The sequence below is a fragment of the Anolis carolinensis genome, unplaced genomic scaffold, assembly GCF_035594765.1.
Source record: "Anolis carolinensis isolate JA03-04 unplaced genomic scaffold, rAnoCar3.1.pri scaffold_10, whole genome shotgun sequence".
NCBI lineage: Eukaryota > Metazoa > Chordata > Lepidosauria > Squamata > Dactyloidae > Anolis > Anolis carolinensis.
The window spans coordinates 4,393,843-4,682,200 of NW_026943821.1; the positions used below are offsets into that span (position 1 = coordinate 4,393,843).

General features: G+C 41.3%; 9 protein-coding genes across 16 annotated transcripts in view; 6 read left to right on the plus strand and 3 right to left on the minus strand.

Moving 5' to 3' along the window:
- Positions 1–22,497: 22,497 nt before the first annotated feature.
- On the plus strand, positions 22,498–55,301 carry supt5h (SPT5 homolog, DSIF elongation factor subunit). Of its 2 annotated transcripts, XM_003228373.4 has the most exons (30): positions 22,498–22,685; positions 24,750–24,846; positions 26,061–26,220; positions 26,320–26,385; positions 27,050–27,061; positions 29,499–29,568; positions 29,975–30,043; positions 30,155–30,220; positions 30,739–30,769; positions 30,906–30,974; positions 33,453–33,704; positions 34,501–34,590; positions 35,160–35,230; positions 35,816–35,921; positions 36,109–36,202; positions 36,865–37,001; positions 38,023–38,178; positions 39,694–39,840; positions 41,213–41,359; positions 43,334–43,459; positions 45,115–45,199; positions 45,344–45,448; positions 46,371–46,473; positions 47,454–47,581; positions 49,674–49,779; positions 49,873–50,031; positions 50,325–50,493; positions 51,678–51,881; positions 53,114–53,209; positions 54,837–55,301. In XM_003228373.4, the coding sequence occupies exons 2-30, from the start codon at positions 24,769–24,771 to the stop codon at positions 54,978–54,980; spliced, it is 3,246 nt and encodes a 1,081-aa protein (XP_003228421.1). In that variant the 5' UTR covers positions 22,498–22,685; positions 24,750–24,768; the 3' UTR covers positions 54,981–55,301. The 2 variants fall into 2 exon arrangements, with proteins under 2 accessions (XP_003228421.1, XP_062818282.1); XM_062962212.1 differs by lacking the exon at positions 27,050–27,061.
- A 1,799-nt stretch (positions 55,302–57,100) lies between these two features.
- On the plus strand, positions 57,101–99,782 carry timm50 (translocase of inner mitochondrial membrane 50). Its single transcript, XM_003228378.4, has 11 exons — positions 57,101–57,341; positions 64,603–64,750; positions 65,659–65,690; positions 82,614–82,635; positions 89,317–89,375; positions 90,772–90,891; positions 91,875–91,979; positions 94,292–94,390; positions 97,797–97,953; positions 98,840–98,946; positions 99,226–99,782. The coding sequence occupies exons 1-11, from the start codon at positions 57,135–57,137 to the stop codon at positions 99,325–99,327; spliced, it is 1,158 nt and encodes a 385-aa protein (XP_003228426.1). The 5' UTR covers positions 57,101–57,134; the 3' UTR covers positions 99,328–99,782.
- Positions 99,783–117,159: 17,377 nt separating this feature from the next.
- Positions 117,160–162,510, plus strand: dll3 (delta like canonical Notch ligand 3). The gene is made up of 9 exons (XM_062962213.1): positions 117,160–117,302; positions 132,957–133,202; positions 135,148–135,205; positions 136,377–136,634; positions 139,027–139,388; positions 148,250–148,466; positions 149,812–150,460; positions 152,514–152,628; positions 160,927–162,510. The coding sequence occupies exons 1-9, from the start codon at positions 117,255–117,257 to the stop codon at positions 160,930–160,932; spliced, it is 1,959 nt and encodes a 652-aa protein (XP_062818283.1). The 5' UTR covers positions 117,160–117,254; the 3' UTR covers positions 160,933–162,510.
- Positions 162,511–171,914: 9,404 nt separating this feature from the next.
- On the plus strand, positions 171,915–180,413 carry chp2 (calcineurin like EF-hand protein 2). Its single transcript, XM_003228372.4, has 7 exons — positions 171,915–172,112; positions 174,838–174,910; positions 175,447–175,527; positions 177,143–177,252; positions 178,244–178,305; positions 178,758–178,880; positions 179,701–180,413. The coding sequence occupies exons 1-7, from the start codon at positions 172,046–172,048 to the stop codon at positions 179,752–179,754; spliced, it is 570 nt and encodes a 189-aa protein (XP_003228420.1). The 5' UTR covers positions 171,915–172,045; the 3' UTR covers positions 179,755–180,413.
- Positions 180,414–190,145: 9,732 nt separating this feature from the next.
- LOC100566712 (ras-related protein ORAB-1) lies at positions 190,146–198,536 on the plus strand. The gene is made up of 7 exons (XM_003228371.4): positions 190,146–190,547; positions 191,783–191,900; positions 193,072–193,144; positions 193,998–194,093; positions 194,848–194,943; positions 195,216–195,347; positions 196,082–198,536. Exons 2-7 carry the CDS (start codon positions 191,878–191,880, stop codon positions 196,298–196,300), a joined length of 639 nt encoding a protein of 212 aa, XP_003228419.2. The 5' UTR covers positions 190,146–190,547; positions 191,783–191,877; the 3' UTR covers positions 196,301–198,536.
- A 1,442-nt stretch (positions 198,537–199,978) lies between these two features.
- adad2 (adenosine deaminase domain containing 2) lies at positions 199,979–223,316 on the minus strand. Of its 5 annotated transcripts, none has more exons than XM_062962219.1 (10): positions 223,255–223,316; positions 211,634–211,806; positions 208,839–208,937; positions 206,862–206,987; positions 205,698–205,848; positions 205,216–205,380; positions 203,126–203,340; positions 202,317–202,551; positions 200,860–200,992; positions 199,979–200,732 (listed from the first exon to the last, which is right to left on the minus strand). In XM_062962219.1, the coding sequence occupies exons 2-10, from the start codon at positions 211,800–211,802 to the stop codon at positions 200,622–200,624; spliced, it is 1,404 nt and encodes a 467-aa protein (XP_062818289.1). In that variant the 5' UTR covers positions 211,803–211,806; positions 223,255–223,316; the 3' UTR covers positions 199,979–200,621. The 5 variants fall into 5 exon arrangements, with proteins under 5 accessions (XP_062818289.1, XP_062818287.1, XP_062818285.1 ...); XM_062962217.1 differs by having other exon boundaries at positions 223,165–223,265; XM_062962215.1 differs by lacking the exon at positions 223,255–223,316 and adding an exon at positions 215,567–215,830.
- A 2,426-nt stretch (positions 223,317–225,742) lies between these two features.
- Positions 225,743–241,682, minus strand: LOC100566519 (ribonuclease Oy). Of its 2 annotated transcripts, none has more exons than XM_008122013.3 (10): positions 241,504–241,679; positions 241,083–241,213; positions 240,919–240,979; positions 235,607–235,674; positions 235,378–235,435; positions 234,420–234,484; positions 231,134–231,247; positions 230,822–230,870; positions 227,424–227,498; positions 225,743–225,982 (listed from the first exon to the last, which is right to left on the minus strand). In XM_008122013.3, the coding sequence occupies exons 2-10, from the start codon at positions 241,196–241,198 to the stop codon at positions 225,815–225,817; spliced, it is 774 nt and encodes a 257-aa protein (XP_008120220.3). In that variant the 5' UTR covers positions 241,199–241,213; positions 241,504–241,679; the 3' UTR covers positions 225,743–225,814. The 2 variants fall into 2 exon arrangements, with proteins under 2 accessions (XP_008120220.3, XP_062818290.1); XM_062962220.1 differs by having other exon boundaries at positions 225,847–225,982; positions 227,424–227,493; positions 241,504–241,682.
- On the plus strand, positions 225,898–257,642 carry LOC103281140 (cytochrome c oxidase subunit 7A2, mitochondrial). 2 transcript variants are annotated; one of them, XM_062962225.1, is made up of 5 exons: positions 225,898–226,037; positions 230,952–231,032; positions 249,823–249,909; positions 251,063–251,147; positions 257,362–257,642. In XM_062962225.1, exons 2-5 carry the CDS (start codon positions 231,024–231,026, stop codon positions 257,418–257,420), a joined length of 240 nt encoding a protein of 79 aa, XP_062818295.1. In that variant the 5' UTR covers positions 225,898–226,037; positions 230,952–231,023; the 3' UTR covers positions 257,421–257,642. The 2 variants fall into 2 exon arrangements, with proteins under 2 accessions (XP_062818295.1, XP_062818294.1); XM_062962224.1 differs by lacking the exons at positions 225,898–226,037; positions 230,952–231,032 and adding an exon at positions 243,550–243,707.
- Positions 257,643–257,654: 12 nt separating this feature from the next.
- The window catches only part of LOC100558388 (synaptosomal-associated protein 25), a 45,209-nt gene continuing 14,505 nt past the window's right edge, over positions 257,655–288,358 (minus strand). The window contains exons 2-8 of the mRNA XM_062962221.1: positions 275,370–275,518; positions 271,293–271,334; positions 268,808–268,856; positions 266,610–266,727; positions 264,449–264,580; positions 261,286–261,430; positions 257,655–260,510 (exon numbers count right to left, since the gene is read on the minus strand). Coding sequence (XP_062818291.1) covers positions 260,442–260,510; positions 261,286–261,430; positions 264,449–264,580; positions 266,610–266,727; positions 268,808–268,856; positions 271,293–271,334; positions 275,370–275,441 — 627 coding nt within the window. The 5' untranslated portion in view covers positions 275,442–275,518 and the 3' untranslated portion in view covers positions 257,655–260,441. The remainder of the gene's footprint in view (positions 260,511–261,285; positions 261,431–264,448; positions 264,581–266,609; positions 266,728–268,807; positions 268,857–271,292; positions 271,335–275,369; positions 275,519–288,358) is intronic.

The window sequence follows — 288,358 nt, forward strand, 5'->3', positions numbered from 1 at the left end:
CCCTACTGGGGTCTGCACGCATCATCCGAAAATACATCACACAGTCCTAGACACTTGGAAAGTGTTCGACTTGAGATTTTGTGAAACGAAATCCCGCATATCTATCTTGTTTGCTGTGTCATAATAAAATAATAATAATAATAATAATAATAATAATAATAATAATAATAATAATAATAATAATTAATACAGGAAAATAATACAAGTAATAATAGAGTAAAATAATAAATATATTTCACATTTGTGTTCTCAATCACATTTAATAATAAATATAGTAATAATAACATCAGAATGAAATAATAAATGTATTAATAATAATAATAAAGTAAAATAAATGTTGTAGCAGCAACAATAATAGAGAAAAATAATAAATGTAATAATACTAATAATAATAGAGAAAAATAATAAATGTACCATATATTCTCGAGTATAAGCTGACCCAAATATAAGCCAACTAGGACCCTCACCTGATTATAAGCCGAGGGGGGCTTTTTCAGTCTTAAAAAAAGGAGTGAAAAACTAGGCTTATACTCAAATATGTACAGTATATACTCTACATTCAGGAGACTTTTGGTGACCTATTATTATTAATCATGACATCGGTTTAGTTTAGCCAAATGTCCACTTGTCCATAGGAAAAGCTCTGTGGTCATTTAACAAGTAAGGATTTGGGCTTAAGAGGAAAAAGGGGCCAAAGAATGGAGAAAAAGAACTTTCTATCAGGGAGTGAGCACATCAAGGTAGAGAAAGCTTATCTTGCCCGTACAAGTTAAAGACTTTTTTTTATCTGGAAAGAAAACGAGCATCAGTTTTGTATTACGGATGTCGCTTCTTGCATCAACGCTGTGCTAGATGGGTATATATATTTTTTTCTTTCACTTTTGGGGAGTTGGAATAAGGGAGAGAGAAGAACATCCGGCGATTTTGGGAAATAGTTGCAGAACCGGGGAGAAAGGCAAGGAAAAAACATTGAGAAGGAGAAGTCCTGGTTTGGATATGTTGCTGTCGCTGGCTACAAATATGTTGTAAAGTGGGACTGAAACACTTCTAATGATTTTGGAAGATATTTGGTAATATATTATTATTATTATTATTATTATTATTATTATTATTGACACAAAGACAGAGTATGACACAGCAAACGAGATCTATATGCTAGATTTTGTATCACAGAATCAAAAGTTGAACACTGCCCAAGCATTTAGGACTGTGTGATGTATTTTCGGATGATGCGCTCAGTTCCTGTTAAGGTGTCCTTTTGCAGTTGGCAGATTGTAATTTTGTCAATGTTTGTTTCCAAATGCCGGCTGAGATCTTTTGGCACAGCACCCAATGTGCCGATCACCACCGGGACCACCTGCACTGGTTTCTGCCAGAGTCTTTGAAGGTCAATCTTGAGGTCCTGAGTTTTTCCTGTTGTTTTTCGTCAATGCGACTGTCACCTGGGATGGCGACATCAATGATCCAAACCTTTTTCTTTTCCACAACTGTGATGTCTGGTGTGTTGTGTTTCAGAACTTTGTCAGTCTGGATTCAGAAGTCCCACAGGATCTTTGCGTGCTCATTTTCCAAGACTTTTGCTGGTTTGTGATCCCACCAGTTCTTTACTTCTGGGAGGTGGTACTTGAGGCATAAGTTCCAATGAATCATTTGGGCCACATAGTCGTGCCTCTGTTTGTAGTCTGTCTGTGCGATTTTCTTACAGCAGCTGAGGATATGATCAATGGTTTCATCGGTTTCCTTGCACAGTCTGCATTTTGGGTCATCAGCTGATTTTTCGATCTTGGCCTGAATTGCCTTTGTTCTGATGGCTTGCTCCTGGGCTGCAAGGATCAGGCCTTCTGTCTCCTTCTTCAGGGTCCCATTCGTGAGCCAGAGCCAGGTCTTCTCCTTATCTGCTTTTCCTTCAATTTTGTCAAGGAACTTTCCATGCAATGTTTTGTTGTGCCAACTGTCAGCTCTAGTTTGTAGTGCGGTTTTCTTGTACTGGTTTTTTGTCTGCTGTGCTTTGAGGAGTTTATTATTATTATGCTTATTTATATCCCGCTTTTTCTCTCCATAAGGAGACTCAAAGTGGCTAATATTTAAAGCATTACAATGCAATTTAACATATATCAATTCCTCTGTTTTCTGTGGGCCATAGAAAATACTGTATATACTCAAGTATAAGCCTAGTATTTCAGCTCTTTTTTAGGACTGAAAAAAAAAACCTCCTCGGGTGAGGGTCCTGGTGGGCTTATATTCAGGTTGGCTTATGCTCAAGTATATATGGTATATTTATTATTTTTTTCTATTATTATTGGTATTGTTACATTGATTATTTTACTCTATTAATTATTAATATTACATTTATTATTTCACTCTATTATTGCTGTTACTTTTGCATTTAATTTACTCTATTTTTATTATTATTAATACATTTATTATTTTACTCTATTATTACATTTATTATTTTACTGCATTTATTATTATTATTATTATTATTATTATTATTATTATTATTATTATTATTATTATTATCATTACAATTATTATTTCACTCTATTATTATTTGTTTGTAGTAAACCTCATTTTGCTTGGGAAATCAGGCCATTGCCTCCCATCCGAAATGGAATTCTCCATTTCCCTTTTAAAACCTGCCAAAACAAATCTTGTAGACATGCGAGTCTTCATGGGAGATCTGGCCTCGAATGGAAGGCAGATGACCGATTGAAAATGCATCTATACTATGAGAACACATCCAAGAAATATTCCGAGCCCTGCACCCAACTATAAATCCCAGGATTACACAGGACAGCGTCATAGGAAACCGGTACAAAATCTGTGCAGATACACTATCCAGGGTTCATCTGCATAATTAATATTGTTAAAGTGGTGCCCTCTTTGGCAGAGACTATTATTATTATTATTTTATTATTATTTTATTATGACACAGCAAACAAGATAGATATGCTGTATTTCGTATCACAAAATCACAAGTCAAACACTTCCCAAGTGTCTAGGACTGTGTGATGTATTTTCGGATGATGCGTGCAGATCCCAGTCGGGTGGCCTTTTGCAGTTGACAGATCGTAATTTTATCAGTGTCTATTCTTTCCAAATGCCGGCTGAGATCTTTTGGCATGACACCCAGTGTGCCGATCACCACCGGGACCACCTTATTATTATTATTATTATTATTATTATTATTATTATTATTATTATTATGACACAGCAAACAAGATAGATATGCTGGATTTCGTATCACAAAATCACAAGTCGAACACTTCCCAAGTGACTAGGACTGTGTGATGTATTTTCGGATGATGCGCACAGATCCCAGTCAGGTGGCCTTTTGCAGTTGGCAGATCGTAATTTTGTCAATGTCTATTGTTTCCAAATGCCGGCTGAGATCTTTTGGCACGGCACCCAGTGTGCCCATCACCACCGGGACCACCTGCACTGGTTTCTGCCAGAGTCTTTGAAGTTCAATCTTGAGGTCCTGATTATTATTATTATTATTATTGACACAATGACGTTGTATGACACAGCAAACAAGATAGACATGCTGGATTTCGTATCACAAAATCACAAGTCGAACACTTCCCAAGTGTCTAGGACTGTGTGATGTATTTTCGGATGATGCGTGCAGATCCCAGTAAGGTGGCCTTTTGCAGTTGGCAGATCGTAATTTTGTCAATGTCTATTGTTTCCAAATGCCGGCTGAGATCTTTTGGCACGGCACCCAATGTGCCCATCACCACTGGGACCACCTGCACTGGTTTCTGCCAGAGTCTTTGAAGTTCAATCTTGAGGTCCTGATAGCGGCTGAGTTTTTCCTGTTGTTTTTCATCAATGCGACTGTCACCTGGGATGGCAACATCAATGATCCAAACCTTGTTCTTTTCCACAACTGTGATGTCTGGTGTGTTGTGTTCCAAAACTTTGTCAGTCTGGATTCGGAAGTCCCACAGTATCTTTGCATGTTCATTTTCCACAACCTTTGCAGGTTTGTGATCCCACCAGTTCTTTATTATTATTATTATTATTATTATTATTATTATTATTATTATTATTATTATTATTCCCTGCTTTATCTCTCCTGCAGGAGACTCAAAGCGGCTTAACATAAAAGCATCAGCATACAACTTAAAATATACAAATATGCAAACAAAAACAGGATTAAATATAAACGGTAGATGCATCCTCAGTCTGCAAAAAGATCAATGAACATTTGCATTTGATCAGGGGCTAGATTCCCATCCATTGAGCATGCCTTTGCTTTGGGTAAGAACGCCCAATTGATATCAATTCATAATGAGGCCAATTCTCAAAAAACAGACACAAAATATGCCTTTTTTCAATGGGAAGGACAGAAAACCCTTCCTTCTGTCTGCCTTGAAAAAGGGGAGTGATGTCAAGTGGTGCTTAAGAGGGCTCCACATCTGTCGCCAGATGTTCCTCTGGCTGCTCGCCAAGCACATTGTCGTCGTCGTCGTCAAACTGGAAGCCATTCGGAACAAAAGTGACACAAAAGCTTTAAGGGGCCGTCTCCAGAGGTTTGCTCCCAGTTTGGAGTCTAGATCAAAGGTAAAATGGGATGGAACAACGGCAGCGAGAGCATCTTTCCCTCCTCTCCGCAAGAGGCTGATTTCAAGGTTTAGGGTCACATCTAGGACACTCAAAGTGCCTTGAGACCAGTAAGAAACCAGTTCAACGGTCATTGCGGTGTTTCCCAAAGAACTTCCAATTTTTTGGCACATCATTGCCTTAAGAAAACTGGATCATATCATTTCCAAAATTCCTTGGAAGGGTGTGTGATGCTCAACCCCTTTCAGAAAAAGATGAGCAACCGAAGGGAGAGTTTAGGAAAGCATAGGAATCAGAGCTGGCGTTAGGAATTACAATCCTATAGAGAGAGATATATAATAATTATATGTTGATATATATTGGGAGAGTACTGGGTTTTGGAACAAATATTAGAAAGTTGTAAGATTTTTGGTACGGATCCCATAGATAGGCTGTGATCACCATTGTCTTCCAAACTTTTGCAAACTTTTAGCTCTTTGGAACTGAATATGTGGCTCCGTTGGTTGATCAGCAAGGACAACGGTCTTTTGCCTCCTTTGTTTTTGTTTTCCCGGCCATTTCTGCTTATTTTAGGGAACTCCTGGCGCATCTAACCATGTGGCTCTAAATGCAGTGCATTGCTCTTGGGCCAGCGATGCCCAAGAGCGGAGAAAACCTGCGTCCTTCAAAGGGCTTCTGCAATCTCCTCTTAGCCGTCTTGCTCCTGGGCATCTCGGCTACCAGCTGGACACAACGGTGTCCGACAGAGTCCTTCAACCTTCTGAGAGTCATCATGCATCGCCTGGTAAGTGCGCATTGTAAGGGAGATGTTGCTGGAATGGAGGGGAGTTTGCGCTTGGTGTGTCAAAACTCACCAAAAAACCTAGCATGACTTGGGTGGTGTGTCACTTCGAGAAAAAAACCATAATTTCACAATATGTATAGTTTAAATAACAAAAATATATAATTGTAATATAGAACTGTATTTAATAAATCAAAAACTATTTACTACCATTATTTCCATGTACAACGATCTATGGTACCTCTTGCAGTTTCCACGCTGATTTCTCTCTATTGTAGTTTCAATGTAGTCATGAATAATGAATAATACAGTAGAGCAGGGGTCCCCAAACTTTTTAAACAGGGGGCCAGTTCACAATCCTTTGGAACGTTGGAGGGCCGGACTATAGTTGGCCACTGAGCAATAATAACAACAACAACAACAACAACAACAACAAAAAGAGAGTTGAAAGAGACCCTTTGGGCCATTGAGTCCATTCCCCTTCTGCCTTTGTGCACCGAAAGCACAAGCAAAGCACCCCTGACAGATGGCCACCCAGCCTCAATGTTAATAATAATAATAAGGGTTATAAGAGAAGAAGAGACCCCTTGGGTCATTTAGCCCAATCCCCTTCTGCCCTTGTGCTGTGGGGGCCGGATAGATGGTTTCGATGGGCCGCATCCGGCCCCCGGGCCTTAGTTTGGGGACCCCTGCAGTAGAGTCTCACTTATCCAAGCTAAACGGGCCAGCAGAATCTTGGATAAGCGAATATCTTGGATAATAAGGAGGGATTAAGGAAAAGCCTATTAAACATCAAATTAGGTTATGATTTTACAAATTAAGCACCAAAACATCATGTTATACAACAAATTTGACAGAAAAAATAGTTCAATACACAGTAATGTTATGTTTTAATTACTGTATTTATGAATTTAGCACCAAAATATCACGATATATTGAAAACATTGACTACAAAAATGGCTTGGATAATCCAGAGGCTGGGATAAGCGAGGCTTGGATAAGTGAGACTCTACTGTATATCTATATATATAAAAGGGTAATGAAATTTCGGCCTAGGACGAAACAACAAAACTACACATCCCAGAAACACTAAACTTGGCAGCACAACCCCTCATCCATGTCTCTACGTTGATACAACAAAAAGAAAAGAAAAATAAAGTCCTAATTAGAGGGAGAGGAATAATTGTTTTTATCCAATTGCTGCCAGTTAGAAGGCTAAGCTCCACCCACTTGGTCTCCTAGCAACCCACTCAGCCCAGGGGACAGGCAGAGTTAGGCCTCACAAATGAGAGTAGATGAATAGGTACTGCTCCAGCAGGAAGGTAACGGTGCTCCATGCAGTCATGCCAATGGCCATATGACCTTGGAGGTGTCTATGGACAACGCCGGCTCTTCAGCTTAGAAATGGAGATGAGCACCAATCTCCAGAATCAGACACGACTGGACTTAATGTCAGGGGAAAACCTTTACCCTTTACCTTAACTACCACCAGTTCCTCAATACTTTATTTCCAATACCACCATACTTCACCACAGCAACGCGTGGTCGGGCACAACTAGTATATACATATAAAAGGGTAATGAAATTTCAGCCTAGGACAAAACAACAAAACTACACATCCCAGAAACACTAAACTTGGCAGCACAACCCCTCATCCATGCCTCTACGTTGATACAACAAAAAGAAAAGAAAAATAAAGTCCTAATTAGAGGGAGAGGAATAATTGTTTTTATCCAATTGCTGCCAGTTAGAAGGCTAAGCTCTGCCCACTTGGTCTCCTAGCAACCCACTCAGCCCAGGGGACAGGCAGAGTTAGGCTTCACTTAGGCCTTTTCCACACTGCCTATAAAATACAGATTATCTTATTTGAACTGGATTATATGGCAGTGTAGACTCAAGGCCCTTCCACACAGCTATATAGCCCATTTAGAATCTTATATTATTTGCTTTGCACTGGATTATCTTGACTCCACACTGCCATATAATCCGCTTCAGTGTGCATTTTATACAGCTGTGTAGAAGGGGCCTCATATAATCCAGTACTAAGCAGATAATATAAGATACTTTATTCCTATACCACCATACTTCGCCACAGCAACGCGTGGCCGGGAACAGCTAGTAATAATAATAATATAATAGTAATAATATGATAATATACAATAATAATAGAATGAGGTGTGTCAGTGCTGACATGCGTGTCATAGGTTGGCCATCACTGCAATAGTGTGATACTGAAGCTAAAAAGGCCAATGTGATACTAGGTGGCATCAACAGGAGTATAGATCAAGGGAAGTAATAGTCCTGGTCTAGGCATTTGGCCCATCATAGGAATATTTAAAGTTAAAGAGAAAGTTGATAGTGCAATGACCCAGGACTGTTTATGGACAACAGCTATGTCTTTGTGTGATATATGACATTATTTTATGTGCTGTGTTTAATAGTGTTTAATGTTTTATTAGGGGAGGGTCAACTTTGATGTTTTATGCTGTTTTTTATCGAGGGCATTGAATTGTTGCCAACACTGTGAACCGCCCTGAGTCCCCTTCGGGGTTGAGAAGGGCGGTATATAAATACTGCAAATAAATAAAGAAAAAAAATTAAAATATTCTATTTTGCTCAGACTACACCTGGAATAATACTGTGAGTCTACACCAAAAAGGCCAATGTGATTCTGGGCGGCATCAATAGTATAGAGTCCAGATCAAGGGAAGTAATGGTCCTGGTTTATTCTGCTTTGCACAGACCACAAAGCACTCCTAACAGATGGCCATTCAGCCTTTGTAATAATAATAATAATAATAATAATAATAATAATAATAATAATAATAATAATAATAATGATAATGATATGAGCAAGCCCAGAGGCCATCCAGTCCAACCCCTTTCTGCCATGCAGAAAAAGCACAATTCAAGCACCCCTGACAGATGGCCATTCAGCCTTTGTAATAATAATAATAAGAAGAAGAAGATGAAGAAGAAGAAGAAGAGCAAGCCCAGAGGCCATCCAGTCCAACCCCCTTCTGCCATGCAGAAAAAGCACAATCCAAGCACCCCTGACAGATGGCCATTCAGCCTTTGTAATAATAATAATAATAATAATAATAATAATAATAATAATAATAATAATAATAATAATAGGAACAAGACCTTTCTGCCATGCAGGAAAAGCAGAATCAAAGCATTATTTCATTTGGGAGAAACGTAAAATACTACTACACTTGGGAGAGCTTCTATGGTGTCTTTCTGCATTGCAGAAGGGGGTCAGACTAGATGACCTTAGGGGTACCTCTGTAATAATAATAATAATAATAATAATAATAATAATAATAATAATAATAATAGGAGCAAGGCCTTTCTGCCATGCAGGAAAAGCAGAATCAAAGCATTATTTCATTTGGGAGAAACGTAAAATACTACTACACTTGGGAGAGCTTCCATGGTGTCTTTCTGCATTGCAGAAGGGGGTCAGACTAGATGACCTTAGGGGTACCTCTGTAATAATAATAATAATAATAATAATAATAACTCAGCCTAACTCAGCCGCTATCAGGACCTCAAGATTGAACTTCAAAGACTCTGGCAGAAACCAGTACAGGTGGTCCCAGTGGTGATGGGCACACTGGGTGCTGTGCCAAAAGATCTCAGCCGGCATTTGGAAACAATAGACATTGACAAAATCACCATCTGCCAACTGCAAAAGGCCACCCTACTGGGATCTGCACACATCATCAGAAAATACATCACACAGTCCTAGACACTTGGGAAGTGTTCGACTTGTGGTTTTGCGAAACGAAATCCAGCATATCTATCTTGTTTGCTGTGCCATACAACGTCGTTGTGTTGATGATAATAATAATAATAATAATAATAATAATAATAATAATAATAATAGGAGCAAGGCCTTTCTGCCATGCAGGAAAAGCAGAATCAAAGAATTATTTCATTTGGGAGAAACATAAAATACTACTACACTTAGGAGAGCTTCCATGGTGTCTTTCTGCATTGCAGAAGGGGGTCAGACTAGATGACCTTGGGGGACCCTCCCAACCCTATGATTCTATCTGTTGATGCTGCAAAGAGTTCTGGCCATGCATACATATTTTTAAAAACCACAATTTGTGATACAAGACATGATCAAATCAGTGGAAGAAGGAAGATAAAGGGTGGCTGATTTGTGCTTTCCTGTTTGGCGTAACTCCCTTCCTTTCCAGTATTCCTAATGGGGCTCTTATAGGGGTTTAGAAACATGAACTTGGCTTCTTATGTCCATTTTTGGCACAATTAACGCCGTGTTGGAGTTGGCATGAGCAAAGTCAGACCTGTCGCCAGATTCTCCTAATTCAGATGAATTCGCCCCGAGGGACGTTTTGTATGTAAGACTTATCGGCTCGAGTCAAATTCCCAGAAAAGTTCCACACGGCAGAAGTCATGACACCACTTTTAACTGTGCAATGCCCTGCTATGGGATCGTGGGAGATGTAGTTTAGTAAGGCACCAGGAAGGCTTTCTTAAGACTTCTACTTCCATTTCCAAGCAGGAAAATGTGGGGTTTTTTCCCCTCTTTGTCTTTCTCTCTGTGTATTTGAATATCAAGCTGTGAAACATAAAACATAAACATAAAACATTTGCTGTAGTGTTGACACTCTGTGCTGGAGATCTGTAGGCCAAAACAACAGAACTCCGGCACAGAGCGTCTAGTTCTGGGACTTCTGGTTATGTTTTTATTTACAGTATTTATATTCCACCCTTCTCACCTCAAAGTGGACTCAGGGCGGATCACAATACACATGTATATGGCAAACATTCAATGCCATTAGACATATATAGACAGACACAGAGGCAATTTAACATTTTCCAGCTTCCGGCTTCATGAGGGTATGCATGAGGGGGAGCTGCCGCTTCACCGTCCACTTGTGACACCGAGTCCTTGATGGAGTACTTCCTTATTCTTTCCACACACTGCTGGAAGTTTTTATGGTGTCATAGATTAGTTAAATTAGCCTCCCCGCATAAAGCAGTACCTAAATTTTCTACTCAACAGATGCAACTATCTTTCGAGCGGCATAGGTCAACAGCAAGCTAGGCTATTAATGGTCGGGAGCTCACTCCGACGTAGGCTGGCTTCGAACTCATGACCTTTTGATCAGTAGTGATTTATTGCAGCTGGCTACTAACCAGCTGCGCCACAGCCCGGCCTGGATCTTTGACCTCATTTCTGGCCGATGGAGCAGGGAGCAGTGGAATGACGCTGGAGACGCATCTCTGGGGGCCTTGTGATCACCATTACCAGCAACCACAGCAACCGCATAACCACAGCAACCATCATCCAGTCTACTGTTCTGAAGTGTTGTAGATTTCTAATTGACCATCATTACTAAGATAAGTGAGGGAGAGGCTGGGAGAGGCAAAGGCCTGTGTTATGGGTGCCGTTTCCTGCCATTAGAAACAGTGAAGTGACACACACCACCTAAATTATGTTTGTTTGTTTGTTTTTTTGCTGAATTTTGACACACCAAGCTCAAAAGGTTGCCCATCATTGGCCTATCCCATGGTTTTCTTGGCAGACTGTCTGGAGGTTGTTGCTTTTAATAAACAACAACAACAACAAGTATTGCCTTTGAGCCTGGAGAATGTGGCTTACCTAAGACCATTCATTGGGTTTCCATAGTTGAGCTGGTATTCGAATCTTGGCCTCCAAATATCTTCGTGAATTTTGGGAGAGGTAAAGTGGGGTATAAATATTATTATTATTATTATTATTATTATTATTATTATTATTATTATTTTATGGCACAGGAAACAAGATAGATATGCTGGATTTCGTTTCACAAAATCACAAGTCGAACACTTCCCAAGTGTCTAGGACTGTGTGATGTATTTTCAGATGATGTGTGCAGATCCCCATGGGGTGGCCTTTTGCAGTTGGCAGATCGTGATTTTGTCAATGTCTATTGTTTCCAAATGCCGGCTGAGATCTTTTGGCACGGCACCCAGTGTGCCCATCACCACTGGGACCACCTGCACTGGTTTCTGCCAGAGTCTTTGAAGTTCAATCTTGAGGTCCTGAGAGCGGCTGAGTTTTTCCTGTTGTTGTTCATCAATGCGACTGTCACCTGGGATGGCGACATCAATGGTCCAAACCTTTTTATTTTCCACAACTGTGATGTCTGGTGTGTTGTGTTCCAGAACTTTGTCAGTCTGGATTCGGAAGTCCCACAATATCTTTGCGTGCTCATTCTCCAATAATTTTGGGAGAGATAAAGTGGGGTATAAATATTATTATTATTTATACCAGTACAGGTGGTTCCGGTGGTGATGGGCACATTGGGTGCCGTGCCAAAAGATCTCAGCCGGCATTTGGAAACAATAGACATTGACAAAATTACGATCTGCCAACTGCAAAAGGCCACCCTACTGGGGTCTGTGCGCATCATCCGAAAATACATCACACAGTCCTAGACACTTGGGAAGTGTTCGACTTGTGATTTTGTGATACGAAACCCAGCATATCTATCTTGTTTGCTGTGTCATACAATAATAATAATAATAATAATAATAATAATAATAATAATAATAATAATATATTTACATTGGCCCCAAGGTTCCTGGTTTTGGACCATAAATACAGTAGAGTCTCACTTATCCAACATAAACGGGCCGGCAGAATGTTGGATAAGCAAATATGTTGGATAATACGGAGGGATTAAGGAAAAGCCTATTAAACATCAAATTAGGTTATGATTTTACAAATTAAGCACCAAAACATGTTATACAACAAATTTGACAGAAAAAGTAGTTCAATATGCTGTAATGTTATGTTGTAATTACTGTATTTATGAATTTAGCACCAAAATATCATGATGTGTTGAAAACATTGACTACAAAAATGCATTGGATAATCCAGAACGTTGGATAAGCGAGTGTTGGATAAGTGAGACTCTACTGTAGTCTGAGATAATAATTTTTGATGTCTCCTTCCAGGGCAATTCCATTGGTGACGTGATGCTCTACTACACCCCACAAAATATCAACGTATGTATCACCTACAGCTCTTATGCCCAGCAACAAGGTCTGTCGGCAACAATATGCATCTAAAATAGTATTTTCAAGCTATGTCGGACTATAACTCCCAACACTTTTGCAAAGGGAACTTGTAGCACCTGGCGGCAATATCTATTGGGAAAAAACAGGCTTTTTGGAAGCGTGAGCTTATTAGCGATCGAAATAAACTCACTAAAAAGATCTCTATCTTTTGTGATTAATAAATAATAATAATAATAATAATAATAATAATAATAATAATAATAATCTCTATTTTTAACCTGCCCTCTCTCCCTGAAGGGACTTAGGCGGCTTCCAAGAACAAAGATGGAAAACATTCAATGCCATGTGTACTCATAAAAATAAAACGTTTCATTCTTTGTTTGGTGAGTTAGAATGCAACAGAATGGGCTTGCTGCTTGGAAGGCTGGGTACTTGTGTTCTAGGGCAATAGTTTTTTGGGCTGCTAGAATTGCAATTAATAGCCTTGCTGCTTCAAAGCCTGGCTGCTTGCTACCTAGGGGACTCTTTAGTTGGCCAGCTTCAATAGTACAGAGTAGTATTGCTGCTTCAAAGCCTGGCCACCTTCTACTAAGGTTAATCCTTTGTTGGTATGGTTAAATTGCACTGAATAGCCTTGCAGCTTCAATGCCTGGCTGTGTTATACCTAGGCAAATCCGTTTTTTGGGGGGTGGGGGGGGGGTTGAGTGAAGGACATATCTTGGATGTGTTGGTGTATTGTGGCCAAATTTGGTGTGATTTGGTTCAGTGGTTTTGTTGTTTATTCAGTTCTACAAACGTACATTACATCTATATATATAAAAGAGTGATGGCATCAGGGCAGCGGACAAAACAACAAAACTACAGGCCCCCCAACCTTGAAATTTGACAACACAACCCATCATCCATGGCTCTAGGTTGATACAACAAAAAGAAAAGAAAAATAAAGTCCTAATTACAGGGAGAGGAATAATAGTTTTTATCCAATTGCTGCCAGTTTGAAGGTTAAGCTCCGCCCACTTGGTTTCCTAGCAACTTAACTCAGCAGCCCAGGGGACAGGCACAGTTAGGCCTCACTTAGGCCTCTTCCACAGATTATCAGATTTTAACTGGATTATATGGTAGTGTAGACTCAAGGCCCTTCCACACAGCTATATAACCCATTTAGAATCTTATATTATCTGCTTTGAACTGGATTATTTTGACTCCACACTGCCATATCCACTTCAGTGTGCATTTTATCCAGCTGTGTAGAAGGGGCCTCATATAATCCAGTTCTGAGCAGATAATATAAGATTATAAATATACAGTACACTCTCACTTATCCAACATAAACAGGCTGGCAGAACGTTGGAAAAGTGAATATGTTGGATAATAAGAAGGGATTCAGGAAAAGCAGATTAAACATCAAATTAGGTCATCATTATACAAATTATGCACCAAAACATCATGTTATACAACAAATTTGACAGAAAAAGTAGTTCCATGCACGGTAATGCTATGTAGTAATTACTATGTAGTAAAATTACAAATTTACCACCAAAATATCACAATGAATTTAAAACACTGACTACAAAAACATTGACTACTAAAAGGCAGACTGTGTTGGGTAATCCAGAACATTGGATAAGCGAGTGTTGGATAACTGAGATTCTACTCTAATATGAAATAATTACTGTGGTAGAATAATACAGAACAATATAATCTCAAAAACCAGGACAGTAAATAAAGAGCAACACTCTGAAAGCAGGGAAATTGCGAATTCCACAAAGAAAACAATCAGGGCCAGCTAACACCTCCCAAGAAAGTATTCCCATCACCAAAGTCTGGCAAATCCTCTGTTTTCTGAGGGCCACAGACAGTAGAAGCACATAAAATATCACAAACAACACCACTCTAAAAACAAGGGAATTCCAGACAGGAAACAATCAGGGTCAGCTAACACCTCCGAACAAAAAATTCATTCAGGGAGGAAGCAGCCGGGCTTTAAAGCTGCAAGGCCATTAAATGCTAATCATTTAATGATGGCGCAGCGTGTTAAAGCGCGGAGATGCTGAACTTCTGGACTGAAAGGTCACAGGTTTGAATTGGAGGAGTGGAGAGAGCCCCCACTATTAGTCCCAGCTTCTGCCAACCCTAAAGGTCAAAAACATGCAAATGAGAGTAGATGAATAGGTACTGCTCCAGCGGGAAGGTAACGGCGCTCCATGCAGTCATGCCACATGACCATGGAGGAGTCTACGGACAACGCCAGCTCTTCGGCTTAGAAATGCACATGAGCACCAACCCCCAGAGTCAGACACGACTGGACTTAATGTCAGGGGAAAAGCTTTACCCTTGACCTTAACTACCACCAATTCCTCAATACTTTATTTCCCATACCACCAGACTTCTCCACAGCAACGCGTGGCCGGGCACAGCTAGTCTATATATATAAAAGGGTAATGAAATTTCGGCCTAGGACAAAACAACAAAACTACACATCCCAGAAACACTAAACTTGGCAGCACAACCCCTCATCCATGCCTCTAGGTTCATACAACAAAAAGAAAAGAAAAATAAAGTCCTAATTAGAGGGAGAGCAATAATTGTTTTTATCCAATTGCTGCCAGTTAGAAGGCTAAGCTCCGTCCACTTGGTCTAGCAACCCATTCAGCCCAGGGGACAGGCAGAATTAGGCCTCACTTAGGCCTCTTCCACACTGCCTATAAAATACAGATTTTCAGATTTTAACTGGATTATATGGCAGTGTAGACTCAAGGCTATATAACCCATTTATAATGGACTTAATGTAAGGTAAAACCTTTACCCTTTACCTTAACTACCACCAATTCCTCAATACTTTATTTCCCATACCACCATACTTCGCCACAGCAATGCGTGGCCGGGCACAGCTAGTCTATATATATATATATAATTGGGACTTGGAATTTCCAGACATTTACGGCGGCTGTCTAGTAAAGGGAAACAGAACCCGGTGTTGTTTCAATAGGATGCCACTTACGTCATTCCGGCATGCTGCCCTTGGAAAACTATAAATTCTTAACTATACATCCCTTTTTATTAGTGGTGGGGATAGCAGTGTTTGATAACAGCTTTGAGTATCTTTGACTCTATTGCCAGTTGCTTGAGAGTTCTGTTTGCCTAAATTCTGGTTAATATAGAGCCTAGTGCATTTCCCTTTCCCTTCAATCCCATAACAGGTCTGTTATGTTGAAAACCTGGACTGCTTTGTCGAGGAATTGGAAGTGGTCCAAGAGGAGGAAGAAGAACATGCGGAGATCCTGTCCCGGCTCCTTCTGCGCCTGCAACAGATGAAGCTGAAATGGCAACGGGAGAATGGGACCAAGCCCTCCGCCAATGGGGCCAACCCTCCCAACACTTGCCCGCCTTGCCATTCCCATCCCGAAAGGCCCGTGAAGGATTTCTTGCAGAAACTCCAGCAGTTGTTTCAGGCACAATGCAGGATTGTGGCCCAACAGAGAAGAACCTATGACCTGGTCCCGGTGCCGTGAGGAGGCTGCCCGCGGGGCGTTGCAAAAGTCCTTTTTTTCCTTGACTTCTTCTACAACAAAAGGACGCTTATGTCCAGCTCAGATTGGAAATACAAAGGCTGGGGTGCCGGAAGGCGTCCTTTGCAGGATGGGTGTCCCATTCCTTCACAGAGATCGATAGGAATTGGGCACAAACTAGCCCCGGGTTACATAGAGATGTATAGAAATGGCCAGCAAATTGGCACAGGTCCTGGAGTATGGATGATGGGCCATTCCGGATTTTTAAAATTCCTGATCTTTGCATCGTGGTTTCCCAGGTGTGCCCAGATTTCTTCAACTGGAATGGAATGTGAGCAAATGTCTCCTTGGTCTGACCAAACGCATCCATCCTCCCAGCAGCAACAAATCTGACGGCTTGGTAAGTATCATTTCTTTTATTCCAGTGCTTACTGTTAATATAGCAACACAGGAAAACATTTATTTTTATCCATTTTTATTTTGTGTGTGTGTGTGTGTATCTATATATATAAAAGGGTAATGAAATTTCGGCCTAGGACAAAACAACAAAACTACAAATCCCAGAAACACTAAACTTGCCAGCACAACCCCTCATCCATGCCTCTATGTTCATACAACAAAAAGAAAAGAAAAATAAAGTCCTAATTAGAGGGAAAGGAATAATTGTTTTTATCCAATTGCTGCCAGTTAGAAGGCTAAGCTCCGCCCACTTGGTCTCCTAGCAACCAACTCAGCCCAGGGGACAGGCAGAGTTAGGCCTCACTTAGGCCTCTTCCGCACTGCCTATAAAATAAAATCTGATTTTAACTGGATTCTATGGCAGTGCAGACTCAAGGCCCTTCCACACAGCTATATAACTTATTTATAATCTTATATTATCTGCTTTGCACTGGATTATCTTGACTCCACACTGCCATATAATCCACTTCAGTGTGCATTTTATACAGCTGTGAAGAAGAGGCCTCATATAATCCAGTTCTAAGCAGATAATTTAAGATTAACAATATACAGTAGACTCTCAATTATCCAACATAAACAGGCCGGCAGGATAAGTGAATATGTTGGATAATAAGAAGGGATTCAGGAAAAGCCGATTAAACATCAAATTAGGTAATTGTTATACAAATTAAGCACCAAAACATCATGTTATACAACAAATTTGACAGAAAAGGTAGTTCCACGCGCAGTAATGCTATGTAGTAATTATAGTAGAGTCTCACTTATCCAACACTCGCTTATCCAATGTTCTGGATTATCCAACGCATTTTTGTAGTCAATGTTTTCAATATATTGTGATATTTTGGTGCTAAATTCATAAATACAGTAATGACTACATAGCATTACTGCGTATTGAACTACTTTTTCTGCCAAATTTGTTGTATAACATGATGTTTTGGTGTTTCATTTGTAAAATCATAACCTAATTTGATATTTAATAAGCTTTCCCTCAATGCCTCCTTATTATCCAACATATTTGCTTATCCAACATTCTGCTGGCCCGTTTATGTTGGATAAGTGAGACTCTACTGTACTGTATTTACAAATTTACCACTAAAATATCACAATGAATTTAAAACACTGACTACAAAAACATTGATTATGAAAAGGCAGACTGCGTTGGATAATCCAGAACATTGTATAAGCAAATGTTGGATAAGTGAGATTCTACTTTGATATGAAATAATTTCTGGGATAGAATAATGCAGAACAATATAATCTCTAAAACCAGCACAGTAAATAAAGAAATAAAGAAAGTAAATAAAGCAGGGAAATTGGAAATTCCACAAAGGAAACAATCAGGGCCAGCTAACACCTCCCAAGAAAGGATTCTTCCAGAAAGGAAGTTGAGAAGGCAGTGAAGCACTGTGTATTCCCAAAGTCATTATTATTATTATTATTATTATTATTATTATTATTATTATTATTATTATTGTGTTGCGGTCAACCGTGAAAATGAATACAATCTGGCTCCAAGTATTCAAAAACACTAAAATCAGAATATATAAAAATTAATGTGGTATAATAAAACAGAACAATACAATCTCTAAAATCAGAACACTAAATAAAGAACAACACTCTGAAACCAGGGGAATTCCACACAGGAAACAATCAGGGCCAGCTATCACCTCCCAACAAAGTATTCCCATCATCAAAGTCTGGCAAATCCTGTTTTCTCAGGGCCACAGACAGTAGAAGCACATAAAATATCGCAAACAACACCACTCTGAAAACAAGGGAATTCCAGACAGGAAACAATCAGGGCCAACTAACACCTCCCAACAAAAAAATCACTCAGGGAGGAAACAGCCAGGCTTTAAAGCTGCAAGGCCATTACATCCTAATCATTTTTCCTAATTGCAGCATTCATACTTGCCTCCAAGAGACAAAAAAAAAAACCAATCAGAAATATTGTATATTCACAACCTTTAGGAAATAATATCCCCTGATGGCGCAGCGTGTTAAAGCGCTGAGCTGCTGAACTTCTGGACTGAAAGGCCGCAGGTTTGAATTGGAGGAGCGGACAAAGCCCCCACTGTTAGCCCCAGCTTCTGCCAACCCAGAAGTTCAAAAACATGCAAATGTGAGTGCATCAATAGGCACTGCTCCGGCGGGAAGGTAACGCCGCTCCATACAGTCATACCACATGACCTTGGAGGAGTCTACAGACAACGCCGGCTCTTCGGCTTAAAAATGGAGATGAGCACCAACCCCCAGAGTCAAACATGACTGGACTTAATGTCAGGGGAAAACCTTTACCCTTTACCTTAACTACCACCAATTCCTCAATACTTTATTTCCCATACCACCAGACTTTGCCACAGCAACACGTGGCCGGGCACAGCTAGTAATATAATATATTGTATGTACATACAGCTGCTCTGAGTCCCCTTCGGGGTGAGAAGGGTGGGATATAAATGTAATAAATAAATGTAGTAAATGAATAAATAAATAATTTTAGACTTAGGCTCGCCCAAAGTCTGAAATGACTTGAAGGCACACAACAACAACAACAATCCTAATTCACTTGACTATCTCATTGGCCAGAAGCAGGCCCACACTTCCTATTGAAATCCTGATAGGTTTATGCTGGTTACAATTGTTTTCATTTTTAAATATTGTATTGTTCTTTCATTGTTGTTGTTTTGCACTACAAATAAGACATGTGCAGTGTGCATAGGAATTTGTCCATTTTTTCCCCAAATGATAATTTGGCCCCTCCACAGTCTGAAGGATTGTGGACTGGCCCTTTGCTTTAAAAGTTTGAGGACCCCTGTTCTAGAGGATAATAACTACTTTCAAAGTAAGGACCACACAATTTAACAGGAAATAACACTTTCAAATCAGGAACAAAGAATTTTTAAAATTTTGTTACATAGTGTTGTTTGCATCTGTCTCCCTGGATGCATCTACACTGTGGAATTAAAGCAGTTTAATTCCACTTTAACTCTATAGCTCAATGCTTTATAATCCTAGGAGTTGTAGTTTGGAGAGGCACCAGCACTCGTTGGTCGAAAAGGCTAAAGGCTTTGGGAAACTATGACTCCCAGGAGTCCATAGCCTGGAGCCATGGAGCTAAAAGTACTATAGTATCAAACTGGACTAATTCTACATCATGTTGCTAAACAAGCAGTCCAGGGTCTTTTACACTTTTCATTACTATTCCTGCATGATTACAATTATTTTAAGAAATACCATTCTTATTGTAACTGTCTGTATTTCTCTTTCATGTTTCTCCAGGTGAAAGCAGATCCAAGAAGCTGGGAGAAAGGAAAATCAATACATATCAAAATCCTTTAGGCTAATCATTCTTGATTCCCAGTATCCATCCCATAATGAAAGCATGAAGATTATTTACGTATTGCCTTTGATGATAGTAATGTTCTGTAATTTAAACAAAAGAAAACAAGGAGGCTTGGTCCTTGCTCTATGAAATGAAGTCTAAAAATCTTGTGACTGCAGGAAACTATCACAACAGCATGATCTTGAAAGAGATGAATGATCTGGAGACATGAAGAGGAAACCCAACATAATATATATCTGGGTTGAATGATTGGGATGCATCTACATGTAGAATTAAATATGGTTTTGCTCCTCTTTCAATGCCATAGAAATCCTGGGAGTTGTAGCTTTGCAAGGCCTTCAGCCTTCTCTAACCAAGAGTGCTTGGTGCCTCGCCAAACTACAAATCCCAGGGTTCCATATCATTGAGCTGCAGCAGTAAAAGTGGGGCCAAACTGTGTGAATCCGAGAGTGTAGAGCAGGGGTCCCCAAAGCTTTTAAAGTTCACAGTCCCTCAGACCGTTGGAGGGCTGGATTAATTTTTTTAAAAAACTATGAACAAATTCCTATGCACACTGCACATATCTTATTTTGAAGTAAAAAAAACAAAATGGGAACAAAAACAGCCTCAATGTTAATAATAATAATAATCATATAATCATAATAAAAATAATAAAGAGAGTTGGAAGAGATCCCTTGGGCCATTTGGTCCAACCCCCTTCTGCCTTTGTGTACTAAAAGCACAAGCAAAGCACCCCTGACAGATGGCCACCCAGCCTCAATATTTATTAATAATAATAGGAGGCAACACCATCAAGGCCATAAACACCTGGGCCATACCTGTCATAAGATATACTGCTGGCATTATAAACTGGACAGAGGCAGAACTGAACAATTTGGACAGAAAAACAAGAAAACTCATGACCATTCATCATTCACTGCACCCTCGCAGTGATGTTGACCGGCTGTATCTGCCTAGAAGATCAGGGGGCAGAGGACTCTTACAAGTCAAACAAGCAGTCAAAGAAGAAGAACATGCCCTGGCAGAATATGTAAAGCAAAGTGAAGAATCTGCTTTGATTGAAGTCAAAAATCAGAAACTCCTCAAAGCACAGAAGACAAAAAACCAGTACAAGAAAACCGCACTACAAACTAGAGTTGACAGCTAGCACAACAAAACATTGCATGGAAAGTTCCTTGACAAAATTGAAGGAAAAGCTGACAAGGAGAAGACCTCGCTCTGGCTCACAAATGGGATCCTGAAGAAGGAGACAGAAGGCCTGATCCTTGCAGCCCAGGAGCAAGCCATCAGAACAAAGGCAATTAAGACCAAGATCAAAAAATCAGCTGATGTCCCAAAATGCAGACTGTGCAAGGAAACGGACGAAACCATTGATCATATCCTCAGCTTCTGTAAGAAAATTGCACAGACTACAAACAGAGGCACAATTATGTGGCCCAAATGATTCATTTGAACTTCTGCCTCAAGTACCACCTTCCAGCAGCAAAGAACTGGTGGGATCACAAACCTTGGCGGCGATGGGAAAGGTACATGTTTCCATTCTTCTCCTTTGCATCTCATGCGCCTTCCTAGGTGGAGGAAGAGGGAGCCACTGTGGGGGCCGGAGAAATGCCTTTGATGAGGCTGCATGTGGCCCACGGGCCATAGTTTGGGGACCCTTGGTGTAGAGAATAAAAATAAGCTTTGGACCACTTCTTGCCTCTCACCTTAACCGACGTCACAAGATTGTTTTAACAATAAAATGGAAAGGAACAGATTTGCCTCCTGGAGTTCTTTTTGGGGGAGGGGGAGAAAGCTTAAAACGTAATCTATACATACACATAGTAAAAGTGAAAGTATGTATGTGTGTATATGGCAGGGGTGTCCACTTATACAGACAGGCTCCCACTTCCACAAGCTATATTTCCCACTATCCAGGAGACACCAATAGCCCTCCCTCCTTTGTTCAGAGTCGTTAGTTGTCCCTGATTGATTCATGTCTGGAACTCCTCTGTTTTCAGATTGTTGTTTCTTATTTACTGTTCTGATTTTTGAGTTTTTAAATACTGGTAGACAGTATTAATACTGGTAGCCTGGCTTCTTCCTGCCCCCAGCCAGGAAGAAGCCAGGAGATGAAACTATTCAATGCTAATTAAGGTGATTAATTACAACATTCACACTGGCCTGCAACTGACAAGAGTTCCTCTCTCACCCTGGACTTTCCACAGACATATAAATTTTATTTATTTATTTACAGCATTTATATTCCGCCCTTCTCACCCCGAAGGGGACTCAGGGCGGATCACATTACACATATAGGCAAACATTCAATGCCTTTTAACATAGAACAAAGACAAGACAAACATAGGCTCCGAGCGGGCCTCGAACTCATGACCTCCTGGTCAGAGTGATTCATTGCAGTTAATTGCACTGGCTTGCTCTCTCGCCTGCGCCACAGCCCGGACCCTCCTTGCTTAGTTTCTCCACACCTCACAACCTCTGAGGATGCCTGCCATAGATGTGGGCGAAACGTCAGGAGAGAGTGCTTCTGGAACATGGCCATACAGTCCGGAAAATTTACAACAACCCTGTGATCCCGGCCACGAAAGCCTTCGACAACACATTGGTACCTTTTCCTTCTCCTTCCATGAGCGTCAGCGCCTGCCTATTGGCTAGGCCTTTCATCCCAAGCCAACCAATCCGAGCAGGGACGCCCCGGCTGACGTCAGTGACCCACTCTCCTTCCTCCTCGGCTTCCGTAGCGCCGCATCATGTATCGGGGAGCATTGTCCAATCACGGCCCCACTCCGGCTCGCGGTTCTCGCGAGAGCGTGCGAGATTTGAGCCCTCCTGAGGCGAGGAAGGTGGGATTTGTGTGTGTGTTGTTTTTCCGCCGAGTTGAAGGGCCGGGACCGGAAACTGCGGCGCTGATTGAAGGAGGAGGAAGTCGGTTGGTTTTCCCTTCGGGCCGTGAAGGCCTTCAAGCCTCGCTGGAGCCTCGGTAAGGCTTTGGGGCCTAGCTGGGCTCCGTTGCGGCCTAGTCAGGCCTTCCGTTGTCGGGATTTGCCTCAAGGAGAGGGCGGGGCTGCGGATTCTCCGTTTTTGTTGGCCTCTGAAAGTGTGGCTCGTGTAACGCAGGCATGAGCCAACATGGGCCCTCCAGGTGTTTGAACTTCAACTGCCGGTTGTTCGGAATTGTGGGAGTTGAAGTCCAAAACCCAGGAGGGCCCAGGTTGGCCCAGGCCTGGTGTAATGGCTCTCAGGGAGTTTTAGTGGCCTTTCCCCCCTTCTAGACCAACCATAGAATCATCTATCTGAGTGTTCATGCGGCCCGCCCTGTTATATTGCTTTTTTGATTTTGTGTTGTACTGTACATGATTATTTTTGTATTGTTGTAATTGTATTATGATATGTTGTTTTTATATTTTGCTATATTGTATTGTTCTGGGCATGGCCCCATGTAAGCCGCCCCGAGTCCCCGTTGGGGAGATGGTGGCGGGATATAAATAAAGTTTTATTATTATTATCTATCTATATAAAAGGGTAATGGAATCACGGCACCGGACAAAACAACTAAACTAAACGCCCCACAACCTCGAAAATTGACAACAACCTCTCATCCATGCCTCTACGTTCATACAACAAAAGGAAAAGAAAAATTAAGTCCTAGCCACAGCAACGCATGGCCGGGCACAGCTAGTAGGATAATAAAGTTGGAAAGGTAAAGGTTTCCCTTTATATTTTCCTATATTGGAAACCGCCCTGAGTCCCTTTTGGGAGAGAGGGCGGTATACAAATAAACTTTTACTTACTTACTTACTTACTTCCCCTGACGTTAAGTCCATTCGTGACCGACTCTGCAAGTTGGTGCTCATCTCCATTTCTAAGCCAAAGAGCCGTCATTGTCCATAGAAACCTCCAAGGTCATGTGGCCAGCATGACTGCATGGAGCGCCGTTACCTTCCTGCTGTTACCTATTGATCTACTCACATTGGCATGTTTTCAAACTGCTAGGTTGGCAGGAGCTGGAGCTAACAGCGGTCTGCAAGTTCAGCAGCTCAGCACTTTAACGCACTTTGCCACCGGGGCTCCAAAATAAAATAAAATTTGGTGTCCGGCCTTTTTTATTTTGTGTCAAAACCATTGCATAATAATAATAATAAACTTCATTGGTATTCTGCCCTATCTCCCCAAGGGGACTCAGGGCAGATTCCAATATAAAATGGCAAACTATCAATGCTTCCATAAAACAAACAAATACTGACATAAAATGCCAGAAAAACCCCACATATGAAAACAGCAATTAAAACCTAACATCAAATTAAAGCTAAAATCAATGAATTAAACCTAACATCAATAAATTAAACCATCATAGTCAGACAAAAATTATATAATGACATAAAATCTGAACAAACATAAGTATAAAACTGATAAAACAGAGGGAACATAAGTGGCTAAATAATTTTTGCCCCAAAACGGGCAACTGCAACTGCATTATCTGTAGCACAATTTTTCCTCCGTGCATGAGGCAGGGCATTCTGTACAAGCATGCATATGTGGAGTTGTGGACAAGCATACATATGTGGAAGTGTCCAGCCTGAGATCTATTTACCAGTAATTACATGGAAGGGCATTGAATTCCAGAGTTACATAATGTTTTCCCACCTGTTTTTTTTCTGTTCACTGGGAAGTGGTTTGTACTTATGCCCTGGTGCTCAATAAATTATTCAAGACTAAGCAGTAACATAGTAATGTAATGTGTGTAGTTATGCTTTCAAGTTGTCCTATCGATTTATATTCATCCTGTAAATTTCATATGGTTTTCTTAGACTCAGAGGTGGTTTTGCCAGTTCCTTCCTCTGAAATAGAAATAACAGCACCTGATATCTGTGAATGCTTTCCCATCCAAATACTAACCAAAGCTGATGCTGCTTAGTTTGCAAGATCCCGTGAAACCTGGTGCATGGAGAGGGTGGAGTCCTGTACCATTCTTCCAAATGTATACTGAGCTGTTTAGAAAATATTTGTCTTTATTTTAAAAGACCTCATTTATTTATCTCAACAGATAGAGGAATATTGTCAAAATGTCTGACAGTGAGGATAGCAACTTCTCTGAAGATGAGAGCGAACACAGCAGTGAAGCCGAAGAAGTAGAGAATGAGGTGAGCTTTAATATTATTATTATTATCTTTATTATTATTTTATGCTTTTTTTCTTAACAAAGACCCAGAGTGGTGAACAGTGCTAAAAGCAATACAGTATAAAACCTAAACATACAGTGTAGATGTATAGAAAGAAAAATACCTTTTCAGTCTACAACTCCCAAAATGCCGTATAATTGAGCCCTAACAGTTGCAGTGGTGTCAAATTGCATTAGTTTTGCATTGTAAATGCAGCCAAAGGATCACAACAATGATGATTTTAAACCAAAAACTTTTAGACAATTAATTGATAAAACCATTAAAAACAGCGTATTACATAAGCCAACAAAATCAAACTTTTTGTAATAATCAGAAATGAGAGTAGCACCGTTTAAATAAATGATTTATTTTTTTCCCATCACGTCAACTTTTTAAAATATGACAAATGGTACATTACAGCGGACTGCACATTTCACATCATATTCATGTAATACAAACCAACAAGTATTTTTCATCAGATATTTTTCATCAGATGTAATTTTGGTCATTCTTAAAGAGTTTTTGCACTGAATTCAGATCTGTGTTTATTTTTTCTCTATCATGTGTAGTTTTTGTGATAGGGCTTATCGAATAATTAATGCATTTACGCACTGATCTCAATAGAATCTAATTAACCCCAAGCCAACAAGTATTTTTCATCAGATATAATTTTAAGTCATTCTTATAGATTTTTTTTTTTGCACTGAATTCAGATCTGTGTTTATTTTTTCACTTATCACGTATAGTTTTTGCGATGAGGCTAATCGAATGATTGCATTTACGCACTGATCTCAATAGAATCTAATTGATACCACTGCATAAATGCATTAATTATTCGAATAGCATCATTGCAAAAACTAAATGTGATAGAGAAAAAATAAACACAGATCTGAATTCAGCTCAAAAAAACTCTATAAGAAGGACAAATTTATATCTGATGAAAAATACTTGTTGCCTTGTGTTGTTGGTAAGTTATTCATAAGGGTTCTACTTTTTTAAAAGGACTATCAAATAAAGAAAATGAAGTTAATATTCTGAAAATGGCAGTAGCTTTCATTTGACTGAACCATATAACAATGAAGCCTACCTCCTTGAAGAAATTTCTTAAATGCCATGCTCATTTTGTGAAAACAAACTGGAGATACACAGAGTGAGGTATTTCGAAAGGCAGACAGTGTGTTTTAATAAACATGCAGGCAGAAGAAGAGCGTGCCAGTGCCGTCGGCAGTGAAAAGGAAGAAGTGGAGGAAGAGGAGGAAGAGGAAGAGGAAGAAGAATATGATGAAGAGGAGGAAGAGGATGACGACCGGCCTGCAAAGAAGCCGAGACATGGAGGCTTTATTTTAGATGAAGCTGGTAAAAAGCCCCTCTTTCACCCAGCCATCCGTTGCTCTCTGTCTCGTTGTGACTGGACGTTGTTAACCATGTAGGGGATTCCCTTTCTCTTTTCGCCAGATGTGGATGATGAGTATGAAGATGAAGATCAGTGGGAAGATGGTGCTGAGGACATTCTGGAGAAAGGTAAGGCAAGCTCTTCTTGTACAACTCTCTGGATGTAACAGGATGCAGGACCAGGCAAGCATTAAAGTCCCACAGAATTCTTCAGCAGGGATCTTCCTATTGATAAGGTAGACATTTTCTAGTTGGTTTTGAATCCTCAAGCACTTGCAAAATTAGAGACAGCATCTCTTTTGAACAACTTTCTATATTCAGGACAGTTCTCTCATTCCAGGTTGAAAATCAGGAAGTCAGTTGTCTCTTGAACTCTATAAACTTAGTTTTAAACATGAAATAGATTAGGGAAAATTCAGATTAAACTTTTGAATCATGTTTTTAAAAAAAATCAAAAAGGTTGACTGGGACAATTTTCCGAAATGGCAGAAAAGTCGTTGTCCAAATGGATAAGGACGCTATTGTAGCAGTCAGAGAGAAAAAGAAAGGGAGAAAGCAGCTTATGACCAGCTGGCCCACCTGGTGCTAGGACAGTTCTCCTTCCCTCCTGGCCTGGTGGCTTCTCTTTTTTGAGTTTTTGTGCATTTCATTCGCTTTTGCTTGGTTTGTGCCACATCTTAATTTTGTTCCTTCCGCTTTTCTGTTCCCCATTCACCCCCACCCTGTGGTTGGTTTTGATGGTATTATTTGGCTCATACTGTCCGCCCTCCCACCACCACTTCTTCATGAGCAGAAGAGATTGAAGGTAAGAAAGGTTTTGGTTTTTCCTCCTCTCCATTCCAGCTCCTTTCCTCTTCACCGGCTTCACTCTTTCTCTGCTTCTTTTCAGCTGAGGGGGTGGGATGTCTCTTTGGATAGGGGTCTGGCAGGGAATGAAAGGCGATGCTGTACTCAACAGCTCTGCTTGGTTGCCTCAGGTATTTGGAAAATGATCTGTGTGTTGCACCCCTAGGCTGCGTAGGCACCTCAAAACCACACTGACGCTTCAGAATATAAGCAAGCAAGTTGTTTATTGATGATTATATGCAAGTAAAAGCAAAATATAGTTCAGATTCAGTAAATTAGGTTTAAATTCAAAAGAGCAAGGTACTTAAAGTTCATGAGACAAGAGTCTATAAAAACCACTCAAAGAGCACAGTCCAAAACTGGATTATTTCCCAAGACATGAATCAAGGATAACCACAGGAAACCAAGACTGGAGTGCAGGATTAATTCCAAGGTGGTTCCATGTGTGAAGTCAATGATGATACACAAACAAGGCACAGGAAAACAAGACTCGATTTCAGGATTAGTTCCAAGATATAAAGTCAAAGATGAAACCCAAGGCAAAGGTCTCGACTAGAATAAACTCCAAACAGCAAAGTCACTGGAATAGTCCACTGGATTTACGGCAAGGCTGATACTTGAAGCAAGATACAGGAACACGGAGCAAAAATCCTTCTTTCTTAAATAAGCAAAGTTTCCACCTTTGGTTGTGGCCAAGAAAACAAGGCATTTTAAGGAAAACCCAAGGTCTTGCTCTCATGAGAAAACTACTCATTAGAGTGCTTCAAAAACAACCGTTTGCTTCTTCGCAAACATTCTCTTTCCCTCCTCCGGTGAGTTATCGCTGCTCTCCTGTCAAACTCATTATCCTCCTCAAAACTAGAATATCCATCTGACACCTGGTGATCTGTCCTTGACTGCTGGGAGGAATGTGGTTCAAAATGCCTGCTTGCAACCGTTCTGTCTCTGGTCCCAGAATCTACTGGGACAGACTCTGGCTGCAACTCGGGCCCAAACTCAGAGTCCTCTGGCAAAACTGGCTGTATCTCAGGCCCAAACCCAGAGTCCTCTGGCAAAGCTGGTGCAGGGACAATCACTGGCTGAATGGGCCCAGTCTCAAGCTGGGCTACGACACTGTGAAGGTTGTTGCTATTAGAAGCACTCCTAGATTTCCTTGAGTTAGAGATCTGTCAGGGAAGTGCCCTTCTGATGAGGCAGGGCTATCAAACCCATTTCATCAAGGACCACATCCACCTTATAGTTGTCTTCAAAGGACCGTTGAATCCATGGACGGAGAATCCAGGAAAAAAGGCCAACTATAATTTTTTTACATAGTGGTTGGTGCTGTTTGGGTTTTGTTTTTTTTACCAAGTTTGGATCCCCAGATGTTCCTGAGTGTCAATTCCCATCACTTTTGATGATCCGCCTTGCAGACTGGGGATAATAGGAATTGCAGCTCAACAGTACTGAGAGGTTGCAGAAAGGTTAAAGTAACTGGGTTGCTGTGAGTTTTCCGGGCTGTATAACCATGTTCCAGAAGCATTCTCTACTGACGTTTTGCCCACATCTATGGCAGGCATCCTCAGAGGTTGTGAGGTCTGTTGGAAACTAGGCAAGTCGGGTTTATATATCTGTGGAAGGTCCAGGGTAGGAGAAAAAACTCTTGTCTGCCTGAGACAAGTGTGAATGTTGCAGTTGGTAATGCCTTTGCAACTTCAGAGTCTTGCAGCTTCAAAACGCAGCATTGCCCAAACATGAATCAAGGAACATGAAGGGCACTGCAGACTAATTCAACCAGAAAAGTCAGCTGGGGGAATCCTTGTTTGGGAGTGTTCGCTGGCCTGGATTGTTTCCTGTCTGGAATTCCCTTGTTTCAGAGTGTTGTTCAGCTAAATCTTCAGGGAATGCTCACTGTATCTAGCCCATTTACTTATCTCTTCTGATTAAGTTGGAAAAGAGGTATGCTGCTGACCCTTAGAGCAGTGCTTCATAGCTGGTTGTCTGATACAGGGTTTCACATCTCCCATCTAAGAGCCTTTCTCTGCATCATCTTATATTCCCGATGAAAAAAGCAGGCAAGATGAAAGGAAATCCCACTTTATCTCTTATCTGAAGTCCACTGCACAGAGATGGTGCAGAACAGGCTCTTACTGCGAGTAACTTGTTCAAGCACAGCAATGTCTCTCTCTTTCTCTATCTTTTCCTACTCCTCTTTCCAGCTTTCTTCTTTTCTCTGGTCTTTACTGGAAAATAAAATAGAATTAGTAACAGAGCAGTGGGATGTCCTGGGTTGCAAACACTTTGGGTCCAGAAGCTGTTTGCAGTTCTGAAACTTCTTGCTCCGCTCATTGATCCACCTTGCCCGCCAGCTCTGCCCCTGTCTCCCCCATGTTGCCAACCTCTGTCTCTTCTCCTAGCCTCCAATATTGACAATGTGGTTCTGGACGAGGATCGCTCCGGAGCAAGGAGACTACAGAACCTGTGGAGGTAAGGAGTTAAAACTATTTGACATTGCATTCTGGTGGTGGCGATGTCACTGAATCTGAGCTCTTGACAGGATAGAAAACAGTCCATCCTGTCAAGAGCCCATTTTTTGTGTGAGTGAGATTTCATGCAATGAATACAAGATTGGTCAGTTTGCAAGTTCTTAGGTACTGAGCATTAGCTGTTCCCCCAAAAGACCATACAGGGAAACCATGTTTCTGAAGCCATTTTGTGGCTCCTAGTGATGCTTGTAATTATTACTTACATAACATATAAAATATTGAAAACTCCAATTCTTAGAACGCTGTGGGAGAATGACTAATATTATTATATATTTTGGCCTAGCAAATACCATTCACTATCTTACTGCTGCTGTTTCCTTCATCTCATCACCTCCTAATTTCCACAGGGACCAACGTGAAGAGGAACTGGGCGAGTATTACATGAAGAAGTATGCGAAATCCTCAGTGGGAGAAACGTGAGTTTGCACTTTTTGCAATTATTTTCTTAAATGTCCTGACAGCCAGCTTTCGAGTGTTGTTCCCCATCACAAACCACTCAAACCATTTCCCTCTTCGTGTTTCTGCAGTGTGTACGGTGGCTCCGACGAACTCTCTGATGACATCACACAACAGCAGTTGCTGCCTGGAGTGAAGTAAGAGTGTTACATTTTCAGGAATTTCTTTTTGCCAGAAGAGAAGTAATATATTGGGGAGATATAGGGTGTTGCATTCATCTAAACATTTCACCTTTCAAAGTTGTGGCTGAGGCATGTCAGAATGGCTGTGTCCAAAATGGTGTGTCCAAGCAACAAGAGGCAAGAGTTTGTACATTGTTTTTAAGCCATCGAATAGTTGCCTGTGTGTGAAGCTGCCTTGAGTCCCGTCCGGGGTTGAGAAAGGCAGGGTAGAAATGTCGTAAATAAATAAATAAGAGTTATGAATGAGGAAGAACACAAAGAAAGTATTAGTTTAAGCAGGTATCCCTTGGGATTGTACTGAATTTAGTATTTTCCCTCTCACTGAGTTAACTGAATGCAGACTACATCTGTACTTTGAATTCAGTTTGTAGCAGTTCAGTTAAGCAGAGAATGAAAGGAAAATGAGTGGAACAGTCAGCATCTGTTTGGACATTGCACACTAATCCTATTACGTTTCTTCTTTTTCCATGCAGGGATCCCAATCTGTGGACTGTGAAATGTAAGGTAAGGCCCACCTTTACTCCACAGAGCCTGAACTTCTGTTAGGCATTACATTTACACGACTGCTTCAGCCTAATAGGAACTAGTTTCTATCATTCCAATGTTGCTTTTGTGTTTTTTCTCCTCTCCCCGCCTCCAGATTGGAGAAGAGCGGGCCACAGCCATTGCCCTGATGAGGAAGTTCATTGCCTACCAGTTCACCGACACAGTAAGTTTGGGAGAAGGATCAAGTCCTCAGTGCATCTGTGGGGTTGAAGTTGGGTGAGATGCAGGAGTCCTAGATTGTTGTGTTGTATTCATAATCCCCTAGATTCTACAAATACTTGCTTGGCTTACCAGCACCAAACTCTTTTCATTTTCTGAATCTTCTGATACACACAACTGACTTGGAAGAGAGATCAAGGACTAGTCTCAGTTTATTATTTGCCTTCAAGTTGACTCCTAACTTGTGCTGACCCTAACCTTAGGTTTTCTTGGCAAAATATCTTCCGAAGAGGCTTACCATTGCTGCCTTCTCAGGCTGAGAGAGTGTGATTTGCCTGAGGTCACCCAATGAATTTCCATGGCTGAGTAGGGAAACTGAACCTTGGTCTCTCAGAGGCTTGGTCCTACTACTACTACTACTACTACTACTTATTATTATTATTATTATTTGAAACACAACAATATGAGTCAACAGCAGACACTCTGCTGGATGTTGAATTGGATCACACATCGGACACTTCCCAAGTGTCTAGGACTGTGTGATGTATCGGCGAATAATGCGAGCAGATCCCAGTAAGGTGGCCTGCAGCTGCCAGATGGTAAATTTGTCAGCGCCGATTGTGTTTAAGTGCAGGCCAAGGCCTTTAGGCACTGCACCCAGTGTGCCGATCACCACTGGGACCACCTTGACTGGCTTGTGCCAGAGTCTTTGTAGTTCGATCTTTAAATCCTCATATCATGTCAACTTTTCCAGTTGTTTCTCCTCAATCCTGCCGTCACCTGGGATTGCGACATTGACAATCCATACTTTGTCATTATTATTATTATTATATGTATTTATATATTGCCCATAAGTACTCAAGGCAGCTCATAATAGTATGCCACACCCTAAAGAGTTTAAATACAAAAAATGAAACATTTGATAGATATCAATACAATTACTACAATTAAAATTACATTTAAAGCTCACCCCCCAAGATCTCAACCATAGTGATACATTTTTCTAATAATGTGTTTTTATTTATTTTATATTTTATATGGTACTAGCTGTGCCCGGCCACGCGTTGCTGTGGCTTAGTCTGGTGGTGTTGGTCAGTCTACATTAGGTTGTATTGATGCTGTGACCTCCACCCTTCTTTATACTCACATTAGTAGTAGTATTTGAAGTCTGTTACCTTCTTCAATTTTTGTGTTGATTGATAATTGCTTGAGATCCCTGTTGTCTTTGGTTTGTTGTTAATTGTAATGTCTGATTCTGCTGAGTGCGGTTTATATTTTTATTGTGGTACAATAGTCTTTTTTTTGTTTTGCCTGTGTAGGTGTTTATTATTATTGTTGTTGTAGTGGTCATGAAGGTTGGATAAGTTAGATGCTACTGTATTGTTTTTTGGAGGCCCAGTGTAGCACTGACTGGCCTCTCAGCCTCAGTGCCTGGCTGCTTCTTGCCTGTGATGGTGTTGATTCTTGTTGTTGTTGTTGTAATTGTTATTATTGTAATTGTTTTTTTGGAGACCAAGTGTGAATGTAGGGATTGGGGAGGTGGATGAGTTGTGTTGTCAGATTTTGTATTTTTTATAGCCACAATGCGTTGTTGTGAGTTTTGTGGGTCCAGATTGTGGTTTTGTGGTGTGGTTGTGTTGTTACAACTGAGAGGCAAGGCTTTTGTGTTGTGTTGCCAAGTTTTGTATTTCTGGGGCGTTTAGTTGTGTGCCAAGTTTTGTATTTCTGGGGCGTTAAGTGGTGTTGTTATAGTCACGATGCATTGTTGTGAGTTTTGTGGGTCCGGATTGTGGTTTTGTGGTGTGGTTGTGTTGTTACAATCAGGAGGGAATGCTTTTGTGTTGTGTTGCCAAGTTTCGTATTTCTGGGGCGTTTAGTTGTGTTGTTATAGTCACGATGCGTTGTTGTGAGTTTTGTGGGTGTTGTGTGGTTTTGTGGTGTGGTTGTGTTGTTACAACTGGGAGGCAAGGCTTTTGCATTGTGTTGCCAAGTTTTGTATTTCTGGGGTGTTTAGTTGTGTTGTTATCACATGATGTGTTGTTGTGAGTTTTGTGGGTCTGGATTGTGGTTTTGTGGTGTGGTTGTGTTGTTGTAACCTGGAGGCAAGCCTTTTGCATTGTGTTGCCAAATTTCGTATTTCTGGGATGTTTAGTTTTGTTGTTATAGTCACTGCGCAAACAACTTTATCATTTTATATATATAGATGTATTTTATGTTCATATGTTTTGACTCTGTTGCACTCCGCCTCGAGCCATTAGGAGAGATGGGTAACCATTACTATTATTATTATTATTATTTACATCACACTTACTTGTATCCTTGAACAGCCCTGGAACCAATTCCACCACAGATACAGAGAGCCAATTGTATTAATTATATTTTGGCATTTCTGAGTTTCGTAGTGCCTTATTTTGGGAGTAACTGGTGTGCAATTGATAGTGACCAGCGAGTCTATTTAATAAGCAACTCTCCTTCCCTGCAGCCTTTGCAGATCAAATCAGTGGTGGCTCCCGAACACGTGAAGGGCTACATCTATGTGGAGGCCTACAAGCAGACGCACGTCAAGCAGGCTATCGAAGGGGTGGGCAACCTCCGGATGGGCTATTGGAACCAGCAGATGGTGCCAATCAAGGAGATGACGGATGTCCTGAAGGTGGTGAAGGAGGTGACGAACCTGAAGCCCAAATCCTGGGTCCGGCTCAAGAGGGGCATCTACAAGGATGACATTGCTCAGGTGCGTTGAAGCATTGTCTTTCAATATTGCTGAACACCAAATCCTGCTATGGAATTTGGGGAGTGATTTGAACTTCTGAGTTGCCAAGGAACTTTTCGATCATCAACAGAAGTGGGAGGTTATGCTGAATTGGGTAGAGGTTGAAAGATTTGAATTTTCTCAGCTGTCTGTCTGCAAGGGACGGATTTTAGGATTTTATTGTTTTGTGTTTGTTATTTTATTATGTTGTGTTTTTATGATGGTATATGGCATTGAATATTTGCCTTTGTATTTGGAAGCTGCCCTGAGTCCCTTTGGGGAGAGAGGGCAGGTTAGGAATAAATTATTATTTTTATTATTGACACAACAACATTGTATGACACGGCAAACAAGATAGACATACTGGATTTCTTTCACAAAATCACAAGTCGAACATTTCCCAAGTGTCTAGGACTGTGTGATGTATTTTCGGATCATGCATGCAGATCCCAGTAGGGTGGCCTTTTGCAGTTGGCAGATGGTAATTTTGTCAATGTCTATTGTTTCCAAATGCCGGCTGAGATCTTTTGGCACGGCACCCAATGTGCCGATCACCACTGGGACCACCTGCACTGGTTTCTGCCAGAGTCTTTGAAGTTCAATCTTGAGGTTCTGATAGCGGCCGAGTTTCTCCTGTTTATTATTATTATTATTATTATTATTATTATTATTATTATTATTATTATAACTTTTTCCAGCTCCAAACTTTACTGAGCTACATTTTGCTATAATCCTGACACGTCCCAGATGCTCTTTGTTTCCCTCTCCTTTCTCTTAGGTGGATTATGTGGAGCCAAGTCAGAACCAGATCTCGCTGAAGATGATTCCACGCATCGATTTTGACCGCATCAAAGCCCGCATGAGTCTGGTTAGTTGGCAGTGTTGACTTAAAAGACAATGTTTCTTTTGTAATGGTTTTGTTGGACCTTTATTTTGCCTCCATGGCTTTTCTGGTTGTTTGCCTCAAACTGGACAGTTTAACCTAGTGTTCATGTGGCCCGCCCTTGGTTTTATTGTTCTTTTGATCTTGTTTAATGTAGTGTATATTTTCTTTTATTGTGTTGTTTAATGTGCTGTGATTTGTTGTTCTATTATATTTTGTTATATTGTATTGTTCTGGGCATGGCCCCATGTAAGCCGCCCCGAGTACCCGTTGGGGAGATGGTGGCGGGGTATAAATAAAGATTATTATTATTATTATTTAAGAAAGGGAAATCTGCTTCATTTGACTCTTCAGTGTGTTCAGGTTTTATGGCAGCTGTTTATACAGTGCAGTGTTTAACTGACTCTGTTTTGTAGTATTTTAGAGATGGATGCATCCCCTTAAATCCTCTCTTAAACAATCTGAAATATTTCTGGAAGCTGTGACAAAGATGCAGCAGGGCTCCTGCTCTGTTGCCCACTTTGCTTTTGTTTCATCTTCCTTTTTCCATGCAGAAAGACTGGTTTGCCAAACGGAAGAAGTTCAAACGTCCCCCTCAGAGGCTTTTTGATGCTGAAAAGATCCGGTGAGAGTCCAAGAGTGAGATTTAAATAATAGATTGTGTTTTGCTATATTGCAAGGATTTTCATTCCTAATGTATACGTTTTATGTTGGGTGACTTCCCGGGCAAATCTGAAAGTTTGTTTTATACCTCCCTCCTTTTTTCAGATTTTTCTCTGTGTTGAAAGCTGCGGTTTTATATATTGCACTAGGAGCAGGTTGTCTAGATCCCATTACAGTTTGCCTTGATCTTAGTAAAATATTATTTGGTGTTGATTTAGAAGCTGAACAGCCACTTTATGTGTAGGTTCCTGTCATTCTTGTACCTGGGAACTATTTTTTGCTGTGATTTTCCAGTGCTTTTATCTTTTTTATGATTATGCTTTGATTATAATAAAGTGAATTGCTTGAGGAATTATAGCTACAGGTTTTGCGTGGTGGGGAAACAGTTGCAAGGTGGTTTTCTCCAGCTCAAACTTGGCTTGAATTTGCTCCTGATTCTTAAAGATCTGGCCCTCTTTGACTGAGACAGCAAAGTTTCCCAGACCTCTGCTTCTGGTAATAATGAGAAAGACTTTCTTGCTCAGGTTTTCTTCCTGTTGCATTCCAGGTCTTTGGGTGGCGATGTGGCCTCTGATGGCGACTTCCTCATCTTTGAAGGCAACCGTTACAGCCGGAAAGGGTTCCTCTTCAAGAGCTTTGCCATGTCTGCTGTGGTAAGGATAGGAAAACCTAAGGGTTGAGTTGGGGAGAAGAAGAACATTGTTGCTGTGGTGGAAAGCACTGCAAATATTAGATGCATGGCCTATAGAAGGAAAGACAGGCTTAGCATTGTGCTCATTTAGCAGCGGAGAGCATCTTCGAAATGCCACATGGTTGTATTTTTTGTCTTCTGCTCATCAGATCACAGAAGGAGTGAAGCCCACTCTGTCTGAGCTGGAAAAATTTGAGGACCAACCAGAAGGCATTGACTTGGAGGTGGTGACCGAAAGCACAGGTAAGAGAGTTGGGGATGGTGGAAACCTGTAATGCTGGTTCTGTCTTTCATACCCATATGGTACTGGTTTTGTTTGTTTGTTTGTTTTGGCCAAAAAACTTCTCAGATTTGATGAGAGAGAAACTGGGCCTTCTCGAAGCCGCCTTGTTTTCAACTCAGAATCTTATTCTTCCCTCAATTTGGAAAAAAACTACTTTTTTGGACTACAAATTCCCAAATTTCCCAATCTGTGAGTCTGGTTATGCCCCTCTTTGCCTTAAGAAGAATGGTGATGACCATTTCATTTAAAATACCACAAGATCTCAGAGTAGTGAACAGTCAGCTCTCCATATCTATTGATTTTGCATCTACAGATTCAACCATCTACAACTTGAAAATACTTTTTTTATTCCTATTAAATCTAACCCTTGATTTTTGCCATTTATATAAGGGGCACCATTTTACCTTTCAGTTGTGTATAATGGAATGTCTGCATCCACAAATTTTGGCATCTATAGGTGTCCTGGAACAAACCGCAGGTGATATTAACTTCACCAATTTAGAATGGTGAAATATATTCCAGACGTATTCACACAATTAACCAATTAAAAGAAGGCCATTTAAAGTCTATTTTAAGCAGATTAAAAACCATTAATGCTGGGCTGCTCTTCTGTCTGCTTTAGGAAAGGAGCGGGAGCACAACTTCCAGCCTGGTGATAACGTGGAGGTGTGCGAAGGGGAGTTGATCAACCTGCAGGGCAAGATCCTGAGCGTGGATGGGAACAAAATCACTATCATGCCAAAGCATGAAGACCTCAAGGTAAGGTTTTTGGGGCTACTCTCTGGAAACCTGGGTCTCAGGACAGCATCATGCCTTCCTATCTTGTCCTGTCCTGTCCTATCCTATCGAGTTTCTTCTCAAAACGTATCCGAGTGTTGAGAGGAAATTGTGGGCTGCAATGTGGAGGGAGATTTTCCCCTTCTCTTTCTGCTACTCTACCAGCAGAAGTCCAGTCATAGAGACCCCAAGGATCATCCAGTTGAACCCTGTTCTGCCATTCAGGAAGGCACCATCCAATCCCTCTTGACAGATAGACACCCACCCTCTGTTTATGGACTTTTGTAGAGTCATAGAGTTGAAAAAGACTCCAAGGGTTATATAGTCCATCTCTTGTCTTCCGGAGGGGGGGGGGGGGGGGAAACATCCAAGCCCTCCTGACAGATGGTCATTCAGCCTCTGCTTAAGGACTTCTGTAGAATTATAGAATTGGAAGAGACCCCAAGGACCATATAATCCACCCCTCTTCTGTCGGGGGGGGGGGGGGACGGGGACCATCCAAGCCCCCTTGATAGAGGGCCATCTAGTCTCTGCTTAAAAACCTCCATAGCAGAAAACTGCCCCAGATTCCCATACAGTATATTCCATAGTCAAACATACGTTTTCCATGTTCTTAATGTTTAGATGGAATCTCTTTTCTTGCGGTTTAATTCATTGCTCCATTGTGTCCTTTTCTCCAGAGCAGCAGAAAGCAAGCTTATCCTTTCCTCCTCAATGTAGCTTCCTTTCAGATATTTAAACATGGCCATTGTGTCCCCTTCTCTCATCCTTTTTTCTCCAAGTTAAACATCCCCAACTCTCGTCATTCCTCATAGGGCTTGGCTTCCAAACCATTGGCCATTTTGGCCTCCTTTACCCGGACACCTTCCATCTTGTTCATATCCTTCTTGAATTACCCAGAGCTGGATATAGCTTGACCAAAACAGAAGAGAGCAGGGCTGTGACTTTCCTCAATCTGGACACTAGACTCCTCTTGATAAACATGGTGGGCCTTTCTCTTCAGGACATGTTGGAGTTCCCGGCCCAAGAGTTGCGCAAATATTTCCGTATGGGAGACCACGTAAAGGTGATCGCGGGGCGCTTTGAGGGTGACACGGGACTCATTGTGCGCGTGGAGGAGAACTTCGTCATCCTCTTCTCTGACCTCACGATGCATGAGGTGAGTCCAAGGGATGAGAAGGGACTCGAATGACATATACCTGTGTCCTCATGGTCTTCATTAATGGTGGTCCTTTTAAATGGAATCATTAAGACACCTCATATGGAGCAAGGAGCAGAAAAGGGCCTTCTCAGTGGTGGCCCCTCGGCTCTGGAACTCCCTCCCAAAGGAGATTAGATTAACTCCCACCCTGGATTCCTTCTGGAAGAATCTGAAAACTTGGATGTTCACAGGTGCCTTCTCGTAACTGATAATTAATTGTCCATGCGCTTTGCCTAGGCCTTGGCCATTCCATGCACTTTATTACCTTTAGTCGTTCCCATCCCTAGCCACCAAAGAATATGCGTTTTTAGATTTTCATTCCCTTAAAATAGCCCATGGCCTATGGTGCTTGACTACAGATTATTTTTAACAGTTATTTTTAACTTTTGTGAGAAGTGTTATTATATTGCGATTTTATTGTGTTGTTTTTATTGATGTAATACTGTTTTGGGCTTATCCCAGTGTAAGCCGCCCCGAGTCCTTCGGGAGATGGAATGGGGTATAAATAAAGTTTTACTATATTATTATTATTATGTTTGGCCTTTCTAGTCAAAGAGTAAACATTTTTCTGTGGTGCAGTACTATTTTGCAAAGATCACTGCAGAAACTTCAGAGTTTGGAGCAGTTTCCACCTTGTGTTGAAGCAAGTCCCTGCTCTCATTTTGCCCTATTATTTGTCAGCGTGGGGGCCAGGGTGCGTGCCGGGTGGGTTTCTTCAAAACACCATCAATCATCTTACACACCAGCACCCTGATGAATTGGTTGCATTCGTCTGCCACACCAATTCCTCTGTTCAATGTCAGACTCAAAGACATCCGTAGTCTAAAGTCCAAACATTTATTTCAATATCTATAATACATATTTACAAAGCATAGCAAAAACCATCGCTCTGACCTGGCTTTCTTCTATTGCCTCTTCGCTCAGCAAGCACAGCTCAACTCACACAGAGATAAGAAAAAACATTCCTCAGTCCGAAGGAAGTTCCCGACCTCCAAGGCTGGAAATCATACCTGATAGGTCAACAGCAGACTGTCAGTCTAACTAGCCTGCTGTTAATTGTTTCATTACTGAAACACACACTCTTGCAAAACAGCAGAAACACTTGATTTACATTTCATATACATACATCCATAATCCAACATTATTGTGTACCTTCTGTCTTAAGATCTACTCCCGTTCCAGCTCTGTTGAGACAGGCTCAGACTCACGTTTTATGATCTGGAAACTCTAACCCAGGCATGGGCCAACTTGGGCCCTCAGCTTAAGTGGCTGAGTGGGGAAAGGAAGGGTCCTGAGGCTGTTAGGAATTGTGGGAGTTGAAGTCCAAAACACCTGGAGTTGGCTCATGCCTGGACTACAGTTTCTGGTATCATTGTCTGGCTGTCTCCCATCCTTTGTTTATCATGTTGATGTTCCTGATCCCAATTCAGAAAGTGCTTTCTCGGTCTCAGTTGCCATCTTCCTCGCCTGCAGCTCAAAGTCCTGCCCCGGGATCTTCAGCTGTGCTCGGAGACGGCTTCTGGTGTGGATGCGGGCGGGCAGCATGAGTGGGGGGAGCTGGTGCAGCTGGACCACCAGACGGTTGGCATCATCGTCCGGTTGGAACGAGAGACCTTTCAGGTGGGTGCTGCCGCCTCCGCCTTTTGCACTTTGGCAGGGAATATTTGGGCTCCTCAGGGTCATCCTTTTGTACTCTGCCACATTCCTGGAGGATGCTTTTCATTTCCTCAACAAATGCAGGCTTACAATATGTCTTGTATAGCATGTTCCTATTATTATTTATTATGGTCCTTCCCTTACGGCAATCCATGGCTTATCTAGAGTGTGCTTCACCTTGAGACAAGTACAGATCCTTGAGGTCATTTAGCCTTTAAAACAGAGCTAATCTGCCGCCTTCTCCAGCATGGTTTCACCATCACCCAGACATTTTGGATTACAGCCCTTGTTTGGCCCAGATGCCATTACTGATTGTAGGGGGGAGAAGTAGGCCAGGAAAGCTTAAATGACTAAACAGAGGCTGTCGTACTTTGGCCAGGCTTACTAGAAAAGTTGACACCTTGGAGGTGTCTATGGACAATGCTGGCTCTTCGGCTTAGAAATGGAGATGAGCACCAACCCCCAGAGTCAGACATGACTGGTCTTAACGTCAGGGGAAACCTTTACCTTTTTTACTAGAAAAATTAGTACAGGCAGACTTCAAGTTACAAACAAGATAGGTTCTGCAGGTTTGTTCTTAAGTTGAATTTGTCGGTAAATCGGTATGTGTACATTTTGTAAGTGTAACTCCAACCAAATATTATTATTACTATTATTTATTTATTTATTTCTTGCCTCCCTCTTCTCATTGGACAAGACAGGTCACAGCATGCATGTGTGTATGCTTTGAACAGAATAGGGAAGGGTGAAGACACTTGTGAGGTTTCATTTGCTGCCTGTGCCCCTGTTCAGGAGATTTTCCCTCACTTTCTGACCTTTTAATAATTGGATTTTGAAAAAAAATGGCTTGTTGTGGAAACAAGGCTTGGTGATAAAGCTTCAGTATACGCACCTTTTCCCCATGATAATAGAATAGTAGGGTTGGAAGAGACCTCATGGGCCATCCAGTCCAACCCCCTGCCAAGTAGCAGGAAATCACGTTCAAAGCACTTTAATAACTCTTTTTAGGAGTGAATTTCCCTTCCGAGGGGTAGATTTCTCTCACTTCCTGTTGTCTCAGCCCCGTTCTTAACTATGAGTCGTTTGAAAATCAGATATTTGTAATTCGAGGACTGCCTGTAATGCAGAAGGCAGTGGGAATGAAGCAGATTGCCTTTCTAATGGATGGACGCAATGAAGTGGCTGCCCTGACTTTACAAAACCTCAGCAGTGCTACTTCAGTTTGCTTTCTCACTTGTTGTTTCTAAACTTCGAACTATTGCAAGCTTTTTCTGGAGAGAGGTGATAGAAGTTGCCTCCTCCCTTCCCTGAATGAGCAGCCTCCTCTCACCTGCAGGTCCTCAACATGTATGGCAAAGTGGTGACGGTCAGGCACCAAGCCGTGAACCGGAAGAAGGACAACCGATTTGCCGTGGCATCGGACTCCGAGCAGAACAACATCCACGTGAAGGACATTGTGAAAGTCATTGACGGGCCGCACTCGGTGAGGGACTGGGTCTCTGAGGATACCAAGTTTGCACACAGGTTGAATTTCACTGAGTGATTGGGTGACCAATGTAGAAATGCTGGGCTAGGCTGCCTTTTAAAATATCTTTTATGTGTTATTTGTCCTGTGGAAGAGCAGCTGTGGCCCCCAAAACATCCTATTTCCTTCCAATGACCAACCAGAGGATATCGAGGCCTGTTAACAAAGAGCTACTGTATTTACTTGAGTCGAGTGCGCCATCGAATCTAATGCACACCTCAATTTTTAAAACCTCCAAAAAGTCTGTGCTACCAAATGTAAAGTTTATTACAGTAGAATCTCACTTATCCAACATAAACGGACCAGCAGAACGTTGGATAAGCAAATATGTTGGATAATAAGGAGGGATTAAGGAAAAGCCTATTAAACATCAAATTAGTTTATGATTTTACAAATTAAGCACCAAAACATCATGTTATATAACAAATTTGAGAGAAAAAGTAGTTCAATACGAAATAATGCTATGTAGTAATTACTGTATTTACGAATTTACCACCAAAATATCACGATGTATTGAAAACATTGACTACAAAAATGCGTTGGATAATCCAGAATGTTGGATAAGCGAGTGTTGGATAAGTGAGACTCTACTGTATTTGTAATTTGGCCATTGCAGTCGATGTCTGCTTGGAATTCCTTCTTTACAAACAGAAATATTAGAGCACCAAAGCTTCCAGCAATGGAAAAGAAATCCTTGGGGTGCATCTGTAGAATGAATCTGCTTTAACTGCTTGGGTTCAATGTTGTCGAATTGTGGTGGCTGTAGTTTTACAAGGCCTTGAGTCTTATCTGCCAAAGAGTGTGGATGCCTCACCAAACTACAAATCCCAGGATTCTCTAGCATTGAGCCATGGCCATTAATTAGAGATGAGGCCCCTCATATAGGAGCTCTATGTGCAGCTTCTGAAGCAGCTTTCCCTTTGCTTTGGCTCAGCACTAAGATTACTATACAGTAGAGTCTCACTTATCCAACGTTCTGGATTATCCAACGCATTTTTGTAGTCAATGTTTTCAATACATTGTGATATTTTGGTGCTAAATTCGTAAATACAATAATTATTACATAGCATTACTGCATATTGAACTACTTTTTCTGTCAAATTTGTTGTATAATATGATGTTTTGGTGCTTAATTTGTAAAATCATAACCTAATTTGATGTTTAATAGGCTTTTCCTTAATCCCTCCTTATTATCCAACATATTTGCTTATCCAACATTCTGCCGGCCCGTTTATGTTGGATAAGTGAGACTCTACTGTATTATGCAAATCTGATGTGCACCCTAATTTTGGAGGGGTAATTTAGCCATGGAAGGCGAGCATTAGATTCAAGTAAATAGGAGTACGTTAAAATATGGGGCACTTTATTTGACTTAGTCTATTTAATTTAACCTGGAAAGACGAAGAAAGGATGAGAGTTCAGCTGAGTCCAGTTGTCACACTTTGAAAGTACAGTAGAGTCTCACTTATCCAAGCCTCGCTTATCCAAGTTTTTGGATTATCCAAGCCATTTTTGTAGTCAATGTTTTCAATATATCATGATATTTTGGTGCTAAATTCGTAAATACAGTAATTACAACATAACATTACTGTGTATTGAACTGCTTTTTCTGTCAAATTTGTTGTAAAACATGATGTTTTGGATCTTAATTTGTAAAATCATAACCTAATTTGATGTTTAATAGGCTTTTCCTTAATCCCTCATTATCCAAGATATTCGCTTATCCAAGCTTCTGCTGGCCCATTTAGCTTGGATAAGTGAGACTCTAGTGTAATGGCTATCTCTTGAGCTTGTGCAGATAATAGACCTCTGACACTACCAACACTCATTTGGACCATGGTTCATGAGGAGGGCTAGTGAGGGAATCCTGCCTGTTCTGACCATCCATAGTAACTTGGGGCTTTGCCTTCTGCTTCTTCCTTGTCTTTCCAGGGACGAGAAGGGGAGATCCGGCATCTCTTCAAAGGTTTCGCCTTCCTCCATTGCAAGAAACTGGTGGAAAACGGAGGCATGTTTGTGTGCAATGCGCGCCATTTGGTCCTGGCTGGAGGCTCAAAGGTGAGGAGCAGATGATCTGTTCTTCCTTGAACCATCTAAACCATTAAGAAGAGTCATAAAAGTGGATTATTGAGACAGAGTGCTCCATTCAGAGGCAGGTGAAGGAGTTCATTAAGGCTTTCAAGGAAATAATGAGGAAATAATGGAGCAAAGAACTATACACAATTAAGAGTCATCATACTGTGTTCCAGAATCACTTTTTAAAAGTTCCTTCTTTGCACCAAAAACCAAAACGCATAATAATTTACATTCTAGATTGTAAAGCCTAAAGCATTTAAACTTTGGTTAATCTAAAATAGAAATGGAGACTTCCAATCTCTCCCTTATACTTACTGTGTTTCCCCGAAAATAAGACAGCGTCTTATATTAATTTTTGCTCCCAAAGATGTGCTAGGTCTTATTTTCAGGGGATGTCTTATTTTTCCATGAAGAAGAATTCACATTTATTGTTGAACAAAAAAAATGAACATTTATTATATACTGTACAGTAGTTGTCATCATAAACCAGCATAACCAGACAAACTGTGAATCCTATCAAGAATTTCTTGTTACTACCAATATTTCCATGTACAACACTTTATGGTACGTACATTTACCGATCCTGCATGCTCGGGTGTTCTGTTCGGCAAGCATGCTTCCAAACAAAAACTTTGCTAGGTCTTACTTTCGGGGGAGGCCTTATATTTAGCAATTCATCAAAACTTCTACTAGGTCTTATTTTCTGGGGATGTCTTATTTTAGGGGAAACAGGGTAGTCGTAATATTTTTAATACTGCATTTAAACCACGTCATTGGATGTGTTGCAGTAGTTTGTGCATGTTTTACTAGTGACATTAATATCCCATTTTTATGCCAATGAAGTCAAAGCAATGGAAATGGCTCTCTTCCTCCTATATGATCCTTATCATAACTCTATGAGGTTGGAAAGAGTGACACAGCGTTGCGAGTCCACAGTTCCCCCAATGAATTTTGTGCCTCAATGGGGCTTCCACCTGGATTCACCAAGTTCCAGTCCAATGCTCTTCTGCCCTTGCATATTTTATGTATTTGGCTTTTTGCTGCAATAAAATTGGAAAAAGGATTACAGCAGGCACTGAGAAAGTAAACTGTTTGAAGCTGGCAGGTTTTCTGCCTCCCTTCCCTCTTTAAATTTGAATATGTTTTAATGGTTTTAACTGATTTTTAAAATATTGTGTATGTTTAATTCTGTTTTAATGTTTGCACATATTTGTATTTTTAAAATTTATGGTAATTTTTTTATGTTAAGACACTTTGAGTCTTCTTTGGTGGGGTATAAATATAATAATCGTGTAGCACAAATCCTATGTAAAATCATACTACATATTTTTGACATTAATATTGAAATCTGAAATACATATACAGAAAGTCTTTACTTCAGACCTTGTTGTATTTTACCCTTGTATTGATAAAACATGGCATGGTCCCACTTGCAAACCAACTTTCTGTCAATGGTTTTCTCCAGCAAGGAAGACTTCATTTGTGCAGTTTCTCTGATTTACACACAGCAAGCAGGAGCTAGATTTGAAAAATTACACTGTCAGCTTGTCACGGCCACTTTGAACTGCACTGGATCAGATTAATTCCATTTGTAAGTTTCCTAAGTCTCTCGTTCCAACTTTTTTCCCCTCCTGCAGCCTCGGGATGTCACCAATTTCACCATTGGCGGCTTTGCCCCCATGAGTCCCCGCATCAACAGTCCCATGCATCCCAGCGCTGGAGGTGAGTCAGTGAGGAGAGATTAGGGACAAATGTGAGGTGGCAACAAACTGCATACGCCATAATGCAAGGGGATGGCACTTTCTCAGAGCTTAGTTCAGGCATGGGCAAACTTTGGCGTGCCTGTAACATACCTGTCTTCCTCAGGGCAACCTGGCGGCTTTGGGGGCGGCGGCATGAGCCGAGGCCGTGGCCGCAGGGACAACGACCTCATTGGGCAGACTGTGCGGATCTCCCAAGGGCCCTACAAAGGTAAGCCGTCCCCATTTGAGGTGGGTATCAACACTCCCTGAATGGTCTTGAGTCAGGCATGGGCAAACTTCGGCCCTCGGGGTGATTTGGACTAGCTCACACAATTCCTAACAGTCGATAGGAATAGTGGGAGTTGGAATCCAAAACACCCGGGGGCCTGAAGTTTGCCTGTGCCTGGTCTTGACTTTCCTGCTCACTGAACCACAGCCAACATGGCTTGAAAGCCTCTTAAGTGTTGGGAATCACCCTGGACTACTCAAGTCTAAATGTAGTCAGATAGATGATAGAGTTAGATTGAGGGAATCCTTTCCCCGTTTCCAAAGCATGCCTAGATGGGATTCACCATTGTTTCCTGCTTCCCATCCTATTTAGGTCAGCCCACCCTTTGATGTTCCTAGAAATGTAGTCTCTCCTAGGGCTTTGACGTAACTTCCCCAATTTGGTCCTTTGGAATGTTTATGGCCCTAGAGAAGAAGCGACCAGACCCATGAGGCTGACTGCCATTCCAGCTTCCTGCTTTGTTCCAGAGAGGACGCATCTCTGTCCTCTATTAGTCAAGATGTAGCTATCTATAGAGCTTGGTTATTTTAATCCGTCTATGTGTATTAGATCAGGATAGACTAGCTAGATAGGTCCTAACCTTTTCTATCCTTCAATTGATTTCTTTTTACCTCAATAAATGCTTTTAAACTTTAAAGCTAATTTTGCATCCCTTTTGCCTTCCTGATGACGCAGAGGCCTTCCAAACTCACACCCGCAAGTCTCACGCTGCTGCAATTCTTTACTCTGCTATTTTAATGGGAATTTACCTCATAAAGAGGGTGATTAGAGCTTAACCGGCTCTTCCATTCCCAACATTAAGTTCCATTGAAACCCTTTAGAGACTCTGGATCGTTGAATTGAACTAAGGTCTCTCTTCCAGGCTACATTGGGGTAGTCAAAGATGCTACGGAATCCACCGCCCGTGTGGAGCTGCACTCCACCTGCCAGACCATCTCTGTTGACCGGCAGCGTCTCACCACAGTGTAAGAGCTGATGGAAATTATACAATTGGGGGACAGGCTTACAGATCTAGAGAAGCTCATTATATCGTTCTATGCTGAGCCTAGGATGCACTTCAATGCAGTTTTTATTTATTTTATTTACAGTATTTATATTCCGCCCTTCTCACCCTGAAGGGGACTCAGGGCAGATCACATTATGTACATATAGGGCAAACATTCAATGCCCATAAACACATCGAACCGAGACAGAGACAACAGACAGACAGATGCAGAGGCAATTTAACCTTCTCCTGAGGGGATGTTCAATTCTGGCCACGGGGGGAGCAGCTGCTTCATCATCCACTCTGATGGCACTTCCTCATTCCAACGTTGTAAATTAGTTAAACTTGCCTCCCCACTTTTATAATTGGTACCTTATTTCCTACTTGATAGATTCAACTATCTTTCTGGTTGCTAGGTCAACAACGAGCAGGGGCTATATTTTATTTTTAATTGACGGGTGCTCACCCTGCCACGGGCTGGCCTCGAGGTCATGACCTCATGGTCAGAGTGATTTATTGCAGCAGCTGTTTACCAGCCTGCGCCACAGCCCATTAGAAGTGCAGATACCCGAAGCAGAGGAGTTGGGTCTCCACTTTGCTTGGAGAATCTCGTGATGGGTCATAACGACAGAAACATGGAAATATGGAAGTAGTTAAAGATACTATCGAGATTGTGCAAGGCCTAAACGTTTATGTAATGTGTGTGACTGTTTTATAGTTTTATAATTTTAATGGTTTTAATCTATTGTCTTTGTTGTTGTTTTGATATGTGTTGTTTTATATGTGTAAGGCATTGAATTTTGCCATTGATTATGTTGGGAACCGCTTTGAGTCCCCCTAGGAGTGTATGTAAGTGCAATACATAAATAATGTGGCAATATCCGTATACATCCTCTCTCTGGAAAAGATATGCTCTCATGACTATTGTAACTTGCCCTTTATCTCCCTTGCCTTTGATAGTGGTTCACGGAGACCAGGTGGCATGACTTCTGCTCACAGCCGGACCCCCATGTATGGATCCCAAACCCCGATGTACGGCTCAGGGTCTCGCACTCCCATGTATGGCTCCCAGACTCCGCTCCATGATGGTGAGTGATGGAATTCTGTTGTATTAAGTAATAATCATAATCACAGATTTATCATAATGTTAAATTTACTGTTATATATATAATGTTATATTTACTCAGGAACACACACATTTTATTGATTAGCCTATTGGCTGTATCAAATCATTTGACAAACACATTTAGCACGTACAACTCATATTACAACAAAAGTTAAAATAAACAAGCTGTTAACAACAAGGGGTCAAGATCCTGAACCAGATCAAATATTTGCATCACCGCTACAATTTACATCAATTTACTCCAAATATGCAGTTCTCAGCTTAGTTGCTTTAAATAGAAACAGCGCCCTTTATTATGTTATTTTAACATTCTGTATTAAAATGTAGTTTTAATATAAGGATTCCATAATGTATGGCCCAAGGTATTGGTTTCTTTCTTATACAAATCACAACTAAACTGTACATGTGTGATATCTACTTCTGCCACTCCACAGATACAAAATGGTTCATTATATGGAAATTGGTTAAACCTTCCATGTTTGACCATTGTGTCCAGCTGTTGAAATCTAGTTCTGGTCAATACCCTCCTGAGGTGTTTAGGCTTTTCTGTCTTTAGATATTGGGCTGTTTGAAAAGTATGTTTAAAACAACTTAGCCATTATAGTGAGATGGTTTTACTGAGGGTAGCAATGTCTTTTGGAGCTTCTATATCCAATATTTGTTGTGCAACAAGTTTTGGATCTAGTTCTTCTAGGAGATTTGGATTTAGGGTCAGAAGTCCACAACTCCTAATGTGTTTTGTCAGTTGAACTAGCCAAGAGGTCTGATGTTGATTTTCCCCCCTGCTCTAACAGGCATAGTTTTGGTAGGCTGTCATTTGCCATGGCATTCAATTTTTCCCAATAGTTATATGCCCTTATTTTGAATAAACTCAATGGAGTCCTGTCATTAGGTTTTAATTCTTGGTTATGTGTTTTATGATTATCTGTTTTATGCTGTTTATGTGTATAATGTTTTAATTGCTGTATGTTTTAACTGACTGTATGTTTCCTGTTATGCTTGAAACCGCTCTGAGTCCCTTGAGGAGATAGGGCGGTATATAAATAAGGTTTTATTATTACAGTAGAGTCTCACTTATCCAAGCTAAACGGGCCGGCAGAAGCTTGGATAAGCGTATATCTTGGATAATAAGGAGGGACTAAGGAAAAGCCTATTAAACATCAAATTAGGTTATGATTTTACAAATTAATCACCAAAACATCATGTTATACAACAAATTTTACAGAAAAAGTAGTTCAATTCGCAGTAATGTTATGTTGTAATTACTGTATTTACGAATTTAGCACCAAAATATCACAACATATTGAAAACATTGACTACAAAAATGGCTTGGATAATCCAGAAGCTTGGATAAGCGAAGCTTGGATAAGTGAGACTCTACTGTATATTATTATTATTATATGGGGCCCCTGGTGGCAAAGTGTGTTAAAGCGCTGAGCTGCTGAACTTGCGGACCAAAATGTCCCAGGTTCAAATCCTGGGAGCGGAATGAGTGCCTGCTGTTAGTCCCAGCTCCTGCCAACCTAACAGTTCGAAAACATGCAAATGTGAGTAGATCAATAGGTACTGCTCTGGCGGGAAGGTAACGGCACTCCATGCAGTCATGTCGACCACATGACCTTGGAGGTGTCTACGGACAACGCTGGCTCTTCGGTTTATAAATTGAGATGAGCACAAACCCCCAGAGTCGGTCACAACTGGACTTAACGTCAGGGGAAAACCTTTACCTTTACTTATTATTATAAACCATAAACTGTATATATTCCCAGTTCTGCTCTTACTGCGGCAGCTGGGGTCCTTTTGTCCACTCCCAAAATGCTTTGCAGGTGCTGTGATTAAGATTGATATAATAATATTTTATCAAATCTAATACCTTTTTGGCGAAATTCCCTCACCAAAAATTGTGGTGTGCATTAGATTTGCGTAACATGGTAGTCTTATTGCTGAGCCAAAGCTGTTAGGAATTGTGGAAGTTCAAATCCGAAACACCTAGAGGGCTCGAGTTTGCCATGCTTGCCTTAAAGCATCCCGCAATATTTTTGCATTTCTTTCAGGCAATCGGACTCCCCATTATGGCTCCCAGACCCCGTTGCATGACGGCAGCCGGACCCCGGCGCAGAGCGGGGCTTGGGACCCCAACAATCCCAACACGCCTTCAAGGTTGGTGCTGCTTGGTAGAGGAAGAGGGAGGAGGGTAATGCCAACAGTAGGGCCAAGCTGACTGTTCTCTTTTCTCTCCATCACTTCCTTCAGGGCGGAGGAAGAGTTTGACTACGGCTTTGATGACGAGCCCACCCCTTCGCCGCAGGGCTATGGAGGGACACCCAACCCACAGACCCCCGGCTATCCGGATCCTTCCTCCCCGCAGGTCAACCCTCCCTACAACCCTCAGACCCCTGGCACCCCGGCCATGTGAGTAAGCCTGTCGTGTTATTTAATCCATTTTCAGTGTGACAAATTGCAATCGGGGACTTTCAGAGAAAGAAGTCCAGGCATGGGCCAACTTTGTCCCTCCAGGTGTTTTGGACTTCAACTTCCACAATTCCTAACAGCCGATAGGCTGTTAGGAATTGTGGGAGTTGAAGTCCAAAACACCTGGAGGGCCCAAGTTAGTCCATGCCTGGAAGACAAAATCTCATAAGAACAAAATGTTACCAACCTTGGTAACAGGGTCCTTGAGTTTCCTTCTTTTTCTTTTGCGGCAGGTATAACACCGACCAGTTTTCTCCATACGCCGTTCCTTCCCCTCAAGGCTCCTACCAGCCGAGTCCCAGCCCTCAAAGCTTTCATCAAGTAGCTCCAAGCCCCGTGGGCTACCAGAACACCCATTCGCCAGCCAGTTATCATCCGACACCATCACCAATGGCATATCAGGTAATGTAGAACAGCATGGGCAAACTTCAGCCGTCCAAAACATTTGGCAGGCCAAAGTTTGCCCATGCCTGCTGTAGAGGCTGTATCAAGATTTTCTTCTGAAAAACAAAGTACTGATACAAATCCCAGGTCATGTGAAAGCTTTCGGAGGAGCTTATTTAGGATTTCCCTGCTAGAAATCCTAAATAAAGGTGGAAAGAGTCCTGTTAAAAGCTTGAAATGTTAAAAGCCCTTTTAATGGTCTGTAAAGTTTTACTTCTGAAAACAAATTACTTAAAACAAATCCCAGGTTATGTAAAAGCTTTGAGAGGAACTGATGGTCAAGGCTTCCCTGCTAGAAATCCAAAATAAAGGTGGAATGAGTCCTATTATGAGCCTAAAATGTTAAAAGCCTTCTTATCCTACACAGAAGCATGGATAAACAGTTGAAGTTTTTCAGTTACTGGGTGTAGCATCCTAGAATTGAGGGGGTCTCCTAAAGGCCATCCAATCCAACCACCTTTCTGCCAGGCAGGAAGACACAATCAAAGCCCTCCCAGCAGATGGCCATCCATCTTCTGCCTAAAAACATCCAAAGGAGGAGACTCCACTAGGCAGCATATTTTACTGCCTAGTAAAATATATTACTAACAACTTCCAGAGAGCAAGAAAGTCGACACCAGGCATGGGCAAACTTTGGCCCTCCCGGTGTTTTGGCCCCTGGGGTTTCTGCTGTTACTACTACTACAATGGCTGGATGGCCATCTGTTGGGGGTGCTCTGATTGTGCTTTTTCCTGCATGGCAGAAGGAGAATTGGACCAGATGGCCCCTGGGATTTTTCACTGAAACACTGTTCAGTTTATGTTGGTTAAAATTGTTAATTTAAAATTGTTTTTTCTTTCCTTTCCTTTTCTCACTACAAACAAGATATGTGCAGTGTGCATAGCTATTTGATCATGTTTTTTTAATTCACACAAAACACTCTCCATCCATCTGCCACTGGCTCGGCCCCTTCCGCCAAATTTTAAAATGCAATGTGTGAAAAAATTTGCCCATGCCTGATATATATCCATTTATATATAATATATAAACATTTCTTGGGGCCCCACGAGAAACTTTTGCTTCAAAAAGGGCTCCTTGGTTTGAGAACCCCTGATTTGAGCTAACTCTTCCCCCATCATTTCCTCCTCTGCTCCCTCTCCAGGCAAGTCCCAGCCCTAGCCCCGTGGGCTACAGCCCCATGACCCCAGGGGCTCCTTCTCCAGGAGCCTACAACCCACACACTCCGGGCTCCGGGATCGAGCAGAGTTCCAGCGACTGGGTCACCACCGACATCCAGGTCAAAGTGCGAGACACTTACCTGGACAGCCAAGTCGTGGGGCAAACGGGCGTCATCCGCAGCGTGACGGTAGGCGGAGGGTGAAGGGGGTTGGCAACGTAGAACTTTTGGTATCTATAGCAGAGTGCAGCTAAGTATATTTCAGGCATGGTCAAACTTGGGCCCTCTGGGTATTTTGAACTTCAAAACTCATCCTGTTAGGAATTGTGGGAGTTGAAGTCCAAAACACGTAGAGGGCCCAAGTTTGACCATGCCTGGTTTAGATCATAATCCATAATAATAGCAAATGTTTATGTTTATTTATTTATTTATTTATTACATACATTTATACCCCGCCCTTCTCCCCGAGGGGACTCAGAGCGGCTTACATTCTGCCACGAGGGCCAGCAACAAATATACTATAAAACAAAACAATTAAAACATGATAAAAAGTATACAAAAATTAAAACGCTGCAAGGCAGCGATATTGCACCAATATGTTTAATTACCAAGGAGCTATCATAAATGTATGTTTCATTATCAGGAATCCTATACTTGTTATATATACATAATTAGGTGTCTTGGAGACCCTATTCTAAACACAATGAAGTCTTTGGACTCCATTGCATGATGTCAATTATCCTACACCATTCTTTCAATCAAGGTATGGTGGAAACCTACCAACATGGTGAGCCTTATCATTGCACTGCTGTTCACATTGTACACCTGAGATGCTTCAGCAGCGCGAAGTCTTGCAGCTGCACTACCAGCTAAGAGATGTAATGCTATATATGAACTGATGGTAGGAAATGGGAGAGAAGAGATTCAGGTTGAAAAAGGTAAACACTGACAGATAAATTAGTTAACAGACAAACAAAAGCAACCTAACTTTGGTAGAAGAATCTTTAATGCTGTCGCCCGTGTCTCTGTGTTAAGAGAGAGCCTCATGATGCTTCCTTTGCAAACAAAAGGGAATTGAGCACTAAAGACTTGGGAAGAAGAGGGAAGTGACCTCCTGTATGCCAAACACCTTGAGTTGCATAGATCTAGTAAACAGAGATGGGAAAGTAAGGCAGACAAATACCACAGTGTTCCCTCTGTTCCAGTTGCTCTATATAGACAAGTATTGATGCTCCTTCACTTCCAACAAAGAGGACGTTTCCAGTGCTCTCTTCTATTAAATGGAAAGAGTTTACTAGCTAGGCTGTTAACTTTAAAAGACAGAAGCATACTAATGCTTCCAGGATTTAGTCAGGTTTTATCGAGACTCTTTTCTAATCACCTTGGTTGTTTTCTCCTTGTCTGCCACTTCCTCCTTCTAGGGCGGGATTTGCTCTGTCTACCTGAAGGACAGTGAGAAGGTAGTCAGCATTTCCAGTGAGCATCTGGAACCAGTTACACCGACCAAGAACAATAAGGTAGGATGAAGGAAATGGGAAGGAGAGGTCTTTCTTCCATCTTGGTTCATGGCAAATCAAACCCACTCTCCGCCTGATGTTGGAATTCTGAGGATCTGAAACCTCAAACCTTTCTGCTCCCGAGCATTTTGGGAAAGGCACGCACATCAATATTTTTATTATAATATCCTACTTTCCTCTCTTAAAGGGGACTCACAGCAGTTATTCAATATGATGTGCCCTGAGGTGCCCCATTTCTACTTGTTCAACTGCTATGTGTTTTTATTATTATTGTTATTGTGGTTATTATTATATCCCATTTTACTCTCTTAAAGGGAGAGGTGTAGTGAGAGCATACCCACACTGAGGGGCCCAGTTTTTACCTATTCAACTAATATTTGCTTCTCTCTATCATTATTAGTAGTAGTAGTAGTATTATATTCCCGCTTCAAGGAGACTTAAAGTAGCTACTCAACCTATATATTATTATGTAGCTGAAGACAGAGCATCTCCCCATTGGATCTCTATATTATTTATGTATTATAGCTCACTTTATACTCAAAGCAGCTACTCAACTTGTTTATTATTATGTAGCTGAAAGCAGTGGCAGCATATTATTATTGTTATTGTTATATCCCATTTTCTTCTCTCAAAGACTCAAAGCAACTACTCAGCCTATATATTATTATGTAGCAGAGCATCTCCACACTGCGGCACCCCATTTTTTTCCTGTTTAGCTATTTGGATCTCTATATTGTTGTTGTTGTTGTTCCACTTTCCTCTCTTAAAGGAGATTCAAAGCAGCTACTCAACCTGTATATTATTAGTATGTAGCTGAAGACAGTGAGAGCATATTATTATTATTATTATTATTATTATTATTATTATTATTATTATTAGTTTGTTTATTTATTTTGTATGACACAGCAAACAAGATAGATATGCTGGATTTCGTATCACAAAAATCACAAGTCAAACACTTCCTAAGTGTCTAGGACTGTGTGATGTATTTTCGGATGATGCGCGCAGATCCCAGTAGGGATCCCAGTCTTTTGCATTTGGCAGATCGTAATTTTGTCAATGTCTATTGTTTCCAAATACCGGCTGGATCTTTTGGCATAGCACCCAGTGTGCCCATCACCACCGGGACCACCTGTTCTGGTTTCTGCCAGAGTCTTTGAAGTTCAATCTTGAGATCCTGATAGCGGCTGAGTTATTATTATTATTTTATTACATCCCACTTTCTTCTCTTAAAGCAGCTACTCAACCTGTATATTATTATGTAGCTAAAGATAGAGCATCTCCCCACTGTGGTGCCTCATTTTTTTCTATTAAGCTATTTGGGTCTCATTATTATTATTATTATTATATCCCACAGTATCTCTTAAAGGGGACTGAAAGCAGCTACTTAACCTGTCTTATTATTCTGTAGCTGAAGACAGAGCATCTCCTCACCAAGGTGCCCCCATATCTCCCTATTCAGCTGCTATTTGCTTTTCTTTATCCACCAGTTACCATTGGGATGCACAGCAGAGCCCAGTTTGTGCCTGTGCCTCTTCCTCATTGGTCTTATTCACCTAAAGTTAGAGCAATGTGTCTGGGATCTCGGGACCGGTCATCTGACGGGCTGCTTCCCCCCATTTTGCAGGTCAAGGTCATCTTAGGTGAGGACCGGGAAGCCACCGGCGTCCTCTTGAGCATTGACGGCGAGGATGGCATCGTGCGCATGGACTTGGACGAGCAGCTCAAAATCCTCAACTTGCGTTTCCTCGGCAAGCTTTTGGAGGCCTAGATGGAGGAGGAGTCATGCGAGAGACAGAGAACGGGTGGCTCTTTTCTTTTTAGCGTAGCGTCTGTAGCCATCTATGGCGCAGCATTGTACAGAATGGCTCTTATTTCCGTGTGGTGGGTGTGTGTTCTGTCGTCACTTGTTTCCTCAGCCCAGCAGAAGACCTTGCCTTTTAGAGGCGAGAACTTTTCAGTGTGTGCATATGGTGACTTCTGCTGAACACAACCATTCCATCCCTTTGAATGGGATTCGATGCCCTCTGCAACACCAGCGCCGTCCAACGTGTAGCTTCTTTTAATAAAACCATGTGACGCGCCCCACAAACAGGCACCGCTGTGTTCTCTTCAGCAGAGGGTTGAGTGAATTGGGAAATGTTATGAACATCTAGGAGTCGGAAGAGGCCTTCAGTGGTCATCTAGTCCAACTCATTTCCACCATTAAGGAAGGCACAACCAAAGCCCTCCTGACAGATGGCCATCCAACCTCTGCTTAAAAAACTCTAGAGAAAGAGACTCCACCAGTCTTCCTGTTAGTAAACATCCCACTTGAGTTGGAAGGGACTCCCAAGTACCATTCAGACCAACCGCCTGCTAGGCAGGAGGACACAGTCCAAGCCCTCCTGACAGATGGCCATCTGTGTAAAGGCACCCCAGAAAAGGAAACTCTGCCCAACTCCCAATCAGTGTAGTACACTGGGTTGCTGTGAGTTTTCTGGGCTGTATAGCCATGTTCCAGAAGCATTCTCCCCTGACGTTTTGCCCACATCTATGGCAGGCATCCTCAGAGGTTGTAAAGACTGTTAGAAACATGGCAAGTGAGGTGGGGGGGTCCAGGGTGGGAGAAGCACTTGTGTACACAGCCATGTCTTGACTGCTTTCCTAAAACTTAGGAGTGTTGGGGGTTGACGAATGTAGACCAGGCATGGGCCAACTTGGGCCCTCTAGGTGTTTTGGACTTCAGTGGCTGAGGCGGAAAAGGAAAGGGCCTGAGGCTGTTAGAAATGGCGGGAGTTGAAGTCCAAAATACCCGAAATGCCAAAGCTTACCTATACCAATGATGGGCAACCTTTTGCGCTGGTGTGTCAAAATTCACCAAAAAACCTAGCATGACTTGGGTGGTGTGTCACTTCGAGAAAAAATCCATAATTTCGCAATATGTATAGTTTAAATAACAAAAATATATAATTATAATATATAACTATTTAATAAATCAAAAACTATTTAATATCATTATTTCCATGTACAACAATCTATGGTACCTCTTGCAGTTTCCACACTGATTTCTCTCAGTTGTAGTTTCAATGTAATCATGAATAATGAATAATATAATAGTAATAATATAATAATATACTAGAATAATAATAGAATGATATATATCTATATATATAAAAGGAGAATGGCATCGCTCCACTGGGCAAAACAACAAAACTAAAGGCCCCCCAACCTAGAAAATTGACAACACAACCCCTCATCCACGTCTCTACGTTCTTACAAACAAACTACACATCCCTAGTAGAAAACGGCCAGGCTTTGAAGCAGTGAGGCTATTCACTGCAATTCCAATTGGCCACAGCAACGCGTGGCAGGGCACAGCTAATGTAATGTGCATAATTCCCATGGAGTAAAAACCACTGGACCAAATCACACCAAATTTGGCCACAAAAGACATTAGTCATCCAATCTTCATGCGGCAGCGTGTCAGCAAAAATGGCTAGGCGTGTCAGTGCTGACACGCGTGTCATAGGTTGGCCATCACTGGCCTTTACTGTACCTGTCCAAGCACATGCTTTGCCCCCCTCACCTTGACAGCCACCCTTTTCCCATTCATAACCTTGTATGGTCCCGCCCCCTTTTCAGCCAATAGCTTGCCTCACTTTTGTCTTGTATCCCATTGGTTGGGACCTTTAGGGCGGAGTTACAGGCTGCATCATATCGCGCCGAGCAAATTAAACCAGCAGCCAATCACATCTCTGGTAGCTTCTTTCACGCTAACGAGTGGGCGGGGAAAACCATGGAGAAACGGATTGGCTAAAATACGAGGTCGAAAAGTCAGAGCGGGCGCGGCTGGGTAAAGCGGGCCAATTAGCGAAGAGAGGCTAGGATTGCTTCCCCCTCCGGCGCATGCGCCTCACCGCGTGAGGGAGTGAGGGAAAGAAAGATGGCGGCGGTGGTGGCGGCGGCGTCGCTGCTGCTGAAAGGAGGCCTGCGGGCCGTGGAAGGAGGCCGGGGCGCGGTGGTGGGCTGCTGCCGGCGCCGGGTGTGGAGGCGCCGAGGGCGGGCCTTCACCACGGGGGCTGCGCCGCCTCCGGTTTCTCCTTCAGTGGCCGGACCCGGGCTGACGGAAGCCCTCCTGAGGCAGCAGCAGGTGAGGAGAAGGCCTCGGTGCTGCTTCCAGCCTCCTATAAGAGAAGAAGGCAGGATATAGATAAGCAAATACATGGGACTACCTCTCCCATCCGCCCCACACACATCCCAACCTAAGGCTTTAGCATGTGCTCTACTGCCACTCCCACCAGGCCCAGGTTCTCCTTCAAGCCTTGGCCCCATTGACAGGCGGTATTGTCACTCCCATCATCCCTTTCCAGTGTGGATTGTCGTACTACCACTTCCACAGGCAAGCCTTGGCACCATAGAACATACAGAAAAAGTATTATTATTATTATTTCTATTATTACTGTGATGATGATGATGATGAAAACAGGATTATCATTCGGTTGCTGTGAGTTTTCCAGGCTGTGTGGCCATGTTCTGGCAGCATTCTCTCCTGACGTTTCACCCACATCAGACAAGAGTTCTTTCCTTCTCCTACCCTGGACATCATTCCACAGGGATATATATATATATATGTGTGTGTACAGTAGAGTCTCACTTATCCAACATAAACGGGCCAGCAGAATGTTGGATAAGTGAATATGTTGGATAATAAGGAGAGATTAAGGAAAAGCCCATTAAACATCAAATTAGGTTATGATTTTACAAATTAAGCACCAAAACATCATGTTATACAACACATTTGACAGAAAAGGTAGTTCAATATACATTAATGCTATGTAGTAATTACTGTATTTACGAACTTGGCACCAAAATATCACGATGTATTGAAAACATTGACTACAAAAATGCGTTGGATAATCCAGAACGTTGGATAAGTGAGTGTTGGATGAGTGAGACTCTACTGTATTATTATTATTTCTATTATTACTGTGATGATGATGAAAACAGGATTATCATTCGGTTGCTGTGAGTTTTCCAGGCGGTGTGGCCATGTTCTGGCAGCATTCTCTCCTGACATTTCACCCACATCAGACAAGAGTTCTTTCCTTCTCCTACCCTGGACATCATTCCACAGGGATATACAGTAGAGTCTCACTCGCTTATCCAAGCCTCTGGATAATCCAAGCCATTTTTGTAGTCAATGTTTTCAATATATCGTGATATTTTGGTACTAAATTCGTAAATACAGTTATTACAACATAACATTACTGCGTATTGAACTACTTTTTCTGTCAAATTTGTTGTATAAAATGAAGTTTTGGCGCTTAATTTGTAAGATCATAACCCAATGTGATGTTTAATAGGCTTTTCCTTAATCCCTCCTTATTATCTAAGATATTTGCTTATCCAAGCTTCTGCCGGCCCGTTTAGCTTGGATAAGTGAGACTCTACTGTATTATTATTATTTCTATTATTACTGTGATGATGATGAAAGCAGGATTATCATTCGGTGCTGTGAGTTTTCCAGGCTGTGTGGCCATGTTCTGGCAGCATTCTCTCCTGACGTTTCGCCCCCATCAGACAAGAGTTCTTTCCTTCTCCTACCCTGGACATCATTCCACAGGGATATATATATAAACCCTATTTCCCTAGTTTTCAACAGACCTCACAACTTCTGAGGATGCCTGCCATAGATGTGGGCAAAACGTCAGGAGAGAATGCTTCTGGAACATGTTCACACAGCCCGGAAAACTCACAGCAACCCAGTGATTCCATGAAAGCCTTCGACAACAGGATTATTGTTATTGTATGAGAGTCTTAATATAATAACATATAAATAATTATACGATTATAGCAATACAATAATTTTAATAATAATAGAAGTAATAATATAAATACTAGATTACTATTTGTATTATTTATATTATTATTTATATTATTAAAATTATTGTATTATTATAGTTTTATCATTATTTATATTACATTATGTATGTTAGATTACAATTATTTGTATTATTGCAACATATATAATGTAATGTAATATAAATAATCAACTATATTAATACAATATAATATAAATGATAAAGCTACAATATAATATAAATAGTGGAGTCCCCGGTGGAGTAGTGGATTAAAGCCTTGTGACTTGAAGGTTGGGCTGCTGATCTGCAAGCTGCCAGGTTCGAATCCCACCCAGGGAGAGCGCAGATGAGCTTCCTCTATCAGCTCCAGCTCCATGCGGGGACATGAGAGAAGCCTTCTACAAGGATGGTAAAACATCAAAACATCCGGGCATCCCCTGGGCAACGTCCTTGCAGACGGCCAATTCTCTCACTCCAGAAGTGACTTGCAGTTTCTCAAGTCGCTTCTGACATGAAAAAAAAAAGTTTGTTTACGGACTTAAATATAACCACCTCATCACGTTGAGAGGGGAAAGCATGAGTGACTATCCCTTTAAGAGAGAGAATCGCCCCATTTGGATTTCTGCCTCCCCCTCATACCCACACGTGGAAATTTTAGAGCTGGCAATACATTCATCGCAAGGTCAGTATTACTTTTTTTAAATCAGGAGACAACAATATCCAAAAACCAAGAGATCCCTTTCCCTGCTCAAAGTCCCTTAATAATAATAATAATAAAAAACAACCTTATTTCTACCCTGACACCATCTCCCAAAAGGGACTTGGGGCAGCTTACAAAGCCCTTGTAATACACATGGTGCATAAATACAGATACATCAATACCAAAGGAAAACATAATTTACATCATCAATACATAAAACACCACAATAAAATCAACCCTAAAATAAACATCATCAACAACACTCAACATTTATTACGGTGCATAGACCCATCAGAAAACGAACCGTCATTTTGAAATTTCCCATCTCAAATAAAAAAAATAGGAAAATGAGTGCAACCACAAACTTATTTTGCAATAGAATGAACATTAACATTCCAGACAGGACAATAGATACATTGATGAATACAACAAAACCATCAACAACCAAAGAAATCACAAATGCTAGGAGGACAAAAGCAACTGCATCAGAAGGCGGATGACTCGATTGAGCAGATCAACCCAATTGACACATCCAGGTTCCCAGGAGATTTCTCTTCTTAACATCATCTCCTGGGATATAGCAGGATGGGCAAACAAGATTGGGGACAGTTTGTTAGCTCCTTTGATGTAGTATTATGTCAAGAAACATGGGCTACAGCTCCCGTAACTCTAAATGGTTATGCTAGTTTTACCCTGGAATCCCTGAAAGTATATAAGTTGGGATGCCCAAGAGGTGGGCTTGCCATTTTTGTTTCTAATGCATTAAGATCTGAGATAATATGCTTAGACAGCCAGGAAAATAAACATTGATAAATTGTCACAATAATTATGGATATAACATGAATAGCAACCAACCAGTCATATAAAGTGCTTTCAGTGAAAATCCACTGGGTCTAAAATTTAAACCTATACCTATTTAAAAGCTTGGTTAAAGAGGCAAGTTTTTAGGTTGGACCAAAAACATTGAAGGGCGTTCCAGAGCCAGAGGAGGGGGTTCACCACTGAGAAGACCCTCTCCTTCGTCCCCACCATCCATACTTGTGAAGTCAGTGGAACTGAGAGGAGGGCCTCCCCGGTGGACCTCGGAGCCTGCAGCAGTTCATAAAAAGAGATGCAGTTACGAAGATAGGCTTGACCTGAACCATATAGGGCTTTGTAGGTAATAACCTGCACTTTGAACTGGGCCCAGAAACTTGTCGGCAGCCAGTGGAGCTGTTTCAATAGAGGCATAGTATGCTTCCTAAGCAGCCAAGTTTAGCAATCTGGCTCCCGACCTTTAATAATAATAATAATAAAACTTTATTTATATCCCACCACCATCTCCCCACGGGGACTCGGGGCGGCTTACATGGGGCAGTGGCCCAAACAACATAAGAACAAAATATAAGCAACACAATAAATCACAATATAAAATGCTAAAACAATAATAAAATATATCAATATAAACAACAATACAAGATAAAAATTTCATTTAAAACACATAAATGGTAAGACGGTAATAAAAACAGGATGAATTATTAAAAACCCACTGGGGCTGATTAATCAATGACTATCTCCGAAGGCCTGCCGAAACATCCAAGTCTTCAGTTGCTTCCTGAAGGAAGGTAGAGAGGGAGCCAACCTAATCTCCCTGGGGAGGGAGTTCCAGAGTCGGGGAGCCACGGCCGAGAAAGCCCTCTCTCTCGTCCCTACCAAACGCAGTTGTGAGGAGGGTGGAAGTGAGAGGAGGGCCTCCCCGGAGGATCTCAGCAATCGGGTGGGTTCATAGGGGACAACGTGGTCACGAAGATAGGCAGGTCCCGAACCGTTTAGAGCTTTATAGGTAATAGCCTGCACCTTGAATTGGGCCCGGAAAATTATCGGCAGCCAGTGGAGCTGCTTGAACAGGGGGGTTGACCGCTCCCTGTAAGCAGCTCCAGTTAGTAACCTAGCTGCCTACCGTTGTACCAACTGCAGTTTCCGGACCGTCTTCAAGGGCAGCCCCATGTAGAGCGCATTACAGTAATCCATCCTTGAGGTAACCAGAGCATGGACCACCATGGTCAAGTCAGACTTCTCGAGGTACGGTCGCAGTTGGCGCACTAGCTTTAGCTGTGCAAAGGCCCTCCCGGCCACCGCCGACACCTGAGCATCAAGTGACAGCAATGAATCCAGGAGGACCCCCAAGCTGCGGACTTGCGCCTTCAGGGGGAGTGTGACCCTGTCAAGCACAGGTAGCCACCCTATGCCCCGATCAGTCGCACGACTGACCTGGAGGACCTCTGTCTTATCAGGATTAAGTTTCAGCTTGTTGGCCCTCATCCAACCCATTACAGCGGCCAGGCACTGGTCTAGGATCCGAGGGGCTTCCTTGGAAGTAGGTGGAAAAGAGTAGTAGAGTGTCATCTGCGTAGAGATGGCACCGAACTCCAAAACCCCGGATGACCTCGCCCAGTGGTTTCATGTAGATATTAAAAAGCATGGGGGACAGAATGGAACCTTGCGGGACCCCACAGGTCAAAGGCCAGGGGTCCGAACAGGTGTCCCCCAGCTTCACCATCTGGGTGCGACCCTCCAGGAAGGACTGGAGCCACTGGAGAGCAGTACCCCCAAGGCCCATCCCGGAGAGCTGTCCCAGAAGGATACCATGGTCGATGGTATCGAAAGCCGCTGAGATGTCTAAGAGAACCAACAGGGACACACTCCCCCTGTCCAGCTCTCTACGGAGGTCATCCAACAAGGCGACCAAAGCCGTCTCAGTGCCATGACCAGGCCTGAAACCAGACTGGAATGGGTCAAGATAATCGGTGTCATCCAAGAATCCCTGGAGTTGAGAGGCCACCACTCGCTCAAGAACCTTGCCTAAGAATGGGAGGTTTGAAATTGGTCGATAGTTTGATAGAATAGAGGAATCAAGGGATACCTTTTTTAGAATTGGTCTAATAGTTACCTGTTTCAGGCTAGATGGAAATTGCCCTTGTTCCAATGAGGCATTGATAATCCTCAAAAACCAATCGACCAACCCCCCCTGGCAAGCTTTATAAGCCAGGTAGGACAAGGGTCTAGAGCACATGTGGTTGGTCTCATCGCTCCAAGGATCTTGTCCACGTCATCAGGCCGAACAGGTTGAAACGAATCCATCAAGATGGAATCAACAGATGCTCTAGGTACCTCATCAGGCACTGTATCAAAGCTGGCGTCCAAGTCGGAGCGTAATCGAGCAACTTTATCTGCAAAATGATGCGCGAACTCGCTGCATCGAGTGACCGAGTTGTCAAGGGGCCTTTGCACTTATTTCAGTTTCTGAGCCGTCTTCAAAGGCAGCCCCATGTAGAGGGCATTGCAGTAATCCATTCTGGATGTAACTAAGGCATGGACCACCGTGGCTAAGTCAGGCTTTTCGAGGTATGGTCACAGCTGGCACACAAGTTTTAACTGTGCGAAAGCCCTCCTGGCCACCACCGACACCTGATCTTCAAGCGTCAGCTCGGTGTCCAGGAGGACCCCCAGACTACAGACCTGTGTTTTCAAAGGGAGTGTGACCCCATCGAGCACATGTTGCAACCCTATGTTCTTTGCAGGCTCTATGGCCTCTCCCATCTGCCGCACACTCTTCCCAACCTGGGACATCTGATGAACACAGGCTCTTTCCAATCTCTGGCCTATGATACTACCACTCCCATCATCCCCAGACTCTTTATACTGGGCTGCGCTCTCACTCCCTACAGCCTAATTTCTTTCCAAGCTTAAGCCCTCAGATGAGCTGCATTGCCTTCTGTCTTCCATATCCTGCTTTTTCTCTCTCAAACAGATACTAAAAATAGTTCACAATAAAACCCGATACAATGCAATTTAAAACCTAACAATATACAAACATTAAAAACATGATTGAAACACTGACAATTAAATAGCTAAAATCACAGTAGCTCTGACTTGATCTTAAAAACATCCTTCTCTAAAAACTTGCCTGAATAAAAAGATTCGTTCCCAGACTCTTTCCAATCTGTGGCCTTATGATAGGCTGTACTGCCACTCCCATCATCCACATACTCCTTACAACCTGAGGCCCTTGATGAGCCATTCCCATCTTACCATTCCCATCATTCCAATACTTTCCAACCTGTGGCTCTACAGTGACCTGTATTATCACTCCCATTAGCCACAGACCATTTTCACTAGAAATACTCCAAGGCTTTGAAGGGCTGCTATGAAAGAACAAGATAAAATCCTTAAGTATAAAAATGTGTCAATAAATACCAATGTCTAAATCATCCTAGGTTGATAGTATTTCAACTCCTTTGAGATGTGGTGCTGGAGGAGAGTTTTACAGAAGCAGTAGACTGCTAATATTACTACTATTGTATTATTCTTATATTTATTTAATATCCCACTTGACTGAGATGCAAAGGGGGTGATAAAGAGACAGATAAAGGGCTCCAAGGGCAAATCTAGCTCTCCTTAGATGCCAAGATGCCGAAACCGTGGTTGTCGCATTCTGGAACTTAGCATGAGAAGACAGGGACTTAACAAAAAAGACAGTAATGCTCAATAAAGTAGAAGGCAACAGGGATAGTGGAAGACTACAGTACAGATGGATTAAATCAGTCACACTGCTAATTTTGCAAGAACTAAGCAGGGTAATGTAATTAATAACAGGGATATACCTATACTGCTGAACTAATGCAGTTTGAGACCACTTGAACTTGCTCAGGGCTCAACGCTAGGAATCCTTGGAAATTGCAGCTTTACAAGGTCTTGAGCCTTCTCTGCTAAAAAGAGTTGGGGCTTCACCAGACTACAACTCCCATGATCTGCAGCTTCTGCGAAGTGATTTTTTTTCCTTCACCATCCTTTCCACTCTTTCTCTCTAGTCAACTGAAGGTGGAGACAAGAAGAGCTCTGATGAACAGAAAGAGAAGCAGAAGCAGAAGGAAAACACAGCTTACGCAAAGAAAATGGTACTCAGGATAGCGGGCCTGATGGGAGCTAGTAGCGGGGTAGCCATCATCTATATCTTTGGTAAGTTTTCTTCCATACCAAGAGTAAATACAAATTCAATTGAGCATGAGGCTCATCCTCCTCTAGGCTTGGCAAAAGCTTTCTCATTACACTGTTTAACAAAATTTGGAAAAATTATGTTCCTGGTTTGAAACAGGAATTTTGTATTTTGTGTTTAATTGTGAGGACCTTACTTTGAAATAAGTTGTTTTGCTCGAGAAACTTCGTTTTTGTGGCTGCCACAAACTAGGTTGAATTGGCTGAGACTCTCTGAGATATCCGTTGAAAAGCTATAGCAAAATGTGGAGCAGGATGTCTGACAAAAACAAAGTTTTTGCAGTTTAATAAACCTTTCCCATGTTTTTATGATAGAACCAATTAGGATGTATTTTTGTGTTTTAAAAAAAAATGTAAAAAAAAGAAGAACCAATTAGGAAATGACATTTGTAACGCAGGAACAAAAATTGTGTTACATAATGTTATCAGTGTGTCTACAATTCGCCCTTCACGTTTGCACAGGTTAGGGGCTCTGGTCCCCTAGTATGAAAGTAAAAAACCCAAAAATAAAAAGAAAGAATCCTAGAATTGGCAGAGGCTTGAAGGGCCATCTAGTCCAGAAGGACACAATCCAAGACCTCCCAACGGATGGCCATTTGGTTATCTTTTTACTTGAGAGATCGCCTCTTTAGGAACCTCTAGGCCTTCAGTGCAACTCTGTTATGACAGAGTTGTGCTGGAGGACTTACTGATTCCCAGGGAGATAATTAATCAAATCCACAACAGTTAAAATGTGGAGTAAAACTGTCTTGGTGCATCCATAATTTAGTAGAATTACTTTCCAGATTCTTGTTACACTGTAAGAATATCTGCAAAAGTTCTGGAGTCATGATTGCACAATATTATAAAATATCTCTTATTTTTTGTGGCAGGTAGTAATTCAGTGGATGAGCATGGTGCTAAGGTAAGAGACTTACCTTCAGATTCTTGGTTTTTTTCAATGTCTGCCACTAGAGGTCACTGTGTGCTTGAAGTTGGCTAAGTTGTTGCTGGTGATTCACTTCTACTGTGTCTTCTCCATCCTTGTGGGCAAACTGAATTGTTGTTATTTGTATCCCACTTTTCTCCCATGACTGGGACCCTAAGCAGCTCACAGTCTATTATTAGATTTACAAACCTACAAAATATTAACATGGAATCAAATATTATAATGATTAAAACAAGTAAAACTGTTAAAAAGAATTCCTAACACCATGTGGCTAAATATGGTAAACTGGTCACCTTGTTTGCTAGTAAAACCTCATTGGAAATAGAAACTATGAAGTATTATTGGTAGTTAGCATCACAACACATGTGTAGGATGAAAGTAATGTATAAATGTGGAATTTGTTTACAAAAAGTAACAAATTCCCCCCAAAAAGAAAATAAAAATGAGTTATAGGTGGTAGCAATTGTTGTCTAGGAGTAAAATGTTATGCACAGATCAAAACTATCAACATGTATCAAATCATTTCAGTACAGTGCTTGGAAAATTGCATTTTATACCAAAAAGATGCATAATCTCAGTATGGTTTTTTTCCTATTGTTGTAAAAAATTGTTCAGATGGATTTGGTCCCTTTTGGAAACATGCTTCACATACAATCTCCAGACAACAAGCCAAACAACCTTTTCTGGAAATGTTCTCAGCAAGAAGTTGTCAATCCGCAGATATTGTCATTGCTTAATATGTGATGTAATTTTATCTGTTTTTATGTGTTATGACACTTGTTTGTGGTTCTGTAAGCCGCCTCGAGTCTGGGAGATGGTGGCGGGGTATAAATAAAGTAGTAGTAGTAGTTGTTGTTGTTTGTTATATTACCCCCTTCTCAGAATGGCTGTTGTAACAAACAGGTTGCTGGAAACTGAACACTTGATTTTCTAAAGGTATAAATATTTGACTTTAGGTGGTATATCCGAAAAACAAAGGAAGATCATGGAAGATAAGGCCACAGCTTCTAGTTAGTATCCACAGCTTCACTATGTGACACAATTTTTGTTCCTAGGTTATCAGTGTCATTTCCTAATTGGTTCTATCCTAAAAACATGGAAAAAGTGCATTAAACTGTAAAAACTTTGTTTTTGTGGAACATCCTGCAGCACATTTTTCTATAGTTTTCCAATGAATATCTCACTGAGTCTCAACCAAATCAATATAGTTTGTGACAGCCACAAAAACAAAGTTTTTAAAGCATAACAACTACTTTCAAAGTAAGTACCGCACAATTAAATAGGAATAACACTTTCAAACCAGGAACAGAATATATTTCAAAATTTGTTACATGCTGATATATATATAAAGGCAGGAGTTAGGGGTACAGGACTCTCATGAAAGTGGAAAAAACCATGAATATAAATTTCTATTTTTAACCTCCTTGGGGAGATTAGGCAGGCCCGCATCCTATCCTCCTTCCGGAGGGAATTGAAGACTTGGATGTTTAGACAAGCCTTTGAGAATGTCTAGCCCAATGGTCTGCAATTATGATACAGCACATCACTTTCATCTTAGCTTGTTCCTTAGCTACAACTTCCACTATCCCTTTCCTTCTTGTTTACAATTGGCCGTGTTTATATGACAGATAACACTATAGGTTATTGGGTGCTGTTCTGAGTTCAAATTATTGTTTTATGTAATAGTAGTTTTATTTTGTATTGTACTGTGTGTTTATTTTATGCGTTGTTTTAGGCACCTTGTGCCATATGTAAGCCGCCCCGAGTCCCTTCGGGGAGATGGAGGCGGGGTTCAAAAACAAAATTATTATTATTATAACCTCAGAGAACACCTCTCCAGGTCAATCCTCCAGCGCAATTTCTCATCTTATCCATCATGCGACCCTTTCAAAACGGTCTCCAAAGCAGGTATGGGCCAACTTCGGCCCTCCAGGTGTTTTGGACCTCTACTGGCTGTTAGGGATTGTAAGAGTTAAAGTCGAAAACACCTGGAGGGCCGAAGTTGGCCCATACCTGCTTTGGAGACCGTTTTGAAAGGGTCGCATGATGGATAAGATGAGAAATTGCGCTGGAAGATTGACCTGGAGAGGTATTCTCTGAGGTTATAATAATTTTATTTTTGCTCCAGAAGCTCGAAATTCTCTCCTTGCCCTAGTTCTACTCCAAACAAACAATGGTAGTAAAACAAGGTTGCAGAGTAGGTATAGCTTTGAGCCAACCACTTTCCCCCTTTTCCTTTCCTTTCACTGAACGTATTGGAGAGGATAGGCCCAATTTTTTCCAAATCCGTATATATCCTTGCCATTTCCTGTTCCATAGTGACTCAGCCGTGGGACTCAGGCTGGAGCTGGGTTCCCACAGGGGTTTTGTGGCCCTTATTACAGCCGGCGCATGTTGCCAGGGATGTGCGAATGGGCCTGGCCGAGGGGGGGCTTAGCTACCTGTCCGCCTTTGAGGAGCTGGGTTTCTCTGCATATTCATCGTGGGAGGGGGCTTTTATTTCTTCCTTCTCACCCTCTTCCATGTGGCTTTAATTGGTTGATGGCAGACCTCACACCGCAGTCCATTTGGGGCACAATTATGGGTCTCCTTTGAGGACTCTTTCATTCCTGTATCCCCATCTTGGGCCTGTTTTGCCATTGTTTATTCATTCAGTCGCTTCCGACTCTTCGTATTTTGCCATATTGAATGTATTGATTGATTGAATGTATACTCTGCCTTTCTCCCCATCTAATGGGGCTCAGAGTTGCTTATTAAAATCTAAAAGAAGATTCAGTTAAAGTATACATATATTTGGTCAGTTGAGCAGTAAGTAAAACATCAAGGGGGCATTCAAATCCTATATTTCGGCCGGGGTTGTAAACAAATTTACTAATTTTTGGACAATGACAATGACCAATAAAGGAAACAATATGGAGTAAGTTGAGCATAAAAGCAAGGCATTGAAGTACTGTTTGAGCTAGAGTTAAAAACTTTAAATATAAAATTCAAATTTTTTTACATTGCAGTGGTAAATGAACTAGCATAAAATGCTAATATTTTTAATGCTAAGACAGCGGTTAAACTCTTACTTACTTTCTCCAGAGATGAGCACCACTCCTCAAAGCCAGAAGTGGAAACCTTTACTTTTATCTGTGTGTGTTGTTTCTAGGCATTGAATGTTTGCCTTGTGTCAGTGTTGCTGGAATCTGCCCTAAGTCCCCTTGGGGAGATAGGGCAGAATACAAATAAAGTATTGGTATTATTATTATTATTATTATTATTATTATTATTATTATTATTATTATTATTTTGTAAAAGTTAAAAAAGAATTACCAGGAAATTATTTTAAAATAATACTATGGGTAAAATCAAATAATAATAATAATAATAAGTATTTGTTACCCACCTATCACAGCTCGAGGCGGGTCATTTGTTTAAAACAAGCAGATAAAATGTAGTAGCAATAATAATAAAAAACAACTTTATTTATATCCCACCACCATCTCCCCGAAAGGACTCGGGGTGGCTTACAAGGCATTCCATGGTACACATATAACATACAACAGGTAAAAATGGTACAAAAGTATAAAACAAGTCACATACAATTATAACAACCCCCAACAACACATATAGCATGAAGTCAAAATAATACAATTTTAAAACGGCAGTAAATAAAACTTAACTGCTGTCGTTTCACAAAGTGTCATGTGTCAGCTTCATATGAGCCCACTCAGCCTACTCAAGGTCAAAGGCCTGTCTGAACATCCATGTTTTCATGTTGGAACAGAAGGATTGAAGGGTGTCTTAGTCTCTTTTGGGAGGGTATTCCAGAGCCGGGGGGCCACCACAGAGAAGGCCCTCTCTCTCGTCCCCACCAGCCACACTTGAGATGGTGGTGGGAATGAGAGAAGGGCCTGCTCTGTCGATCTCAGATCCTACGCTGGTTCGTAGAAAGAGATGTGATCACTAAGATAGGTTGGACTCACATATAAAAATGCATATATTAAAATACATGTAACAAAGACCAACACTAATACTCATAAAACATAGATTAAAAATCACAGTTTAAAATCAACTGGGTAGGAGACAGCAGTGCAATACACTGCTTTACACAGGCGCCAGTTGCATAATTTAAAATAAAAGTGATGAAATAAAAGGTCTTTACCTGTCAGCAGGAAGGGATCCAACCGGATCTCTTGTACTTGCTGGTTAGAAAGAAGAAAATCTGTGCATAGATCTCTTTTGTAATTTCATATCCTGTGCAGTATCTGTTTGATTTAATAGTGCAAGTGATCCATTTGAAGGACTTGGTCATATACTTCTCTTCTTTCTAGCCTCACATAGACACATGTTTTCAGCTTACGCAGGTGGCTTGTTTTAGAAGAGCATAAACAGAGGCTGGATGTTGAGGGGGCTTTAATTGTGCTTTATCTGTCTGGCAGAAAGAGGTTGGACTGGATGGTCCTTGGGTTCTCTTCCAACTCTTTAATTACAAATTTATTATATTGTTAAAAATTATAATTAAATGTCTGTCTGCCCCTATGTGTTGATTCTTTCTGGTTCTGTGGTTCCGAGAGCCAGCATTGTGTAGCAGTTTGAGTTAGACTACAACTCAGCAGATCAGGGTTTGAATCAGTCCTGAAAGGACCCTTTCTGTGAGGAAATCTCCCTCTATACCAGTTCTTTCCAAGAATGCAGATTAGGGGCTTTTACGATCCTTTTGATATGCAGCACAAGCCCAAAGTGCTTCTGGAGAAAAGAAGGGTGACTCAAATGTGCCTCCTCCTCCTCATCCCTCTTTTAAAAGTATTTCCGACTTCCTGATTGCCTTTCTATAGCGGAGCCTCTTTTGATGTTGAAGGCAGAGCTGCCATTCCACACCATGATGCAAACTGCGCCTCAATTGAGTCATCCTGCCATATCCCCCAGCAAAAGAGGGTACTTTGCCAGTTGCTTCCAGGTGAAGACCCCTTTCTTCCCCCAAAATTCTTCCATTGGTGCTAACACGCTCCTTTCATGCTCCCGCAAATTGCTCCTATTTGGGGCAGCAGGTCTGCTTATGGCTGGCACATGCCATCTGCTCTCTATCGGAATTACTGGCCCAACTGCCTCCTGGAAAAGTTAGAGATGACACCGTTTGAAAAAAAAGAAAGATCTGGTTGTAAGGAAACAAAATGCATATTTTCATCTTTTTCAGTGAGGAAAAGAAGTCTTTTGTATATCTATGTGTCCTCACACTGAGTCAAGACTTTACTATATAAGATGTTGTTTTCATTCCTTTAAAATGGTTAAAGGAGGTTTATGAAAGGCGGGTGTCTCTGAGTTTTGGTTGTATTCTATATGGTCTATGAGCATCTACACCAGTGCTCCTCAAACTTTTTAAGTGGAGGGCTTGTTCACGGGCCCTCAGACTGCTGGGAGGCCGGACTATGATGTAATAGTCCTAAATTAGGATTGTTTTTGTCGTGTGCTTGCAAGTTGTTTCAGACTTAGGATAACCCTAAGTCTGAAGTTTAGGACGGGCCAGGTAAATGACCATAGAGGGCCACATCCTCCCCACAGGCCTTAGTTTGGGGACCCCTGTTCTACACAGTGTAATTAATGCAGTTTGACACCACTTGGACTGCCATGACTCCATGCTAAGGAACCCCGGGAGCTTTAGTATACATGATTTGACAACTATAGCTCTCAGGCCCTTCTACACTGGCATATAAAATCCAGATAATCTGCTTTGAACTAGATTATATGGCAGTGTGGACTCATGTAACTCAGTTCAAAGCAGAATATCTGGATGATCTGTTTTGATATTCTGGATTATATGGGTTTTCCTGGCCAAGTGGGGATTCATAGACCAATGCTAAAACCAATACGCGACACTTGTCTCTTGATTTGTAGTTTAGAGAAAGATATTTTACCATTCTCAGCCAGAAAGCACTTGTTTCTGGAGCTCCAGGAGTCCATAGGATATTTTGTTCAGTTATGTCATCAAGCTTCGCCCCATGTAAGCCGCCCAAGTCCCCACGGGGAGATGGTGGCAGGATATAAACAAAGGTTTATTATTATTATTATTATTATTATTTGAAACACAACAAGATGAGCCCACAGCAGACATTCTGCTGGCTGTCGAATTTGACCACACGTCGTACACTTCCCAAGTGTCTAGGACTGTGTGATGTATTGCCGAATAATGTGAGCAGATCCCAGTAAGGTGGCCTTCTGCAGCTGGCAGATGGTAATTTTGTCAGCGCTGATTGTGTTTAAGTGCAGGCCAAGATCTTTAGGCACTTCACCCAGTGTGCCGATCACCACTGGGACCACCTTAACTGGCTTGTGCCAGAGTCTTTGCAGTTCGATCTTTAAATCCTCATATCGTTTCAGCTTTTCTAGTTGTTTCTCCTCAATCCTGCTGTCACCTTTATTATTTATTTATTTATTTGTTGTTGTTGTTGTTGTTGGATATGGCCTTCATCATTAAATTGGAATAATGAGCACCAGAGGACTAGAGATGAATAGTGAAAGGTTCCCAGCAGTAAATGGAAGGCAAAAATGTCATTTATTCCAGAAGTTGAACCTCAGCACTCTAGAGCTACGGAAGGCACTATCTTCCAAAGAAGTGATCTCTCAGTTTACCCAGTTTCACATCTGGATTGGCTCTATATTTTCTTTTCTGAGAAGAAATTATAAGGAAAAGGTAAGCTTCAGAGATGGGAAAGACTGCATCTTTAAATTCCCTCCCCATCTGTGCTCCTTGAGGCAGGATAATTTGGACATACTAAGAGCAGTGGAGAGTTCAGTGGTCGTAGGTCTCCTTGGAGCACAGATTTCCCCGTCCAGAATCCGCCGAAGAGCAGCTGCCACATGCCCGTGCTTTGAAGTGCTTTCCCAAAGGTATTTCTCTGTCTGTCCCCTTTACCTGCTGTTCCCAAGCCGCCATAAAACCCCTTTGGTTTTGTTAATGACCCTTTCCAGGCCGCCTGTCACATCCATGCGAATGGCCATAGCAGAGCAGATGGATCTGGATGGCTGGGTTTGGCACACTTCACGGCTCTCTGCAAGTCGCATGGCATCAGCACTGCCCTGCTGCCTTGTCTGGCTGCCTCTCGGCCCAAGTGGCTGTAAAACGGGGCCCTTTTTGATCTCTTTTGCCCTGTTCCGCTGTTCTTTTGGTTCTTTCTTTTGGGAAATGTGGACTTGCAAAAGGGGATTGTTTGTTTCTTGATCTTTCCTTTTTTATTACAAATGTCCTTTGTCACTCTTCCAAGTCTGCATTGATCTCCCAGCTTCTGGTTTTAAAAACACAACACTCGGGGTTGTGATAGAAAACCAGAAAGGAAGGTTTCAATGGGAAGATAGGTTGTTGTTTTCTTAAAAACCTTTGGGATTCTAGTTGGAGAAGAGAGAATAATAATAATAATAATAATAATAACAACAACAACAACAGCAACAACATCATCCTGTCTTTCTGGGTTTGGGACTCAAGTTTGTAAAAGTGAAAGCAAACATAGTTAAAAATTGGCAACATGCAATGATTTTGAAGTACAGTATGATTCAGACATTGAACAATGATAGAATGAATTCGGTAACAATCCTGTTTCCAGTTAGCACGTTTGGGAGCTAGTTGGACCAACTTTTGGAGAGCAGGGTTTGATCATCTTTCAACCATGGAATCCCATTGGGTGACCTTAAGCAGGTCACACTTTCTCAGTCTCAGAGGAAGGCAATTATTGCTAAGAAAACCTGAAGTAATACAATAACCTTTTAAGCTGATTAAAATTGTATATTTATTAAAATATTCTTAGATCGTTTTGATTGGAGTCCAAATAATTTTCTCATTCTCCGTTGGTATGTTGGTATGCGTGTAGGAAGGTGGAAATATTTCTACAGATGTTTTTGGACGGGGTCCTTAAAAAGTTTGGTCCTGCCTAACTACGTTGGTCCTGGCATCAGATACCTAAAATGATATTTGATTTGTTCCAGTGTCTCCAAAGTATAGTGTGCTAAATATAGGTTCTGCAGTCTCTGTGTACTTTTATTTTTGTGGTACAGGTATGTTGTTGTTGTTTTTAATTATCATTTTGCAAATACAGTGCACAGTTTAAAAACGGGCATATGTGGAGGAAGGTGGGGAAAAGGAAAATGGAGAAGAAAGGAAAAAAAAGGATAAATAAGACGGGAGACAGGGAAAGGAGAAGGGAAAAAAAACAGAGTAGGGTACAGGGAAACATCACCAAAACTAGGAAGTAAGCTTCCAATCTTTACCTATACACATAATTTCACTGTAACATTTTTCTGATTCACAAATTTTTAATCTAAATTTCTAGCTTTCTTAAAATATTCTTCTATTTTGGTCCAATTTGTCCTTCTTACGTAGTTTCCTCTCGTCTCCTTCAGAAGGAACGTAAGTTTGTCCATATTATGTATCTCTTCTATTTTATCCAACCAAGTGTCTTTCTTCGGAATATCCTCTAGTTTCCATGTTTTCGCAAATGTCATCCTGGCAGCTGTAGCACAATATGTGAACAGAATTTCATCATTCATATCAAATTTGGTCTCTTTATCTGTAATTCCTAATAAGTAGTATTCAGGTTTTGACTCTATGTTTAAGGGGTTTTTCTGGGCCTCCCCCTAAAGGTGGCACCATTGAGCTTCAAAACTGAATAGCTTTGGGATCCGGAAACACGCCGAGGACACTGGAGTGCTGCCAAGATTGTCAAAAGTGGTTACCGAGGAAGCAAAATATGAACCTGTATGCTTTTTCAAATCCCGGTCTGAAGATATTTTAGGAAGGAAAAAAAACATGATCTTCATGTTTTGCTTTCCTCTGAAGCTGAGGGAGCGTGACTTGCTGCACCTCTGTATAAAACCCCAAACCTGTAGCATTAAATCAGCCTAGTTGGTTTTTGAAACTCCTGTCTTCCCCTTCAAACAGAGTTTGTTCTTTAAATTTGCAGAACCATTTGTCAGATTATCAGGTTGCCTTTTTTCCAGAACCCTGCCATCTCCTCGGCAGCAGATCAGGCCAGTTGTGGTGAACGAGCCACCCTGAAAGAGAGTGTGCCCATTCACGGCCCATCGTCCCCTATCCTGCATACTCTATATTGGAAGTTGTTTTTTTTTTCTGGGAAAGCGTCTTGTAGGGTGCACTCAACACTTCATATAGGACAATCAGGAAATCCCAAATAATCTAAGAGTTGGGGTTGTTATATGTTTTCCGGGCTGTATGGCCATGTTCCAGAAGTATTCTCTCCTGACATTTTGCCCACATCTATGGCAGGCATCCTCAGAGGTTGTGAGGTATGGAGAAACTAAGCAAGGAAGGTTTATATATATCTGTGGAAAGTCCAGGGTGAGAGAAGAACTCTTGTCAATTGGAGGCCAGTGTGAATGTTGTAGTTAATCACCTTAATTAGCATTGAATAGCTTCATCTCCTGGCTTCTTCCTGCCTGGGGGCATCCTTTGTTTGTTGAGTCGTTAGCTGCCCCTGGTTCCCATGTCTGGAAACTCCTCTGTTTTCAGAGTGTTGCTTCTTATTTACTGTTCTGATTTTTGTGTTTTTTAAATACTGGTAGACAGATTTTGTTCATTTTCATGGTTTCCTCCTTTCTGTTGAAGTTGTCCACATGCTTGTGAATTTCAATGGCTTCTCTGTGTAGTCTGACATGATAGTTGTTGGGTTAGGGTTAGGGTTAGCCATTGAAATTCACAAGCATGTGGACAACTTCAACAGAAAGGAGGAAACCATGAAAATGAACAAAATCTGTCTACCAGTATTAAAAACTCAAAAATCAGAACAGTAAATAAGAAGCAACATGGGAACCAGGGGCAGTTAATGACTCTGAACAAAGGATGCTCCCAGGCAGGAAGACGCCAGGAGAAGAAGCTATTCAATGCTAATTAAGGTGATTGACTACAACATTCACACTGGCCTCCAACTGACAAGAGTTCTTTTCTTACCCTGGACTTTCCGCAGATATATATATAAACCTTCCTTTCTCCATACCTCACAACCTCAGAGGATGCCTGCCATAGATGTGGGCGAAAAGTCAGGAGAGAATACTTCTAGAACATGGCCATACAGCCCGGAAAACACAACAACCCTCGATCCCAGCCATGAAAGCCTTCAACAACACAATCTAAGAGTTCTTGCCAGAGTTACCCAGGAAGAAAAGTAAAAACATGCAGGCCTTAACAGCTTCTGAAAATGCCCTGTTTTGAAGAGGTTGAGTTAAGTTTAAGGAATCCTCAGCCTTTATTTCACTTCATGCACAGGGTCCATTGAGCCTCTCCGAATTGAAACCAGCATAGAAATTTGCCATCTAACATCCAGCCCAACCCATTAATTCCCTTGGAGATGTCGCCTGCCTTCTTCTGAGGGTTTACTTGGTTAACAAGTGCCAGGATGTGCTGCTGTATTTTCATGCTCAATTGAGCTAACTCCGTAGCCGTGGCTGTGTTTGGTTAAAGCGGAGGAGGGCTTTGTGGCTTGGAGGGTGTCTCGGGAAGACATCTGACAGCTGCCCTGTCTGCCTCCGATTGTCAACACTGCTGCGGTTCCCTCCCTGCCAAGCCAATTTTCCGCTGCCCTGAACAAAGGGCGCTCTGCGGATTAGACCTGGGATTAATCTTGCTGTGTCTTAAAAAGTCTTTTCGCTTCTTCCCACTCATTTTTTTTACATAATCCCAAACTCAGGCGAAAGGGGTAAAAACAAAGCTGTGATTCAGAAAGTATCTCTGGAACAGAATTCTGCCTTTGCTGTGCTCTGAAGAGTTTGATCATTTTATTTCGTAAAATAGCCACAGATCTTGGGCTCAGTCCAGGAACATTGTTGTTTTGCCCCAGGCTATAGCCACATTTTGTGTAATGTTGTGAGATTGGTTCACGTTGCTGGGGTATGTTTGACCAGTGACTTTGGCAGGGGGCAAGGCTCTGTGCATTTGGGGCCAACAGCTGCCTTATTCTTGCACCTGTGACTGCAAACAATACAACTCTAGCTCTGTGTGTGTGTACACTCAAGCAGATAGGATGGCTTTTTTTTAATGTATTAAGATCCATTGTTTCTTTGTGCAGAGACTTCTGTGATTCTAACAGCTGGTCCTTTACTTGGTCAAGTTGAAAGAGCTCCCCTCTTAGTGATTTCTCTTTGGACCCTGTAAGGACGTAGGTCCCTGGTTCAGACACAGCCAAGTTTCAGCAATCAAACATTACAGCAGAATCTTAACAAGTTGGCTTTGGAATATATTTGCAAGTCGAAAGTATTGCTTATCCGAGTTTCTAGTTACAACTAATGCATTTTCATTCTCTTATTTTTCCCTCCTCTCACGACACCTTAAAGCAGGCATGGGCAAACTTTAGCCCTCCAGGTGTTTTGGACTTCAACTCCCACAATTCCTAACAACTGGTTGTGCTTTGGGCACAACGAGTAGGTTCAACAGGCAAAATGGAATTTTATTCTATCTGCTATTTTTTCACAGGCAACTCACTCCTCGGCCCAATTAATTTATACAGTACAGTCTCACTTATCCAACATAAACGGGCCGGCAGAACGTTGGATAAGCGAATGTATTGGATAATAAGGAGGGATTAAGGAAAAGCCTATTAAACATCAAATTAGGTTATGATTTTACAAATTAAGCACCAAAACATCATGTTATACAACAAATTTGACAGAAAAAGTAGTTCAATACGCAGTAATACTATGTAGTAATTATTGTATTTACAAATTTAGCACCAAAATATCACGATGTATTGAAAACATTGACTACAAGAATGCGTTGGTTAATCCAGAACGTTGGATAAGCGAATGTTGGATAAGTGAGACTTTACTGTATTACAGCCTATATCTAAATTTACTTTCTGTTTCTATCCTAATAATGTTGGTGTGGGATTGCTTGATAGAGCCCAAGCCTCTTTCAGTCCTCACCTTCAGTACTAACCTGGATCTCTTGAGTACAGTAGAGTCTCACTTATCCAACATAAACGGGCCGGCAGAACGTTGGATAACTGAATATGTTGAATAATGAGAGATTAAGAAAAAGCCTATTAAACATCAAAATAGGTTATGATGTTACAAATTAAGCACCAAAACATCATGTTATACAACAAATTTGACAGAAAAAGTACAGTAAAGTCTCACTTATCCAAGCTTCGCTTATCCAAGCCTCTGGATAATCCAAGCCATTTTTGTAGTCAATGTTTTCAATATATCGTGATATTTTGGTGCTAAATTCGTAAATACAGTAATTACTACATAGCATTACTGTGTATTGAACTACTTTTTCTATCAAATTTGTTGTATAACATGAGGTTTTAGTGTTTAATTTGCAAAATCATAGCCTAACTTGATGTTTAATAGGCTTCTCCTTAATCCCTCCTTATTATCCAACATATTCACTTATCCAAGCCCGTTTAGCTTGGATAAGTGAGACTCTACTGTAGTTCAATACGCAGTAATGCTTTGTAGTAATTACTGTATTTACGAATTTAGCACCAAAATATCACAATGCATTGAAAACATTGACTACAAAAATGTGTTGGATAATCGAGAACGTTGGATCAGTGAGACTCCACTGTATTTAGAAGACCAATTTTCAAAGAAGCTGAAGTTATGTTTTATATAGACATACAGAAGAACTTTTTTAGAGGGGAACAGGGAGAATCCTATCCTATCAATGTCATTATTAATAGGAGAACATGTCCTTTACAAGGCGTGTTTTTACTGTATTGCATTGGAAGTTGTTAGCAACTTTGTGTCCTAAATTGTGGGGGAAAACAAAGTGCTGATGATCATGATGAGGCATGTCCTTTGCTGCTTCTTTCTTCTTCCTTTACAAGAGTTATGTGGGTTTGTTGTTGTTTTTGTTGTTGTTGGGATTCTTTCCTTTGTCACAATACCTGAAAGCATCCCAGTGAAACAAAAGCACCCATTCGTAGTGTATGAAACCATTTCTGTGAGCGGTGGTCCAAAGGGCTCCTTTCGCGCCCTGTCGCATCTGAATGTGTAGGTCCAACTGGCTAGGGTGGCACTGTTGACAGAGCCATGCTGAGTGGAGGTGGCTGGCTGTGTAGTGGCACACCTCTGCCTGTTGATGCAAGGCGATTCAAGGTGTGAGAGCCATTTGGCTTCAGAGCTCAGTTATTTTTGCAAGCACAGAACAAGTCCAAAGAAAAGAGTGAAGTGTGAGGAGAAGAGAGGTTCAGGCGCCTCTCCGGCAAACCAGGTAGTTAAGCAGCAACAAGGTACTGCTTTAGGTAACCAACTATGGCCAAGCCCTGGCATTGGGTTATATCCTTGATTACATCCTGTTCTTTCATACCCTCCAAGGCTCTTGTTTTTTAACCTGAAAAAAAATCTAGGAATTTTGTAGATCATGGCATGACTCTTCCAACAGAAGGTGATCTTAAAGACCTGGGGATTCTTAGAAAAAACATTTCCACCTAAACATTAGGAAGTACATCACTTCACTTCACTTCACTTTATTTCTTAATTAGTCGCTCTCCACCAGAGTGCTCCGAGCGACTTACAATTTAAAATATCATTCCACAATATAAAAACATTCAACATAAAAACATTCAACCTAAAAACATTCAACAGTGACTATTTGGCAAATTAGATCTGATTTACTTAAATGCACAAACAGCCAAGTCTTGAGCGCTTTTCCAAAAGGTCGCAACTCCGACATTGCTCTAACATATGGAGGCAATGAGTTCCACAGAATTAGAGCATCGGTCGAAAAGGCTCTACGCCTTGTAGCTTCCAGGTGTACCTCCCTAGAGCCCGGTACGTATAGGAGATTTTCCTGGGAGGATCGAGGTGACCACTGATGGGAAAAAGAAATGTGGCAGTCCCTAAGATATAATGGTCCTTGGCCATTTCAAGCTCTAAATGTCAGGACCAGTATCTTGTAAGAGATCCGATGTTCTATTGGTAGCCAATGCAGTTGTTTCAGAATCGGTGTAATATGGGATCTTATAGATGATCCTGCTAGCAGCCTGGCTGCCGCATTTTGGATCTTATGGGTTTTTGTCTTCGGAAGGCCAGCATATAAGGTGTTACAATAATCCAGCCTAGTGGTGACTGTTGCATGGATTACCGTTGCCAGTGCTTCTGTCGAAAGGTAGGATGCCAATTTCCTTGCCTGGCGAAGATAAAAAAGGCCTGCTTACTTATGGCAGTGATCTGGGCCTCCATTGTCAGCGATGAGTCCAACACAACCCCAAGGCTTTTAATAGCAGCAGACGGAACCAGAACTTCCCCATCAGTCAGGCAGTGACTGGATTAACTCTGGTGGCTGGCCGGGCCAGAGTATCTCAGTTTTTGCGGGATTCACTTTTAGTCTACTCGCTCGCAGCCAACTCATCACTGCTTCCAAACACATCTTAAAGTTCTCAGGAATCGTGGTTGTCCCAGGTTTGAGACACAAGAGTAGCTGGGTATCATCTGCATACTGGTCGCACTCTATGCCAAAGCTCCGCACTAGTCCAGCAAGTGGTCGGACGTAGATGTTAAATAACAGGGGCGAAAGGAGAGCACCCTGGGAAACTCCACAGCAAAGGCAGGAGCTCTCAGAGCTTTGGCCTGACCACTCCACCCTCTGTCTCCAGTCCCGGAGAAACGAATTGAACCATTGAAGAGCTAAACCTCGTACACCAGACATAGCCAATCGATGGATCAGCAAGTCATGGTCCACGGTGTCAAATGCAGCCATAAGGTCCAAGAGTACCAATAGCGCTGATCTGCCCCGGTCTAACTGACAACGAATTTCGTCAGTAATAACTACCAAGGCAGTCTCTGTCCCATGACCTGAACGAAAGCCTGATTGAAAGGCTTTCGTTCACACATCCTGACAGTGAGAGGTGCCTGGCAGTGGAATATGCTGCTTCAAAGTCTGCTGGAGTCTCCTTCTCTGGAGTTTTTTTTCAAAAGAGTCCAGCTGGTCATCTGCCAGGAGGGCCTGAATTGTGTCTTCCTGCATGGCAGAAGAGGGTTGGATTGGATGGCCCTTAGAGTCTCTTCCAGTTCTAGGATTCTAAAGCAGATCTACACATAATCAAATCCACTAATGTGGAAGGCTGGCTGCATTGCCTTCTAAATCCCCTTGTTATCAATTTGCAAGACGTGGAGTAGCTATGGTCTTCAATAGCAACAAATGGTTTATTTAGATGAAAAGCTGGTTTCAAGAGCAACGGTCCCTAAATTGCTTTTTATAAACCTGTTTCCTCTCTGATGGTTTTCTGTGTCGACATGCTCAACACTCCCTGGCATTCTTATGCTGAAACCCAGGTCTCCTGCCCAAAGATGTGCGTCTTCATTGCACGTCTTCATTGCACCGAGGTGTTATTCCATTCTGCTGAGTCAGTGTCTGCGTCTCTGTTGCATCCTGGCCTTTTAAAAGGCCCGGTTCCTGCCTCTAGCTTGGGCTGCTGTGGGGCTAAATACGGCCCAGTAATATCCCTCCTTCTCCGTATGCACCGCACTTCCTTCCTGTTGTCCGGTCTGACCCTGTCTGTCTCCTCCTGACCCGCTTTGGTTTCCAGGAGCAGGCTGTCTGTCCACAACCGCCACCCATAACCGTCTCCCAGACTCCTCTGTCAACAGGACAGGCGCCAACCCACTAGAGCAACTGGGCTCCTGCTTGGCAGACTTGAAGGCTGATTAGAGGCACCTGGGAAAGGTCTCTGTCTAGTGAGATTAGATAATGGCCTTCCCGGATCAGGTCCTAAATCCAGTATTCCGACATCATATTGTAGCCACCGGTCTTCTGCTCAGATGTTCCTGTAACCCAGCTTTTCCCAAGGCAAGGCCTTCCAGATATAAATGGCAGACATAATAATAATAATAATAATAATAAAAACTCAGCCGCTATCAGGACCTCAAGATTGAACTTCAAAGACTGTGGCAGAAACCAGTGCAGGTGGTCCCGGTGGTGATGGGCACACTGGGTGCCATGCCAAAAGATCTCAGCCGACATTTGGAAACAATAGACATTGACAAAATTACGATCTGCCAACTGCAAAAGGCCACCCTGCTGGGATCTGCACGCATCATCCGAAAATACATCACACAGTCCTAGACACTTGGGAAGTGTTCGACTTGTGATTTTGTGATACGAAATCCAGCATATCTATCTTGTTTGCTGTGTCATACAATAAAATAATAATAATAAAACTTTATTTATACCCCGCCACCATCTCCCCAACGGGGACTCGGGGCGGCTTACATGGGGCCATGCCAAAAGAAATACAAAATAAACAGCATATAAAAACAACACATCACAACACAATAAGCGATACAATAAATAATAATAACCAATTACAGTACAAATAATAACCAATTACAGTACAGACATAACTCCTTATGGCCACCAAAAGACAAAACAGTGACTGTTTTTCCATTTCTGCCCATGCGTGGTCAGAAGAAATTGACCTTTCAGTCAGGGATGGACAACTTCCAATGGTTTGGGGGCCAAAGTCTCAAAACACATGGTTCCAGGTCTAAAAACACAGCAACAGCTGTTGGGTTGCTTCCAGCTCCTCTTTTCTGCCTTGTAACTTGAAGTAGACGTTAAGTCTAGTCATATCTGACTCTGGGGGTGTGGTGCTCATCTCCATTTCTAAGCCGAAGAGCCGGCGTTGTCTGTAGACACCTCCAAGGTCATGTGGCCGGCATGACTGCATGGAGCGCCGTTACCCTCCCGCCAGAGCGGTACCTATTGATCTACTCACATTTGCATGTTTTCGAACTGCTAGGTTGGCAGGAGCTGGAGCTAACAGCAGCCGCTCCCGCCGCTCCCGGGGTTTGAACCTGGGACCTTTCGGTCTCCAGCTCAGTGCTTTAATGCACTTCGCCACCAGGACTCCTTAACTGGAAGTAGATTCATTATTATAACTAAGTTTCTCTCTCTCTTTCCCTTTGCAGATCCCTGATGAATTTGATAATGGTAAGTAGAAACCCTGCCTCTTTGAAATTACTTACGATGTAATGAAGTGTTAGACAGGGATGAGGTGGACAGTTCTGAGTTGTTAGAGATCAACTGTGGTTAAACTGAGAAGCAAGTTGGAGAGAGACCTCTGAGCTTTCCTGTGTAAAAGTGCTGCTACATTTGTTTAAAAACAACCCAGTGTTTATACCTAATAATGGACTCTTTCTGAAAACCTGGCTCTTCCAACAGGCCTTTGGCGATTGACTTCCATAGCAAAGGATTGACCAGTTGCCCATTTTTATTTTTACTGCACTTTATTCCTTTAGCCAGTCATAGTCTCCTTTGTTTATGCCTTCCCCAGCACTTTAGTGGGATAATGGTTTTGTATCGTCCTCTCCCCGACTGTATCTGATACTACTAGCACTTTTATGGACCAGTTCTTTTTAGGAGCCAACCCAGGATTTTATCAAGCATGTTTGTTTTATATGATTTTATTTGTTTTATGACTTGCTTTATTGTTGATTGATTTGTGTTATTGTTGTGTTTTATATTGTCTGTTTTGCCTGGGCTTGGCCCCAGAAAAACGGTTTCTTCCAAGAATCCCTGGAGTTGAGAGGCAACGACCCGCCCTTGCATTCCAAACTTGTTTTTAAGGCAGATGTTGTGCTACAAATGTTTTTGATGCTTTTAAATACACATTGCTGCTACTGTTATTACCTTCTAATTTAACAGCTAGGGGTCCTGGTGTGGAGTATAGTTGACCTTCCATATCAAAGGGATTCTGCATCCACCCATGGCTTGAATTTAAGGTGAATCTCTCACAGGATTTTCCTTGCAAGACAAAACAAGAACCCTGGTTTCCAGAGTCCAGCATTGAGACCATTACATCCCTACATAGTCATGCTAGGAGCTAATTTTTCTAATATCCCCCTCACAAAAGATCCATAACATCATAATATACTATCTATATATATAAAAGAGTGATGGCATCACGGCGACCCACAAAACAACAAAACTACAGGCCCCCCAACCTCGAAATTTGACGACACAACCCATCATCCACGGCTCTAAGTTGATACAACAAAAAGAAAAGAAAAATAAAGTCCTAATTAGAGAGAGAGGAATAATTGCTTTTATCCAATTGCTGCCAGTTAGAAGGCTAAGCTCCTCCAACTTGGTCTCCTAGCAACCCAATAAAAAATAATAAAAAACACTAAAAAATAATTAAAAACGCAAAAAAATTAATACAATAAAATACTATAATATCAGAAAATAACTAAAAATAATACAATAAAATAATAAAATATAATAAATAAAAAGATAACTTACAATAAAATTAATTAAAAAATACAAATAACGTCAAATAAAAATTACACAACAATTTTTAACCAATACCACCACCACTTTGCCACAGCAACGCGTGGCCGGGCACAGCTAGTACTATATAAAGTCTACCTATCTAAAAAATAATCAGAAAAGCAGGATTTCACAATCCAGCAGGACAATAATTATTAGAGTTTCCTGGTTTATATTGTGTTGTATTTTGGAGCTGCTTTTTGAATCAGGTGTTGCTTGATACATTTTTTTACCTGTCATATCTAGGTGGTTTCATAGGTAGAAACTTGGCACTTTAATCTCGAATTTGGGCCAAGGTAACTTCAGGCACCTTTGTATTTAACCAGCTGAGGAATTGGTTAAGACAGACAAAGAGTTGAGCAAGAAACAGGTGGGCTCCTTCATGCGTTAAACTGGATCTTAAAGGGAATAGCGATTTCCTTACCCAGCCACCTCTTTACAAGTGGCTTAAAACATTAAAATCCCCAGAAGCAAAGCTTCCAGGAATAACTAGAATCGTTTGACGTTTCTGATAGAAGAATGGGAGGGGTTGGCTTTCTTTGGTCACTTGAGAGCAGATGTATCGGGGCATAAACAGAAGGTCAGGCGGAACATCGCTTGAGGCGAAATGCAGCGGGCAGCAGTGAATGGAGAGAGCCCCAGAGCCTTCAGGACCGCGAGTGTCCCTTGGGGGAATGATTATTCTGCCATAGGCATCCCAGATGTCCTGCTCCTCCTCAGCTATTCTGCTTTTCACAATGACAAAGACAGGGCAGGCGGAGAAGCAGATTTGTCAGATCCTAAAGGCATCTTTGCATAGCCTTTTGCGTATCATTGGTATGTCTTTGGTTTACCCCAGGCATGGGAAAACTTGGGCCCTCCGGGTGTTTTGGATTTTAACTCCTACCGGCTGTTAGGAATTGCGAGAATTGAAGTCCAAAACACCCGAAGGGCCCAAATTTACCCATGCCTGGTTTAGCCTGAAAGCAGTCTATTTGGACTGAACCTGATAATCCAGACTCACACCTTTTTAATGTATCTGTTGTAATGGTATCTGTTTTATATGAACGGTTGTTTTGTAGATTGTTTTATATGAATTGTTGTTTTTACATTGTTTTTAGGCATTGAATTTTTGCCTATTTACTGTACATTGTTTTTAGGCATTTTACATTGTTTTTAGGCATTGAATTTTTGCCTATTTACTTTAAGCCGCTTTGAGTCTCCTAGGAGAGAAAGGCGGGCTAAAAGTAATGTAAATAATAATAAATAAATAAATAAATAAATAATTGCAATAAAAGCCTCGTGACTTGAAGGTTGGGTTGCTGACCTGAAGGCTGCCAGGTTTGAATCTCACCCGGGGAGAGCACGGATGAGCTCCCTCTCTCAGCTCCAGCTCCACGCGGGGACATGAGAGAAGCCTCCCACAAGGATGGTAAAACATCAAAACTTCCGGGCAATGTCCCCTGGGCAACGTCCGTGCAGATGGCCAATTCTCTCACTCCAGAAGCAACTCCGGTTGCTCCTGACACACAAAAAAACCTTGTAATTGATTTAAAAGGCCTTGCAGTTGATTTTTAAACAGCAAAATGTACTTGAAAGGTTCCAGAAGCAGTAGAATTCTTTTCTAAGGAAGGAACAGACAACTTTTAAAAATTGAGTTGACATCAGAAACAAAGAAATAAGATGGCTGTGGCCCTGAAGGTCCAAATTGGACTGTGGGGTGCTTTTGAGAAGCAGATTGTCCACTTAGTGGAGGTTTTCTTATAAAATATATAAGAAATCAAGGGAAAGAGGACTTAGGGAGGTGGGGAAGGGGGAGAGGTTTGTTCAGTGGGCCTGGCATATGCTCTCTGCAGCTCAAAAGGCCTCCTCCAGGAACAGCCCCATTGTTGCCCACAGTAGACTCACTCTCTCTTCCCCCTCCGCTCCCATTCAGGCTTCTTTAACCCCCTCTCCCTCTTTTTAAGCACACGTTTACAAGTCTGGTTAAACAGCTCTGCAGTTGGGGATACCAAAACTTTTCTCCTCATGCCCTTCTTTATCCTCCGCATGCACATTTGACTTTTCTGCTTGCATCAGGTGGCCTTTGCTTCATATTCTCCCATTCACTGGAAAATATTGAGGTTACATTTTCTAATGCCAGACTTAATGGAAATCTGGAAGCAGCCACTTGGCACATGTGTTTTTTATTTAAAAGAATGTTTTATTGCGGTCCTTATAAAAATAATGTAGGTCTTTCCAGAATGGAGCGAAAACAGCATCTGCTATGACAAGCCAGTCAGTTTCAGAACTGTAAAACCAGTTCAAATAATAGTGGCAGAACCAGTATGACAAATTTATTTTATTTACATCATTTTTATACTGCCTTCCTCCCCAAGGGGACCCAAAGTGCTTTACAACATAATATACAAACAATGATCATATGTTAAAAATGATCAAACCCATAGAAATGAATGATGTCTTATTTTCAGGGAAACAGGGTAGCTTGATTCATCTCATATGAAGAAAACATTCAGTCTATCAAACATTAAAACATATTATTTAGTAATGACATGTACAATGAAATACAGTTTTCTGATTGAGGAAAACAGTTACTGTAATAATAATAATAATAATAATAATAATAATAATAATAATAATAATAATAATCCAAAATACATCACACAGTCCCAGACACTTGGGAAGTGTTCGACTTGTGGTTTTGTGAAACGAAATCCAGCATATCTATCTTGTTTGCTGTGTCATACAACGTCGTTGTGTCAATAATAATAATAATAATAATAATAATAATAACTACTTTATTTTTATACCCCGCCCCATCTCCCCAATGGGGACTCGGAGCGGCTTACATGGGGACCAAGCCCGAAACATACAGCAATAAAACGATAAAACAATTACTCCAACAGTAAAACATCAATATCAATAAAACCATCATAAAAATCAACATACAGCATAAAATGTACTCAATTACTGTATATACTCGCGTATAAGCCGACCCAAATATAAGCCAAGGCACCTGATTTTATCACAAGAAAACTGGGAAAACATTGACAATAATGATAGAATGTAAATTTAAAATCCCATCAACGATGCAAACTTTTTTTGTTTTGTAACTTGTGAAATCTAAGCCAGACCAAGCCATTTTTCTCTCCACTCAACAGCATGGTGTCATTCCAAGTTTTTTCTAAAGCAAAATTGCATTTAAAACGATGAAATTGATATTGGCTGCCTTCTGTGTGCATTTTAGATGGATATATATGTTTTGCCTTGAATTCCAGCATACAAGCCTGGGCTGCGGCATTGACACCTGAAGCCATTTCCCCCAAGGGCCTGCCAAGGCAGCCTTTGGGCCCCAGCTGCTGGGCTCGAATTATCATAAGAATGGCTCCCAAATTACGCCTCATTCAGGGGGCTTGTCTTTGATTGATTAACTTACAGTTTCTGTTTGAATAACCCTGGCCGCTCCCTCAAATCTCGGAGGGATAGTTCACCCAGCCGCTCACACGCTCTTTCTTCTTCGCCAGCCTGACCTCTGCGGCAGCGAAGGCCTGTCGTTGGAAAAGCCATTAGTATTCTTTAGGGAAGACGGGGCTCGAGCCCTGCATATGTTCAAGCTGCATCAGGTGGCTTTTGTATTATTATAGTTATTTCTGCCAAGGAGGGGTTGAATCGCTATCCTCGGACCTGGGAGCAATTAATAGCCATCCTTGTCGACATCAGACTTGGATTATTACTGAACAGCTGCACCGAAATGTGGCTTCCTCGCTTCTGATAACCTTTGTCACCGAGAAGGGATTATTTTCCTTACCAATGGCAGCATGATTGGAGTTGTTGTTATGATGATGATGTTTATTTCTGTTCTTCTTTGTCTCTCTAAAGAGAACCAGAGCAGCTAACACTAACAACAATACAATGCATAATTTAAAACCTGAAAAACACACAAACATTAAAATAGAATGAAACAGTGGAACTTTTCAAAATAAACCAGTAAAAACCTATCCGTATACCTGAAACAGAATGGTTGGACACAAAGGAATATACTGAAGGTTCCATTGAAAGTACAGTAGAGTCTCACTTATCCAACACTCTGGATTATCCAACGCATTTTTGTAGTCAATGTTTTCAATATATCATGATATTTTGGTGCTAAATTCGTAAATACAGTAATTACTACATAGCATTACTGCATATTGAACTACTTTTTCTATTAAATTTGTTGTATAACATGATGTTTTGGTGCTTAATTTGTAAAATCATAACCTAATTTGATGTTTAATAGGCTTTTCCTTAATTCCTCCTTATTATCCAACATATTTGCTTATCCAACATTCTGCCGGCCCGTTTATGTTGGATAAGTGAGACTCTACTGTACCCAATAATTCTGTCTCCAAAGATTCAACCATGGCTTCCATTTGGACTGAATGACTATGGACTGAAGCGCCATGTTATCGCGCTGTGATTGTTATGTATTTTATATTGTGTATTTTATACTATTGTGTTGGTTATGTATTTTATATTGTGTATTTTATATACTCTCCTGCCAACCTAGCAGTTCGAAAACATGCCAATGTGAGTAGATCAATAGGTACCGCTCCAGCAGGAAGGTAATGGCGCTCCATGCAGTCATGCCAGTGGCCACATGACCTTGGAGGTGTCTACGGACAACGCCGGCTCTTCGGCTTAGAAATGGAGATGAGCACCAACCCCCAGAGTCAGATATGACTGGAGTTAGCGTCAGGGGAAACCTTTACCTTTATCTTATTTTATATACTGTTGTATTTTATTGTATGTTGTTGGCCTTGGCCCCATGTTAGCCGCCCCAAGTCCCTTCGGGGAGATGGGGTGGGATATAAAAATAAACTTATTATTATTATTATTTATTAAAATAGCCTCCATATATCCCTCTGTATCTACCGACTCTGCATCCACGGATTCAACTATCCACAGCTTGAAAAAGTTATAACGATCCCAAAAGTAAACCTTTGCTATTTCATATAAAGGACACCATTTTATCGTTGTCTATAATGGGACTTGAACATTAATGACTTAATGGGACTTGACTGCATTTTCACAGTAAAATGTCAAATGTGTCACTCTTCCCAACCTGACATACTCGAAGTTGTAGCTCTTGGTTTTGAGGGAGCTGAAACTGTTCTGTAAAAATCACATTTCCAAGCCATTAGAGTTAGAACAGGTTAGAAATTGGTTTCAAAATGTGGCACGTAAACAGGACTGGTTCTGGCCATTCTTACACGCATGTACCATTTATCCTTGGCAAAAACGTTCCTTAGACTTAGAGGAATCTGTTCATATCTGTTATAGTATGTACCATCTGTTTGTTTCTTTTTCCCAATTTCGCTTCAGATCCCGTGGTGATTCAGCAGCTCCGGAGGTCATACAAATACTTCAAGGATTACCGGCAGGTAGGTAGTCGTGTTCCTTTGTGTGCCCACAAAGTTGCCTTATCGATTTATGGCAACCTCATGAATATCACAGGGTTTTCTTAGGCAGTGGTTTTACCAGTTGCTTCCTCTGAAATAGAGCCTGCAGCACCTGAGATTTGTTCTTAGCCATTTCCATCCAAGAGCAATGTTTCCATTTTGTTTCTCAAATGTAATACCCAAAAATAACATTCCACAAGCAACAATATTGAGCAAAAGTTATTTCTTTGCAGGATGATGTTGTCACTTAAGACAGACAATTTCAAATAACTGTAACCATAGCATAGGTGCAAAATTGAGTCCACAATAAGATCTCAGGGTCTATAGGGGGATATGTTCCTGGATTTTGCGTGGATACGCATAATCACAAATAATTGTGAAGTACCACTGGCCCAAGAATGACATAGAGTTGCACTGGAAGACCTAGAAAATGTCTTTGTTAGATGGGAATAAATGATATCACAGAGACCAGCTATGGATACAGGGGTCATGCTATGGTTACTTAAGTTCCATGATGATGATGATGATGATGATGATGATGATGATGATGATGATGATGATGATGATGATGATGATGATAATGCCGCCTCCATCTCCCCAATGGGGACTCGGAGCGGCTCACATGGGGCCAAGCCCAGCATATCATATAATATCATAAAATGAATAGTGAAGACAAGCATCAATGTTAAAAACTAATTAAGTCATAATTTAAATAAAACATAATAAAAATAAAAATATTAAAGCAATCATTTGAGGCATTAAAAGTCTAGTATAGCACAACAATATGGGTGACAGTCAAACTGAGGAGAGAATGTCTATGTCAAAATAGAACATATATCCAAAAGACAAGACAGGTACGGTGATAAATCTGGAATGGAAGACAAACTATAAAATGACAGGGAGTTCCGTAGTGTTCAATAAGAAGCTGTGTTTGGATTGACACCAGAATGAACCACAACAAAGAAGGCTTCCCTTCTCTTCTCCCCAGTCGGTCAATACAGCCTGGTTGGTTGTTAAAAAGGGTATTGTAGAAAGAAATGTATAGCTGAATTCTGTGTGTTGCTAATGCTAGTTCTGAACTAATGAGGTAAAACCAACAGCCCTAAGATACTGGCACATCCACATGCCATCTTGTGCTCTCACTCCTGAATGAAGTATCAGCTGTTCAAAAAATGAATTTAGTCACACCTCACTTAAAGGATTGGACTTGATCTCTTCTTCTTTTTTCTGTTAGCATTTGTCTAAGAGAGGGAGAAAACTACATTGGAAAGATGCTGTAAATCTAATCTCTGAGCCAAGCTAAGTCACTTTGCCAGGAGCCTGTTATTCATTCTTGCTTTTTATTGAGACAAGTTCTCTGCTGACTTTTCTTTTCCAGATGATCATTGAGCCCACCAGCCCGAAGCTGCTCCCAGACCCCCTGAAGGAACCCTATTACCAGCCCCCTTACACTTTAGTCATCGAACTCACGGATGTCCTCCTCCACCCAGAATGGTCGGTGAGTTGCCATTTTGATGGTTTTAAGGAGGTGTTTTTTTAAAGTGTTGGGCTTTTACAGCTTAGATCCAGAAAAGGTCATATTTCCCCTTAATGAGCCTTTGCTTAATCTTATGATCTGTGTTGGAGGCTTTTCTCTTGGTCCCACCACTTTCACTGGCCCATCTGTTGCAGACATGGGCATCAGGGCCTTTTGGGTGGAACTCAATCGAGATAAAAGTGGGTTATAAAGAAGATGATGATAATGGTGGAGGAACGGTCTTCCAAGGGAGGCTTTGTTGGCTCCTCTGAGAGTGAGAATCCCAGGAAGGGATGTTTCCCTAGTACAGTAGAGTCTCACTTATCCAAGCTAAACAGGCCGGCAGAAGCTTGGATAAGCGAATATGTTGGATAATAAGGAGGGATTAAGGAAAAGCCTATTAAACATCAAATTAGGTAATGATTTTACAAATTAAGCACCAAAACATCATGTTATACAACAAATTTGGCAAAAAAAAGTAATTCAATACACAGTAATGTTGTAATTGCTGTATTTACGAATTTAGCATCATGATATATTAAAAACATTGACTACAAAAATGGCTTGGATAATGCAGACGCTTGGATAAGCGAGGCTTGGATAAGTGAGACTCTACTGTATTTGTCCTCCATGATTTCTGCAATGAGTCTTGTGTTGCATTTTATTTCTCTGAGTAATATTTTCTGCATGTCCCTTTCATTCTCTATTACTGGCTCAGTTTTAAAAGATGTTGTTGATGCTCCACTTTTCCCACTGCCTTACATACATCTTCCAAGGTTATAGTGCACTCCTGCCCATTATTTTCCTACCCTCTTTTCTCCTTCTCTCTGGCATTTGGATTTCTCGTTCCTGAAGCTCTGCTGTTAATGTACCACTGTTGTATTGGTTTGTCGTTGTGTCCTCTGTGTTGCCTCTTCTCTCCTGGTTCTGATTCCTCTTCTTCGTTTTCCCTGTTCTGTCCTCAGCTTGTGACCGGCTGGCGCTTCAAGAAGAGGCCGGGCATTGATAACCTCTTCCAGCAGTTGGCCCCCCTCTACGAGATCGTCATCTTCACCTCTGAGACAGGAATGGTGAGTGTCCCTCAGTGGCACCCAGCCAATTGTGATCCAGCTTGTTAGCATAGTGAACACTTCAATAATTTGCTATGGGAGCCCTGGAACCAATGGCAAGGCTTCACATTATCACCAGAACCATTAATGCCAGAAGCTTCAGGCAGGCCCCTACCCTCCTCTCATTCCGGAAGAGCCTAAAAACCTGGCTCTTCGAGGATTAATCTTTGTAGGTTGATTTATCTGCCCACTCAACAATAGGATGCCTGGTCATAATTACTTGCACTTTACTGATTATTTTGCCATGAAACTACCTCTCCCATGTGATGTCTTTCTGCACTTTGGCCCAGAACTGTTTTTAGCCTCCCGTTTTTAATATTTTATGCAATACATTGATTTTTATGACTGTTTTATTGATGTTGATGTCTTATCGATGTGAAAAATTGTTTTTACTGTTTTATCGTTGTTGCTGTATTTTATGTCGGGCATGGCCCCATGTAAGCCGCTCCGAGTCCCTCTGGGGAGATGGGGCGGGGTATAAAAATAAAGTTATTAGTATTAGTATTTCAAAAGGGAAAAAGGTCATACTGAGATCTGGGTGTCAACTTCTGGCAGAGGAATCCTATGTGCCATTTAGATAGAGAGGATGCTCCTAAGCTAGGCATGGACACAAGTCAGCCCTCTGGCTGTTAGGAATTGTGGGAGTTGAAGTCCAAAACACCTGGAGGGCTTTCTTTTCATGTCAGAAGCAACCGGAATTGCTTCTGGAGTGAGAGAATTGGCCGTCTGCAAGGACGTTGCCCAGGGGACGCCCGGATGTTTTGATGTTTTTCCATCCTTGTGGGAGGCTTCTCTCATGTCCCCGCATGAGGAGCTGGAACTAATAGAGGGAGCTCATCCGCGCTCTCCCCTGGTGGGATTCGAACCTGGCAGCCTTCAGATCAGCAACCCAACCTTCAAGTCACGAGGCTTTTATCCCCTAGGCCACTGGAGGCTCCTACCTGGTGGGCTGGTTTGCCCATGACCCCCCCCCCCCCCAAGCCTTCCGCAGGGCTGCAGAATGCAGAGTGGTTGGCCTGCTTCAAGCTCCTTCTTCCCCACTCTCCTTTCTCACGCTTGAGTGGCAGAAGGGAGTGTGCCGGGGCTCATTTGAATGTCTATGGGGTGCTTTTCAGCCCATTGAATCGGGGCTGTTCCTGTGCTAATTGAGTGGGCCTGTCTTGGGAGAGAAAACAACAAGCACACGGTCAGGAGATGCCCAGTCTGAGTGGGGAGAAGGCAAGGAGGCAGTGCTGAGCCCTTCTCTGCTCCTTGGCCCATAGAAGTTCTCTAAGCCTGGTCCCATGCAGCAGTGACCTCTATGTTGTGGCCTGTGGCTCTAGGAAGCCACGTGAGATGACTGTGAGCCTTTAATCTGCATTTTCCCCAGTTTCATCAGTAATAACAACAAACCATGTTAGCAATGCAGTACACTGCAGCCAGTGAATGAGCCGAAACGGACTCTCATGACTGGCCAGCCTGTTGTCAAAAGCCAAAGAGAGATGAAGCTTCTTCCTTTGGTTTTTGACAAACAGTTTGGATGATCATGGGAGTCGCATGTTTCAAATGAACAATCGAATGGGACTATGCAACAAAGAAATTGCAATATTTACCCATGTTCCGGCATCATTTGTGTTGTGGTAATCTCTGAGCGGTTAGACTCAATTTAACCCTCTCTGGGGGAGATTCCACCAAAATGTAGCAGAGTGGCAAAAGCAAAACTTTCAAATGCAGCAGTTACTTACACGTGGTGAGCAAAGAGTAGCCTTTCAGCTTAGGATGGCAATCGATTGCAGAGGCTCAATAAAAATTCAAAAAGCATTTATTCAGGTAAAAAGAACTGTAGATAGAAAGGCTTGGAAGCTGTCTAGTCTACTCTAGACTGATTTCTAAGGAAAAATAAGAAAGGAAAAATAACAAACATCTAAATAGTTACATCTTGCTTGGAGGGACAGCAAGACGCTGTGGTTAGCTTGAAGAACAAAGGAAACAGAGACTGAACCAAAATGATTCACCACCTCCAGTTTATTGGGGCCATAAAACATTCTGACCAATGAGAAGTTAGTGTCCCTGAAGATTCACATTTCTACTAACTTCAAAGTAAGGGATGTGACATAAACAGGATAGAGGGAAACACAGTAAAGCCTATCTAGGCATGCTTTGGAAACAGGGAAAGGATTCCCTCAATCTAACTCTATCATCTATCTGACTACATTTAGACTTGAGTAGTCCAGGGTGATTCCCAACAATTTGAGCCTGCCGGATAATTCTGTTTACCTTTTTCCGTGTTCCAGACTGCCTTCCCACTCATTGACAGCGTCGACCCCCACGGGTTCATCTCCTACCGGCTTTTCCGTGACGCCACCCGCTACATGGATGGGCACCACGTGAAGGTATCGCTTGCGAAATTCTTGAACCTTGATTTTATGTGAAGAACTACATTTTACTACCTCACTTTATACAAAGGGACTTGAGTATCAACAGATTTGGTTGTCCATGGTGATCCTGGAACCAAACCCCAGCAGATCTCAAGTACGTTGTCATCCACCGGATCCACACTGCCAAGGTTAGGTCCTGAGGAATCATCCATCAAAGTTTCTTTCAAGATACTGTATATACTCGAGTATAAGCCGACCCGAATATAAGCCGAGGTACCTAATTTTACCACAAAAAACTGGGAAAACATTTACTCCAGTATAAGCCGAGATACCAATGAAATTACATTAATTGAGGCATCAATAATAATAGAGAAAAATAATAATAGAGAAAAATAATAAATATACCAGATATACTTGAGTATAAGCCAACCTGAATATAAGCCCATCAGGACCCTCACCCGAGTATAAGCCTAGGAGGTTTTTTTTTCAGTCCTAAAGAAGGGCTTATACTCGAGTATGGAGCCCCAGTAGCAAAGTGCGTTAAAGCACTGAGCTGGAGACCGAAAGGTCCCAGGTTCAAGCCCTGGGAGCGGCGGAGCGGCCGCTGTTAGCTCCAGCTCCTGCCAACCTAGCAGTTCGAAAACATGCCAATGTGAGTAGATCAATAGGTACCGCTCCTGCGGGAAGGTAAGGGCGCTCCATGCCGTCATGCCGGCCACATGACCTTGGAGGTGTCTACGGACAACGCCAGCTCTTTGGCTTAGAAATGGAGATGAGCACCACACCCCAGAGTCAGACATGAATGGACTTAATGTCAGGGGGAACCTTTACCTTTACCTTATACTTGAGTATATACAGTAACTTTTGGCAGGGATGGAAGGCAAAAGAAGATGGCCTACAACAGGCATGGGCAAAGTTCCAGGTGTTTTGGACTTCAACTCCCATAATTTCTCACAGCCGGTTGGCTGTTAGGAATTGTAGGAGTTGAAGTCCAAAACAACTGGATGGCCAGGTTTGCCTAAAAATGCCAATAGGACTTGATTGAGGGGGCATTGTTTTGCCTGCTTGGTCATAGCTCTGACCCATCTCCACATGTGCATGGAAGGCCCAAAGACAGGGCCCAGATGCCAGATGCTCCCTCATGCTTCGCAGTGCAAGTCCTGTGGGTCCCCCCACCCGCACAATAGAGTGGTGATGGCTTTGTGGGGCTTGGCTTTGCAGCGTGTCTTCCTTCTGTTGATCCTCCCCCCTTCTCCTCCCATCTGCTGCCCTGGAGCCGGCCGGGTGCCCCTTTCTCTCTGACGTGCGCTTACTTACCATCACTGCGTCGTCGTCGTCCTGATTGTTGCTTTTCTTTCCTTTCCCTTAAGCAGGGATGATGGAGTTTTCCTCTCCGTCCTGCTGTTCCTCAGATGGTTGGACGGGGGGGGGGGGGGGGGGGGGAGGGCGGGGGGGTGTGTGTTTCACTTATTGCATTAAAGTTGAAGGGGAAAGTATGATAGGAAGAGAGGGTTGGAATTGCCCAAAGGGAATGTGTTGGATAACACTATATGACACATTTTTTGTTCCTGGATTGTAAGTGTCATTTTCTAATTGGTTCTATCATAAAAGCATGGGAAAAGTTTATTAAACTGTAAAAATGTTGTTGCTGGACATCCTGCAGCACATTTTGCTATAGCTTCCTAATGAATATCTCATTGAGTCTCAACCACTTCAACCTAATAATACAGTATACACAACTCTTTATTGATTAGTCACTTTTGACCATATCAAAACATGTAAAACATACTGTACACACTTACGCATACATACAATAAAACCATGTAAAGATACAAAACATCCCGACCTGCGGCCTAATAACCCGCTGCTAGACAAATACTGAGTAAAAAGGTTAAAATTAGTAATTTCCTAAGGTAAGGTTTGAACGAGGACAGGGGTAAATAAAACAAGTGTCTTGTCCATAGTAAATTTTAAGTTTGGATTTTGTTAATGGCAATAATGTATCAGCTCTCAGCTTCCAAGTTCCACTTTAATAATACAGTAGAGTCTCACTTATCCAAGCCTCGCTTATCCAAGCCTCTGGATTATCCAAGCCATTTTTGTAGTCAATGTTTTCAATATATCATGATATTTTGGTGCTAAATTCGTAAATACAGTAATTACAACATAACATTACTGCGTGTTGAACTACTATTTTTGTCAAATTTGTTGTATAACATGATGTTTTGGTGCTTAATTTGTAAAATCATAACTTAATTTGATGTTTAATAGGCTTTTTCTTAATCCCTCCTTATTATCCAACATATTCACTTATCCAAGCTTTTGCCGGCCCGTTTAGCTTGGATAAGTGAGACTCTACTGTAACAACAACTTTATTTTTGTACCCCACCTCCATCTCCCCAAGGGGACTTGGGGCAGCTTACATGGTGCCAAGCCTGGGTAATTGCAATAGACAAAGTAAAACACATCAAAATAAAAGTACAAAATTATACACATTAACATGGTAATATTAAAATGGTGACCATAGTAAGGTAAGGTAAAGGTTTCCCCTGATGTTAAGTCCAGCCATGTCTGACTCTGGGGGTTGGTGCTCATCTCCATTTCTAAGCTGAAAAGCCGGCGTTGTCCATAGACACCTGCAAGATCATATGGCTGGTATGACTGCATGGAGCGCCGTTACCTTCCCGCCAGAGCAGTACCTATTGATCTACTCACATTGGCATGTTTTCGAACTGCTAGGTTAGCAGGAGCTGGGCTAACAGTGGGCGCTCACTCCGCTCCCCGGATTCAAACCTGCAACAGTATGTTTTAAAGTTTGTTAGTTGTTTAGAGTCCTGAACAGGACTTTGAAAGTTGAGAGTCCCCTAAAACTAAGTAATGGGGACATTTAAATAGTGACGATGGCAGGCCACAAAAGCAAAGAGCATTGTGGAAATCAGGCTGGGGAAGGTGGCAGACTGGAATCGGCATGTTTAAATATTTGAAGGGTGACATAAAGCAGAGGGAGCAAGCTTATTTCCTTCTGCCCTGGGGACTAGGACTCAATGGAGCCATGGGTTCAAATGGCAGGAAAGGAGATTCCAGCTGAGCAATAGAAAGAAGAAGAGCTGTTCAACAGTGAGACTCACTGCCTTGGAGTCTGGTAGAAACTTTCTTTGGAGGCTTTTAAATAGAGGCTAGATGGCCATCTATCAAGAGGGCTTTACTTGTGCTTTTCCTGTATGGCAGAATAGGGTTGGACTGGATGGTCCTTGGGATCTCTGCCAGCTCTGTGATTCCAAGTGCAGAAGTATTGGACTTCAGTAGGCCATCCAGTGTAAATGTTCCCACTTCTCTCCCCATGTGAAAAACTGTCTTGAATGCCAGTGTGAATTGTTCCCCTTCTATTCCTTTGTCGTTGTCATCATCATCCGTCTCCTAGGATATCTCCTGCCTGAACAGAGACCCAGCCAAAGTGGTGGTAGTGGACTGCAAGAAGGAGGCCTTCCGCCTGCAGCCCTACAACGGCATGGCGCTGAAGAAATGGGATGGGAACTCAGATGACCGGACCCTCTTCGACCTCTCTGCCTTTCTGAAGAGTAAGGAGGAAAGGACATTGGAGGGGAGGCTAGTGGGGAAGCCAGGGCGAGAGCTGCCCCAAGGGCCTTCTAGCTACCAAAATGAGGAAATTGACATATGTCATTCAGACTGTCAAACATACCTTTCTTTGTGTTTTGAAAGCACTGGAAGTTTTCTATATTGTGGTTTGAGGCAAGGGTCATAATGTGCATCTTCTGGAGTCGGTTGCATTCCTTTTCACTCCCACAACTGTGTAAATAGGCCTTTTATGAGCATTTCAATACTTCATCCAAAGAAGGTGGTTTATAATTTCTGCAAAAATACGAGGGTTATCCAGAAAGTAGATTACACTTTGGAATAAAAAATGAACAACGTATAGGAGAAAACATTTACCATATGCAGTTGAAAGCCACACCCAAATACCACTTCTCAACATAGTCGCCATTCAAACCTAGGCACTTATCATAGCAATGAATGAGCTTGGCAACTCCTTCCCCACAAAACTCTGCTGCTTGCATCCTCAACCAGCCGGTCACCCCTTTCTGCAGCTGCGCATCGTCGCCAAAACACTGCGTTGAGGACGCAAGCGGCAGAGTTTTGTGGGGAAGGGGTTGCCAAGCTCATTCATCGCTATGATAAGTGCCTAGGTTTGAATGGCGACTATGTTGAGAAGTGGTATTTGGGTGTGGCTTTCAACTGCATATGGTAAATGTTTCTCCTATACTTTTCATTTTTAATTCCAAAACATAATCTACTTTCTGGATAACCCTCCTACAAACTAGCTAGTCTTAAAAGTGCTGCCACACCACTACTACTACTGCTATTACTACTACTACTTCTTCACTTCCTCCTTTATTATGGTTGAGCTTTGAGGCGATGCTGCTACAACTCTTTGTTTGCCTGCAGCTATTGCCTTGAGTGGAGTGGAAGATGTCCGGTCGGTGCTGGAGAATTACTCCTTGGAGGACGATCCCTTGGAGGCCTTCAAGCGCAGGCAGACCCAGCTGGAGCAGGTGAGAGGGAGGCTTGCTGGTTTTATTACTTGTGGGTTGAATAGGTTCTCTGGCCATCTCTGGAGCAGGCAGGGGCAAATATCGGTTCTCTGCAACTCATAACAGCATCCCAACTGTTAGGAATTGTGGGAGTTAACATCTAAAACAACTGGAGGGCTGAAGTTTGCCCATGCCTGCTCTATGGGGGGAATTGTGGGATAGAAATAAAGATGATTTATTCTGTGATGAAATTTCAACCAGCTGTGCCAGCACGCTTAGTTTTTGTGACTTTTCTTACAGGAAGAGCAGCAACGCCTTTCTGACCTCACTCAGCACAAGAAGCAGCAGCAGTTTCTGGGCTCCTTGGCAAGCCGGCTGTGGCCACGCTCCAAACAGCAGTGACGCAGGCGCCGTGAATGGGCCACCGATAGACTTCTTGGCTGCCCCGGTCCCTCACCTGGGTGCCCTCCGGGGAAGGCGTGGACTGTGGCCCAAACATGACTCAAGAAGTGGCCTCTCTTCTTATACCTTCTTAGCAATATTCTGCCCGGGGTTTAGATGGCTGCATACATCACTGAGCCTTTTCCTGGGGAAAGACTCCTCCAAAGGAGAACATATTGTGGCCCATTGAGCTGATTCTTTTGTTCCGTACCCGAGGAAGCATGCTTCAGCATCATAGCCAGGAAAGGGGAAATTGGGGGTTGGGGGAGGGTTGCTCCTAGTTAACTTCTGGGTCAGTCATTGATCCACGTATCATGTTCCGCTCAGAAGGCTGGGCCCCGCACGGTTCTCCCATTGGGATGAACAGGAATGAATGTTGGGTGTACTCTTCAAATAAATGGTCATCTTTATAGTGACGGCATTAGCTCCTGTTTCCTGTTTCCCACAAAGTGAACGATCTTGGCTTCAGCAAGGCCATCTGTGTAGATCTTTAAACTCCTAATAAAGTTGCATTTTGTAGAGGAGGTGAGAGTTTCCAGGACAGCCTTCAAATAAGCAAGTTGCACTGGGTCCCACCTTGAGAAAACTATACAGAAAAGTTCACTCTTCTCTTCATCCCAAGCTCAGAACGGGATGTAAACAGGAAAGATAGCTGGCTGGCATTCTCTGAATAAAGGAAAGGAGAATCATGGGCTTTTTGAGAAGAGAAGCAGTATGTTGTCCTGGGCATATTTGACTTCGCTTGCACTGTGGCCACATTTCTTGACACAACTGTAATTCGCAGAAACCTCCAGTCTTAGACGTGCAGAATTTTGTTGAGACCCAAGATTGTTCTGCATCGTATGGATAGTATACATGGCGGACTTTATAACAAATATGGAAAATGCAGGGGCTTGAGAGTTTCCCCTTTTGTTAGTGAATAGGCAGAACCTACGAGAAAAAACACCCAGTTTCACACACCAGCTCTATATTCCTTGTGGCCAACGAACTGGGCAGGAAATTATGAAACCAACAAATCTGCTCACAAAAAGTATTTAGGAGGAAAAGCGCATGAGACTAGTTCCCTAAAACCACCATCTGTCTTTCCCACCTACGTGCAGCTTGGAAACTTGGCTAAAATTAGCCTCCCCATTTGTATCAAAGAAGGAGGAGGAGGATTGTTTAACCCACCCATAAAAACAGTAATGGTCTCCTTGTGCAGAAACATGCAACGGGCTCTCAAATCATGTTGGGGACAAATAGCTGCTGAAACTTTATACTCTATTCAACTTGAACGAGAGCATTAGTGTGGCCGAGATGACTGAAAAAATGCTCTGCTACTGAGTATTGCTCGTCCTTTCTGTGTGCCCAAATCATAGAACATCCTCATTCTTGCCTCCGGAATTAACACAACCGCAGCCTGGTGGGTCATTGGTGATATTTTCCTCTGTGGCCTCCTCTTTTTCATTCTTCCCCCCTTCAAGTCGTCCAGAATGCACTTCTTGCTGCAATATGGCCTTCCTTCCTTACCTTATTCTTCTTAGAAAGAATGTAATGTTGATTGCAAGAGGGAGAGATTTCCTGGCAGGAACCAGACCCAGATCTTTCCCACACTGCCACCCCCTTTTGCCTTCCTCCTTCCTTGAAAAAAAAGGCATTTCCGGGCTGTCTTAAGCCAAACATGGAGAGAAATAAACAACTGGTGATGAGGGGAGGGTTGATAGTGGAAGTTGAACACCCGCATGTCTGGAACATAAACAGGATGTGAACACGGAAGGACGTTGTTGTTGTTGTCGGCATCCCCTCCTGGTTGGTTTTTCAAGGCAAGGTTAGGCAGCGCTGATAACTCCCTTTCTTTGCTGCCAATAAAAACAAGGAGAAAATTGATTTTTTCATCGAATCATAAGAGTTTGAAGAGACGGCCTGAGCCACCCTGTCCAACCCTCTTCTGCTTGCAGGAAAAACACAAAGTCAGGACTTTTATGGCGTACTTAATAGTCCCCCACGACCTTCTGGCAAATAAACTAGTAAAATGTGGGCTAGACAAAACTACGGTTAGGTGGATCTGCAATTGGCTAAGCGAACGAACCCAAAGGGTGCTCACCAATGCGTCGTCTTCATCATGGAAAGAAGTGACAAGTGGAGTGCCGCAGGGCTCCGTCCTGGGCCCGGTTCTGTTCAACATCTTTATTAACGACTTAGACGAAGGGTTAGAAGGCACGATCATCAAGTTTGCAGACGACACAAAACTGGGAGGGAGAGCCAACACTCCAGAAGACAGGAGCAGAATTCAAAACGATCTTGACAGACTAGAGAGATGGGCCGAAACTAACAAAATGAAGTTCAACAGGGACAAATGCAAGATACTTCACTTCGGCAGAAAAAAATGGAAATCAAAGATACAGAATGGGGGACGATGCCTGGCTTGACAGCAGTGTGTGCGAAAAAGACCTTGGAGTCCTCGTGGACAACAAAAACATGAGCCAACAATGTGATGCAGCAGCTAAAAAAGCCAATGGGATTCTGTCCTGCATCAATAGGGGAATAGCATCTAGATCCAGGGAAGTTATGCTCCCCTCTATTCTGCCTTGGTCAGACCACACCTGGAATCACACTGTCCAATTTTGGGCACCACAGTTGAAGGGAGATGTTGACAAGCTGGAAAGCGTCCAGAGGAGGGCAACTAAAATGATCAAGGGTCTGGAGAACAAGCCCTATGAGGAGCGGCTTAAAGAGCTGGGCATGTTTAGCCTGCAGAAGAGAAGGCTGAGAGGAGACATGATAGCCATGTACAAATACGTGAAGGGAAGTCCTAGGGAGGAGGGAGCAGGCTTGTTTTCTTCTGCCCTGCAGACTAGGACACGGAACAATGGCTTCAAACTACAGGAAAGGAAGGAGATTCCACCTGAACATCAGGAAGAACTTCCTCACTGTGAGAAAGGCTGTTCAGCAGTGGAACTCTCTCCCCCGGACTGTGGTGGAGGCTCCTTCTTTGGAGGCTTTTAAGCAGAGGCTGGATGGCCATCTCTCGGGGGTGCTTTGAATGCGATTTCCTGCTTCTTAGCGGGGGGTTGGACTAGATGGCCCATGAGGTCTCTTCCAACTCTACTATTCTAGGATTCTATGATCTCCAGAAAGCCCCAAAACAGGTTGCTTTCCCGGTCTGTTGCTGAGAAAGGTCAGCAACAATTTGGAATGCCTGCCTCTTTCGGAGTCCTCTCGCTTTTCCTTCCAGGTTTCCGTATGGGACTCTTGTTTCTACAGATCCCCTTCTCTGTTGCCAGAATCATAAGATGGATTGCCTCTGGCAAAACGAAGCAGATGAGCGGGTCAGGGATTGTGACAAAGAAAGCAAAAAGGGCAAATCAAAGGAGGATACATTCAGCAAGCATCATGCTTACCAGGTGCCGAACAATGTTAACTTGATTGATCCCTCGCTTTGTTTCCTGCGCAAACCGGGACTCAAAAATGGTTTGCAAAACTGACTGGAGTCCCCCCACATGGGGAAAAAAGGCACGGGAAGCATAAAGTAAATAAATTAAAATTTTCAGTGATTACAGTATGGTGGCATACAAGTAAGAAGTCAACATTACAATGGAATGGGAGCCTCCAGTGGCCTAGGGGATAAAAGCCTTGTGACTTGAAGGTGCGGTTGCTGACCTGAAGGCTGCCAGGTTTGAATCCCACCTGGGGAGAGCATGGATGAGCTCCCTCTATCAGCTCCAGCTCCATTCGGGGACATGAGAGAAGCCTCCCACAAGGATGGTAAAACATCAAAAAACATCCGGGCGTCCCCTGGGCAACGTCCTTGCAGATGGCCAATTCTCTCACTCCAGAAGCAACTCTGGTTGCTTCTGACACGAAAAAAAATTACAACGGAATGAAAATCAAAATATGAAAATGCAAAACGTTTTTAAAGGATATAACGTACAGCGCAACCCTTGTATCCATAGGAGATATGTTCTGTATGTGGATAGAGGAAACCATGAATACAAGTCCACTGTGTATGGTAATTGTTCTGTAGTTAAAACTGTACAATTGAATTCTAGAAGCTTGTCTGGATACAAAAAAGTTTTCACTAGTTGATTGAAAAAAAATGTTTTGCTTAAAGGGAGTTCCACAATCTGGGGCAGCCACAGAAAAGGCCCTGTCTTGTGTTCCCAAAGGCCAAGCCTGAAACTATAAAACTTCTGTGGGTCTAGGCCAGGCAGGGGCAAAGTCTCTTAACTGGGGGGCTGCATGCTAGCACTCCCTGCTCGGAGGACTGGCTGCTTGGTGATGGAAGGAAGGAAAGAAGGGAAGGAGAAAGGAAAGAGAGAAAGAAAGAAGGACAAAAGGGAAGGATGGAAAGAGAGAGAGAGAGAAGGAATGTAAAGGGAAGGAAGGATGAAAGGGTGGAAGGGAAGGATGGAAGGAAAAGGGAAGAAAGGGAAGGAGGGAGGGAGGGAAGGATGGAAGGAGAAAGAGAGAGGGAAGGAAGGAAAGAAAATGGGAAGGAAGGATGAAAGGGTGGGAAGGGAAGGATGGAACGAAAAAGAGGAAGAAAGGTAAGAATAAAGGAAATGGATGGAAGAAAGGGAAGGAGGAAGGAAAAAGAAGGGAGGAAGAGAAGGATGGATGGAAGGAGAAGGGAAGGAAAGAAAAAAGGAAAGGAACGGAAAGAGAAAGAGGGAGGAAAGAGGGAAGGACAAAAGGGTGGAAAGGAAGGATGGAAGGAAGAGGGAGGAAAGAGAAGGAAGGAAAGACGAAAGGGAGGGAAGGAGAAAGAAAGGAAGGACGAAAGGGTGGAAGGGAAGGAGAAAGAGGGAGGGAAGGAGGAAGGAAAGGTAGAAGGAAGGAAGGATAGGTGAGGGAGAGGAGGGCCTGAGAAAAGAGCCCAAGGGTCCATATCCGGCCCCCAGGCCTGGCTTTGCCCAACCTGGTTTAGGCAAACCCATAAGGAGCAATATGATTTGGACCTCAAAGAGGCCTTTATGGCTTAATAACAATGTGAAACTGCATGGTTAGAATGTGTCCGGAGGTTGTCGAAAGACATCAACGTGAGAGCAAAGTCTGGAATTGCACCTTGCAATGCGCCGAGTGCGCCTGAGCATCATCAGGAGCCTTAAGTCTTGCAAGGAGGGCTGCTAATCTCTAATGCACGGCTGCTTTCTCACACAAGACTTCCTCAGACTCAGAAAAAATAAATAAGGGCCCATGCTGCCAAGGTCTTGTCTCATTGCTTCCTGTTTGGTGTGTATAATGAAGCCGTTTCCTGGACCTTTTGACATTACCTCACCCTCAAAGTGCTATTCTGTATCCCCCCCCCCCCCCGACTTCCCTACTCCCTAAATGAGTAAGAAAGAGGCGCTTGGAGCATATTGAGAAAAGTCTGAGAACAAAATAGCTGGGGTCTTTGTTAAGGAGTAGCGAATGCTGGGCCTTCTTAAGGACCTTGGTTGTATTGTAAGGACCATAAATCAGAAAAATAGTAAACTATTGCTTATGTAGTTTTGCCTGTGCATATGCCCCTCCCTTCCTGGGAGCTGGTGCCTTTCTCCAGAATGTTCCAAGACCAAAAGATAGCTTGAAATAAACAAGTTAGGTCATTGGTATCACTTATGCCAAGTAGGTGTGGAAGGTGAGGAAGACCCTCAGCCATTGGTCAATTTTAGATAAGCTGAGATATAAATTCTTTGTTTGCTACACACATGATGCGTAGCAATTGTAAGTCGCTTGGAGCACTCTGGTGGAGAGCGACTAATTAAGAAATAAAGTGAAGTGAAGTGAAGTGAATGTTGCGACGGCCATTTGCACAGTACGGACCTATTAGAGTGGGTACCTACGGCTGTTTTGCCTTATCATCAGCTGTGATAACAATAAAAGGCTCACCCGGGGACAGTGTGGATGAGCTCCCTCTATCAGCTCCAGCTCCATGCGGGGACATGAGAGAAGCCTCCCACAAGGATGGTAAAACATCAAAACATCCGGGCATCCCCTGGGCAACGTCCTTGCAGACGGCCAATTCTCTCACTCCAGAAGCAACTCTGGTTGCTCCTGACACGAAAAAGAAATTGCTCTCCTGGAATTCTCCGGCCTAGTCTCCAACAGTATAGTAGTATGAGTATTGGACCACAACTCCAAAGCAGAATTCAATTTTAGTTTGATTCCCCACTTTGGTTATGGAAACCCACTGGGTGGGTCACACACTCTCAGCCCCAGAAAATGCCATGATAAAGTCTCCAGAAATTGGAAGAAACTTGAATGCAAACAAGTTGTGCAACTCCTTCTGGCTGCACTGCTTCTGAGATCTCCATTCTGCATCTCTGTTCCTCCCAACTTTTCATTTACAGCGCTGGCTCCGTTCCTTTCTAATCTTGAATACAGAACGGAAGGAACCGAGCTGGCTGTCCGGACTCACAGCAGAGGTTTATTCACCCTGATAAAAGGGAGGGGGAAATGGGGGGAGGAGAGACACTAAGAGCAGCAGGATGGCTTCAGCTGTATGCTAATCCCAGCACCTGCCCCTTTAAAAAACTTTCAAGCCCCTGCCACAATATGGCAAGCCCTCGGGACTTTGAGTCTCACTGAAGTCAGTTGTTTCCTTCCGTGTTAAAGTGGTTATTTTACAAATGTATTAACCTCACCATCAGACATCCTCCAGTGCTCCAACCATCACAGTGACTCTAAGGCTGTCAGGTTTTTTGGGCAAGATTGCTATGGCCTTCCTCTGTCACTGAGTGGGTCTGCCTTGCCAAATGTGGGCCTGAACCCTTGTAAGACAATTACCTTCAATGGGTCCTGGCTCAGGAGGGAAATCAGGCAGAAAACCCAGTCTCGTGAGAGATGCAAAAAGCAAAGTTTATTTCCACCATAGCTATGAGAAGGCGGAACAGCCGTACACACCCACTTCACACGCAAAAGCATGTCGCAGCAAACAAAGAATATATATCTTGGCTTATCTAAACTTTACCAATTGCTGATGGTCTTCCCCACCTTCCACACCTGTTTTGGCACAAGTGATGTCAGTGACCTAACTTGTTTACTCTGAGCTTTCTTCTCTCCTTAGAACTTTCTGGAGAAAGGCACCAGCTCACAGGAAGGGAGGGGCATATGCAGAGGCAAAGCCACATAGGCAAAGGTTTACTATTTTCTGGCTTATGGTCCCTTCACCCTGACTTTCTACAGTCCACAAAACATTCGACTACCTTTTCTTTTCTGTGCCTTCAAGTTGCCTGATGTCGCTTTTATTGTTGAGTAGCTTCAAGTCGGAGCCTCCGGTGGCTCAGTGTGTTAAAGCGCTGAGCTGCTGAACTTGCAGAACGAAAGGTCCCAGGTTCAAATTCGGGGAGCGGAATGAGCGCCCGCTGTTAGCTCCAGCTTCTACCAACCTAGCAGTTCGAAAACATGCAAATGTGAGTACATCAATAGATACCCCTCTGGCGGGAAGGTAACAGCATTCTATGCAGTCATGCTGGCCACATGACCTTGGAGGTGTCTATGGACAACGTCGGCTCTTTGGCTTAGAAATGGAGATGAGCACCAACCCCCAGAGTCAGACACGACTGGACTTAACATCAGGGGAAACCTTTACCTTACCTAGCTTCAAGTCATTTCTTTCCTATGGCAACCCTAAAGTGAAACTACAGTAGAGTCTCACTTATCCAACATAAACGGGCCGGCAGAACGTTGGATAAGCGAAAATGTTGGATAATAAGGAAGGATTAAGGAAAAGCCTATTAAACATCAAGTTATGTTATGATTTTTACAAATTAAGCACCAAAACATGTTTTACAACAAATTGAGAGAAAAAACAGTTCAATACACTGTAACATTATGTAGCAATTATTGTATTTAGGAATTTATCACCAAAACATTGCAACGTACTGAAAACACTGACTACAAAAACATTGGCTACTAACAAATTGACTACAAATCAAGATAGAATTGTTACAGTAACAACATTGTTGGAAGTTAAATCCGTAAAAAGTTTAGTCCTTGCTGCCTAGAGAAACAGCTGTGGATCTGGGTGGAAGGCAGACTGCGTTGGATAATCCAGAACGTTGGATAAGTGAAGGTTGGATAAGTGAGACTCTACTGTATGGGGCATTTTTTCTGGGGCTGAGAAGGTGTGACCCACCCAACGTCGCCCAGTGGGTTTCTAGGGCTGCTCACAGCCTTCTTCCGTGGTGGCTCTTGCCTCCTCCTTTAAGAAGCATTTTTTATTTTGCCGGGAATAACCCGGTGTCCTGTTCCGAGTGCTGTAATTCAAGGAAGAGATGGACAAGGCGGAAAGTGTCCAGAGAGGGACCACTAACATAGACAAAGGTCTGGAAGCTAAGCTCTGCGATGAGTGTATTTGGGAGCTGGGTCTGTTTGGTTTGGAGAAAACAAGGCTGAGAGACGGGGCCATGATGGCCCATTGGCCATGTGAGTTTGAATACTTAAAAGGGATTCACAAGGGAGCAATGGATTTAAATAGACTCCACCTAAAGGAGACTCCACCTAAACTTTAGGAATGACTTCTGGGTGGTGGGAGCTGTTTAGCAATTGAATATGCTGCCTTGCTTCCTTCCCTGGAGATTTTCAAGCAGGGCTGGAATGGCTATATGTCGGGAGGGATTGCGTTGTGCATTCCCACCTGGCAGAATGGATTGGACTGGATGCTCTTTGGGGGTCCCTTTCGACAATGGAATATAACTACCTGAGAGTTCAGGGGAATCTCCTTCTCTGATGTTTTAAAGCAGAGTCTGGATGGCTATCTGTCGGGAAGGTTTGGGTTGTATCTTTCTGCCTGGACTGGATGGCTCTTGGGGTCTCTTTCAATTCAAGATTGTGAAGGGACCATAAAACAGAAAATAGTAAACTTTTACCTGTGTGGCTTTGCCTCTGCATATGCCTCTCCCTTCCTGCAAGCTGGTGCCTTTCTCCAGAAAGTTCCAAGACCAAATGTTAGCATGAAATCAACAAGTGAGGTCACAGGTATCACTCATGCCAAAGTAGGTGTGGAAGGTGAGGAAGACCCTCAGCCATGGGTCAATTTTAGATAAGCCAAAGGTATATAGTCTTTGCTTTTGCGGCGGCCATTTCCATGATACAGCCCTTTGGGGTATGTACGGCTGTTTGCCTTATCATAGCTGTGATAAACTTTGCTTTTTGCATCTCTCACGAGACTGGGTTTTTTGCCTGATTTCTCTCCTGAGCCAGGACCCATTGAAGGAAATTGTCTCACAATAGTGAGACCAACTTTTCCCTGCGTTTGTTTAATCCCAGCTTGGGAAATGCCATAGGGAGCTTTCCTTGCCTGGCTGTGACTTGCTCGAAGGGGGCTCCAAGCTCTCCTTTGGGCATGGCTGGTTCCCGCATGCTTTCTTTGTGCTTTCTGGAGTTGTTGTGAGGCCCCCACACGCACCCCCTTCCCTTCTTGCCACCATGTGTCCGGGTGTGAAAGAGCGTGCCTCCTCTTCAGCTGCCCTTCCCTGGGGGTGCCTTTTACACCTTCCAGGCGCATGTCAATGGTCTCACCTTCCCTGTTGCCTCTGACACTTTGGTCTGGCAAATGCATTGCGGCTTTGGGGCGGAGAGGAGAAAAGCGCAAGGTCTGGGAAAGCCATTAAGGGCCTGCTGTGCGGGATCTCAAACGAGGAAGGACATTCTGGCTTTTGCCAAATTGGATCGTTGGCCTCTTCTTTCGAGAGTCAAAGCATCCAACATGCAGAAAGCACTAGAACAGGGGTCACTTTTTTAAGTGGCGGGCCGATTCACAGTCCCTCAGACTGTTGGGGGGGCCGGACTAAGATGAAATAGTAAAAAATTAGGATTGTTTTTGGGTGCCTTCAAGTCATTTCAGACTTAAGTCAATCCTAACATAAGACCATAGGTAAACAAAGAGACGTCCAAAGACCATCTAGATGGTCTCATAAGACCATAGGTAAACAAAGAGACATCCCATCTAGATGGTCTCATAAGACCATAGGTAAACAAAGACACCTCCAAAGACCATCTAGATGGTCTCATAAGACCATAGGTAAACAAAGAGACGTCCCATCTAGATGGTCTCATAAGACCATAGGTAAACAAAGAGACATCCCATCTAGATGGTCTCATAAGACCATAGGTAAACAAAGAGACATCCCATCTAGATGGTCTCATAAGACCATAGGTAAACAAAGACACCTCCGAAGACCATCTAGATGGTCTCATAAGACCATAGGTAAACAAAGAGACGTCCCATCTAGATGGTCTCATAAGACCATAGGTAAACAAAGAGACGTCCCATCTAGATGGTCTCATAAGACCATAGGTAAACAAAGAGACATCCAAAGACCATCTAGATAGTCTCATAAGACCATAGGTAAACAAAGAGACATCCAAAGACCATCTAGATGGTCTCATAAGACCATAGGTAAACAAAGAGACATCCAAAAACCATCTAGATGGTCTCATAAGACCATAGGTAAACAAAGATATGTCCAAAGACCATTTAGATGGTCTCATAAGACCGTAGGTAAACAAAGAGACGCCCAAAGACCATCCAGATGGTCTCATAAGACCGTAGGTAAACAAAGAGACGCCCAAAGACCATCTAGATGGGTTTATAAGACCATCGGTAAGGAATGGGTGCCCCAAAGGCCATCTAGACAATCTCACAAAACCATAGGTAAGGAAAGGGACCTTCAAAATCCATCTAGACGATCTCATAGGACCATAGGTAATGAAAGTGACCTCCAAAAGCCATCTAGATGGTCTCATAAGGCCGTAGCTAAGCAAAGAGACCTTCAAAGACCATCTAGACAATCTCATAAGACCATAAGTAAGCAAAGAGATCTCCAAAGACCAGGTAGATTGAGGTCAACACTAAGTCTAAATTTTAGGACAGGGCCCAGGTCAATGACCTTGGAGGGTCACCTCCGGCCCACGGGCCTTAGTTTGGGGACCCTTGCACTAGAAAATGTGTTGTCGAAGGCTTTCATGGCTGGAATTACAGGGTTGTTGTGTGTTTTCCAGGTATATATCTCACAACCTCTGATGATGCCTGCCATAGATGTGGGTGAAACGTCAGGAGACAATGCTTCTGGAACATGGCCAGACAGCCCAGAAAACACACAATAACCCAGCAGTAGGAAACCTTTGAAAATACATGAAAATGCCCCCACAAAGAGCAGACAACTTGGGAAAGCAGCCAACTCTCCCTTTTTTAAACGGAGGCATTCAAAAATACCAGGGTTGTAAACAAACATTATGGCCGCATTAAAGAGTAGAGAATGTCAAAATATTGGCACAGGCCCCAAGGAGGCAGAAGAGAATGGGGCAATTCAGTCTTTTTTAGGGGAGGAAGAACAGGAAGAGAAAGCTTCCATCCCATCAAACCCTCTGGCAACAAATAAATGCAGAGACACAATGAGGAAACGAACGCCAAGCAGCTGTTACCATGTCAATATTTTAAGGAATTATAGTTGCAAATGGCTCTCTTTTTAGGCAACGAGGAATAGCATCCTGGAGCCTGGCATGGCGATGCCCATTAAGCACTGGTTTTGTTATGGGCCAGGCTGGCTTCTAAGTATGCCATCCATGATCCAAGCCCTGGGATGCCTAGCCATTGTGAGAGACCCGAGACCTGATTCTGTTGTTTATTCTATTTATTAATATCCCACTTTTCCTCTCCTACAAGAGACTCAAAGAGATATAATTAAGCACCAACTGCATCGCTCACAGCTTGTAATTCAACAGCCATAGAACATACAGTACTTTCCTCTTTGGAAGTGAAGAGAGAAAGCTTAAAGGTCAGGTAAAGTCTAGTCGTGTCCGACTCATTTTGGTGCTCATTTCCATTTCTAAGCCGAAGAGCCGGCGTTGTCCACAGACACCTCCAAGGTCATGTGGCTGGCATGAATGTATGTAGCATCCTTACCTTCCCGCCGGAGCAGTACCTATTGATCTACTCACATTTGCATGTTTTCGAACTGCTAGGTTGGCAGAAGCTGGAGCTGACAGTGGGAGCTTACTCCGCTCCCTGGATTCGAACTGCCGACCTTTCGGTCAGTAAGTTTGGCAGCTCAGTGGGAGGAAGGGGAACATGAGCAACAACAGTGGCAAAAAAGCCAATGGGATTATGGCCTGCATAAATAGGACTATAGTGTCTAGATCTAGGGAAGTCATGCTATCCCTCTATTCCAGGGGTCCCCAAACTAAGGCCCGGGGGCCGGATGCGGCCCTCCAAGGTTATTTACCTGGCCCCCGCCCTCAGTTTTATAATATAATATTTTTATATCAGTTTTAATAATATAATATATTGTATATACATATAATATTGATAATAATATTATAATGTTATACAATATAATACTAATAATAATACCATATAATAATATTAATTATATGTTCTATATTACATATAATATTACAGTATAGTTGTATAGTTCAATATAATAATATATAATGCTAATATTGTGCTCTGTTAATAATAGAATATATTGTATGTACATACAGCAGCTCTGAGTCCCCTTCGGGGTGAGAAGGGTGGGATATAAATGTAGTAAATAAAGGTAGTAAATAAATAATTAATTTTAGACTTAGGCTCACCCAAAGTCTGAAATGACTTGAAGGCACACAACAACAACAACAACAATCATAATTAACTTGACTATCTCTTTGGCCAGTAGCAGGCCCACACTTTCCATTGAAATCCTGATAGGTTTATGTTGGTTAAAATTGTTTTCATTTTTAAATATTGTATTGTTCTTTGTTGTTGTTGTATTGCACTACAAATAAGACATATGCAGTGTGCATAGGAATTTGTTCGTGTTTTTTTCCAAATGATAATTTGGCCCTCCAACAGTCTGAACGATTGTGGACCGGCCCTTTGCTTTAAAAGTTTGAGGACCCCTGCTCTATTCTATTCTGCCTTGGTCAGACCACATCTAGAATCACACTGTGTCCAATTCTGGGCAACGGAATCGAAGGGAGATGTTGACAAGCTGGAAAGTGTCCAGAGAAGGGTGACTAAAATGATCAAGGGTCTGGAGAACAAGCCCTGTGAGGAGTGGCTTAAAGAGCTTAAAGAGCTGGGCATGTTTAGCCTGCAGAAGAGAAGGACCAGGGATCAAGAAAATCATAGGGAGCAAACTTGTTTTCTGCTTCCCTGGAGACTAGGACACAATGGAACAACGGCTCCAAACTACAGGAAAGGAGATTCCACCTGAACATGAAGAAGAACTTCCTGACTGTGAGAGCTGTTCAGCAGCGGAACTCTCTGCCCCAGAATGTGGTAGAGGCTCCTTCTTTGAAGGCTTTGAAACAGAGGCTGGATGGATGAGATTGGATGGATGAGATTTTCCTGCTTCTTGGCAGAATGGGATTGGACTGGATGGCCCACGAGGTCTCTTCCAACTCTAGGATTCTATGAGGAGGAGATATGAGGAAGAAGAAGAAGAAAGGGAAAGAGAAAAGGAAAGAGGAGAAGGAGGAGAAGATTTAGTAGAGTCCCAGTGGCGAAGTGAGTTAAAGCTGAAAGGTCCCAGGTTCAAATCCCGGGAGTGGAATGAGTGCCCGCTGTTAGCCCCAGCTCCTGCCAACCTAGCAGTTCGAAAACATGCCAATGTGAGTAGATCAATAGGAATCTGTAGCACTTTATCTATGTTTTGAATTTACAACCTATGATGTGCACTTTGCTAATCTACTATGGTAGAGTCTCACTTATCCAAGCTAAATGGGCCGGCAGAAGCTTGGATAAGCGAATATCTTGGATAATGAGGGATTAAGGAAAAGCCTATTAAACATCAAATTAGGTTATGATTTTACAAATTAAGCACCAAAACATCATGTTAGACAACAAATTGGGCAGAAAAAGTAGTTCAATACGCAGCAATGTTATGTTGTAATTACTGTATTTACGAATTCGCACCAAAATATCACAATTTATTGAAAACATTGACTACAAAAATGGCTTGAATAATCCAGAGGCTTGGATAAGCGAGGCTTGGACAAGTGAGACTCTACTGTATTACAACCTCACTGTTTTTAAATTCTATGTTTTTAATAAGTGTGTTTTTATTCTTTTTGTGCAAATATTACAATTGGTGCATGTTATTGTTTATTGATGTATTGTATATTGTTATTGTTTCGTATTTGATATTTCTTTGAGCTGCCCCGAGTCCCCTACGGGGGAGATGGTGGCGGGATACAAATAAACTTATTATTATTATTATTATTATTATTACCACTCCGGCGGGAAGGTAATGGCGCTCCATGCAGTCATGCCAGCCACATAACCTTGGAGGTGTCTACGGACAACGCCGGCTCTTCGGCTTAGAAATGGAGATGAGCACCAACCCCCAGAATGTAAGTAGATCAATAGGTATTGCTCCAGTGAGAAGGTAATGATGCTCCATGCAGTTATGCCTATGGCCACATGACCTTGGAGGTGTCTATGGAGAATGCCGGCTCTTTGGCTTAGAAATGAAGATGAGCACCAACCCCCAGAGTCAGACATGATGGGACTTAACATCAGGGGAAACCTTTATCTTTACTTAGAATCATAGAATCGTAGAGTTGGAAGAGACCTTGCAGGCCATCCAGTCCAAACTCTTGCAAGAAGCAGTTGTAGTAGTTGTAGTTGTAGTAGTATTCCCAAGCATGTCAGGATTTTATAGAATTCTTCTCTTTATTTTCTTCTTCAGCTTAGAAAGGCGTTCTCTTAACAACATGGCTGAACTGCTGGTTTAGTCTCCAGATTTGAAGTATCAATTCTCGCAGCTCCTGCTTCTCTCGTTGGGACGGTTTCCCAGTAATTTACAGCCCTCTTTTCTCCTGCTGTTTTCTCTGAAAAATCAGCAAGCCCCGAGGGGAGAGGAAGCCACAAGACATGCACAACTGTGAAAACATTCAGGAGTGTGGAGGCATGGCACCTGAGCATGTGCCGAGTCCCTCGCTCATCCTGCAAACGTGTGGCTTTAGGAGGAAGGCGGCCTTTTTGCTTGGAAGAGATACGGTACATGGAAAGAATCGAGATTAAGATGTGACATCAGGATGCATCTCGTCTTGGATGCTAAGTAGAGGAAGGAACTCACAAAATGTACCGCTGAATCTTCCTTCCCTAAGAAAACCATAGGATGCCGTAAGCAAGGCAGGTGACTTGGATGCACATGCACAAACAAGCAAATTTGGGATCTGGTGTTGACATTGTCCTGGATGCGATGGCTGGATTTGATGCTCTCAACACTCTTTTGAGAGATGTGCAAAGGAAAACATTTGCCTTTTCAGAGGGACGGTGGTCTGTCGTTTGCGCAGCATGACAGAAGGCATGGAATGAATGAGAGGAAAACCACTCATTCAATAGTTATTGAAGGGACCATAAGTCAGAAAATAGTAAACTTTTGGCTATGTGGGGTTGTTGTATGTCTTTTGGGCTGTGTATTTCATACTTTCCTATACATATATTGTTCCCCCACTTTCATGTAAATATAGTATCTGCTTCAATAGGGTTTTTTTTGTTTTTATTTTCTTGTTCTTTTTTACTACTTTCCTATAGTTTATATTGTTCCCCACTTTTTTATGTATTGAATAATATTTTCTGTTGTTTAATAAAAATTATATTTTAAAAGAAAAAAAGGCTTGTTTTCTTGCTCTCTTGGAATTCTCTCCTTTACTTCCCCTCCGGGCCAGACCCCAACATTATAATCTCATTTGCAAAGCAAGAGAGAGAAGCGGAAAGTTAGGGGTGGGTGGGAAAGATGTATAGGACGGGACTAAGCTTCCCTACAATCAGAACTAAGGTTTCAAAAGAGGCAAGCAAATAGTTACTGGGAAGGAGAGAACGAGGGAAGGAGAGAGGTGGATCCGTGCTCCAGCAGTAGTCAACTGTGTTGCGTATTGTAGATGATGTTAAATGGAAGCTTATGAACCTAAAGTCACCCTGCAGGGTAACGACGTGCCACTTAGCTTTGTAGAGCAAGTAACAGGAACTTTACTAACTTCAAGAGATCAAACAGAGCGATACTATATACAACAGTCTCTCTATTGCTTGCCATGGCTTTCACGGCCAGAATCACAGGGTTGCTGTAAGTTTTACGGGCTGTCTGGCCATGTTCCAGAAGTATTCTCTCCTGATGTTTCGCCCACATCTATGGCAGGCATCCTCAAAGGTTGTGAGGTCTGTTGGAAATGAGGCAAGTGGGGTTTATATATCTCTGGGACAATGTCCAAGGTGGGAGAAAGAAAGAACTCTTTTGTATGTCTTTCGGGCTGTGTGGCCATGTTCTAGAAGTATTCTCTCCTGACGTTTCGCCCACATCTATGGCAGGCATCCTCAGAGGTTGTGAGGTATGGATAAACTAAGTAAGGAAAGGAAAGAATATATATCTGTGTAGAGTCCAGGGAAAGGACTTACTTAGTTTATCCATACCTCACAACCTCTGAGGATGCCTGCCATAATTTGATGTTTAATAGGCTTTTCCTTAATCCTTATTATCCAAGATATTCACTTATCCTAGGTTCTGCCAGCCCATTTAGCTTGGATAATAATAATAATAATAATAATAATAATAATAATAATAATAATAATAATAATAATAATACTTTATTCTTATATCCCACCCCATCTCCCCAAGGGGACTCGGGGCGGCTTACAAAGGGACCATGCTCAAACAATATAAAAATACAACAGTAAAAACAAATCCAAACACAGCAATAAATACATCAAGAAAAAGCATACAACAACTACAATTTAAAAACAATTAAAACATGTTCAATGCCCTGGAGTGGTATAGTTGGTACAGTAGAGTCTCACTTATCCAACATAAACGGGCCGGCAGAATGTTGGATAAGCGAATATGTTGGATAATAAGGAGGGATTAAGGAAAAGCCTATTACACATCAAATTAGGTTATGATTTTACAAATGAAGCATCAAAACATCATGTTATACAGCAAATTTGACAGAAAAAGTAGTTCAATACGAAATAATGCTATGTAGTAATTACAGTATTTACGAATTTAGCACCAAAATATCATGATTTATTGAAAACATCGACTACAAAAATGCGTTGGATAATCCAGAACGTTGGATAAGCGAGTCTTGGATAAGCGAGACTCTACTGTATATGGCAAATAAAGAACAACACTCAGAACATAGGCAGCCAGCAGCCAGGCTTTGAAGCTACAAGGCTATTCAGTGCTAATCAAGGTGGCTCATTGCAACAGTCACACTTGCCTCCAACAGACAAAGAGTTCTTTCTCTCACCCTGGAGACATAATAAACCCCACTTGCCTCATTTCCAACAGAACTCACCACCTCTGGGGATGGCTGCCACAGAGGTGGGCGAAACGTCAGGAGAGAATGCTTCTGGAAAATGGTTGGATAATCCAGAACGTTGGATAAGCGAGAATGTACTGTATATGGTAAATAAAGAACAACACTCAGAACATAGGCAGCCAGCAGCCAGGCTTTGAAGCTGCAAGGCTATTCAGTGCTAATCAAGGTGATTCACTGCAACAGTCACACTTGCCTCCAACAGACAAAGAGTTCTTTCTCTCACCTTGGAGATATAATAAACCCCACTTGCCTCATTTCCAACCTCTGAGGATGGCTGCCACAGAGATGGGCGAAACCTCAGGAGAGAATGCTTCTGGAACGTGGCCGGGAAACACACAACAAACCGGAAAGAAAAGTTCATTGGTAAAGAGGGGGAAAGCTCCGTTTTCCTTTGGATTTTTTTTTTTTTGGAGTGGGAGGAGGAACATCTTCTTCCACAGGAGCCCACCCAGAGGGGCGTGGCCAAAGCTCAGGGGGCGTGGCTAGGAGCTCCAGCCCCCCCCCCCCCTTCCATAAAAGCCTCAGCGCGCGCCTCTCCCATTCATAAACCGGGAGCCTGCCTGCTCTGATCTGCTTTTTCCTGAGAGTTGTTTGGATTCTCTTCCCTTCTTTTGCCCATCATGGCTTTCTTCGTGGCCGGATTCCTCGCCCTCTTCTGCGCCCGTTTGGTGAGTCAAGGCTCGGTGGGGATTTGGGGCTGCTTGGGATGGATTTGGGGGGATCTCTGGACCTTTCTCCAAGCCTTCCTTGCAAAGAGGAACTCAGGAAAGCGGGACTGGGTTTGCCAATGGATGTAAAAGGATGTGTGTTTATATAGTGACTGTAAACTTGGGGCTCTCCAAGTGTTTTGGACTGCAACTCCCACCATTCCTAACTCCCACCTGAGGCTGTTAGGAATGGTGGGAGTTGCAGTCCAAAGTACAAATATAATAAATAGCCCGACCAACCCCTGATCTAGACGATCTCATAAGACCATAGGTAAGCAAAGAGACCTCCAAAGACCATCTTGATCAGGGGTCCCCAAACTAAGGCCCGGGGGCCGGATGCGGCCCATCGAAGCCATTTATCCGGCCCCCAAGGCACAAGGGCAGAAGGGGGTTGGGCTAAATGACCCAAGGGGTCTCTTCTTCTCTTACAACCCTTATTTTTATTATTATTATTATTATTATTAATAATAATAATAATAATAATATTAAAGATGGGTGGCCATCTCTCAGGGGTGCTTTGCATCTGCTTTTGGTGCACAGAGACAGAAGGGGGTTGAACTCAATGGCCCAAGAGGTCTCTTCCAACCCTCTTTTTTATTATTATTATTATTATTATTATTATTATTATTAACATTGAGGCTGGGAGGCCATCTGTCAGGGGTGCTTTGCTTGTGTTTTCGGTGCACAAAGGCAGAAGGGGGTTGGACTCAATGGCCCAAGAGGTCTCTTCCAACCCTCTTTATTATTATTATTATTATTATTATTATTATATTAACATTGAGGCTGGGTGGCCATCTGTCAGAGGTGCTTTGCTTGTGTTTTCAGTGCGCAAAGGCAGAAGGGGATTGGACTCAATGGCCCAAGAGGTCTCTTCCAACCCTCTTTTTTATTATTATTATTATTATTATTATTATTATTATTATTATTATTAACATTGAGGCTGGGTGGCCATCTGTCAGGGGTGCTTTGCTTGTGTTTTCGGTGCACAAAGGCAGAAGGCGGTTGGACTCAATGGCCCAAGAGGTCTCTTCCAACCCTCTTTTTTATTATTATTATTATTATTATTATTATATTAACATTGAGGCTGGGTGGCCATCTGTCAGAGGTGCTTTGCTTGTGTTTTCGGTGCACAAAGGCAGAAGGGGATTGGACTCAATGGCCCAAGAGGTCTCTTCCAACCCTCTTTTTTATTATTATTATTATTATTATTATTATTATTATTATTAACATTGAGGCTGGGAGGCCATCTGTCAGAGGTGCTTTGCTTGTGTTTTCGGTGCACAAAGGCAGAAGGGGATTGGACTCAATGGCCCAAGGGGTCTTTTCCAACCCTCTTTATTATTATTATTATTATTGCTGTTATTGTTATTATTATTATTGTTCGGTGGCCAACTATAGTCTGGCCCTCCAACGGTCCGAAGGATTGTGAACTGGCCCCCCGTTTAAAAAGTTTGGGGACCCCTGATCTAGATGGTCTCATAAGACCACAGGTAAGGAAAGGGGCCCCCAAAGGCCATCTAGACAATCTAATAAGACCATAGATAAGGAAAGGGACCCTCAAAGGCCATCTAGATGGTTTCATAAGACCATAGGTAAGGAAAGAGGCCATCTAGACTATCTAATAAGACCATCGGTAAGGAAAGGGACCCTCATAGGCCATCTAGACGGTCTCATAGGACCAAAGGTAATGAAAGTGACCTCCAAAAGCCATCTAGATGGTCTCATAAGACCACAGGTAAAGAAAGGGGCCCCCAAAGGCCATCTAGACAATTTCATAAAACCATAGGTAAGTAAAGGGACCTCAAAGGCCATCTAGGTGATCTCATCAGGCCATCAGAAGACCATAGATGAGGAAAGGGACCCCCAAAGACCATCTAGATGGTTTCATAAGACCACAGGTAAAGAAAGGGACCATCAAAGGCCATCTAGACAATTTCATAAGACCATAGATAAGGAAAGGGACCATATAAGGCCATCTAGACAATCTAATAGGCCATAGATAAGGAAAGGGACCCTCAAAGGCCATCTAGACAATCGTATAAAACCATAGATAAGGAAAGGGGCCCTCAAAGTCCATCTAGACAATCTCATAAGACCATAGGTAAGGAAAGGGACCCTCAAAGGCCATCTAGACAATTTCATAAAACCATAAAATAGGGAAAGGGGCCCCCAAAGGCCATCTAGACAATCTCATAAGACCATAGGTAAGGAAAGTGACCTCCAAAAGCCATCTAGATGGTCTCATAAGGCCGTAGCTAAGCAATGAGACCTTCAAAGACCATCTAGATCAGGGGTCCCCAAACTTTTTAAGCAGAGGGCCGGTCCACAATCCTTCAGACTGTGGAGGGGCCGAATTATCATTTGGAAAAAAAAAATACAAACAAATTCCTATACATACTGCACATGTCTTATTTGTAATGCAACAACAACAACGAAAGAACAAAACAATATTTAAAAATGAAAACAATTTTAACCAACATAAACCTATTAGGATTTCAATGGAAAGTGTGGGCCTGCTACTGGCCAATGAATTAGACAAGTTAATTAGGATTGTTGTTGTTGTTGTTGTTGTGTGCCTTCAAGTCATGTCAGACTTTGGCCGAGCCTAAGTCTAAAATTAATTATTTATTTACTGCATTTATTTGCTACATTTATATCCCACCCTTCTCACCCCGAAGGGGACTCAGAGCAGCTCTATGTACATACAATATATTATATTATTAGCATAGCACAATATTAGCATTATATATTACTATATTGAACTATACCACTAGACTATTATATAATATGTAATGTATAACATACAATTAATATTATTATATGGTATTACTATTAGTACAGTAGAGTCTCACTTATCCAAGCTAAACGGGCTGGCAGAAGCTTGGATAAGCGAATATCTTGGATAATAAGGAGGGATTAAGGAAAAGCCTATTAAACATCAAATTAGGTTAAGATTTTACAAATTAAGTGTCTAAACATCATGTTATACAACAAATTTGACAGAAAAAGTAGTTTGATACGCAGTAATGTTATGTTGTAATTACTGTATTTACGAATTTAGCACCAAAATATCATGATATATTGAAAACATTGACTACAAAAATGGCTTGGATTATCCAGAAGCTTGGATAAGTGAGGCTTGGATAAGTGGGACTCTACTGTATTATATTGTATAACATAAGATTATTATCAATATTATATGTATATACAATATATTATATTATTAAAACTGATATAAAATATTATATTATAAAACTGAGGGCGGGGGCCAGGTAAATGACCTTGGAGGGCCGCATCCGGCCCCCGGGCCTTAGTTTGGGGATCCCTGGTCTAGATGGTCTCATAAGACCATAGGTAAGGAAAGGGACCCTCGAAGGACATCTAGATGATCTCATCAGGCCATCAGAAGGCCATAGATAAGGAAAGGGACCTTCAAAGGCCATCTAGACAATCTCATGAGACCATTGGTAAGGAAAGGGATCCTCAAAGGCCATCTAGACAATCTTATAAGACCATTGGTAAGGAAAGGGATCCTCAAAGGCCATCTAGACAATCTCATAAGACCATTGGTAAGGAAAGGGAACCTCAAAGGCCATCTAGACAATCTCATAAGACCATAGATAAGGAAAGGGACCCCAAAAGGCCATCTAGACAATCTCATGAGACCATTGGTAAGGAAAGGGATCCTCAAAGGCCATCTAGACAATCTCATAAGACCATAGGTAAGGAAAGAGACCCTCAAAGGCCATCTAGACAATCTAATAAGACCATAGATAAGGAAAGGGACCCTCATAGGCCATTTAGACGGTCTCATAGGACCATAGGTAACGAAAGTGACCTCCAAAAGCCATCTAGCGGGTCTCATAAGGCCGTAGCTAAGCAATGAGACCTTCAAAGACCATCTAGATGGTCTCATAAGACCATAGGTAAGGAAAGGGACCCTCGAAGAACATCTAGATGATCTCATCAGGCCATCAGAAGGCCATAGATAAGGAAAGGGACCTTCAAAGGCCATCTAGATGATCTAATAAGACCATAGATAAGGAAAGGGACCCTCAAAGGCCATCTAGACAGCCTTATAGGGCCATAGGTTACGATAGTGACCTCCAAAAGCCATCTAGATGGTCTCATAAGGCCGTATCTAAGCAATGAGACCTTCAAAGACCATCTAGACGATCTCATGAGGCCATAAGTACATAAAGAGACCTCCAAACACCAGGTAGATGTAGATCAACCCTAAGTCTAAAGTTTAGGACAGGGGCCAGGTAATAATAATAATAATAATTTTATTTGTATCCCACCTCCATCTCCCCCAAAGCAGACTCGGGGCGGCTCACAGAAATATCAAATACAAAACAATAACAATATATAATACATCAACAAACAATAAAATGTACCAGTAGTTGCATTTACACATTAACCAAAAATCAAAAAACACTTATTAAAAACATAGAATTAAAAACAGTGAGGCTGTAATAGTAGATCAGCAAAGTGCACACTATAAGTTGCGAATTCAAAACATAGATAAAGTGATACAAGTTTGTTTGAGGTCAATCTGGGATGAGGGGAGCCCTGAGCCGATATCAAGTAACCAGGAGAAGTGCGACCAATATAAAAGGTCGAGGAATATAATTATGATTATGATGGGGATGGATGATCTTAAATGATCTTAAAGGTAAATGACCTTGAAGGACTGCATCCGGCCTACAGGCCTTAGTTTGAGGACCGGCGGGAAGGTAACGGCACTCCATGCAGTCAAGCCGGCCACATGATCTTGGAGGTGTCTACGGACAACTCCGGCTCTTCAGCTTAGAAATGGAGATGAGCACCAACCCCCAGAGTTGGACACGACTGGACTTAACATCAGGGGAAACCTTTACTAAAAAACTAAACTAATCTGGGAATCTGCTATTGCAGCACATGAAGTCCATGGTGGGAGAAAGAACTCGTTGTCTGTTGCAAGCAAGTATGAATGTTGCATTTGGCCACCTTGATTACCATTGAATGGCCTTTCAAAGGAAGAAACCATGAAAATTGACAAAATCTGGCTACCAGTATTTTTTTAAAAAAAAACTCTAAAATCAGAACAGTAAATAAAGAACAACACTAAAAAAGGGGGATTCCAGACAGGAAACAATGACAGCCACCCAACTAAGGATTCCCCCAGGCAGGAAGCAGCCAGGCTTTGCAGCTTCAAGGCCAGTCAGTGCTAATCAAGGTAGCCAATTGCAACATTCACTCTTGCCTCCAACAGACAAGAGTTCTGTCTCCCACCCTGGACATTATTCCACAGGTATATAAATCCCACTTGCCTAGTTTCCAACAGACCTCACAACCTCTGAGGATGCCTGCCATAGATGTGGGCGAAACGTCAGGAGAGAATGCTTCTGGAGCACAACCAGAAGCAACCCAAGGTGAACCCTGCTTGGCTCCCAAGATCAAACCAGGACTCTGCCTTTTTCTGCCTTCTCTTTTCTTTTTTCACTTTCTTGGATGCATAAATGGACCATCCTAAATTATTTCTTGATCAACATTTAAAGTTACTGCGACACTAGAAATCTGAGACCGAAGGGAAATTGCCTTTGGGGTTTGTATTTATTGTAGGGGGTAATGTCCTTTTTTTCTCTTTCAAAAGGTCTATTTCCCTAGACCTGTGTCTGTCTAGTTGCTAAATTCAAAGCGATGTGGTGTAGTCCGGGTCTTATAGACCCTGCTGACTTGTGCTTGAACAACCTCAATGGGAAGGAAAGGAGTTTTGCATGCTGGAGAACTCTTAAAATCAGGGACAGATGACAATAAACGGAGGGCTCTTCCACATGTCCATATAACCCTGAATATCAAGGCAGAAAATCCCACAATATCTGCTTTGAAATGGGTTATCCGAGTCCACACTGCCATATAGTCCAGTTCAAAGCAGAAAATGTGGGATTTTATTCAGCTGTCTGGAAGGAGTGTAATAAGTATGTGTCAAAGGGAAAAAGTTTCTAAGAAATGTGCATATAATAATAATAATAATAATAATAAAACTTTATTTATACCCCGCCACCAACTCCCCAATGGGGACTCGGGGCGGCTAACATGGGGCCATGCCCAGAGCAGTACAATATAATAAAATATAAAAACAGCATACCATAACACAATTAAAACCAATACAATAAATGATAATATACATTACATCAAAAAACCCAAAGAAACAGTAAAACAAAGGCAGGCCGCATGGACACCAAGATAAAAATATATATATATATTTGCTCAGGAACTAAGCTTCAGTGGAACGTGAATCATATTGGAAAGTCTGGGGCCTCAACATCCAAAGTAAGCACCTGGTTTTATTTGGCAGGATGTAACCTTAAGATATCCCTCAAGATGCTTCCAATAAAGCAGGATGGTTTGAGGCCCGTGTTTTTTGAAACTTGCGAAGAATGCAGAAAGTGTGTTAATGCCTGCTGATCTGTAACTGGAAATCTATGATTTTTAGTCAATCTCATTATTGATTTATTTATTGATCATGCCAGAAGCGAATTGAGGATACAATCATAATGTATAGAAAAATCACAAACATTATACGAAATGTTTGTGATTTATACTAAATGGCATTATACTAGATTTCTTTTGACCAGAAGCTGGCCACTTGGAGTGCCTCTGGTGTCGCTGTGAGAAGGTCCTCCATTGTGCATGTGGCAGGGCTCAAGTTGCGTTGTAGTCAGTGGTCTGTGGTTTGCTCTTCTCCACACTTTGTGGCCCCATTTCCTAAGATTGGCTCTGCATCTCGTGGTGCCAGAGCGCAGCCTGTTAAGTGCCTTCCAAGTCACCCAGTCTTCTGTGTGCACAGGAGGCAGTTTCTCATCCAGTTTCAGCCACTGATTGAGCTTCCAGTTTTTAGCCTGCCACTTTTGGACTCTCGCTTGCTGAGGTGTTCCTGCAAGTATCTCTGTGGATCTTAGGAAGCTGTGTCTTGACTTAAGGCATTGGCATGCTGGTTGATATCCGAATAGGATGGACCAGAGATGTCAATGCCTTGGTTCTTTCATTACTGGCTGCTTCTTTCCGACGGATGTCAGGTGGTGCAGTACCGGCTAAGAAGTATAAATTCTCCAGCGTTGTAGGGCGTAGACATCCTTTGATAATGTGCCATGTCTCATCAAGAGCCACATCCATTGTTTTAATGTGGTGAGATTTATTCCATACTGGGCATGCTGGGAAATCTCATTATGAAATGTAAGGAAAGAGGGAATGGGTTTCTGAGGGATGCCTTGGAGAAGATGGGAGCCAGGTTATTTTCCCCACTTCCAGAAACTAGAATATGAAACAATGGGTTCAAATTCCAGCTAAACATTATGAACAAAGGTTTTTGTTTTTTGTTTTGTTTTTTACTTTAAATGGAGTATTTCAGATGGAAGGTGGACTCTCCTTCTTTGGAGGTCAGAGGTTGGATGGGCATCTTTCAAGGTTGTTTTAACTGTATATTTCTGTGTGGCAGGGGGGCAGACAAGGTGGCCCTTGGGATCCCTTCCAATTTGAAGGTTAGAGGCTTCTATGATTTTCCACCCCAAACTCCACACTACTTTATGTGTATACACCTAATAGTTAAGGGAGATGTATAAAGGATTTTTTAAAAATAAAATTTAAGTGTAGTTGGTAGAATATGGTAGAATATGACTTACAACTGAGAAGGTTGCTAGGGTTAAAACCTATTAGGCAATTGTATTTAGGAGTTGGCGGTTGAGCTTCAGCAATGAAGAGAGGAGCCTCGGTATATCTGTTCAAGATTGTTCTGGACTTTGGAGTTTTTGTGAATTGGAGGGATTCTAAACTTTGCCAGGATCCACTTTCCCTCAAACTTTATACCATCAATCCATCTGTCAAGGCAGAGGAATGTGTAATTTTTGTTTTTTAAATAGAAATGTACACCTGACAGCTGAACTTCAAGATCTGTCTATCTATACCTTCAAGTTGCCTATCAACCATGAATTTCAGACGGTTTCCTTAGGCAAGGAATATTCAGAAGTGAATATGCCACTTCCTTTTTCTGAAATAGAACCTACAAGCATCTAGTATTTGTTTGCTTCTCCCATTCAAACTGATCCTCCTTAGCTTCCAGGATCTGATGCCTTTAGGGAATTTAGGCTGCCAGACTGGATCAAACAATTATTAAAATTATTGACCATGAGCAATAAACAGCACGCCCTCTTTTTTTTTTTTGCATAACCAGACCCAGTAACAGAGTCTTTACCTACTTTCTAGAGGACCCGGATAGCCAAATGTATTGGGTCTAGTTTGGGCATGGGCAAACTTTATCCCTCCGGTGTTTTGGACTCCAACTCCCACAATTCGTACCAGCTGTTAGGAATGTGGGAGTTGAAATGCAAAACACCTGGAGGGATGAAGTTTGCCCAAGCCTGGTCTAGTTATTCCTTCTGCAAAATCTTTAGTCAATTTCATTATTTAGTAGAGAGCCTGGGGAGTGAGGGAAAGAACTAAGGTAAAGGTTTCCCCTGACGTTAAGTCCAGTTGTGTTCGACTCTGGGGGTTGGTGCTCATCTCCATATCTAAGCCGAAGAGTCGGCGTTGTTCGTAGACACCTCCAAAGTCATGTGGCCAGCATAACTGCATGGAGCACCAGTACCTTCCCGCCGGAGCGGTACCTATTGATCTACTCACATTTGCATGTTTTCAAGCTGCTAGGTTGGAAGAAGCTGGAGCTAACAGCAGGTGCTCATTCCGCTCCCCAGATTCGAACCTGCGACCTTTTGGTCCGCAAGTTCAGCAGCTCAGCGCTTTAACACACTGCGCACTGGGGACCCCCAGGAAAGAACTAGATATGCCAAAATTGGGAGAGGAAGTGACTACAAAAATTATCACTCTAACTTTCAGATATGTCTCTGTATATCACTCATATGATACCAGCCTTGGTTGCAGATCTCACAAAAATACGATGGGGAAATTGTAAGAGTAGATCTCTGTGCAGCTCTGAACACTGAAAACAAATTTCTGGGGTGAGCTCGTGCTGAATTTCACCATGCTTCTCAGTCCTGTGCCCATTTTCCTGAGATATGCTTCTTCTCATGGCCCTGTTTGGGATATGGATCTCTCATCCAAAAGGAAGTGGATTTCAAAATCCTAATATTTGGCTGCCCCTGGAACAGTGAAGTTTCAATGGAATCCCAGCTTACCGCTTCCATGAGTGTTTAAGTGTAACTGTGCCTATAAAACCTTTACATTCCCTTTAAGAATGAGTTCCTTCCTTCCTTCCATTGTCCTGTAATACTCACATCTGCAGACTCAACCAAAGTGTTTTTAAAATATTGGAATTTGGGGGGGGGGGGGAGGGGGATATTATTTGGTTACTGTCTGTGCATTGGTGAAGAGAAGGGAAGAATTAAACGGATGCCAACTGAAGGACAAGGGATTGTTTAAAGATGAATGGAACTGGAAGGGTTTTAACAACTATAATCCTATGCTCAAATAAGGTTTTTCCCAATTCTATGCTGGTCTTCAGAGGTAGGCTTTTCCTAGCTAGAATAAAAAGAGGATCCTTTTCATTGCAATAAACAATTTGGAATTTGGAAGGGGATCAAACGTGTTGCATTGTTTTCTCCGCTTCATAGAAGGCAGAACATCTGATGGGATAAAGAACCTGATGTGCCTAAATGTATATTTATATGTGTATTTATGAATGTTTTAATGTAATCAAAAATTTAAATTGAATTGAAATGTTATTGTAATTGTTGATACAGTAGAGTCTCACTTATCCAAGCTAAATGGGCCGGCAGAAGCTTGGATAAGCGAATATGTTGGATAATAAGGAGGGATTAAGGAAAAGGCTATTAAACATCAAATTAGGTTAGGATTTTACAAATTAAGCACCAAAACTTCATGTTATACAACAAATTTGACAGAAAAAGTAGTTCAATACGCAGTAATGTTATGTTGTAATTACTGTATTTACGAATTTAGCACCAAAATATCACGATATATGGAAAACATTGACTACAAAAATGGCTTGGATTATCCAGAAGCTTGGATAAGCGAGGCTTGGATTAGTGAGACTCTACTGTATATGCGTTTTATATTGTAAGCTGCTCTGAGTCCTCTTATTGGGTGAGAAGAGCGGGGTAGAAATGCTGTAATCCAATCTAATTCAATTCTAATCTAATCTAAATCTAATCTAGCTAATCTAATCTAAATTAAATCTAAATCTAATTCCATAATAAAAGCAAAAACCCATATGTATGTCTGCTCACACAGACAGCCTCCAGCCTCCACAAACAGGCTATAGTTCCCAGGGTTAAGAATCTAGCAAGTCACTCTTTTCCACTGACATTACGGTTACAGCGAGTGCCATGAACATGCAGCCCAGCCCCTGCCAATGTCCTTCCCAAACACTACAGCCCACCACCCAAGGAATGCTTTCGTTTGGGGACCATTTCATCCTAGATTTTGCTTTTTCTTCCACCACAGGCAGGCATCCCAGGGTTCTCCATTGCTGTGGAATTTGCATGGCCCCGCCCACTGCCCTTTCCTTTCCAATCTCTCTGCATAACAAAGAGCAGAACTGAGCTGCAGCTAAACTTACTGGAGGAGTTTAGGGATTGACTCCACATGGTGGAAGTTGCAGTTCACCCTGCATCAAGTCAGAGCACGGTCACTCCTACCGGGGAATATAGAGGAGTTGTAGTTCACCTACACCCAGAATGCTATTAACACAAACAATGATGGCTCTGGGCCAAACTTGCCATGCAGACCCAATATGCCCAGAGTTGACTACTGGTGGGTTTGGAGGGGAACTGGACTGGAAGTTGAGGAGTAGTAGGTACTGGGATTTATAGTTCACTTGCAATGAATGAGCATCACACTTGGCACACAGAGCCCCCATAACCAATACAACATATTGGACAAGTTTGGGGAAAAGGGAGTTATAGTTCAAGATACTTCACTTCGGCAGAAAAAATGGAAATCAAAGATACAGAATGGGGGACGCCTGGCTTGACAGCAGTGTGTGCGAAAAAGACCTTGGAGTCCTCGTGGACAACAAGTTAAACATGAGCCAACAATGTGATGCGGCTGCTAAAAAAGCCAATGGGATTCTGGCCTGCATCAATAGGGGAATAGCGTCTAGATCCAGGGAAGTCATGCTCCCCCTCTATTCTGCCTTGGTCAGACCACACCTGGAATACTGTGTCCAATTTTGGGCACCACAGTTGAAGGGAGATGTTGACAAGCTGGAAAGCGTCCAGAGGAGGGCGACTAAAATGATTAAGGGTCTGGAGAACAAGCCCTATGAGGAGCGGCTTAAAGAGCTGGGCATGTTTAGCCTGCAGAAGAGAAGGCTGAGAGGAGACATGATAGCCATGTACAGATATGTGAAGGGAAGTCATAGGGAAGAGGGAGCAAGCTTGTTTTCTGCTGCCCTGCAGACTAGGACGCAAGGGAACAATGGCTTCCAACTACAGGAAAGGAGATTCCACCTGAACATCAGGAAGAACTTCCTCACTGTGAGAAGGGCTGTTCGACAGTGGAACTCTCTCCCCGGGGCTGTGGTGGAGGCTCCTTCCTTGGAGGCTTTTAAGCAGAGGCTGGATGGCCATCTGTCGGGGGTGCTTTGAATGCGATTTCCTGCTTCTTAGCAGGGGGCTGGACTAGATGGCCCATGTGGTCTCTTCCAACTCTACTATTCTATGATTCTATGATTCTATGACCTGCAGCCAGATAAACACTGACCCCCACCGACAATGCACTAGGACCACACTTCACACAGAGAAGCCTCATGACCGACTGAACATACTGCAGGTATTTGTGGGAAGGGGCCTTGATTTTGGGAGATGTAGTTCACCTCCATCCAAAGACCACTGAATTCAGCCAATGACGAATCTAGACCAAACTTGGCACACAGACTGAATATTGCCTGCTGTGGATACTGATAGATATTTCGGGGCTATTGCACCGGGAATCTGGAAATTGCAGTAGTTCACCCCCATCCAGAGAGAACTGCACCACACCTGGTACACACGCCCAAAATGGCCAACTTATTATACTGGAAGGGTTTGGGGAGGATTCAGCCACGATTCTGGGAATTGTAGTTCACCCACTCCAAACAGAATACATGACATTAAAAGACAAATAATACAATTCTCAAATGACCTGGGCATCGCTAGGTCCTCAAGCTAGTAAATAAAATAAATGTGAATTCCTTTCCAAGAAAAGAGACTTTTGAGAGGTAGCATTGTCCAGCATTTAAGACCAATATAGTGTGCGGACTCAGCAGTTTTATTTATATACAGTAGAGTCTCACTTATCCAACATTCTGGATTATCCAACGCATTTTTGGAGTCAATGTTTTCAATATATCGTGATATTTTGGTGCTAAATTCATAAATACAGTAATTACTACATAGCATTACTGCGTATTGAACTACTTTTTCTGCCAAATTTGTTGTCTAACATGATGTTTTGGTGCTTCATTTGTAAAATCATAACCTAATTTGATGTTTAATAGGCTTTTCCTTAATGCCTCCTTATTATCCAACATATTTGCTTATCCAACATTCTGCCGGCCCGTTTATGTTGGATAAGTGAGACTCTACTGTACTAGCTGTACCCGACCACACGTTGCTGTGGCCCAGTTTGGTTAGGTAAAATATCCACGCATCCCCTGGGCAACATCCTTGGGGATGGCCAGTTCTCTCACACCCAAAGCAACTTGCAGTTTCTCAAGTCACTCTTGATACTGGGAGAGAAAAAAAATGTAATAATCAAATAGTAAAGTAATAATATAATGTGGTGCAGGATGTCCAACAACAACAAAAATTGCAGCTTAATTAAACTTTTTTACAGTTTTTATTATGGCACCCTTGAAAATAATGACATTTACAAACCTTGGAGGAAATATCATATAATAATAATGTAATACATATACCAGTATAGTAAGTACTGGTATCTCTCCCTCTCTTCTTTGTGGCTCATGAAAAGTAAAGAGAAAGTGCTGGTTTGCAAAATATGTTTTGATAATGCCTGTGGGTATACAATATTACTTGTGTTGTATTTTTTTTATATAAGACTACCTGTACCCGGCCACGCGTTGCTGTGACTCAGTCTGGTTCAATGGGAAAGAAAGGATAGAGATTCTTGTTATTTTCATAGTCTCCTCCCAGGGAGTGACCCCAGTGCCTCTTCCTCCCTATTATTGAAAATCTGGCTACCAGTACTGTATTAAAAAACTCTGAAATCAGGACAGTAAATAAAGAACATCACTCAGAAAACAGAGAAATTCCAGACATGAAACAAGAGGAATTCCAGACATGAAACAATCATAGCCATCTAAAACCTCCCAACAAAGGATTCCCCTAGGCAGGAAGCAGCCAGGCTGTGAAGATGCAAGGCCATTCAGTGCTATTCAAGCTGGCCAACAAAAATTCCCCTAAGAAGAAAGCAGCCAGGCTTTGAAGCTGCAAGTCTATTCAGTGCTATTCAAGCATTTGGGGGGGTAGTTTGGGAGATATGAGGTCCCTAACGGATGGACATTACATTTTTATTTATATAGATTCTGTGCTTGGTAGGTGGAATATGCTGCCTGTGAATGTGGCGAAGTCACCTTTTTGGAGGTTTTTCAACAGAGGCTGAATGGTCACCTGTCAGGAGGGTTTGAATTGTATCTTCCTACATGGCAAAATAGAGTTGACCTGCCCCTTAGAGTCTCTTCCAACTCTATGTTTCTATGATTTGGTTAGTAGAGATGGAACGACCAGTTCTTGTCTCAACCATGATTCAAAGTCAGAAATAAGCACTTTCCTATAATTTGGCATATTATGTGGTTGCCACAAGAACTTCTGAAATAAATTAAGGCCAGATGCTGGAGTTATGGGTTGCATGGAAAAAGCTGGGACTTGTAGATAAAGTAGGAATGAGGTTAAACATGTGGATTCCCGACTACAGTGTTGACTCTGGCTAGCTCAAGGTTGGTCAAGTGAGTCCATTTGTTCTCTCCCTACTCAATGGAAGGAGGAACTTGAAGGCTTCTGGGATGTGTCTTGAAGGGAGAAAGGGTTGTAGGAAAGAACTGGAAGAACCAAAGTGATCAAAGGTCTGGAAACTATGAATTCCTTTGAGGAGTGGCTTAGAGAGCTGCAAATATTTAGCTTAGAGAAGATTGAGAATGGACATGAGAGCCAGGTTTAAAAATTGGAAAGTCCCACTGAGGATGGAGAAGACTGGATTTCTAGTGCTTTAGAGTAGGGGTCCCCAAACTAAGGCCCGGGGGCCACATGCGGCCCATCAAAGCCATTTATCTGGCCCCCACGGCACAAAGGCAGAAGGGGGTTGGGCTAAATGACCCAAGGGTTCTCTTCTTCTCTTCTTTTTCTTCTTCTTCTTATTATCATCATCATCATCATCATCATCATCATCATTGAGGCTGGGAGGTCATCTGTCAGGGGTGCTTTGCTTGTGCTTTTGGTGCCCAAAAGCAGAAGGGGATTGGACTCAATGGCCCAAAGGGTCTCTTCCAACCCTTTTATTATTATTATTATTATTATTATTATTATTATTATTATTATTATTATTATTTTATTATGACACAGCAAACAAGATAGATATGCTGGATTTCGTATCACAAAATCCCAAGTCGAACACTTCCCAAGTGTCTAGGACTGTGTGATGTATATTCAGATGATGCGTGCAGATCCCAGTAGGGTGGCCTTTTGCAGTTGGCAGATCATAATTTTGTCAACATCTATTGTTTCCAAATGCCGGCTGAGATCTTTTGGCACGGCACCCAGTGTGCCGATCACCATGGGGACCACCTGCACTGGTTTCTGCCAGGGTTTTTGAAGTTCAATCTTGAGGTCCTGATAGCGGCTGAGTTTTTCCTGTTGTTTTTCGTCAATGCGACTGTCACCTGGGATGGCAACATCAATGATCCAAACCTTTTTCTTTTCCACAACTGTGATGTCTGGTGTGTTGTGTTCCAGAACTTTGTCAGTCTGGATTCGGAAGTTCCACAGTATCTTTGCATGCTCATTCTCCAATACTTTTGCAGATTTGTGATCCCACCAATTCTTTGCTGCTGGAAGGTGGTACTTATTATTATTATTATTATTATTATTATTATTATTATTATTATTATTATTATTATATACTATAGTCCGGCCCTCCAACAGTCCGAAGGATCGTGAAGTGGCCCTCAGTTTAAAAAGTTTGGAGACCCCTGCTTTAGAGAGTTGGATAAAATGGAAACATTGATTCTAATGGCAGGAAAAGGGACTGCATCTAAACATTAGGAAGAACTTCTTGGTGTTAAGACCTGTTTGACTGTGGAACATGCTGCCTGGGAGTCCAAGGGACTCTTCTTCATTGGACGTCTCTAAACAGAAGCTAGATGGCCATTTGTTGGGAGAACTTTGATTGCATCTTCCTGTTTAGCAGAAAGGAGTTAGACTGGGTGGCCTTTTTGGGGTCCCTTCCAACTCTAGTGGAGTCTCCTTCCCTGGAGATTATTAAGCAGAGGCTGGATGGCCATCTTCAAGGAGTGCGATGATTGGATATTCTTGCCTGACAGAATGGGATTGGACTAGATGGCTCTTTTCCTGCATTAATGGCTTCTGTTTTCTCTCCCCATAGGCTGAACAGGCTGGTGTGTTTGAACTCCAGATCCACTCCTTCACCACAAGCAGCCCCCGAAACCTATGCCACGGGGTCCGCCCCTGCCGCATCTTCTTCCGCGTCTGCCTCAAACATGCCCAAGCCGTGGTGTCCCCGGAGCCCCCTTGCACCTTCGGGGCAGCCCTGAGCGATATCGTCCCTGCGGACCGCAACGCAGTGGCCACCAGCACACCCATCCGGGTCCCCTTCCATTTCAAGTGGCCGGTGAGGTCCTTTCCAGGTGTACAATGTCTCGTGCTTATACCAAAGAGTGGCTGAGAAGCCTGGATTTCCTTCCCACCTCTTTTGACCCCATTCCATTGCTCTGCCTCTTTCCCAACTTGTAATATAAATGCAATAGGACCAATCTCGTTTGCATCTCTCCTTTAATTTTCCTTCTGTTTTCTTGCACTTCTTAGAGAATGCCTTTCCAAAAATCACTGGCAGTTGATATGTGTCTCGTCTCAATCTGAGTAAATATTTTTGTTTCCTTTCAGCACCACAACTCAGAGATATCCTGAAGACTGTAATCTACTGCATATTACCAAGGGACCTATCAGTAGATTAGGAATGATTTCTGACTCTTGGTTGTCTAAAAGTAGCAAAATGGACAGAATTGTGTCAAGAAATAAATAGAAACCAATGCATTTTTTTTCCAGTACTGATGTTTCCCCAGCCTTCCTCAATATTAATGTTATTGCTATCATTGAATCCATTCAACAACAACAATACAGTAGAGTCTCACTTATCCAACACTCACTTATCCAACGTTCTGGATTATCCAACGCATTTTTGTAGTAAATGTTTTCAATTCATTGTGATATTTTATGCTCCAATATCTCTCCTCTAGACCAGGGATCCCCAAACTAAGGCCCGGGGGCCAGATGCGGCCCTCCAAGGTCATTTATCTGGCCCCTGCCCTCAGTTTTATAATATAATATTTTATATCATTTTAAATAATATAATATATTGTATATACATATAATATTGATAATAATATTATCATGTTATACGATATACTAATAATACCATATAATAATATTAATTATATGATATATATTACATATAATATTACAGTATAGTGGTATAGTTCAATATAGCAATATATAATGCTAATATTTTGCTATGCTAATAATATAATATATTGTATGTACATACAGCTGCTCTGAGTCCCCTTCGGGGTGAGAAGGGCGGGATATAAATGGAATAAATAAATGTAGTAAATGAATAAATAAATAATTTTAGACTTAGGCTCGCCCAAAGTCTGAAATGACTTGAAGGCACTCAACAACAACAACAATCCTAATTAACTTGACTATCTCATTGGCCAGAAGCAGGCCCACACTTCCCATTGAAATCCTGATAGGTTTTATGTTGGTTACAATTGTTTTCATTTTTAAATATTGTATTGTTCTTTCATTGTTGTTGTTGTTTTGCACTACAAATAAGACATGTGCAGTGTGCATAGGAATTTGTTTGGGTTTTTTTTCCAAATGATAATTCGGCCCCTCCACAGTCTGAAGGATTGTGGACCGGCCCTCGGCTTTAAAAGTTTGAGGACCCCTGCTCTAGACTGTACCACTATCTTATGACCCTGTTCTTTATGGTTTTTATTCTTATTTCTTTCTCACCCCGAGTTTTAACTTAGTGTTCATGTTCAGTTCTTGTTTTTATGCTTACCTGATTTTGCGTTGTAATGTATATTATTATCTATTGTATTGTTTAATGTGTTATGATGTGTTGTTCTTTTATATTTTGTTATATTGTATTATTCTGGGCATGGCCCCATGTAAGCCACCCCGAGTCCCCGTTGGGGAGATGGTGGCGGGGTATAAATAAAGTTTTTATTATTATTTTTATTATTATTATTTTGGTGCTAAATTCGTAAATACAGTAATTACTACATAGCATTAATGTGTAATGAACTACTTTTTCTGTCAAATTTGTTGCATAACATGATGTTTTGGTGCTTAATTTGTAAAATCATAACCTATTTTGATGTTTAATAGGCTTTTTCTTAATCTCTCCTTATTATCCAACATATTCACTTATCCAATGTTCTGCCAGCCCGTTTATGTTGGATAAGTGAGACTCTACTGTACATATGTATTGATTTGCATCCTCAATATTGATATACTCTCATCTTTTTCTCTCCTTCCCTCCCTTTTAGGGGACATTTTCCCTCATTATTGAATCCTGGAGGGCTGAGTCAGGGGAGCCATCAACAGGTAAATATTTCCCCCCGAACTGGCAGCATAATATACATTCAGAATGTTGTCTATGCACAACCTCCGCCCATAATGACAACCATGTGAAGTAACCCACTATTATAGAGAACTGTCATGTGTGCGTTTTGGGGGGCCAGAACATCTGTACATGGGAGAGTTTTCTAACACAATCCAGTGCAAATTAGATAATCTGTGGAAGAAGCCTAAGTGAGGCCTAAATCTGCCTGTCCCCTAACTGAACCCTGGCTGTCCCTTGGCTGAGTTGGTTACTAGGAGACCAAGTGGGCAGAGATTAGCCCTCTAAACTGGCAGCAATTGGATAAAAACAATTATTGCTCTCCCACTAATTAGGACTTTATTTTTCTTTTCTTTTTGTTGTATCAACCTAGAGGCGTGGATGATGGGTTGTGTTGTCAAATTTCAAGGTTGGGGGGCCTGTAGTTTTGTTGTTTTGTGGGTCGCCGTGATGCCATCACTCATTTGTATATATAGACTAGCTGTTCCCAGCCACGCGTTGCTGTGGCATTGTCTGGTGGTGTTGGTGAGAAATTGTTGAGGTTGTGGTGGTATTGAATGTCTGTTGTATGGTAGTCTTTATGTTTAGTATGCACACTGAAGTGGATTATATGGCAGTGTGGAGTCAAGATAATCCAGTTCAAAACAGATAAGATAAGATTATAAATGGGTTATATAGCTGTGTGTCTACACTGCCATATAATCCAGTTAAAATCTGACAATCTGTGGAAGAGGCCTAAGTGAGGCCTAAGTCTGCCTGTCCCCTGGGCTGAGTAGGTTGCTAGGAGACCAAGTGGGCAGAGCTTAGCCTTCTAACTGGCAGCAATTGGATAAAAGCAATTATTCCTCTCTCTCTAATTAGGACTTTATTTTTCTTTTCTTTTTGTTGTATCAACCTAGAGGCGTGGATGATGGGTTGTGTTGTCAAATTTCGAGGTTGGGGGGCCTGTTGTTTTGTTGTTTTGTGGGTCGCCGTGATGCCATCACTCATTTATATATATAGATAGTGTAAGTTATACTTTATCAACCTCTTCAGATATGCAGTTCTAAGGGCTCCTGTCATCTGGTTTGGGGTACCTCTCTGCTGGCTTTCCTCTTACATTTCAAAACCCACCCACCCAACTTCCCCCAACTCTGCCTTCCACCCTTCTCTCAGAGGATGCCCAGAGGCTGATCAGCCGCTTGGCCACCCGCCGCCGCCTGGCCGTCGGTGAAGACTGGTCGCAAGATGTGCAACTGGGAGACCAGAGTGAGCTGCGCTACTCCTACCATGTCACCTGCGACGAGCACTACTATGGGGAGAGCTGCTCGGACTATTGCCGGCCGCGGGACGATACCTTTGGGCACTACAGCTGTGACGAACTGGGCAGCCGGATCTGCTTAGCAGGGTGGCGGGGCGAATATTGCTCCGAGCGTAAGTAGCTTTTACGGAGAGTGGGACACGGCTGCAAGAGCAGCTGGATTACAGGGAGCGAGCAGCAGAGTAGTTGCTGGTGTTTCACTTGCGTGAAGGAGCATCTTGGGCATTTGGGGTTTGAAAGTGGGGAGATGGCACTGCTTCTTGAAAGTCCCTGGGGGTGGTAGGAGTGCTGAAGAATTTCCATGTTTGGGAAGAGGATATTCCCAAGTTTGGGCTGGGGGCAGACCCTCAAAATGGCAACACCTCAAGAAGCAAAGATGACTAAACTGAGGCTGTTGCATTTTGGGCTTATCGCAAGAAAACAGGATTCACCAGAAAAGGCAATGATGTTCAGGAAAGTAGAGAGAGGGAGGGAAAGAGGAAGAGTAGATTGCAAATTGATTCCATCAGAGAAGCCATGGCTGTCCTGAGTTTGCAAGACCTGAGACCTATTTCAATATGAAACGGGGGTACCCTGTTTCCCTGAAAATAAGACATCCCTAAAAAATAAGACCTAGTAGAAGTTTTGCTAAATTGCTAAATATAAGGCCTCCCCCGAAAGTAAGACCTAGAAAAGTTTTTGTTTGGAAGCATGCCCGGCACCCGCCAAACAAAACACCATAACATGCAGGATTGGTAAATGTAAATAATAATAATAATAATATTACAGTAGAGTCTCACTTATCCAAGCTAAACGGGCCGGCAGAAGCTTGGATAAGCGAATATCTTGGATAATAAGGAGGGATTAAGGAAAAGCCTATTAAACATCAAATTAGGTTATGATTTTACACATTAAGCATCCAAACATCACGTTATACAACAAATTTGACAGAAAAGGTAGTTCAATACGTAGTAATGTTATGTTGTAATTACTGTATTTACGAATTTAGCACCAAAATATCACGATATTGACATTGACAACAAAAATGGCTTGGATTATCCAGAAGCTTGGATAAGCGAGGCTTGGATTAGTGAGACTCTACTGTAATAATAATAATAATAATAATAATAATAATAATAATAATAATAATACACCACACAGTCCTAGACACTTGGGAAGTGTTCGACTTGTGATTTTGTGATACGAAATCCAGCATGTCTATCTTGTTTGCTGTGTCATACAATAATAATAATAATAATAATAATAATAATAATAATTTCATACCCCGCTTCCATCTCCCCAGAGGGACTTGGGGCGGCTTACATAAGAGTTGTATATGGAAATAATGATAGTAACAAGAAATTCTTGACAGGAGTCACAGTTTGTCTAGTTTGGTTATGTTGGTTTGTGATGACAACTACTGTACAGAATAGAATAAATGTTCATTTTTTTTTGTTCAACAATAAATATAAATTCTTCATGGAAAAATAAGACATCCCCTGAAAATAAGACCTAGCGCATCTTTGGGAGTAAAAAATAATATAAGACAGTGTCTTATTTTCGGGGAAACACGGTAGACTATGGGAGGTCAGAGAGTCTCATTAGCCCTGCTACAAAAACATCATTTCTCCCCAAATATTACCCAAATAATGCTGAGGATAGTGGGATTTGGACCTCTCATCTATGACTGGAGTCTGCCAGACCTGACAATATAGCAACCTGGAAAGTTCTCATTCATGGAGTTGCCGTAAGTCAAAGTTAACTTGAAGGCAATTAACACGAATGACAAAAAAATGTAGTTGGTTGTTTCTGTGAGATGTTAAGATCAGGGAAGCAGGATGTCCATGCACTGGAGCTGCAAATTGATACTTTCAACCAATGTTGAAAGCTGAAAAGTTTGGGAGGCATAAGACCACGTATACTCTCTTGGGGGGGGGGGGAGCCTACAAAAGTGCACTTAAAGAGGCCAACTTGTCTTGGTTCCCAGTCATTTGTCGGCCTGGCCAGTCTCCATGGCAATGGCTTTGGGCCAAGGGAATCCCTCCTTGCCATCGTGACGGTTTAATTGCCATACAAAGCTTCCCCTCGGAGCCTTGGCATATGGAAGGGCTGGTTAACTTCCCGGGGGGAAAGGTGAGGGGAATGGATAAATATCCAGGGTCAGGCAAGCTGCGTGCTCTCTCCTCCTTTGTCCTCAAGTTGTGTGCCTCGGCAGGCCCCCGTCTTTAAGTGGGTCGGCGGAGGCCCCCAAGCCCCCTTTTTTCTTTTCCCAGACACTCCGCTTTTGTTGCCGAGGGACAATGGAGAGCAGCCAGGGATAAAAAGGGGGCACGTGTTCCAGCCGTCCTTTTTGGGTGGCATGTGGGCCTTTTGTTTCTGGCCGTGGCGGGCGCCAGATGTTGGTGTGACATACACACACAGAGTCCGTACAGCAATAGCACCGGCTCCTTCCTCTCTTTCTTTCTTTCTTCCTTTCTTTCTCCCCTCCCTGCCCCTTGTCTTCTCTCTGTTTAACTCTCTTCTCAGCTGTTTGTTTGCCCGGCTGCAGCCACAGCCACGGGTTCTGCGAGAAGCCCGGTGAGTGCAAGTGCCGCATCGGCTGGCAAGGCCCCCTCTGCGATGCCTGCGTCCGCTACCCGGGCTGCCTCCACGGGACCTGCGCCCAGCCCTGGCAGTGCAACTGTCGGGAAGGCTGGGGCGGGCTCTTCTGCAACCAGGACCTCAACTATTGCACCAACCACCGTCCCTGCAAGAACGGGGCCACCTGCACCAACACGGGCCAAGGGAGCTACACCTGCGGCTGCCGGGCCGGCTTTGCGGGCACCAGCTGCGAGATGGAGATCAATGAGTGCGACAGCAACCCCTGCAAGAACGGAGGCAGCTGCAACGTCAGTATTGTACCGCACCCCTCCGTCTCCCCTCTTCCTCTCCCTCCTCACAAACCTAACCTCTCCTATAATACATGCAGCCCAGAAAAGCAATACATAGGGATGGCTCAGACATTCAGGGATATCTCCAGATCTTCACAATGTACCATTAAGATCAGGGGAGATAGAAGTTCCAAGATTTAGGTTGCACCCCTTCTTGCACTGCTTCCCAGAGTAACTGGAATGCAACCGAAGGGCAAGATTTTGATTGTCTGAACCAAAACTCACCTTAACAGATCCTTTTTTAAAAGTGCGAAACAAGGGAATGGGAACATCAATGGAGCATCCATTTCCTATGATCTTGTGGGCTGTAAAGCCCTCTCTTCTTCTTCTTCTTCTTCTTCTTCTTCTTCTTCTTCTTCTTATTATTATTATTATTATTATTATTATTATTTACAGCATTTATATTCCGCCCTTCTCACCCCGAAGGGGACTCAGGGCGGATCACATTACACATATAGGCAAACATTCAATGCCTTTTAACATAGAACAAAGACAAGACAAACATAGGCTCCGAACGGGCCTCGAACTCATGACCTCCTGGTCAGAGTGATTCATTGCAGTTAATTGCAGCTGGCTTGCTCTCCCGCCTGCGCCACAGCCCGGGCCCTTGACAGGTAAGAGGGAATGGCTGGATGTTTGAAAGCAGGTGCCACCTGAGAAACAGTTGTGCTTTTTTGTGAAGCAGAGGAGGTGCAAAGGGGCAATGTGGTTGCGAATCTTCCCATCTCCTTCACTCCTACAAAAGTCTTGCATGCTGTGGCATCCAGGGTTTTAGGACATGTGCTAACCTTCTTCTGTGTCTACAGGTCAACTATAAGGTGACCCTATCAAGGGGTTTTCTTGACAGAATTTGTTTGGTGGGGGGTTGTTCTTGCCATCCTCTGAGGCTGAGAGAGTGTGATTCGCCCTAGATTTTCCAGTAAATTTCCATGCCTGAGTGAGGATTTCCAGGCCTAGTCTTTAGAACTATGGTCCAGCCTTCAGACCACTATACCATGCTGGCTTCAGTGGGAGAACTGGGGGAGTGGGGCGGTTATTGCGGGGAAAGCTGGTGTTTACTTAGTCTAGATGGCGTAGTGGACTAAGTGACTTGAAGGTTGGGTTGCTGACCTGAAAGCTGCCAGGTTCGAATCCCACCTGGGGAGAGTGTGGATGAGCTCCCTCTATCAGCTCCAGCTCCATGCAGGGACATGAGAGAAGCCTCCCACAAGGATGGTAAAAACATCAAAACATCTGGGCATCCCCTGGGCAACGTCCTTGCAGACGGCCAATTCTCTCACTCCAGAAGCAACTCCAGTTGCTCCTGACACGAAAAAAAAAAAAACTTAGTCTAAATGACATTTGGGCTTGGCCTTGCTTAAACTAGAGCACAAACATTTTCAATTGCCAACATTCTCCAGCCATATATATCTCACAATTTTTTGTAATTTTTAAAAAAATTCTGTGTAACATGTCAACTACTCATACAGGTACATTTTCCGCTATGATTGCGTCTTCCTAAACCGCACACTTCATTCTTTAGCAAAGACTGCCACCTTCTGGAAAATCATTGCACTGCTGGCACTAACTTATAATAATAATATAATAATAATAACTTTATTTTTATACCCCGCCCCATCTCCCCAGTGGGGACTCGGAGCAGCTTACATGGGGACCGAGCCCGAAACATACAGCAATAAAACGATAAAACAATTATTCCAACAATAAAACATCAATATCAATAAAACATCATAAAAATCAACATACAGCATAAAATGTTAAAAACAGGAGACTTAAACAAGGATCTGGGCCAAAGTGTAAAACAACTTAACCTGTTTACAGACACACCTCTCAAGACTATGCACAATGGCTCAGCGAGTAACTCAGTGTGTGCATCCATCCAGCGTTTGGGCTCAGAATACAGTATGGCCCCCGGTATCTACAGGACCAGTATCTGGTTTTATTTATCCTCCCTAAGCATTTTGTAAGTCCTTCAGGACAACTCTATAACAGACTGTTAGGAAGTGTGGGAGTTGAAGTCCAAAATAGCTGGAGGGCCGAACTTTGCCCATGCTTGCTCTATAACATTCTTGTGCCAGATGTTTTTCATTTCAATAGGGTTTGCTATTATCTGCAATTATGCATAATAATAACTTTATTTTTATACCCCGCCTCTATCTCCCCAAAGGGGACTCAGGGCGGCTTACATGGGGCCAAGCCCAAATAAAAACAATAGCAACATAAAACACAACAATAGACAAAAAACATGCACATGTTAAATTTATAAAAATTTAAACATTAGCCAATAAAAACAAATGACAAGAACTAATAAAAACATGGATTAAAACAGAGAGGTTGTAAAAGTAGACTGGGTAAGGTGCACCATATAAATATTGTAAACACGAGGTGACTGATAAAGTGCTGCAAATTCTTGGAAGTGCAAATTGGGATGGGAACAGACCCTGTGTCTTTATCAAATTGACATAGGTAAAAAGTGCAAACCGGTACAGGAATGGTCACAGATATAGATTGCTATGGGGATGAGCAATCTTCAACTAAAGGCCTGAGTAAAGAGCCAGGTTTTCAAGCTCTTTCTGAATGCATATCCACATAACGTCCAGGAATTTATCCCCTGCAGCTATGGGGCCTGCATGACGCATGGTAAAATGGAAGGGTGCTTCAGAATTGATTTATGATACAATATTATTCTCATAGGAAGTCTGTTCCAAGATCCCATCAGTAATAGTAACTAGGTTCCAAGTATTTAATTGACATTGCTTTGGAAACTTCAATACTCTCTGTAGAAGATCATCATCATCATCATCGGGTTGTGTGTTTTCCGGGCTGTATGGCCATGTTCCCGAAGTATTCTCTCCTGACATTTCGCCCACATCTATGGCAGGCATCCTCAGAAGTTGTGAGTCTGGAACATGGCGATACAGCCCAGAAAACACATAACCACCCTGTGGTTCCGGCCATAAAAGCCTTCGACAGCACATCATCATCATTATCATTATCATTATTATTATCATCTTTATACTCTTGGGATGTAAATTTTCCCTACCTTTGCCGTTACTTTTGAGGACAGTTACTGTAGTTTTCCTCCTACCGTATTTTTTCCAGTGTCCTCCCATGAAGTGTGGCAGAAGGATTCTATAAAGAAATACAAAGAGTTGGCTTTTTGGATACACACAAGAGAATAATCTTCAGCATACTAGATCCATTTTCTGCACAGGATTTTTAAAAAGCCCCTCACCCACCCACCCACATGTATTTATCCACAGAATAATTCTTCCACCAGACTTTGTGCTACTTGAATATTGGGAGAAACTGCAAAAGGCTTGCTGCTCTGTCATTCTCCATTTTTGACCTAGAAATTAATAAGGGTAACTATTATTTCCCTGTATTGTAATGGAAGAAACTGATGTGGAAAAGCAAAGGCCATGGCATTTACTCATTTGTGGCATGGGTAACGTTTGAACTGAGCCTTTTAAGGATTTGTATCTTGTCCTCTTAGCCCACTACTCTAATGACTAGCTTTGCTGAATAAGTACAGGCACCATGCAAGTTTTATCAGGAGAGGTATGTAATAATGGTACCTTTAAGCATTTATCTTTTCTGTATCTGCTACTGGCAACATGAAATGTTCGGAAGGAAGGGATGACATGAGAAAAGGCATCTTTCCGAGTGTCTTTCTCTTCTGCACTGCTCGAACCTCACTGTTTTGTTTTATATCTAGTCATTCTGCAAAAGGAGAAGAAACCATACATGAGTTTTCATATAGACTCTTTCAAAAATCTTTGAACATAATGTTGAGTTAAAACATCAAGAAAACCAAAGCAATGGCTTGAATGTGTGAATAAGACATTGTTACAGGTAACCCAAAATTCCTCGTAGTCATCTGCAACAACTGTATTGGAACAAGAGACTTGTTTGGCAGAGGCACCATTTAAAAAAATATGGAGATGAAAACAGGGCATAGAAATCACAACCATACCACTAAACCTAAAACGTGCTACAGTTTGTTCCCATACTTCACACATTTCTCCCTCCGGAAATAATAATATGATAATATACTTTATTTATATTCCGCTCCATCTCCCTGAGGGGACTCAGGGTGGATTACAGAACACATTCAATGCCATTATACATTTAACAAGGACAGGCAATACATAGACAAAGGCAATCTTCTCCCATCTTTTCCATTTCCGGCATCTGGAGGCTGTGCTTAACTCCTGCTACGGGAGGCGGTGTGTGTGTGTGTGTTGTCACTCCATTTTCCATGCCGTGGAGCTTTGACATCCTTAGATGTCCTTGGATTGAATTGCCTTATGGGCGCTTTTTGTAACCTCCCCACTTTTAAAAAGCAGTACTTGTGTATCTACTCGCATATCGGCTTTTGATCTGCTAGGTGGGCAGGGAGCTGGGGCTGATAGCAGGTGCTCACCCCAAACCGGGCTTGATCTGCTGACCTTTCAATCAACAGGATTTTCTGTAGCTAGCAGTTTAGTCCGCTGTGATATGCCCAGCCTCCTGAGCTGTTCTAGTATTTGCTTTAATCCTGGAGAGAGAGAAAGACTTGAGACCAACCAAGAAGAGATACCAGAAAGGACAGGCTTAACATTTCCTGTTCATGTGCCTTGGTTGCTATAAAAATCAGACATTTCTCAAATTCACATTCATGCCATTTTGGAGAGCTCCATTCCCTTTTTAGGCACACTCCTTTTCGGGACTAAATGAGGATGCAAAGAACTGCAAGTCAAGTGAAGTATCAGATTTTTTAATGCACATTTGATCCAGTGTGTATATAGTTTTACAAGAGCTCCAACAAACTGACCAGTTAGCAGACATCCATTCAACATTTCGAAAAACCTTGTTTTAATTTTGCACTTGATCACATCATAGAGGAATGGCATTAGGGTAAATCTGCACTTACATCTATTCAAGCATTTTACTTGTCAACTTGCGTGTGGTATCTAAACTGGACTTGAACTGGGGGTGCAGGAAAAATTAAGTACTGTATGTAAAAGAAAGGTAAGTCTGAAGGAGTTTTTAAAAGTGGGAAGTGAAGAAATGAACGGAAAGGATGGCTACAATGGAAGATGGAGACAGAAAAGGTAAGCAGGGTCTGAAAACTACAGACTAGAACAAATTTAGAGCTGGAAGAAGTGGAACAGTAACTAGTTTGTGGTGAGTTTAAAAAAATACAGAAGGTGGACAAAATCAGCAAGTACACATTTGGAAGGAGGTGAAAAACAAAGCAGCAAATTCAATAGGAATGAGAAGCTAGAGATAAGAAATGAAGACGATTTGGAATGTTAGATATCAAAAACATGCCAACAGAGAGGGCTGGAGTTTAGATTGCAAAGATGGAAGCAGGAAGGACCAGAAAAAGAAATTGAAACTGGAAGCTCAGTTGTTTCTTCAGTCGCTGACTACGAAGACGGGATTGACTGTATTCAGAAAGGAATGTGGGAGAACTTCGGTAAAGAGTGGAAAATGCAAAGCCCAGATTTTATCAAGGGGCAGAGAAAGTTCTGAATCAAAGGAATAATAGAGGGCAACCGAAAATGAATATGGCTAAGGTGGAACTGAACATAGGCAATGGTCACTGTTGAGGATGCTGGACTTTCACTTAGAACTTGCACAACCAAGAACCTGAAAGACCTTTAGAGGTGAAGGAAAATTAATCTGGGGGGCCTGCAGCCAATGGCATATAAAGGAAACATCTAGCCACAGCCCAAGTGTACTTATTTAGATGCAAGTCCCGTGACACCAATGAAATACATTACAGCTAAATACATTTTCATACTTAGCATACAGGACCAACACGGGTGCACCTTAGGACAAAGTACTGTATGTAAAAGAAAGGTAAGTAAAGTTTTTAAAAGTGGAAAGTGAATGCAATGGGGTCACTTACTGAACTCTTCTATGATTATTGGGGACTTGACCTTTTCTTCAGGATGAACATTGCTGTGCCCAATCTGCAGCATTTGCATATGAAATGTCCTAAGTGATGCCAAAACCGTCTAGCTACAAGGAATCCTCGCTGCCCTAAAGTCCACTGCCTATGTATATTTCTTCTCTGTTTGCTTATTACTATCATACCTGCCCAACACCGAAGGGACTGTCAACCCAGCAAGAATGTATGTCTTCTATTTTCCAGTCCAAGAAGAGGAACTGTCTAGATGCACCTTTGCTTTTGGATGTCACACTAGTTGGCAGCTAGCTTTCCTTTCCACAAAATTAATTATCCCACAAAGAAAGTAGCATTAGGGTTAATGGTAGATTTGCAACTTTAAAACCCATTTCTACCTTAAAAGCTAGGCAGAGCAATATATTTATGGTAGTTGGGTCATTAGTACCTTCCTTGTTATCAAGAAAAGGTTCCTCTCATTGGCGCCTTTATGTTTCCCTGAGGCACATGGAGGGGATGGGAAACTTTGGCTCAAATCCTGGCAGCTGCTGACACACAAGGCGGTAAAATAGCCATATACTTTGAACCATGACCTGCCCTGTGGGGGTGGGGGTGACTTGAAGGTTCCTCAATGCTCTTCTTGGCTTCAGTCATCCAAACCTGCAAGTTTTATTGAGGGTCTCTCTATTAGTACTCAGTTGTTGGTATTTGGCCTTTTAAGCATAGTCTCTGCACAACATATTAATACAACAGTTCTTTTCAAATCACCTTCATAAACTTTTATGGCAGTCCTTTGGCCAAGAGTAGTTTATGCCTCAGATGTTTGCCCTTCCAACTGCCCAACTGCCTTAGGCAAGTCCCTTCGATTCTCTAAAGCCATCATCTAAATAAGTCTATAGGAGATATATTTTCTCAGCTTCCTAGGCAGCATCTTTTGTATCTTCCTTGTCTTAACGTGCAGCTTAAGGCACAGAATTTCAAGAGATAGCTGGAAGAAATAATGCAATGTCATGGTTTAGAATAATGCGGGCCTCTCAGTGTCACTGGACTTCAATGGTGTCTGGCTGAGAAACTCTTCTAAATGCCACAACTTCACTGGTGAAAAATGTGTTAATACCTCTGCGCACATGGAGAATACCTTAGTCTACACTGCTGAGTGTCTGGCAAATCACACGCCATGGCACACCAGGAGTGGAGAGGCTCTGAAGGACATTCATTCATCACTGACGTTTACAGCCCTATTTCTGTTTTCAAAATTTGGGGTAGGGATTATTTTTGATCTGATAGGTGAGGGTTGGAGGTGGGAAAAGGCTGCAGGTGGAATGAAAGAATTAAGGCAATGGAACAATAGCCTCCTTGGTGCTGGCTGGCTGAGTTTGAATCTCTTCACTGCTGCAATACATCCTCTGTTAAAAAGTCTAACCACTAATTTGGGAGACTCCTGGAATTCCATCCTGGATATACTCCTCCACTGATGCAATTCCTTTACTTCAAGGTCATTTTGCAGACTTTTAGATTTCCCTCTTAAAATGCAGTAACTGTAGTTAAAAGGCAATCAACATCCTTAATCTCTACAAGAATTGAGACTTCTTTTGCCCATATGTTTGCAAAATGCCTGCTTTATAATCCGTGCAGCATATAAAGGTAATGCAATGCACTGATTTGCATATCTACAGCTGATAGCAAATCTGAGATCTAGTTCAGATATTAAAGCGGCTGTTCAAAACCCATTAGACCTAGCACCTTGGATTGAAAAAAAAACAATTTCTATAACCACATTGTCAATAACGGTGGTTCTCAACCTGTGGGTCCCCAGATGTTTTGGCCTTCAACTCCCAGATATACTAACAGCTGGTAAACTGGCTGGGATTTCTGAGAATTGGAGGCTAAAACACGTGGGGACCTTCAGGTTGAAAACCACTGGTCTATAACATCTAAATGAGGCATGGGCAAACTTTGGCCTCCAGGTGTTTTGGACTGGCTGTTAGGAATTGTGGGAGTTGAAGTCCAAAACACCTGGAGGGCTCAATTTTGCCCATGCCTGATCTAAATAGTTATAAACTTTTCTAAATTGAAAGCAGTAAGCAATGAAGCACTGCAAAAGTTAGACTTAGATGAAAGCCAAACTCTTCACTGCGTTCAGCTAATCTGGAGGGAAAATATATGCAAAAATGTATAAGGTTAGCTGCAACTGCAGGTTGGGTTTTTCCTTCTTACAATCACTCCATTAAAATATGAACAGTTTAAGGTAAGAGTCTTCAGGAGAACTGGTAACTGACTGTATAGGATGATATTTTACTTTACTAAATAATTGCACTTTACTAAAACACAAGCCATTTTAAATGGCTGTTTTTAAAGAGTGAAATAAACATTTGCAATTTTGACAGATTATAGGTTATAAGGTAAGAAGAAGGGACAAACTCCACTGGATATGATCGTATAAGGCTGACTGCACAGGTCTTCATGAAATGTGTTATATTTTTCCTCCTGTTTCTCTGAAAATGGCTTTCCAAAGCAAATTATACTGGCAGGACAATGAAAGGCAGGATTTGTCGTCAGATTTACAAACACAAGGGAATGTGGGAAAAATTAGAAGAGACATGACTTTGACACCAAGGCAGCCAAATTGAAAATAGGGTTAGACCAGCCATGGTGACTGGTTCCCATGACGATTCAGTGATGGAGTTAGCTTTAAAGGATTTAAGGTGCTAAAACCATTTAGGAATCAAGTTCAGCACATTTGAAAACTCATCTATATCTATCAATGGAATAGATTCATTGGCTGACTGAGCAACCAGCTGCTTCTGAGCCAGGTTGATATTGCCTTTCTGGTGGTCTTACACACGAGACAACCTAATTCTGCTGATGTCCCATTATCTCCTGTCATAGGCAAAAAGTTCAAATGTTGGTTGTTCTTTTGCAGGACCTGGAGAATGACTACAAATGCACCTGTCCTCAAGGCTTCTACGGCAAGAATTGTGAAATCAGTGCCATGACCTGCGCTGACGGACCGTGTTTCAATGGCGGGACTTGCATTGAGAAGCACTTGGGTGGCTACAGTTGTCACTGCCCAGTCAACTACCATGGCTCCAATTGCGAGAAGAAGATAGACCGATGTAGTAACAACCCTTGCTTGAACAGTAAGTGATCTTTACTGCTGGAGTATGAATCCTGTCCTGAAGCAGCTTTTAAAGAATATGACTGGATAAGAAATAGGTCCAGGGGGGAAAAAAGTCTGGTACAATTAAATGTTCATCCACACTGTAGAGTTAATGAAGTCTACTGTAGAGTTAATGAACACTACTTTATCTGCCATGGTGCAATGCTATGCAATTATCATAGTAGTAGCTTTACAAGGTCTTGAGCTTCACTGTCTAAGAGTGCAGGTGCATCACCAAACTACAAATCCCATTATTCCACAGCATTGCACCATGATAGTTCAAGTGGTGTCAAACTTCATTCATTCTACGGTGCAGAATTCATCCTAAGATTCAGTCTCCTTTAGCAGAGTTCATAAGTGGAAAATGCAGTCCTGAATCTCCTGTTGTTAGCTTCAGTGGATAATCCTAGCTTTTGGAACGAAAGAATGGGAGAAAGATTCCCCACATCCACGTTCTTCACATCATTTTGATATTAATTCACCTCTCCTCTGCCATCACACGTACTACTGGCTAGCACTTCTTTTTCTTGAGCAAAACAGCCACTGTGTGAGCTGACCATATAGTACCTATCTACCCCTATACAAAACTGCAGCTCCCCAAATTCCCTAGAAATGCCATGTAAGTATGTTATCTGCCTTTAGGATATTGACAAGCTGGAATGCATCCAGAGGAGGGCAACTAAAATGATCAAAGGTCTGGAGAACAAGCCCTATGAGGAGCGGCTTAAAGAACTGGGCATGTTTAGCCTGCAAAAGAGAAGGCTAAGAGGAGACATGATAGCCATGTACAAATATGTGAGGGGAAGTCATAGGGAGGAGGGAGCAAGCTTGTTTTCTGCTGCCCTGCAGACTAGGACGCGGAACAATGGCTTCAAACTACAGGAAAGGAGATTCCACCTGAACATCAGGAAGAACTTGCTCACTGTGAGAAGGGCTGTTCGACAGTGGAACTCTCTCCCCCGGACTGTGGTGGAGGCTCCTTCTTTGGAGCCTTTTAAACAGAGGCTGGATGGCCATCTGTCGGGGGTGCTTTGAATGAGATTTTCCTGCTTCTTGCAGGGGGTTGGACTGGATGGCCCATGAGGTCTCTTCCAACTCTACTATTCTATGATTCTAGGATGTGATGGATTATATTTTTTGCTTGCCTTGTTCTCAGATGTGTTATATGTTTGTTGCAACTCAGTTCAAATGGTTAACCTGGTATAGAAACAAAAATTATAATGGTGCCTGGTTGCCTTCTTTCAGGAGGTAACCAGAAATGAGCTGATGAAGTTCCCAAGAGTGTGCCGACCATCCTATATAATCTTTTCTCCTTCCTTTTCCAGACGGCCACTGTCTGGATCTGGGCCGCAGCATGATCTGCAAATGCCGCCCGGGCTTCGTTGGCTCCTTCTGTGAGCTGAACATCGACGACTGCGCGGGCAACCCATGTGCCAATGGAGGCACCTGCATTGATGGTCCAAACAGCTACACCTGTTCTTGCACATTGGGCTACGGTGGGAAGGACTGCAGCACCCGCATGGATGCCTGTGGCTCCAGCCCCTGCTTGAACAGCGGCACTTGCTATACCCACTTCTCCGGCCACGTCTGCGAGTGTTCGGCAGGCTACATGGGTTCCAACTGTGAATTCAAAGTTCAGATCCCAACCCCTGTTAGCAGCCAACGGGTGGCCGAAAGCCCTTTCCCTGTTGCACTAGCTGTTTCCTTTACTCTGGGCCTCATGATGTTGGTGCTTGCCGCCTGTGCCACCGCAGCAATGCTTCGGCACATGAGGCAGGGCCACAAGTCGGCCAAAAGCAGTGTCCGCAATGACCTGGCAACCATCAATAACTTCAAGGAAAGGGATGGCTTTCTCATCTCACCCGGGTGCTTTAAGGTGTCCAACAGAGAATCCAGGTTCAGCAGTGACCAGTTCAACTGCAAGCGGAAGCTGCTGGACCAGAGCCGTGAGTCTGTCTGCAAAAACCTGGAGAAGTAAGTGGTGCCCTCCTGTCTTCTTTGCTAGTAATTGGGAAATGGATGTGGAATTAAATAATGGGGGGAGGCATTGGCTGGAATTTACAATTAGGGCTACAAATGCATAACCTAGAGTTATGCATCCATGACAGATTCATATTCATGGTCCTATGTATTCAAATAGCATAGAAAATACATAGGGACTACAAAGCCACCCCCCAATTGCAAATCTTACTTATCTAGGCATCAACTGCTGCCAGTGATTGAGGTTTCCTCTTTCCTCAATCAGGATGCAGCAGGCTATTTTCACATGAATGATTTCTGGTTCAAGAGGGATTACAATTTCTGGTTCAAGAGGGATTGTTGCACTGGAGATAAGCTGCCCCGAGTCCCTCTGGGGATATGGTGGCGGGGTACAAAAATAAAATTATTATTATTATTATTATTATTATTATTATTATTTGGCAGAGGGGGTGGTGAAACAATAGTTTGGGTGCATATGTACTATTCAAGTAACCTGCCAATTTATTGGGACCCCTTGAATCTTATAGGTTTTTCTTTTGCAAGGAATAGTCTGAGGCAGTTTGCTTTGTCTATCCATTGCTCTAAAGCAGGATTGGGGGAGATGTTTCCAACTTATGGTAGAGATGAACATATCACAGGGGTTTCTTGGCAAAATTTGTTCAGAAGAATGTGTTGTTGAAGGCTTTCATGGCCGGGATCACAAGGTTTTTGTAGGTATTCCAGGCTGTATGGCCATGTTCTAGAAGTATTCTCTCCTGACGTTTCGCCCACATCTATGGCAGACAACCTCTTAGGATGCCTGCCACAGATGTGGGCGAAACGTCAGGAGAGAATACTTCTAGAACACGGCCATACAGCCTGGAATACATACACCAACCCTGTTCAGAAGTTTCCCATTGCCTTCCAAGGTATCTAATGGGTTTTCATGACTATGCAGGAATTTGAACCCTAGTCTCCAGAGATGTCGGCCAGTCCATAACCACTGTACCACATTGACTCCTAGCTGCCCTGAAGTCTTTGCCTACAGGGAGGACTTGGGTCTTGTCAGTCATCTGGATTCTGACCTCACAGCTTGATCCATTTGAGTGCTTCATACGTCTAGTCTAGTGGAAGTCTGGAGACAGATTGGTGGACTCAATGCTACTGTCTTCCCTGATACTGAAAATGATGCAAAGGGCTTTGATGAAACAGTAGTCTCCAAGCACCATCTTCTCGACCCTCCTTTCCAAATGAGATGGGATCCACTGCAACACCATTCTCTGAAGTCCCATTCAAGAGACTCAGTTCAGAAGGATATAAAGACTGATTGATGATGATCAAGGAGAAAAGAAGCTTTGCTGATGGAATTGCAGTGTGGATTTCAGCCATGGTGTCTGGGAAAATCAAAAGGTTTTCATTTCCCCAAGGGGGTCACCCATGATTCAAATCATAGGCAGAAGCCAGAATGAATGTACTTCATTGATAAGTGTTTTCCAAGATTGCCTGTTGTCCACCCAAGAATGATAAACTGGACATGGGTTTCAAAAGTTGCATCTTTAGAAGCGGCCGACTCCTTTAAAGCTGTTGAGACCAGACCATTCCTACAGAAGACATTCATTCCAATTGATACCAAGAAGGTCTAGCCTTGGACAATTTCAAAAGGCAAGAATCCAAGGAGCACACGGTTTGTTTAGGCAACTTCTCCACATCCTTAGGCTACAGAAGCTGACAAGCAGAAAGTTGAGAGGACACCAGTCCAGAGGTTGAACTGGACAGAGACACTTTTAACTATAAACGCAATGCAAATTGGTCACAACAGGCCTTCAAAATCTTGACTTGATGACTTCTAACTACCTGGAATATCTCAATATCATGTTTGGAGCTGACTGTCTCTCCTACAAGCAAAGCTTACTTTAAAGCCACTAAAACGTCACCGTTGAAACTTAATTCACCGATCCTTTGGTGAAGACTTCCTTTAGCCATAGCCAGATTCTTCTCCTTTGTTTATTCAAAGGAAAAGAACTGTTTCCCTACCACTTTTTAATATCTTCTTCTTTCCCCACTGCAGTAAAAAGTCTGAGCCCATCCAGTCCACTGTTCCTGCTGGATATCCGAAGGACAGCACCTACCACCCCATCTACATCATCCCAGACCAGATGGAACAGTGCATTTACGCAACCGAGGTAATGAACATATGCTCACTCCCCAACTCAGCCCATTCTGTAGCTCTCCAAGAAGTTTAGGGGGTTACAGATGACAGTAAGGACCAGACAGCTTAGATAGGAAGGCAAGGAGGGGGTGGTATTTTGGCCTAATCATAGTTGCATTTCCCCCCATTATGAGCAGCTAATGATACAAATGTGTATGCCAGTGCATTCAAGGCAGGTTCAGAGCATGAGTCTACCTTGCCCCACAACTTGAGAACAGGTGTGTAGACTAATTCATAAAACATATACATATGTGTTGTCAAAGGCTCTCATGGCCGGGATCACAGGGTTGTTGTATGTCTTTCGGGCTGTGTGGCCATGTTCCAGAAGTATTCTCTCCTGACGTTTCACCCACATCTATGGCAGGCATCCTCAGAGGTTGTGAGGTACCTCACAACCTCTGAGGATGCCTGCCATAGATGTAGGCGAAACGTCAGGAGAGAATACTTCTGGAACATGGCCACACAGCCCGAAAGACATACAACAACCATATACATATGTTCTTAGAAAACAAGGCCCTATATTTATGTACCTTTACCATTTGTTTTAAAATCCACTCTGTTGGTGATAAATGCTATTCAATGGCTGCTCGTCCCAGTTCTAACAAACAGCTTTTAATGATGAATCTGTTTTTCTTCAGTTCATTTGGAAAGCATACTCAAAATCTTTTAGCCAAAGAAGCCCTTTAAAATTAACATTTTGTAAATGTAACAATGGGTGAAACTACAGTAGAGTCTCACTTATCCAACATAAACGGGCCGGCAGAACGTTGGATAAGTGAATATGTTGGATAATAAGGAGGGATGAAGGAAAAGTCTATTAAACATCAAATTAGATTATGATTTTACAAATTAAGCACCAAAACATCATGTTATACAACAAATTTGACAGAAAAAGTAGTTCAATACGCAGTAATGCTATGTAGTAATTACTGTATTTACGAATTTAGCACCAAAATATCACGATGTTTTGAAAACATTGACTACAAAAATGCATTGGATAATCCAGAACGTTGGATAAGTGAGACTCTACTGTATATTGAATTCAATGCTTAGACATGTGCTGATCTTCAAAGTGTGCCTGTTAAATTGCACCTAATCTTAAGAAAAGCCTTAACTCTACTGGCTTTTCACTATAAATTCTGCTGGGTGACTATTTCGACAGCTTGAGAATTAGTTTAATAATAATGGAAAGACTGAAGAAAATGAGAGCTTAACCCACAAGGCAGAACTATGCTTTCTATTCCTAGGATTCCAGTAATTAAGAGCGGTGTTGCTGATATTTAAATGATACAATATTTTAGTTTATGCCTATCTTGTACAAGTCTTAATCAAATAAGTCTCATTCAAAGCAAAGAAAGGGAAGAAATTTGAAATGTTTGGCCACCAATTCCCAGTGTTAATATTGCAATTCATATCCAGTGTTTGTCTGAAATGAGGTGGGGAGAATATATATATATATATATATATATATATATATATATATATATACACACACACACACACACACACACACACACACACACACACATACATACATACACACACACAGTAGAGTCTCACTTATCCAAGCTTCACTTATCCAAGGTTCTGTATTATCCAAGGCAGTCTGCCTTTTAGTAGACATTGTTTTTGTAGTAAATGTTGCAATGTTTTGGTGCTAAATTCATAAATACAGTAATTACTACATAACAGTATTGAACTACTTTTTCTGTCAATTTCTTGTAAAACATGATGTCTTGGTGCTTAATTTGTAAAATCATAATGTAATTTTATGTTTAATAGGCTTTTTCTTAATCCCTCCTTATTATCCAAGATTTTCACTTATCCAATGTTCTGCCGGCCCATTTATCTTGGATGAGTGAAACTCTACTGTATGTATGAATGTGTGTGTGTGTGGATAGATAGATAGATAGATAGATAGATAGATAGATAGATAGATAGATAGATAGATAGATAGATAGATAGATGGATGATAGTGTAAATAATCTTAGGGTTGTACATATCCTCTTAAAAGCCATTTAGGATGTATATCTGACAGACATTCACTCACTTAGTGGCTGTTGTGAAGTCCAACAAACGGTTCTTCGAGCAATGCTATACTGTGCAGTTCCTCTTCCAAACTTTTTTCCCTTTGTCAAAAGTTAGTCAACAGCCTGAGCCTTTCGGAATCCAGAATCTAAATTCTTGAGCTTAATCCCTTTCTTAAGGACCTGAGAAGAGGATAAAATAGGTTAAGATGAAAGGTGTAGCTAGCCCCAAGCCTGCCAAAGAGCTTTATATTGCATGGGGATTATCTTGCACCCAGTCCCCACTGATTTTAGCTATTCTGTAATCTCACTGGTAGGTTTGTTGGCAAAAGTATTACCACTGATAGACAGGGCTATTGCACTAATAATGGCCAGGTGCTATACTTTAATCTAGTTGTGTGACACAACCTATTCCAGGGTATTTCTTGCTGCTTATGAATTCCTCTAGCTGGAAAACCAGACATGATGGGGCAATGAATACATAGGGTCAAGAGGAGCTATATGCGTTTCCACTCTATAGCAGGGAAGGTTTATTATGTGAGATAAATGTGCATGGCATCCTTTTACACTGATGTGATAGATGAGTCCTACAGGAAACTCTCGACGAGTTGCACTCTTGTTTGTACAAATAATTATGGGTAAGCCAACATTTTTATTTCTTTTCCTTGATGCATGCCTCGAAATGGATGGGGTGACTAACTCATATTTTAAGCAAAAGATGGCATTAATTTAACATCTCTTTGGTTGAGATCAGCATATAAACCACACACCAAAGTAATATCATTCTCACTGAAATAGGTATCAGAAGCAGATCAATAAGATGAGTCGAATTGTTAAAAGACTTGTGCAAAAGATGTAATGGGAAGCATGGATCTAAATGCAGATATTCATTCATTTTTAAAATGTTCAAATATATTGTGTCCTGAAAGAAGATAAGACTTAAAAGCACCACATCGTGACACTGAAGTTCCCAGTCAATGGATGGAGAGTATCCTTGAGCTCTTGGTTATCCTGTCGCTTGTTCCAGGAGACAGAGCCATGTGAATCAGCAAACTCTGGTAAAAGGAGAATCCCTGTTCTGCAGGAACAAGGCACACTAGGAAATCCAACTCCTCTACTAATTTATTTTCTGAATGGCATGCCTTGGGATTTTTCTTTTCATACAATCAATGTGAATCTAGTTTGAGTGGGAAGGAAATCAGCTGCAGAAAGCATTTCTCCTATGTCTCCTCCTGCCCTTCAGAAACAAGCAGCCAGACAACTGAGATTCTAAAACATGTTTACCGGCAAACCCGCAGTTATGATTCCAAAATCACTGCCATGGGTAAGAATTACCAATTGTTCTCTCAAAAGTGAAAAGTCAGCTGCCCATCTGAAAAGCTCCAGAGAACTGACATGCTCCCAAGAGACCTTTCTGTGTCTGGGAAAGCATTTCACGATTAATTCAATGTCTAGAGATCACAACTTCCAAGTGTCCAAGAATTGGTTTGTTTCCTTTAGAAAGCCATCTGCCTGCTTCCCAAAGCATGCCCCAGCATTGAAATTCTCACCCGAGAAACACACACCCCAAATTCCCATTGGGGGAATTTGTTGTCAAAGGGGGTGCTGAGTGACCCAATGGGTAGGCATACTTTGCCCTACTTCTGATCTAGATCCAGAGTAGTACCTCTAGTGTAGTGGCTTCCCAACCTTTTTTTGACAAGGGACTGCTCTCCAACATGAGTACCAAAAGGGTTAAGAATGAATTTTTGGTCAACTTTAGATTTGGTTTGGTTATTTGGGGTGCTAATTCAGAAAATTGCATTGGATTGACCACGTCAGCTCTAGTTTTTGATACAAAACATATGCCATCCAGTAGTCACCATCAGCTCGCCCACGGAAAACCTTATTTAATAATCTAGAGCTGATGTGGTATATCCAATGCAATTTTCTGAATCAGCACCCCAAATAACCTCAGGACAGACCTAAAAATGAAGACATCAAGGCGCCACAGGGGGAGGGAGGAGGAGAAGCAGCAGTCAGGAGTCTTGTTGCGCCTTTAGTGGGTAGTCAGCCTCTCCCCTCCCAATATCCCCATTGCCTCGGCACTATAAGAGAGTTTCATTACTACAACGGTGTAGTAATGGTGAGGCCGCAAACCATATTTTAGTTCTTGGGGACCACAGCTTTGGAACCGCTGCTCTAGTGGATACTTTCAAGTATTTTAATCCAGCCTTTTTATCATTTCAAACAAGGAATAACAAGTGGAAGAAAATACCAGGTCTCAAAAGCCTTCAACTTTTTGGTGGCAGAACTGCAAATTCTGTATGAACACTTTGAAGACTCCCCAGCATTCTCAATGGAGAATTTCCTGTCTTTGACAGATCTAACAGAAGCCTTCCTGCACACTTCATTCCACCCTCAGTATCAGAAGTGTCTCAGACTTGTTTAGAGAGCAGACTGTTATTAATACAAGTTCTGTCCTTCAGCAAATGCATGCATATGTCATTTGTTTTATAGAATTCAAAAGGAGTCCCTAATAGCCATTCTTCATCTTAACAACATGCATCTTTAAAGCAACCTGCTAATTTCTTTGTCCTTTCAGTGGAAGATTCACAGATGTAGGAAGGACCAGTGAATGCCTACAAAACATGGCATCATTACCAACAGCGTGAAGAATTTCCATAGAAGTAGAGGAGCACTTGCAACCATCCTAGTAGTTATGGTGTACATTTTTAACAGGAAAAAAACAACACTTGTGTTAGGTGCAGTTTCATCTGAAGTAAGCAAGTTGGTTAAGAGCCTGAAGATGAAGAAGGTATGCAGAATATGGCTATAATTTAGATTTGTTGCAGTAGTAGAATGTCCAAAAGCAAGCCGTCAAAAAGCCTACAGTATATCAGCTTGTACAGCTTAAAAAATTCACATCATAGAGAAATTAAAAATATAGTTAAACTATCAATAGAATTAAAAGCAAAACAGTATGGCCCTTTGAGCAATCCAAGACTTGATTATGAATGATAGCAAGAAGAGGGCTAGTCTAACATTTCAAAGAAAGGACTTTAAGAACATGGAAGCAAGCAACAAGGAGACATTAGACATATTGCAGTGATGTCCCTTACCACTTCAGATGTAGCCTTTGGAAGGCAGCTACTCCACAATGTTCATCTTCTCAAATCTGGAAAGCAGCAAGATTGTAATCCTTATTGTTAGGCAAGCACTGGAACATCCTACTTTAGGAGGCCCTCATCCAGTGATGGAGACAGGAATACTGGATTTACTGTGAAATGTCTTTTCATTTCTGGGATGAGGGGATCCTAAGTTCAACTGTGTAATAATCCTCCTGCTATGAGAGAACGCTCAAGAGTATACGGCCTTTGGATCTAAAAGCCTTTAATCTGGTGTAAAATGCATCCTGAAAGTGATGAGTCTCTCTTCGGCCTAGACTTCAGATCGCTTTTCATCAAAGTTTTGACTCTTTGGTTCCAGTTGCAGACTGACAATTGACACTGTACCTCAAAAAGCGATGAAAGGGCTGTTTGTCTCCTGCCAGATGGGTAAAGTTTGCTGATTTGCATGGCCTCATCTGCCCACATTGGTGGCAGGAATAACCTGCTCCTGGATGCCCTCCATCCCCTGCTGTGAAGAAGCCTACACGGTAAGTTTGGTGTGCTTTTCTCCAGCTTTGCTCAGGTGCCACTCTCAAGCCTGCAGGGACCAGGCATTGCGTGAAAAAAAAATTGATTGGAGACTGCCTCTGGGAACACTGTTCAGCCTCAGCCAAAGCTGGGTTAATCGTCCTCAGTTGGCAGCAACATTGAGCCAGACAGCTTCAATGGGTACTTTGCAAAGGTAAGTCCTCTTCTACTCAACATGACTTTACAGAGCATGGCTATCTTGCAATTCTCTTTCCATCTTCACACTTCTTACATGGCCCCTTCCAATCTCAAAACTGTTGTGGTTTTCCAGAGGATCCAACAGCAAAATAAGACCACAGTGATGCTCAAGAAAACATTCTTCTTGTTTCTCTCCTTCTCTTACATCCCTGGGGATGACATAAAGGACCTTTAGAGATCATGCTGGCATGACACAGTCCCACCTTGGATGAGATCATTCCTCCATTTGGACATAATGCTTCTGTTCAGAGCTTGGCTCTTCCGTTTAGAGTTTGGAAAGATATACCCCTCCAATGAATCAGGAATACGGGAGTATTATGAGGTTAACAGAGATTCTTATGGTATCCTGTCCTTGTGTCAAGATCTTCTCCTTCTCAATTCCTGGTCAAACACCTAAAAAGGGATGAAGACCCAGATAAATGAATTAAGGTTTTTAAAAAAATCTTGGAGAGGAACTCTAAACAAAAAAGTGCACAACTGAAGATGCTCAGAATACGCTTGGAAATGAAAGGCTCAACCTTTCCTCTTCAATCCCCTTAATTCCTCAGAAAGTGAAGGATCTGAGAGAAAGAGAGAAGAAACTGGTACCTCTTCTGACAACAAGATGTGCTACTGGAAAATGACATTTAAAAAGTAATTTCATTTCCATTATTCATAACAGGGGGAGGGATTAAAGTATGCTTTAAAAACCCATTGTCATTACACATTTCAATGTTATAATTAATGTGTTGCATTACAGGTTGCTTTCCATTACTTTTAATTTTTAGATTGATTTTAAGATTGACATGAAAGTGGAAAAACTAGCTTGTTCATTATGCATGCATGCTCTCTTTCCTTGTGTGTGTAAAATGACATTCCCATTCATTCATTCATTCACTTCCACAATGTAATTCCATTACAGCCTTGCTAACTACTAATGGTCACCTTGTCACAACTAACTACATGATTTGCTATTTCCAAGCTTTGAAAAAGTGTGAACAGGTCCATCTTTTTTCATGCTATTTGTAGATGTGGTTTGCTTTGAAATGATTCACCTTTTAGAGTGTCACCTGAGATAAGTGGAAGAATGCTCAACACACCTCGCAGGTAGTTTGCCATTCCTTCATTCTCTCAAGTGGCACTCTAACCCAACCATACATCAAAAGAAGGGAAAACAGATAAACAACATAGCCGAAGAGTTTCAACATTATCAAGCTTATTTCATCAATGTGTCTCTTGGATATGAAAACTGTCTTTTGGCTATTGCTGGGACTGAGTCTGCTCTTCAGGATAGAATGCTGTGGATTCTATGTAGAGAGGTGCGATTTTCTGCAATCTGTTGTCCTCATGGCAACATCTGCCTTGACACTCAAAGTTCTGTTTATTCAGGAATTAGTGGTTTTACGTAGCAAGTTGGCTGCATCTTTGGAAAGCGCTCTCCTGGACCCTACAGAAAGGGCCATGATGTTCCTAGAGGCAGTCGCCAATCAATTTGGGTTAGGCAAGCCTCCCTTCCTCCAGACTTCTGGGAAGCCTGCCCCACATTTTGCCGTGGCACCTGAGAGGGCTGGAGAACAACATCTCACAGGTGAGTACACAAAGCTACCCTTCTTTCTATTGCTAGGGTAGAGCGAGAGCACCTAATTACTTCTTTTCTATTGTTAGTCTTATGCAGAGTCTCTCTGTATTTGCACGGAACTATTGGCTCTAGTGAGGAGAATGTTCACAGTGATGGGCAAAAAGAGGAAATTGGAAATATTGTGATTCTTTTACATCCCAAATATACAGGAAGAATCCACATCCAATCCCAATTCCCCAGATATTTGGTCAACCAGATAGGTGGGTGTAGCCATATAAGAAATGCATAGGAAAATATGATCTCTATAGTTTCAAAAATGTGGGGAAACGCATGCCCGTGTCACAAAGACAAAAACATTTAAATGTCTGCCATTAGGAGAGCCTCAGATTTTGCAAATGTCTAACATTTTCACCAGTGTCTGAATTACTTCCCATGAATACCTGGATCACTAGATTGTTTTCCCATGCACACAAGCCATTTTACAAAGCTTCCTGACCACTAGAAATGTGACCAACAGCCTTGTCCATTCTCTTGCCAGGAGGGAACAGCTTCTGTGTTTTGCTCTCCAGGATCAATTAAAAAACTGCACCATGAATAGACACACAATTTGGCTTGGAGGTCCATTCTGCCATTTATTCCACGTAGCAATTCAATTGGAACTATCAAAACAAGAGTTCTTTCTTTGAAACCCTTTTGCGATGGAGAAAACAGGGTTGAGGATAGAACCAGGTTGGGGAGGGCAAGAAGGGATTGATATGCTATAAGGTTATGTTCTAATTCTTTCCCCTGCCCTCTTTCATCTTCATTTCTAGGTCTAAAGAAGATCCTTCTCCCAAGCCTTGGCATCTGACATCTGTATTTTATTTTTGATTTTTCTTCCAAATTTCTCAGCTAATTGAATGTTTACAGAGAACACTGAATGAACTCCCGGAGCAGCCAATGCCTTTATCCTGATTAACTTTTTATCCTCATAGTATTATAAAAAAAGACTCCTCTTTTTTTAAAAAGGAAAAATATTTAATATTTATTCTTGCTGCTATATATATTTTTTAATTTTATTGTTTTTGAAAGAAGAGCAACAGATTGACTCAGAACGATCTTAGGAACGGAGCCCGCCAATGGAGTGGAAAGTCAGAACCGGGTTTGGAGAGCTTTCTCTTGGATATAAGAAGAAAGGCTAGTTTTCTGTTTGGGATAAGGAAAGGCCCCAGTACCGGAATTGTCTGGTCTTTAGAAAAGGCAGGTCCTTTTCCTACAGAAGTGCCAGGGCTGAACTCATTTTTTTTACATGTTGTCTTTATTTTTTTAACTTGATGCTTTTACAGTTTTCAGGCTCTTCTCAATTGACTGTATTTCCTCCTTCACACTTCGAAAGAAAGATACACTGTCCTTTTGTTGGCTCGCTGGAAAGGTGTAGCAACAATATGAACCTTCACAACAGAAGTTAACATTTCTTGGATTTTATTTCTGTCCTGACTTCTGATCCGCGACCTGCAAAGCAGCTTTTAGTTTCAAAAAGTTATAAAGCACAGTTCACATTCATTACCATTATATAGTTGTAAGAAACAGCCAAGAGAAGAAATGTTATGGATTATAGGATGTGCTTTCTAAGCAAAGGATAGGGAACCTCTTTTTTTGTTAAAGGAGATCCTATTGCTTCAGGAATGGGTGCTTGGACAGGCCAAATCCCTTTCCAATTGAGAAATATATATGAAAGGGAAAATGGATATGATCGTATTTTGCAAGGACTACTTACCATAAAGTAAATAACGTTGGTTTGGAGACGGCATTTATATGAAACTTATTTGCTGAAGAAAATCCTCTGAAGTTCATGGCATCACTATAAGCCAACAGACCATTTGATGGCAGATACACAAACATATTTGGGTTCTTCAGTTAAAAAAGGTAACAGCAATTCAAGCTTCAAATATAGAAAAAAATCTATCTTTAAAAATAATGGTGAGTATGTTCATGCCAGGAAGGAAGGAAAGAAGGAAGACTCATAATCTGAAACTAGATCATTTCATATTTCTAGTAACAGCAGCCCTTTCTGTTTAATTCTGGCTTGGAAAAAAATAAGATATAATGTACATGTGTCATCTCAGATCCTAACCCTAATAGAAATATTACGAGGTGGACAACAGTTCCGGTTATTTTAAAATTGTTTCAATACAGAGACTCCATTTTTCTTTTAATTTAAAACAAACACATGCTGTATACATAAAAGAAGCCCTGCTGGAGATAACTTTATAGATATATTTAAGCTGTATATACTGTATATTTATAAGTACCGTGTTTATCTTCTACCACCCTCTGTATCTTTTCTTTTTTTAAAATGTATTCGTCCTTTCTCTTTTTGAAAAAAGTATATAAAATATCTATTTTGCTCATGAAAACCACTTTGGCGTTGTTTTCTTGCACTGTTTAGCTCATTCTGCATTGAGCCAAGAATGAAACCACATTCATTCTAATATTTACTGTATGCAAATTCTGAGAGTCCAGGTTCATTTTCTTTAGAGTATTTAAACCCCATGTTTCAGCTTTAAAAAAGTTCCTAGAGGCTTTCAGACTGCAAATTTGATTTTCTGCTCTCGCATTTAAACCTAATAAGTTAGGCAACATGAGGAAAGGGAGATGGCAATGGGAGAGCTCAAACCCGAGGGTAGGGCAGTGACATTTGGGATGGTCAGAGGACCTGTCCTCAACTGTTAGGATCAAGCTATGCTAGAACTATGCTGCCGGTTGTTTTCTTCCTCCAAGGCCATAGTAATTTCTCAACTAAATCCACCTGCGTATGCCAGTAATAGGATGCCAGACAATATGTGAAAAACTCCAAAGGGATTTTTCTACAGCAATCCTAGAGAAGACTGAAGTTCTGCCAGCACCTCGCATATCTTCCAATTAGGAAACCCCCTCCTGGATCTTCATACCTAACTAGATTTCATACCTCAAATGGACCTAGTGGAAGACCTTTCTTCATAATGAGTTCCTAGTTGATGCCAAATAAGTTTGCCAACAACTAAAATGTTGATGGGGTCTTAGAATCATAGAGTTGGAAGAGACCTCATGGGCCATCCAGTCCAACCCCATTCTGCCAAGCAGCAGGAAAATCGCATTCAAACCACCCCTGACAGATGGCCATCCAGCCTCTGTTTAAAATCCTTCAATGGAGGAGTCTTCACCACACTCTGGGGCAGAGAGTTCCACTGCTGAACAGCTCTCTCACACAGTTAGGAAGTTCCTTAGATGGAATCTCCTTTTTTCCTGTCATTTGAAGTTATTGTTCCACATCCTCATCTCTAGGGCAGCAGAAAACAAGCTTGCTCCCTCCTCCCTATGATTTCCCCTCATATCTTGATTCATGGCCCTCATCATGTCTTCTCTTCACCTTTTTTTTTGCAGGCTAAACATGCCCAGCTCTTTAAGCCGCTCCTCATAGGGCTTGTTCTTTAGATGTAACACAAGCACCTACTTGTCCCATTTTGATGGATTCTTTTCAATTGGTTGAGCTCGAGTACGTGGACAAGGTGATTGGAGAGGCGAGGGCTACCACATGCATCCTAGACCCCTGCCCATCCTGGCTGGTGAGAGAAGCCAGAGGGGGATTGGCCGAGTGGATGAAGGTGGTGGTGAATGCCTCCCTTCAGGAAGGCATATTTCCAGCGAGCCTTAAATTGGCTGTGATCAAACCGCTGTTGAAGAAGCCATCACTGGACCACACTCAATTGGACAGCTACCAGCCTATTTCCAATCTCCCCTTTCTGGGCAAGGTCATGGAACGTGTGGTGGCCCCGCAACTCCAGGCATTCTTGGATGACACTGATTTTACAGATCCAGCCCAGTCTGGCTTCAGGCCGGGGCATGGTACCGAGACAGCCTTGGTCGCCTTAGTCGAAGATCTACGCCAGGAACTGGACGGGGGAGTGTGTCCCTGCTGCTTCTGCTGGACCTCTCAGCGGCCTTCGATACCGTCGATCACGGTATCCTTCTGGGGCGCCTTGCCGGGATGGGGCTCGGAGGTACTGTTCTGCAATGGCTTCGGTCCTTCCTGGAGGATCGTTCCCATATGTTGTCTTTGGGAGACACCTCCTTGGCCCCACAACCATTGACTTGTGGGGTCCCGCAGGGTTCAATACTGTCCCCCATGTTATTTAACATCTACATGAAGCCGCTGGGAGAGATCATCTGGAGTTTCGGGGTACGGTGTCATCTGTACACAGATGATGTCCAGCTCTGTCACTCCTTCCCACCTGTCACTAAGGAGGCTGTTCAGGTCCTGTCTGGCCGCTGTGTCAGACTGGATGAGGGCTAACAAATTGAAATTGAATCCAGACAAGACAGAGGTCCTCCTGGTCAGTCGCAGGGCTGAACAGAGAATAGGGTTACAGCCTGTGTTGGATGGGGTCGCACTCCCCCTGAAGACACAGGTTCGCAGTCTGGGTGTTCTCCTGGACCCATCGCTGAGCCTGGAACCCCAGGTTTCGGCAGTGGCCAGGGGAGCCTTTGAACAACTAAGACTTCTGCGCCAGCTGCGCCCGTACCTTGGGAAGTCTGACTTGGCCACGGTGGTCCACGCTCTGGTTACATCCCGCTTGGATTACTGCAACATGCTCTACGTGGGGCTGCCTTTGAAAACGGCCCGGAAGGTACAACTAGTACAACGGACGGCAGCCAGATTAATAACTGGGGCAGCATACAGGGAGCGTACTACTCCCTTGTTAAGCCAGCTCCACTGGCTGCCGATATGCTACCGAGCCCAATGCAAAGTGCTGGTCTTGGCCTACAAAGCCCTAAACGGTTCTGGTCCAACTTACCTGTCCGAACGTATCTCCTCCTACGAACCTACGAGAACCTTAAGATCATCTAGGGAGGCCCTGCTCTAGATCCCACCCGCCTCTCAAGTGCGGCTGGTGGGGACGAGAGATAGGGCCTTCTCGGTGGTGGCTCCTTGGCTGTGGAACTCCCTCCCAAGAGACATCTGGCAGGCTCCGTCCCTCCTGGGGTTCAGAAAGAAACTGAAGACCTGGCTATGCAAGCAAGCGTTTAAAGAATAAGTTTTGTTGGCGTCGACGCAGTCTGGATTAAGGTTTTTGTACAAGGTCTGGCGGATGAATGGCACAAGCAATTTGCACTGTTTTAATTTTGTTTATTGTATATTATGATACTATTTAAGCGTTTTAACTGTTTCAAGGTTATTTTATTGTATATTGGTGTATTGGCATTAATTGCCATTTTTGTAAGCCGCCTTGAGTCCCCTCGGGTGAGAAGGGTGGGGTAGAAATGATAGAAATAAATAAATAAATTTGAGTTGCCCTCCTCTGGACACATTCCAGCTTGTCAACAGCCCCTTTAAGTTGCGGTGCCCAGAATTGGACACAGTATGATTCCAGGTGTGGTCTGACCAAGGCAGAATAGAGAGGTAGCATGACTTCCCTGGATCTCGACCCTATACTTCTATTTATGCAGGCCAAAATCCCATTGGCTTTTTTTAGCTGCCTCATCCCATTGTTAGCTCATGTTTAACTTGTTGTCCACGAGAACTCCAAGAACTTTTTCACACGTACTGCTGTCGAGCCAGGCATCCTGAATTCTGTATCTTTGCATTTCATTTTTTCTGCCTAAGTGGTGTCTTCATCCTAGCAAGGTTGTGTTTGTCTAAGGTCCCTTTCCACACTCTTTGACACCACTTTGACACAACTGAAACTGTCATGGCTTCTATGGAATTCTAGGATTTACTTCCATAGGCTGGGATTTAGAATTCTCAGCCAGGGAGATCTAGTGCCTCCACAAACTACAAATTCCAGGATGAAACCATGGCAGTTCATTTTATAGTGTACATAAGGCCTGCAATTGAGGAGATGTTCCTTCAAACTTAATGTTGCTCTGTCTTCTTTTTACCCCGCTCTCCTCCAGAAGACCTGCTCCTTCATAACTAAACAGAGCAACGTGTTAATGCGGAAACCATAAGGTTAGGCAGGCAAGTGTGAACTTTGCTGACCTGCTCACCCTGGGGCAACTGTTTACAAGCAGCTGTCAACACACACAAAAACATTGAAAAATGAGCAAGGACTCCTCCCTCTGTGCACCACTCTCAGGGTGTCTGGTGGTCATGGCAGAAAAAGAAGGTGCCCCCTTTTCACCAGCCATGAAATAGAATGAGGTCAAATGCTTAGAAATGGGTATGCCTGGAGCCAGGAAGGTGGAAGTTCCCTATAAAAGAAATTTCATTCTAAAAACAAGAGCGGTAGATCTAGTGAAAGTGACTATTTTTGACAGCTGCCCCAGGATGAAATAAACCACCACACCCCAGTTACAAAGAAAACAAACCATAGTCACAATTTTCTTCACTAAAATAAGGGAAACATAAATTAATTGGTTTCTCTTTTGCATCATTTTCCTAGGTGAAGATCACGACAACTAATGAAATTAAAAGGTGTAGAACCCATGCCCTATGAAGAGCAACTTCAAGAGTTGGGTATGTTTTAGTCTGGAGAAGAGATGACAGGACATGATGGGCCATGTTTAAATATTGGAAAGGATATCATTGAGAAGAGAGAAACAGCTTGTTTTCTGCTGCTCCAGACCTTAAGTTATGGGAAAGGTGTTCAAACTACAGGACAAGAGATTCTGCTTGAATATTAGGAAATCTTCTCAATGGTGAGAGTTACTTGAGAGTAGAATCTGCTGTTGTCTCAAAATGTAGTGGAGACTCCTTCTCTGAAGCTATTTAAGCAGAAGCAGTGGATGGCCATCTGTCAGGAGGGCTTTGATTACTGCATGGCAGTGAATAAGGCTGGATGACCTTTAAAGTCTAACTCTATGACTCCGTGATGATACAGATAGATCCAAAGCCATAGGGCTGGAGGAACAGACTCTACAAGTATCAAGTCCCACCTGCTTCATGAATTTTGTTGTGGTTTTCTGGATAAATCTCAAATTTCTTAGCTGCGGTCAACATCTGTCTGACAAGAGACTGTTCCAAAATACTAGACCTAATCAAGATACTTAAAGATCTAGAACAGTAGTCCCCAAATCTTGGTCTTCCAAGTGTTTGGGATTTTATTGCCCAGAATTCCTGACCATTGGGTAAACTGGCCTGGGCTTCTGAGAGCTGAAAATCAAAACAACGGGAAAATCAATTGTTAGGAGATTGTCAATATTACTGTATCATTCAGTGTTCCACCATATTGTGTTCATGAGCTGTTTCTTTTCTCTCCTGTAAATGTGCTGCAGACTGGTGGCTGATGGTTTATAGCCTAGCACCAGTTCACAGATCATCACTTTGAGAGGCACTGAAATAAATGGAGAGAAGCAACTAGAACAGCTGTAAAAATGAGCTACATCCATTACAGGGCATCAAGTGTTGCTGGAACATTAATTCATTTTACAGCCACATTAATCAAGCACCAAAGGTGCCGCTTCCACAAACAACAAAATTACACGTATGCATGACTAAGATAACACAAAACAAAAACCCGACAAAGGGGGCCCGCAGCCCTTTCAAACAACTAGGGTCACACAAACAGCAGCTCCACTGTACTTTGTTTTTATAATAAATTGAGAAGTCTGGTTTAAAAGAGCCAGGATGCTTGACCTTCAGAGTCTGATGGCACATGCCAAGCCCTCTGGCAATTAATAATAATGAATTCCACTCTACAAACAGCTAGGGCTCACCTACACAAACACACTGATCACATGAGGATTCTCACACACAAAGTGTTAAAAATGTCACAGGTCCAACTTTTGCATCAGTTAAATACACAATATTTTTGTTGATGTCAGTTTGAGCCAACATTTTAATTTCTGCTGAGCCATGGAACCCATGGGTGATCTTGGGCAAGGCACACTCTCTCAGCCTCAGAGGATAGCAAAGGCAAAGCCCCTCTGAAAGAATTTTGCCAAGAAACAACTCAAATTTTAGCTTCAATACTGATTACTGAAAGAAAGAAAAAATAATCCTCTCAAATTAGCCATAGCTCCCTACTCTCCAGTGCTTCACAAATGAAAACCAGAATACATCTAGTCAAGTAACATCAAGATGGCAAAAGCATTTCAACTGAGCATCTGGAAATATCATGTAGGCATCCAAATAAAATGATAATGGTTGAATTATGGAAAGCTCCAGTATTAACTGCAGCATACAAACTTAGTAAAACATTGTACATGAATGAAGAAGGTTTTTCAGGCATGCATTGTTTGTATGCTGCAGGACTCACCTTTGGTAGATCAATAGCTGCATATGGTAGTTCATTCTCAACTTTGACACAGGTGTGGAACCCATTTGGTGCTTCATCGAAGAAAAGCAACTTGAGGAATCTTGGTCATACCTGGCTGAAGGATTCTGGGACTGACTGCTCAAAAAGGTGCTTTTTTTCTCTGCTCTATCCTGCAGTATTTTGAGAAAAGGGATCAAGGTCAGCTCTTGAATGCATTTGAATGTACCACCGGCCAGTCACCTGCCGATTCTTGATGATCCCATTAATTGCCTAGAATTTTCTTAGGCAAGGGATACTCATATGTGGTTTTGTCGGTTCCTTCCTCTCAGATATCACCTACAGCACCTCAGATTCTCCCATCCAAATCCTAACGGGGTCTGACTCTGCCTAGCTTATAAAATCAGACAGAATTTGGTGGCTTTAGGTTATTTAGCTACTGTACAAAATTGGATTTGCTTTTTTTGGCGTGGGGGAGTTGCACAACATGGGGCCGGGCTGTGGCGCAGTTGGCTAGTAACCAGCTGCTATAAATCACTACTGACCGAGAGGTCATGAGTTCGAAGCCCGGGTCCGGTTAAGCCTCCGACCATTAATAGCCCCGGCTTGCTGTTGACCTATGCAGCCCCGAAAGACAGTTGCACCTGTCAATTAGGGAAATTTAGGGACGCTTTATGCGGGAGGCTAATTTACAACACCATAAAACTGCCAGCAAAACACGAGGAAAGGAATGCGGAAGTACAGCCAATACTGGATGGTGAAGCAACAGCTTCCCCTGTGGCCGGAATCATGAAGCTGGAAAAATGTTAAAAATGCCTCTGAGTCTGTCTAATGTATGTTGTTTGTCTGTTGGCATTGAATGTTTGCCATATATGTGTTCATTGTAATCCGCCCTGAGTCCCCTGATGGGTGAGAAGGGCGGGGTAGAAGTGATGTAATAAATAAATTTCTAACTACAGTCCATTCATTGGGGATTGATTTCATCATTCCCACTGCCATTTCTTTTATAATGATACTAGCTATGCCCGGCCACGCGTTGCTGTGGCGAAGTATGGTGGTATGGGAAATAAAGTATTGAGGAATTGGTGGTAGTTAAGGTAAAGGGTAAAGGTTTTCCCCTGACATTAAGTCCAGTTGTGTCTGACTTTGGGGGTTGGTGCTCATCTCCATTTCTAAGGCGAAGAGCTGGCGTTGTCCATAGACTCCTCCAAGGTCATGTGGCATGACTGCATGGAGCGCCGTTACCTTCCCGGCAGAGCAGTATCTATTCATCTACTCTCATTTGCATGTTTTTGACGTTCTGCCAGCCTGTTTATATTGGATAAGTGAGACTCTGGTGTATATTTATAATCTTATATTATGTGCTTAGAACTGGATTATATGAGACCCCTTGTACACAGCTGGATAAAATGCACACTGAAGTGGATTATATGGCAGTGTGGAGTCAAGATAATGCAGTTCAAAGCAGATAATATGAGATTATAAATGGGTTATATAGCTGTGTGGAAGGGCCTTGAGTCTACACTGCCATATAATCCAGTTCAAATCTGATAATCTGTATTTTATAGGCAGTGTGGAAGAGGCCTAAGTGAGACCTAACTCTGCCTGTCCCCTGGGCTGATTGCGTTACTAGGAGACCAAGTGGGCGGAGCTTAGCCTTCTAACTGGTAGCAATTGGATAAAAACAATTATTCCTCTCCCTCTAATTAGGACTTTATTTTTCTTTTTTTTTTGCTGTATCTACCTAGAGGCGTGGATGAGGGGTTGTGCTGTCAATTTTTGAGGTTGTGGGGTGTTTAGTTTTGTTGTTTTGTTGGTTGCCGGGATTCTATCACTCTTTTATATATATAGATATGCCAAAGCCTTTCTACCTTCCAGCTGTTGTCTCTGCCCCATCCCTCGGAAAATTGTCTCACCCTATTTTTGCCTCTGGTTACTGAAGTCCGGATTCCGATTGCAAGATATTGCACCAAGTTCAAAGAAAAACTATGGGCAGGATTCTTTCTTCCTCCCCCCCCCCCCCCCAACTTCTTTCATCTTTCCCAATCACCTTTGAAATAGAACCATATATTATAGGGGAATTCGTTCTATTTTTCTTACACTCTTTTCCTTTCACCTAAATATCCTGCACTGCATTCTAGCAGTGCCCTCTGGTGTCTCAGCACAAAATCAATTCATTGTATCAAGACATCCCAAAACAAAACTGCTCTTTACAGTTCCCTAAACTTCTGAAACTTTATTGTTGCTTTAGCGAGAAAAATATAGAAAAAGGATAGAATTACTGTATATGCAAACAAATACAAAGTAGCAGAGAGAGTGGCTAAAACTGGCTTCTTTTAGTTTATTAACATCTGCCTCTCCTAGGGATTTCTTGGAAATATTTATTCAGAGGTGGTTTGCTGTTGTTTTTGTCTAAGAGAGTGTGATCTTTGCAAGATCACCAAGTAGGTTTAGATAGCCGGAAAGGGGTCTGAACCTTAGTCTTCGAGAATGCCATTTCAGCACTCCAAACCACTGTATCCCTCTGGCTATCAATTAACTTCCCTGTTCCATATTTCCAAGAGCTGTGGATGAGTGGCATTAAAATAGGGAGAATATCAGCTTTCAGATGACTCTATTTAGTATGGCCTGAAAATGATTCTTGCTCATTGCAAGCAAGTAATGACTGCAAAATTTGGTAGACTGGAGATGAATTTACATTGCAAAGTTAATACTGGCAGTTGCAGTTTTAAAATGTCTTCTTTCTGAGCCTGAATATATTGCACAAGATTTCCCTAGCCTAAAATGATGCATTTTAATATATTTGGTTTATGGTTCCCGTCCCCTTGATCTGGTCATGTAAGTGTGATTTATTGTTATAATTGTATTATTTCACTTTGTTTAATAATGTGTATTATGTTGTTATATAATGTTTGTGTTGCTTTTATGACTGTAAACTGCCCTGAGTCCCATCCGGGAGATAGGGTGGTATATAAATAAATAAATAAATAAATAATAATAATAATAATAATAATAATAATAATAATAATTATTATTATTATTATTATTTCTCTGCCAGCAAGTGCTGGTGCATCACCAAACTACCAATCTCATGATTTTCACAGAATTCAACACCTTTTCTGCCCATTTCCACCTCTCAAATGTTCCACGCACAACCGTTACTGGGCCCTAATTGCAATTTGTCTCTTGGGAATAATTGGCACACAATATTTCTAAAATATTGATACCCCATGTTTGGTGCCAAAGCACTTTAAGACTCTTTACAGAATGAAACAAGAGCTATAACCACAGCTCAGGGTAAGTGGTAAACAAAAAGTATTGGAGAGGAGGATAAAGAGCAAAACAGAGCTAGAAATTGAGAAATTTTCATTTGGGGGGGAGAATTCACCTTTGGGGAGCAGTGCCCTTATCCCCCCCCCCCCCCCGGTTTTCCTTAAGAAAATATCTATGTTGTTCAAAAGTAGAGATACCGAATATGTAAGAGCTCCTTGGCAGTACTTTGCTCATTTTTCATTTCCACCTTAAAACCAACTCAGCCTGGCACTTCCCAAGTCCCTCCTTCTCTTGCAGCCCATTAGCTGCCTGGCTGTGATAACAGCTGCTGGAGGAGGGAGGCTTATTCTGAAGTTCTTAGACGCTCCGATATTAATATAGATGCCTACTCAGATAAACAGACACCCTGCAAATAGCTCTGGAGTGAGAGAGGAAACACGTCGAGATGGGAGCTCAAAATTCTCAGCCTTTCACCGTCCCAGAACAGGAGGAGATCATGGCAGAAACTGGCTGTAAGGATAACTTTGGAGAAGTTTTCTTCCCTTTTCCATTAACTGCATGTGCTTTCTTAAACAGAAGAAATATAGAGAGTTAGCCCTGGTTGGTTGGTTGGAAGGGAAGGCTGGGGCAAAGCTGTGTTGGGATCTCAAATTATATTGCAGCTCTTCATATGCCAAGATCAGCATTTGAACTCTGCCTAATAATGCCACCTGTGTTTGCTCCCAAAGGAGTTTCCTTTTTTTTTTTTTTTTTTTTTTTTGCTATCCAGGCAAATGACTGTTAAAGCCTGGTACTAGGATGGGGTAATTGTCCCAAAAGGTTAGATCTATAAAGTAATGGGAAAGGAAATGTATAGGAAAGAGGCAGAATTAAAAAAGAATTATCAGAAAGAATGAAAACCAGAGCTTCATAGATGACGAACTAAGAGTGGGGTTTTTGTTGGGATGTTAAGGGTCTGGAAAACTCCTGGGTTCTAGTTCCAGAATCTGGCTTGATAAAGAAAGGGTGGTGGATGGCACAGGAACATAGATTTGGGAGGACCGCAAGGGCCATCTAGTCTAGTCCATCCCCCTTCCATGCAAGAATAGACACCCTTGAAGGAAGCCCATGCAACTGCTGTCAGTTTTTTCAGTAATGTAGGATTCAAGATCCTCAGGATTCTAGTTGTGGATAAGAGCAAACAAAGGGAAACAACTAAGCAGGTTCACCATGTACTTGGGGGCTGGAACGGAGTGTTCTGGACCTGAATGAGCTTCTGCCTCCCCCACATCAGGGTGTCTGGCTCCCATCCCTAGCTTGCGACATAAAGCAGCAGGTCACATTAGGGAAGGAGATTTGTGAGATTCATAAACTTCATTGTTACTTTGGAAATGTAAGCTCTGGCAGATGGCATGGTCATTGGGAAAGTGCAGAACTCGTGTGTGCTTTCCAATTTTTGTGGAGAGGGAGGAGAGAGCAATAGGTTTTTGCTCTAGGGAACAAGACCAAAACAAAGTTGGGGAAAGGGTTCTTTTTATAAAAAGAGGCCACTTGGGACTTGAGATAAACTTTCATGCTTGCAGGGCAGAATGAGATTCTGCCCCTACTCTCTCCAATGTCTATTTTTACGGCTTCTTTTCCCAGCTGTTTAGATATAAAGAAAAACTGTTGTTACCAAGCTGGGCCCCACCCCAAGCCTTGCATTGAATGTGGCAGCTGGCCTCCTATTGTCTCCAAGACTCAAGGGAGGAGAGAGGGGAAGCATGTTGCTTGCTAGCTTCTTACAGCAAATTGCCTCTTTTACTTTCCTACCCCGAGGGGCTACATAGGTAGCTACATAGGTATTGTTTCCTCTGCAGGGAAAGCACTCAGGTTGGGGGCTGCTGTTGACGAATAATCAAAACATAATATGCATCTGATTTCTTTCACAGCACTGGGCAAGCCATTTTTCCTGGCAGGAGGAGAAATCCAATTCATGGGCACCTTCTGTAATTTGTTTACAAATTCCAGGGGGATAGACATGAATTACAATACACAAGCAACTAAAATTAAATTTCAAGGGAATAAGTCATTTTCTGGAACAAATTGGGCTTTTCAGGAGAAATGGATGACATGCTTGCCAATAATGCCAGTTCTCTATGGCTGATCCCAGGCCCTGGAACTCCCTAGTAGAACCCATCCAGGCCTCTAACCATTCTTTTCCCAGAGACCAGCACATATAGTAGGCTTACCAAAAGAATGCCAGACAAACCCTAAAATATGCCCATGCATGTATATCAGGGGTCCCCAAACTAAGGCCCGGGGGCCGGATGCGGCCCTCCAAGGTCATTTACCTGGCCCCTGCCCTCAGTTTTATAATATAATATTTTTATATCAGTTTTAATAATATAATATTGTATATACATATAATATTTATAGAAATATGATAATGTAATACAATGTAATACTACTAATATATAATAATATTAATTATATTTTATATATTACATGTAATATTACTAATAATATTACAATATAGTGGTATAATTCAATATAGTAATATATAATGCTAATATTGTTCTATTATATCTATTGTATATAGATATAAATATTGTATTTTTCTTTCATTGTTGTTGTTGTTTTTGCACTACAAGTAAGACATATGCAGTGTGCATAGGAATTTGTTTATTTTATTTTTCTTCAAATGATCATTCGGCCCCTCAACAGTCTGAAGGATTGTGGACCGGCCCTCTGCTTTAAAACTTTGAGGACCCCTGATGTCTATTGTTGTCTAATCATAGTGGAAGTGGGTATTCTCTTCCTTCCTCCATAATGTCCAAACCTTCTGTCCCTGGATTCAGAGTTTGACTGCAAATGCCCCCTCACTGCAATTCAGTGGCTGACAAACAACAGAAGGAATAGAAGCATTGATACAGTTTGCAAGGGATGCAGACTGATCTGATAGCATCTGCTGAGATCTGCCAGGTTCCTCTAAAAGTCTCAGAGGTTAATGTCATTATTCTACCTGTGGAATGTTTACACTATGCTCTGCCACTACAAGAGCTCAGCCTTACTGTTATCTTGGCACATAGTAAACAGCATATGGTTGGACTCTTTACAAAGTTCTGTTTGAACTTGAGCCTCAAGTCTAAATATGTGGAGAGAGAATGTTAATTGGTGCTGACTTCAGTAATAATTCATGTCAAGGTCATTCTGCTCTTAACCTGAGGCACTTCCTTTCATTAATCATTACACCTCTCTGTTGTTCTCCTTCGCCAGTCTCCCAAGCTAATGTTTTACGCCTTTACCAGCGCTTCCAGGCCTTGGACAAGGATGAAAAGGGCTACCTCAGGTAAGCAGAAGGAAGGAAAGAAGGGTTATGGTCTGGGAATAATCAAGAGGCATCTAGGTGAGCCTCTTCTCCCTCCGATGTTACATTGTTTTATCCTTAAAAATGGCTTTTAAAATATTTTAAATATAACCTTTTAATATTTGTAATACTGTGAATAACGTAATTCTGTTTTAATGTTGACTTTTTCCTATGTTTTAAACTATAAGGCCTCTTAAGAGATCTCTCATTCATAGGGTTGTCATAAGTTGCTGTTGACTTGATGGAAAATAACAATACATCAGTTTAATTTGTAAGGCATCTTGAGTTCTAGTTTGGGGGGAATAGGCAGCAGGTTGTAAATCAAGTTACAGTAATAATAACAATTAAGAACAGTTATCAAGGCTGATGTAGTGGCGGATAACCTTTACCAAGTTGTAACAATACCAGATTCACAGAATTATTATGGTCAGCCTGTCAAATATCTAGATTCCACAATTCCATAATGTATACGCAGGACAAGGTTTTCAACAGATGTATCCCCCCTTCTCTCTTTGCAGTAAATATGACCTTGAAAATATCGGGACTCTAGCTGTGAACCCAATAGGGGATCGGATTATCAATGCCTTCTTCCAAGATGGGTATGTACATTGGTAGATTTATGAGAGAGAGGGGTGGGTTAGGGGAAGAAAGGGAGGAAGGGTCTAGCTCCAAAAGTCTAGCTCCAAAAATATATTCCTGCCGGTACTGAAGCATCAAACCTTAGCACACCAATATGTTAAATATCAACTGGTTGCTTAATACATTCTAGAAAATAAACACAATGAGGGAAGTCTTGTGAATAAAACAAAATGTTTTTGACACAAATGGTACATATGGGGGAAGGACTGCTATCTTAGGGTTGTCCCAGGCTCTGAAGTTTCAAGATAAAACCTGAGCCCCAGGGATGGGCCCCTAGTGATGTCATAGAATCATAGAATTGTAGAGTTGGAAGAGACCGCACGGGTCATCCAGTCCAACTCCCTGCAAGAAGCAGGAAAATCTCATTCAAAGCATCCCCAACAGATGGCCATCCAACCTTGGCTTAAAAGCCTCCAAAGGAGGAGCCTCCACCACAGTCCGGGGCAGAGAATTCCACTGCTGAACAGCTCTCACAATTATGAAGCTCTTCTTGATGTTCAGGTGGAATCTCCTTTCCTGTAGTTTGAAGCCATTGTTCTGTGTCCTAGTCTGCAGGGCAGCAGAAAACAAGCTTGCTCCCTCCTCCCTATCACTTCCCCTCACATATTTGTACATGGCTATCACGTCTACTCTCAGCCTTCTCTTCTGCAGGCTAAACATGTCCAGCTCTTTAAGCCACTCCTCATAGGGCTTGTTCTCCAGACCCTTTATCAGTTTTGTCACCCTCCTCTGGATGTTTTCGAGCTTGTCAACATCTCCCTTCAATTGCGGTGCCCAGAATTGGACACAGTATTCCAGGTGTGGTCTGGCCAAGGCAGAATAGAGGGGTAGCATGACTTCCCTGGATCTAGACGCTATAACCCTATTTATGCAGGCCAAAATCCCATTGGCTTTTTTCACCGCCGCATCACATTGTAGGCTCATGTTTAACTTGTCATTATGCATTATGTATCAGCCATTAGCTGCTTACAGTTTGTCATTCACACACATATATAGAAAAGCTTTCTGTTATTAAATCACAACTAAAGGGGATCTTCTCAGGTCAAGGTAAAATGCAATTATTTCTTTTCACCTACATAGAGACACTGGGTGAAGAAGATTTAATCTAGCCTCTTTGCTTCTAGCTAGAAGGTGGATATATGGATGACAGGAGGGCCAGTCTTGTCATCACAAAAACTAGGATTGAAGGAGGAAGCTCTCCCTCCATCCCAGGTCTTTGTAACTTGCAGCTATGAATCACTGAAGCCTTACAAACGGTCACAATGCTTATCTAAGAAATTTCCTCAAGCTGATCCATGGTCTAGTGCAGGGGTCCTCAAACTTTTTAAGTGGAGGGCCGGTTCACGGTTCCTCAGACTGTTGGGGGGGGGGGGTGGACTATGACAAAATAGTCCAAAATTAGGATTATTGTTGTTGTTGTGTGCCTTCAAGTCGTTTTAGACTTAGGTCAACCCCAAGTCTAAAGTTTAAGACAGGGGCCAGGTAAATGATCTTGTAGGGCCGCATCCAGCCCACGGGCCTTAGTTTGGGGACCCCAGATCTAGTGGTAATATAAAGGGCCTGCTTTCTCTCTAGTGCAGTGACCACTGACTTCCGAATGTTTGCCCGTGTCCTGGCCCACTTCCGGCCTGTGGAAGGACCTGGAGAATCTGGGAGCATCAACAGCCGTCTTAACAAGCTAAAGTGTGAGTTTACATCATTGCGGGAAGCGGTAGGAAAATCACAGCAAATAACAAGGTACAAAATAGAAATTGTGTTTTTAAAGTAAAAGAAAGCCAAGATGCCCAGATTGCAGAACTCCTTCCTTAACGCAATGGGCTACACCCTTGTGCAACTGACGTAAAGGTTGGGTTGCTGACCTGAAGTTTAGTGGTTCGAATCTGCCACTGCAAGATGGGGTGAGCTTGAGTGGACATGAGAGAAGCCTCCCAGCAGGATGGTAACGCACCCGGGCATTCCCTGGGCAACGTCTCTTTAGACAGCCAATTCTCTCACACCAGAAGCGACTTGCAGTATGTTCTCAAGTCACTTCCAACATGATACAAAAAAAAAAAAACCCAGACTCTTGGTTCTGAAATGTGAGAGCTCAAAGGATAATAATAATAATAAACTTTATTTTTATATCCCGCCCCATCTCCCCGAAGGGACTCAGGGTGGCTCACAACAGGGACAAGCCAGAAACAACAACACAACATATTTGACAAAAACTTAAAACATTCCAACAATACACAAAATAAAATAATGGACAATACATTAAAATCCAGCAGATAAAATCAGAGTAATTAAAAGCAAACCAGTGGGGACAGGTTTCATAAAGTGCTGTATCATGGAAATAAGTAACAGTGACGAAGTGCCATATGCTATTAAAACAGAAAGAAGTATTCTAATGACAGCTCTATTGGGCCTGTTCATTTAAACGTGCTCTGGAACAACCATGTTTTCAATTCCTGGCAGAAAATGGTCAGAGAAGGAGCTAACCTGATCTCCTTAGGGAGAGAGTTCCAGAGCCGGGGGGCCACTGCCGAGAAGGATGAAACACGCAACCTGAACATTAAGCTTTCTTACTGCAACTGAATTGGGGGCGGAGGGACAGTTTGAAACATAAATAGTATTTAAATCTTATGCATATCTTCCCATCCATATTGCTAATGCCCTGCCATTCTGATTTCTGATTAGTTGCTTTTCAACTATACGACCAAGACAAGGATGGGAAGATCTCACGAGCCGAAATGTTGCAGGTGATTATTGTTTACATAACCACTTGGAAAGATTGCAGAAGTGGGGCAAAATACATATGAACATTAACACGGAAGAGGATGCTGCTTTTTATTGTTTTCAAAGAGTATATCAGAGCAAAAGGCTGCCCACTTGCTATTCCACACAATTCAGGGATGAAAAGAGGAAGTTCTGCTCATGCTCAAGAGCCCTCAGTTTCCTTTTAAAGTCCAGATCAATTTTTGGGAAAGTGGAAACAACAGGTATGATAAAACTCAAGAGGCAGTGCTCATGAAAGGAGTTGAAATGTTCAAAAGCTGTGGTCCAAAACAAGCATTCATTTTCCCATCAAAGATTAAGATTTGCTAAGAGATCAGAGGAAGGAGGGAGGGAAGGAAGCTTTCCAACACTTGTTTCTTGTTATGTCTCAAATCCCTTACTGCTGTGCTTCTGCTGTCCTTGTCCCCCAATTCAGGTGCTGAGAATGATGATTGGGATCCAGGTGACAGATGAACAACTAGAATGCATTACTGACCGAACTATCCAGGAGGCCGATAAAGATGGAGACGATGCCATCTCCTTTGAAGAATTTGCAAAGGTCCGGTTGGTTACAGATAATGAAACTTTCTGGAGGTTACTGTGACCTGGACTCTGTGGGATATATATATATATACTGAAGTACCATTAGTCAGTTGTTGAGAGTCAGAGTGGTGCAGTGATTAGAGAGGTGGAATAGAAGTACAAATACCTGCTCAGCCACAGAAACCCATTGGAAAAACAATGGGAAACGTGTTTTGGAGATGTTTTGCTAAGAAAATCCTATTTTCAGAACCAGTGTGGTTGTCCAGGCTTGAGCCTAGACACTAGGCTATAAATCCCAGCTCAGCCACATCAACCCACTGGGTGGCTCAAAGCAAGTCACAATCTCACAGAGAATGGCCATGGCAATCCTCCTCTGAAAAAAATCTGACCAGGAGAGGGCTGCCATAAGTTCAAGTCAGCTTGGAGACATATAGAAACACCATCAGGATTGACTTAAAATAATATGTTGTTACACGATTAAATCTTGTGGATAGCTCTGTAAAGTGGTCATGCCCTGGAAAGATGTAACAAACAAAATTGACTGTCAGTTGTTCCAAACAAAACAAGAGATCTAGACTGCGATATGGATGTTCTGATGGAACTGATTTGGAGTTCCAGTTTGAATTCATATCCCTTTGGCAGATGACAAAGACAGATCAGCCATGTACCCAACATATGGACATCGCAGGCTCCCCAGTGGCAGCCACTTTACGATTCCTTATTCACATTCCCACCAAGAACTCAAGTCCTGGCACTGAAGACCAGTTCTAGAGTTAAGCACAAAAGCTCAAAGCAAAGGACCTTGTAATAACATCTACCTGTCTTTCATTTCACAGTCTGTGGAAAAGCTCAACATTGAACAAAAAATGAGCCTCCGGATCCTGAAATGATCTGATGGGCACCGGATAATTACCTTCCCTTCCCTAGAAGCGAATCAGCGAGGTTCCTGGGAGTCAGGAAATTACAGCAACTGCATGGAGTATGGGATCCCATTTAAACTGACTGATAACTAAGGATGTCCTAAATTTACCGGATTAATGAGTGGCTGGACATACTACATCTAAGAAGATATCCATGTCTTACTAGCTCCATTACAGAACTTCAACCAGAAGCAGAGCTACTTTGTTTTTAACACTCTGCAAAGCACAAAGTGTGAGCCAAAGCTGTGTATTTCAGTTTGACATGCTGGAATGGACATTGAATACACGGTCAGAGAGTAATCCTTTCTCCACTGACACAAGGATACAGTAACTGAATTATCAGGCTGAAGAGACACTTTAAGGTGTAATGCATTACAGATATAATGGCTTTTTGTTTGAGAAAGTTATCATTAGCTTGGGGAAAGGGGACATTCATATTTTTGCTACTTCATCACATATTAGCCATTGCCATCTTTCCTTGCCTTACAACAATCCATCTCAAGATGATGAGGGGTAGCAAGCTTAAACAATTGTGATGTCACTCAGCAAGTGAAGAGTGAAATGTTCAGGCAGGTTCACAACTGTAGATCCAAAGCCTCAATAAAAGATAACACATAGTAAAAGCAAAATCCTGGCATTCAAAAATTCCTTGTGACCTCTTTTACAATATCACTCATTACAGATTCAAACCGAGTTAAAAGTGAAAAAACAATTAACTGGGAAAATGGCATAATCTTTCCCTTCCCAGGAAATTCAGGGTGCATCTACACAATAGAATTAATGCAGTTTCATATCACTTTAACTGCCATGGCTCAGTGCTATGGAATCATGGGGGCTGCTGTTTTACAAAGTCCCTTGCCCGTTTTGCTAAATACAGTAGAGTCTCACTTATCCAACATAAACGGGCCGGCAGAATGTTGGATAAGCGAATATGTTGGATAATAAGGAGGCATTAATGAAAAGCCTATTAAACATCAAATTAGATTATGATTTTACAAATTAAGCACCAAAACATCATGTTATACAACAAATTTAACAGAAAAAGTAGTTCAATACGCAGTAATGCTATGTAGTAATTACTGTATTTATGAATTTAGCACCAAAATATCATGATGTATTGAAAACATTGACTACAAAAATACGTTGGATAATCCAGAACATTGGACAAGCAAGTGTTGGATAAGCGAGATTCTACTGTAGTGCTGCTGCTTCACCAAACTATACCTCCCAGGATTCCACAGCATGGCGCCAAGACAGTTAGTGGTGTCAAACTGTTTTAAATCTACAGTGTAGATGCATGCACAGGCTAGGGCACACTGCTGCAGCTTCTCCCAGTTTGTCTAACTTTTGCCCTCTTGACCAAACTCTGATGCTGCCTGGTTCTGGTTTCAATCTATAAAATGCTGAAAACTATAGGACTATGTGTTGTACTGTTTATACACAATAAGCCCAATATTCAATCCTGAGTAACTCTCTAGGCCAGTAGTTCTGCAAGGCCTCAAATAGAGACTTTCTGTCACCTGCTACATGATCTTTTGAACTCCAAGAACTGAACCGGGATTATCAGCTGGCAAAACATTCCTTTGCTACTACTCTCTCAGTGTCCATTCTTAATGGTTTTATATCTTACATCTATTTCTTTTGACCTTCTTTGTGCTGAATGCCCCTTTCATCCTCTTTTGATCACCAGGCTAGCCTTTGGATCAGACTTTGCTTTGACATTTTAAAAGGGAAAAAAGAAAATTATGAAATATGCATAAGGTGGCTGTTGTGTCTATGACTGGTTTTGCTGAGGAGTGCAAAAAGGAGGTTTGAATAGGGGCGGAACCCTGTAAGTGGACGTTTTGTTCAAAGCCTCTGTGAAGGAAGGAGGAAGAGAGTACTGCAGCCAGAACAAAGAGTTCTGTTAAGATTAGAAGGACAAGTGTCATAGTAAAGCTAATTTTTTACGAGACAACTGTTGCCAAATCAAATACTTGTATATGCAAAGAGTACCACATGTGGGTTGCGAATCACACATGATTATATAAGCAATTTGTGGTAAATTTCTGGAATGAGCTATGCAAGAACCAGCTCACGCAGGCATCCCCACTGGAACAGCAATCCAGGTGACCAGGAAACTTCTAAAACCAAATGAGATTCTTATCTTAGTCAAGGTCTCAAAATCTCCTCCTGTCACGACCCAGGCTGCAGAGCACCAATAACCATACACAGAGGCCAGAATCTATCTAATATCTTTATTGAAGGAATATATAAAGTTAATAAAAACAAGTGTAGAAAATAGTCCAGAATTAGACCTTTCAGGAAAGGTCAGAATTAGTCCAAAAAAGCAATGTCCAATAAGAAATATTAAGGTCCAAAGTTGTAATCCAATAACCGAAACACTCACTTTGCCAAGCAAAGTGAGGGGAGATGACAAGGTCCTTTAGTCCATGAAACTTGAGCGAGGCTAGGAAATAACTTGATACTTGAAACAAGGCTTGAACGTGGAACAAGGTAACTAAGAACAAGAACAAGGTCCGTGGAATAACTTGATAAAATCCGTGGAACAAGGCAAGGATTGATCCTGGGAAACAAGGCAAAGTCCGTAGATAAACAAAGGCTGGGAAGCAAGGCGAAGGCTGGATAGCAAGGCAAGGCTTGAGCAGGAGCGAGGCTTGAATCGGAGCGCGCTGTCCAGACACAACTCGCTCCGTAGGCTGACGAATTGACTCCGCGAAGTTACTACGCGGGTAAAACACCTAAATAGAGTCTAACTTTCCCGCCGAAGCAGTTCTCTGGGAATCAGAACCGAAAGCTAAACTCTGAGACCAGATGTGAGACTCCCCAAAGATTCTCACGAGAAGCAGTCTTAATTGGCCACATTCTTAGCTGCAATCCTCGCACTCCTGCGCGAAGCTGATTCCAAACTTCTCTGTTGTTTACAAAACTCCCGGCGCAAGAACACGGGAGAAGTAGGCTCTGGGCTTGTTTGACATACTTCTGGGAGACAACTTTCTTGCAGGTGCAAGGTTCCCAGATCTGCCTGGGAAAGATCTGGCTGAGAGGAATCCAGTTCAGACTGGGAAGGTAAAAAACCCAAGTTTTCATCTTCATCAGGAATTACAATGTCCTGAGCAGGACTACAAGGCCCATGGGTCATCACACTATCCCCCTCCTCAAGGCCCCTCCCAAACTGGGGCCCTCTCCCCGAGGCGCGAGGTCGCGGTTTGGTGGGATAGGTCTGATGAAAGCGACGGGTTAGATCAGGAGCATGGACTGTGGAGGCGTCTTCCCAAGAGCGTTCCTCAGGGCCAAAACCCACCCAGTCAATGAGATATTGTAGGCGGCGGCGGTGAAAGCGAGAATCCAAAATGTCCTCAACCTCGAACTCCTCCTCCCCATTCATCAAAACAGGAGGGGGGGCCGGTTGGTCTGTATCAGGTCGCACACCATCCGCCGGAAGGAGCAGGGAACGGTGAAACACTGGGTGAATGCGCATTGAACGCGGAAGTTGGAGTTTGAAAGTCACGGGGTTTAATTGCGCCACCACTGGATAGGGGCCAATGAAACGGGCATCTAACTTCCGGCAAGGGCGGTGGGAGGGCAGAAAGCGAGTGGACAGGAAAACCCGATCTCCTACCTTGATTTCGAGGCCCGGCTGGCGATGTTTGTCAGCGTGGCGTTTATAGTCCTCCTTGGCTTGGTCCAGTTGCTGGAGCAAAAGTTGTTGCACCGCTGTGAGTTCCTGCAGCCAATCCTCTGCTGCGGGAACTTCTGAAGTTTCAATGACAGGGGGGAAGAAACGTGGATGGAAGCCGTAGTTTGCAAAGAACGGCGTTTCTTTTGTAGAAGCTTGAACTCCATTGTTGTAGGCAAACTCAGACAGTGGTAACAGAGAAGCCCAATTGTCCTGTTGGTAGTTTACATAACAGCGAAGATACTGCTCCAAAGTGGCATTGGTGCGCTCCGTTTGCCCATCTGTTTGGGGATGATGAGCTGAAGATAAGCGAGAGTCTATGCCCAATAGTTTTTGTAGTGCCTTCCAAAAACGAGAGGTGAATTGAGATCCACGGTCTGTGACTAAACTCTTGGGCAATCCATGTAGTCTGAAAACATGTTGAAGAAATAGATCCGCAGTTTCTTTGGCCGTGGGGAGGCCTTCGCAGGGAATGAAATGGGCTAACTTGGTGAAAAGGTCCACCACCACTAAGATCGTGGTGAATCCACAGGAAGGTGGTAGGTCAGTGATGAAATCCGCGGAAATTATTTCCCATGGGCGAGATGGGGTAGGAAGGGGGTGTAAAAGCCCTGAGGGCTTCTCCCTTCTTATCTTGGAGCGCTGGCATACTGGGCAGGTGTTGACATATTTTTCCACATCCTTGCGGATCTTGGGCCACCAAAAATCCCTTAGGATCAAATGCATAGTTTTAAATAGTCCGAAGTGTCCTGCTGGTTTGCAGTCATGACACAGACGAAGCGCTTTTTCCCTGCCCGGTCCGGGTGGGATATAAACATGATTTCTATAGCAGAGCAGCCCATCTTTAAGCGAAAAGGGAAAATGCAGACCTTGGCGAAGTTGGTCCTGCGCCCAGGCATCTGCTTGCTGACTAGCCCTGATTTCTTGAGCACAGATGGGTCCTGGAGTAGGGGAAGTTGAACCAATGGGAATGGATTTGGTGTTCCCCACCGTGAGCGTGGCAAAGTTCTCGGGTTGTAGCAGTTGGGATTCAAAGGTCTCCTTGCGTCCTGCAGCGTATTCCGGTTTACGTGACAGGGCGTCTGCTTGCTTGGTTTGGGCTGGGGTCACATAATGGATCTGGAAGTTGAAACGTTCAAAGAATAAAGCCCAACGTTGCTGCCTCTGATTTAGTTTGCGGGCAGTTCTTAGATGTTCTAGATTACGATGATCAGTGTGGACTTCAATGGGAAATTTGGCCCCTTCTAGCCAATGTCTCCAAGTTTCAAAGGCTGCCTTTATGGCCAGTAGTTCTTTTTCCCAAATGGTGTAATTCCTCTCTGGTGTGGTTAGTTGACGAGAATAAAAGGCACAGGGATGGAGGTGATCTCCCACCGGTTGTAAGAGTACAGCCCCAATTGCCACATCAGAGGCGTCCGCTTGCACCACAAAAGGGGTTCCAGGATTTGGGTGCTGTAGAATTGGCTGGGAGGTGAATAGTTTCTTTAGTTGCTGGAACCCTTTCTCTGCTTGATCAGTCCAGCGGAAAGGCTGCTTTCCACGGATGCAGCTAGTGATGGGGTCGGACCAGCGGGCAAAATCTGGAATGAACTTGCGGTAATAGTTCGCGAACCCCAAGAAACGCTGCACCTCTTTCTTGTTAGTTGGCGCCCGCCATTCCAATACTGCTGAAACCTTGGCTGGATCCATGGAAAGCCCTAGAGGCGAGATGCGGTAACCAAGGAAATCTACCTCTTGTAGATCAAAGGCGCATTTTTCCAGCTTGGCATAAAGTCCATGATCCCGCAATCGTTGTAACACCATTTTGACGTGGTTCTCATGTTCTGATTGTGATCTAGAAAACACCAAAAAATCGTCCAGGTAGATTATCAAGAACCTGTCTAGATAGTCCTGAAAAATGTCATTGACAAAATGCTGGAACGTTGCGGGGGCTCCGCATAAACCGAAATTCATAACTCGGGACTCAAATAATCCGAATTTGGTCTGGAAGGCGGTCTTCCACTCGTCCCCTTCCCTGATGCGAACTAAGTTGTAAGCCCCCCGAAGATCCAGCTTGGTGTAAACCTTGGCTCCTCGAAGCCGATCCAGTAGATCCGAGATTAAGGGCAGGGGATAGCTGTTCCGCTTGGTGATATTGTTCAATGCTCTGTAGTCCACCACCAAGCGTAGTTCCCCTGACTTCTTCTTCACAAACATCACTGGGGAGGCGGCTGGGGATTGAGAGGGTCTGATGAATCCCTTGCGAAGGTTTGTCTCTAGGAATTCCCTGAGAGCTTCTTGCTCTGGTTCAGTCAGGGAGTAGAGATGCCCTCGCGGGATCGGGGCCCCCTCCACCAAGTCAATGGCACAGTCATAAGGTCTATGTGGGGGTAATTTTTCGGCTTCTTTCTCATTGAATACATCCCAATACTCGGAGTACTTCTTTGGCAAGGTGATGATGGGCTCGGTGTCTGTGGCATGGCATACCTTGGCTACGAGGCAATGGTTTTGGCAGTACGGTGAAGCAAACTGCAGTTCTCTGTTGGACCAGGAGATGTTAGGGTCGTGGAGAGTCAGCCATGGAATTCCCAAAATCACAGGGAAATGGGGGACCTCGGTAACAAAGAAGGAAATCTCTTCCATATGTTCCCTTATCCACATCCTGGTGGGTTCCGACCACTGACTTACGGGGCCCGTCTTGAGGGGGCGGCCGTCTATGGCTTGCACCACACGGGCATTCTTGAAATCATGATATTGTAATCCCAGAGAGTCGGCATACTCTCTATCGATGAAATTGTTGGTAGCTCCAGAGTCTATCATGGCGTGGATCATGACGGGTCCCCTTTTTGCTGACCATAATGTGACCACGAGAAGGAACAGGACCCCGGTTGGCGGCTCTTGGATGGATTTTTTGACCGGGTTGGCGAGCCTCTCTACACCCGGTCGTTGGCTTCCCCCGCCGGCTGTGTGCCAGTCGGCTCAGACGCCTTCGTCTCCGTGGAGGACGCCGCCGCAAGACGGGCGGCAGGCTTCCCTTTGGCTGGGCACTCTCTGGCGAAGTGGCCCCCGTTCCCGCAGTACCAGCAGAGGTTTAAGCGTTGACGACGGGCCTTCTCGGCGGCATCTAGTCTGGGACGCACATTGCCCAACTGCATCGGCACCTCCTCGCCTCCTCTGGGGTATGGGGTTGGCGGTGGGGGTCTCCACACCGGACGTGGCTGAACGCTGGCGGGAGCGGGGGGTTTTGCCCCGGCTCTACTGCCCTGGCCTCGAACCCACTGTTTCCTGTTGGCAATCATGACTTCAGCCCGTAAACATTGATCAATGAGTGCCTCGAGGGTCTGGGGAGGATCCACCTTGGAGATTTCTTCCAGCATTTCAATGTTGAGACCCTCCCGGAATTGTCCCCTGAGGGCTACATCGTTCCAGCCGGTGTTGTGGGCCAGCACTCGGAACTCGGCTATATACTGAGACATAGGTCTGTCTCCTTGGAAAAGGCGACGGAGTTTGTGACCGGCTGCCTCCAAATTGTCCTCGATTCCCCAAGTCTCCTTGAGGTGGTCCAAGAAGTGTTGCGCTGATCTTAGGTGTGGAGAGGCTTGGTCGTACAGTGCCGTCGCCCAGCTGGCCGCTGGCCCGTCTAGAAGACTGTAAACCCATGCCACTTTGATGTCTTCTTGGGGAAACTCGGCAGCACGGGCCTCTAGATAAGCTTGACATTGGCGACGGAAGACATGAACCTTAGAAGCTTCTCCAGTAAACTTGGTTGGCAACGCCATGGCCGGAAGACGAATTCCGCGTTCCTTCAAACCCCTTATTTCTCCATCCTGTGCATTGAGCTTATCACGGATTCGGTCCACCTCATCCTTGTCGATGGTGTAGGTAATCGGCTGGCCGCTCGGCCCAGGTACGACTCCGGTAGACATTCTGGCCGAGGTTAATTGGTGCTTAGGGTGGCGGAGTCAAACTGTCACGACCCAGGCTGCAGAGCACCAATAACCATACACAGAGGCCAGAATCTATCTAATATCTTTATTGAAGGAATATATAAAGTTAATAAAAACAAGTGTAGAAAATAGTCCAGAATTAGACCTTTCAGGAAAGGTCAGAATTAGTCCAAAAAAGCAATGTCCAATAAGAAATATTAAGGTCCAAAGTTGTAATCCAATAACCGAAACACTCACTTTGCCAAGCAAAGTGAGGGGAGATGACAAGGTCCTTTAGTCCATGAAACTTGAGCGAGGCTAGGAAATAACTTGATACTTGAAACAAGGCTTGAACGTGGAACAAGGTAACTAAGAACAAGAACAAGGTCCGTGGAATAACTTGATAAAATCCGTGGAACAAGGCAAGGATTGATCCTGGGAAACAAGGCAAAGTCCGTAGATAAACAAAGGCTGGGAAGCAAGGCGAAGGCTGGATAGCAAGGCAAGGCTTGAGCAGGAGCGAGGCTTGAATCGGAGCGCGCTGTCCAGACACAACTCGCTCCGTAGGCTGACGAATTGACTCCGCGAAGTTACTACGCGGGTAAAACACCTAAATAGAGTCTAACTTTCCCGCCGAAGCAGTTCTCTGGGAATCAGAACCGAAAGCTAAACTCTGAGACCAGATGTGAGACTCCCCAAAGATTCTCACGAGAAGCAGTCTTAATTGGCCACATTCTTAGCTGCAATCCTCGCACTCCTGCGCGAAGCTGATTCCAAACTTCTCTGTTGTTTACAAAACTCCCGGCGCAAGAACACGGGAGAAGTAGGCTCTGGGCTTGTTTGACATACTTCTGGGAGACAACTTTCTTGCAGGTGCAAGGTTCCCAGATCTGCCTGGGAAAGATCTGGCTGAGAGGAATCCAGTTCAGACTGGGAAGGTAAAAAACCCAAGTTTTCATCTTCATCAGGAATTACAATGTCCTGAGCAGGACTACAAGGCCCATGGGTCATCACACCTCCCCTTAAGAGGAATTCCAATAACTCTGCCATTGAGATGCTCATGAATTCCTAACAGTACTCATCCCTGAGCCATCCTTGGATCGCCATTAGCAAATTTGGCAATAGCAGCTGAAGACATAAAATATGAGAAAGGCCTATGCTGACCAAAAAGGCATTTCTGTTGTAAATCAACTTTCAGGGATCAATTGCCTATTTTCTATCAATATAAATTTTAAAAAGGGAGTGCAGAAAACTATCTAGCAACACCTTTGAAAACCTGCTTTACTATCAGGCTTACCAACTCATCTGACAAAGTGGAATGATATCTAACGAAAGCTCATGCTCAACTACAAGTTGGTTAGTTGAGATAGTACTGCTACATTGTGTGTTCTGTAACAAACTTAACATAGCTGGCTACATCTTTGAAAACACATTCTCTTACTACCATTTGCCATTTAATAAACATCAAAGGTTCAATATACCAAGGACGGAGCTTGTGGGTTGTTGTATGTTTTCCGGGCTGTATGGCCATGTTCTAGAAGTATTCTCTCCTAACGTTTCGCCCACATCTATGGCAGGCATCCTCAGAGATTGTGAGGATGCCTGCCATAGATGTGGGCGAAACGTCAGGAGAGAATACTTAAATAATAATAATAATAATAATAATAATAATAATAATAATAATAATAATAATCTTTATTTATATACCGCCCTATCTCCCGGATGGGACTCAGGGCGGTTTACAGTCATAAAAGAAAACACAAACATTACATAACAACATAATACACTTTATTAAACAAAGTAAAAGAATACAATTATAACAATAAATCACATTTACATGACCAGATCAAGGGGACAGGAACCATAAAACCAATATATTAAAATGTATCATTTAGGCTAGGGAAATCTTGTGCAATATATTCAGGCCCAGAAATTGGTGGTAGTCCAATGTAATTACTCAAAAACCTGCCGACACCACCAGGTCTTCAGTTCCTTACGGAAATTGGATAATGTAGGGGATTGCCTGATCTCTTTTGGCAGTGCATTCCAGAGCCGGGGGGCCACTGCCGAGAAGGCTCGTTCCCTCGTCCCCACCAGCCGCACTTGAGACGGTGGTGGGAGCGTGAGAAAAGCCTCCCCAGAAGATCTCAAGGTCCGCACTGGCTCATAGGAGGAGATGCGATCACGGAGATAGGTAGGGCCCGAGCCGTGTAGGGCTTTATAGGTCAAAACCTGCACTTTGAATTGGGCCCGGCAGTTTATCGGCAGCCAGTGGAGCTGCTTTAATAGGGGCATTGTGTGCTCCCTATAGCCGGCTCCCATTAGAAATCTTCTAGAACATGGCCATACAGCCTGGAAAACATACAACCCTGTGACCCTGCCTATGAAAGCCTTTGACAACACATTGACAGAGCTTGTGTCATTCTTCTGCTTTCTATATACACAAAACAAATGTGGTTTGCAATCACCCTCAAACATGCACTGAAATCCCACCCCTTTAGGAACCAGAGGAAGATAACCCACCATCAGGTGAGCCTTATCATGTGCTGCCTATTCACTTCCTGCCTCCTTCATGGTCCTTTACACATACCCTGCAAGCCCACTGTCACCTCCACCAGCCCTCCCTTTCTCTTGCAGGGACCCTCCCTCCTGCTTTGCGGATCCCTCCCTCCTTCCCTTCTGCAAGATGAAAGACGCCAGCAGGCCAATCCCCTCCCTCCTGGCCAATCCTCTGCATCATCAGGTGATGTCATCTCCAACCGCTGGCCAATGGCCGAGCCCTCAGCTGGGAGCATCTTTGCTGCAAGACAGAAAAGGGCTGGGGAGTGAGGGAGGGAGGAGGAAAACAGCTGCTGGGGGGAAATCTGGGGAAGGGGAGGCGGCAGGGTGGGGAGATCCTTTGTTTCTTCCCCATCATGGTGCTTTGGGATCCAATGCGGCCTCTCCTCAGGCACAGCTAAACTTGGAACCATAGACCTTGGGGTCCACAGACAGGGGATGCTACTCCAAGAGATTAATAGGGCTATTTCTTTGACAGCAGGGGATGGTCCAGGTTGCCCCTCTACTTGCATGGGACCTCATCCATCATCTTTCCTTAGTTCGCAGCAGATACCCTGAAGAAGAGGGTCCGGTCTCCGCCAGATTCTTTGGAGAAGGACACTTTGTCTGTCCTCAAAAAGGTAACACCACCTCTCTTTTCCACCTCCAAATCCCCCCCCTCTCTTTCTCTCTCTTTTTGCTGAAGCATGCACAAAAATAAGGATGGGAGGAAGACCGGAAGGAGATAAAGATTACTTCCTTTCCAATAGGGATGTTTGGAAAGGAAGCAGGATGAAGTGGAAGACATTTTACTGCATTGCTATTAGCTGGGGCGGGGGCAGGATTGTCAAAGGTGTAAGGGAACTGTATGGATGAGATGCTACACCTGCCTTCAGGAGACATTCTATTTTAAAACATTGCCGCCGCCCCCTCTCCAGGATTCCTCTCCAGGATTCTGGAGAGGAAAGGCAGTAGGGTCTGATTCTAAAAGTCTTTTTGCAGCTGTGGTATTGTCTAAAGTTTGTGAGTAGGCTCCCATTTTTGAAGAATCCAGACTCCCTTCAAGTCAGTCCATGTTTCCAAAAGTTAAAAATATCAAGGAGTAAGTCTGGATTTGAATGTGTGATAAGCACCTGCTAGTCTCTGCCAGAAAAAACACTACAATCTAGTGACAACTTTGGGCAGCATTTAAACCAAACTACTTTGACAGCTTTTCCTTTTTGTAGAGAAGCTTCCTCAGGAAATGTAATTTTTTGAAAGGGCAGTGGGGATGGCTACTGATTTTTGCAAGAGAGTTCTCAGCACCTGACTACAATTTCCAGGATCCATTGAGGAAGCCATGACAGTTAAATGATTATAAAACCGTTACGTCTGTTGTGGAAAGAAGCCCTGAGAAACCGCTAGTTTACAGTGAACAGCTGGTTCTACAGGAATGAAATCCTATTTCACTGAGATACAGAGAGTGGGCCGGAAAGAAGCCTAATTCCAGCCAAGGGATAAAGGATTGTTGAAATGTACTGACAATTAGGATAGGACCATTTAGCAAGTTGAAAGTATTGGTTGTAGTTTATTTAGCCATGTGCTACTTTGTAAAATTAAGATATTCTCTATATTCATAAATTACATTGCACTTGTGTTTTTGCCTTTATGAACAGCCCACATCCAATATAGAGCTTTGAGCATCTTGTTCTGTCTGTGTAAAAAGAGAACGCTTTCCAACTCTCAAATTGGGGACATCCTTTATAATACAGAACAACTGCCAGGCCTATAAGGGATGTGTTTTCTGATCCTAAAATAAGAGGTATCCCTTATTATAAGGAAAAGCTGACAATCTGCTTTAAACATTCTGTACACAAGTATTCTCTTTCTCCAAAAGGCAAACTGAATCCAGAGAACTGCAAGATCCTATCCCAGTTCTTTTCCTTGACTTGAAATAGCAGGACACCTTTTTCTGCATGTCTGCCTGTCAGGATGTCAACCATCAGCCCTGAATAGTGAGTATCAAGCCATAGGGGGAGAAGCCTTGTTGGTAAGGATGATTTACATCAGGGGTCCCCAAACTAAGGCCCGGGGGCCACATGTGGCCCTCCAAGGTCATTTACCTGGCCCCCGCCCTCAGTTTTATAATAAAATATATTGTATAATAATATAATGTAATACAATATAACACTAATAATATTACAGTATAGTGGTATAGTTCAATATAGTAATATATAATGCTAATAGTGTGCTATGCTAATAATATAATATATTGTATGTACATATAATTTGTAAGCCACTCTGAGTCCCCTTTGGGGTGAGAAGGGTGTGATACAAATGTAGTAAATAAATATAGTAAATAAATAAATAATAAATTTTAGTCTTAGGCTTGCCCATAGTCTGAAATGACTTGAAGGCACACAACAACAACAACAATCCTAATTAACTTGACTATTTCATTGGCCTGAAGCAGGCCCACACTTCCCATTGAAATCCTGATAAATGTATGTTGGTTAAAATTGTTTTCATTTTTAAATATTGTATTACTCTTTCATTGTTCTTTCATTGTTCTTGTTGTTGTTTTTGCACTACAAATAAGACATGTGCAGTGTGCATCGGAATTTATTTGTATTTTTTTTCAAATGATAATTTGGCCCTTTAACAGTCTGAAGGATTGTGGACTGGCCCTCTGCTTAAAAAGTTTGGGGACCCCTGATTTACATTGATAGAAGGAGGTGATGCTGAGCAAACGAGATTTTCACCAGTGCATTCACTTTCAAGACCTATCTAGATAGGCTCTGAGTTTTGTATGCCTGTACAAACTTTTATATAGAACCAGTGGCTTCTCAAAGTTTTTTGTCTATCATTATTAGCCACCAAGTTGGCTTCAATGGCACCCATTGAGTTGCTGCCAGCAGATTTTGCAAAACCAGGGCAACCTTGGCTCCTGCATCTTTAATGTAGTCTTTCTTTTTTCTTGCTGCCTTTCACTTTATCAAGCATTGCCATCTTTTCCAGTGAATCATATAATTTCATATGAGCAAAGTACGACAGCCTCAGTTTAGTCATACCTATTATCCATAACTGAATTCTATCCCTCTCCTCCTAAGGAAAGTAAAAAAGGTCCAATAAACTAGACCACTTCAGTTGCTCAGTTTTTTTTTCTCTTTCCTTCTTCCACAACAGTGACTATTTGTTTAAGCTGCTTCTGATCGGTGATTCTGGAGTTGGGAAATCGTGCCTTCTGCTCCGTTTTGCAGTAAGTGCTCACTGTACAGAATTCAGTTGGCTTCTAATCACTCAAATAATCTCCTCTCTTAAAGGGGTTTTAGAAGCCAAAAGCTCTGCCCTAACCCCCTCAACGGAGCCTGTCCCCTTGGGTGCACTGCAGAGAATACCCTTCCGTTGCCAATATTGAAGACATGTTCAACTGACAATCTGGTCAGCATCTGTATGTGGAATAGACATCAGAGAGCAAGTGGAATCTTAGGCCTAAATCCAACTAATAGTCTCAATTACTGTACAGGTATATTTCAACTAACATAGCCTCTGACAAAGATGTGTATTCTTAAGAATTATTTTTATAGTTCAATTGAACCAGGTTCTGAAACGCAAGTCAATATTTGCTTAAATTCCACTCATTCAAGGTGTTTATTCTAGCTGGAACTAGAAATTGGATTTGGACTTGAGAACTGTCTCCAGGACAATACGTCACATGAGTATTTCACCTCAAGAGTGGTACAGTTGAGTCTCACTTATCCAAGCCTCGCTTATCCAAGTTTCTGGATTATCCAAGCCATTTTTGTAGTCAATGTTTTCAATATATTGTGATATTTTGTTGCTAAATTCGTAAATACAGTAATTACAACATAACATTACTGCATATTGAACTGCTTTTTCTGTCAAATTTGTTGTATAACATGATGTTTTAGTGCTTAATTTGTAAAATCATAACATAATTTGATGTTTAATAGGCTGTTCCTTAATCCCTCCTTATTATCCAACATATTCGCTTATCCAAGCTTCTGCAGGCCGGTTTAGTTTGGATAAGTGAGACTCTATTTTCATAGTAGAGTAGTACTACTTACATGCTTTTCTCTCTTCTTCTCTAGGATGACACCTATACAGACAGCTACATAAGCACCATTGGCGTCGATTTCAAAATCCGAACAATTGAGTTGGAAGGAAGGACAATTAAGCTGCAAATTGTGAGTACACCATATCTCTATCCATTTTCTGGAAAGAAAAACCTATTAGCTGGATGGAAAGGATATAGGCTCCAAGTCCTCTAGCTCCAGCAGCTGAATGGATTACAAAATCTCAACAGGTGTGGCCTTTCTTATCTCACCTAACAAAACGCATCAGGATCTGGCAGAATCACCTGAGTTTTCCTTGACTGTGAAATCAATTGGATTGGCCATAAATTAGTAGGCAACCTAAAGACACATACACATTCTTGCTGAGCAGCTAAGACAAACAGAGGATCTACATTCTTATTTAACATTAGCCTTAATTACGTATCACAGCACAACAGCAAGCATCAGTAGGGAAAACCATCCAGTTTCAGCAAAATTCATAGAAAAGAGGTTGTGTTTAAGCTGTGGATGCATCTAAAGACTAAAAAAAGGAAGGCCCCAAGCATCAGCAGTTTGAAGGAAGAGGATTAATTTGGATAACAAGAACTGCTCTACCTTATTACATACTCATTATAATTTTATAATTTATAATTTATATCACAGTGGGAGGTCTGGATAAGAACTAATTTCACACTGATTTTTTTTTTGTTTTTACTTTTCTTTGTAGTTCTGGGGGGATATTGGGAGAAGGGGAAGTTGCTATTTATGTTGGATAGTTTGCTTTGAAATAAAATAAAATGATAATTTAAATAAAATAAAATACCTCTTTCAACTCTGCCCACCAGAATGCATCCCTGACCAGAACCATGTTTTGCTTTCTCCCCAGTGGGACACAGCGGGGCAGGAGCGCTTCCGAACAATCACGTCCAGCTATTACCGAGGCGCACATGGCATCATCATTGTGTATGATGTGACAGACCAGGTGAGAGACCCAGTCCTCCATTCAAAGAAAGTAGAAGAACCTTCCTGCCAATTCTTTTGTGGCAAATGTGATCCTCACAGCAAGGGAGTATGCATGTATCAAGGCAAACCAGCTGCAATCAGTAACTAATCTGGGAGCATCCCTAAAGCAAGCAAAATGAAAAACCTCCAGAAAAAGTCATTGACATAAAGTGCAATGATAGGTACTATTGTGAATGGTTTTAAAACTAGAGAATCACAAGTAGTTTTCACAGACCTACCTCTATTTTCCAGGATTCATTCAACAATATGCACCTCTGGATGGAGGAGATCAACCGCTATGCCAGCGAGAATGTGAACAAGTTGATTGTAGGAAATAAGAGCGACCTCACAAGCAAGAAAGCAGTGGACTACACAACAGCCAAGGTACGCACCTAGGGAACATCACACATCACGTGCTGTGAAATCACTACCATTAGCAGCCTGCAGAGGCCCAAGAGCTTTAATTCCTTCATAAATGGAAAATGTATATTAGTAATAACAAATTTACAAAATGGTTAACACAAGTCATTTCATTGCTACAATGTGAATCATCAAGCTACTCATATTGATAATCTTATTAACCTTGTATATTTTATACACTTATGGAGCAATAAGGGTCTTTGGATAATAATAAAATGTTGTTGTTGATAGAACATTAAAATGTATTTGATTAAAATTTCCATGAGTGTAGTATGGCTCTAAGGTTCACGTCTGCAAATGTTGACCATAGATTAGTGCTGAAGAACTGAGAGATTCCTAGAAAGCTACTGCATCAAAAGCTGAAAAAGGAAGCTATCTTTGATCAGTGTAATTTACCAAAGGTGGAAGTCACCTTATTCCCATATTCAACTTAATTCATTGGGAAATGAAAACAACAATTGTTAGATATTCTGGCATTAATGCAAAGCATAAATTGCCACTGACCATGTGCAAATCTTAAAACAACACATCCAGTAGCAAATTTTCAACAAACCATCTGAGTAGTACAGTGTTTAACACATGTACATTTTCAAACACCTTTGGTTTGCAGCACAGTAAATACATCTCTCTCCCTTTTAACAAGAACAATGCCTATTACTGTGTTTTCATTATTTGGTCTCTCATTTCCCTGCATTCAGGAATATGCGGACTCCCTCGGGGTGCCCTTCCTAGAAACCAGTGCAAAAAATGCCACCAATGTCGAACAGGCATTTCTCACTATGGCCGCAGAGATCAAGAACCGAGTGAGCAGCGGTCCCACTCAGAATGACAGCCACAAGCCCAACCTCCACATTCAGAGTGGGCCCCTGAGGCAAGAAGGAGCCGGCCAAGAAGATGGAGGGGGAGGCTGCTGCTAAAGGAGCCCAACCAGGATCGATACGTGTGGAAGGTTTGGAGAATGTGTGGGTGCTGGGGTCAGTTCCCTTTGGGTCTGCGTATGCTAAAGGCACCCAGACTTTCCCTATTCTTCATATGCACAATAGGACTTCTGTTGGCAAAGCAGCCTTTGATTCCTTTATCTCATTTTTATGACCTTGGAGCCATAATATCTGTCCCTGCCCAGCTGATACCTTCTTGCTAGCTGCCACATCCTGTACAATCCTCCGATACAAAGCTCTTGTCCATCGACTGGGACATGAATTCAGCACTATGCCGTCCCACAGAGGCCAAAGGGAGGATCAAGAGTTCCAAAAGAAAAAGCAGAGAAGGGGAAAAGATTTTTATACAAGGTTAATTCCTTTAGAACTGTATTATGATTTCCTGATTTTTCTGCCTTCAAAACATGCACATTCAGCATTGTGAGCATGCACGCAACACCACTTCACATTGGCTATTAACCATCATGTCCTTTTCGAACTTTCACCCCAAATCAGCCTCTTATTTCAGTGTGGAGGGTTTTCAGAGTAATATAAACAACAGATTTTTTTTCTCTCTTATCCCTCTGGCTATTACGTGTACATTGCTATCTGGTGCTTCTAAGGACAAAACTGCATTCTAAACATACATTAACTTTCCTAAGTGTTAGGAATTCTAATTTGGTGAAGGTCCAGAGAAATTTCTACTCTCTCGCTTCAGCTTCCTTTGTCTCTCATTGCAAAGAATTGCAGATCCCCAATTCCCTAAAAGAGAAAAGGAAAAACTATTTAATTGGTATTAGAGCATTATGACAAATGAGGCTTTTCTAAATGGAACATTTTGCACAGTGAACCATGTTAACGTGTACCTGGCCCTGGGTCCTTTAACAGAAAATTTAGTATCACAGGCAAAAAAAAAAAAAATAGCATGGAAAGAATAGGTTCCTTTACACCACAAAAAGAAAGCACCATTCAACGTGTTTCAGCAAACAGTTTAACATTCACAATACGTATGCATGAAATGAATTGGTGAGGTGAGCCTTCCATAAATGGACAAAAAGAATTTAAATTTCTAGAGGCCAGCTGTAGACTTCTTTCAAAATGTGTGCAGGGATGACTATTGCTTTCTTCAGCTTCCATCCATTTCTGTGGCCAAACCTACTAACTGGTAGGGCAGGGAGCAGCTAATGAGGCAGTTTTATCTGCTCTTTCCTTTGCTCTCTATTCTACTGTTCAAATGTGGTCAGTTACAGACTCTGAAGGTTGCTCCCGTTTACCTTACTAGTTTTAGGCAGTGACACACCGCTCCAGTTGGACCCAAGGGAATAGAATCCCACTCCTTGAAGCTCAACCTTTATTGCAGCATTTACTGCAAACAGGCTGCAAAAACCAAAGTCTGTGCTTTTCCAGCCATCCCAAATCCCAGGCACTTCTGGTTCCAATCATTTTGGATAAACTGTATTGGTTATAGAAGTCTATACAGTGTGGGAGAACTGGGACTCTGATAGCATTAACACCCAAAGTGTTATCTATAAATGATCCTGTATAAGTCAACCTCAAATATAAGTCAAGAGCAGGTTTGGGCACCTATATTACAGATTTTGCTATAAATTAATGATAAAACCATCCTTATAGCAACCCTAGAAACTTTATACAACTTGCAATGAAAGGGGTCAATGTTCTAGAATAGAGTTTCTCAATCTCTGCTCCTCCAGATGTTTTGAATTTCAGCTCTCACAATTCCTAACAGCTGGTAAGCTAGGTGGGATTTCTGGCAGCAGAAGTCTAAAACACCTGGAGAATGGTTTGAGAAACACTGTTCTAGAATGACTCTCATGAAACGCTGGTGCACATTCTTTGGACTCCCCTGCTAGTCTGGAGAGAGAGAAAAAAAAACAACAACATGACCAGGGCCTAGAGTTCCAGATGAGCCAGGTCCGCGGACTTTACCTTTAAGACTGTCAACCAGTCCCTTTTTACACTGAGCTATCACAATACAACTTCTGCATGACTTACATTTTAGACTACACAGGCAAATACTTTTTTTAAAAGGAAGGCAGGCTGTGTATATGGTTTGTGTTTTTCTTAACAATTCCATGATTTATGTCTCATTGCATAGTTCCAGAAAACCCTGCAATAATGGATCCTTTCCTCGTGCACTCATCTATCCTAAACTTCCCTTTCCATACTTTGTCTGTCAACACTAACTCATAAACAATAAACCATTTCTGTCCTCTTGGCTCTGAATTATATGAGGTTATTTCCCCAACCCAAAAAGAAAGGGTTGAGATACGATTGCCAGTATGTTTGTGTGTCTAAGTAAGTGAGAATGCCCTGATAGGAGTTCCAAGCCAAAGGCATTTGCTTCCTGAAACAAAGGATAAGATGGCACTCCTTTTCCTTTCTGCTGACAAAAGCTGATCTGGCAGCTGAGTCTAATATTGATAAAGGTCTGAATTTTTAACCTTGCAGTTGAGGATTCAAATCTCTGCCTTGGACACCTACCAGGTGACTTTGAAGAAGTGAAGGTGCATCTGTATGATAACATTCATACAATTTTACACCACTTTCATTGCCAAGACACATTGCTATGGAATTATGGGTGTTGTAGTTTTTCAAGGTCTTTAGCCTTCTCTGTCACAGAATGCTGGTGCCTCACCAAACTATAAAATCCAATGATTCCACCACACTGAGCCATGAAGTTCAAGTGATGTCAAACTGCATTAATTCCATCATTTAGATCAGTGGTTACCAACCTTTTTTTGACCAGGGCCCACTTTGACCATGGACCTCTCTCCAACATTAGTACCAAAAGGGTTACGAACCAGTTTTTGGTCAACTTTAGATTCAGTTTGGTTATTGGGAGTACTGATTCAGAAAATTGCATTAACTAGACCACATCAGCTCTAGTTTCTGATACAGAACACATGCCATCCCATAGTGGCCATCTGCTTGCCCACAGAAAACCATGTTTAATAATCTAGAGCTGATGTGGTCTATCCAATGCAATAATCAGCTCTGCGGAAAGGAGTGGAAATAAAATAAAAAAGGAAGGAGGTTTGCGGACCAGATTTTCATTCTCAGCCATGGCCCCCAGGTTAAGAACCACTGATTTAGATGCACCTCACACTCAATGACAAACTTCCTCTGAATAAACTTTGCCAAGAAAACCCTAGGATACAATTGATATAAGTCAAAGTCAACTTGGAATGATGTGACAATGAAGAGATAGTATCCTCCAGAGCTTTTCAAGCAAGTTCCATGGAACCATAAGGCTCCATGAAAGATAAGAGAAGGAAAATCAACCTGACTTTTCATAACAGAGTTCACAAAGGAAGTTTAGAAAAATAGCAGCGCAATCTGGCATCTTGAAATGGTGGGACATGCAAACTGGGCCTTTGTTGAAGCTATTAAATTCCAGGCAGCATCATAATAAAAGACACGTTCTTTGAGATATCTAATGTCTTGCTTGCTGGTCTTGCTCCTGCATTTGAAAAATATGAGCTCTTTTACTGGAACAATTTTTCTTTCTTTGAAATCCAGGACAAGATTCTCAGCAGTCTATATTTAAAAAACCCTTAGCATATCAGAGGAAATTATTGCACTGGACACCATTTTGAATAAATGTACATTTACACAGGACAAATTCTATTTCAGTTTGAACAAGCAGCCATAGACAAGTTAAAGGAAAACGTTTATTTAGTATGATGGTTCCACAAACACAGGAAATACAACAAACACAGAACGAGCCAACATATTTCCAAACAAAGATTACAAACCAACACCAAGAAATACAGTACATCTAGTTAAACACCAATGTGTCGGTTTTTAATGTAATTCGTCCTCAAATGGAATAGTAATGCTGAGATCTGAACAGGACAAACTGAAGAAGCTAATTTGCAATTCAGTTTAAAATATGAGATACTGAATCTTACCATTAATTATTACCATTGCACTTGATCAGAGAGAAAAAAATAAATCCAGGATAAAAAAATTCAATTTTCTGAGAGAGAGAGAGAGAGAGAGATTACTGTTACATCCAAATATGGTGAACAAAAAACAAACATACAAGGTCTCTGATATACAAGTCCATTTGAGGAACCACAACAATCCTAAATTCTATATCATTCTTTCTATTGTATCATAGGAAATGCATAATGAGAACAGTCACCGAAAAACCGTCTAAACAAATATTTCTAGCTCAAACTTCCTCTTAAACACAACAACTCTATTTGACTCATCAAAGATTACAGGCCCTGCATCCATACACCTCTCCATCAAAAGATTTTCAATATGCAAGGAGTAGCTTAGCTGCAAGGCCAATCTAACTGGCAAAGTTGTCCACCAGCTGCTTTTGGGGCCACTTGCCAAAGTCCTGCAATCTCAGCTGCGTGTACATCTGGAGCTTGGCACTCTGATAGGCTTCCGCTTGAACCTGAGGTTTGAAGAATCAAGAAGGAAAATTTAAAAGTGAGATGTAACATTTCTCTACAATGGCAAGAAAGTTCCTGCTACAAACAAATAAAAAATAAAAAATAACTTTGAAGAACTGAAGGGCTCACTTTGCCTTTGTGGTATGTGGGCAGCAATGCCAGGTCCTCTCTCTTCATCTCCTGAACCACCTTTCTAAACATGCTCCACATTGCAGCCTTGCAGAGCCGACTGGGGCGGTATTGGTCTCCTGGGTTTGTCATGCTGAGGGAAGTGAAAGGGATTTATAACATGAATCAACACTGAGCCACAGAACAAAGCAGGTTTTCTTTCAAAGAAACAGCAAGGCATCCCAGTACAATTCCACCAGTGTACCAAGAAAACATAAACAGAAGGCAGAGTGGGAATTGCACCATCCTGGCTCAAGATCCCAACATCTATATATATAAAAGAGATGGCATTAGGGCAGCGGACAAAACAACAAAACTACAGGCCCCCCAACCTCGAAATTTGACAACACAACCCATCATCCACGGCTGTAGGTTGATACAACAAAAAGAAAAGAAAAATAAAGTCCTAATTAGAGGGAGAGGAATAATTGTTTTCATCCAATTGCTGCCAGTTAGAGGGCTAAGCTCCGCCCACTTGGTCTCCTAGCAATGCACTCAGCCCAGGGGACAGGCACAAGAGTTTGGAAAGACCCCTAAGGGCCATCCAGCCCAACCCTTTCTACTATGCAGCAGGACACAATCCAAGCATTCCCAACACATGGACAACGTATAAATACTATACAATACTACACAGGGACATAGACCTCCTCTACCCTCACCACTTTCACAGTACACAAACAACCAAATGCATACTAAACATAAAGACAACCATACAACAGACATTCAATACCACCACTACCTCAACAAATTCTCACCAACACCACCAGACAACGCCACAGCAACGCATGGCCGGGCATAGCTAGTAAACTATATTTATATATGTCAACAGAAAATCATCCAAAACAACACCAAATGGTTTCCTCTCCCCACATGCAAAGCAGTTACATACAAGAAAAGTAACTGGCATGAATACATTTTTAAATCTTACAACAGAGGTTGCCAGGGAAGAAAGTGACGTGTGATTGGGATGCACAACTATTCAAGCTGTCATTGCTTCTTAATTTAAAACAAATTTTGGAACTGTGCAGAATATCTGATTTATTACTCTCAACCATCTCCTGTTTGGGCTATCAATGAAACAGTGGAAAATAAAATTCTAACCAGATCCTCTGAAGATGCCAGCCACCAGTGAAGGTGAAAAGTCAGGTGAAACTGCTCCTAGAACACAGCCACAGAGCCCGGAAACCACACAACACCCCAACATTCTAACCCTTAAGAAATATTATCTTTACTTTTCTCTTGCTACCCTTGTTCCTTAATGCTCCAATTTATTAGCCACAAGTGGCCTGAATAAAAAAGTACAAAAAGTATCTTGACAGAAATTGGAGGACTTGGTTTGTAGTAATGTGACAGTACGTACATACACAGGTAACAGACCAGGATGTCCTTTTCACCCACCCGCACCAGCCCAAACTCACTCCCGTACTGCCTGCCCGACAGTCCCGTTCACAAGCTCCAGCATGTCATCTCCACCACACCAATTGAGGCTCAAGGAGCGACAGTCTGCGGGCGCATCAAGAGGTGCTATGGGTGGGCCTTCAAAGAAGTACATATGCTTCTGGCTATAGAGCTTTGGTAAGCCATTCCCTGGTCCCAGCTGCACACGATCATTGACGACTTCATGGAGGACAGTATGGTCTTGGTAAGGATCAGCTGGAACATACAGATTAAAAGAGAGTGAGAAAAACAGCCGAATAAGCACATGAGGCTGGATCTACACTAGGCATGGGCACACCTTGGTCCTCCAGGTGTTTTGGACTTCAACTCCCACAATTTATAACAGCCTACCTGGAGGGCCAAAGTTTGCCCATACCTGATCTACACTATCATATTAATGCAATTTCAGAATACAGATTAACTTCATTGAATTAGATTATATGAGTCTACACTGCCATATAATCCACTAAAATTAAGTTAATTTGCATTCTGAAACTGCATTATATGGCAGTGTAGATCCAGTCTTAGGCCAACACAATCTGGGAACACAGCACATGGTAAGTCTCCCCAAAGCCTATCCAGAAGAATAATGGAGACACTTGATACTGTTTCAGTATTGGATTAGTAGTCTCGGTGACCAGGGTAAAATCCCCGCTCAGCCATGGAAACCAATTTAATTACCCTGGATGAGTCATACAGGCTTCTCTTCAAAGGAAGGTAATGGCAATAATATTGCCTGATCTTTTTCAAAGGGTCTCCATTCTTATGCTAACACTGAAAAACAAATCACCTAGGACAACACTAGTGATGTACACAGGGAGGATGATATGGCTGAGGAGGGCACCCTGGACTCCCAAAACACTCCAGCGGGTCAGTTTATCACTGCCAGACACACAGTAGACAAAGGCAGAGTGTACACTGGGGCGGCAGTACGAGACAGGCCTCAGCTTCCCTTTAATGCTAATATGGAGTCCAACAGATGGATTCGGCCGCGAAGAGACAGTTCTGTGAACAAGGGGAAAAACACAAAGGAGAATGACATCAGTTGAGAGGTGGGAATATGCATTTAGAATCATGGACCCCATTATTAGTCCAACCCCATTTCTACCAGGTAGGAAGACACAATCAAAGTACTCCTGACAGATGGCTATCCAGGAACACACAATCAAACTCAGACTCAGACCTGTTAAGCTTCCTAAGAACTGTAAGTTTGATTGTGTCTTCCTTTGTTTAAAAATCTGCAGAGAAGGAGACTCCACCAAACTCTGAGGCAGCATATTCCACTTTTGACCAGCTCTTAACTAGCAAGTGGACTAGTTAAAGAACACAGGATGTAAGGCCTCCTTAGGAACCTAAACATGTCTGAGTCTTGTCACCATCTTGCTGGGTGCCACCTCAGAACCTTGTGTAGGTCATCCAGAGTGCTGTGGCAAAACACAGAATATCACAAATTACTATAATTACCATTCTATTTTTCATTTGGTCCCCCAAAACAATGTGCCTAGATAATTTCCCCTGTTTTTATTGTTATTTTGTTTAACGAATTTGAAGATGTACCATGATCCACAGCAAAGAAACAAACCCGCTCATTTGGCATGGTATTTCTCATGCGCACTATACTTCCAACTGTCCCCATATCGAACTCCAACTACATGCAATCCCCGAGTTACAAACATCCAACTTACAAATGACGAATACTAAAGAACTGGGGTGACACAACAGGAACTAAGAGAAATCTCCCCCTCGGAAGGGAAATTCACTTCTGAAAGAGTTATCATTGGGTAAAGGGGTCTCCACCGAAGGTTTACCACCAATCCTTGTTTCCACAAGCCAAATCTTTCAAAATCCAATTATCACAGGGGCAGAAGGTGAGGAGAAATCTTCTGAACAGGGGCACACAGACAGCAAAACAAACATCACAGGTGTATTAATCCTCCCCTATGCTATCCAAAGCTAAGGAATATATATATGTGTGTATGTATATGCATGTATATATATGTATGTATATATGTATATGTAAATATGTATGTGTGTATATATATGTGTGTATATATATATACACATATACATATATACATACACACACACACACACACACACACACACACACACACGTATATTCCTTAGCTTTGGATAGCATAGGGGAGGGTTAACTCCATCTATATATATAAAAGGGTAATGAAATTTCGGCCTAGGACAAAACAACAAAACTACACATTCCAGAAACACTAAACTTGGCAACACAACCCCTCATCCATGCCTCTACGTTCATACAACAAAAAGTAAAGAAAAATAAAGTCCTAATTAGAGGGAGAGGAATAATTGTTTTTATCCAATTGCTGCCAGTTAGAAGGCTAAGCTCCGCCCACTTGGTCTCCTAGCAACCCACTCAGCCCAGGGGACAGGCAGAGTTAGGCCTCACTTAGGCCTCTTCCCCACTGCCTATAAAATACAGATTATCAGATTTGAACTGGATTAGATGGCAGTGTAGACTCAAGGCCTTTCCACACAGCTATATAACCCATTTATAATATTATCTCCTTTGAACTGGATTATCTTGACTCCACACTGCCATATAATCCATTTCAGTGTGTAGTCGGACACAACTGGACTTAATGTCAGGAGAAAACCTTTACCCTTTACCTTCACTACCAATTCCTCAATACTTTATTTCCCATACCACCAGACTTTGCCACAGCAACGCGTGGCCGGGCACAGCTTTTATATATATATATATATATATATATATATATATATATATATATATATATACACACACACACACACACTAAAAATGTACCTGTTCTGCTTAAGAACAAACCTTCAGAACCTATCTTGTTCATAATTTGAGGACTGCCGGTACTCGCACAAACTACTCACTGGAAATTCTCTGAAGCTCCACTGGGTGTTCGACTCAGATAGAGATGCAAAAAGTACTTTGGTTTCAGAGCCAAGTGTATTCCATCACCTGCTGGGCAGAAGATGCACTTCTCAAGGGCAGTGGAGTCTTGGCTACAGTACATCAGTAGCTGCTTGTAAAAGTATCTGTGGAAAAATGATAGGATTTTGATTGACTTCCTTCCTTTGTGGTTGCTGTTGTTCGGTGCCTTCAACTTTTGAATAAATCCACTTCAATCACAAAAAGTAGAACTATAAATAATATACTTAGGCCTACTGATTTTAAGCTCTTGCGACCGAGTTGAATTCTGTATATAGTTTTGTTTATATTTTTCACCTCTCTTTTATTTCTGTATGTCTCTTTTTAAATCTAGGTGTTCATGTTATTGAATAACTATAATCTTGCTTAAAGTTGCAATAAAATTCATAATAAAAATTAAGACGGAAGAAAAAGAATGCCCTACCTCAGCAGTGCTCTGCGGGCAACCACCATTCCATGCATGTCATGGACTCTCCTGCCATTAAACTCCATCCAACCTTCATAGCAAATGTCTCCTGTTCCCAGAGCAACCAGTTCATATGTCTCCTTGTAAGGGCTCTGGCTGTTCTCAACCTCTGCAGAGCAGTCGCAGGAAAGGAAACATGAGCATGTCAACCACAGACGCCATGATCAGGCTCAAAATACAGATGAAAGGGCTAATATCCATTAGGACCACTCTCTCCCCTAACTTCTGGCCCGAATTAACTATTACACTAAGCATTTTAAATAAGTGATCTCCCCCCCCCCCCCCAAAAAAAAAACCCCTGGGATTCCTGCTATTGTCATGATTATCTGGAATCTATGCAACAGTTCAACCAGATGTGTTTTTCATCCTTCTTAGCTGATTCTATATTGCATTTTTCTTTTTACATAAGATGACACTCTCAGTTCACCAAATCTAGCACTCCAATTTTCTACAGTGACTAGTTATATGATCAGAATCCTACATTATCTCAGTGTAGTATAAATATCTATCAACAACATTAAACTATTTAAACATAACCTTAGCCCCTTCTGCATCGCATAATTATAGCACTATGATTTCACTGATAACTGCCAAAGAATTCCAGGTTTTCTAAATATCTCTCCTTAAACTACAAATCCCAGGATTCCATAACATGCAGGCAAAGCAGTATCATAGTGCGACAATTGTGTAGTGTGAAAGTGTTCCCCTACACAGAATAATAACATAGTATGTTGTACCAGACAGCAAATACCTACAGCTGCCACCGCATTGCAATGTGCAAACCATGGGATGCAATGAACAAGGCATGGTAACACACTTCTCCGTGTGTTGTGTATCTCCAAGACTTTGTCACCATCAGCTGGATCTATTCCACTGTCGAAAAGGGTCTCTCTGCATTAATAGATCAACTTATTCCTGCACTTGACAGCAACAGGAGTCTAATCTATGTCTTCAGAAAGTGCACCAGTGGGGCACAAAGACAGCACACGTCTCCTATTACTATTGAGAAAACAGTCAGTGACAGGCTTCCTCCTCTTCCATGAATTTAAAATATTTTTTTAAAGTTGACTAATATATCAATTGATGGGAGTAATCTTTAAAAAAAAACAAGCAGTGGCTCACCTCTCTCCATAATGAATGCTGCCACACTGCTCATACATCCTTGGTAACTACGATCTCCACCCAGGAGCATGTCACACATATCACTGGTAATGGCAGCACATCGCTGCTGGTGGAAGATTTCATTTTCTAGTGGAGAGAAGAGAAAGGCTGGATCTGCACTGACATATAATCCAATTTCAGAGTGTAGATTAACTGCATTGAACTGGATTCTATAGGGGTATGGACTCCTATAACCCAGTTCAATGCAGTTAAACTACATTCTGAAACTGGATTATATGGCAGTGTAGATCCAGCCAAACAGGCCATTTTCTTTCTGACACCTCCAAGGGCAGCTATTTCTGAAAATGTGGCAATGACCTAAGGAAAAAAAACAACTATCCCCTGACTTGTTGCAGTAACCATAATACAGCACAATTCCAGGACCGTCAACCCTCTGAAGTTAGATTTTTCAATCTAACAATTTAATGTTGTACATTGAGTTTCTGTGTTCCTAAAAAAGAGATAAGAACTGAGCAAGAAAGATGACCGAGAGGGGAAAAATAGGAATTATATGGGATTCCCAATGATTAAATACAGATGTTATAGTATTTTGCAGGTTCTTATCCCTTACACACATATGTACACACACCAAACACCTTGTTCTCACCCAATTGTGCACATCACTGGACATCTGGTTTTGAAAGCAGAAATGAGTTTCGTACAAAAAAAATACTATATACAAATTGTACGTATTTCTGATTTTCTTGGCAGATTGAATTTTATGAAGATGTGCCATAACCATTACTTCCCTAGAATGGTTAACTAGATAAAGAAAACAAAAGTCCATGAAACCTTTATCACTGGACACTTTAAAGCAAGAAATATGAAAGTCGTGCATATACAATGAACTGATGAAGCTTAATAAAAATGGATTTCATTCATGCCAACAAACAGGGACTTTACAGAAGGAACCTGGACAGCTTAGAATTAACACAAAGCCAAAACAAATGAGGAGACGTACTGAGACACAATAAAGTCTCTGATAAATCTGCTTATAATTCACTGATTCAATATGGTGACTTCACTCATGCACTCAGGTAACAAAGAAAATGTATAAAACACACAGATCTCAAGTTTAATGTCAGTCTCTTCAAATCCAAAATGGTGTTTGCTTGTCCAAGGTTTGGTCTGGAGTAACAATAAAACAAAAAAAATCTATGTGAACATAGGCAGAAGGCACTTCATACAAACTGATATCAAGAATTCTGACCCCTCCAAATTATTCCTTCATGAATTTTTACCATTGTAGTCACATATGCGTAAAACTTCAGTCGAATGTTTAGAAATGTATAGCATAGACATCCAAAGAAAATAAATAAACTAAACACAGTTGAATTAATGCAACTTGATACCACTTTAACTGCCATGACTCAATGTTATGGACTCTGTTATGGAGTTGTAGTTGCACAAGCATTTCACCTTCTCTGCCAATAAATGCTGATGCCTCACCAAACTGCAACTCCCAGGATGGAGCCTGGGCAAATTAACATAGTAACAAATTGTATTCATTCTACAGTGTGGATGCACTCAAAGTGACCAAAGACATGTAAACACACCAAATGTAACAGTTCACAGCGTGCAGAATTTTCAACATCTCACCCTTTGTCGATCTAGAAATTTGGACTGAAAGAAAATTTAATGGGGCAGAATTCTTATTTGAGGGGACAGTACTTTTATTTTGCTCTTCCTAAACCTTTTTTAAAAAATTAATCTAATTTTCCAGAACAAGGTGCCATATTTGTGTCCATTGCCTACACTTATTTAAACATTTTATAAATTTGCCAAATACCTGCAACAAATGGACCATGGACCAGCACATGTACCTATTGAATTCGTTTATCATTTTCCCAACTTACTGGACTGGGAACAAGTGTCTAGTAGTTAGAAAGAGGAAATGATGGCCCAATAAAAGTTCTGCTGTTTGTTCAATACTTTTACCTTGGTTCTTTTCTGTTTGCTTATTAGCGACACTGTCTTCTGGCTGATCCAAACCATCTAGGAGTGGCTTCTTAAAAGAGGCAGCAAGTGAAAGAGGAACTGTGAGGAAGTTAGTGGAAAGGTAGGGGGAAGGACAAAGAAGCAAAACATTAATATGATCACAAAAGGAAGTATTGCATAGGTACCCTCAGCACCCACAATATTGATAGAACATTCTCCCTCTGATGCATCTGGATGTTGTTTCTCTATTTCTTTATATGCTGCCTTATCCTTAGGGTCAGGGGCTCAAAATGGTTTACGACTAATTAAGAAAAACAGTCTCAAATGATTCCCATGGGAGTTCAAGAGCTGCAAAACTGCTTTAAATCTGTAGTATAGATGCAACTTTTGTTTTATCCTGGTATTTTGTGTTAAATTCAATACCAATACCATTCCTACTGTTGAGATTCCCTTACCTCCATCCCATGTGTTTCATCTGTGGTGAACTGTGGATTTTATTATATAACTGGCTTGGGGACCCAGCGGTGCCTATGTTATTTGAGAAAGGCATTGCTTGTTTTGGGAGCCAGTTTTTGCTTTTGTTTTGTATGAATGCTCTCATTAGGAATTGTATTCGGTTGTGGGCGAACTACAATTGATTCCCAGGGCAATCAACCCAAAACCCCGCCAGTATTAACAGTTGGCCATGTTGGTTCTATGTGTCAAGTTTTGTCCAGATCCGATGTCAGCTGAGTTCAGAGCTCTCTGGAAAATGGTGAACTACAACTCCCAGATTCCAAGGGCAGTCACCACCAAACCCTGCCAGTATGCACAGTTGTCCATTTTAGGTCTCTGTGACATCGGAGATCAGTTTTGCCCGGATTTTCTGAGCCGATGTCGCGGTTGACTGTGCTGGGGATGCTTTTAACGAATAGTGGTTTTTATATCCAAGGTGTTCCCTGCTTGGATTTTAATAATGCTGTACTTACTTGGTTTTATCTTGTTTTTAATTATGTTGGTGCTAATCCATGAAAAATGCAGTATTTGAAGGGCATATCCTGACATTGATATTTGCAGCATTTTAATGTTTTAATGATTTATATAGGGTTTTAATGGCATGTTTTATATTGTATATGATGGTCTGGCTTTTGTGTGTTTGTTTGTTTGTCTTGCATGCGAAAGACCTATGGTCTAAGCATTAAATAAATTTGGATTTGGATTTGGGTCTCTGTGCAAAATTTGGTCCAGATCAGTTGTTGGCTGGGTTCAGTGCTCTCTGGATAAGGGTGAACTATAACTCCGAGAGCCAAGGTCAGTCACCCCCAGATCCCCACCTGTGTTCACAATTGGCCATATTGGGTCTGTGTGCCAAGTTGGGTTCAGATCAACCTTTGGCTCGGTTTAGTGCTCTCTGAATAAGAGTGAATTACATCTCCCAGATTCCCAGGGGAATCACCCTCAATCTCTGCCTGTATTCACAATTGTCCATGTTGGGTCGGTGTGCCAAGTTTGGTCGAGATCTGACGTTGCCTAGGTTCAGTGCTCTCTGGATAAGGGTGAATTACATCTCCCAGATTCCCAGGGGAATCACCCCAAACCCCGCCTGCATGTAAAGTTGGCCATGTTGGGTCTGTGTACCAAGTTTGGGCCTCTTGGGATAACAGCTGGTTCTTTCCTGCAACCCTCCAGTGGCCATACATACATGCATAATACACCTGGCAGATTTAGGTCTCCTTGGCAATCCTCCAGTGACCTCTTGGGATAACAGCTAGCTCTTTCCAGCAACCCTCCAGGACCACACAATCATATTTTGTTTTTTATTATATATTATACGTATAGCTATATTTTATAGGTTGCTATTATACTCTCTTATATTGACACAGTTATTAATTTCTCTGAAATGCTGATCATAAGTCCACATGTCCATAAATAATTTTCTTTCTGTAACATCCATAAGGATTTTTCATGATTAAAGATTATGTTCTAGGGCTGCCCCTGTAATACAAGCTTTGTAACATCATTCCCCCCTGCTATCACAAAAATGGGCTTTCCTTGAATACCTAGTCCACATGCACCAGCACTAAGTAAGGAAAGGCCTGGAAAAAAACTGGAAACATTGGAAGGGGGATGAGGGGGGATGGAAAAATTGGGAGAAAAAACCAGAAATAAATGGGAAAACCAGAAGATCCGAATGGTCCAAAATGCGGCGGCCAGGCTGCTAGTGGGATCATCTATAAGATCCCATATTACACCGATTCTGAAACAACTGCATTGGCTACCAAAAGAACATTGGATCTCTTACAAGATACTGATCCTGACATTTAGAGCTCGAAATGGCCAAGGACCATTATATCTTGGGGACCTCCTCATTCCTTTTTTCCATCAGTGGTCACCTTGATCCTCCCAGGAAAATCTCCTATATGTACCGAGCCCTAGGGAGGTACACCTGGAAGCTACAAGGCTTAAAGCCTTTTTGATCTATGCTCCAATTCTGTGGAACTCATTGCCTCCATATGTTAGAGCAATGTTGGAGTTGCGACCTTTTGTAAAAGCACTCAAGACTTGGCTGTTTGGTTGTGCATTTAAGTAAATCAGATCTAATTTGCCAAATAGTCACTGTTGAATGTTTTTAGGTTGAATGTTTTTATGTTGAATGTTTTTTATATTGTGGAATGATATTTTAAATTGTAAGTCGCTTGGAGCACTCTGGTGGAGAGCGACTAATTAAGAAATAAAGTGAAGTGAAGTGAAGTGAAGTGGAAAAAACTGTTTTCCCCCAATTTTTTCAGGCCTTCCCATCTCTAACCAACACCCACCCTTTCCTTGTTGAACACCACCAGCAGAATCTGAAGAAGACAGCGCTTCTTCAAAAGGCTTGGACTGAAGCTCTTCTTTCCAAGCTGATTGAAGCTGGCCTTTCTGAAACGATACTGCCAATCTGGATCTATGACCAACCCTTCTTCCTTCATCTTCTTTCCCCGGCATCTTTCTGGAAATAAAAGAAAAACTAAGTATTATTAGTATTATTATTATTACTACTATTACTACTACAGGCAGCTCTCCACATTTGCAGGATTGACATTTGCCAATTTGATTATTTGTGGAATTGGGTAAATGTTCTCTCTGGAACCTCTAGGATCTCCAGGCAACCCTACTAGTTAACTTGTATTAGCCACAAAAAGGGAGGCTTAATGTTTATACTGAAAAGGTGTACACAAAAGGAGAGGGTGTGATTTCAATACAGCCACAAGACAAATGTATATCTCTAACCATGAAGCAGCATTTATATCAATTAGCCAGGCATCCTATTGATTTCTCTGAAATTCTGGAAAATTCACACACATATATCCTGAATCCTGTCTATTCAGAAGTAAACCCCAGTCAGGTCAAATACAGCCAACCTTGAATAGAACCGTAGCTGGAGTCAATTAATTTCAAACCTCAAGTCTGTTCAACATCACAGGGTTTTTTTTGTAACTGTTTTATTGGAAATCCTCTTGAGTGTTTCCGACACTGTTCTGTTGGCCATATTTTTCCTATTACGCTGTATTTGATTGTTTATTTTTTTAAAAGGTAAAGGTTTTCCCCTGACATTAAGTCTAGTGGTGTCCAACTCTGGGCGTTGATGCTCATCTCCATTTCTAAGCTGAAGAGCCGGCGTTGTCCGTAGACACCTCCAAGGTCATGTGGCCAGCATGACTGCATGGAGCGCCATTACCTTTCCACAGAAGCGTTACCTATTGATCTACTCACATTTGCATGTTTTCAAACTGCTAGGTTGGCAGAAGCTGAGGCTAATAGTGGGAACTCACTCCACTCCTCGGATTCGAACCGCCAACCTTTTGGTCAGCAAGCTCAGCGGTTTAACCTGCTGCGCCACCAAGGGCTGGCTTATTTATTTACAGTTTTATATTCTGCCCTTCTCACCCGGAAGGGGTCTCAGGGCGGATCACAGAACAGACATATGCAGCAAACATTCAATGCTGTTTATACACTGACAAGGCAGACAATTGTACATAGATAGAGGTGTGTGGGTATGTGTGTGTGTGTGTGTGTGTGTATATATATATATATATATATATATATATAAGCACACACACACACACTAGAGTCTCACTTATCCAACATTAACAGGCCGGCAGAACGTTGGATAAGTGAAAATGTTGGATAATAAGGATGGATTAAGGAAAATCCTATTAAACGTCAAGTTATGTTATGATTTTTACAAATTAAGCACCAAAACATCATGTTTTACAACAAATTGACAGAAAAAGCAGTTCAATACACTGTAACATTATGTACTAATTATTGTATTTAGGAATTTATCACCAAAACATCGCAATGTATTGAAAACACTGACTACAAAAACATTGGCTACCAACAAATTGACTATAAATCAAGATAGAATTGTTACAGTGACAACATTGCCGGAAGTTAAATCCGTAAAAAGTTTAGTCCTTGCTGCCTTTGAGAAACAGCTGTGGATCTGGTCAGGAGGCAGACTGCGTTGGATAATCCAGAACGTTGGATAAGTGAAGGTTGGATAAGTGAGACTTGGGAGGGGAGGGGGCTTGATCGAATTGCCCAAATTTTTCTGACATTTCCTTATGGAGAACGATAGATACATACACATAACACTCTTCAAAGAGACTCAAAACGGTTAACAACGTTAATAATAATTGTAAATGATAAAAAATGCACAATTTAAAACTGAAAACGTGCAAAGGTTAAAATAGATTTGCACTTAAGAGTATTAAAAATAGTGAAAAGCATTCAAATTACATCTTGGTAGATGTCTCCTTTTTGTTTTGCTTTGTTGCTTTTCTCTCTGCTTTGGTTAGGAATTCGGTCTGTGCTAAAACAAATTATGTCTGTCTGTCTGTCTGTCTATATCTTTTCCAATTGTTGTGTTGGAGCCTCAATTCAGTTTTAGCTTTAGTGTTATTTTATTTATTTATTTACAGTATTTATATTCCACCCTTCTCACCCCGAAAGGCGGATCACAATGCACATATACTGTACATGGCAAACATTCAATGCCATTAGACATAAAACATACAGTAGAGTCTCGCTTATCCAACGTTCTGGATTATCCAACGCATTTTTGTAGTCAGTGTTTTCAATACATCGTGATATTTTGGTGCTAAACTCATTAATGCAATAATTACTACATAGCATTACTGTGTATTGAGCTACTTTTTCTGTCAAATTTGTTGTATAACATGATGTTTTGGTGCTTAATTTGTAAAATCATAACCTAATTTAATGTTTGAAAGACTTTTCCTTAATGTCTCCTTATTATCCAACATATTCGCTTATCCAAGCTTCTGCTGACCCATTTAGCTTGGATAAGTGAGACTCTACTGTACATGGCAAACATTCAATGCCATTAGACATACGACATACAGTAGAGTCTCACTTATCCAACGTTCTGGATTATCCAACACATTTTTGTAGTCAATGTTTTCAATACATCATGATATTTTGGTGCTAAATTCGTTAATACAATAATTACTACATAGCATTACTGTGTATTGAGCTACTTTTTCTGTCGAATTTGTTGTACAGTAGAGTCTCACTTATCCAACATAAACGGGCCAGAATGTTGGATAAGCGAATATGTTGGATAATAAGGAGGCATTAAGCAAAAGCCTATTAAACATCAAATTAGGTTATGATTTTACAAATTACACACCAAAACATCATGTTATACAACAAATTTGACAGAAAAAGTGGTTCAATACGCAGTAATGCTATGTAGTAATTACAGTATTTACAAATTTAGCACCAAAATATCATCATGTATTGAAAACATTGACTACAAAAATGTGTTGGATAATCCAGAACGTTGGATAAGCGAGACTCTACTGTATAACATGATGTTTTGGTGCTTAATTTGTAAAATCATAACCTAATTTAATGTCTGATAGGCTTTTCCTTAATCTCTCCTTATTATCCAACATATTCGCTTATCCAACGTTCTGCCGGCCCGTTTACGTTGGATAAGCGAGACTCTACTGTATATAGAGAGACACAGTGGTAATTTAACATTTTCCAGCTTCCGGCTTCCTGAGGATATCCTCAAGAAAGGCCTTTTTCCCCTCAACACAATACTACACAACTCTTGTGACTCACAGAAATGACTCTTCGTGTTACATTCTTCAACAAATCCCTTCCCTCAGCAGTGCTCCCACAACACAACCCTTTGGACTCACAAAATGTCCCACTCACAGCAAATTCCTCTCTAGGAATGCCTTCTTTCCCTCAGTTGTGGTCCCACACAACCCTTGTTGTGGGACCGCAACTGAATGACTCTTCATAGCGCATTCCTCTCAAGGAATGCCTTCCTTCCCTCAACACAACAATAACAACAACACAACCCTCATGAAAAGGTCTCCCTCCCTCCCTTCCCGGTCCTGCACAACCCTTGTGACCCACAAAAAACATTGTGCGTCACAATGTTTGTGTTGTGTGGGGCCACAGTTGAGTTAAGGAAAGCAGGAGGAGTGCCTGCTTTCCTTAACTCAATTGTGGCCCCACACAACACAAACATTGTGACCCAAAGTGTCCCTTCTTTCAAGATCGCGTTACACAATGCTTTCAACCCACAAAATGTCTCCCTCACAAGCCACCCTTCCCAAAGCATGTCTTCTTTCAACACAACACGGGACTTGTAACCCACAAAAACCCTTCCTCTTAAGTCCTCTCAAAGAACCCCCTTTTAACACTACACAATTGTTGTAACCCACCCTTTAAACATAATACTACACAATCGTTTGGCCCCACAAAAGTCGTCCCCTCACAGCTGAGGCCTATACGTTCCCTCAGACCTCCATTACAGGCCCCAATTTCCCCTCCATTTCCAGTTCCCAATTAATTAATTGAAGATTATTGTTGTTTGGTATTATTTTTGTGTGGGGATTTTTGTGCTAATAAGTCTTCTTAGGGTGTGTTCATGTGTGTTATCCTATTGTATTTGAGGCATTTGTGAGTGTGTGAAAAGGGAAATTGCAAGACTTAAAAAATAGAAGGCCGCCATGCTGGAGAGAGACCACTGCAAGTTACTTTTAAGGCATTTGGATTTTTATATATATATATATATATATATATATATATATATATAGTTTTGTTATTTACTGTATATACTCGAGTATAAGCCTAGTTTTTCAGCCCTTTTTTTAAGACTGAAAAAGCCCCCCTCGGCTTATACTTGGGTGAGGGTCCTGGTTGGCTTATATTTGGGTCAGCTTATACGCGATAATATATGGTACGTTTATTATTTTTCTCTATTAGTATTGGTATTATTACATTTATTATTTTTCTCTATTACAGTAAAGTCTCACTTATCCAACATAAACGAGCAGGCAGAAGCTTGGATAAGCGAATAACTTGGATAATGAGGGATTAAGGAAAAGCCTATTAAACATCAAATTAGGTTATGATTTTACAAATTAAGCACCAAAACATCATGTTATACAACAAATTTGACAGAAAAAGCAGTTCAATACACAGTAATGTTATGTTGTAATTACTGTATTTACGAACTTATCACCAAGATATCACGATATATTGAAAACATTGACTGCAAAAATGGCTTGGATAATCCAGAGGCTTGGATATGTGAGGTTTCGATAAGTGAGACTCTAATGTATTGTTGCTACTATTACATTTAGTTTACTCTATTTTTATTATTATTTATACATTTATTATTTTACTCTATTTATTATTCCATGTATTATTTTCCTGTATTTATTATTATTATTATTATTACATGTATTATTTTACTCTATTATTATTAAAAGGATACATAAGCACATTTACATTGAAGAAGAGGAGAATAATCAGAGTTGGACAGTCTTATCTTAAATTTGAGCTTTATGTAAATATTCAAAAACATTTAACCTACTGATGCCTCAATTAATGTAATTTTATTGGTATCTATTTTTATTTCAGAAATTTACCAACCTCGGCTTATACTTGAGTCAATGTTTTCCCATTCCCTCACTGGATAAGTGAGACGCTAGTGTATATATTAATAACAATAATAATAATATAATTATATATTAATAACAATAATAATATAATTATATATTAATAACAATAACAATAAGGCCAAGATCGAAAAATCAGCTGATGACCCAAAATGCAGACTGTGCAAGGAAACCGACGAAACCATTGATCACATCATCAGCTGCTGTAAGAAAATCGCACAGACAGACTACAAACAGAGGCACAACTATGTGGCTTATATTCAGGTCGGCTTATACTCGAGTATATTCGGATTTTCAGTCATAACTTCACCTTTGTTTTGCTTGTTATTTTTTATCTTTATTTTAAATCCTAGCTGCTTTGAGTCCCATTATTGGGGGAAAGGAGAGATTTAAATGAATAAAATAATAATAATAATAATAATAATAATAATAATCTATACACATAATAAAAGTGAAAATATGTATGTGTTCACGGGTTCCCACTTCCACAAATGGCTATAGCTCCCACTACCCAAAAGAAACCAATAGCCTTCCTTCCAATGACATTGCAGGTTATAGCGAGCGCCATGAACATGTCCAAAAGCCCTAACAATGTCCTCCACAAACATAATCCTGCCCACCACCCAAGTGAAGGCTTTCATTCGGGGACAATTTCATCCTAGATTTTGTTTTTCCTCCACCACAAACATCCCAGTGTTCCTTACTCTCTCCATTGGTGTTAAATTTGCATGACTCCGCCCGCTGCCTCTCCCATAAATCTTTCCTATTCTTTTTTATAGCATAAAAGTACAGAAGTATAGAATGGGAATTCATCTGCATCAGGCGAGATCCAATCCCAGAGGAAATTGAATCCATCTCTAATAGACCTCCATCTGAAGCCTGGAAAACCCTATAAAAACAACATCAAAACATCTATAGTGCTAAAAAAATGCTGGCAACAAAGCAATGGGAGAAAGTAGCAACTGCAATTTTTTTAAAGCCCGCATTATTGCAAAATATGTTGAAACAGCCTCCGAGTTGTTTTTTAAAAAACAAAAACTAAAATAGGACAAAACAAATGATCAATCAAAATTGCAATACAGTAGAGTCTCACTTATCCAAGCTAAACGGGCCGGCAGAATGTTGGATAAGCGAATATGTTGTATAATAAGGAGGCATTAAGGAAAAGCCTATTAAACATCAAATTAGGTTATGATTTTACAAATGAAGCACCAAAACATCATGTTAGACAACAAATTTGGCAGAAAAAGTAGTTCTATACGCAGTAATGCTATGTAGTAATTACTGTATTTACGAATTTAGCACCAAAATATCACGATATATTGAAAACATTGACTACAAAAATGGCTTGGATTATCCAGAACGTTGGATAAGCGAGTGTTGGATAAGTGAGACTCTACTGTATTAACAACTATTAGCTACCTCTGTAATAACTTACATACAGTAGAGTCTCACTTATCCAAGCCTTGATTATCCAAGCTTCTGGATAATCCAAGCCATTTTTGTAGTCAATGTTTTCAATATATCATGATATTTTAATGCTAAATTCGTAAATACAGTAATTACAACATAGCATTACTGCATATTGAACTACTTTTTTTTGTCGAATTTGTTGTCTAACATGAAGTTTTGGAGCTTAATTTCTAAAATCATAACCTAATTTGATGTTTAATAGGCTTTTCCTTAATCCCTCCTTATTATTCAATATATCGTGATATTTTGGTGCTAAATTCGTAAATACAGTAATTACAACATAACATTACTGCATATTGAACTACTTTTTCTGTCAAATTTGTTGTCTAACATGAAGTTTTGGAGCTTAATTTCTAAAATCATAACCTAATTTGATGTTTAATAGGCTTTTCCTTAATCCCTCCTTATTATTCAATATATCGTGATATTTTGGTGCTAAATTCGTAAATACAGTAATTACAACATAACATTACTGCATATTGAACTACTTTTTCTGTCAAATTTGTTGTCTAACATGAAGTTTTGGAGCTTAATTTCTAAAATCATAACCTAATTTGATGTTTAATAGGCTTTTCCTTAATCCCTCCTTATTATCCAAGATATTCGCTTATCCAAGCTTCTGCCGGCCCGTTTAGCTTGGATAAGTGAGACTCTACTGTAATAACATAATTAACTACCTGGACGAATTTAACTATATATGCATTTTAAATTTTATAATTCATGGTTTAATAGAGTTTAATTAGAGTTTTAATTAATGCGGTACTGTTTTATTGTTTATGGATTCTGTTACTGTTTTATTGACTGTATTTTGGGCAATATAAATGCTGACTGTTGTAAGCTGCCCTGAGTCCCTCCGGGTGAGAAGGGCGGGGTAAAAGTGAGGTAAATAAATAAATAAAATAAATAAATAAAGCAAATAGAGGAATTGATGAGCAACTGAACATACTGGAGAGAGAGGTTTGATTTATAGAAGTTGTAGATACTGGGATGTATAGTTCACCTGCAATCTAAAAGCACTCTGAACTCCACCAATAATGGACCTGGAACTAACTTGGCACACAGAACCTGCATGACGACCAAAAAATACTGAAGGTTTTTGGAAGGGTTTATAGGAGTTGTAGTTCACCTACATCCAGAGCACACTATGAACCCAAACACTGATAGATCTGGACCAAACTTGCCATGCATCCCCAATATGCCCACATTTGAATCCGGGTGGGTTTTGAGGGGAATTGACCTGGACATTCTGGAGTTGGAGCTACTGGGATTTATAGTTCACATGCAAACAGTGAGGACTCTGAACTCCACCAAAGATGGAATTGGACCAAACTTGGCACACAGAGCCCCCATGACTAACTCAACCTGCTGGAGGGATTCGAGGGGACTGACTCACCATAGTGGGAGTTGTAGTTCACCCTACAGCCAGAGAGCACACAGAACTCACCAATGATGCATCCAGAGCAAACTTGCCCAACATAACAAACTTTGAGTACTGATGGAGTTTCTTGGAGTTAACCTGGCATGATGTGAGTTGTAGTTTACCCACAACCTTATCAAATAAAATATCCACTAATACCGTAGAGCAGGGGTCCCCAAACTAAGGCCCGGGGGCCAGATGCGGCTCTCCAAGGTCATTTACCTGGCCCCCGCCCTCAGTTTTATAATATAATCTTTTTGTATTGGTTTTAATAATATAATATATTGTATATAATAATAATAATAATAATAATAATAATAATAATAATAATAATACAACTTTATTTATATCCCGCCACCATCTCCCCAACGGGGACTCGGGGCGGCTTACATGGGGCCATGCCCAGAACAGTACAATATAGCAAAATATAAAACAACATATCACAATACAATTAAACAATACAATAAATAATCATATACACTGCAACACAAAATCTATCTATCTATCTATCTATCTATATATATATATAACAGGGCGGGCCGCATGAGACACTTAATTAAAACTTGGGGTGAGAAAAGGATAAGAATACAATCACGGAGACCAGGGACATAAGATAAAAACAATCTAGACGGTAGATGATGGGGGAGTAACAAAAGAAGTGTGTAATAGTTACTCTCCGAAAGCACATCGGAAAAGCCAGGTTTTTAAATCTATATATATATATATATATATATATATATATATAATATTGATACAGTAGAGTCTCACTTATCCAAGCTAAACGGGCCGGCAGAAGCTTGGATAAATGAATATCTTGGATAATAAGGAGGGATTAAGGAAAAGCCTATTAAACATCAAATTAGGTCATGATTTTACAAATTAAGCACCAAAACTTCATGTTATACAACAAATTTGACAGAAAAAGTAGTTCAGTACGCAGTAACGCTACATAGTAATTACTGTATTTACGAATTTGGCACCAAAATATCATGATATATTGAAAACATTGACTACAAAAATGGCTTGGATTATCCAGAGGCTTGGATAAGCGAGGCTTGGATAAGTGAGACTCTACTGTAATAATATTATGTTATACAATATAATACTAATAATAATACCATATAATAATATTAATTATATGTTATATATTACATAACATATAATAGTATAGTGGTATAGTTCAATATAGAATTATATAATGCTAATATTGTGCTATGCTAATGATATAATATATTGTATGTACATATAGCTGCTCTGAGTCCCCTTCGGGGTGAGAAGGGTGGGATATAAATGTAGCAAATAAATGCAGGAAATAAACAATTAATTTTAGACTTAGGCTCGGCCAAAGTCTGAAATGACTTGAAGGCACACAACAACAACAACAATCCTAATTAACTTGACTATTTCATTGGCCAGTAGCAGACCCACACTTTCAATTGAAATCCTGATAGGTTTATGTTGGTTACAATTGTTTTCATGTTTAAATATTGTATTGTTCTTTCATTCTTGTTGTTTCACTACAAATAAGACATGTGCAGTATGCATAGGAATTTGTATTTTTTTTTTTCAAATGATAATTCGGCCCCACAACAGTCTGAAGGATTGTGGACTGGCCCTCTGCTTCAAATGTTTGAGGACCCCTACAGTAGAGTCTCACTTATCCAACATTCGCTTATCCGACGTTCTGGATTATCCAACACATTTTTGTAGTCAATGTTTTCAATACATCGTGATATTTTGGTGCTAAATTCGTAAATACAGTAATTACTACATAGCATTACTGCGAATTGAACTACTTTTTCTGTCAAATTTGTTGCATAACATGATGTTTTGGTGCTTCATTTGTAAAATCATAACCTAATTTGATGTTTAATAAGCTTTTCCTTAATCTCTCCTTATTATCCAACATATTCGCTTATCCAACGTTCTGCCAGCCCGTTTACGTTGGATAAGCGAGACTCTAATGTATTTAATATAAATGACCAACAGAAGTAAATTCTAACTATACTAATATTTTAGTATTTTAGCAATAATGATAAATAAATTATAAACATACTAATATTTAATTTAAATTACCAATAATACGGTAGGTAAATGATAAATATACTAATATTTAATATGTTACCACTGATTATAAATAAATGTATACTAATATTTGAGCATAAATTACCAATAATGATAAATAAATTATAAACACACTAATATTTAATTTAAATTACCAATAATACGGTAGGCAAATGATAAATATACTAATATTTAATATGTTACCACTTATTATAAATAAATATATACTAATAATTGAGCATAAATTACCAATAAGGATAAATAAATTATAAACACACTAATATTTAATTTAAATTACCAATAATACGGTAGGTAAATGATAAATATACTAATATTTAATATGTTACCAGTGATTATAAATAAATTTATACTAATATTTGAGCAGAAATTACCAATAATGATAAATAAATTATAAACACACTAATATTTAATTTAAATTACCAATAATACGGTAGGCAAATGATAAATATACTAATATTTTAGTATGTTATCAGTGATTACAAATAAATTTATACTAATATTTGAGCATAAATTACCAATAATGATAAATAAATTATAAACACATTAATATTTAATTTAAATTACCAATAATACGATAGGTAAATGATAAATATACTAATATTTAATATGTTACCAGTGATTATAAATAAATTTATACTAATATTTGAGCATAAATTACCAATAATGATAAATAAATTATAAACACATTAATATTTAATTTAAATTACCAATAATACGATAGGTAAATGATAAATATACTAATATTTTAGTATGTTATCAGTGATTACAAATACATTTATACCAGTATATGAGCATAAATTACCAATAATTATAAATAAAATATAAACATTTGAGTATAAATTACCAATAAGTATAAATAAATTATACATATACTTTTTAGTATGTTACCAATACAGTAGAGTCTCACTTATCCAAGCTAAACGGGCCAGCAGAAGCTTGGATAAGCGAATATCTTGGATAATAAGGAGGGATTAAGGAAAAGCCTACTAAACATCAAATTAGGTTATGATTTTACAAATTAAGCATCAAAACATCATGTTTAACAACAAATTTGACAGAAAAAGTAGTTCAATATGCAGTAATGTTATGTTGGAATTACTGTATTTACAAATTTAGCACCAAAATATCATGATATATTGAAAACATTGACTTAAAAAAGGGCTTGGATAATCCAGAAGCTTGGATAAGCGAGGCTTGGATAAGTGAGACTCTAATTATAAATACATATAAATATACTAATATTTGAGTATAAATTACCAATAATTAGAAATAAATTATAAAATAATATTTTAGTATGTTACCAATAACTACTAACTACGAATATAGTAATATTTCAGTATAATTATAGTAGAAGAAAAGCAGCATCTAGACAGACACATACCCCTTTAAGGAGTTCTCTTTCTAAGATGTTAGTTTTCTATCACATAAAATAAAATAAAATAAGAGTACAGTACTGGTTTTGCAAACCCACCAATGTTCCCTTGGCCAGCCAATGAGAGGAAGGGGCAGGGTCGACCAATAAGAGAAAGAGCCATTCGAGGCTCCTCCCCCTTTTCCCGCGTTTCCTCCTGATCAGGGATCCTTTGGTGAGGCCTCATGTCCAAAGAGAGCATTGAATGTTTCAGGACAGTAGGTTTGTATGTGTAAAAATGGAAGTTTGGATCCAATAGGGATCCAGTTGAGATTTTGGGAGTTGTAGTTCTCCAAAGTAACTTTCCCAAACTCCAAAGGCAGGATTTTTCTAGGTAAAAGGGATAAAAGATCCCAGAATTTGGAAATGAAGGTCTGCTGTGAGATAGCTATCTAGATATAGATAAATATTGTTGGGATATATATATATATATATACAGTAGAGTCTCGCTTATCCAAGCCTCACTTATCCAAGCCTCTGGATAATCCAAGCCATTTTTGTAGTCAATGTTTTCAATATATCGTGATATTTTGCTGCTAAATTCGTAAATACAGTAATTACAACATAACATTACTGTGTATTAAACTACTTTTTCTGTCAAATTTGTTGTATAACATGATGTTTTGGTGCTTAATTTGTAAAATCATAACCTAATTTGATGTTTAATAGGCTTTTCCTTAATCCCTCCTTATTATCCAAGATATTCGCTTATCCAAGCTTCTGCCGGCCCGTTTAGCTTGGATAAGTGAGACTCTACTGTATATCCCAACAATATATACAGTACAGTCTCGCTTATCCAACATAAACAGGCCAGCAGAATGTTGGATAAGCAAAAATGTTGGGTAATAATGAGGGATTAAGGATAAGTGTAATATGATGGTTAAAGGTAAAGGTTTCCCCTGACGTTAAGTCCAGTCATGTCTGACTCTGGGGGTTGGTGCTCATCTCCATTTCTAAGCCGAAGAGCCGGCGTTGTCCGTAGACACCTCCAAGGTCATGTGGCCGGCATGACTGCATGGAGCGGCGTTACCTTCCCGCTGGAGCGGTACCTATTGATCTACTCACATTGGCATGTTTTCAAACTGCTAGGTTGGCAGAAGCTGGAGCTAACAGCGGGCGCTCACCCCGCTACAGGATTTGAACCTGGAACCTTTCGGTCCGCAAGTTCAGCAGCTCAGCGCTTTAACACACTTCGCCACCAGGGGCCCCGACCTTTCACATATAAGGCAAACAAATACATACATGAAAACCAGTTTATTAAATACAATATAAAACACAACATTAAAACCCTATATAAATAATTAAAATGCTACATATATCAATGTCGAGATATGCCCTTAAATACTACATATTGCATGAATGAGCACCTACATAATTAAAAACAAGACAAAACCAAGTAAATACAGTTTTATTAAAACTTAAGCAGGGAACACGTTGGATACAAACAGCCACTATTAGTTAAAAGCATCCCCAGCACAGTCGGCTGCAATATCAGAGATTAGTCTTGCCCGGATTTTCTGTGCTGCCAGAGCAAAGAGAGACACCTTGTGAGTAACCAAAGGGTTCGTGTCTGCCAAGAGATAGAAAATCTTTTCTGACACAGGATTGGTTTGAAGGAGATAAAGAATAGGCCCCAGGATTTTAGTTCTTGGCTCAGAATACAGAGGGCAGGAAAAGAAATAGTGAGGCAAATCCTCAATTTCTGGGGCACCACAAACACACAAATGAAGAGCCATAGGGGTGCCTGTATATCTACCACCAATCACTGCTGTGGGCATACTTTACATAGTTTAATTCAAAAGCCTTTTATAACAACAACAACAACAACAACATCATATTACCTGTCTCTGCTTGCGGCTTGTTCCCGGTTTGAAAGTGCTATTTTCTGTTTAATTATTATGTGGTTCTTATTTTGGAAGTAGTTGTTCTACTCCAGAAGCTTTGTTTTTGGGGCACAAATTACTTTGAATTGGTTGAGACGCAATGATGAGATATTCATTGAAAAACTATAGCAAAATCTGCTGCAGGATGATGTCCGTCCTGCCAAAATAAAGTTTTTCAGTTTAATAAACATTTTCCATGTTTTTATGACAGTCCCAATTAGGAAATGGCATTTATAACCCAAGAACAAAATTGTGTTACATTGTGTAATAGTTGTCAAAAGCTTTCATGGCCGGAAACACTAAGTTGCTTTGAGTTTTCCGGGCTGTATGGCCATGTTCCAGAAGCATTGTCTCCTGACATTTCACCCACATATATGGCAGGCATCCTCAGAGGTTGGAAGGTCTAATGTCCCGGGTGGGAGAAAGAACTCTTGTCTGTTTGAGACAAGTGTGAATGTCAGGAGAGAATGCTTCTGGAACATGGCCAGACAGCCCAGAAAACTCACAGCAACCCAATGAAATTGTTGTTGAAGAAAATTATTTAAAACAACTGAGAGGACACTTGACCCATCTGCCTGTTCAGGACTACAACTTCTTTTATGTTTTCTGTAGCTAATGGGAGTTGATGAAGTCAGTGTCAAATGCAATAAAATATCACACAAAGATTAAGATGATTTATTTCTGTTTTATTTTGCCTCTATTTCCTTTCAAAGTTTTCTTTTTTCTGTTGTCTCAAATCAGGGACAAGGATCGCGTGGATTTTCCAGGTTGGGAGGAAAATAAAAAATATTTTCTTGTGCTTGGCAGGGTTTGTATGGAGAGCCATCATGTGAACCGCTTTGAATGCAGCCAGTGGAGAAGTTGGCGGAAAGAGAAATCTTTATTTGCACCAAGATTTGCCGTTCCTGGAAAAAAAAAGAGAAGATACTTATTTGAGGATAACAATAAACATATTTGATGGTAAGATTTCAAAATTGTTTACAGACATTTAGGGTAACTCTCCTAATGATTTCAGTATTTAAAAATAAGAATAAAGGATTTGGTAACTAAACATCTTATTTTGCTCAGGCTAGAAATAGTCAGAACCTGGAAGAAACTAGAGAATTGATCAATAAAGAATTTGTTACATGAAATATAACCTAAATTAAGAAAAGTTAACCTATATATTAAGTTTAGCAAAAGGAGAAATAAAGGAAGATCTATTTGATCATTGTGTTGTCGAAGGCTTTCATGGCCAGAATCACCAAGTTGCTGTGAGTTTTCTGGATTGTATGGTCATGTTCCAGAAGCATTCTGTCCTGACATTTTGCCCACATCGATGGCAGGCATCCTCAGAGCTTGTGAGGTCTGTTGGAAACTAGGCAAGTGGGGTTTATATATCTGTGGAATATGTCCAGGGTGGGAGAAAAAACTCTATCTGTTGGAGGCAAATGTGAATGTTGCAATTGGCCACCTTGATTAGCATTGAATGGCCTTGCTGCTTCAAAGCCTGCCTGCTTCCTGCCTGGGGGAAATCCTTTGTTGGGAGGTGTTAGCTGGCCCTGATTGTTTCCTGTCAGAAATTCCCCTGTTTTCAGAGTGTTGTGCTTTATTTACTCTCCTGATTCTAGAGTTTTAAAAATACTGATAACCAGATTTTGTTCATTTTCATGGTTTCCTCCTTTCTACTGAAATTGTCCACATTCTTGTGAATCATGTCAATACACAGAGAAGTCATTGAAATCCACAAGCATGTGGACAATTTCAACAGAAAGGAGGAAACCATGGAAATGAACAAAATCTGGTTATCAGTATTTTAAAAAACTCTAGAACCAGGACAGTAAATATACAGCAGCACTAAAAAAAGGGGGGGATTCCAAACAGAAAACTATCAGGGCCAGCTAACATCTCCCAACAAAGGATTCCCCCAGACAGGAAGCAGCCAGGCTTTGAAGCTGCAAGGCTGTTCAATGTTAATCAAGTTTGCCAGTTGCAATATTCACACTTCCCTCAGACAGACGAGTTCTTTCTCCCACTCTGGACAATATTCAACAGATATATAAACCTCACTTGCCTAGTTTCCAACAGACCTCACAACTTCTGCCATAGATGTGAGTGAAACATCATGAGAGAATGCTTCTAGAACATGGCCATCCAGTCGGGAAAACTTACAGCAACCCATATTAGTTATTTCTTATTCATCTGTTTCCCATGGATTGAGGTGGAGAACAGCAGCAAATAATATAATGCACAGCATTGGGTTAAAAGTAATTAAACCAACACAATATCTCCTCAAGGACTGGATAGGATTGCAAGTGAGAAAGAAAATGTATATACATACATATTAGGAAAGGAGGACCAATTTACCTGGATGTCAGTCACATACTGCAGTTCGTATTGGTCTCCCAAGGTGGGCTGCAATGCTGCTTGGAAGGAGCTGAGCTAGTACAGTGCAGAAAAGGAAAAGTTAAAAACATCCAGTTGTTGTTACTGTATATACTCGAGTATAAGCCTAGTTTTTCAGTCCTTTTTTAAGACTGAAAAAGCCCCCCTCGGCTTATACTTGGGTGAGGTTCCTGGTTGGCTTATATTTGGGTCAGCTTATACTCGAGAATATATGGTACATTTATTATTTTTCTCTATTATGATTGGTATTATTACATTTATTATTTTTCTCTATTATTGTTGCTACTATTACATTTATTTTCCATCATCATTATTATTATTATTATTATTATTATTATTACTATTACATTTATTATTTCACTCTGATCTTATTATTATTATTATTGCATTTATTATTTTGGGAGCCCCGGTGGCGAAGTGTGTTAAAGCACTGAGCTGCTGAACTTGCAGACCGAAAGGTCCCAGGTTCAAATCCCGGGAGCGGAGTGAGCGCCCGCTGTTAGCTCCAGCTTCTGCCAACCTAGCAGTTTGAAAACATGTAAATGTGAGTAGATCAATAGGTACCGCTCTGGCGGGAAGGTAAGGGGGCTCCATGCAGTCATGCCAGCCACATGACCTTGGAGGTGTCTACGGACAATGCCGGCTCTTCGACTTAGAAATGGAGATGAGCACCAACCCCCAGAGTCAGACATGACTGGACCTGACGTCAGGGGAAACCTTTCCCTTTCCCTTTTATTTATTATTTTCCTCTATTTATTATTGCTTGTATTATTTTCCTGTATTTATTATTATTATTATTATTATTATTACATGTATTATTTTACACTATTATTATTAAAAGGATACATAAGCACATTTACATTGAAGAAGATGAGAATAATGATTTGGTCAGAATCATAGAATCATAGAATCATAGAATAGTAGAGTTGGAAGAGACCACATGGGCCATCCAGTCCAACCCCCTGCTAAGAAGCAGGAAATCGCATTCAAAGCACCCCCGAGAGATGGCCATCCAGCCTCTGCTTAAAAGCCTCCAAGGAAGGAGCCTCCACCACGGCCCCGGGGAGAGAGTTCCACTGTCGAACAGCCTTTCTCACAGTGAGGAAGTTCTTCCTGATGTTCAGGTGGAATCTCCTTTCCTGTAGTTTGAAGCCATTGTTCCGTGTCCTAGTCTGCAGGGCAGCAGAAAACAAGCTTGCTCCCTCCTCCCTATGACTTCCCTTCACGTATTTGTACATGGCTCTCATGTCTCCTCTCAGCCTTCTCTTCTGCAGGCTAAACATGCCCAGCTCTTTAAGCCGCTCCTCATAGGGCTTGTTCTCCAGACCCTTCATCATTTTAGTCGCCCTCCTCTGGACGCTTTCCAGCTTGTCAACATCTCCCTTCAACTGCGGTGCCCAAAATTGGACACAGTGTGATTCCAGGTGTGGTCTGACCAAGGCAGAATAGAGCCTGGGGAGCAGGACTTCCCTGGATCTAGACGCTATTCCCCTATTGATGCAGGCCAGAATCCCGTTGGCTTTTTTAGCTGCTGCATCACATTGTTGGCTCATGTTTAACTTGTTGTTCACGAGGACTCCAAGGTCTTTTTCGCAGAGTTGGACAGTCTTCTCTTAAATTTGAGCTTTATGTAAATATTCAAAAACATTTAACTTACTGATGCCTCAATTAATGTAATTTTATTGGTATCTATTTTTATTTCTGAAATTTACCACCCTCGGCTTATACTGGAGTCAATGTTTTCCCATTTTTTTTGTGGTAAAATTAGGTGCCTCAGCTTATATTCGGATCGGCTTATACTCGAGTATATATGGTATTTACTCTATAGCCTGCTTTTCCTCCAAGACTGGGACTCAAGCCATCTTACACATTAAAGAGATGAGAATGGAAAACATAGCATTAAAAATGAATTAAACAATTAGATCCTGTTATAAACATACAGTCTGAAAATATTTTGAACATTATGTTATACAGTTTAAAACCAAACAGCACCTTGTTAGAACCCTTGAGACGTAAAAGTCTGTCTAAACAAAAGAAAGAAATCTATTCAGCAAATAGGGAAGGGGTCCTTCTGGCCTCACTAAGGAAGGAAGGCCAAAAAGGCCCTTTCTTTGTGTTCCCATCAGCTCTTAACTGTGAAGGTAGTAGGACTTGAGAGGAGGGTATTTTCCATGACCGCCACATGGGGGAGACATTATAATAATAATGAAAAATATTTAAAATATTCTATATAAAAAATAAATATGTACTAATATAGCTGCCACTCTGGGGATAGACTCCAATAATGATTTAAAATATTATTAAAATATTCTATATAAAAAGTAAAAATGAATTAATATGGCAGCCATGCTGGAAAGACAATATAATAATAATTAAAAAGATTATTAAAATATATTATATATAATAAATATATAATAATAATAATAATAATAATAATAATAATAATAATAATAATAATAATATAATTTTATTTTTATACCCCGCCGCATCTCCCCGAAGGGACTCGGAGCGGCTTACATGGGGCCAAGCCCAGTCCACAACAATAAAACAAAGCAATAAAACAGATAATAACAAAACAAAAAAAAAACAAGTCATAAAAATATATTACTATGAACACCACTCTGGAGAGACACTATAATAATAAGGATTTAAAATATTATTAAAATATTATATATAAAATAAATGTATATTAATATGGCCACTACTTTGGAGAAACACTATAATAATGATTTAAAATATTATTTAAAATATTACTGTATACACAGTAGAATCTCACTTATCCAACATTCTGGATTATCCAATGCAGTCTGCCTCCTGTCCGGATCCACAGCTGTTTCTCTAGGCAGCAAGGACTGCATTTTTTACACATTTAATTTTCGACAATGTTGTTACTGCACGTTCATTTTATGCAATTCTATCTTTATTTGTAGTCAATTTGTTAGTAGCCAATGTTTTTGTAATCAATATTTTTAATACATTGAAATGTTTTGGTGCTAAATTCGTAAATACAGTAATTACTACATAATATTACCACATATTGAAATGCTTTTTCTGTCAATTTGTTGTAAAACACGATGTTTTGGTGCTTAATTTGTAAAATCATAATGTAATTTGACGTTTAATAGGCTTTTCCTTTATCACTCCTTATTATCCAACATTTTCACTTATCCAACGTTCTGCCGGCCTGTTTATGTTGGATAAGTGGGACTCTACTGTATATAAAAAATTAAAATAAGCACAAAAACAGAGAAACTTGGATATATTAAAGCAGCTGAAAAAGTGGGATGACAGAGGCTTAATGGGGCCATTTTCTGCCAAATCAAGACATCTGGGGAGTGCATGATGTTGCTGATCTTTACCTGGTAGCTGCAATTGCAAGATGGGACTATTCGAGCTTTTTGGAAAGCACTGCATTAAGAAAAAGAATCAAAGAATGTTACTCATTCAAAACCACTGCTGTCTTAGTCAGAATTATACCTTTCTTTTCAGGAAATCTGCCGCCAATGGTTTAGAAAAACAGCTTGGTCCAAGGATCATCACTTTGAGTAGCAGCACTTTCAAATGCATAATGTAAGTGTATCTCTATCCAAGCTGCCTACAAATTTTTGCTAGTGTTCTTCATGCTGGGCTGTAGATCACATCAGCACGGGAAGTGAAGTTTCATGGCTCACCTGTCAATATTGTATTTGGTGCGCAGGTCGAGGGCTGCTCTGAAGTATTTACTGGGGGAGTTCAGTGTTTCGACACAGCCACCACAAGTCCCATGCTTATGCCATTCTTTCTCCCTGGAGAACGAGAGGGAACAAGCACAAACCTTACTAGCAACATCTTTCAACTTAGCGCTTTCTTAACTGTGGGGCAGAAAGACTTACTGTGCTTTGGGGTTAAAAGAGAGGTCAACAACGGCTTGAAAATTAAAACCTGTTAAATAAATCAACCATGCAGTTTTTTGGAATGGAAATACAGTAGAGTCTCACTTATCCAAGTTAAACAGGCCGGCAGCACCTTGGATAAGCGAATATCTTGGATAATGAGGGATTAAGGAAAACATTAACATTAAACATCAAAATAGGTTATGATTTTACAAATTAAGCACCAAAACATCATGTTATACAACAAATTTGACAGAAAAAGTAGTTCAATGCTCAGTAATGCTATGTAGTAATTACTGTATTTACAAATTTAGCACCAAAATATCACAATACAGTAGAGTCTCACTTATCCAACATTCGCTTATCCAATGTTCTGGATTATCCAACACATTTTTGTAGTCAATGTTTTCAATACATTGTGATATTTTGGTGCTAAATTCATAAATACAGTAATTATTACATAGCATTCCTGCATATTGAACTACTTTTTCTATCTAATTTGTTATATAACATGATGTTTTGGTGCTTAATTTGTAAAATAATAACCTTAATTTGATGTTTAATAGGCTTTTCCTTAATCCCTCCTTATTATCCAACATATTCGCTTATCCAACGTTCTGCCGGCCCGTTTATGTTGGATAAGTGAGACTCTACTGCAGGGGTCCCCAAACTAAGGCCCGGGAGCCAGATGCGGCCCTCCGAGGTCATTTACCTGGCCCCCACCCTCAGTTTTATAATATAATATATTGTATATACATATAATATTGATAATAATATTATAATGTAATACAATATAACACTAATAATAATACCACATAATAATATTAATTATATATTCTATATTACATATAATATTACTAATAATATTACAGTATAGTGTAGGGGTCCTCAAACTTTTTAAGCCGAGGGCCGGTCCACAATCCTTCAGACTGTTGAGGGGCCGGATTATCATTTGAAAAAAAAATACAAACGAATTCCGATGCACACTGTACATGTCTTATTTGTAGTGCAAAAACAACAACAACAACAATGAAAGAACAATACAATATTTAAAAATAAAAATAATTTTAACCAACATACATTTATTAGGATTTCAATGGGAAGTGTGCTCCTGCTTCTGGCCAATGAGATAGTCAAGTTAATTAGGGTTGTTGTTGCTGTCGTTGTTGTTGTGTGCCTTCAAATCATTTCAGACTTCGGGCGAGCCTAAGTCTTAAATGTATTTATTTATTATTTATTTATTTACTTCATTTATTTACTACATTTGTATCACACCGTTCTCACCCCAAAGGGGACTCAGAGTGGCTTACAAATTATATGTACATACAATATATTATATTATTAGCATAGCACAATATTAGCATTATATATTACTTTATTGAACTATTCCACTATACTGTAATATTATTAGTAATATTATATGTAATATAGAATATATAATTAATATTATTATATGGTATTATTATTAGTGTTATATTGTATTACATTATAATATTATTATCAATATTATATGTATATACAATATATTATATTATAAAACTGAGGGCGGGGGCCAGGTCAATGACCTCGGAGGGCCGCATCCAGCCCCCGGGCCTTAGTTTGGGGACCCCTGGTATAGTGGAAGTCTGAAATGATTTGAAGGCACACAACAACAACGACAACAACAACAACCCTAATGAACTTGACTATCTCATTGGCCAGAAGCAGGAGCACACTTCCCATTGAAATCCTAATAAATGTATGTTGGTTAAAATTATTTTTATTTTTAAATATTGTATTGTTCTTTCGTTGTTGTTGTTGTTTTTGCACTACAAATAAGACATGTACAGTGTGCATCAGAATTTGTTTGTATTTTTTTTTTCAAATGATAATCCGGCCCCTCAACAGTCTGAAGGATTGTGGACCGGCCCTTGGCTTAAAAAGTTTGAGGACCCCTGCTCTACTGTATATTGAAAGCATTGACTACATAAATGTATTGGATAATCCAGAACCTTGGATAAGCGAATCTTGGATAAGTAGACTCTACTGTACCTCTACCAATTGGAGAGAGTATATATTAAATAAATATATACTGATAGACGTTTTGGCCAGCTTGAAAAGGCTTTTTAGGAAATGTCATCCGGCTATTATCAATTACATATTGAGTATCTTTTATTCAGAATACTTGGGATCAGATGTGTTCCTTGAGTCTTCTTCAGGGGAGTTAGAAGGACAGGATACAAATATATGAAACAAACAAACAAATAAATAAATGTTCTTTCTCCCACCCTGGACATTATTCCACAGATATATAAACTTCACTTCCTCACTTCCAACAAACCTCACAACCTCTGAGGATGCCTGCCATAGATGTAGGCCAAACGTCAAGAGAGAAAGCTTCTGGAACATGGCCAGATAGCCCGGAAAGCTCACAGCAATCTACTATTATTGTGTTTATTATGTTTATTTAAATCCCACTTTTTCTATCCATAAGGAGATTCATAGCAGCTAACATTAAAAGCATCAAAATACAATTTAAAACATACAAATATCAAAACAATATTAGTTATGCTGTTATGGATCTGGATTAGAATCCCTGCATAATTTCCATTTAAGAAGGGCAGAATCTACCTTGAGAAGAGAAAGAGAATTGCAAACTTGAGAGTGCATGTTCAAAATGTTACTTTTCCTGCTGGTGAATACCTGCTTCAAACTTTATATCTCAGCCAAGAATTTACCTGTCTGCTTTTATAATAATGAAAATAACAATAACAATTATTATCATCATTAGTACTATCACTCCACCTAAAAGTCCAAGCCAAGTTCACATCAATCACACACAATTATTGTTATTTTATAATGAGATATCTTTAAATCATTTATATTTCACCATACATACATAGCCTGGATGTAACTTTATATGCAGCGTTTTCAATACTGAAATAACATGTGCATATACTGAACTTTCAGAGAGAAAAGGTGTCACTATTGCAACCAATTTTAAGATGTTTTGGAATTACAGATAAGGGATGCCCAGCCTGTACCATTCCCTGTTTACATTCACAATCCCCATCCATAGCTCCTTCTTTTTGCTCTGTTGCATTACCAGAAAAGGAAGTTACTGAGATTGATGAAGCTGGGCCAGTGCCAATTCAGGTCAGGCATCAGATCCTGTAGGAAGGGGGAAACAGCCAGGTTTCAGCAATGGAAAATAAAATCTTTGGTGCAGCTATGCTACAAATCCAAAATTTACAAAATTTACAAAAAAATATACAAAATTTATATTACATGTAATATTACTAATAATACTGCAATATAGTGTTATGGTACAATATAGTAATATATAATGCTTATATATTAATGCTTATATTGTGCTATGCTAATGTATTGTATATACATATAATATTGATAATATTATAATGCAGTACCATATAATAACACACTATTATAATTGTACCGTATATTTATATTATTTGTAATATTACTAATAATACTGCAATATAGTGTTATAGTACAATATAGTGATATATAATGCTCATATTGTGCTATGCTAATAATATATTGCATATACATATAATATTGATAATAATATTACAATGTAATACAATATAATAAATTACATGTAATACAGTAGAGTCTCACTTATCCAAGCCTCGCTTATCCAATGTTCTGGATTATCCAAGCCATTTTTGTAGTCAATGTTTTCAATATATCGTGATATTTTGGTGCTAAATTCGTAAATACAGTAATTACTACATAGCATTACTGCGTATTGAACTACTTTTTCTGTCAAATTTGTTGTATAACATGATGTTTTGGTGCTTAATTTGTAAAATCATAACCTAATTTGATGTTTAATAGGCTTTTCCTTAATCCTTCCTTGTTCTCCAAGATATTCGCTTATCTAAGCCTCTGCTGGCCCTAATGTGCACCCTAATTTTTGCAAGGTAATTTAGCCAAAAAAAGTTGAGCATTAGATTTGAGTACATAAGGGTAATTTGTCAGTACATTGGGAGCTGTAGAATCCACCCCCTTTCCAAAAGGTTCCAAAAAGTCTGGCTTACCGTCAAGTCAGAGGGAAAGAGGTACCAATAGCGACAACATGCTGTGATATCACTGGGCCTGTGGATTGAAGGAGAAAAGCAGATAGGTGAAGACAACCTATGAAGAACACACACTTGTTATTGTGCGCCTTATTGTGCGACTAATGGCGAACCAATTGTAGGGTTTCCTTGGCAAGATTCAGGGGAAGGGGTGTTCGCATGTCTCTTGGTCTGAATGGGGTTGCCTCACCATAATCCATGGATGGTCCAGCTGTTGGCATTCTTGGGCAGGACACACTCAAACCTGGTGGCCAGAGCCTCCAAATAAGACACAAAAGGAAGATAACATTAATTTAGAGGAAGCAGGAGTATATTTATTTATCTAATTGACATAAACCATGTGTATCCCCTCTATGCTTCAGCTCAGTCCAAAACCATTTTATCAATCAGTAATCCCTAGAGTTCCAATAGATGTGTTTGAAGAAATAACTTATAATAATAATAATAATAATAATAATAATAATAATAATAATAATAATAATAATAATAATAAAGTTCCTTGACAAAATTGACGGAAAAGCTGATAAGGAGAAGACCTGGCTCTGGCTCACGAATGGGACCCTGAAGAAGGAGACAGAAGGCCTGATCCTTGTAGCCCAGGAGCAAGACATCAGGACAAAGGCAATTCAGGCCAAGATGGAAAAATCAGCTGATGACCCAAAATGCAGACTGTGCAAGGAAACCGACGAAACCATTGATCATATCATCAGCTGCTATAAGAAAATCGCACAGACAGACTACAAACAGAGGCACAACCATGTGGCCCAAATGATCCATTGGAACTTATGCCTCAAGTACCACTTCCCAGCAGTAAAGAACTGGTGGGATCACAAACCTGCAAAAGTATTGGAGAATGAGCACGCAAAGATACTGTGGGACTTCCGAATCCAGACTGACAAAGTTCTGGAACACAACACACCAGACATCACAGTTGTGGAAAAGAAAAAGGTTTGGATCATTGATGTCGCCATCCCAGGTGACAGTCGCATTGACGAAAAACAACAGGAAAAACTCAGCCGCTATCAGGACCTCAAGATTGAACTTCAAAGATTCTGGCAGAAACCAGTGCAGGTGGTCCCGGTGGTGATGGGCACACTGGGTGCCGTGCCAAAAGATCTCAGCCAGCATTTGGAAACAATAGACATTGACAAAATTACGATTGCCAACTGCAAAAGGCCACCATACTGGGATCTGCACGCATCATCCGAAAATACATCACACAGTCCTAGACACTTGGGAAGTGTTCGACTTGTGATTTTGTGATACAAAATCCAGCATGTCTATCTTGTTTGCTGTGTCATAAAATAATAATAATAATAATAATAATAATAATAATAATAATAATAATAATAATAATTTCTTACCCGCCTCTCCTCCTGGCTTGAGGCAGGTTACAAAACTATTAAAATACATAAACACAGCAGAAACACTACAAATACAAACACTTAAATATACTTCCATAAAAGTTACATACCAAAATGTATCTCTATGAAATGCATATTAAAACAGACAAAACCAGAGATTAAACAAAGGGCATGCATTAAAATGCATGTTATGTAGTGTTCCACACCACAGGTCTTGGAATTTAAAACACAAGTGAAGGCCTCTTCCGGCAGGCCTAACCAGACCGTCTTTAAACATAAACATGCATTTTAATGCATGTCCTGATTTAGCTGTCGGAGCTCTAGTGGCAGGTTGTTCCACAGTCATGGGGTGGATGATGAAAAGGGGGCCCTTTTGGTGATGGTTGTCAGTCTGGTTCTGGTTGTTTGGAGCAGACGCCCCACAGAAGACCAAAGTGTCTGGGGTGGATTGTATGGGAGAAGTCCATCCTTTAGGTAACCTGGACCCAAACCATGTAGGGCTTTAAAGGTCAAAACTATCACTTTGTACTTTGCCTGGAAGCTAATTGGCTGCCAGTTGAGTGACTTTAGGATAGGTGTCATGTGCTCACTCCTAGATGTTCCTGTAACCAATCTGGCTGCCATATTTTGAACCAGTTTCTGAACTTGATACGAGGGTAGCCCAATGTAAAGCGCATTGCAGAAGTCCAGCCTTGGGGTTACTAACGCATGCACTATTTATTTATTTATTTACAGTATTTATATTCCGCCCTTCTCACTCCGAAGGGGACTCAGGGCGGATCACATTGTAAACATATAAGGCAAACATTCAATTCCATGTAACATAGAACAGAGACAGAGACAAACACAGAGGCAATTTAAACCTTCTCCAGCTTCCTGAGGGTATGCTTGATTCCTGCCACAGGGGGAGCAGCTGCTTCAACATCCACTGCGATGGCAAACTTCCTCACTCCAACGGCAGCTGGATGATTTTTATGGTGTCGTAAATTAGCCTCCCCACATATAAAGGTAAAAAGGTAAAGGTTTCCCCTGACGTTAAGTCCAGTCATGTCTGACTCTGGGGGTTGGTGCTCATCTCCATTTGTAAGCCAAAGAGCCGGCGTTGTCCGTAGACACCTCCAAGGTCATGTGGCCACTGGCATGACTGCATGGAGCGCCGTTACCTTCCCGCCGGAGTGGTACCTATTGATCTACTCACATTGGCATGTTTTCGAACTACTAGGTTGGCAGGAGCTGGAGGTAACAGTGGGCGCTCACGCAGCTCCTGGGATTTGAACCTGGGACTTTTCGGTCTCCAGCTCAGTGCTTTAACGCACTTCGCCACCAGGGCTCCTCCCCACATATAAGTGGTACCTAAATTTCCTACTTGATAGATGCAACTATCTTTAGGGTTGCTTAGGTCAGCAACGAGCAGGGGCTATATTTTATTTTTAATTGTTGGGTGCTCACCCCGACATGGCTGGCCTCGAACTCATGACCTCTTGGTCAGAGTGTTTTACTGCAGCTGGCGGCTAACCAGCCTGCACCACTACCATCATCAGGTCCTCCAAATCTCAAGGGGCGCAGCTGGGAGATCAGCCAAAGCTGATAGTAAGGAATATTGACCATTGTCACATCTCCCTCGGCTGACATGGGAGCCACGAGAGAGAGAGAGACGGAGAGACGGATCCACAAGCCTTGTCCCAAGCTGCAAACGCAGTCTTCTGGGGAAGTGTAACCCCATCCAGAACAGCTCCATCCCCAAATTAGGGCCCTCGATGGCAAGCACCTCTGTTTTGTCTGTATTCAGTTTCAATTTGTTTTTCCTTATCCAACCCATTTCCTCCTCCAGGCATTCATTCAGAGGAGACACACTAGCCTTAGCTGAAGCTGTTTTTGAAGGCATGGAGAAATATATTTGGGTGATATCAGCATACGGATAACACCCCACTCCATTCCTATGGATGATCTCTCCCAGCAGCTTCATGTAAATATTAAAGGGCATTGGGGATAGAATGGCACTTTGTGGGACACCACTTAACAGCTCCTTTTTAGAGGATCACCTATCCCCAAGTGCCACCATCTGGAACCTGCCTGAGAGGTACAACTGGAACCACTACAGCACAGCCCCTACAAGGCATTCCAGAAGGAAACCATGATTGATGGCATCAAATGCCACTGAGAGGTCTAGAAGCACCAACTCTCCCTGTCGGTGTTGAGACAGAGATCATCCACTTAGGTGACCATCACAGACTCAGCTCCGTATCCTGGTCTGAAGCCAGTTTGAAATGGGTCAAGGAAGTGTGTGTCATCCAAGACTGCCTGGAGTTGGAAAGCAACTGTCTTCTCAATCACTTTGTCTAAAAAACGAAGGTTGGACACTGCTCTGTAATTATTACGATCCAGGGAGGGCTTTTAACCGGATATTAGGAATTGTGGGAGTTGAAGTCCAAAACACCTGGAGGGCCAAAGTTTGCCAAATGCCTGACAGGACGACCCCAGCTGCCGCAGTAAGAGCAGAACTGGGAGTATACACAGTTGATGGCTTATCCAAAATCAGGGCCTACAACTACTGGGTAAAACTGATTGCCATGGCAAATGATAGACTGCCAAAACTGTGCCTGTTAAAGCAGATAGAAAATCAACATCAGTCCTCTTGGCTAGTTCATCTGACAAAATATATTAGGAGTTGTGGACTTCCGATTTGGTATCCAAATCTCTTAGAAGAACTAGACCCAAAAATAGTTGCTCTGTCAGGGTATTGTGAATTATGTGAAATGTTAAAATCAATCTAGGCTGTTAGAAATGCCTTCTGTGTTAGTTTTCGGCAAGGCATTTCAGTAACTATGGAGTTAATAAGAACCTGCTTTGATTGACGTATCACAGGACCAATGGGGTCAAGTTTGTTTGACCGGGACTTCCTTCTTGGTCTGTGGAATGCAGGGGAATGTCGTCTGTTAGTGTGTATTCGGCATGAGCTTTTGCTGGAAATGGACTATGAATGCTATTGCTCTATAGCCGAGGGGACACAGCCATGTGTCCGGGATTTATTGTGAATGTCTGCAACTGTAAATAATTATGTAAATAAAGTTAAGCAACTGACCCTTCGCCTGCTGGAGTGTTTGTTGACCAGTGCTGATTCTCCGCATGGGAATACACCCTGGAGAAGGAGGTGAGACTGGGATGATGTTTTTGGAACCCACTCTGCACGGCAACCACGGTCTCACCCCTGCGTCGCCAACGCTGACATGCTCAACGGGTACTGGCTATAGAAGGCCAAAAAGACATTGCTACCCTGAGTAAAGCTGGCTCATTGAAATGGTTAAGCCTTTTTAAACATACTTTCCAAACAGCCAGGTATCTAAAGACAAAAATGCCTAAACACCTCAGGAGGGTATTTACCAGAGCTCGTTTTGAGCAGCTGGATACAATGGTCAAACACGGAAGGTTTAATCAAGTTCCAGACAACGAACAATTTTGTATTTGTGGAGCATCAGAGGTGGAGGATATCGCACATGTATTGTTCGGCTGTGAATTGTATGAGAAAGAGAGAGACCAATGCCTCGGGCCATACATTATTCACAAAACACACTGGGACCCACATATTAAAATTTCATTTTTGTTGGCCGGTCAGAATTCTAAAATAACACACAAAACAGCCCTTTTCCTATTCAAAGCAACACAGCTGAGAATTGCATATTTGGAATCAATTGGGGTAAACTGTGGAGGTGATGCAGATATTTGACCTGAACGGGATCTTGTTAACAGCTTGTTTATTTTAACTTCTTTTGTATGTTGTATGTATGTCTATGTGTTAAATGTTTTGACACGGCCGACAGGCTAATCAATAAAATGTTATTTTGTTGTCGAAGGCTTTCATGGCCGGGATCACAGGGTTGTGTGGCCATGTTCCAGAAGCATTCTCTCCTGACGTTTCGCCCACATCTATGGCAGGCATCCTCAGAGGTTGTGAGGTTAGGGTTACCTCACAACCTCTGAGGATGCCTGCCATAGATGTGGGCGAAACGTCAGGAGAGAATGCTTCTGGAACATGGCCACACAGCCCGAAAGACATACAACAAAAATGTTATTTTATTTGCTTGTTTTAGAAGATGTGAATGTAAACGAGAGGTTCTAGATTGGAAACTGTCTGCCTTACCACACAGAACGAGCCTGGCCACATCTGGACAAAAGTCAAGCACTGCCAAGGGCAATAATACCTACAAAGCAGAGAAGAGAAAGTTTTTAACCAATCGATTTCCCTCTGTTTTTTTTTTTTTTTTAGACTGTCGTGACCCAAATTGTACAGCTTTTTCCACTTACTCTGAATGCACCGCCTCCGCTTTCTGCCACGGCTGCTCAGATCCGATCATCACAAAAAGCCACACAAAACCATTGAGGAGCAAACACAGGGACCACAGCGCAGGCACTTTCCCCATCGTACCTACAAGATCCTGGTTCAATTTAATACAGAAAAAATAGGTTATCTATCAACAAGCCCAGCTCAGCACTGGTATGACATCCAAAGGTTTGATAGAAGTTCCCAAATTTATTCCTAAGCGTCTTCAATTGAATTGAGACAGAGATTTGCCTGAAACCCTTGGCCTGCTGATACTATATACTGAACCAGATGCAGAAAGGTGCTTTCTTTATACTGAAACATCCAGTATCCCATAGCAAGCATATTTAACATCATTCAACTCCCTGCAAACTTGTTAAGTTGTCAAAAATTATTTTCTCTTACCAGTAGCAAGTTTCCTTGATGTTGCTAGTTCCCTCTAAGAGGCAAACCATGGGGTTCAAATGAGGAAACTGGTTTCACTTCTGCATGAGGTGAGGCAAAATACCGTAAGTCAATTCTCTTTTGCAGCTGGGCACCGCACCGTGGAGTTTCAGATCTTCGTTATGATCGCGGCATTGAAAATGCATGCAAATGTTCATGCTTCACGGAACTATTCATATTTCCAAATATGTACTCAGTCATAAGGGAGCCCCGGTGGCAAAGTGTATTAAAGCACTGAGCTGCTGAACTTGCAGACTGAAAGGTCCCAGGTTCAAATCCCGGGAGCAGATTGAGTGCCCGCTGTTAGCTCCAGCTTCTGCTAACCTAGCAGTTCGAAAACATGCCAATGTGAGTAGATCAATAGGTGCCACTCTGGCGAGAAGGTAACGGCGCTCCATGCAGTCATGCCAGCCTGGAGGTGTCTATGGACAACGCCAGCTCTTTGGCTTAGAAATGGAGATGAGCACCAATCCCCAGAGTCGGATACGACTGGACTTAATGTCAGGGGAAACCTTTACTTTTACCTTACACTATTTTAAGTCTTTATCAACCAATCGTGTGTTGATAAATCGCCTCCTTCTCCTCCTGTTGCTGCTTGGGCTCCTCTCTCCCCCTTTGGCTTCTCCTTCCTCCCTTCCTTAGGCTGTAAACTGTAATTTTTTAATTATTTATAATAGTCTTTTAGAGTTTATTGAAAAACCGCAAAACAGCGAATCCACGAAAAGTGAACCGCGATGTAGTGAGGGAACACTGTATACAGGAAACACACAATGAGAAGACCAAAAATTCTTGGAATGCAACTGGCAGTGGAACGAACTCACAGACAATATGTTAGTGCCATTTTTGTACGATCTGGTAGAGCATTATCTGCCAGGTTTTAAAAAGGCAATGATCATAGTTTTCATACTCTGGGAATCTGTTTGTGTGCCAAGCATTGATTGTAGAATTTCAAAATTTTTATCTTAAGATATAGTGGAGCCTCTGGTGGCGTAGTGTGTTAAAGTGCTGAGCTGCTGAACTTGCAGACCGAAAGGTCCCAGGTTCAAATCTGGGGAGCGGAGTGAGTGCCTGCTGTTAGCTCCAGCTCCTGCCAACCTACTGTGTTTTCGCGAAAATAAGACAGTGTCTTATATTAATTTTTGCTCCCAAAGATGCGCTAGGTCTTATTTTCAGGGGATGTCTTATTTTTCCACGAAGAAGAATTCACATTTATTGTTGAACAAAAAATGAATATTTTTTATATACTGTACAGTAGTTGTCATCATAAACCAGCATAACCAGACAAACTGTGAATCTTATCAAGAATTTCTTGTTACTACCAACATTTCCATGTACAACACTTTATGGTACGTACATTTACCGATCCTGCATGTTCTGGTGTTCTGTTCGACGGGCATGCTTCCAAACAAAAACGTTGCTAGGTCTTACTTTCGGGGGAGGCCTTATATTTAGCAATTCAGCAAAACCTCTACTAGGTCTTATTTTCTGGGGATGTCTTATTTTAGGGGAAACAGGGTAGCAGTTCGAAAACATGGCAATGTGAGTAGATCAATAGGTACCGCTCCAGAGGGAAGCTAACGGCGTTCCATGCAGTCATGCCAGTGGCCACATGACCTTGGAGGTGTCTATGGACAACGCCGGCTCTTCGGCTTAGAAATGGAGATGAGCACCAACCCTCAGAGTTGGTCACGACTGGACTTAACGTCAGGGGAAACCTTTACCTTTTTATTATTATTAAAAGGATACATAAGCACATTTACATTGAAGAAGATGAGAATAATGATTTGATCAGAGTTGGAGAGTCGGACACGACTGGACTTAACGTCAGGGGAAACCTTTACCTTTATAGTGAGGTTAGATTTGCACCCTGAGCACCTTTCCTATTGTACAATAAAGTTTTAGTTTCTTTTTAGTGAGCTTGCTTCCTAAATCCAGACCTCTGATCATTGCAAGCCACTCTGCATTTCACTCTTGCCTTTTGGGCCCATGTGCTGCCCGCTTAACTCCTGGCCGCTGGACAAGAAAACGAACGGTCATCGACTGCCCGTCCTGAGAGCAAAGCCATGCCCTTGTAAGGAAGGTCAACAGACAAACAAGTGAAGGAGAAAAGCGAGGAAAGAAGGACGAGGGCAAGGACCAGGCCGAAAAGCATGAGATCCCTCCTGGTAAAGAAAGACTCCCCGCTCCTGCTTCCGCCTTTCATCTGCCTTGCAGAAGGAAAATACTAATTATGTCTGTCTGCAAAGAGGAGAGCTTTGTGTGGGTGCCTGCTGTGTGCCGCATGCTTATTTCTAACTCTTCCCACCATGGAGCCTCCTCATCAATCATTCACTGGCAGGTTGAGAGCTGGCAAAATGAAATTCAAAGGATCCTGGGGGCTCAGTGTGATTGCCTTTTTTCCTAGAATTAGCAAATATATAGCCGCAAAAACTTGCACTGGGCTTGGAGAGCTTGCTTTTTCAGAAGGGCGAGGAGTGAAAAGAAAAAAACAGGTGTGAGATTCAATCAATCAACTACATGTTAATCATGTAGCTCCCTCTATATTATATATATATATATATATATATATATATATATATATATATATATATTGCAAAAGTCCAAAAAATTAAATTTGGGCATGCATTCAGTAGTTGATAGAATTTCACAATAGCCTTTGTGGCTCCATTTTCCCCCCAGTCGTTGTTGTTGTTGTTGTTGTTATTATTATTATTATTATTATTACTTGAGAAAAAGTTACAGTTACCGTATACACTCAAGTATAAGCCGTCCCGAATATAAGCTGAGGCACCTAATTTTACCACAAAAAAACCTGGGAAAACATTGACTCCAGTAAAAGCCGAGGGTGGTAAATTTCAGAAATAAAAACAGATACAGATATCCATACCTCACAACCTCTGAGGATGGCTGCCATAGATGTGGGCGAAACGTCAGGAGAGAATGCTTCTGAAACATGGCCATACAGCCCGGAAAATATACAACAACCCTGTGATCCCGGCCATGAAAGCCTTCGACAACACATAGATACAGTAGAGTCTCACTTATCCAACATAAACGGGCCGGCAGAATGTTGGATAAGCAAATATGTTGGATAATAAGGAGGCATTAATGAAAAGCCTATTAAACATCAAATTAGGTTATGATTTTACAAATGAAGCATCAAAACATGTTAGACAACAAATTTGGCAGAAAAAGTAGTTCAATATGCAGTAATGCTATGTAGTAATTACTGTATTTATGAATTTAGCACCAAAATATCACGATATATTGAAAACACTGACTACAAAAATGCATTGGATAATCCAGAACGTTGGATAAGCGAGTGTTGGATAAGTGAGACTCTACTGTGTGTATGTATGTATGTATGTATGTATGGATATATATATATATATATATATATATATATATATATATATATATATATATATTGCAAAAGTCCAAAAAATTAAATTTGGGCGTTCATTCAGTAGTTGATAGAATTTCACAATAGCCTTTGTGGCTCCATTTTTTAAAAAAAAATTCCAGTTTTTTATTGTTATTATTATTTGAGAAAAAGTTACAGTTACCGTATATACTCGAGTATAAGCCATCCCGAATATAAGCTGAGGCACCCAATTTTACCACAAAAAAACTGGGAAAACATTGACTCCAGTATAAGCCGAGGGTGGTAAATTTCAGAAATAAAAATAGATACCAATAAAATTACATTAATTGAGGCATCGGTAGGTTAAATGTTTTTGAATATTTACATAAAGCTCTAATTTAAGATAAGATTGTCCAACTCTGATTATTCTCCTCTTCTTCAATGTAAATGTGCTTATGTATCCTTTTAATAATAATAGAGTAAAATAATACATGTAGTAATAGAGTAAAATAATAAATATAATAATAAGATCAGAGTGAAATAATAAATGTATTAATAATAATAATAATAATAATAATAATAATAATAATAATAATAGAGTAAAATAAATGTAATAGTGGCAACAATAATAGAGAAAAATAATAAATGCAATAATACCAATAATAATAGAGAAAAATAATACATGTACCATATATACTTGAGTATAAGCTGACCCAAATATAAGCCAACCAGGACCCTCACCCGAGTATAAGCCAAGGGGGGCTTTTTCAGTCTTAAAAAAAGGGCTGAAAAACTAGGCTTATACTTGAATATATACAGGTAAATAAAACATGCTATTTTGTTGTGGTTTAGACCCCAGGCAAAACATTCTGTCATTGTTTGTAAATACAGTGCAAAAGCCAAATCCATAGGTGATACTTTCCTTGAATGTATTGTGGAAACAGGAAACTTCTAATAACAGCGAACCTTATTGAAATGAAGAACTTCTGCCGCAGTTGCACCGGAGGATCTAGAAAATTCCTATATATTACGTAATGTGATTGAATATGCATAGATTAAGCTGCTAGTACTGGGAATGGGGGTCATACTGGTTTAGTAAATGGACATTCATGCACCTGTTGAAAAATATAAAATTAGAGGATCAGGAATCAATTTGAGCTTTGAGGGTTACAGATTTGGGCGCAGATGATCAAGAAACAGATGGTGACTTCTGAGCGTCAACAGATTCGGGTTTCACATGTGCTTTTGAATCCCTTGGGACAAAGTCTGACACACATTCGGGCTTGCGATCACAACTTCTGTAAGAAGCAGAAGTTGAAACGATGTATATTTGCGGCTGGCAAGAAGCTGTCTGCACTGGCTGTTTGCAGCTACCGTGTTTCCCCGAAAATAAGACAGTGTCTTATATTATTTTTTTCTCCCAAAGATGTGCTAGGTCTTATTTTTAGGGGATGTCTTATTTTTTTCCATTAAGAATTCACATTTATTGTTGAACAAAAAAATGAACATTTATTCTATACTGTACAGTAGTTGTCATCACAAACCAACATAACCAAACCAGACAAACTATGACTCCTGTCAAGAATTTCTTGTTACTACTGTATAAATATAAATAATATAACATTTTAATATATTATTATTTTATTATTTCCATGTACAACTGGTATGTACACTTACCAATCCTGCAAGTTCTGGTGTTTTGTTTGGCGGGTGCCGGGCACGCTTCCAAACAAAAACTTTGCTAGGTCTTACTTTCGGGGGAGGCCTTATATTTAGCAATTCAGCAAAACCTCTACTAGGTCTTATTTTTTGAGGATGTCTTATTTTCGGGGAAACAGGGTAGCTGTTATTTATAGATACGAAATATCAATGCAAACCTTAGCAATCAGAATGGTCTTTGCACTTAGAACACTGTAACAAACGTTTTAAACGCCTGTTCCTGTTTTGAAGTTAATTTCTGTTTACTGTATATACTCAAGTATAAGCCGGCCCGAATATAAGCCGAGGCACCTAATTTTCCCACAAAAAACTGGGAAAACATTGACTCCAGTATAAGCCGAGGGTGGTAAATTTCAGAAATAAAAATAGATACCAATAAAATTACATTAATTGAGGCATTGGTAGGTTAAATGTTTTTGAATATTTACATAAAGCTCTAATTTAAGATAAGACTGTCTAACTCTGATCAAATCATTATTCTCATCTTCTTCAATGTAAATGTGCTTACGTATCCTTTTAATAATAATAGAGTAAAATAATACATGTAATAATAATAATAACAGAGTAAAATAATACATGTAATAATAAATAGAGTAAAATAATAAATATAATAATAACAAGATCAGAGTGAAATAATAAATGTATTAATAATAATAAAAATAGAGTAAATAGCAACAATAACAGAGAAAAATAATAAATGTAATAATACCAATAATAATAGAGACAAATAATAAATGTACCATATATTCTCGAGTATAAGCTGACCCAAATATAAGCCAACCAGGACTCTCACCCGAGTATAAGCTGCGGGGGGCTTTTTCAGTCTTAAAAAAAGGGCTGAAAAACTAGGCTTATACTCGAGTATATACAGTAAGCTGTTGTGTAACTTAATCTAATATGTATAAGCTGACCCGAATATAAGCTGAGGCACTGTGATGAACCATGGGCCTTGTAGTCCTGCTCAGGACATTGTAATCCCTGATGAAGATGAAAACTTGGGTTTTTTACCTTCCCAGTCTGAACTGGATTCCTCTCAGCCAGATCCTTCCCAGGCAGATCTGGAAACCTTGCACCTGCAAGAAAGTTGTGCCCCAGAAGTATGTCAAACAACCCCAGAGCCTACTTCTCCCGTGTTCTTGCGCCGGGAGTTTTGTAAACAACAGAGAAGTTTGGATTCAGCTTCGCGCAGGAGTGCGAGGATAGCAGCTAAGAATGTTGCCAATTAACATTGGTTCTCGTGAGAATCTTTAAGGAGTTTAACATCTGGTCTCAGAGTTTAGCTTTCGTTTCTGATTCCCAGAGAACCGCTTTGGTGAGAAAGTTGGACTCTATATAGGTGTTTTGCCCGCGTAGCAACTTCGCGGAGTCAATTCGTCAGCCTACGGAGCGAGTTGTGTCTGGACAGCGCGCTCCGATTCAAGCCTCGCTTCAGCTCAAGCCTTGCCTTGCTATCCAGCCTTCGCCTTGCTTCCCAGCCTTTGTTTACCGACGGACTTTGCCTTGTTTCCCAGGACTAATCCTTGCCTTGTTTCACGGATTTTACCAAGTTATTCCACGGACCTTGTTCTTGTTCTTAGTTACCTTGTTCCACGTTCAAGCCTTGTTTCAAGTATCAAGTTATTTCCTAGCCACGCTCAAGTTTTATGGACTAAGGACCTTGTCATCTCCCCTCACTTTGCTTGGCAAAGTGAGTGTTTCGGTTATTGGATTACAACTTTGGACCTTAATATTTCTTATTTGGACATTGCTTTTTTGGACTAATTCTGACCTTTCCTGAAGGGTCTAATTCTGGACTATTTTCTATACTTGTTTTTATTAACTTTATATATTCCTTCAATAAAGATATTAGTTAGATTCTGGCCTCTGTGTATGGTTATTGGTGCCTCTGCCGCCTGGGTCGTGACAGGCACCTAATTTTACCACCAAAAAACTGGGAAAACATTGACTCCAGTATAAGCCGAGATACCAATAAAATTACATTAATTGAGGCATCAGTAGGTTAAATGTTTTTGAATATTTACATCAAGATCAAATTTAAGATAAGACTGTTCAACTCTGATCAAATCATTATTCTCATCTTCTTCAATGTAAATGTGCTTATGTATCCTTTTAATAATAATAAAAAGGTAAAGGTTTCCCCTGACGTTAAGTCCAGTCGTGACCAACTCTGAGAGTTGGTGTTCATCTCCATTTCTAAGCCGAAGAGCCGGCATTGTCCATAGACATCCCCAGGTCATGTGGCCGGCATGACTGCATGGAGCGCCATTAATAATAATAATAATAATAATAATAATAATAATAATGAAATAATAAATGTAATAATAATAATAATAATAATAATAATAATAATAATAAATGCAGTAAAATAATAAATGTCATAATAAATAGAGTAAAATAATAAATGTATTAATAATAATAAAAATAGAGTAAAATAAATGTAATACAGTAGCGTCTTGCTTATCCAAGCTAAACGGGCCAGCAGAAGCTTGGATAAGCGAATATCTTGGATAATAAGGAGGGATTCAGGAAAAGTCTACTAAACATCAAATTAGGTTATGATTTTACACATTAAGCACCAAAACATCATGTTATACAACAAATTTGACAGAAAAAGTAGTTCAATACGCAGTAATGTTATGTTGTAATTACTGTATTTACGAATTTAGCACCAAAATATCATGATACACTGAAAACATTGACGACAAAAATGGCTTGGATAATCCAGAAGCTTGGATAAGCGAGGCTTGGATAAGTGAGACTCTACTGTAGTAACAACACTAACAGAGTAAAATAATAAATGTAATAATAATAATTAATAGAGTAAAATAAAAAAATGTAATAATACCAATAATAATAGAGAAAAATAATAAATATACCATATATACTTGAGTATAAGACGACCTGAATATAAGCCCACTAGGACCCTCACCCGAGTATAAGCCAAGGAGGTTTTTTTCAGTCCAAAAAAAGGGCTGAAAAACTAGGCTTATACTCGAGTATATACAGTACTTTGGGGGACTTTGCAGACTCTTGCAACCTTTTCTTTTTTCCTTCCCAATTCTTGGAGACGTTGCACAAGAGAATGGGAAATAAATAACCCAAGCCTGATTTATTAGGTCTTCTTTCTTTCTTTCTTTCTTTCTTTCTTTCTTTCTTTCTTTCTTTCTTTCTTTCTTTCTCTCTCTTTTCTTCTCTAGGTTTCCCGTATAAAGCCCCTCCAAGTTCTCTCCACCCCGACCCGGCAACTGAAAAACAAAGTCCCGGAATATCAGAAGCTTTTCCAGGTGAGGAATTCAATCCCATCCAGTCTCATTCAATTGCATTGTTCTATTTGCAAACATAATGTCGAGCCAGAATTCGCAGAAAGAGGAGCTGGAAAAGCTGCCATTGAGCTGAATGTGAATGCACCCTTGATCCACTTCAGGGCACTTTAATTATCTCCATCCTGTGGAATTGTGGGATTTGTAGTTTCACAAACTACAGTAGAGTCTCACTTATCCAACATCTACTTATCCAACGTTCTGGATTATCCAACGCAGTCTGCCTCCCACCCGGATCCACAACTAGGCAGCAAGGACTGAATTTTTTATGCATTTAATTTCAGATAATGTTGTTACTGTAAGTTTATTTTATGCAATTCTATCTTTATTTGTCGTCAATTTGTTAGTAGCCAATGTTTTTGTAGTTAATGTTTTGGTGCTAAATTCATAAATACAGTAATTACTACATATTGCCACTGTGTATTGAACTGCTTTTTCTGTCAATTTGTTGTAAAACATGATGTTTTGGTGCTTAATTTGTAAAATCTTAACGTAATTTGAAGTTTAATAGGCTTTTCCTTAATCCCTTCTTATTATCCAACATTTTCACTTATCCAACATTCTACCGGCCCGTTTATATTGGATAAGTGAGACTCTATTGTACAGTAGAGTCTCACTTATCCAACGTTCTGGATTATCCAACGCATTTTTGTAGTCAATGTTTTCAATACATCGTGATATTTTGGTGCTAAATTCGTAAATACAGTAATTACTACATAGCATTACTGCGTATTGAACTACTTTTTCTGTCAAATTTGTTGTATAACATGATGTTTTTGTGCTTAATTTGTAAAATCATAACCTAATTTGCTGTTTAATAGGCTTTTCCTTAATGCCCCCTTATTATCCAACATATTCGCTTATCCAACATTCTGCCAGCCCGTTTATGTTGGATAAGTCAGACACGACTGTACCACAAACTCTGTTGAATTGGTTGAGACTGGATGAGATATTGATTGAAAAGCTATAGCAAAATATGCTGCAGTTTAATAAACTTTGGCAGTTTAATAAACTTTTTCCATGTTTTTATGGTAGAACCAATTAGGAAATGACATTGATAACCCAGAAACAAAAATGATGTCACATAGTGTAATTGGATGGTCCTTTTGTCTCCTAGGAGGACAATGGTCTGCCAGTGCATCTCAAAGGAGGGACCACAGACGTCCTGCTGTATCGCTTTACCATGTCGCTAAGCCTCTTTGGTAAGTTGAGATCATCCAAACAGCATTGAAAGTTAGACAAGCATGGGCCAACTTCGGCCCTCCAGGTGTTTTGGACTTCAACTCCCATGACATTTTTAACCCAGGAACAAAAATCCTGTTACATAGTGCACTTCGTCACATAAGTTACCGTTTATACTCGAGTATAAGCCGACCCTAATATAAGCCGCGGCACCTAATTTTACCACAAAAAAACTGGGAAAGCATAATCCTTGGCCCATCCTCCCCTAAACAGTTGCAGCATGTAAAGTTTGTCATTTTGGATAAGTATGTCAAGTTTGGTCGAGTTTTGTAATTCTTGGCAGTTGCAGTGGTCTCAGGAAGTGAATGAAGGTACTGCAAATCCCATCATCCATGGTCCGTTGTCACCCAATCCGCACCAGGATCTAAAGGGGGTCATGGAGGTTCTGTCTGCCAAGTTTAGTCCAGATCCGTCCCTGGTGGGCATCGCGGTGATCTGTGGGAGTTGAAGCGGTTGAAAGTACTGCAAATCCCATCATCTGTGGTCCATCATCCCCCAAATGGCACCAGGACATAGAATGGGTCCTAGGGGTTATGTGTGCCAAGTTTGGTCCAGGTCCGTCGTTCCTGGTGGTCCCAGTGGCCTGTGAAAGTGGCGGCCAATCAGAAAGCTGCCACATACTCCGCCCTCCGCCACATACATACAAACAAACAAACACTGACTTTATATATACAGTAGAGTCTCACTTATCCAACATAAATGGGCCGGCAGAATGTTGGATAAGCGAATATGTTGGATAATAAGGAGGGATTAAGGAAAAGCCTGTTAAACATCAAATTAGGTTATGATTTTACAAATTAAGTACCAAAACATCATGTTATACAACACATATGACAGAAAAAGCAGTTCAATAAGCAGTAATGCTATGTTGTAATTACTGTATTTACGAATTTAGCACCAAAATATCACGCTATATTGAAAACATTGACTACAAAAACACGTTGGATAATCCAGAACGTTGGATAAGCGAGTGTTGGATAAGTGAGACTCTACTGTGTGTGTGTGTGTGTGTGTGTGTGTGTATATATATATATATATATAATTTATAATAATTTATCAATGTATAATATATTGTATATACATATAATATTGATAATAATATTATAATGTAATACAATATTATACTAATAATACAATATAATAATATTAATTATATATTATATATTAAATGTCATATTACTAATAATATTACCATATAATGATATAGTACAATACAGTAATTTAATGCTTATATTGTGCTATGCTAATAATATATTGTATGTACATTTGATTTGTAAGCCGCTCTGAGTCCCCTTCGGGGTGAGAAGAGTGGGATATAAATGTAGTAAGTAAATAAATAAAAGGTAGGGAAAAACTCCATTTTATTATGAAATGGAGTTAGACTGAATTCTCTTCTTCTGAACACTTCTGAACACTTCCCAGTGTCGTCTGATGAAGTCCATAGTGCAATCAATGGTGTCTTGCAATTGAAATGTGGAATTTGCATGACTGCAAAGGCAGAATTCCACAAGATGGAGCCATAAGAGTTCCATTGGAATCACGATGCTGCGATTTGCTTTGTGTGAAAGAATTCCAGATGAGTACAATTGCTGTTAAAAGGACTTTTTAAAGACTACAACTACCCAGATCCCTTAACCAGCTGTGGATTCTGGAAGATGTAGTCCCTGGCATTACAGAGAAACAAGAGCTTCTGCTTATGGATGCATCCACCTTAATAGTAGAGTTCTGGGAGGAGAGCAAGGACCAACCTCAATAAGATTGTGAAGAGCAGAGACATCACACTGGCAACGAAGGTCCGCATAGTGAAAGCAATGGTATTCCCCATAGTAACCTATGGATGTGAGAGCTGGACCATAAGGATGTCAGGGTATTGTGAATTGTGTGAAATGTTAAAATCAATCTAGGCTGTTAGGAATGTTTTTCTGTATGAGTTTCAGCAGTGGAGGAGTTAATAAGAACCTGCTTTGATGGATGTAACACAGGATCAATGGGGTCAAGTCTGATTGACCACGACTTCCTTCGTGATCTGTGGAATGCAGGGGAGTGGCTTGTGTTCGGCGTGAGCGTTCTCAGAAGATGGACGGAGAATGTTTTGCTCCGTAGCCGAGGAGACACTGCCATGTGTCTGGGACTTATTGCAAATGACTGCAACTGTATTTAGTGATGTAAATAAAGTTTAAGTACCGTTGGATTTTCAACTGAATCTTCGACTGCTGGTGTTTTGTTGACCAGTGCTGGACAGGGGGAGTGTGACCCTGCTGGTTCTCTTGGACATCTCAGCGGCTTTCGATACCATCGACCATGGTATCCTTCTGGGACGGCTCTCCGGGATGGGCCTTGGGGGCATGGCTCTGTCGTGGCTTCAGTCCTTCCTGGAGGGCCGTTCCCAGTTGGTGAAGCTGGGGGACACCTGCTCGGACCCCTGGCCTTTGACCTGTGGGGTCCCGCAAGGTTCCATTCTGTCCCCCATGCTTTTTAACATCTACATGAAACCGCTGGGAGAGGTCATCCGGAGTTTTGGAGTTCGGTGCCATCTCTACGCAGATGACACTCAACTCTACTACTCCTTTCCACTGAACTCCAAGGAAGCCCCCCAGATACTGAACCAGTGCTTGGCAGCTGTGATGGGCTGGATGAGGGCGAATAAGCTGAAGCTTAATCCCGACAAGACAGAGGTCCTCCAGGTCAGTCGTATGTCCGATCGGGGTATTGGGTGGCTACCTGTGCTTGACGGGGTCGCACTCCCCCTGAAGGCACAGGTCCGCAGTTTGGGGGTCCTCCTGGACTCAGCACTGACGCTTGATGCTCAGGTGTCGGCGGTGGCCGGGAGGGCCTTTGCACAATTAAAACTTGTGCGCCAACTGCGACCTTACCTCGTGAAGTCTGATCTGGCCACGGTGGTCCATGCCTTAGTTACCTCTAGACTGGACTATTGCAATGCACTCTACGTGGGGCTGCCCTTGAAGACGGCCCGGAAACTCCAACTAGTTCAACGTTCGGCAGCCTTGCTTCTAACTGGAGCAAATTATAGGGAGCGGTCAACCCTCCTGCTTAAGGAGCTCCACTGGCTGCCGTTCACCTTCCGGACCCAATTCAAGGTGCACGTGATCACCTACAAAGCCCTGAACGGTTTGGGACCCTCCTACCTTAGGGATCGCCTCTCCCCCTACGAACCTGCACGATCTCTTCGTTCGTCGGGGGAGGCCCTCCTCTCGCTCCCACCTCCGTCACAAGCACGGTTGGTGGGGACGAGAGAGAGGGCCTTCTCCGTGGTGCCCCCCCCCCCCCCCGGCTCTGGAACTCGCTCCCCAGGGAAATCAGGCAAGCCCCCACCCTGGTAGCATTCAGAAAGAGCTTGAAAACCTGGCTCTTTACTCAAGCCTTTAGATAAAGATTGCTAATCCGGTTTGCACCTTTTACCTTTGTCAACTCGATATAGACACAGGGTCTATTCCCATCCCAATTTGCACTTCCAGAATTTGCAGCACTTTATCAGTCACCTTGTGTTTACAATATTTATATGGTGCACCTTACCCAGTCTACGTTTACAATCTCTCAGTTTTAATCCATGTTTTTATTAGTTCTTGTTTTTTATTGGCTAATGTTTTATTTTATTTATTTTATTTTATTTTTTTATTGTGCAAGTTGTTGTCTATTGTTGTGTTTTATACTGCTACTGTTTTTATTCGGGCTTGGCCCCATGTAAGCCGCCCTGAGTCCCCTCCGGGGAGATAGAGGCGGGGTATAAAAATAAAGTTATTATTATTATTATTATTCTCCGTATGAGAAGGCAGCCTGGAGAAGGAGGGATCGGTGAGACCAGGATGATGATTTTTGGAACCCACTCTGCATGGCAACCAGTCTCACCCCATCGTCCCCCTGACAAAGGAAGGCTGAGCGAAGGAAGAGAGACGCTTTTGAACTCTGGTGCTGGAGGAAAATCCTGAGCCTTGGACCTTGGCAAGAAGATCCAACCAGTCCATCCTCCAGGAAATAATGCCCAATGGAGGGAAGGATACTGGAGGCAAAGATGAAGTATTTTGGCCACATCATGAGGAGACAGGAAAGCTTGGAAAAGATCACGATGCCAGGAAAAATGGAAGGAAAAAGGAAGAGAGGCCAACCAAGGATGAGATGGATGGACGGTATCCTTGAAGAGACTGGCTGGACCTTGAAGGAACTGGATGGCCACAGCTGTCAGGAAGCTCTGGCCTGGACTGGTCCATGAGGTCATGTAGAGTCGAAAACGACTGTGTGAATGAAGAAGAAGAAGAAGAAGAAGAAGAAGAAAAAGAAGAAGAAGAAGAAGAAGAAGAAGAAGAAGAAGAAGGGGTTATTTCAAACTGTTACACGTGGCAGCTGAGCCATGTGTAATATCTATTTACAAGCAAGCGACTTGATTGCTTTTGTGCATCCAAAATAGAAGCCCTTGTTGCTTCTCTTTCAGTCAAGATAAACAGAGAAACGAAACCCAGTGAAACGGCATGGACTTTCCCTGTTCAGAATAGACTCCCTTTTGTTCAAAACGCAACCAGATTGGGCGAATGTTGATTGTGTTGTGATCTATATATATAAAAGGGTAATGAAATTTCGGCCTAGGACAAAACAACAAAACTACACATCCCAGAAACACTACACTTGGCAGCACAACCCCTGATCCATGCCTCTACCTTCATACAACAAAAAGAAAAGAAAAATAAAGTCCTAATTAGAGGGAGAGGAATAATTGTTTTTATCTAATTGCTGCCAGTTAGAAGGCTAGGCTCCGCCCACTTGGTCTCCTAGCAACCCACTCAGACCAGGGGACAGGCAGAGTTAGGCCTCACTTAGGCCTCTTCCACACTGCCTATAAAATACAGATTATCTGATTTAAACTGGATTATATGGCAGTGTAGACTCAAGGGCCTTCCACACAGCTATATAACCCATTTATAATGGACTTAATGTCAGGGGAAAACCTTTACCTTAACTACCACCAATTCCTCAATACTTTCTTTCCCATACCACCATATTTTGCCACAGCAATGCGTGGCCGGGCACAGCTAGTGTATTTATAAAGTTGGCTTTAAAACATGAAATGATGCACATAACACAATCTTGCATCATATGGCTTCCAGAGGCCGATTTATACTGTATGAGACTCATCTATCCCGAAATGGTTTATGTTAATATACTTGGCTATGGTCCCCGTCCCCTTGATCAAGGTTGCTGTGAGTGTTATTTATTGCTTATTTAATTGTATAGTTATATCTGTTTTAATAATATGTTTATTATACTGTTATGTAATGCACTTGTTGTTCTTATGATTGGAAACCGCCCTGAGTCCCTTCTGGGAGATAGGGCGGTATATAAATAAAATATTATTATTATTATTATTATTATTATTATTATTATTATTATTATTACTATTATTATTATTATTATTATTGTATGACACAGCAAACAAGATAGATATGCTGGATTTCATTTCACAAAATCACAAGTCAAACACTTCCCAAGTGTCTAGGACTGTGTGATGTATTTTCGGATGATGCGCACAGATCCCAGTAGTGTGGCCTTATATTATTATTATTATTATTATTATTATTATTATTATTATTATTATTATTATTATTATTCTATGCAGTTCTCCCTACTTATGGGCACTTCCTACTTCCTGACACTATAGCATCTTTTGATAATGGTTTCCTGCACTGGAAGGGAAAGTTGTCTTTGCCTCAAATGTCTTTATATTTATTACACTATGTAACAAAATTTGAATAGTTCTTTGTTCCTGGTTTGAAAGTGTTACAGTAGAGTCTCACTTATGCAACATCCGCTTATCCAACATTCTGGATTATCCAACGCAGTTTGCCTCCCGCCCCGATCCACAGCTGTTTCTCTAGGCAGCAAGGATTGAATTTTTTATGGATTTAATTTCCGACAATGTTGCTACTGTAAGTTCATTTTATGCCATTCTATCTTTATTTGGAATCAATTTGTTTTAGCCAATTCAATATAGTTTGTGGCAGCCACAAAAACAAAGCTTCTGGAGTATAACAACTACTTTCAAAGTAAATACCACACAATTAAACAGGATAATAATTTCAAGTCAGGAACATAGTGTAATAGAAAGCAGGGAAAAAATAATGTAGATAAATGAGAATGAAATTTTTCTGTATTTTTGCTCCATAGGTGTTGCTTATACTCTCTACGAACTACTCAAGGCTGCCAGACCCAAGAAGAATAAGTGAAGATGAAGCAGGAAAAGAGGGGTAATTTTGAATATGGACACCCCTCTTCCGCACTGGGTTTATTTCCCTTTTTGGAGGTTTGCAACAAAAGAGAAGAACAGAAGGATTCGCTCTGGGGAGAGGGAAATTAATCTTGGGATGTAGGCAGCCTTCCTTCCTTTGAGTCCACATGAATGTAGTGTTCGAAGATGCAAAATAAACCATCAAAAGAAAAAAAAATAATCCACAGCAGGCTGCTTTTAGAAATGCACACCTCGTTTTAATCACCACACGTTTTAAAAGTCGTAACCAACGAAAACAGAAACGTCAAAAAGATCACAGTGACGCGTTGTATCGAAGCCAGGCCCCGGGTGTTGACATGTATATTTGTGAACTGCCTTCTGTTGGATTCAGACCATTTCTCGCCTCTCGGGGTGTGTCTACACCAGTGGTTCTCAATCCTGTGGGTCCCCAGATGTTTTGGCCTTCACCCGACAGAAATCCTAACAGCTGGGAAACTGGCTGGGATTTCTAGGAGTTGTAGGCCAAAACACCTGGGGACCCAGAGGTTGAGAACCACTGGTCTACATTGTGGAATTAACACAGTTTGACACCACTTGAACGGACATGGCTCAAGGCTATGGAGTTGGAGCGATATACAGTCAGGAGCCTTCTCTGCTAAAAAGTGCTGGTGCCTCCCCAAAGTACAAATCTAATATTCCATACCAATGAGCCATATCAGTTAAAGTGGTGTCAAACTGAATTAATTCTACAATGTAGACCAGGGGTCCCCAAACTAAGGCCCGGGGGCCGGATGCGTCCCTCCAAGGTCATTGACCTGGCCCCTGTTCTAAACTTTAGACTTAGGGTTGACCTAAGTCTACCTGGTTTTTGGAGATCTTTTTGCTTACCTATGGTCTCATGAGATCGTCTAGATGGTCTTTGAAGGTCTCTTTGCTTAGCTACGGCCTTATGAGACCATCTAGATGGTCTTTGGAGGTCTCTTTCCTTACTGAAGGTCTGATGAGACCATCTAGATGGCCGTTGAGGGTCCCTTTCCTTACCGATGGTTTTATGAGATTGCCTAGATGGCCTTTGGGGACCCCTTTCCTTACCGATGGTCTTATGAGACCATCTAGATGGTTTTTGAGGTTCCTTTCCTTATCTATGGTCTTCTGAGGGCCTGATGAGATCATCTAGATGGCCTTTGAGGGTCCCTTACCTATGGTCTTATGAGATCGTCTAGATCAGGGGTCCCCAAACCAAGGCCCTCCAAGGTCATTTACCTGGCCCCTGTCCTAAACTTTAGACCTATCTGGTCTTTGGAGGTCTCTTTGCTTACCTATGGTCTTATGAGATCATCTAGATAGTCTCTGAAGGTCTCTTTGCTTAGCTACGGCCTTATAAGATCATCTAGATGGCCTTTGAGGGTCCCTTTCCTTACCTATGGTCCTATGAGACCATCTAGATGTGCCTTTGAGGGTCCCTTTCCTTACCTATGATCTTATGAGATCATCTATATGGCCTTTGAGGGTCCCTTTCCTTATCTATGGTCCTATGAGACCATCTAGATGGCCTTTGAGGGTCCCTTTCCTTATCTATGATCTTATGAGACCATCTAGATGGCCTTTGAGGGTCCCTTTCCTTATCTATGATCTTATGAGACCATCTAGATGGCCTTTGAGGGTCCCTTTCCTTATCTATGGTCCTATGAGACCATCTAGATGGCCTTTGAGGGTCCCTTTCCTTACCTATGGTTTTATGAAATTGTCTAGATGGCCTTTGGGGGTCCCTTTCCTTACCTATGGTCTTTTGAAACCATCTAGATGGCCTTTGGAGGTCTCTTTGCTTACCTATGGTCTCATGAGATCGTCTAGATCAGGGGTCCCCAAACTAAGGCCCATGGGCCAGATGTGGCCCTCCAAGGTCCTTGACTTGGCCTCTGTCCTAAACTTTAGACTTAGGGTTGACCTAAGTCTGAAATGACTTGAAGGCACACAACAACAACAATCCTAATTTTGGACTATTTCATCATAGTCCGGCCCCCCAACAGTCTGAGGGACTGTGAATCGGCCCTCCACTTAAAAAGTTTGAGGACCCCTGATGTAGACAAACCGTGCCCTAGCATTGTCTGCTCTGACTGGCAAACGCTGTCAAATCCATCTATCTCTTACTACTTTTCAACTGGAAATGTCAAGAACAACAAAACAGTATTTTCATCCTATGGTTTGCGGGCTGTTTTGTTTTTTCTCCTTTTGGACAATGGGAAACACCACTCCTTTTTGACAAAACGTGTCCAGAAACTGCATTGTTTTCATCCCAGAAACAAAACTGTGCAGGGAAGAAATTAACACGTTCAAAACTGGCCAAAGATTTTGGCTTTCGAGTTTCTTTTCCTACCGCTTCACATTTAGTTTGCACAACATTCAAAGACAGTGAATGGAAAACAATTGGAGTACAGGGTTTTTTTTATAGCAAAGCTGCACAGTTTTCTCACTCTTAGTGCAGTTTCTCAAACTCTTACAGTTGTGTCCATTGTTTGCAATAATTTTGTGCACGGGACCATGTTTTTGCGCACTGAATCACTGGGAAGAAAAGGTGTCACTAAATTAGCCAATTTCAGATTGTGGAGTTTTTGGGGTTTTTTTGGATTTGGGATGCTCAACCTGTAGTAATATTCCAAGCCCTTTTGTTTTTCAGCAGACTAACTGAAATCAAACATGTCTAAACTTAAGTGCACATAATTTCCAGGACCATCCCAGTATACCCTTTTACCTACCCAAACCATCGGCTCACTATTTTCTATAGGTAAAGGCTGGTATATAGAGAAACCCCAATGGGAAAGGGGACATTGCTTGCCATGCGTACGGCACAAGGTGCTTCACGGCATCACTTTAACAACCAGAAACAGACACCAGGGAACTCGATTTCAAATGCTCTGGTCTGAATCAGTCCATTCTGGGGTTAGGATGGAAAAAGCTGGGTTGTGAATATTTCGAAGGGCCGTTTTGGGGGCGCAAGGCGTAAATGCTGGAGGGCCATTCAGGCTTTCTTCAGCATTTTGGTGGTTTGGTTGTTGGCCTCGTTGATGCTGATCACGTTGGCGATGGCCTAGGAAGGAAAGAAACAAAGAGAATTGCGATACTTATTTATACCTTGCAACGATACTGAAATGTCAACTCCAAATCCCAGGATGCCATCGCATTCAGCCATGGCAGGTGTCAAAGTGCATATAGAACATCCGAGAAAACAGAAACAGAAATTCCAGGGGAAAAGATCCCAAAGCCTCACAGCCCCTGAGGGAAACAGCCCTAAAGTTTCCAAAGAAAACTCGGAGAGAGAACAGCACCACAGATCCACGGAACCCCAGCTGAAACATCTACAAGCCTTGGTTGGTAGGTCCACTCGATACCCAGACGCATTTGGAATCGGTAGTGGGTCCCACATCAGCTAGGCCCATATAATAGACAGTCTGGGAGAAGTTATAAGAGGGTTTTCACAGTTATCCAAAGCCAATTGCCTGTCCCCTGGGGACAAGACTGAAAGGGCCAACAGTTTATTAAGGAAACCTTGAAGTGTTATTTGACTCCTTGAAGATTTATTATTTATTCAACAATAAAGACTTTGTTATCTCATTAAAGACTCAAAGGACTATCCTTTTCAGGAAAATGCTTGAGAGCCTCTCTTGAGGCGCCCTGGCTTCCCGCTGGGCATAAAGTATACGTCCTATATACGTCCAGCGCGTGACAGAACACCAACCCTGTTCCTGACGAGATTAAAGCACCTTCAAGAATTAGCTCGGGGGACTGAACGGTTTCCATGAGACAAAGCTGATTTGACAACAAATAGCGATCACAGAGATCCTCCCCATCCCGGCATCGCCCACCTTTTCTTTAATGCTCTCCACTTGCTTGCTCTGGACGTCAATTTCGTTGCTCATGTCCACCGCCATACTCCGCAGGTTGCTCAGCATGCTGTCCACTTGGGTGAGGTTCTGCTCCATCTCTTCCTCCACGTCGTCTTTCGTTATTCTGGAGGGAAAAGCGCAAAACAAAATAGAGCCGCCGATGCCAAGGTGTGCAGCCTTCCCAAGGTGACTTTCTGTACTTTCAAAACAATATCCACACAAGAGTGCAGACATAGAACAATAAAATTACTATTAGATTCTCGGAATCTGAAAACATCTTCAAGAAAAAAAGAAGCTGTCCTGTTGCCTCTCTGCAGGAGTCAAAAGAAGGATTCATGTTCATGCGGAATTAATGATGTGGTAGGGGAACAAGTTGTCTTTGCTGAAGGAGTCAGGTTATGGAAGTCAAGATCCAAAAGTCTCCTCTTGACTGACATGCAGGCTTCCACATTTGAAAACATTAAGAATATACAAAGGACACCATAAGAGTGCTTCCAAAAACATTAAGAATATACAAAGGACACCATAAGAGTGCTTCCAAAGACAGGCCAATTGCTTCAATTTTTCTGAAAATCAATGAATACCATTCCGAAATAAATTTGATCTTATAACAGTGATGGAATATAGTTATTAGGGTCTGCTTGAAAATGTATGTGTCGCCAGAATTTTGTATCAATCAATCAATCAATTTATTGATGCTCCGACCAATGGTGATATGCATTTACAGCAACGACATCAAACAAACATCTATACAAAACACTGTAAAATCCAACAGTTAAAAGTAGGATGCAAGCAGGATAAAACAGAGCATGCCAGAATTTTATAGCTCTCATCCATGCCAAGGTTTCAAGAGTGGTTTGACCCGTCTCAATGCATAGCATGGCGTAAAAAACACACAGCTAGGAAACCTCATTGATTTCTGGAAAAACTTGGAATGTAGTGTAAAAAGATAAAGGTTTTCCCCCACATTAAGTCTAGTCATGTTCAAATCTGGGAGTTGGTGCTCATCTCCATGTCTAAGCCAAAGAGCCGGCGTTGTCCATAGACACCTCCATGGTCATGTGGCCGGCATGACTAAATAGAGCACTGTTACCTTCTCGCCGGAGCGATACCTATTGATCTACTCACATTTGCATGTTTTCAAACTGCTAGGTTGGCAGAAGCTGGGGCTAATAGCGGGTGCTCACTCTGCTCCCCAGATTCGAACCACCAAACTATTGGCCAGCAAGTTCATCAGTTCAGTGGTTTAATCCAGAATGTAGTGTATTAAATGATTTATTGATTGCAGAAATCCAAATAATGGAGCCAAACAGCAACAGAGAACCAATATTAGCCTCAAAATCTTTTAGGGCAGCAGGGATATATTGGTTTCCCTTACTGTAGGAAAAACAATATATTGCTGCAATGTTGGTATGTGCAAAATCCTTTACTGCTTGTTGCTGTGAGAGCCAGGGCAGGTTATATCTGTAGTAAATACTAAGGTATCAAAAGTATTTGACCTGTTCAGTTTTGTGGCTCCTGATCTGCCAAGAAATGGGCTTTCACTTTGGGGCAAAAAGGAAGATTTAATATACAGTAAAATTCCGGTTATCTGACATAAAAGGGCAGGCCGGATGTTGGATAACCGAAACTGTCAGATAATAGGGAGGCCCTATTATCCCTCCCGGCACACTGCGTGCTTGCTGGAGGGAAAAGCCTCATCCCTCCAGCAACCAACCAGTTTAGAGAAGCCCAGTGTGTGTTGCTAGGCAGCAACACACACCGGGCTTCTCCAAAGTCCTGGGTGCTTACTGGAGAGAAGAGTTTTGTTCTTCCGGCAAACACTAGTTTAGAGAAGCCCAGTGTGCCTTGCTAAGCAGCAACACACACCGGGCTTCTCCAAAGTCCCAGGTGCTTACTGGAGAGAAGAGCCTCGTTCCTCTGGCAAGCACCTGGTTTAGAGAAGCCCGGTGTGCATTGCTAGGCAGCAACACACACTGGGCTTCTCCAAGATCCCGGGTGCTTACCGGAGAGAAGAGCCTCATTCCTCCGGCAAGCACCTGGTTTAGAGAAGCCCGGTGTGTGTTGCTAGGCAGCAACACACACCGGGCTTCTCCAAGGTCCCGGGTACTTACCGGAGAGAAGAGCCTCATTCTTCCAGCAAGCACCCTGGGCCACACGGCCTAGCACAACGGATAATAGGGTACGTTGGATAACCGGAAGTCAGATAACCAGAACTCTACTGTAGCTCATTTCTAGTCTATTTTTTCACAGTAAAGTAATGCTAGGCAGCAACACACACCGGGCTTCTCCAAGGTCCCGGGTGCTTACCGGAGAGAAGAGCCTCATTCTTCCAGCAAGCACCCTGGGCCACACGGCCTAGCATAACGGATAATAGGGTACGTTGGATAACCGGAAGTCAGATAACCGGAACTCTACTGTAGCTCATTTCTAGTCTATTTTTTCACAGTAAAGTAATGCTAGGCAGCAACACACACCGGGCTTCTCCAAGGTCCCGGGTGCTTACCGGAGAGAAGAGCCTCATTCTTCCAGCAAGCACCCTGGGCCACACGGCCTAGCACAACGGATAATAGGGTACGTTGGATAACCGGAAGTCAGATAACCGGAACTCTACTGTAGCTCATTTCTAGTCTATTTTTTCACAGTAAAGTAATGCATTAACAGTTTAAGACTGATACTAGATAAGAACAATAGCACAGCATCGTCTGCATATAAGAATAAGGGAACATGGGTAGAATGGAGCTTGGGACTATGATCAGTCACCAGTTCTAAGGTAAATCAGTCCCTGCTTTGGCTTTGATTCCAACCAAGCTGAAAAGTGGGCAAATCCCCCCATCTCTCCATAATCCAGTCATTTCTGATGCAGAACACCACTTCCTACCATCATATTGAGAAGGACCATAGATGAAAACGCACATATTTGGACCTGCTGGAGAGGATGGATGGCTCTTGGGGGGAGATGGATTTTGGGGTAAAATAGGCAGTTTCCCATCTCCTTAAAGCAAGGATGCCGTAAGAAAAAGACCCCAAGCAAAGAGGAAGCATTTCACTTTCTGCTCTAGCTTCCCTCAACTCAGATGTGTGGGACTACAGCTCCCATTATCCCTGCCGACCTCTGCTCCTCTCCTCGTTGTTTCCTTACCTCTGAATGAAAGGGGCGCTCATCATCATCTGGTTCCCATCGGCCACCAGGCAGGGCTGCCGAGAGACCACCTTGTCCTGGTCGTTGCTCCCTGCGGCTTTATTGGCCTCCATAGCTTTTAGGTTCTTTAACCTGCAGAGGAAGAATATAACAGCATAAGCGGGTTCAGTTTCGGATAGTGTTTGAGTCATTGTTCCAAGAGAGCATCAAGGAAGCCGAAGTCACCGGGATTCTGGGAGGTTTAGTTCCCAAAAAGAAACTTTCCCAGATCGGCCAGTCAACATCCCGGGGTTCTACTTCGAGTCTCAGTTATGGGGGAAATTGGGATATAATAAAGTATAACAGGCCCTCCATATCTATGGATTCTGCATCGAGAGAATCAACTGTCTAGGTCAGGGGTCCTCAAACTTTTTAAGTGGCAGGCCGATTCACAGTCCCTCAGACTGCTGGGGGGCCGGACTATGATGAAATAGTCCAAAATTAAGATTGTTGTTGTTGTGTGCCTTCAAGTCATTTCAGACTTAGGTCAACCCTCAGTCTAAAGTTTAGGACAGAGGCCAGGTCAATGACCTTGGAGGGCCACATCTGGCCCATGGACCTTAGTTTGGGGACCCCTGATCTAGACGATCTCATGAGACCATAGGTAAGCAAAGAGACCTCCAAAGGCCATCTAGATGGTCTCATAAGATCATAGATAAGGAAAGGGACCCTCAAAGACCATCTAGATGGTTTCATATTTTGCTTAATAATGTGTCATTACGTTGTTATGTAATGTTTGTGTTGTTTTTATGACTGGAAACCGCCCTGAGTCCCATCTGGGAGATAGGGCGGTATATAAATAAAGTTTTATTATATTATTATATTTCCTTCTAGCCAGGATTCAGAGCAGAGTGGAGGGTGAGCCCTGATGCCACAAGGAGTAGGAGAGAGCGAAAAAGTGAAATATGCAATCACCCTAAAAAGTTTGGCCAAATAGCCGTTACAAATCAATTAAGGCAAATTTAAGCACTCTCCGACAAGAGTAAAATTTGGAGTAAAATTCACCAAAATGGGAAGATTGCAGTATCCACAGTGTGTCCTGCATGATCCCCTGCATTGAGATAATAATGCATATGATCAGGGGTCCCCAAACTAAGGCCCAGGGGCCGGATGCGGCCCTCCAAGGTCATTTACCTGGCCCCTGCTCTCAGTTTTAGACTTAGGCTTGCCCAAAGTCTGAAATGACTTGAAGGCACACAACAACAACAACTATTCTACTTAACTTGACTATTTAATTGGCCAGAAGCAGGCCCACACTTCCCATTGAAATCGTGATAGGTTTACTGTATGTTGGTTAAAACTGTTTTTATTTTTAAATATTGTATTGTTCTTTCATTTACTAATATTGTGCTATGGTAACAATAGAATATATTGTGTATACATATAATGTTGATACTAATATTATAATGTCATACAATATAATACTAATAATAATGCAACATAATAATATTAATTATACATTATATATTAAATGTAATACTAATAATATTACGGTATAGTGGTATAGTACAATATAGTAATATATAATGCTAATATTGTGCTATGCTAATAATATAATATATATTATATGTACATATAATATTGATAGTATTCTTATAATGTCATACAATATAATACTAACAATAATGCAACATAATAAAATTTATTATACATTAAATATTAAATGTAATATTATTAATAATATTATGGTATAGTAGTATAGTACAATATAGTAATATATAATGCTAATATTGTGCTATGCCATTAATATAATATACTGTATGTACATACAACCTGTAAGCCGCTCTTGAGTTCCCTTCAGGGCGAGAGAGGGCAGGGTATAAATGTAGTAAATAAATAAATGAATAGTTGTTGGGAGGGGTTTTTTTGCACTACAAATAAGACATGTGCAGTGTGCATAGGAATTTGTTGGTTTTTCTTTCTTTTCCCAAATGATAATTCGGCCCCTCAACAGTCTTAGGGACCATGAACCGGCCCTCTACTTTAAAAGTTTGAGGACCCCTGCATATGATGATGATGATAACAATAACAACAACAACAACAAACTACTACAGCAATAAGGAGGGGAGGATTTTCCCATTCCCATAAAGATGCTCCTGATGTTGTTTACAGAGAGACGTACTTGGCACAAGGGCAAACGAACAGGCCGCAGCATTTGCTCATATCGGTGAGGTTTTTCTCTGCTTCCTTCATGTCTTGGATAATCTGGTCCAAACCGTCCTCGATTCGGTCCAGCTGCTCTGAGAGATGGAAAGCAATCCATGAACAACCTCTGGGTTTTAGCCTGAACTTTAAAGTACCGTATATACTCGAAGATAAGCCAAGTTTTTCAGCCCTTTTTATGAGCTGAAAAGCCTCCCCCCGGCTTATAATCGGGGCCGGGAGGCCGTTGCATGCAATATATGATATATTTATCTCTCATCTTACCCTCCCTTATCAGTGTTTACTTTTCCAAAGCCTCCCTCGCTCTTAACCAAGGGAATGTTTTGAAAAGGGAAAGAAGCCCTTGCAAGTCAGAAAGAAGAACCCATTAATCTTATAAAAAAATATCACCCTGAAATATTTGTTAATCTCTGCTACAGATACATAGGCATTTCCCCCTGCAAGCCTTTGCAATCCCTGTGTACCTTTATATTTGTATCTATCTATATACATTAATTTTATATTTGAGTTTCCCCCTCATATGTTTGCAAGTCTTTGCAAATCCTATATACATATAGATAGTTAGAGATTTCCATGGACCTGTATATCTGTATCTATGTGTATATATTATTTTATATATGAATTTTCACCTTACATGTTTGCAAGTCTTTGCAAATCCTATACAGATATAATTATCTATATATAGAAAGATGTCTATATAGATATATATGAATATAGGGCTTGCAAATATTGCAGGAGGGAAATGCACATATATAGAGGGAGGATTTGCTAACATGTCAGGGAGAAATGCATATGTGAAATTAGTATATATAATTATATTTATTTACATCATTTCTACCCCGCCCTTCTCACCGTGTATTGAACAGCTTTTTCTGTCTAATGTTTTGATGCTTAATTTGTAAAATCATAATGTAATTTGATGTTTAATAGTCTTTTCCTTAATCCCTCCTTACTGTCCAACATTTTCTCTTATCCAACGTTCTGCCAGCCTGTTTATGTTGGATAAGCAAGACTCTACTGTATATATAACTGTATATAATCGAGTATAAGCGTAGTTTTTTAGCCCTTTTTTTAAGACTGAAAAAAAACCCCTCGGCTTATACTCGGGTGAGGGTCCTGGTTGGCTTATATTTGGGTCAGCTTATACTCGAGAATATATGGTACATTCATTATTTTTCTCTATTATTGTTGCTACTATTACATTTATTTTACTCTAATTTTTAATATTAATACATTTATTATTTCACTCTGATCTTATTATTATTATTATTATTGCATTTATTATTTTACTCTATTTATTATTACATGTATTATTTTCCTATATTTATTATTATTATTATTATTATTATTGCATGTATTATTTTACTCTGTTGTTATTAAAAGGATACATACGCACATTTACATTGAAGAAGATGAGAATAATGATTTGATCAGAGTTGGACAGTCTTATCTTAAATTGCAGCTTTATGTAAATATTCAAAAACATTTAACCTACGGATGCCTCAATTAATGTAATTTTATTGGTATCTATTTTTATTTCTGAAATTTACCACCCTCGGCTTATACTGGAGTCAATGTTTTCCCAGTTTTTTTGTGGTAAAATTAGGTGCCTCGGCTTATATTCAGGTCAGCTTATACTCGAGTATATACTGTATATGTATTCTTCCTGACTTGCAAGGGCTTCTTTCCCTTTTCAAAACATTCCCTTGGTTAAGAGCGAGGGAGGCTTTGGAAAAGTAAACACTGATAAGGGAGGGTAAGATGAGAGATAAATATGTCATATATTGCAAGCAACATTGACCCAATTATAAGCCGGGAGAGGCTTTTTCAGCTCAAAAAAAAGGGCTGAAAACTCGGTTTATCTTTGAGTATATACAGTGCCACAAACTATGTTGAATTGGTTGAAGCTTAATGAGTTATTCGATGAAAAAGTGCTGCAGGATGTCCCTCCAATGAAAACTTTCCCCATGTTTTGATGATAGAACCATTTAGGAAATGACGTTTATAACCCAGGAACAAACATCGTGTTACACAGTGTTATGGGACATTCTTTCCCCATCACAAAATGATGTTTTCAATGCATATTAATTGGCCACAAACTAGTACAAGATGTTCTTACGCCGAGTGCAAATTCGACCCTAAAGTCTCAGGACTTACCTCCTTGATCATCCAGCATCACTAGAGCCCGAATCCCAGCATCTTTGCTCTGTTAGAAAGAAAAAGTAGAGAAATAATTTTCATCCCGTCCTGTGTTATTTCTGGGGATGAAAAAATATTTATTTACTACATTTACATCCCGCCTTTCTCACTCCGAAGGGGACTCAGAGCGGCTTACAAATTATATGTACATACGATATATTATATTATTAGCATAGCACAATATTAGCATTGCATAATAGAGTCTCGCTTATCCAACATAAACAGGGCTGGCAGAACGTTGGATAAGCCAAAATGTTGGATAATAAGGAGCGATTAAGGAAAGGCCTATTGAACGTCAAATTACGTTATGATTTTCCAAATTAAGCACCAAAGCATTGTGTTTTACACCAACAAATCGGTAGAAAATGTAGTTCAATAAACGGTTACATTATGCAGTAATTACTGCATTTACAAAATTAGCACAAAAACATCACAATGTTTTGAAAACATTGACTACAAAAACACTGACTACTAAAAGGCAGACTGCGTTGGATAATACAGAACGTTGGATAAGCGAGACTGTACTGTACTTCTATATTGTAGTATGCCACTATACTGTATTATTAATAATATTATGTAATGGTATATAAATATTATTATTATATTATATTATATTATTATTATATTGTATTACATTATAATACTATTAGCAATACTATATGTATATTCAATATATTATAATGTTACTAGCTGTGCCCGGCCACGCGTTGCTGTGGCAAAGTATGGTGGTATGGGAAATAAAGGAATTGGTGGTAGTTAAGGTAAAGGGTAAAGGTTTTACCTTACATTAAGTCCATTATAAATGGGTTATATAGCTGTGTGGAAGGGCCTTGAATCTACACTGCCATATAATCCAGTTAAAATCAGATAATCTGTATTTTATAGGCAGTGTGGAAGAGGCCTAAGTGAGGCCTAACTGTGCCTGTCCCCTGGGTTGAATAGGTTGCTAGGAGACCAAGTGGGCAGAGCTTAGCCTTCAAACTGGAAGCAATTGGATAAAAACTATTATTCCTCCCCCTGTAATTAGTACTTTATTTTTCTTTTCTTTTTGTTGTATCAACCTAGAGCCGTGAATGATGGATTGTGTTGTCAAATTTCGAGGTTGGGGAGCCTGTAGTTTTGTTATTTTGTCTGCTGCCCTGATGCCATCACTCTTTTATATATATAGATATTATTGTATTTTGCTTTTGGATGGTTACATGTACAGAAACCTAGTCTCCTGCACAATGTTATTAAAAATACTGTGTATAAAATGGGTACATATAACATTGGCCACATCTCTGAGACATCTATCAACCCATCCATCCATCGTTCCATTCAACTATCCCTCTACTGAAACGCCTCTCCCTCCCTCTCTCTCTCTTTCTCTATCTCTCTCTCTCATCTATATGTCTGTCTGTCTGTTGAGTCATCCGTCTGTCTGTCCGCCGATCTGTCCATGCATCCATCCACTGAGACATCTGTCTGTCTATCTATCTATCTATCTATCTATCTATCTATCTATCTATCTATCTATCTATCTATCTATACATCCATCCATCCATCCATCCATCCATCCATCTTTCCATCCAACTATCCCTCTACTGAGACACCTCTCTCTCTCTCTCTCTCTCTCTCTCTCTCTCTCTCTCTCTCTCTCTCTCTCTCTCTCTCTCATATCTGTCTGTCTGTCTGTTGAGTCATACGTCTGTCTGTCCGCCCATCTGTCCATCCATCCATCCACTGAGACATCTGTCTATCTATCTATCTATCTATCTATCTATCTATCTATCTATCTATCTATCCATCCATCTATCTATCCATCATTCCATCCAACTATCCCTCTACTGAGACCTCTCTCTCTCTCATCTGTATGTTTGTCTGTCTGTTGAGTCATCCGTCTGTCTGTCCGCCCATCCGTCCATCCATCCATCCATCCACTGAAACATCTGTCTGTCTATTTATCTGTCTGTCTGTCCATCCATCCATCCATCCATCATTCCATCCAACTATCCCTCTACTGAGACCTCTCTGTCTCTCATCTGTCTGTCTGTCTGTTGACTCGTCCGTCTGTCTGTCCGCTCATCTGTCCATCTATCTATCCATCCATCCATCCACTGAGACATCTATCTATCTATCTATCTATCTATCTATCTATCTATCTATCTATCTATCTATCTGTTGATCAATCGATTGATCAATCGATCAATCGATCCAACCATCCATCCATTGAGCTATGACAGTCAAAGTGGTGTCAAATTGCATCACTTCTACAGTATAGATGCCTGGCTAGAATAGAGACCAGCCATTGAAACAAAAGGACATAATTTTTGCTTTCCATCTCTTGGTCACGTGGCACCGTAGCCACTAAATGAGAGCCAAGGCTAGCAAAGGAAGCCGCAGGGCAGCATTGTGGGCAAGTGGCTGAATGCGTCCATTCATGCCCTTTTGTGTATGTTCTTACCTCATCCACCAGCTGCAGCATCCGCCGGGTGCTCTCCAAAGACTGCAGAAGAGAAGAGATAAATAACATGAATGCAACACGAGACAAGGGCAAATCACCAGCGTTCGATACCTCTCCTGTAAGTTCACTGTTTTAGAAGAACATGGGAGTATTATAAATATCATTTCCTAATTGGTTCTATCATAAAAACATGGAAAAAGTTTATTAAACTGCCAAAACTTTGTTTGTGTGGTACATCCTGCTAGAGCACATTTTGCTATAGTTTTTCAATGAATATTTCAGAGAGGATCAACCAATTCAACATGGTCTGTGGCAGCCACAAAAACCAAGTTTCTGGAGTATAACAAGTACAGTAGAGTCTCACTTATCCAACATAAACGGGTCGGCAGAACGTTGGATAAGCGAAAATGTTGGATAATAAGGGGAGATTAAGGAAAAGCCTATTAAACATCAAATTAGGTTATGATTTTACAAATTATGCACCAAAACATCATGTTATACAACAAATTTGACAGAAAAAGTAGTTCAATACGCAGTAATGCTATGTAGTAATGATTGTATTTACGAATTTAGCACCAAAATATCACGATGTATTGAAAACATTGACTACAAAAATGCGTTGGATAATCCAGAATGTTGGATAAGCGAATGTTGGATAAGTGAGACTCTACTGTAAGTGCCAATAAGTAAGAAGAAATTTGAGGCCAAGGAAGCCACCAACGAAAGACACAGGAGTGCCAACAAGTAGGAAGTGCCAATTAGTATGAAGTGCTTTTTTTCGTGTCAGGAGCAACTTGAGAAACTGCAAGTTGCTTCTGGTGTGAGAGAATTGGCCATCTGCAAGGACGTTGCCCAGGGGACGCCCAGATGTTTTGATGTTTTTACCATCCTTGTGGGAGGCTTCTCTCATGTCCCTGCATGGAGCTGGAGCTGATAGAGGGAGCTCATCCGCGCTCTCCCCGGGTGGGATTCAAACCTGGCAGCCTTCAGGTCAGCAACCCAACCTTCACGTCACAAGGCTTTAATCCACTCCGCCACGGGGGCTCCTAGTTTGAAGTGCTAATATGTAGCATTTGAGGCTAAGATAAGTTTTCCTTTCAATGCAGAAAGCCACCAACTAAAGATACAAGAGTGCCAACAAGTAGGAAGTGCCAATAAATAAAAAGTGCCCATATGTAGGAAAATATTTGAGGTCAAGATAGTGTGTTCTTCCAGTACAGGAAGTCATCAACTGAAGACACTGGAATGCCAATATGTTTCGAGAGCATTTGGCCGGGCTCAGGGCTGGCCCAAGGTAATTTTCAAGTGTAGGCGAACAGAATTTTGGCACACACCCCCCCAAACCAGTCACTGAAAAATAAAAGCATTGGATAAGCGAAAATGTTGGATAATAAGGAGGGATTAAGGAAAAGCTTAAATAAAGAACAACACTCTGAAAACAGGGGAAATCCAGATAGGAAACAATCAGGGCCAGCTAACACCTCCCAACCAAGGATTCCCCCCAGGGAGGAAGCAGCTAGTCTTTGAATCCGCAAGGCCATTAAATGTGATGTCCCATGGGCCTCGGAGTTCTGACCCCAGCGCCATTATGGCTCATGATGACGACAACATGGGTTTTTTGCCGTCTCAGCAGGAGACGGAGTCATTCCAGATGCCTGTTGCTGACAATTCTTGCCAAGAGCCCATTAAAACGGACCTTGAACAAGCTTTTCCCAGCGCCTCTCCCCCCTTCGCGAGAAAAGATTTCTATGCGGCGAGTTGGGGTCAAAAAGAACAAACAAGGAGAAGCACCAGATTAGCAGTCAGACAGGACGATAATTAGCTAAGTTTCCCCTGGGAATTTGCAGGGAGGAACGCATCTGGATGAAGTTGTGTTTCGCTTCTCTTTCCCTTGGGAAAGGAAGCTCTGGACACCTGCTTTGCAGGAAGATTGAGGTTCGTTAAAAGTTCCCCACATCGAGGAATCCGGCGGAGTCAACAGACCAGCTTCAGGATTAACTTCGGTTCCAGCCTAGTGTGGACTGCGTTTTAAGTCTGCAACTCCAGTTTCCTTGCCTTGCCTTGCCTTGCCTTGCCTTGCCTTGCCAAGTTTTCATGAACTATCTCGTCGTGTTTCCAGCTTTACATCTTATGCCAAGTATTTAGCCTTGTTTCCAGTTCTTGTCTTGGATTTACTTTGAACTTTAGAAATACTTTGGACGTTTTCCCCACTCTTCTGTTTGGAAGTAGAGTGTGTTTCGGTTTGGGATTATCACTTTGAACTCTAATATTAAATACTAGCTGTGCCCGGCCACGCGTTGCTGTGGCAAAGTGGTGGTGGTATTGGTTAAAAATTGTTGTGTAATTTTTATTTGACATTATTTGTATTTTTTAAATAAATTTTCTTGTAAGTTATCTTTTTATTATATTTTATTATTTTATTGTATTATTTTTAGTTATTTTCTGTTATAGTATTTTATTGTATTAATTTTTTAGTGTTTTTAATTATTTTTTAGTGTTTTTTATTATTTTTATTGGGTTGCTAGGAGACCAAGTTGGAGGAGCTTAGCCTTCTAACTGGCAGCAATTGGATAAAAGCAATTATTCCTCTCTCTCTAATTAGGACTTTATTTTTCTTTTCTTTTTGTTGTATCAACCTAGAGCCGTGGATGATGGGTTGTGTTGTCAAATTTAGAGGTTGGAGGGCCTGTAGTTTTGTTGTTTTGTGGGTCGCCGTGATGCCATCACTCTTTTATATATATAGACTGGACAATATATTTCTGGACTATATTTGACCTTCCCTGAAAGGTCTATTGCTGGACTACATTTTCTATTTGTTTTTATTCTACTATAATATTTCCTTAATAAAGATATTAGATTGTTATTGGCCTCAGTGTATTGGTTCTAGTGCTCCACTGCCTGGGCGTGACATTAAATGCTAATCAAGCTGGCCAATTGCAAAATTCACATGCATGCGCATGCACCCGGGAGCGCCTCAAATGCGCCTCCTAGAGAATGGCGCCACAGGCAAGTGCCTTGTTTGCCTCGCGGTTGAACCGCCTCTGGCCGGGCTGGATTGACAAGGTGGGCAGTGTGTCGCTCTGGCAATGCCAACAAGCAGCATTACCCACGCCATTGGTGTTCATTGTGATGACTCATGGGCCATGTAGTCCTGTTCCTAGTACTGTTGTGACAGATGAAGAGGAAAACTTGGATTTCCCACCGTTTCTGCCAGATTTGGAGCCCTTGCAGCTGCAAGATGTTTGCCCACAAGAAGTCAGCCAAACAAGCCTTGAGCAGAAATCTCCCCCATTTTCTCGCCGGCTTTATTATAATCAAGATAGAAGCGCTCGGGAGGCGACTCGCCGGAGCGCCAGGATAGCTGCCAGACAATTAGATGATTAAGTCTGTTTCCCTTGGGAAAGTTTAAGGAGTCATGCATCTGGACACAGTATAGGTTTTGTTTCTTGTTCCCCAGAGAAAGTGTTCCTTGGCGGGAAAACAAGATCCTATATAGGTGTTTGCCCGTAAAGGAATCCTTGCGGAGTCAATTCGTCGGCTTGAGGAGTGAGATCGTGTGTAGACTTCGTACTCCAGTTCCCAGTTCCCAGATCAAGTTTCCTGCCCAGCCTTCCACCGTGGACTTCTATGGACTCAGTTCTAGATTCATGTTTGCCTTGTTTCCAGTTTGATCTTGCCAAGTTTCAAGTCTTGCTTTCCCTTGCGTTTTAAACCACGGACCTTGCTTTCCAGTCTCAAGCCTTGTTTTCCAGTTTCCTTCGGATTTACTTTAAGCCTCAAAGACTATGGACAGTTCCCCACACTATTGCTTGCCAAATAGTGTGTGTTTCGGTGAAGTGGATTATAACTTTGGACTTTAATATCACATATTGGACATTGTTTTCCTGGACTATATTTGACCTTTCCTGAAAGGTCTACTTCTGAACTATATTCTACACTTATTTTTATTGACTTTATATATTTCCCTAATAAAGATATTAGATAGATTCTGGTCTCTGCGCATGGTTATTGGTGTTCTGCAGCCTGGGTCCTGACATTCATAAATCCACCGTGAGAGTGCAACCCTGCTTTCCCTACCTCCACGTTGACCTGATGGATGCGCTCTTCAAGGCCGCCCAACTCGGGTCCTGCCACGCCGTTGACTGCCATGCTGGGATCCTACGGAGAAGAGGCTGCCCTTCTGGGAATGACTCCAACACTTGCGTGAGAAGAAACCGAAGAGATCACTGCAAAGGGAAGAAACACATTTTATCAGATACTCATTCTGTTGCACCCCAAGGCAGTGTGAGCACTGGAAACCAAACAGAGACCAATAATCATATAATAACTTTATTAAAACAATTATAAATTCAGGAAAGAATAAGTGGAAAGGATGAGTGAGCAATAGTCCTTTATGATATGGTATGAATTAGTCCAAAGAGTTGAATAGATATGTCCAATATTATTGTCCAAAGTCCAGAAACCGAAACACACTCAAAACTGTTGGATAATCCAGAGTGTTGGATAAGTGAGACTCTACTGTATTTACATAAAGCTCACATTTAAGAGAAGACTGTCCAGCTCTGATCAAATCATTATTCTCATCTTCTTCAATGTAAATGTGCTTATGTATCCTTTTAATAATAATAGAGTAAAATAATAAATGTAATAACAATAATAGTAAATACAGGAAAATAATACAAGTAATAATAAATAGAGCAAAATAATAAATGCAATAATAATAAAAATAATAAGATCAGAGTGAAATAATAAATGTATTAATAATAAAAAATAGAGTAAAATAAATGTAATAGTAGCAACAATAATAGAGAAAAATAATACAGTTGAGTCTCACTTATCCAACATAAACGGGCCGGCAGAACGTTGGATAAGTGAATATGTTGGATAATAAGAAGAGATTAAGAAAAAGCCTATGAAACATCAAAATAGGTTATGATTTTACAAATGAAGCACCAAAATATCATGTTATACAACTTTGACAGAAAAAGTAGTTCATTACACATTAATGCTATGTAGTAATTACTGTATTTACAAATTTAGCACCAAAATATCATGATATATTGAAAACATTGACTACAAAAATGAGTTGGATAATCCAGAACGTTGGATAAGCGAGTGTTGGATAAGTGAGACTCTACTGTATTTACATAAAGCTCACATTTAAGATTAGACTGTCCAACTCTGATCAAATTATTATTCTCATCTTCTTCAATGTAAATGTGCTTATGTATCCTTTTAATAATAATAGAGTAAAATAATACATGTAATAACAATAATAATAAATACAGGAAAATAATACAAGTAATAATAAATAGAGTAAAATAATAATGCAATAATAATAAAAAATAATAAGATCAGAGTGAAATAATAAATGTATTAATAATAATAATAATAAAAAATAGAGAAAAATAAATGTAATAGTAGCAACAATAATAGAGAAAAATAATACAATTGAGTCTCACTTATCCAACATAAACGGGCCGGCAGAACGTTGGATAACTGACTATGTTGAATAATGAGAGATTAAGAAAAAGCCTATTAAACATCAAAATAGGTTATGATTTTACAAATGAAGCACCAAAACATCATGTTATACAACAAATTTGACAGAAAAAGTAGTTCATTTCACATTAATGCTATGTAGTAATTACTGTATTTACGAATTTAGCACCAAAATATCATGATATATTGAAAACATTGACTACAAAAATGAGTTGGATAATCCAGAACGTTGGATAAGCGAGGCTTGGATAAGTGAGACTTTACTGTAATAATAAATAGAGTAAAATAATAAATGCATCATTATCCTGCTTGAAAAGTGCAGCTGTTTGCTCCTTTCGAGCCATGAGATGCCTTTGCGCCCACCTTCTCTTGCACATTAAAAATAGGCACCATGGCATGTTTATTTCTTAACTGCAAAGAAAAGGAGGAGGTGGTGAAACAGAACTTATTTCCTCGCTTGGGAGTCGAAAAGGAAAGGAACCGGCAGGTTGTGTCAATGTGCAAGGGAGGCTGGAAGCCTCCCCAGCCAAATGGGAAATCCGCTTCCCTTTTGCAAAACGAAAGGATGAGAAAAGAAAAGAAGGAGAAAGATAAGCCTTTCTCACCCGATTCAAGCCAAAGCAAACTGCTGCAGCCCTTTCTCGTGAATCGTTTTGCCATCTTGACAACAGTCTGATGTGGTTTGTTGTCCTGAGTTTCGTCCATAGAAACCCAGTGATAGGTACCCAATAACAACTGCAATGCTTAGTGGCCTGTTTGGTGCCTATAAAACACAGATAGCTTAATGTTTACAATTGGGTCACATCACTGAGACAATTCATCCATCCATCCACTGAGACATCTCTCTATCTGCCCATCCATCAATCTACCCATCCATCCATCCATTTATCCATCCATCTGTCCATCTATCATCTATCCATCCATCTCGACATCCATTTACTGAGACATCTATCTGTCTGTCTGTCTGTCTGTCTATCTATCTATCTATCTATCTATCTATCTATCTATCTATCTATCTATCTATCTATCTATCTGTTTGTCTGTCTGTCTATCTATCTATCTATCTAATCTACTGAGACATCTACTGTATCTATCTATCTGTCTATCTAACTATCTAATCTATCCATTCATCCATCCATCTGAACATCCATCTACTGAGACATCTATCTGTCTGTCCATCCATCTGTCCATTCATCCATCCATCCATCAATCCACTGAGACATCTATCTATCTATATCTATCTATCTATCTATCTATCTATCTATCTATCTATCTATCTGTTTGTCTGTCTGTCTGTCTATCTATCTAATCTACTGAGACATCTACTGTATCTATCTATCTGTCTATCTGTCTATCTATCTATCTATCTATCTATCTATCTATCTATCTATCTATCTATCTAATCTATCCATTCATCCATCCATCTGTCCATCCATCTACTGAGACATCTATCTCTGTCTGTCTGTCTGTCTGTCCTTTCATCCATCCATCCATCCATCCATCCATCCATCCGTCCGTCCATCTACTGAGACATCTACTCTATCTATCTATCTATCTATCTATCTATCTATCTATCTATCTATCTATCTATCTATCTATCCATCCATCCATCCATCTGTCCATCCACCTACTGAGACATCTGTCTGTCTGTCTGTCCGTTCATCCATTCATCCATCCATCCACTGAGAACATCTATCTATCTATCTATCTATCTATCTATCTATCTATCTATCTATCTATCTATCTATCCATCCATCCATCCATCTGTCTATCCATCTACTGAGACATCTATCTATCTATCTATCTATCTATCTATCTATCTATCTATCTATCTATCTATCTATCTATCTATCTATCTAATCTATCTATCTATCTATCTATCTATCTATCTATCTATCTAATCTATCTATCTATCTATCTATCTAATCTATCCATTCATCCATCCATCTGTCCCTCCACCCATCTACCTATTTACCTACCTACCTACTTACCTACCTACCTACTGAGATATCTATATATCCATCCATCCATCTTCTGAAACGTCTTTATATCCATCCATCCAAATCTTCCATAATCCATGAATTTCATATTGAGACTTGGGTTCCATCTCAAGAGATGCTATATTTGCAAGGATTCCACAATCTATGGATTACATGTTTGGATTAGGGTCCCATCTCTATGCTATCTCACAATGTAGATGATGCCAATCTTCCATCATTACATTACATACCATCATTTAGACTTGGGTCCCATCTCCATGATATATCACTATGGTTATTCAAGTATTCCAAACTATTCAAAATAGGGAATACTTTGGCTTACAAGCTTTTTGGATAAGGGTCCTCACCCTGTTATGTTCTATCATATTACAGCCATTAAAAGCAAATTAACTTCAAGTAACACAATTTTACTGTATTACTGCTTTGTGAACCCACAATGAAATTTCAATGAAATGGCAGTTAGAACTGACTTTATTGAGATTATTTTTTCTTAAAGTAGTACCGTATATACGCGAGTATAAGCTGACCCGAATATAAGCCGAGGCACCTAATTTTACCACAAAAAACTGGGATAACTTATTGACTCGAGTATAAGCCGAGAGTGGGAAATGCAGCAGCTACGGGTCAATTTCAAAATAAAAATATATACCAATAAAATTTCACTAATCAAGGCATCAGTAGGTTAAATGTTTTTGAATTTTTACCATATTTCAAAGAAAAACAATAAACTAGCTTTACAAGTGGAAAAGTAGGGGCAACAAAAACAATATAGTATCAACAATAACCTAATAATAATAATAATAATAATAATAATAATAATAATAATAATAATAAACTTCATTTGGATCCCACCGTATCTCCCCATGGGGACTCAGGCTGGCGGCCAACATAGTAACAGGCAAACATTCAATGCTTATATAAACAATGCAGAGCTAGATATAGATTTATAATTATAGATTCTAATTTCACACATGCATTTCCCCCCGAAATGTTTGCAAATCCATTCTCTCTGTGTGGGTGTTTCCCCTACAATATTTGCAAGCCATATATATATATATATATATATATATATATATATATATATATATATATATATGCTAGTTGTGCCCGGCCACGCGTTGCTGTGGCGTTGTCTGGTGGTGTTGGTGAGAAATTGTTGAGGTTGTGGTGGTATTGAATGTCTGTTGTATGGTTGTCTTTATGTTTAGTATGCATTTGGTTGTTTGTGTACTGTGAAAGTGGTGAGGATAGAGGACACTGTTTATGTTGGATTAGTGAGACTCTACTGTATATTTGTAATCTTATATTATCTGCCTGGAACTGCCCCTTCTACACTGCTGTATAAAATGCACATTGAAGTGGATTATCTGGCAGTGTGGAGTCAAGATAATCCAGTTCAAAGCAGATAATATAAGATTCTAAATGGGTAATATAGCCTTGAGTCTACACTGCCATATAATCCAGTTAAAATCAGATAATCTGTATCTTATAGGCAGTGTGGAAGAGGCCTGAGGCCTAACTGTGCCTGTCTCCTGGACTGAGTAGGTTGCTAGGAGACCAAGTGGGCGGAGCTTAGCCCTCTAAACTGGCAGCAATTGGATAAAAACAATTATTGCTCTCCCTCTAATTAGGACTTTGTTTTTCTTTTCTTTTTGTTGTATCAACCTAGAGGCGTGGATGATGGGTTGTGTTGTCAAATTTTGAGGTTGGGAGGCCTGTGGTTTTGTTGTTTTGTGGGTCGCCGTGATGCCATCACTCTTATATATATATATACATACATATATATATATACACACACACACATACATACATATACATACATTCATATCTATCTAGACATGTCTATATATATTTGTGCGTTCATTTACCCCCTGTAATATTTGCAAGCCCTATATATAGGTAGGTAAGAATATATTCATATCTATCCAGACATCTCTCTTTATATAGATATTTGCAGAGACTTGCAAACATATGAGGGTAAATTCATATATGAAAATAATGTATATGTATGGCTACAGATACACAGGTACATGGATCTATATGTATAAAGGATTTGCAAAGACTTGCAAACATATGAGGGGAAATTCATATGTAAAATTAATGTATATAGATAGATACACATATAAAGGTACATAGAGATGGCAAAAGCTTGCAAGGGGTTAATGCCTATATATCTGTAGGAGAGTTTAAGGAATATTTCAGGGGAAAATGCTTTCATAAGATTAATGAATATATATTTTTCTTCTTCCTGACTTGCAAGGGCATCTTTCTCTTTTCAAAATATTCCCTTGATTAAGAGCAAGGGAGGCTTTGCAAAAGAAAACACACTGATAAGGGAGGAGAAGAAAGAAATAGATCACATATTGCAAGCAATAGCCTGCAGGCTCTGTTGCTGGCCTTGGCCTTGGCCCGATTATAAGCCAGGGGAGGCTTTTTCAGCTCATAAAAAGGGCTGAAAAACTCGCCTTATCTTCAAGTATATACGGTAATTCTTTGGGGTTTTTGCCAGTTGCTGGAGAGTTCTGCTTCACTGAGAGTCTATTGTACGTGGTTTTTTAAAAGACTAAGGCATTCTTTACATGCCTTCCAATGTCTCAAATTTGCCAGCTCCAATGTTCTTCACACTGAATCGCTATAAACCAATTCACAGGTACGCATTTGGGCTGAAGTGTTTTGGATTAATTAAATAGAGCAATTAAAAATAACTTTGGTGCTATTATTCTGAAGAAGAACAAAACCGAAGCATCCTTTCAATATTTAATACTGTAGTGTTAGAACAGAGAGCTGCTTTCAGAATGGAAGGGACACTATATATATTGAGAATCCTTGATCCAGAATCTTGAAACTCAAAATACAGTGGAATCTCACTTATCCAAGCTAAACGGGCCAGCAGACGCTTGGATAAGTGAATATCTTGGATAATAAGGAGGGATTAAGGAATAGCCTATTCAACATCAAATTAGGTTATGATTTTACAAATTACTAGCTGTGCCTGGCCACGCGTTGCTGTGGCGAAGTATGGTGGTATAAAGTATGGAAATAGTATGGTGGTATAAAGTATGGAAATATGGAAAGTATGGAAAGTGGAAATAAAGTATTGAGGAATTGGAGGTAGTTAAGGTAAAGGGTAAAGGTGTGGAGTCCAGATAATCCAGTTAAAACAGATAATATAAGATTATAAATGGGTAATATAGCTGTGTGGAAGGGCCTTGAGTCTACACTGCCATCTAATCCAGTTAAAATCTGATAATCTGTATTTTACAGGCAATGTGGAATAGGCCTGCCTGTCCCCTGGGCAATGTGGCAGTGTGGAAGAGGCCTAAGTGAGGCCTAACTCTGCCTGTCCCCTGGGCTGAGTGGGTTGCTAGGAGGCCAAGTGGGCGGAGCTTAGCCTTCTAACTGGCAGCAATTGGATAAAAACAATTATTCATCTCCCTCTAATTAGGACTTTATTTTTCTTTTCTTTTTGTTGTATCAACCTAGAGGCGTGGAGGATGGGTTGTGTTGTCAATTTTGGAGGTTGTGGGGTGTTTAGTTTTGTTGTTTTGGTGGTCGCCAGGATTCCATCCCTCTTTTATATATATAGAAGCACCAAAACTTCATGTAATACAACAAATTTGACAGAAAAAGCAGTTCAATACGCAGTAATGTTATGTTGTAATTACTGTATTTACGAATTTAGCACCAAAATATCCCGATATATTGAAAACATTGACTACAAAAATGGCTTGGATAATCCAGAAACTTGGATAAGCGAGACTTGGATAAGTGAGACTCTACTGTACTCCAAAATCGTCCACATACTTGGCTGAGACAGTGACACCTTTGCTTTTGTATGGTTCCAGGCACAAAAACTTGTGCACAATGTTATTAAAAATACTGTGCATAAAATGGCATTCAGGTGCATATGAAACATAAACAGCTTCATGTTTAGACTTGGGTTTCATCACTGAGACATCTATCTATCTGTCTGTCTATCTTTGTATCCATCCATCCATCCATCTACTATTTATTTATTTATCGTGTTAGGAGCGAACCAAGGGTATAAGTTGTAATGTATTTGAAAACACAAACAAAGTTTTAAAAACTTGGCATTATACTAAATGTCTTTTGACCAGAAGCTGGCCACTTGGTGTGCCTCTGGTGTTGCTGTGAGAAGGTCCTCCATTGTGTACGTGGAAGGGCGCAGACTGCATTGTAGTCAGATTCAACACTTGTGATGTGCAGCTTTTGCCTTTCCTGAAGCAAGCTTGCTGTGGAATCATGAGCGACTTGCAACATCCATCTATCTATCCATCCATCCATCCATCCATCCATCCACTGAGACATCTCTCTCTCTCTCTCTCTCTATCTCTATCCATCCATCCATCCATCCACTGAGACATCTATCTATCTATCTATCTATCTATCTATCTATCTATCTATCTATCTATCTATCTATCTATCTATCTATCTATCTATCTATCTTTCCATCCATCCATCCATCCATCCATCCATCCATCCATCCATCCATCCATCCTACTGAGACATCTATCTATCTATCTATCTATCTATCTATCTATCTATCTATCCATCCATCCATCTACTGAGACATCTACCTGTCTGTCTGTCTGTCCGTCTGTCCGTCCGTCCATCAATCCATTCTACTGAGACATTTATCTGTCAGTCTGTCTGTCTAGCTAGTTAGCTAGCTATCCATTCATCCATCTACTGAGATATTTATCTGACTGTCAGTCTGTCTGTCTAGCTAGCTAGCTATCCATTCATCCATCTACTGAGACATCTATCCATCCATCCATCCATCCATCCATCCATCCATCTACTGAGACAATTATCTGTCTGTCTGTCTATCCATCTGTCTATCTGTCTGCCTATCCATCCATCCATCCATCAATCTACTGAGACAATTATCTGTCTATCTGTCCATCCACCCATCCATCCATCTAGCCATCCATCAATCCATCTACTGAGACATTTATCTGACTGTTTGTCTGTCTAGCTAGCTAGCTAGCTAGCTAGCTAGATATCCATTCATCCATCTACTGAGACATCTATCCATCCATCCATCCATCCATCCATCAATCTACTGAGACAATTATCTGTCTGTCTGTCTATCCATCCATCCATCCATCCATCCATCCATCCACCATCAATCTACTGAGACAATTATCTGTCTGTCTATCCATCTGTCTATCCGTCCATCCATCCATCCATCCATCCATCCATCCATCCACCATCAATCTACTGAGACAATTATCTGTCTGTCTGTCTATCCATCTGTCTATCCATCCATCCAGCCATCCATCAATCTACTGAGACAATTATCTGTCTGTCTATCCATCTGTCCATCCATCCATCCATCCACTGAGACAATTATCTGTTTGTCTATCCATCTGTCTATCCATCCATCCATCCATCCATCCATCAATCTACTGAGACAATTATCTGTCTGTCTATCCATCTGTCCATCCATCCATCCATCCACTGAGACAATTATCTGTTTGTCTATCCATCTGTCCATCCATCCATCCATCCATCCATCCATCCATCCATCCATCCATCCATCAATCTACTGAGACAATTATCTGTCTGTCTGTCTATCTATCCATCCATCCATCCATCCACTGAGACATCTATCTATCTATCTATCTATCTATCTATCTATCTATTCATCTATCTACTGAGACATCTATCTATTTATCCATCAGTCTATCCATTCATCTATACAGATCTTCCATAATCCATTAATTTCAGGTTTAGATCACTATGTTTATGCAAGTCTTCCATAACTCATGAACTTCATATTGAGACTTAGGTCCCATCTCAAGATATAATATATATGCAAGGAGTCCACAATCTATGGATTTCACGTTTAGGTTGGGGTCCCATTTCTGTGATATCTCACAATGTATTTGACTCCAGTCTTCCATAGTCCATATCGTCATTTAGACTTGGGTCCCATCTCTAAGATGTTTATTCAGGTATTCCAGACTATCCAAAATAGGGAATACTTTGGCTCCCAAGTATTTCGGATAAGGGATACCATCGCATTTCAGTTATACAATACGTAATCAAATATACCTGATCTCCAGATAAAAGAACCAGTTCCAGAAACTTGCTCAATTAAAATGAACGTTCTGATTAACATGCAAATTAGACTTGTTTTAATAACGGAGGAAACAAGGGTTGTGGTTGTGAATATGCAACATGTTCTTGGACCAAGGAGCAAGGTCTCAAAGTCGGCGAAGCAAATCCGACGAAAGGCTTGGCGTCAGATCTGCCTGGAAGCAACGCTGGCCAGAATGACTCATCCACCTGAATTATTATATTTCTTTTTATCTCGGGGAGGAAAGAGTTTGAATAAGAAACAGGAGAGGGGATTCGATTGGAGCCTTCATGACGTGGGAATCTGAATGATAATGAGGATAATGAACGGGCACCAGCATCCCTTCCCGCTACAATAACCTTTCGGATAGATCTCTTTTGGCACCGAAAGCAGAGATAATGCCATTACGACAGGTTCCCTCCATACCACCAGCGCACAATTCCCACCGGAGGAATCTGACATATTGCCAACGACGGATAGAAATAGGACGCAAGGGTTGCCAACTTCTCTGCCAAGTTGTGCTCCTCTGCAGTATAGACACTTGTTTCTACATCCAGGCCATTTCAGGCTGGATATTCCCATTTGTTCACATGAAGATGTGGTTAAAGCAAAAGGGCAGCTACAGGCGGTCTCCGGGTTACAAACATCCGACTTACAAACAGCTCCTAGTTAAGAAGCGGGCTGAGACAATAGGGAGAGCAATCTTCCCCTCGGAAGGGAAATCCACTCCTGGAAGAGCTATTATCATGGGGAAAAGGGGTCTCCAATGAAGATGTATCTCCTTGTTTCCACAACAAGCCACATTTTCCAAAATGCAATGATTACAAGGACAGAAAAGGAGCTGAAATCTTCTGAACAGGAGCACAGACCGCAAACGAAACACCACCCTTCTCTGTGCTATCCAAAGTTTTATTATCTATCTATCTATCTATCTATCTATCTATCTATCTATCTATCTATCGGGACATCTATCTACCTGTTTGTTTGTCTGTCCATCCATCCGTCTGTCCATCCACAGAGATAGCTGTCCGTCTGTCCATCCATTCATCCATCCATCCACAGAGACATCGATCTATCCATCCATCCATGCATGCATGCATACATCTATCTACTGAGACATCTGTCTGTCTGTCTGTCTGTCTGTCTGTCCGTCCATCCATCCATCTATATATCTGCTGAGACATCTGTCTGACTGTCTGACTGTCCATCCATCCATCCATCCATCCATCCATCCATCCATCCATCCATCCATCCATCTATATATCTATCCATTGAGACATCTATCTAGGTAGATGTTTTAGTAGATAGACAGATATATGGCTGGCTGGCTGGCTGGCTGGCTGGCTGGCTGGCTGGCTGGCTGGCTAGATAGATAGATAGATAGATAGATAGATAGATAGATAGATAGATAGATAGATAGATAGATAGATAGATAGATAGATAGATGGCTGTGTCATTAGATATATGGATGGATGGATGGATGGATGGATGGATGGATGGATGGATGGATAGATAGATAGATAATCAATCTATCCATATCCATCCATCCATATATCTAGCTACTGAGACATCTACGTACCTACCTACCTAACATCTATCTATCATCTATTTATCCATCCATCTATCCATCCATATCTACTGAAACATCTACCTAGATAGATAGATGTCTCTATATATCTACCTAGATATTCGGATGGACGGATGGATGGATGGATGGATGGATGGATGGATGGATGGATGGATGGATAGATAGATGGATGGATAGATAAATAGATAGTTAGATAGATGGATGGATGGATGAATGGATAGATAGATAGATAGATAGATAGATAGATAGATAGATAGATAGATGTCTCAGTAGATAGATGTATGTATGTATGGATGGATGGATGGATGGATGGATGGATGGATGGAAAGATGATAGATAGATAGATAGATAGATAGATAGATAGATAGATAGATAGATAGATGTCTCAGTAGATAGATGTATGGATGGATGGATGGATGGATGGATGGATGGATGGATGGATGGATGGAAAGATGATAGATAGATAGATAGATAGATAGATAGATAGATAGATAGATACCCTGTTTCCCCAAAAATAAGACATCCCCAAAAAATAAGACCTAGCAGAGGTTTTGCTGAATTACTAAATATAAGGCCTCCCCCGAAAGTAAGACCTAGCAAAGTTTTTGTTTGGAAGCATGCTCAGCGCCCGCCAAACAAAACTCCAGAGCATGCAGGATTAGTAAATGTACATACAAGTTGTACATGGAAATAATGGTAATAACAAGAAATCCTTGACAGGAGTCACAGTTTGTCTGGTTTGGTTATGTTGCTTTGTGATGAAAACTACTGTACAGTATATAATAAATGTTCTTTTTTTTTTTGTTCAACAATAAATGTGAATTCTTCTTCATGGAAAAATAAGACATCCCCTGAAAATAAGACCTAGCACATCTTTGGGAGCAAAAATTAATATAAGACACTGTCTTATTTTCGGGGAAACACGGTAGATAAATGTCTCAGTAGATAGATGCATGGATACATGGATGGATGGATGGATGGATGGATGGATGGATGGATGGATGGATGGAAAGATGATAGATAGATAGATAGATAGATAGATAGATAGATAGATAGATAGATGTCACAGTAGATGGATGCATGGATGGATGGATGGATGGATGGATGGATGGATGGATGGATGGATGGATGGATGGATAGATTGATGTCTCTGTGGATGGATGGATGGACGGACAGGCAGATAGATGTCTCAGTGGATGGACAGACGGACGGACAGACAAACAAACAGGTAGATAGATGTCTCAGTGGATGGATGGAAGGAAGGATGGATGGATGGATCCATCCATCCATCCATATATCTAGCTATTGAGACATAAATCTATCGTCCATCTATATTTGGCTGGAGTTACACTTAAAAATGTGCCCACTTACATACAAATTCAACTTAAGAACAAACACACTTTGGGGGCAGCCTGTACATCGTTGTTGTTGTTGTTCTTTTGTGCGTCTTCCAACCCTGGTGACCCTATCCTTGGTTTCTCGTGGCATTTGTTTCAGAGAGAAATGGCTGAGAGGGTGTGATGTGCCCAACATCAGTCGTTGGTTTCCATAGGGATTCGAACTCTAGTCTTCCAATGCTGGCTCCAAGAGGGATGCATTGAAGGTTAGGGTTATTAGAATAGGGCAGGAGAGATCTGATCAATTGGTCAGGCATGGGTTGAAATTCTCATCCTTTTTTGCAGAGTAGGATCCTATCCACATTCTTTCCATACTGTAGGGAAATGTGCTATTATTAGACAATGGCAGATCCACAGCTCTTGCTCATTGACTGCCAATTGCTCATTGATCTGCACTTAGAGACTTGCTGTGCGGCACCGATGGAGGCCACTGAGGCATAAAAGGCCTCTGAAAGATATGCTGCAGTTGCTAT

Bases quoted from the DNA above. Each gene is read 5' to 3' on its own strand.
- LOC100566712 (XM_003228371.4), top strand. From the start codon at position 191,878: ATGTCAACCATCAGCCCTGAATA. The intron at 191,901-193,071 runs GTGAGTATCAAG...CTTCCACAACAG, and splicing joins TCAACCATCAGCCCTGAATA to TGACTATTTGTTTAAGCTGC. The intron at 194,944-195,215 runs GTGAGAGACCCA...TCTATTTTCCAG, and splicing joins TGTATGATGTGACAGACCAG to GATTCATTCAACAATATGCA.
- supt5h (XM_003228373.4), top strand. From the start codon at position 24,769: ATGTCTGACAGTGAGGATAGCAACTTCTCTGAAGATGAGAGCGAACAC. The intron at 51,882-53,113 runs GTAGGCGGAGGG...TCCTCCTTCTAG, and splicing joins GCGTCATCCGCAGCGTGACG to GGCGGGATTTGCTCTGTCTA. The intron at 53,210-54,836 runs GTAGGATGAAGG...CCCATTTTGCAG, and splicing joins CACCGACCAAGAACAATAAG to GTCAAGGTCATCTTAGGTGA.
- LOC100566519 (XM_008122013.3), bottom strand. From the start codon at position 241,198: ATGGGGAAAGTGCCTGCGCTGTGGTCCCTGTGTTTGCTCCTCAATGGT. The intron at 235,436-235,606 runs GTGAGGCAACCC...TTCAATCCACAG, and splicing joins TGGACCATCCATGGATTATG to GCCCAGTGATATCACAGCAT. The intron at 230,871-231,133 runs GTGAGCCATGAA...TTCTTAATGCAG, and splicing joins ACCAAATACAATATTGACAG to TGCTTTCCAAAAAGCTCGAA.
- timm50 (XM_003228378.4), top strand. From the start codon at position 57,135: ATGGCGGCGGTGGTGGCGGCGGCGTCGCTGCTGCTGAAAGGAGGCCTG. The intron at 89,376-90,771 runs GTAGGTAGTCGT...TTTCTTTTCCAG, and splicing joins ACTTCAAGGATTACCGGCAG to ATGATCATTGAGCCCACCAG. The intron at 90,892-91,874 runs GTGAGTTGCCAT...TTCTGTCCTCAG, and splicing joins TCCTCCACCCAGAATGGTCG to CTTGTGACCGGCTGGCGCTT.
- chp2 (XM_003228372.4), top strand. From the start codon at position 172,046: ATGGGAGCTCAAAATTCTCAGCCTTTCACCGTCCCAGAACAGGAGGAG. The intron at 172,113-174,837 runs GTAAGGATAACT...CTCCTTCGCCAG, and splicing joins GATCATGGCAGAAACTGGCT to TCTCCCAAGCTAATGTTTTA. The intron at 175,528-177,142 runs GTATGTACATTG...CTTTCTCTCTAG, and splicing joins AATGCCTTCTTCCAAGATGG to TGCAGTGACCACTGACTTCC.
- LOC103281140 (XM_062962224.1), top strand. The intron at 249,910-251,062 runs GTGAGGAATTCA...TTTGTCTCCTAG, and splicing joins AATATCAGAAGCTTTTCCAG to GAGGACAATGGTCTGCCAGT. The intron at 251,148-257,361 runs GTAAGTTGAGAT...TTTGCTCCATAG, and splicing joins CATGTCGCTAAGCCTCTTTG to GTGTTGCTTATACTCTCTAC.
- dll3 (XM_062962213.1), top strand. From the start codon at position 117,255: ATGGCTTTCTTCGTGGCCGGATTCCTCGCCCTCTTCTGCGCCCGTTTG. The intron at 135,206-136,376 runs GTAAATATTTCC...CCCTTCTCTCAG, and splicing joins GTCAGGGGAGCCATCAACAG to AGGATGCCCAGAGGCTGATC. The intron at 139,389-148,249 runs GTCAGTATTGTA...GTTCTTTTGCAG, and splicing joins AGAACGGAGGCAGCTGCAAC to GACCTGGAGAATGACTACAA.
- adad2 (XM_062962214.1), bottom strand. From the start codon at position 215,137: ATGAAGAGTCATTCAGTTGCGGTCCCACAACAAGGGTTGTGTGGGACC. The intron at 206,988-208,838 runs GTAAAAGTATTG...TCTCTCCACTAG, and splicing joins GCAAACAGAAAAGAACCAAG to AAAATGAAATCTTCCACCAG. The intron at 205,849-206,861 runs GTGAGCCACTGC...ACTGCTCTGCAG, and splicing joins AGCATTCATTATGGAGAGAG to AGGTTGAGAACAGCCAGAGC.